The sequence below is a fragment of the Homo sapiens genome, chromosome 14 (assembly GCF_000001405.40).
Source record: "Homo sapiens chromosome 14, GRCh38.p14 Primary Assembly".
Taxonomy (NCBI): domain Eukaryota; kingdom Metazoa; phylum Chordata; class Mammalia; order Primates; family Hominidae; genus Homo; species Homo sapiens.
The window spans coordinates 85,432,702-85,721,059 of record NC_000014.9 but is presented as its reverse complement, the minus strand read 5'-3'; the positions used below and the strand labels follow the sequence as shown (position 1 = coordinate 85,721,059).

General features: G+C 38.3%; 1 protein-coding gene and 1 long non-coding RNA gene across 10 annotated transcripts, besides 2 other annotated features; one reads left to right on the top strand and one right to left on the bottom strand.

Annotated features, from left to right (window-relative positions):
• Positions 1-66,631: 66,631 nt before the first annotated feature.
• On the bottom strand, positions 66,632-190,916 carry FLRT2 (fibronectin leucine rich transmembrane protein 2). Of its 9 annotated transcripts, NR_144387.2 has the most exons (5): positions 190,526-190,916; positions 189,838-189,893; positions 168,217-168,327; positions 159,771-159,870; positions 158,008-158,417 (listed from the first exon to the last, which is right to left on the bottom strand). NR_144387.2 is itself a non-coding variant. In XM_047431176.1 (3 exons), the coding sequence occupies exon 3, from the start codon at positions 99,543-99,545 to the stop codon at positions 97,563-97,565; it is 1,983 nt and encodes a 660-aa protein (XP_047287132.1). In that variant the 5' UTR covers positions 99,546-99,921; positions 189,277-189,893; positions 190,526-190,916; the 3' UTR covers positions 66,632-97,562. The 9 variants fall into 9 exon arrangements, 6 of the variants coding, with proteins under 6 accessions (XP_047287132.1, NP_001333073.1, NP_037363.1 ...); XM_047431176.1 differs by lacking the exons at positions 158,008-158,417; positions 159,771-159,870; positions 168,217-168,327 and adding an exon at positions 66,632-99,921 and having other exon boundaries at positions 189,277-189,893; NR_144386.2 differs by lacking the exons at positions 168,217-168,327; positions 189,838-189,893.
• Positions 144,997-145,623: an enhancer, noted in NCBI's record as "OCT4-NANOG hESC enhancer chr14:86041781-86042407 (GRCh37/hg19 assembly coordinates)". NCBI's record gives its function as "activates a minimal SCP1, AML or CMV promoter by ChIP-STARR-seq in primed H9 embryonic stem cells {active_cell/tissue: H9 hESC(primed)}" and the evidence as "EXISTENCE:reporter gene assay evidence [ECO:0000049][PMID:30033119]".
• Positions 151,674-152,192: an enhancer, noted in NCBI's record as "NANOG hESC enhancer chr14:86035212-86035730 (GRCh37/hg19 assembly coordinates)". NCBI's record gives its function as "activates a minimal SCP1, AML or CMV promoter by ChIP-STARR-seq in naive H9 embryonic stem cells {active_cell/tissue: H9 hESC(naive)}" and the evidence as "EXISTENCE:reporter gene assay evidence [ECO:0000049][PMID:30033119]".
• On the top strand, positions 189,401-196,014 carry FLRT2-AS1 (FLRT2 antisense RNA 1). Its single transcript, NR_184170.1, has 2 exons — positions 189,401-192,443; positions 195,553-196,014. It is a non-coding gene; the product is annotated as an FLRT2 antisense RNA 1 (long non-coding RNA).
• The last annotated feature ends 92,344 nt before the right edge of the window (positions 196,015-288,358 follow it).

Here is a 288,358-nt window from a genome sequence, read left to right as displayed (position 1 = left end):
GTGACATAATAGGGAGTTTGGACTTTGTCTTATAAAACCTAAGAAGGTAAAGGTAAATTTTAAGTAGAAAAGTAATTTGATCAGACATGTTTCAAAATAATAGTAATATTTGGGATGAAGGAGTTCATATTTATTTTTGGGCTCTTCTCATCTCCTGGACTTCTATTACAGGGCTCAGTCCTCGTACGTCTTATCACTTCTATTTATTCTCATTCTGTAAGTAGTAACATCCAAATGTTTTGGTGTTTATGCAACTAGGAGGGATATTAACAAGGTTTAACAATTAGTATGACAGAAGAATGAGCAATGAGAATAATTACTATCGTGTTCTAACAGGGTCCTGGAAACCTCCATATTACTAAATATTACTCCTTTAGTAGCATGATCATGAAATTGAAGCAAATTTACAAGGAAATGAAGAACTCTTGGTAAAGGTGCTGGAGCAGCATAGTTGTGCAAACCCTCTCAATTACACCAGACAGGCTGTATGGATTACAATTATGAAATCTATAAAAATGTACTCAAACCAATAGCTGACAAATAAAATACCTAGGAACAAAGACTCCCAAGGGTTTTGGACAAAAACAGTCAAAGATCAAAAAGAAGTCTGCCCTTGAAAGTTCCAGCCACTCTTATGCAAATTCTATGAATTTTCTGCCTTTATAAGGGAGCATTCTACAGTCATATATACTTTGGTTAGCATAAAGCTAGAGCGTATTGGCCTGAGGTGTCAGAGAATAGAGGAGAAGGCTGATATAGCAGCTGGAAATAAGGAGCAAACCCCTAGAAGCAAGAAAATCATAGAAAAGCTGAGCTCTTTAATCTGAAAATAATCTATGCCTAAATCTTTGGCTGATGATCAAATTATGCAAACACAGAGGAGACCACTAAGGGACAGGAAAAAAAGGTTTCAACTGGAAGCCACTGGCAGCACAGAAATAGGAGCTGTTGTACACAGTGAAGAAAAACACATTTGCACTATGAATCCAGGCAGGTTAATTGCCTAGTAGAACTAAATAAACAATAATTCTCAAAGAACACAGCAGAATTCAGAACATATTACTTATGATATCTAGTTTTCAAACAAAAATTTACCAGACATTAAAAAACAAAACAGGAAAACGTAACTTTTAGGAAATAGAAAAGTTAAAATAATTTGAATTCCAGCGAGCCTAGATGTGGACTTCAGGAGATAATAATTTCAAAGTGGTTATTTAAGATATGATGAAAAAATTAAAGGAAAACATAGTGCCAACGAATTAACAAATAGGGAATCCCAACAGGCAAATGCCAAATATCAAAAATGGAAATTAGCTAGTTAAAAGTGAAATGGCTGAAATTAAAAATGTATTAGATTAGCACAAACACAGATTAGAAATGACAGAAAAAAAGACTTAGAAAATTTTAATATAAACAAAGAGAAATAACCCAATTCAAAGCATAGAAAAGTCTTTCTACTCTTTTAAAAAACTTTGTTTAAAAACGTTTTTATAAAAAGTTTAAAAAAACATTTTTAAAAAAAGATGAGAAGACTTCAAGATTCATAGGACAATATCAGGCAACCTGATCTGTGGAAAATAAATGCCCTAACAAACATGTAATTTGAGTTCCAGAAAGAGAGGAGAGAAACAGTAAGAAAAACTACTTGAAAATGTAATGATAAAAAGTTGACAAGTTGGCCAGGTGTGGTGGCTCACACCTGTAATCCCAGCACTTTGGGAGGCCGAGGTGGGCAGATCACCTGAGGCTAGGAGTTCAAGACCAGCCTGGCCAGTGTGGTGAAACCCCGTCTCTACTAAAAATACAAAAATTAGCCAGGGGTGCTGGTGCATGCCTGTAATCCCAGCTGCTTGGGAGGCTGAGGTAGAATTACTCGAAGCCAGGAAGCAGAGGTTGCAGTGAGCCAAGATTGTGCCACTGCACTTCAGCCTGGTCGACAAGAGTGAAACTCCATCTCATTAAAAAATAAATAAATAAATAAATAAATAAATAAATAAGTTGCCAAATCTTGTGGGAAACTGAGTTAAAACTTGATTCAAGAATCTCAAAAAACTCCAAGCAGCATAAACAAAAAGAAAACTACTCCTAGGCATAGGATATTAAAACAGCTGAAAGACAAAGATAAAAGGCAATCTTGAAAGTCTTGAAAGCAGCCAGATGTAAACGTCATGTCACCTACAGGGTAACAATGATTATAACAAATGCCTGATTTGTTATCTTTATCATTAGAAACCAGGAAGGCCAGAGGAAACCAGAAAAACATATTCAGGTGCTGAAAGAAAAAATAAAAATAAAAACGCATAACAAAAAAATTCTATATCCAGCAAAACTATCCATTAAAAATGAAGACAAAATAATAACATTTTACATAAACCAGGCATAACAAAGGAGGTATTAAGGCTAAAGACAAATGGCACTCAAATATAATTCAGATCTCAAGGAAAAATGAAGAAGAGCATCAAATTGGTATACAAATGACTATGTATGTATGTATTAATATATATGCATCTGAGTGCATATATATTTGCTTTCTTTTATAATAATTTAAAAAGCATGTGACCACTTAAAATAAAAATCATAACCCTTAAGTTGTTTTTTATTATATACAGATATAAACATGTAATACATTATATATGATGGATAGATAGATAGATAGATAGATAGATAGATAGATAGATAGATAGATAGATAATATTATGTATATAAAAATAGCACTAAGGAGGATGGCCGGGGAATAAATTAAAATAAACTGCTGCAATGTTTCTCTATTTTACTTGGAACTCTTGATACTCTACTATAAGCATTTGCCTGAGGCTCCATACATCTATATCTGTGGCAAATATGTGTGCATTAATGGCAAGGTGGTTTAGAAATAAGAGCAGGCCCCATGAGAATCTGAGCCACCTGCTCATGCTGTTTGTATTCCTCTTCCAGATCTCTCTAGGCTTGGTTTACTATAGCATTTCCATTTTTTTCTTGGTTTTGGTGGTTAGTGACACAACTAGGTTAGTCATGTAACCTCTAGTTATTCTACGATGAGTTGTCAATGTCTACCTGGGCCTAATAGCAAGTCAAACATTGCTTTCAAAATGGGAAGTATTTGTTGGCAATGAAGAGCATTGCCCTTCTCCATAACCATAGGCACCTACACTGTTTTTTCTCCTGTGAGTATTTGCCAGAGGCTCGATATAGCATCTCTATCTGCACAGACATTTCCTTTACCAGGGATTCTGCTGAGTTACAAGCCCCAAGTGGCAGAGAATCTTATATCAATGTCTGTATTTGTTACAGAATTATGCTTTTTGTTCTGAACTCCTTTCAAAACTGGCAGTCTTGAAGGTTAGGCAACATATGGGTCAAACCAACACACATTTGTTTCTTTCTTTGCGGTGTAAGGTGCAGATACAACACTTGTTTCTGCAAGTGAGGTAATATACTGACATGTTCTAGACTACTAGTCCTTAGAAAATGTATCAGTGAAACAACAGGCCTCTGAAATTTCTCAGTTTACTGTTTACCCTCTTGCAATCACAAAATTTAATAAGTCACCTAGAGTGCTTGCTACTTCTTGCCAACCAAGTCCAATGACCTTTGTATCATGAATATAGTGAACCACGTCTGTATGCTATGAAGATTATCAAATTTCCTCCAGATTATATAATGAGAAGTAGAACAGCTCACGTAAGACAAGAGAATGGAGGTATATTGCTGTTCTGCCAGGTGAAGACAATTTCTGGTTATCTTTAATACTAGGGATGTAGAGAAAAGCATTTTCTAGGTAAGTATTAGTAACTGTATACTTGGTGCAAAAGTCCCTATTTTTTTTCAGTAAAGATACCACATTTGAATTTTACAGCTGTGAATTAAAGCATGACCTGGTTTTGTCTAAAAGAATCTAAGTCATTTTCTGTGAACCAAGTTTTGTGCTGACTAAAATGTGTAAGTTAAATAGGAATGTAGTAATCAAGAAGACTTTTGCTTCTATCAAGACTGGTGAAAATGGTAATTTGCCATTCTTCTGGAGATACCATATATCTTTTGGTTTATGACCTTGAGGTGGGGCATTTTTAGAGGCTTCTTACCTTTAAAGGCCATAGTTTAGGTAACATTTGTGCAGGTATTTTCAATTACTTAGTATATCTATTCTTATCATATAGTAAGGACCTGGAAAACAAACAAAACAAAACAATGGATGGCTCCTCAGTCCCATGGAGACACTATGAGAAAGAACTTTGCTGAGATGGGTAGATAGATGGAACAACATATTTATATTGTAGGAATGTAACTTAATATCAGGAAAAGCATAAATTCAAAAGACAAAAAGATACAGGAGAAGGACACATAGATATTTTGGTGGTTGGATTTCCAGTAGATTGTATCTTTCTTGGTCAGCACTACTTTTAAAGAAAAGCCCAGCTTTCCTAGATGAACAATGACTTAAAAAAAAAAAAAAAAAGACTGCTTGGTACCACTGGGAACATATATGACAATATTTCGGGATCAAAGAAATTCCTATCTTTACTCTGAAACCTTTCACTCCAAATCAGTCTGTAGAAATCTGTGATTCTGTTCCTATTATGATAATATTAGGCTCAACAAACCTTTTCCATGTTAAAATAATAGGCTTCTTGGGAAGAGAATGATTACCCACTCCTTGTAGAAAAAATAATGATTATACTTTTCTTGAGAGAATATTTTTATTGAGTAGGAGAAAGAAAGCAGAAACAAAGAAGGAATATATTTCTAATATTGGGTGACCAATAAGTAAGGAAAGACTGAAGACATGATGATAAAATTTACAATCTATGACAAACTGTAACTACATTGACCAAAACTATTTTGAAACTCCACCCATCAAAACATGAAGCCCATTCAAACCCTTGGGTCTGGGCCTCGTCATTGACTTACTTTGAAATAGGAGCAAATATGTTAGAAGCAAAGGTTTGTGAATTTGAGGCTTGCTCTAGTTGCTGGGAACCTTCCTACCTCCATGAGAACGAACCTGGGCTAGACCGGTGAATTCTGAAAGATACATGGCCCTGCCTCAGAAAATACCAAGCCAACTGCTAGACAGGTGAACAAGACCTAGACCAACTACTGCCCACAACCAGACATGTTCATGAGGCAATTCTAAGTCATCCAACTTCAGGTAGTTTGGTTCAGCCCAGAAGAAACACCTAGTCAATCCAAAACCCCATGAAAAGACTGGCCTAGCCTCCCAGCCTACACATTTCTCCCTTGCTGGATGCTTCCTGCCCTTGTACACCAGACTCCAAGTTCCCCAGTTTTGGGACTCGGACTGGCTCTCCTTGCTCCTCAGCTTGCAAATGGCCTATTGTGGAGCCTTGTGATCGTGACAGTACCTAGTTTTAGTGAGAGGAGTCTCAGAGCTGTCATGAAAACATTGGGGAAAGTGACTCACAGTCATCATGGTGGACGGGATGCAGGACTACATTGTAGCTCTGACTCAGACGGACAGAGCAGTGAGCGCAGGCTCACGTCGTGAATTACTGCTCCAGAATGACTGCAGGAATAAATCAGGAAACCTGAGAGGACCCAGAGACCCCCTGAAGGAAGCAGATTGCTCCTGCAGGACCCAGGAGACACCTCAAATACTGTGCTGATATCCATGGCTGAGAGATCCACAGGTGGTTCACATCACAGGGCTCTACACAGACAATGCCCAGTACCAGCTAGGAGCCTGGAAGACTTGCTGGGTGGCCAGATCCAGAAAAGAGATAACAGCCACTACAGCTGGGCTCTCAGGAAACTACATCCAAAACCCCACGAAAAACAATGAATGTTTTAAATTTTAGGTCTTGGAGTGATTTGCTATACACCAAAAGCTAATTGATAAATGAAAGTCACATTTTTATTAGCAATTTTTAAAATGTTTCTCCTTGATAAAAAGAAGTAGTCATTTGCCATGTTTAACTATTAGGAGGGACAAAAAATTGGAGGATGAGAAGATTTACTAAAGATGCAACACCTCTGACTCCTGCCCTTATTTTACTCTGATTTGCCACCTTCTTGCCATTTCTCACTCTTCCCATGAGATTCCAATTTGGTATTAGATCTGTTGTTGGCAGAGTCCATCATACTTGTTATGAATGAAAAGTCTCCTTGCCAGAGACACATCAGGGTCATTTGTCAACTTTTACCACAGGACCTTCATTCTTGTTTAAATTTCAAATTTTTTAGGTTGAGGTCATATTTTAAACTGTTTTCTGTCACTTTTGCTTTTCATGAGAAGGAATTTCAGGTTCATTCTCAAGAAACGATTTTGATAGAGAAAACATGAGACAGAGGAATGCATGAAGGTAGGGAGTGGCAGTCATACTGATGAGAAATAAGAAATGGTGTTGGGGAAGGGAGAGAACTCTAAAATAAAATCCAAGTCTTAATTTCACTAACAGTCGACTGATCATATGTGCATGTCACAACATACTGTCAACATCTTCTATAATTGAGTCATTTATAAAACTTTTATGATATCCAATATCTATCTGTCTCTCCAGTCTAAGACAAAATAGCCTCAGAATAATTTTTCCAGGACCTGAATATAATGGTCCCAGATTTGAATTTTATGTACTAAACACTAAATGCAAAATGTTCAAGTATGCACTCAGCTGACAGAAAAAAAATGGACTTCTCGTAGCTAACTGAGGTGTGTTAAGACAGAAGCAGGCAGCCATGGCTGGGTGAGGGAGTGGTCACATACCCTGTGTTCTCATAAAGATGTTGCAAAAGTATCACAGGACCTCCCTTTGTACAATCAACCAAACCAGTTACTGTTGTCAGTGGGTGGTAAATCCCTGCCCACAATGGCCCTTTGAAAGAAACATCTGACAGAGACTTCTGGTTTTAGGCTTGGAAACCAATCAATCAGAGCTCACCTGCCCCAGCCAACAGGGCCCAGCTGCACTGATCAGAACTAAGCAAGTTTGAATCCTTCATTTGCAAAAACAGATGTGATTGGGAACCTGGGCAAAAACTTTTGCTGTAAAACCCAAACCTTCTCTTGGTTCTCTGTAATTCACCTTCATTTTACACTAGACACTGCATCTCCTCAATTTGCAAACTGTTTCACAAGAATAAAGTCTTTAATCCAAATTCCCTTTCAGAGAATTTTTATTCACAAAACAAGCATTTTATATATATATATATGTGTGTGTGTGTGTGTGTGTGTATATCTGCAAATATATATTTATAATACTTGTGTATATATTTTATATATACGTAAAATATATAACATACCTGTGTTTTATACTCCAGTGCATGCTGTGGGATTATAGCTTTCTCCCCTTTGCTCTCCTCCACACGTTTTTGGTTTTTGTTTTTTTTTTTTTTTTTTTGGAGACAGAGTTTCGCTGTTGTTGCCCAGGCTGGAGTGCAATGATATGATCTCAGCTCACTGCAACCTCTGCCTCCCGGGTTCAAGAGATCCTCCTGCCTCAGCCTCCCAAGTAGCTGGGATTACAGGTGCCTGCCACCATGCCCAGCTAATTTTTCGTATTTTTAGTAGAGACAGGGTTTTACTATGTTGGCCAGGCTGGTCTCAAACTCCTGACCTTAGGTATTCCACCCACCTCAGCCTCCCAAAGTGCTGGGATTACAGGCATGAGCCCACACTTTCATAATTATTAGAATTATACTTTCAGCAGTTAAAAAATAATAAAAATAAAAATGGGGTATTAATGTGATGCACCTTTAACTGATAACATAGGAATAAAAGACAATTATCATCTTCAAATGGTGTTATTTCATTATAGCGATGAGTTCCATATGAGAATGATAGAGCCCTTTTTAAGGTTATATGAAAGGTAGCTACCCAAACAATGCATAATTTACAAAATGCATTTGAGCTTGCCCTTTGTCTTGTCACAATTCAAGAAAATGAAGTACTTTTTGAAATTTAAAGGCAACAATACTGAAGCAGATAAAACAAGGTGATTTAGTATTTTCCAGGCACACAGCACCTTGTATCCCAAAGAGCTTTACGACATAATAATTTGCATTTCCATAGTACTTTTTTTGTGAGATATTTCAAAGCCTATTGCATTAATATGAATTCAACTATGATGCAGTCCCTTGAAGTAGGGATTTATTCTTCATATCCCTGTTTTACAGGCAAGCACCTTAGGTGCCTTGCTGAAAGGTACACTGCAACCCATAATTCAGTTAGGAAATTGATCCTAGAAATTCTAATTTTCTCTCCCTTGTTCCGGTATCTTGACAAAACTGTTTTCCAAATAGGGAAATATATTAGTCTGCAGCTAAATAGCAAAATAAAGACATGCTGTCTCATGTAATCTTATAAATATGCTTTAAAAGCCACCGGTACCCCCTGAGAGGCTTACCATCTGCTTCTCATGGTGGCAAAAAGGAAGTGAGGCTGAGTGTGGAAGAGAGGCTGAATTGCATTCAGCGGGCAGAGGTAGACTTGTGCACAGTCTACAACACCTGAAGTAGAATTTTCAGACTATCTTTGCAATGGAGAAACTAATATCACATGAATTCCAGGTGAAGAGTACCATAAATGGCAAAAAGAGAACAAAGTGTCAATATTCCTAAGCAACATATGGTCAACAGATTTAGTATCAAGTGCTTACAACCTGTAATAGTCAACATCCAAGATGGCCCCCAATAAGACTTGCTTCCTGCCATCTATGCACCTGTGGTAGCTAGTCTATTTCATATTGAATCAGGACTCAATCATAAAAGGTATAGCAGCTTCCACCTTGGTCTCTTGAATTATTCTCTGGGAAGCCGGCCAACATGCCATAGAAACACTCAAGCAGCCCTCTGGAGGGGCTGCATGAAGAGGAATTGAAACTTCCTGCTAACATCCAGCACCAACTTCCAGCTTTCTAGCAATGTGAGTGAGAATTATCTTGAAAGTGGATGCTGCAGCCTCAGCCAAGCCTTCAGATAACTGCAACCCCAGTCAACTACACCCTCACAAGAGAGGCCAAGCCAGAACTTCACAACGAAGCAGCTCCCAAAATCCTGAACCACAGAAACTGTGACAGATAAAAATTGATTATTATTGACTTAGCCACTAAGTTTTGGAGGGATTTGTTATATTGCAGTAGGAAATTAAAATATAATCAAACAATTGTTAGGTCTAAGGAAAGTACGTAAGTAGTTAAATTAGTCAGTTCAGTTCAGTTCAATTCAACAATTACTTAATTGACATCTGCTTTCCATTAGGCATCAAGGAAGAGACACTACTACTAAGTAATGACCACACCCAAGCTAGAACAACAGTAGCCTTATTGCCTTAAAAAGGAAATTAAAGCAAATACTCTTCCAACAACTATGCAGCCTTCAAATGTGAAAAGATCTACATTATGAAATTGTATAAAATCTCTTACTTAACATTTTGCAATGACATTTTACGGCATTTTTGTGTTACAACTAAGTACTGTGCCATATCTGGCCTCTAACTCAACCTTGCTTGCTACCTTTCCAAACACTCAAGCCTTCAGTCTCTTGAGCATACCAAGCTCTTGATGGCCTGGAGCTTTAGCAGGTGTTTTCCTTCAGCCTTGTCTATGTCTGCCCCGACCCCTAACGTTGATCATGTCCTCGACATGATTAACTACTCAGATGTCAGCTTAAATGACACTTTAAGAGTGTTTCTGGGCTGGGTGTGGTGGCTCATGTGTGTATTCTCAGCACTTTGGGAGGCCAAGGCAGGAGGATCACTTGAGCCCAGGAGTACAAGACCAGCCTGGGAAAGATGGCATGACCTTCTCTGTATTCTTTTTAAGTGTTTTGGGGGTACTTTTTGTAAACCTCTTCCCTCCTCGCTGCATCACTGCATACACACACATTTTTATCATCACAGGACTGTTTCCCTCTATCTGTTTCCCTCAAATCATTAATCCAGTTCGTAAGACAGGAACAGTGGCTGGTTTCATCACTCACTGATTTTATACACACGTTCGTTAACACCATGCCTTCATATATTAGGTCCTTAATAAACATTTGTTGAATGAGTACTTTAAGAATTTAAAGTGTAAATAAACAACTACAACAATGAAGGGCGTGTTATATCATTTTAGGAAAGACTTCCTAAGAAAAGTGGCATTTAAGTGAGCCTTGTTGATTAAGCATCAGAATGCTAACATTTGTGGTAGAAAATTCTTCCAAGAAAATCACCTTACATGTGAGTCAGGATAGAGAAAAGGTATGTTTTTCGGTCTGTTGTGCTTGTTTTCTGTAGCCGGTCTTCATTTTTCTCAGGACAAACGCTCGAAGGTATGTAACTATATATACCAGCATTGCCTGGTCGAACTTGTATGGATGAGAGACAACACCACCACAGCTCAGTACCAGCATTATGTGTTGAATCATTGCTATGATTAAAAATGAAATGAGGCAGTAATATTCTATTAGTGGTGATTCTGAGGTGAAGGTGTAGGGATTGTGTGGAAGGTTTAACAGCATCATCTGCAGTACTTTTGTTTGCACTCTCCCTTTCCCATTCTGATATGTTGTCAATATTTGCAACAATTATACAAAGGCTGCAAAATTGAACACTGATGAGAACCTCTGGACATAGGCTGCTCTAAGCAGAACACCCAAGATTGGGATATAAATATGAAATAATGTCCAATTAAAGAACAGCCTACAATAGAAATATATATTATAAAAAACTGAACTCTCAGCTGCTTTTGGAAGACAGATAGAGTCACAGAAACTAAGAGTTTAAATTAGGAGAGTTTTTCACATTGACTTCAATCTAAAAAAGAGTCCTTTTTTGCAAAATATCAGGGAAAGCTCTAGCAGCTCTCTGTGCATGCAAAGTGTCAAGCTTAATTAAATACACACACACACACACACACACACATACACACAATGAAACTACCAACCAAAGGGTACTAGAGAATGGCACACATAACTGGCAGCTTAAGAGGAGAATCTGATCAGTGGAGTTGTCCATATATCATGTGGCTAAACCTACCATTTGAAATAAGAAAGACAATTTGGAGTATCTTTGGCCTGGGTTAAGTAAGAAACTACAAACCAATCATTGTCCAAGTGGAACTACTACTTTCTCCACAAATTCATGCTCTGTGCTAAGCACCGAGGTTACAAAGATTAATAGAATATAGACTTTGCTTTCAAGGTTCTTCCTGGCTGGCAGATAAAACAATCTAGACTTAGCAACAACTCAGATTATTCTGGCTTTTCTTTTCTCATATGAAATGAAGAAGCATTACCAACAACGTATTTTACCTGATTTGACACATACTATGGGCTGTGCCAGTATTGGAAGAGAGTGCTGCCTTATTTTCTCATCACCTGCAAACTAGACAGATCTTTGTAACTGCCTTCGTCAAAAGACTGTGGCAAAAATCACCCTGAGGGATTTCTGAGACAAGGTCATAAGAGGCCACAGCCATACAACCTGGCTCTCTCTTTCTCAGGATATACCTATGTTTTATACTTTATTTTACTTTTTTTTAAGCAAACTTCCATGGAACTAATTTCTAATAATGTTAATATCTTCCTTTTAACTAGTCAATATCGAACTTGAGTTTTTGACGTGCCAGTATGCTACTACCATATTGTCACTAATTTTCTTAACAAATTTTAAGTGACAACTCAAAGAGGGCCAAAATCTTAATTTTCTGTTTTCTCATCCCTGGATTTTGTAAGGAAATGCAGAACATATTATATGTGTTTATGTGCTCGTGGTCTCTAGGCTATCTGGATTTTTGTTGCTGTTCTTGTTTTAATTACTCTCTGGAGGAAACTCTCCTGTCTTTTCAGTGTCCTCAGATCAGACTTGCTAAAAATGTCCTCACCTCTTAGCCTGTATTTACCCTTCCTCTAGCCTGGGAGTATCTTATCCATTTCTCAGTCTACAATCCAAACTAGAAGATCAAAGTCCTTCTCCAATCTGAAATTTCTCAGAATGTTTCATGGTGATCTCTTTTGTCTGAATTTACAGACTCTGTTCTCTCTACGATATTATAAAATAAAAATCATACAATGTCCTTTTTCAGCTCTTTTATAAACTTATATTTTTATGTAACATTTGTTAACGTTCACTGTAACTTGATGTTACTTCTCCTTACTGAGCTGCAATCTCTTAGAGTTTAGCCATCAGAAGACTCAACTTGCTTTGCACCTAATAAAAATTAATTATTATTCATATGGTAGATTGTGTTTTCCGAAGACTACAACAAGAGGATGTATCTTAGCCCACATGCACTTCTTCCAACATAATGTCCATGCTCTTCCCAGCAGAAATATTGTATATGTTTCCTCTCCTTGACCTTGGATAAATCTTTATAAATTTTTCCACCAACAGCTTGTGGTTGAAACAACACTGACTGATCCTAGACTTGGTTATAAAAGCAACAAATTTACAACTTGGTTTTCTCTCTCTTTCTCAGGCCATGTGTCTTTGAAGCAATAAGTTACAGTGAAGCCACAATGCTGAGGAACCTCAAGAATAGACCATATAGAAAACGAGAAAGATGCCCAAGGAGCTGTAGCTCTTATAGCCCCCAGTTGTTTGAGTCTTCCTGGCCTAGTTAACAGACAAGGTAGCACAGAAGTCTTAGAGGTGATTCAAAGCCCAGTCATGGTTTGACTGGGTTTGGAATCCAGTCAAAACAATGAAGAGACCCTAAGCAAGCACTGCCCAGCTGAGCCCATTCAAATCCTCAAATTGCAGAGGATAATAATGATAAGCAATTGCTATCATTTTATACTACTGTATTTGAGGTGAATTTTATATTGATAGATGACTACATTTGACAAATTTTTATTTTAATGTGTGACTATAAGGTTTCACACCAATGGAATTCACATAGCAGTTTCAACACTTTTCAAACTATATAGTTTCTTTATTTTTTTAAATTAGTCTTGTCTTAATGTTCTTTAATTTTTTTAACCTAAATTTTCTTAATGTATTCATTACTATCAAGAGTCCTCACACATTTATGTTCCCCTCCACTAGAATATAAGCTCGATAAGGACAGGATTTTGCCTGTTTTATTTATGGCTGAATTCCCAGTAGATAGAATAACATCTATAGTGCCCTTGGCTTAGAAGTCATAGGACAACAGGATATAATTCTAGTTGCTATTGGAAGTAAGCAGAAAATTTAAGCATTGTATTATGGATGACTGACACATACAAAGATTCCCCTGGCTTTTATTTGTGGTGATTGAACTGTGGAAGAATAAATGAGGATAGCTTCCTTTTGTATAAATGCCCATATTCTTAAATCCATGTAGTAGACACAATACACTAATTTATCTTTAGCTTTTCACCCTTGGGTCATATTGCAAGTTCCATTAATTTTTCTTCCCATTATAAATCTGAGGTATTATTAAGTAGTTCTGATTAACAATATACCCTTTTCATTACATGGTGGTTCTGAGTGTTACCTGTTCTCAAGCTCTGGGGGTCTCCTTTCTCTTATTTCAATCTTTTTTCACCTATTCTAGGTTTTACAGGCCTCTTAATTTTTTTTTTCCCTGATCTCACTTGGGCTTTCAAAGGCTATTGAATTAATATCATCCAAATTTAATGTGCTGTTTGCTCCTTTTTGATCATTAATGAAGAAGTAAAACAAGACCAGCTACCTAGCTTTTTGTCATCTTTCTTGATTTGCCACCCTCAGCCAGCCATCATACCATTTAATAGAGTCATTTCAAGTCCAATTTGGAAAGATGCCGTTTAAAAATAACTAATTTCTGCCTTGTTATTCCCAGTGCATGTATTCTGTGTGCACCAGTGGAAAGCCAAAAGCTCAGAATGTTTTTCTGAGAACTAAGATAGAAACTCAGAAAGATATAAAATAGAATAAAATATTGCTGCACCTGCCGCCTAATGGCATTATTTTCTACGAAATAAAAAAATTTGATCTGACTGGAGTTAGGCAATTCTCTTTTTGACATGTGGCTTCTTGAAAAAAAAAATGAAGATAAAAAATAATCTTGCTAGGCAACTTTGATATGGATAAAGTCAATTTATTGGAAAGATTGAGGTAGTATGGATTTAACTCTTTGTATCCTTGTTAGTATTCTTGGCCTCAGTTCCATAGGAAAGGTGTTGTATGCATACCCTTCACAGATGGGGATCTAGTTTATAGTTCTTTTGTTAAACTTACCCATCCAGCACAAATCAGAGCTTCCTTTTTTCATTTTGATTGAATTTCTTGCTGCAAATAATATTGCAACCCATTTAGAACATAGAGATATTTTAATGTAGTGGCTCTCACCCTCAAGACATTTTGGATTATATAAAGAACATGACCAGATTCTGAAAGCAAAATGGCATTTAACAAGGGATTAACAACATTCTCTTCATCATATAATTATACTCAAAGCTTTGCTTTGCTAGTCTTCAGTACAATCATGACTGACAACCATCTAACACCAGAGGCTCCGAATGATCCTGAAATGTCCTACAGCAATTTGTCATTAACCCAAATAGGCAGAATATGGCATGCTCACAGTCCCACACACCAAAGAGTTAACAATATTTTCCTTATTATTCATTTCATTTTAAAATTTTAAGTCTTTAAAATGTAAGAGATAAGTATACATATATCAAATTTGACTAAGATAGAACATTTTGCTAAACTAAGTAAGAACAGTGAGTTTGGGCGTCAAGTACCTCGCTGACACTTAATAAAGTATTTGACGTCTCATTTCCTCGTCCTCCCATCTCTATAATCTAGGCCAATTTCCATTCAAATGAGTCTTAAATCAATAATCAGAAACTGACCCAGGGAGAATAAATAAAGCCATTAGAGTGAGTGAGTCAATCAAAAGCCTGTCCTCTCAGCTGTCTCCAACCTCCTTTCGTCTGAGTCTAGCCCTCCCAAGGCATATCTATTGTGAGTTGTAGTTCTGTTACACCTCTCCTTGTGAACAGCACACATTCGCATTAATCCCAATGCTTGGCAAAGGGGAGATGTTATTATTTTCCCAAACTACTCACTCCCATGTGGCCCCATGCCCAGAGCCATACTGGCAAAGCAATTGTCCAGATTTTGTTGTATATGTTCCCCTGGCTAATCTGTCTCCTGGCCTCATACATCCCCCACACACAGGCATGCAGGGATCCCAGTGCCTAACGCACAGTTCTGTCCCATGTAGGCTCAATACCAGAGCCCAGACCTGATTGCCTTCCCTAAGTGAAACCTTCCACAGCCCATGCCTACCGCTTACAGCCTTATCATTTCAAAAAGAAATACCAAGATCCCCAAGATGAGATACTCACCTTACCCCTTAACCTTATTTTCAACACTTCTCACATAACACAAAACCCTCAACTACAGAGAACACCTTATACTTCTCTGCGTTTTCTACAGTCTCCTGCCTAGAATCTTTGCTCATGCCGAATCTCCTGCCTCGAGTGCCTTCTTACTCTTTTCCTGTTCCAAGTTAAATTATGCTTATATATTGATGCTCAGCAAATACATTCATTTATTGATAGATACCAATTGAACACTGTTATGGGCTGAGTTGTGTTCCTTCAAAATTTGTTTGTTGAAGTTGTAAACTCTTCATCTCAGAATTTGACTATATTTTGAGACAGTGTCTTTAAAGGGGTAAGTAAATTAAAATGAGGTATACTAGAGTATACCTTAATCTACTACGATTGGTATCATAATAAGAAGAGGGAATTGGAATATAGACATACACAGAAAAAGACCATGTGAAGACAGAGAGAAGGTGGCCTTCCACAAGTCGAAAATAGAGACCCCAGAGGAAAACAACCCTACTGACACCTCGATCTCAGACTCCTAGCCTCCAAAACAGTGAGAAAATATATGTCTGTGATTTAAGTCACTCAGTCTATGACACTTATGGCAGCCCTAGAAAGCTAAGACAAGTATGTACTATATGTGAGCCACTTTGAAAGTCACTGGGATATATTACAGAACAAAATAGATACAGTCTCTTTCTGCATAGAACTCAAGATCTCCAGGTAGAAGAAACATTTCAACATTACTGGGTATTAGGTCACCTTTGTGTACTCTGCTATAACATCATATATGTGTTTCTAAAGTATTTTACATTGTGTGGAATCATGTACCAAAAATAACAGGACTTATGGAGGAAATGGGGCTGGATGCAGACCTTTCAAAACAAGTGAGACTTTGTAATGGGAGCACTTACAAAAATAACAACTAAGTTGCACAATTAAATCTCCACTATCATTTACACCCAATATTACAGCCAGTCTCTCTTTTGCAGCCTAAAACCTTATAATCATGCTTCCTGGTTTAAGATGTAAGGCATTGAAGAGGCTTGCCTCTTATAGTGACTAGCTTGATCATATTTGAAAATCTAATCCAGGATATACATCTCTTCAAATTTTTTGTTAAGATGATGATAATCTTTCCAATTTCCTCTTCCACATTCCCAGATTAATTAACAGGTTAATAATTTCCCAGATTAATAGTATAGATAGTTCAGTGCTTCCTGAAGCCACCGTATCGGTCACTACTTATGCTAAAGATTGCCAAATTTTTGTCTTCTTTTTCCATAAGGCTTTAACAATTGCATAGACTTTCTCTTTAACCTAATCACTTTGAAACATTAATCTTCTGGAGAAAAATCCGCATAAACCAACCAGTTTTCCAATCTCCAAGTGATACTGACATCATTCTCCTATTTGCAAATTGATTATGGGCTAATTAGCATCAAGCACTCCTTGAAACAGAACACACTGTCTGCTATACACATATAAAGAAGGGGTAGAAGGTTGTATGGCCTATAACAGAGGACCCATATTTTACACTCATGGAAGGACTCAAATATAAATTTAAATATTTATAGCCACAAGAGATATATGAATGGGGCTGAGAGAATATATTTATTCAATTTAAACTTGTATCCAAATATTAATCTATAATACCTACAGTATCCCATGAATATTTTAGAAGTCCTCTTAATATTTATTTATAAGTAACAAAATCATATTTCACTGTATTTTTATGGTTAATGTAAAAACATTTAAAATAAGTCATTTCTTTTTGTAGCCCCTGATTTGGAATTTTAAACTTTGATTATACTTTCAGCCTCAGAAATTTAAAGGACTTGAACCTCTCAACCTCCAAGAAACCTGGCCTTGGAATTTCTGTCATTGCTTTCATCAGATTGTGGAGAACTACTTCATTTAAACATAAGATACCTATCAGTGGTCATTGACTTTTGGGAGGCTGGGATTATGCCTGATTCATTTTTGTATTCCCAGCAATTAGTCTTTGTAGCAATATAGAACATCAGTATAAGTTTGAAATGTAAATGGACAATTGACCTAATTGATGAATAAATACAGGAAAGAAAGGAAGGAAAAGAGAATTGCCTAAAACTTCAACTGTGAGGCAGGAGATATAAATATGACCCAGAAAGCCTCTCTGCCTCTCAATTGTAGCCAATGTACAGTTCTTTAAGGAGTACAACGCCTGCTACATATTGGCACTCCATGTTTGAATGAATGAATGATTAAATGTATGAAAATCCAGCAGGCATAATTGCAAATCCCAGCTCTCTAGTTTTTATATGCACAACAAATATCTTATAAATCACAGTTTACAGTAATAATAACAAAAATGAAGATAATGAATTTTAAGATGACATATGTATGACCAAGGGTCAAATGAAAGTATAGGTTAAAGAGTCTTTCATCTAGTTCAGAAAAACGGGTCATCTCTGAAGACTAAAGAAATTTAAGATGTTATAAGATTCTAAAGGTCTTAAAAGATTGATTAAATTTAAATATATGAAAAAGATGCTTCAGAACATTATTAATAAAAAAGTCAATATGAACAAAAGTACAAAAACAGGAGCCAAGAAATCTTCTCCAGTTTCATCATCTGGTCCACACAGGGATAATTTCTACAATCTGACTCACTGCCCCAGCTGGCCTGAAAATATATTCGCACTGTCAGCAAAACTAAAAATGGACCTAAAATGCTTTAGACATGCAATGCTGAGAAAGACTTCGGTCTTCAGATACATTTTTCACTAAAAAGAATCTGGATCCCTCAAGTTTATGAAAATGTGTAAGATTTGCACTGGTATTGTGTTGTATTCTATTGTATTAAGTAAGATCTGAATGTATTGTCTATCTATCCACTGCTACCTCAAAACTGAGTAAGAAAGAACCTCTTCAGGCCGCATACATAAACACCCAAGCAGTTGGGAAGGATGTTATTTGGGTACAATTTATTCTATGGCAGAAATTCACACATTTTTCTGAATTAATTATATCTAGGCCTAACATCTCAAGTCAAAAGCAGGTTGTGCCTTTTTTCAACTTAGCTATCAGCGTTTCCATTGGAGGAGGGGAAGGGCAGATGCAACCAACTGCCTTTAAATAATCCTTTGCTCTAATGTAAAATAGTCCAGCCAGTAAAAATCAACAATTATCAATATGCTATAGTGCATTTTATAGCAAAATCATTTTCTTCTTCAAAGAAGAGCAATTCCATTTAAGGTGTGTTGCCAACAGTCAGTAGCAAAATATAGGTAGATATTAGTGAACTAAAACAGCCCCATGATCCTCTAATTCCTGTTTGGTTCATGTTTTCAATGCTATAACTGTCTTACTCTCTCTCCCTCTCTCTTTTTTCTGTGTGCAAATCCTTGAACATTACATGCATGACTTTGAACAGAGGGACCCTCTAGTGGCTAAGTTTTCCACAAAATCTACAATTACTTTCATAAAATGAAAAGTACTATTCGCCTATGAAGTTGGATGAAGACAGGGCTGCTGTTCCATTTCCTGCCTATTAGCAGAGGAAGTTGAAGTGCATTCTTCTGTTCTCTGACCATTTCATGGTGTCCTTGCCTTATCTTTTACAATACAACATTGACATGCTCTTTAATTTGCTGTTCCTATCCTGGGCTGATGTGACCAAACGCAGCTTTGGGGAAACAGACACACACTTATCACCCAACCCCTTTCTACAAAGTATTTCCTTTCTACTCCACTCTGCCCCCGGTGAACAGCTAGTGTCTGAGTGAAAAAAATAAAGTGAGAGATTTAGTCATCAGACCTGAGAAAAACTCATGGTGTGAAGCCTTACCCTTGAGAGAATTTGCTGAGTAGCATTAGCCAAGCTATTTTCCGACAACTTGTAGCTAAAGATCAAATGATAGCAAAGTGTTTCAAAACCATCCAGACAGCTGACTCATGTGTAAGCACCTTTCTTATGTCAAATATAAGTTTCACTGTAGCTCCTGGTTCTGGTTTGAAAATCTGACTCTTCAAGTGCAGCTCAACAGGTGAGAGCTCTGAGGCATACGGAGGCGGTCTCATTACCCAAGGGTCTGTTGGGAGCTAGAAGCCTAGAGAAAACACGTTTTAGATTTTAATTACTTAGTTAATTCCATGCTTTACTCAGAGTAGCCCTTGAAAGAAAATGCTTGAAAATTATTTGAGCAGCATTATTATCAAAAATCATGGCCCCACTCCACATAAGATACATGGGAATTTGGGTTGGAGGAAGAAAGGTATGCATTAGTTAAGCCTCTTTTTTTTTGAAAAGCAGAAAAAATCTAACTGAAACTAGCTTAAGCAAAAGAAGGAACATACTGATACAATGCATTCAAAAGGGCAGAATAGCTTCAGGCATGGCTGACTTAATGTGCTCAGAAGTAGGTTTCTCTCCATCTCTTAGTTTCTCTCTCAGAACAGGAAGATGAGGACTGTAGCTGCAAATCTTGACACCTCCCAGCCTCAAATATGACAGGTTAGCGTCTCTGTCTTTCAAAGGCTTTCGGAAGTCTCATAGCGTCTCGTTGGTTCTGACAGCCTTGTCTATCCACCAGTGAAGGAGGAATGTAAGACTCTTATTGGCCAAATCTGAGTCACCTTTCACCCGTGGAATTGGTGTGGAACCGGGGGCCACTGGTGTCACATGACTGGAGAATGAGCCCAAAATATAAATTTGAACCAATATTATAAGAAGGTGAAGCAGATGCAGTGAAAGAAGATGAAGCAGAAACCAACTGTTTTGCAATAGCTCAGCCCATACTCCAGACCAATTATGCCAAAATTCTTGGGGTTGGGGTTGCATACAGCCATCAATATTTTCTTCTTTTTATTTTTATTTTTAACTTTTAGTTTACATTCAGAGATACAAGTGCAGGTTTGTTAAATTGGTAAACTTGTGTCATGGGGATTTATTGTACAGATTATTTAATCAACCAGTTATTAAGCTTGGTACCCATTCATTATTTTTCTTGACCCTCTCCCTCCTCCCATCCTCCACCCTCCAATAGTTCCCAGTGGGTGTTATTTCCCTCAATGTGTCCATGTGTTCTCATTATTTAACTCTCATGTATAAGTGAGAACATGTGGTATTTGGTTTTCTGTTCCTGCGTGAGTTTGCTAAGGATAATGGCCTCCAGCTCCACCCATGTCCCTGCAAAGGACATAATCTTGTTCTTTTTTATGGCTGCATAGTATTCCATAGTGTGTGTGTGTGTGTGTGTGTGTGTGTGTGTGTGTGTGTGTATACACACACTACATTTTCTTTATCCAGTATACCATTGATAGACATTTAGGTTGATTCCACATCTTTGCTATTGTCAATGGTGTTGCAATGAACATACACGTGTATGTGTCTTCGTAATAGAATGATCTATATCTGAAGAAATATAAAGCATCAATATTTTCTAAAGCTCCCCGGATGACTCCAGTCTGCAGCCACTATTGAGAACTATTGCTCCATAAGCATCAGGTGTCTGTTCCTTAGAAGGCCTCTATCCCCCCAGGTACCAAAATCCTTGAATTTCTTCCATCACTCACTGCCTTGGGCAGTCTTTGGAGAATAGAGCTTATTTCCCTTTGCTAAGTACTTTATGCACATTGCCTTATTTAATCCTCTCAATAACACTGAGAGGCTTCAACCTTTGTTCTTCTGCCTGTTAGTATCAGGTAACTGAGACTCAGAGCAATACATTGTTTGCATAACATCTCACAGCTATTTGGTAGTGGAGAAGGATATTGATACCAAATATCATTGACTAGGTGGCTATTTTTTTAAATATTTACTGCTATAGTTTCTGTGTATCTGAGGGCAAGACCATGGGGGCTACATCTGAAACCAAAGTGTCACTTCCAATTCTGAGTCTATTCAGTTGCCACTTCTCTTCCTGCATTCTAGCTCTTAACCTTGACCTGTGCTATTTCACCTCTGCAAACTGTACCCGAAATATAGCCCCTTTGAGCTATCTGCTTCCCTCATTGTGGACCCCTGTTAACTCCCCCTTCATCTTTCATGCTCAGTCTCCCTTCCCTTCTAAGCCTTCACTTTCAAACTCTTAAACTCATTTTTGACAAATAAATGCTTCTACATTTTTAAACTTCACTTAAATCACTTACTTAAGCATATGCTACTTTGGATGGAATTTTATCTTTGCTGGACAACTTTTGTGACATTAAGAACAATGCTTCAATTTTCTGAGACCTATTTTCATGGTTAAACATCCACAAAGTTACTTACCTTGTGATTGTGTAGACTTAGAATAATCTAAGTAAAGGGCCTGACACAGTGTCTATATACAGTATGAAGTCAAAAATGGTAGCTATGATTATTAGTCTCTACCTCCAAAACATCTTCAACTCTTATCTATATGCTTATAGAAGATTTGAACACACAAAAGTGAATCTTAAAAATACCAAGAGTAAGCAGCATATTCAATGGTAAAGTGTTGAAAACGTTCCCACTGAGATTGGGAAGCTCCATTTCCATCAAACATTTTACTGAAAGTCCCTGCTAGTAAGAGAACAGAAGGAACAAAATGTATCAGGATTGTAAAAGAAGAAATAAAATTTCTGTTATTTACTTTTACATGATTGTATAGGTAGAGAACCAGAAGCAATCAACAGAAAAAAGAAAGTTAAAATTATAATTTTTACATAAATTTTTTATTTTATTAATTTTAATAAAATTTTACATTTATAAAAAAATGAAAAGAAAGTGCAGTGAGTTTCTATATATTGCATACCCAATTTCCCCATTATTAACATCTTATATTAGTATGATATTTTTCTCACAATTCAAGAACCAAAACTGATACATAGTAATGTATAGTCCATATTTTATCCAGATTTACTGTTTTTCTCTAATATCCTTTCTCTGTTTCATGATACCACCAGGATAACAAAGTACATTGATAGTCATCTCTCCTTTGCCTTCTTTCACTTGTGACAATTTCTAATAATTTTCTTGTTTTTGATGACTTTGACAATGTTGAGTACTGGTCAAGTAATTTGTAGAATGTCCCTTCATTGGACTTTGTCTCATGATTAGACTGGAGTAATGTGATTTTGGAAGGAAGACCATCAGATAAAGTCCATTCTCATCATATCATATCAATAATATGTACTATCAATATGACATACTGTTGATATTAACTGTGATCACCTGTCTGGAGGCAATGTGCATTAGATTTCAACACTCTGAAGTTACTCTTTTCCCTCCTTCTTTTTACAGTACACTCTTTGGAAGAAAGTTACTACACACAGCCCACACTTAAGTAGTAAGGAGGTGTGTTCCACCTCCATGAGGGTAGGTTGCTTCATAAATTATTTAGGATTCTTTGCAAGGGAGGTGTTTCTATTTTCACATATTTATTTAATATTTACTTTTTCAGTATGGAGTAATGATTGTTTACTTTCTTATGTAGATTACAATTAAATAGTACTTTATTTTCTTGCTTAAATTGTTATAGATTGACCACTGGGAGCACTTTGGCTCTTAAATTAGTTTGACATATCCATTATTAAGTTTTGTTTTGTTTTATTTTGTTTCTGCTCTTTGACTTTGGTTTTGTATTGCTGCTTGTTTGTTTGTGGAGAACTTTCTTATTTTCTGGGCACTATAAGCTGCCCCATGTTTATCACGCATATTTCCGGCGCCTGTCGAGAATCTGCCATTTCTCCAAAGACCTCTCCAAAGACCTAACATTTATTAGACAATGGTGTTAGAAAACAAAGTCTGGGCCGGGCGCAGTGGCTCACACCTGTAATCCCAGCACTTTGGGAGGCTGAGGCGGGCGGATCACGAGGTCAGGAGATCGAGACCATCCTGGCTAACACGGTGAAACCTCATCTCTACTAAAAAATACAAAAAAAGTTAGCCGGGCATGGTGGCGGGCGCCTGTAGTCCCAGCTACTTGGGAGGCTGAGGCAGGAGAATGGCGTGAACCCAGGAGGCGGAGCTTGCAGTGAGCCGAGATCGCGCCACTGCACTCCAGCCTGGGCGACAGAGTGAGACTCCGTCTCAAAAAAAAAAAAAAAAAAAGAAACCAAAGTCTGAACCCTAGGTGTGCTCATTGCAATTGGAATGCCATCGCTTCTAGGCCTTAAAAAGTATAGACCTGTGTATCAATAAATATTTCTATATTTAACCATCTGCATCTATCTTATACTAAATATGTGTTAATCTGATATCTCCAACTGTAATACATTTCCATATGGATTATTTTAGTTTATTCCCCTTACCTATCTGTAAGCTCCAACTTCACAGTGAGAAACCTGGATCCCACCACTGTCATCCATTGACTTAATTGTTCAACTGCATTATTCAGGTTTAGTAATTTAAGAATTATTAATACATATCCCCATAGCAAACAACTTATAGTAGTCTTAGAGTACATTATTAATTTATAGCAGTTTATTTTGCTTTAGTTCAATACACCCTACTCATTTCCAAAGTTACTGAGGCCAGCATGTTATTCTCCTACTCTATTCAGTGAGGTTCTTACATGTATTTTTAATACATTTAGATTCTTTTGTCACACTCTACCATTGAATCCTGGGATCATCTAAATTCCTAAATGATTTTTTAAATTTACACATATTAAAAATTACTCTCTGTGCTATAAAGCTCTACAAGTTTCAATAAATGCTTATATGTTATAGTCACTATCACAGTGTCATGGGGAATAGTTTTATTATGGCAAAAATCCCTTCCGCTTCACCTCTTCAACTTCACCTATTCATCTGCGCTGTTCTAACTTTCTCCCAGTCTCTACTCTACTCCAATCCATTGGCATCCATTTATTTTTTCTACAGTTTTGTCTTTTTCAGAATGTCATATAATTTGAGTACATCAGTGTGTAGCTTTTTCAGACTGGCATTTTTCACTTAACATATACGTTTAAGACTTATCTATATCTTTCCATGGCTTGAAAACTCATTTATTGTAATCACTGAATAATAGTCCATTGTATCATTGTTTGACAGACTATTGTTTGTCCATTCACTTATTGAAGAATATCTTGTTTGCATTCAGTTTTTGTTTTTTATGAATAAATCTGCTATAGATACTTGTACGCAGATATTCATATGCATATGTGTTCAAATAAGTTAGGTAAATACTTATAACCACAACTGCTAGATTGCATGCTAATTCTCTGCTGAGTTTTCTAAGAAACTGCCAACTGTTTCCCAAAATGGCTATACCATATTGCATTCCCACTAGCAATAAATGAGTCTCTATTTCTCTGTATCCCAGCCAGGAATTATTATCGGTTTCTTTTTTTAATATTAGCTATTCTATTGGTGTGAACTAGTATCAGATTGTTGTTTTAATTTACAATTCCTTAATGACAAATGATATTGAGCATATTTTTATATGCTTATTTGCCATCTGTATATCTTGTTTAGTGAGGTGTTTGTTTAGTTATCATCCATTTATTAATTTTTTTATTTTTGAATTTTAAGAGTTCTTTGTCTATTTTAGATAAAAGTCCTTTAACAGATAACTATTTTACAAATGCTTTCTGCCAATCTGGAGCTTGATTTTTTATTCTCTTAACCATGTCCCTCCATTTCATCATATCATGGACTGTTTTCTGCATAATTATTTCTGCATTTGAATCTTCTAAATTAATTAGCAAATCAAAAAGGACAATTGTGTTTTACTAACTAAAACAATCCTCTTACGTTTTTGTCAGGTTTCCCCCTGCAGATATTATGAAATGTCTTTACCTATTCAATAATAGCTTTAATAGAACTATTGACTCTAGGTCATTAATTTTCCAGTGTCTTTGTAGTGCCCCTGGCCTCTTGTGGTGCTAGAAGTGACTTGTTCATTGGATTGAGGCAGCTGAGTTTCAAAGGATCCAGAAACTCTTTTATTTTTTTCTAGTGTAAATGCTACAGCTAAATATCACACATGATATATGATAATCATACACCCAACTGTGGAGCAAGTCATTCCTCAGGCTGACATGAAGAACAAATTGTGGAAAAGAACGCAGTTACTGAAAATACTATAAGAAGCACATCATACGAACACAAACTTTCTCACTGAATAAATTACAAGGTTTTAAGGCCTGTCATCAACAAAGATTACCTTTAAAAATTGCACCCAAGTTACATGGGATTTATTTACACCATTATTGGTTTCTAGACAATTCAATTTCCAACCAGCCATTGAATTCAGCTGCCATCAACTCTGGCAGCTGCATCATTATCATTGTCATGTTTCTATTTATTGAGTGTTTTATTAGTCATATTTAATGTTTTCCAAATAAGAGTCCTGTGAGAAGGGTAGCATTGTTCCCTTATTCCATGTGGCTGAGGGTTTAAATGACTCAGAAATGGTCATGTACTTCCAAGTAGTTGGGGCTATCATTCAAGCATTGATTTATCTGATTCTAATGCTTTTGCCGTTTTAACCTTCCTGGCCGATCCCTCCTTGTGCAGCAAGTGGTAGAGAGATGGCTGAGTGGGTATGAATCCCACTAAAAGAATAAGGTTGCCTCTTCCCTGTAGCTGTTCATATGTAGAGTCAAAGTGACAGGTAATTAGAGTATCAGCAAGAAGGGACTATGCTCAACTAAATTAGATAAAATGTGTTCATAAAAATCATTAAAAGCAAAAAATGGAAGCTAGAAGACTGAAAATAAGAAAAGAAAGAGACAAACATGAAGGCAGATCAAGAAACGTTAGAAAGGCTTTTGCTCTATTTCCTGGCTATTAGCAGTGGCTGGATTATATCAAAGACACATCAAGCAGACAAGTGTACACACTTTAGAAGCTTTGCATAAAAATCAGTACTAAAATATGTTTTATAGAGGATATGCACACTTTGGTCTACCTGAGTTTGAATTTCAGTTTTGCACTTACCGGCTGTGTATCCTTGGTAACTTACTAGACCTCCTGGTACATCAGTTAATTTATTTGTAATATAGGAATGACAATAGTCATCACCGCACAGAGTTTAATATTAAATGAGTTAATACATGTAAAGCACAGAAAAGAGTATCTGGTGCATAGTGAATAGTAAATAAATGTTAGAGTATTAGCTTTCTAGGCTTGAGGCAGCATAGCTCCAATCATTTTTTGACATTCTTCCTATGCCTGTTTGTCTGTCCCTGTGTCCAAGATTTCCCCTTTTTATAAGAACACCAGTTATACTGAAGTAAGTTCTACTCTAATGACCTCATTTTAACTTTATCATCTCTATAAAGACCCTATCTTCACATAAGGTCACATTCTAAAGTACTGGGTATTAGAACTCAAACACAATTAATCCCATGAAGGTAAATTATACATTTTTTGTGAGCATTTTAATTGCCTGTCATATTCTGTAAATGTTTTTCCTTTTGTAGAGTAAAAACTTACAAAGTTTACATTTCCTTTGCCAGTGATATGGTACACTTTATATCCTGCATTACCTTCTTACACCTTCTCATTATAAAATCTAACAATGTCAGTTATATGAAAAGCATTGCTTTGATTGCACGATAAGCTGGCCCAAAAAAAGAAATCTTCATATGCCAAAGACAATGTGAAAATAAGTACAGAAAGAGTCTCAGAGAACTGAAGAGCCCTTTATCCACAGCCGCTTACTGAACCATGATGAACATCAGCTTTGCTTCACAGATTACATATTTTTATAAAAGCAAAGAAGAGATAATCTAGTTTTGTCATCCTCTTCTTCTATACCCAGGCCCTGTCTTGAGCCTTAGTGCTAGATATAGAACATAGTGTCTTCTCTGAGGCCTGTTCTCATGTAATTTTTCAGCCTAAACTTACACAACTGGTGGAAGGAGAAGGTCCTTCTCAGGTAAAGTATTTCATTTCAAGGGTCTAACATTGACCACGCCCCACCAGAAACTGTCAGAAGCATATTCACATCCTCTCTGAAGGAACTCACCCAAATATTCCTCACAGTTAAACTTCTAAGCAATATGAGCCACAGATAAAATAAGTCACCAGCTCACAAAGGAAAAAGGTACCATGAGAAGAAGCCAGCGAAAATAACAACAGAATCAGAAGTGCAAAAATGTTAGAGACTGGGATTTATTATAAAGAAAGACACACACACACACACACACACACACAGATTCAGTAGGTTTGAAAAATGTAAGAGAAGACTGAATACATGTCAAAAAGTAAAATATGATTAATTAACAAAAGGACAGCTTTAAAAGGAAATAAATTAACATTTCCAAAATTAAAAATCTAACCATTAAAAGTAAAATTTCATGAACAAATTTAGGTCAGATTAGAATCATTGAAAAGTAATAAACTGTATGTCAGTTATAAAAAAAAATTAGAATAGAATCAAATAGTTGGAAAACCTGAAAGAAAATTACAAAGACGTACAGAACAAATTAAAGTCTAACGTGAATAACTAAGGAAGAAGGCATAATGAGGAAGTAGCAATCTTTGAAGATACAATGTCTTGGACTGTCTCAAAATTGGTGAAAAAAAGAAGATACAAATTCAAGTAGCCCAATATTTGGGGGTGGGGGTGAGAAAAGAAGAAATAAGAAATGAGAAAAAGAAAAGAAAAGGAAAGGAAAAGGAAAAGACGTATGGACTCAATTGGTGGCAAACTGACTTATTTTTGAAATAATTCTGAGATAGAGGTGAGAGATAAGATTTTTTGTAACTTAGAAAAGTTATTAAACAATGAAAAGTTTATTTTATCTTTCAGCTTGAATCACTCCTCTTGTACCACTTAACTCTTTATATACTTTTTATAAATACTGCTCCATTGGTCACTTTTTAAAGCAAATATAAATGCCTATTTTATTACTCCAAGGGAAAAATGCTATTTAGTAGTAACTCTATCTTGTCTATCTTAAAATAGACTCTTTTTGGTAAATGTTGTGCACTTAAAGTTTAGACTTCATATTAAGGCCTTTTCCACTTTTTTTTTTTTTTTTTTTTTTTTTTTTTTTGAGACGGAGTCTCGCTCTGTTGCCCAGGCTGGAGTGCAGTGGCATGATCTCGGCTCACTGCAAGCTCCGCCTCCCAGGTTCACGCCATTCTCCTGCCTCAGCCTCCCGAGCAGCTGGGACTACAGGTGCCCGCCACCACGCCAGCTAATTTTGTTTTTGTATTTTTAGTAGAGACTGCGTTTCACCGTGTTAGCCAGGATGGTCTCGATCTCCTGACCTCGTGATCCGCCCACCTCGGCCTCCCAAAGTGCTGGGATTACAAGCGTGAGCCACGGCGCCCAGCCCTTTTCCACTCTTAAAATGTGTGCCTAGCCCTTCTACACTCCCAATATATGTCTTAGTATGGGGAGCTTAGCTGTCCTTAGTGGAGACAGAGGAAGTGGTCTCCAGTTATGAAACTGCAGTATAGGCTTTGGCTGGGTGTTCTGGTCAGTTCTCCTCTGGATAGAGCCAGGAGGAGCAGCTCATAGATGTCATCCACATTAAAATACATGGTTTCCGTATAGCATAGCCTCTGGTTGGGAGGTGTGTCTACCTTTTCTTAAATCATGGCTTATTCAGGCTCACAGATTTACATGGCATTTTATCAACACACTCCCCCTCCACTCTCCCACCTACCTTAATTTCTGGACCTCCCATATGATACACTTAAGCTATAGGCAACCAGCAATGCCATCTAGAAGATCTCTCTGGACCCTCTTCTGCACGGCTGCACCACGATGGCCACTGTGCCATGCCAAATATGGGTCTTCTCTGGGAGGCTTCCAATTTCAACACATCACAAAATAGGGGAGCAGGGCACTAACCTTGAGCTTCCTGCATCTTCCAAAATCTATCTGAGTGATCCCTACATGCCCCTTTCCTCTTCTATTTCCAAGGAATTCAGCATGAAGGAGGCAGAAGGAATACTCACATCTGACCCCCTGCTATGTTCTGCCTACCCTGTGTCTGAGCTCCATCCCACCCTCCACCACTGGAAGGGCTCTCTATTTCTAATGCCAAATTCCCCTATGCTCTATCAATTTTCTTTCCATTTGCCCTCACTCCTTCCCGGAGCAATAACACAAAGTCTACAGGAAATGAAACAAGATTATCAAAAAAGCAAAAGACATGGTTGAGTGCTCAAAACAATTATTCTTATTTACATTAATTGGGCGATAATATCATTTATTCATTGTCAGTTTTTGTCAGATTCCTACTTTTCTGTATATCTTGCTCTAAGGTCACCTAATCTCATGATGGAAGGTGTTGAAGAACTTTCACAGTAGGAGATATTCAAGGAAATGTTTGAGAGCACTGCCTGAACATGGTATTCCCTAAACAATTTGTTCATTCTGTCCAACAAACACAGAAGCCATGTGGACACTCCAATAAATTCCCGTAGTACTGGTTGCCTTTATTACAGTGCTTATCACATTTTATAAAGGAATGCTTATCACATTTTATTAAAATTTTAAGTTTAAGAATCTTTCTGAGGCCTTTCAGAAATCAGAGAAGTCAGTATGTCTGAACCATAGTGTCCACTGGCAAGAGATGCAAAGTGGCTAGTTCCAAGGAACTTGTCTGTGCAACATGGTGAAAGCATCATTCTCATGGAGGCTTCCAAGACCTTACTGACCCTGAACCTCTTCTTCCATATTCCTTTGTATTCTATATCCTGACTCAATATCATATGTCCCCCAAGTTCAGATCCCGTGATCACCTTGTCTCATTTCTTGATTTTAATGCTTGGATCATCTTCTTAGTTTGAATATTTGCCTTTTGCTTGACAACAGTTTGGATTCTTCTGACTGAGCTCCTGTTTGCCTTGAGTAAACTCACTACCCAATCAGGTCAGTTCCCAGCACCTTCTCCCAGTAATCATGGTGAATGTTCCAACTGGTTCCCTCTACCTGTTAGCAGATCCCAGGTACAAAGCGCTCTACTATTTTCCTCTTTCAACTTTCCCTCTTAGTGTTCTCTTCATATTTCCCTTTCCATTTTCCCATATCACAAACCTCATAGAAAGATATAAAAATTATATGATTGTAATAATCATAAATTGTCATTTGTATTGCACTCAGCCTTCCATTCGTTCTCACTCTCTTTTAAATTTTATCCTTTACTGGGTAAGGAATTTCATATAGCTCATGATGTTTGTTTGGAAAATATGTTCAATGCAAGGATGCATTACTTTTATACTGCATTGTTGCTATTTTACCTCACACCTTCCCAATGTGAATGAAATATATAAAATAAAAAGTAATACATCGAGAGAAAAATGCTTTGAGAAAAATTATATAGCTTGAATGTTATTCTGCTTCTGTATTGAGTAAGATGCTGCTCCCATGCTCAGAAAAAGCAGTGACTCATTTCAGGGCAGGAAGATTTAACAAAAAAATAAGTAGAAACCTTGATTGCCCCAAACACTATTTTCAAGTTGGTGACATGTGAGATGGCTGGTTCAGAATTTTACCACTTCTCAACGTGCTTCTGCCTCAAAGGCCACACTTTTTCTTTCCACTATTTACCCCTTACTGTGGTATTATTCTATGGAGCAGTGGAAAGCTGTTTAGAAATACCCACCCATATATTTTCAACAGGGTCAATAAAAATTTTTGACAATCCGTTCTTTACAGAAAGTTCCTATGTTCTTAAATATGATTCATCGAAGGGTGAAAGAACTAAGAGTAGCAGCAGAATAGAGACATTCCAGAACAAAAAAATTATAAAACATAATCACTTACATATTTTAAAGTTTTCTCTGAATTAAATGAAAACAATGATTATTGAGTCTAAAAACAACATCAAATAATATCTCAAAGTAATGTTATCACCCAATATTCTTTTTTAAATTTTTTTTATTATACTTTAAGTTCCGGGGTACATGTGCTGAACATACAGGTTTGTTACATAGGTATATACATGCCATGGTGGTTTGCTGCACCCATCAACCCATCATCTACACTAGGTATTTCTCTTAATGCTACCCCTCCCCTAGCCCCCCATCCCCCAACAGGCCCCAGTATGTGATGTTCCCCTCCCTGTGTCCATGTGTTCTCTCATTGTTCAACTTCCACTTATGAGGGAGAACATGCAATATCACTCAATATTCTCTTTTTTTTTTTTTTTTTTTTTTTTTGAGACAGAGTCTCGCTCTTTCGCCCAGGCCGGAGTGCAGTGGCGCTGTCTCGGCTCACTGCAAGCTCCGCCTCCCAGGTTCACGCCATTCTCCTGCCTCAGCCTCCCTCAGCCTCCCGAGTAGCTGGGACTACAGGCGCCCGCCACAACGCCCGGCTAATTTTTTGTATTTTTAGTAGAGACGGGGTTTCACCGTGTTAGCCAGGATGGTCTCGATCTCCTGACCTCGTGATCCGCCCGCCTCGGCCTCCCAAAGTGCTGGGATTAGAGGCATGAGCCACCGCGCCCGGCCAATATCACTCAATATTTTAACACATAAATAAGACGGTGCTTTTAGAAAGGTATGGAAAATCTCTTTTCCTCCTTCAGGATGTAAAGATCTTCAGAGCTTACCATGGCTTTCTGACTTTTGACTGATGAGGTCTTTGTTGAAAAATTATTCCACAATTTGAGATCTTATAGGTGACCATAATGTATCCTTCTGTGCTTTGTTTAAATAATTCAGTTTTTTGCAGGGTTATATCCATATATTCTTTATTCTATGACTGGATTGTCACTTTTTTGTCAATTCTTCCAATTCTGTTCTATTATTAAACATAGCAAAAAGACTCATTCTGAGACATATTTTTCTGCAACTAAGAAGAATCACTGAAGTATCATCAGTAGATCTGTCTCTTCAAAATTATAAATCTGATGTCACTATCGGAGAAATGTGAAATACAGAGTGTCTTATAAATAAAGTTATTTTAAATATTTAATGCTTTTAAATGTACCGACAGTTAAAATTTTCTAAGTCTCATAATTAAAATCTCACTTTATTTGCTTTAAAAAGAAACACTTTGTATTAGTCCGTTCTCACGCTGCTATGAAGAAATACCCGAGACTGGGTAATTTATAGAAGAAAGAGTTTCAACTGACTCACAGTTCTACATTGCTCGGGAGGCATCAGGAAACTTATAATCATGGTGGAAGGCAAAGGAGAAGCAGGCACCTTCTTCACAGGGCAGCAGGGTGAAGTGAGTGCAAGCACGGGAAATGCCACATGCTTATAAAACCATCAGATCTCGTGAGAACTCACTCACCATCACGAGAACAGCGTGGAGGAAACAGCCCCCATGATCCAGACCCTATTACCTCCACCTGATCCTACTCTTGATACATGGGGATTATGGGAATTAAAATTTGAGATGAGATTTGGGTGGGGACACAGAGCCAAAACCATATCATACTTGTCGTGAAAGGCAGTAAATATAATGTTCTATGGGGGCATTCTTTAGAAGCAACTAAAACTAGACATCCATAGGATATAAAGTAATCATGAATCCTTTCTGCTATTATGTCTGCAGCAGGATTTGGACTTCAACCTCATACATCCACAGCCTCCTCTCACAAACACACTATTTATAATGTGCCTATGTGAAATTTCTTCCTGACCTCTGAAGTTATCTACTTCACTAGACTGAGATCATGTAAATACAACCATAGACTATTACTCAACTGCACAAGAATTATGCTTTTTATTGTGCAATAGCAAATATTCACTGCCCCATGGGTATGTGCAAATGTGAAAAGAAAAAAGAGAAGGCCAACACCCATACTACTCTGAATGTTCACTACGCCAAGCATAAATTTTCTTGGCTTTTCCCTTGAGTTTCAAACTAAATTCTTTTCAATAACCATTAGAAAACAAATCTACTTTTGCAACAGGAAAAGGCCCAGTATATAGAAAGAGATTTAACCGTGAAGTAGTTTAATCTTTATAATTCAAAACACTATAGGTAGATGCTCAGTAAAATGCCAAAATGCCTTGGGGAGTGTCCAAGCAGGAGTCTTGCACTGATAAGAGTGATAAATAACAAAAATTAAGAATAAAATGCTAAGATATAGTAAAAGAAATAGGTTTATGGCCTAGTTAGGTATTTCAAAGTACTTGATACTTTTCTCCTTGTATTTTTCTGAATATATTTTTCTAAATAATCTAGACAGCCAAACTTAATTGGATATTTTACTCAAGAGAGACAAGAATGCTATAAGGAAATATTAAACGTGTGGACTACTGCCATTATGAATGATGGAATTAGATAATTGAATCTGGATCTCAATATTTCCAAGAAAATATTCAGCCAATTGTAGTTATTTGTTACTTACAGCATGCTAAATGTTCCATTAATAATATGGGCTTACTTTTTGGCAGGAGAGAAATAAATATCATGGGTGCAATTTATCTGGAATCATTCTAGGCAGATGCTATGTTTTGAATATGTCCCCTGCAAAATTCAGGTGTTATCAATAAGAACTGCTCTCATTGATAGACAGCAGCTCCTTCATTAATGAGATGAAGAAACTTTTAAAAGAGGCACCACACAACATTTTTTTCTGACATGTCTATGCTGTATTTATTTATTTAGTATTTTTTTAACTTTTAAGTTCGGGGTACAAGTGCAGGTTTGTTACATAAGTAAAGTTGTGTCATGGAGCTAGCTTGCCTTTCTGCCTTCCACCATGTGAGGACAAGGTGTTCCTCTCCTCCAGAGGATGCAGACTTCATCAGACAAATGAAACTCCCAGTATCTTGATCTTGGACTTCTCAGCTTCCAACACTGTGAGAAAATAAATTTCTGTTCTTTGTAAATTACACAGTCTGTAATTTCCTGTTACAGCAGCACAAGTAAACTATTACAGCAGATGCAACTAGAAATCTTTGGTATTTCCTAACCACTAGTTTTTGCCAGCCCTAACTATGCAAATCCCCAATTCTTGTAAGAGATGAGAAACATATTATAAGGGCCAATGATTAAAAATAATTGTTGAAATTTTTGTACTTTTAGGATACAAAAATAGGCATCTAGCAGGATAACATTAACAATGTCAAGCACCTAATCAAAGCTTACAGACAAAGAAGCAAGAACAGGCTGAGTGCAGTGGCTCATGCCTGTAATCCCAGCATTTTGGGAGGCCAAGGCTGTTGGATCACCTGAGGTTAGGAGTTCGAGGCCAGCTTGGCCAACATGGCAAAACCCTGTCTCTACTAAAAATGCAAAAGTTAGCCAGGCATGGTGGAGACTGCCTGTAATCACAGCTACTAGGGGGGCTGAGGCAGGAGGATCACTTGAACCTTGGAGGTGGAGGTTGCAGTAAGCCAAGATCGTGCCACTGCACTCCAGCCTGGACAACAGAGACTCTGTCTCCAAAAAAAAAAAAAGAAGCAAGAACACATGACATATATTGAGGAGAAAGATAAATCAATGGAAACTGACCCAGAATTGAAACAGTTATTAAAAATTAGAAGACAAGAACATCACAGTTGTTATTTATAACTGTATTTCATATATTCAACAAATAGTGACTTGAGAAACATAAAAAGAAATTCTGCAGATGAAACCTTCAATAATTGAGATGAAAAATACACTAGGTGGGATTAAAAGCAGATTAGATTTTGCAGAAGGAAAGATTCATAAACTTTAAGACATAGCAATAGAAACTATGCAGAATTAAACACAAATAAACATTTAAAAAAGTAAAAGTAGCATCAGGAGGCTATAGGGCAACATCAAAAAGCCAAATAAATGTGGAATTAGAATCTTCAAATAAGAGGACAGAAAGTATTTGAAGGAATACTTGCTAAAAAGTTTCCAAATACAATGAAACTATAGGTTGATAGATTTAAGAAACTCACCAAACCCAAGAGACAAGAAACATGAAGAAATCCATACCAAGGCACATCATAATCAAATTGCTCAAAACCAGTAATAAAGAGCAAATCTTAAAAGCAACTGAATGGGGGAAAATCAAACCACACTTAGAGGAAGGAAGGAAAGCATGGCAGCATATTTCTTCTTAGAAAAAATGGAAATTAATACAATAATGGAGCACATCTTTTGAATTCAGAAAGAAAAGAAAACTGTCAATCTAGAATTTTATCTCAAGCAAAAATATCTTTTAAAAACAGGGTCAAGAGAGACTTCTCAGACATACAAAAATAGAAATAATTTACCACCATCAGATCTGTACTACAAGATAGAAGAAAAATGCCAGATGGAACTATAGATCAACATGTTAATGAAGGACACTAGCAATGGTAAACAACCGGCTAAGTACAGAAGATTTTCCCCTATTGTTTAAATTCATGTAATATACAGTCTAATGAAATATAAAATAAATAATATATTATCGTCAAGTGGGTTCTGTCCCAGGAATGTCATCACGTTAGTAAGCTAAGAAGAAAACCCTAAGATTATCTTGATAGACATAGATGATGCACTTGACGAACTACAAAGCCACTTCGGTACAATTTCAGCAAACTACAAACAGAATTGAGCTCTCTCAATCTGATAAATGACATCTATTAAGAAACCTAGAGATAACATCATACTTAATAGTAAGACCGAAAGTTTTTCCCCTAATGATTAGGAACAAGGTAAAGATGTCCTTGTTACTACTTCTATTCATCAATATACTGCAGGAGTGGGGAGTTCTCACTGATGTAATAAAGTTAGACAGAAAAATAACAGTCACTCTGATTGGAAAGGAAAATGTAAAATTGTCTTTATTCAAAGACAGGATATTTTAAGTAGAAAATGTATAGAAGTCAGAATCTACAAAAAAACTAGAATAAATCAGTTAGCAAGTTTAAACTGAGGGCCAACATACAAAAAATGAGTAACACTAACAAAGAACATAGAGAAATCAAAGTTAAAATAGTCATTTTAATAGTGAGAAAAAGTATGAAATATTTAAGGATAAACTTGACAAAAATGTATAAGACCTGTGTGCTGAAAACTATAATACTATTGTTGAGATAAATTGAAGAGGACCTAAATATATGGTGAGATATACCATGTGCATGGAATAGAAGATTTGATATAATTGAGATGCCAATTATCTCATAATTTATCTATAGATTCAACATAATCTAAACTGAAATTCAATCAGGTATTTTTTACAGAAAGAAGTAGATTCTAAAATTTATATTGAAATTATAAAAACCTCTAGAATAGCCAAAATAACTTTGAAAGCAAAGTTGAAGTGTCACATTATTTGACTTAAAGACTTATTATAAAGCTATAGAAATTAAGACAGTATGATATTCGCCTCCAAGCAGTCAAAGATCAATGGAATAGAATGAATAGCCTACATACACAGGCAACTGATTTGTAGTAAATGATCAAAGGCAATCCAGTGGAGAAATTATAACTATTATAAAAAATTATGTTGGGGCAATAGGATATGCATATTTTTTAAAAAATAACTTTGATGGATACCTCACCTTGTATAGAAAAATTAAGTCAAACTGGATCAGAGACCTAAATGTGAAACTAGAACTATAAAACTGAAAAACATAGGAGAAAAATATTTGTCACTTAGGGTAAGGGAAAGAATTCTTGGATACGACATCAAAGGCATGATCTATGAGTTACAACTATACACCTATGAGGCTGGCTAAAATTTAAGTCTGGCATTACCAAGTGTTGCTGAAGGTGCGTAGGAGCTGGAACTTAGGTATACCTCTGTTGGAAATGTCAAAGGGGACAATCACCTTGAAACAGTTGCATCAAAGCTTGCTCTTCTGTCTCAGGAAGACCCTGAGGACTTCATTACTCAGAAGTATTGTGATATGAAAAATGTCTATTTTAATTATTTCAATCGGAAGTTTATTTTCTAGAGGTAAAACAAAAACTGTCACTACGGGAATTTTTTTTTTTTTTTTTGTCACCCAGGCTGGAGTGCAGTGGTGCAATCTCCGCTCACTGCAACCTCCACCTCCCAGGTTCAAGCAATTATCCTGTCTCAGCCTCCCAAGTAGCTGAGATTACAGGCACATGTCACCATGTCTGGCTAATTTTTGCATTTTTAGTAGGGATGAGGCTTCACTATATTGGTCAGGCTGGTCTCAAACTCCTGACCTCGGGTGATCTACCCGCTTTGGCCTCCCAGAATTCTGGGATTACAAGCATGAGCCACCATGCCTAGCCTCTTCCATATTTCTAAGCCATTGCAAGCCCCAAAACATGATCTAAATGGAAATTATTCTTTTTGGGGTGCATTGTACACCTGTGTTGACCATGACGGTGCATTTTCAGATCCCTAGCTATGGGGGGATCCAGCTGCTGTACTAAAAAATTCAATACCAGGCACCAAGCCTATGATTCCTCAGGCTGCTCCTAGCCAGTGACTGAACACAGTAGAGACACCAAGATGGGGCCATTCCTACAATACACACTGGGGCCATTCCTGTGAAACACAGTATTCCTCTCAGGAGCAAGCTTGGCTTGAGACCTGCCCGACAATCTTGTTTACTTTTTCTGGGAACTGCACTTCAGACTAAGATGCTTTCATTCTATCTCCTCCTTTACTAATGGTGACACGTCCATCATGGTCTGACAGCCTTCCTTCCCTGCCCTGGCTCCCTCTTTTTATTTACTTACAGGTGATATCCTTAACAAATGTCTTGAGTGTTTATTCTAGTCTTGGCATCTATTTGTTATAAGACCTTGACTAACACATTGGCTAACATCATATACACTGTGTGGCATTCTATTTACGAAGTGTCCAATAGAAGCCTTGGGGCTATTTAAATATATTTCAGAATTATATATTCAACATATCAATCTAATCAACATCTTCAATCAGAAATTGATATCCAAGAAATAGACCGTCCTCCTCCACACTTGCACATCTTTTACCTCTGTTCTTAGGACTATAATAAAATATTGAGAGATTTGGGGGCTTTTGTTTATTTATTATTTTAGCAGAAAAGCAGAATGGAATTTTACTTTAGAGAGTTCATATTAGGAATAAAATGAAAATAGAAGAAGAGAAGACTGTGGTAATTTTCCAGCAGCAACATATAGGGGTTGTCAAGTGGATTAGAAAGTAGATATGAGAGATGCTATAAATATAAATTCAGTGGGGCTGGGCAACTGGATGGCTAAGCAGAACAAGATCTTATGTGAATCATTTCTGTGGAAGTCCTTCAAACAGGAAGTACATTTACTTGTGTTTTTTAAACTAAGTGTAAACTAAGCGTGTTGAACAAAACATACACCTTCTTTCATTGGAAGTGCAATATATTTCAATGATAATCTTAGGGATCCTGATCTTTTATAATTTTTGAGGCTTTGTATTACTTAGTAAAGACTTCTTTTTCTTACACTTATTTCAGCCACATTTTGCTGCTGCTAGATAATTAAGAACTATACATGAAATAAGAGAAAATAATTTATAATGAAGGACTAAATATAACTTCTATGAACAAATATCATGAACCTTAATAGTACATAGAATTACCAACTAATCTGTAATTTTAATGACCTTTTTTTCCCTCTTGGCCAGATTTTTCTATCTATCTATTTTAGTAAAAATAGTTTTGGATAGGGGTTCTTTCGTAAAGATGGATGGGAAAAGGTAATGTTTGGCCATTCTTCTCAATAATAAAATAATATGAATGTGACAAAGACTTATTGGCATTCAATCTCCATTCCAATTCCTTCTAAATGCAAGCTAAAAAATCGATCAATCAACCAATCTTGGATGCTGAAATTCCAATAAGTTATGCCTAGACAATTTAACAGGTTAATTTTTCCTTTTTTTCAACGTCTTCACTGATTGTAGAACTTAATTCACTTTAGACATGACTCCACTATTATGTACTAATAAAGAAAGTTAACACATTGTTAGTTCATACATACTAACACACACACACACAACCACACAGGAAAGCTCTTCATGCTGTTAAATTTGATCAAAGTGTTCAGTGAGAAGATATAAAGAGTATCTCTGACTGATACTATAGCATTTCTAACTTCAAAGAAGATAAAATAATCACTAGCCCATAAATTATAGTTGTCAATTAGTAATAAAACACTTTCTTTTCAATGGTTAGGATTTGCATAGTTAACAGAGGTGGCACATTTGATTTTTTTTTCTTTTTTTTTTTTTTAGACAGAGTCTCACTCTGTCACCCAGGCTGGAGTGCAGTGGCAAGATCTTGGTTCACTGCAACCTCCACCTCCCAGATTCAAGAAATTCTCCTACCTTAGCCTCCCAAGTAGCTGGGATTACAGGCACCCACCACTAGGCCCAGCTGATTTTTGTATTTTTAGTAGAGACAGGGTTTCACCATGTTGGCCAGGCTGGTCTTGAACTCCCGACCTCAAGTGATCTGCCCTCCTCTGCCTCCCAAAGTGCTGGGATTACAGGCTTGAGCCACTGTGCCTGGCCTGAAATTATTTTTCAGGACAGCTAATATAGATATAATAAAATCATCTTCAAAAGATAATCAGTCTTCAGCAAGGGTGTCGATTAAATTTGGAAAGAATAGTCTTTCAACAAATGGTACTGGGACAACTAGATAGCCATATACAACAGAATAAATTGGGATCCCTTCCTCATGCTATAGACAAAAATTAATTCAAAATGAATTATAGACCTAAAATCTAACAGCAAAAATGATAAAAGTCTTACAATAAAACATAGTAAATTTTCTTCACCTTGAGTCAGTAGACTTTTTAGATACGGCACCAAATGTACAAGCAACCGAAGGAAAAGCAGATAAAATGGAACTTTCTCAAAATTTAAGAACCGAATGCTTAAAAGAACCATCAAGAAGGTGAAAAGATCCTTATAATGGGAGAAAATAATTGCAAATCATATATCTCATAGAGAACTTGTATTAAGAATATATAAAGAGCTCTTGCAGCTAAATAATAAAAAGCAAATAAAAACTCCATTTAAACTAGGCAAAGAATTAAATGAACGCTTCTTCAAAGAAGATATACAAATGGCCAATACACATGAAAATGTGCTCACCATCATGAGCCATCAGGGAAACGCAAATCAAAACCACAAAGGGGAACCATTTTATACCCACTAAGGTGATTGCAATCAAAAAAGATAAATAATAAAAAATATTGGTGAGGACGGAGAGACTGAAAGTCTCATACATTGCTGGTGGCACTGCAAAACTGTGCAGCCACTTTGACAGAGTCTGGTGGTTTCTCAGAAGTTATATATAGAATTATTATATGATCTAGAAATTACACTCCTAAATATATATCCAAGAAAAATGAAAACATACATCTATACAACAATGTGTACATAAATGATCATACCAGTATTACTCAGTAAACCTATGAATGGCCCCTTTACAGAAAATTACATAAAAATGCTAATGCATTGTGTGGGTGTGGGTGTGTGTAAAACATATTTACTAGCTTTACTTAAATCTTAATTTTAATCCTAAATCAGATTTTACTTAATACATCTCCTCTTGAAGTTGATCTCCACATTGTGAGAAAAATCCAACCCATGGATTATTTTCTTGTCATCTATAAGACTCTCAATTTCTTTAAATTTAATGCTTCTTATAAAACTCAGTCAAACAGACAAAAAAAAAAGCTTTTGATCTCACACTTTTTAAGGTCTTAACTCTTTTTAGTTTTGAGGAAGAGGATATGTAATAGAACCTTTTTTTGTGCCTGTGAAGGAGATCCCACTTGTAAGAATGGTTAATCCAGAAACTCCCATAGTAAGTAATCTAACTAGGAAAAAAATATACAAGGCTGGGCACGGTGGCTCACGCCTATAATCCCAACACTTTGGGAGACCTAGGCAGGTGGATCACTTGGGGTCAGGAGTTCGAGACTAGCCTGGCCAACGTGGTGAAACTTCATCTCTACTAAAATACAAAAACTAGCCAGGTGTGGTGGTGGGCACCTATAATCCCAACTACTGGGGAGGCTGAGGCAGGAGAATGGCTTGAACCCAGGAAGTAGAGGTTGCAGTGAGCCAAGATCATGCCACTGCACTCCAGCCTGGGCAACAGAGCAAGACTGTCTCTCTCTCTATATATATATATATATAATTTTTATATATAAATAAATATATTACATTTATATATATTATATATATATATATATGGCCACAGGCCCAGTTTCTGTTCCCTAGATAACCTGGCATCAGCACTCTCAGTAGAATGTTGGAAGTCAGGAAATGCTAGTCTGGGGTGGCCTCGATGCAGCCTGAATAGGGTTCTTTACAAAGATGGAGACAATCCGTTACGAGCTATCCCAGGCACCGGCTGTGTCCTGCTCAGATTTGAGAGGCATTTATGCAATGTCAAATGGGAGCTCTGGCAGGAACTATCACAAAATCTTATTGAATCAATCACCAAAAAGCCATGTTTCTAAAAGAGCCAAGTGGGTCTCAGTGAGGAGGAAAAGAAGAGATTTTTCACTTCAGATGACCAAGTCTTTGGATAATGGCAGGTTGCTCATGGTGAATACAGAAACAAGAGTTGTCTAAAATTACCCTAAATCAGCTTTCTCTCATGTTTTTCATCCAATGTAAGTGATCCACCAAGCATGCCTCACTGTGCTTCCAGGATTTTGTTTCCATTCCTCTCCATTTGTTGAAATATTGCTAATCCTTCTACACCCAGTTATAATTGCAACATTTCTTGAAACGATATTCTCCAATTCAGCTTCTAGTGGATGTTTAACAAATGCTTAGGGCAGTACTTTAACTAGTGTTCATTTACACACACACACACACACACACACCACTTATATATATATAAGTAGTGGAAAAATATGTTACAGATAAGCAAAAATATATAGAAACGATTTTTATTTTTTAACCTGTATTTTTTGTAAATGATGAGAATATTTCCACATCAATAAAAATTTATCGATCGTATCTGTCCTGGTGAATTTATAGTATTCACAATAGTCCATTGTTAGATATGTGGATGCACCAAAATTGAATGACAATATTATTAACTACTAAAAAAGCAATACTGAAATAAAGATACTTCTACATGTGTCTGAGTGCATACATTTTTTAAAAACTGTATCCTTATATCAATTTTTAGATATAAAGTATTGGCTCAAATATCCTACAGTAATTATGTAACAAGAGCCTATAGAAAAAAAATGCAATCAATTTTCACATTCACATTTAGAGAGAAGATAATGGACAAACTATTCTTCCTAAGTTTTGATCCAAGCAAGCTCTGCTCTCTTGAAGTCGCCTATTTTTCCTGTTTCAACTACACTGTTTTTCTGATATTCCTGGCTGTTAGACTTAATTTTTAAATATAATTTCTAAGTTACCTGCTATCAAGTTTCTTTCTTTTGATCATCTTAACTCTCAACAGTTGTTCTTTATACATGAAATCTATAACTTTTTGAATGCATGCAAAACTCGTGATTTCACTCTATTTCCGTTCCATTATTTTATATGGTTTCCAAAACTCCATTCATGTTAGTAACTGTTTCCTGAGCATTCAGGTAGGTTTGTTGCAGGCCAGCTCACAGACCAATATCCAAGGTGTAATGAGAAAAAGTGGCCCTGGATCTTGTGAGTGGTGCCCAGATCATGAGTCAGTGCTCATATTGATATGATGAGAAAAGTGTGCATTTTCTACCTTTTTCTGAGGTGACACCTGTCTCACCAAAAGCTAAGTCAAAGCCGGGTCCAAGCTCAGGTAAGTTTTTGTTTGTTTGTTCGTTTTCCTAGTTCCAGTTACCTTAAAATTTCTAAAAAAGTTTTCATGGTTCTGGCATTAGTTTGTCTGTTTATCAGTTTAGTTGAATTAAGATTTTCATCTTATTTCTTGGTCCTCATAATGATAAGCTGGTAGAGGCTATGTTTTAGAATTTAGACTAGCTCCATATAAGCCTAAAGACATTTTGAATGGGAAAATACTAGGTTTTGAATTGATTTTATCTTAAATCACTTAAATACATCAGAATGATAAAAAAATTTTACAAATTCACTATCTGGGGAATCATAATGTTTAAGAGAATATTCCTCGAATTTTAAGGATTTGGATTGAATTGGAGCTCTAAGAATTAATGAATATATGACTTCAGGCAAATTAAGTTTTTTTTAAATTACTTTTTTCACCATCAGCAATGATATCACTTCAGCTATTGACAGTTTTGGGTTTTTAATTTTTGCAAGCACTGAAAAAAAATTAAAATGGAAATTTATATGAATTATTTTAGGAGGTTATTTCCTGTCATCAGAGAGATAAATTAATAATTTGATGAGGAATATGATGTCTGAGATAGGTCTTTCTGAAAGTCTTGACACTATCAATGTGTTAAGTTTACTCTAAAGAAATCAACACTTTTTAGACAAAAGTATTACATCACTATCAAATGACTATAGGGCTCCTATATTGATTTGGTTTCATTTTGCTATCCAGGACCCAGAACCTTGATGGGGAAAAGAAACAGAGATAGAGAGCTGGAAATCTATCAAGAATCCACGTTCTGAACACCAACCCTTATTGCACACACAGTGAAATACCACATCAGAACAAATTCTATAGACTCCTCTTTAAAAAACATCTTTTTGAATCCCAGTCTGGAAGATTGATCAATTTCTTTTTTTTTCCTGAAATGTGCATGAAAGGATACAAGAAGCTGCCTGAAAAATAGTCGTAGGACTGGCTAATGATATTTCTACTTTGTCTCCAGTCTTAAAATTTAAGCACCCCATACAGAAAAAAGGCTGAGAAATTTTATGTATATTCAGAAATATCAAATTCAAAGTTGAAATTTCCTTTGTAACCCACCTCCAGTCTCTTAAAGGGATACTTGAATTCTGCTCAGAGGCAAACAAGTTACTTTGCAAGTTGTTTTAATAATGGTCAATGTTATTTCTCAGTATCTTTAGATTTTTTTTTTTTTTTTTTTTTTTTTTTTTTTTGAGGCAGAGTCTCGCTGTGTCGCCCAGGCTGGAGTGCAGTGGCGGATCTTGGCTCACTGCAACCTCCGCCTCCCGGGTTCAAGCAATTCTCCTGCCTCAGCCTCCCGAGTAGCTGGGATTACAGGCACCCACCACCATGCCCGGCTAATTTTTGTATTTTTAGTAGAGGTGGGGTTTCGCCATGTTGGCCAGGCTGGTCTCGAACTTCTGACCTCAGGTGACCCACCCGCCTTGGCTTCCCAAAGTGCTGGGATTACAGGCGTGAGCCACCGTGCCCGGCCAGTATCTTTAGATTTTCATATGGACTTGATGCTGTCCATCTTCTTAAAATCTCTATAGAAGAGACAGAAATTACCAAACGAGTGCACAGATGAAGCTTGATGTATACCTTCCACTTTTTGGACACAGACCTGTCATCATATCCTTCCAAAACACATTTTCACCTGCATGCCCACACTCGCACATTCATCAGACTCATTTCTTGAAACATTCTTGATGGCATTCATTCTACTTTAAACCACCTGTCAAAACAAGCACTTAATTAGGTTAAGCTGTCTGGCTTTGTGAAAAGGTTTACTGTACTCAGTTGTCCTTGCCATAAAATTAATAGTTTGACGAACTTCTAAGGAGACGGATTTTGCACTCGTGAAAGTCAAATTAAATCCACCTTTGCCAAACAGGTGAAAAAACTGGTGTGTCTGAAACTTTGAAGGCAGCACTTCATTTATTATAATCTTTCGAGTGCCAAAGTACAAATTAGGTAGAACTGCAGCTGCAAGAAAGCCCAAGTTATAGCGCGCTGCTCTTGTGACCCTTTTAATAGGCAATGCAACTACAAGATGATGAACAGAGAGAATGACTGTACCAGAGTTAGCAGTGCCAAATTTCCGACCGAATTTGCAATAAGCAACCAATCCTTCATTAAGTTAATATTCCACAGACTCAAATATTACACACACTAGTCACTGCACATCATTTCTCAACCACAATTCTGAAAAGATTTTCCAGGAACTGGGCTCATTTTATTATTAAGACTCCGGAGAATAAAAGCTGTTTAAAAAATGCTTTAAAATTTCATTTAGGTCTTGCTAAAACTGCTTTTGAATCAACATTCTTTGAGTTGAAGTAGCAAAGGAAATAATACTCAAGGCTGCTTAATCCTAAAGACAGAGTAATTTGGAGTTTTGGTTTGGGATTTTGTTTTTTCCTCAACACATTACAAAGATGGGTCTTTTATTGACTTGGAGATAAAAATGATTCATGATTCCAATTATTGTTTAAGGTGTGTAAAGTCTTAAGGCCTCCAAGGCAGAACTCAAAATGGACTGTAGAATTAACTGAGACAAAGTGCCTTGCTACTTTTGGGATGAAAGGAATCATCAGAAAAGTTGCAAAAGCACTAAGTTTTGTCTTAGAGCTTAAGATAGTAAGAATTAATTTAACACAAAATATTATTGATTACTTTCTCTTAACTCTTCATTTTTAATTCAGTAAGTGAATATAAGATATTAAGTGACTAAACTGAATATGGTCATTGTCTTTAATCACAGTTTTATTGAGTTTACTAGAAGTCATAAAACCTGGTTTCTTGTTTCTTCTTTTAGTATTGTTAGATGGACGGTCATAAAACAGTCACTTAACCCTGAGAAGATTGGCATAATATCTCAAACTGATCCACAAGTGAAATTCTGAAAGGCTAGGCGCTCAGGAAAGAGACATCTTGATGGAGATCATCTTCTCACTAATACTTCTTAAGCTAATAAAAAACCTTTTAATAATGATATTCTAACATTTCATTTGCTATTCTGAAATAAAATTCATGTATAACACTTATACAATAACATTCTTAAAAGTCAATATAAGGCCCTGTTACATAGAATAACAATAAAACAACTTATGATGAAAAAATCCATTTCAATTTGTAACTGTGCAAGCTGACTGTACTAGGAGACATAATAAAGTCATCAGATTATTTTTACTAATTTTAAAGAGTTAAGTCAAGAATAAAAGAAGGAAGATCATCAGAAGCAATTCTGCACAAGTTTTACAGGAAAATGAAAGCAGAGATATAGGAAAATATTGGAATTAAACCCATTATGAAGATAAATAAATAACAGAACAACTTTATCTGTGAGTGATAAGAGAAAGAGGAAAATGGTATTAGTCAATATAGGTATAAAACACCACGAACCATTACAGACAGCCAAAGTAGAGAAAATGAGGAGTTGAAATACTTACATATGAGCGATACCTTATTTATAAGTATAGTTTAAAATTTTCTCTATTTTATTTGTCAAACATTTATATAGTGCTGTCTGTGTGTCTGGCACAGTTCTATGCTTTTTCAATGTTATTAATTCAGTCACTTATCTTATGAATTACCCCATGGGTCTGGAAACGTTATTTTACAGAGGAAACTGAGACAAAAAGGGGTTAAGTTACTTACCCAAAAATATACAGTTAGCAAACAGAAAAGCCAAAATTTGAACCCTGGCATTCTGATTCTAGTGTCTATAGACTTGATTTCCATTCTATAATATAATGACCTGGGGTCAGATTGCATCAAAGAATAACAAAATATATCTCCTGTTTTAAAACCTCACCATATGTTGAGGTATATAAAGTACTCCTGTTACGTAAAAAGACCTTGGAGACTATACTGATCAATACAAGACAGGAGAAATAGGACATATCAGGGAAAAAAAAAACCAGAAATAAAAGACTATTGAGAAATGGTGATTCCAATTTCTGGAACATCACGAAAACAGGTTTTAAATACAGGAAACACAAAAATAGAAATTAACCTCAATATGTTTTCTCAGCATATAGGTTTTTCATTGTGCTACAGAGAAACTCAGAAATAGAAAGTTAAGAACATGAATTATTTTTAGAGAATTCTTACTAATACAATTTAATGCGATGTCTACATTTCACATGTCTCCACTAATTCTGATAACATTTTCATCTCTGGCTGTGAAAAGGAGTATCAGATACACTGTTACAAATGTGAATGCAAAATCTACAACTTGAGAATGATCCAGACTCAAATTTTATGAAAGGTGTGGCCTCATACAATGGAAGATTCAAAGTAGTATATAATTCTTGGTAAAGTGTCAAACACAACAACCCTCTCTTGATTTATACAATATTTGCATTTTTTGCTTACTCAGTTTGCTGTAATAATATGCAAAAACCCGTTCTCTTTGAATATGCATGTAAAAATGGAGTTTTAATTTCTAAATTTAGGTATAAACAATGCATTTGGGTTGCACTAAGGGCATTTAAGAGCTCTCAGGATATAGATAATACGTTTTTGCAGAACAATCCCAATCATTGCAGGATGTCTAAACTTTGTGGCCCTACTCACAAAACTTAGTAGTGGCCACCCCCCCAATGTTGTGATAACTAAAAATAAACCCCATAAATATTCAAAATGCACACTGGAGGGTGGCATCTCCCTTGCTGATAGCCAGCAATTTAAGGCTCTGCATATAGAGGTACCTAAAGCAAATTTCACAGCTTGAATGGTATAATTATGTAAGCCAATAAATTTCTTTTTTGGTTTTTTTTTTTTGACAATATGCATTAGAGTGATGATGTATTTTTTAACAATAAAGATCATTTTTATTAAAATAAAGCAAAATAAGTTTGCATTTTTCCTTCTGTGCCATTTCCCACCATTATTATTCTAAGAAAACATACGAACAATAGCAACTATGCATGAGTAATGTGGAATATTTCTTTCAATTTCACTACAAAATGTATGGATTTTAATAAGACTGTTATATAGCATCTATCTTAGAAGCAAAATCTGAATCAACCATGTGTATCAAGCAATCTGACTATGTATTAGGCAAATACAGTCAGAAACTTGCATTCTGGTTACAAAAAAAATATGAGTCTCAACAGAAATTCTTTTTCCATGTTTCAGCAAAATATTTAAGGAGTTTTTTGTAGTATGCCAAATAGGAGTGCTGAGATAAAGTTAGGTTCGTCCTATAAAATGCTATCTCTAATTTATATGGCCTATGTAGACACAGTGTTCCTTGGCAGAAGGACATAATTTTATTCAGGAAAATATAAGGAACAACTCTGTAACAAACTATACTTTCAGCCCCAAAGAATAGGACTGATTCTGGGTTAGAGTTTTGCTTTGGAAATATTTTGTTATATGTTGGGAATTAAGGTTTATTAAGATAGAGTAGATAGATAGCTGGCTAGATAGATAAATATACATGCATACATATGTATAACTACATATGCTCACTATCTCTTTACATAAATATAACTATATATACACACACACACACACACACACAGATATGTAATAAGAGAGACAGAATGAAAACAAGTAAGTCAATTGTGGGTAACTTCAAAAGCCCAAACGGAGTTTACCAAATTCATAGCTGGCACTTACTAGGTGCCCCATGTGCTATGCACCATTCTAATTATTTACATGTATTAATTAATATAATACAATAACTTTATGAGACAGATACTATTATAACAACATTTCCATTTTACAGCTAGGGGAACTCTCGAGATGAAGACTTTAGTGGCAAGATTTTAATCTAAGCATTTTGACTCCACTATGGCTTCCTTCTAGTATTCTATCAAACATTAGTTCTACAGTAAGAGCTTGATACGGTTTGGCTGTGGCTGTGTCCCCACCCAAATATCATCTTGAATTGTAGTTCCCACAATTCCCACATGTCATGGGAGGGACCTGGTGGGAAGTAATTGGATTATGGGGGGTGGTTTCCCTTATGCTGTTCTAGTGATAATGAGTGAGTCTCACAGAATCTGATGGATTTATAAATGTCTGGCATTTCCCCTGCTTGCACTCACTCCATCCTGCCACCCTGTGAAGAAGGTGCCTGTCTCTCCTTTGCCTTCCACCATGATTGTACGTTTCCTGAGACCTCTCTAGCAATGGAGAACTGTGAGTCAATTAAACCTCTTTTCTTTATAAATTACCCAGTCTCGGGTATTTCTTCATAGCTGTACAAGAATGCACTAATCCATGAAATGTGAATTCAAATTAATGCCAAGTGAAAATGACCCTATTGCCTTGAAATGCTTATCCACGGAGTTGTCCATTTGGCTAATTCCTAAATTTTTAGGGGCAGATAATTAAGAAATGCTGACTTGAAATTCATTCAAACATGCTTATGTGATGCTCTCAGCTCAAATATTCACAAGTATAACATGGTCAGCATATGGCGTCATGATATAAGAAACTGACCCTTAAATTTTTTTTTTCCTAAAAATAACTGGTTTTGTAGGCCTTACCAGAATTCATATTATTTCCAGTTCTCTTCCCATCCAGGAACATAGTAAGGTGACCCTTTAAATTTAGGAATAGCTGTGTGACATTTTTTGCCCAATTAGATGTGAGCAGAAAAGAGTGACATATGTAACTATCAGTAGAAATTTTATAGCTGGTATGTGACTTGATGCTTTTCCATCACTTTGGGGATTATGGCAGCACATGTGGCCACAGAGGCGCTATCAGAGTCAAGCCATTTGGAATGCCACAGAAACATTCAGAAGTCAATTTAAATGAACAGTCATCTCTGAACACCTTACGTAAGTAAGAAATAAACTTTTCCTATGAGAGGTCATGGAACTGTGGGTATTGCTTGTTACTGTGGCATAGCCTAGCCTCTCCTGACTCATGCAACTTGAAAAAAAAAATTACTACAGTCACTTTAGAACTAAAAAAATTAAGTTAAGAGACAAATGAGCTATTCAAAATGCCTTGGCTAATTAATAACAGGAACATTATTAGATCCAGTTCTTCTGATTTTATTTCCCATTAAAATGTCTTATTTCTTATCATTCACCATGTTGATTCTTGCTATGTTACAGAGAAAATTATATTAAATAATAAAGACAGTCTATCATGGATAAGCCACAAGATCTGGCCAAACATCAGCATATGCAAAAATAAGCTATTCGATTCATTAGTTTCTTTGGAGATATAGGTGAGTACCTAACTAGAACCTATCTCTTTTGCCTTCTATGGAGGAAAAAAAGAAATCAAATATTTTGAACTGGGTTTTACGCTTCTCCTCCAGACTTTGAGTGTCACATAAAAACAGTTTTGAAATAGAAAAAAATGAAAATATTCTGCTGTGATAATGCTCTGCTAGCATACCTTTCCTACAGGTTTGACAAATGCAGTTTAACAGGTGGTTGAGTGTGACGTTTGGGGTTTGAGCCTGACAATCGGCAAGAAAACCAGGTGGAGCTGCTGAAAAGATTCAATGTGAAAATCGTATCATTCCCTTTAAGCTATTCTGGCAGAAAGGGAATCTGACATCAGCACTGAAAACAATGAGGTAAAAATTTCTATCACCTCTCATTTCTTGGCTCAAACCCCAGTCCAATTTTTTTTATACCTCTCTTTTATGCACAAGCATATATAAGTACTACATTAGCTCTCTCTTACCACTGTGTTATGGCCCGTTATTCTGTCATTTCTCTCTGTATAAATGGAAACTTAAATGACTAACTTATACCTTTCTTCCTAGGAATGGGTTTATTTTTTTGCTTCTTTATTCCTGAATACATGATACATTCCCCAAATTCAGTCATTTATGAATTGCCTTTACAGTTTCTGCCATATTCACTTACTACTTATTTTTTTTTTACTAAATCTATGTTTTAAATTCTCTGTTTTTTGTTTTTATTTTTCATTTAACACTGCATTAAGATTCTCTCATATTTGATATGCTGGTTACCATGTTTTCTCAATGCATAAAAAAATGCATCTATAACCATGGAAGTAAAATATGTTGGTTCAGATACCACCTGCACTTCTTTTGAATACCATAGGTGGTATCACACACTGGGAACACTGATATATAACACATAACACGGTGCCATTTACACATCAGACATTTAAAAGGCTACTCATGTGTTTTAGAGTCTATAAGCTTTCAAAATTTGCTTCTTTAAAACTTCTATCTACATTGATTTTACTTTTTTTGAGGTAAAATTATTTTACAAAGTTATAAGATTTTTTTATGCCAATGACACTTAAGATCTTTCTGAAATACAAAGTTGGATATTTACCAAGTGAAAACCTTACATTTGCAGACTTTGAACATGGGTGTTCATAGCAGAATTATTCATAATAGCCAAAAGAGGGGAAAAACCCAAATTTCCATCAATGAATGATGAATAAACAAAATATAGTGTCTACAAACAATGGAATATTATTCTGCCTTAAAAAGAAATGAAATTCTGATACATGCTACAACATGGATGAATCTTAGTGACATTACACTAAGTGAAATAAGCCACACAAAAGGACATATATTATTTGATTCAATTTATAGAGGTACCTAGAACAGTCAGATTCACAGAGACAGAAAATATAACAGGGGGGCAATGAGAAGTTATTGTTTAATAGTTACACAGTTTCAGTATGGGTTAATGAAAATGTTCATATATGGTAAATGTTGTAAAACAAAGTTAAAATATTTAATGCCACTGAACTATACATTAAAAATGGCTAAAATGGTAAATTTTATGTTGTATATACTTACTACAATAAAAAATAAAATTAAATATATATAATACATATCACTTAATAACATGCTAATGTGTTGAATGTCAATGACCTTTAACTGACAGCTAATAAATAAACAATGTGTCCATTATCTTCAACAGCAATGTATAACTGCTTTTAACCACAGCTTATGATGATAATTTGTATTCATCCCTACCTCATTGACATATCCTTTGCTAACTTTCCCTGAATACTATATTGAAATTAAATCTAGACTGGACGCAGTGGCTCATGCCCGTAATCCCAACATTTTGGGCTCTTTAAAACTTGCACATCTTTGTGGCCACCCTTGTCTTACTGAATCAGAATTTTGGGAAAATGAGGACTGGGAATAGTTGTGAGTTATCATTCAAATGTCTAATAGTCACTGATCTGGAATCTGTTTGCTGCTCTTCATTTTCTTGAACCACTAGGACCCCAAATTTTACTTCCATGCCTCATTTGAATTAATTTCATGATTCTCTTGCTTTGGTCTTTCCACCATTAAAACAATAACAAGAAATAAACTTGACTTTGGCCTTCCTAATATTAATACCTATAGTAACTGCCGTACTTTTTACATTCAATCAAAGTTCAGATCTTACTGTGGCTTGGTCTAGAAATTTTCCTCAGAAATCTTCCTTAAAGAAAAAGACATTTAACAATATTAACACTTTGTAAAAACAAAACTTTAAAGGGCCCTTTAGCAATTATTTCTAGCTGATATGGAGTCTACAATGCATCTAAAGTGGTATAGTTAGGGATTCAAAAGATTCTTTTTGCCCTAAAGCAAGTAAATCCCAATACCGTTGAAAGAATTCTAGAGTCAGAACAGAAAGAGGCAACAAGCAAATATAAGGCCAAATGGAATTCAAATTGATCATGGATTATTTTAATGGACAGAAAGAGAGAGAGAAAAAGACACATATTAGGGTTTGGGGGCTGTAGCAAGACAGTGGACACAATTAATGTAGAACCAGTTAGGCAATCTAGACAGTCTGGATTCAAACTTGCTGTGAACTATAATTCAACAGTCACATTGTTGGTGTCTAGTGGCTTTTCCCAAGTCATGTGTTGGAGCTGTAGATGTTTCCTCCTGATTGTGCCCTGGTGGTCTGCTTGTTGGAGGTCTTTTTTGTTCAATACACTTTTTGACTTGCTTTCCACTTCCCTGGCTGGTTCATTCACCTTAATTATGATTACCTGATTAAGAGTGGAGGTGACACATCCAAACCCCTAGTCAGGGCAGTCTTATTAGGCAGGAAATTCTGCCATTTGCCTAATTTAAATTAAAAGGTGTGTTTTACACAGAACAAACCAAAGCAGCCAGCCACAGAAATTCCTTTTATCCAATCTATTTACTTCTCTTTGGTATTCAATATGATCCTTTAAGCCAAAGGCAGTTATAATAGGAGTTAAATGCCCCTCTAGTTTTTCAAATGGAAGTCAGATTTAGAAGGTGTTAGGTTTTTGCAGACCTGCTAAATTCCTAGGCTTAAACATTTCAATGGTTAATCATGAAGTAGCTTTAAAATGTACGCCTTTTTGGAAGTATTAAATAACTACAGAGGATGTTTTGTTATTTAAGAACATCTTAGGAAACAAAGCTTGGAAAGCAGCTCATGAATTTAATGCTATGGCATCATTTTTAAAAAGACAGGTTAATAATTGAATGGCATTGTCCAGAAAGATGGAATCTAGAGAAGTTATGAATGTACTTTGTCAAATGAACATTCTCTGTTGATATTGAGATAAAATGCTGAGACTGGCAGATTAAAAGAGAACACTGAAAACAGCTGAGATTCATAGATAGTCCATTTTGGACTCAACTTCTCTCTTTTTGTCACCCAGATATCTGAATGTTGAGGGATCCAAGGACTTCCACTGTTCCTCCACCCTGGCCCAGACCTCGGGAATGAGTGACCAGTTCTTTTCCATATGGTGATGCTGGGATGAAAATTCTCAGCTAAATCATCTGAATCCTAGAGTAACTGAAAAAGGGGTTTCTCCCCTCTGATTTCCCAGGCAGCTCCTCCAAAATAGAGAAACTATAGATATCATACATTCATGATCCAAATACATGCTTACCACTTATCCTCAGGGGTAAATCTTGATTGAATCTGTTAACACACTGAACCACATTTTTTTAAAATACATTCTGACTTAATGATACACAGTACTTGGATTGCAGCATCACAATAGCATTCTCTACTTTTAATGACAAAAAATGGATAGAGTGGTCATTCCGTCTTACTAAAATAATCTCGTCAACTCAACTTAGGATCACCCAAGTAGAATAACAACTTGCCGGTTCCCTAGTATCATGTGATGACGGACCTGGGCAGTTTAATGTCTCCATGTGCTTCCACATCAATCTCTTTCCTAATTGCATGAAGTTGGGGCTTCCTTCTATTTCCAACTGAATTCCTGATTTTGATAGGGGTGAGTTTTGTTTCACTGATCTTCCCCACACATGGACATACGCAATTAAACATTCTTGGAAATTTTTTCTTAAACTCTTTTTGTTTTTAATCTCTCCTGCTTTCCTATTATTAAGAACTAGGCTGTTGGTCTTTCCTTTCTACATAAATCAACCTTATAATATTCCTTAACAATAATAGGAAAGCTAGAGCCAATAAGTCACTCCCTTAGAGAAAGAAAGGGATTTGTTTGGCTATTTTGCTAGGAGACTGAAAATGGGAGAACTGCAATTATACATTGAAGTTTTCTTGGGAAAATATGATCAATGCTGCTTCATTCATAGTACAGGATAGACTAGGGTAGCAGAGTCCTGTTTGCTTTTTCGGTTTTGCCCAAGGGCGGCAAGAGAGGGAAGGAAACTAAAGAGAGAGATAGAACTTGTATGTGCTGAATCCTTGAACTTATACAAAAACTTCAGACTTCTGATTTGGTTTTCATGAAATGCAAACATTAATAACAATCCTGTCTCTTTCAACAGGAATTCAAACACTGTGAGCTCAACAACAACTGTTACCCAAATTAAAATTTGAATGTGAGATTAGTACATGAACTCAGTCTAGTTGCAATAAAGCAGACTAATCTCAAGCTTGGTCTCTTGCAGCCAGACTTCAAGGTGATCAAGGTTAACAAGGCCAGTAATGAGACATAGCAACACCACGTGCTTCCAGATACGATGCATTGAGAAGGAAATAACACCTCTGTGGTCCTCTTGCCAAAAATGCAAACCTGAATTTATTTACGAGGAAGCATCAGACAAACATACAATAAGGTCATTCTACAAAGTAACTGTCTAGCCTCTTCAAAAGGATAAGGTCATGAAAGACAAAGGACCATCCCATCTTAGAGGAGACTAAGGATGATGACTAAATGCAATGGATTATGGATTGAATTCTGGACCAGAAACAAACAACATTTGTGGACAATTGGTGAAATTTTCACAGCTCTGTTGATTACTTAATAGTATTGAATCATTGTTAATTTCCCAGTTTGGATCATCATAACTGTAGTTATGTAAAGATTTCACCATTTTGGAAAGCTGTGGAGAAGGTATATGGGAATTCTTTGTACTGTTTTTGCAAACAAAAATTATTTCAAAATGGGAGTTTAAATTTGTGTTAAGTTTAATGAAGTTAATGGCCACAACTGATTATATAAAACTAGATTCCCCAGCAGAGTTGGAAAATAATTTTTGTGGTTTAATCTGGATAAACAGAAGATTACAGCACTAAATACAATTCAACAAGCATACTTGGAGAAATTACTCAACATAATGCATAAATACAGAGTCAAGTTTGAGAAGACATGGTCTTTGTCTTTTTGAAACACATAAATTCTGTCAAAACCTAGAATCTTTTTAAAGAAAAAACGATGGAAAAGTATTGGAAAATTTACAACAGTAAAGCCACAATGGCGTAATTTAAATTATTCCCTGTACATCAGAAGGCACTTCAGAATTCTATAATTTAATTTATTGACATTGTTATGAACAGATGTTTTCAGTGTATTGTAGCATGCAGAGGAGCCAATTAAAATAAATATATACATATTAGAATGTAATATGAGATATTATCATATGATATTCTAAATGAATAATCACACAATTCTCACAACAGAAAATCTGATTCTTGTGTCATTTATGCACTCAAATAAGTTTAATATGGGAATCTACTTTATATACCTTTAACTATGACAGAACATGAAAACTACCATACATGTTTTAGTGGATTCAGGATGAAATATTCTATCTATGAGAATACTCCGTGTATATGTGCCATTTGTATGATATTTCTTCTCCTAGAAAAAGCTTTCCCTGAATTATGCATATGGAAAACTCCTACTCTGTCAGGAATCAATCTCAGCAACACCTCCTCCAAGAAGCCTTCCATCACTCCCCTAGCATGCATTCTCCTATGACGCCATAGTTTCATCTGTCTTCATTTGTCAACCATAGGCATAATCACATTGTACTGTACTTTTCTATTGATTATATTTTCCCGCTAGACGTTAACTACTCTACCTCAATGCCTATTCCATTGCACCATCTTAATAAATATGTAAATAAATAATTTCTTCTGTAAATCCAGGATTAGAATGGATTATTTTCAGAAACAGTCACAAAAGATAAGTAAAACGATAAAAATTCGATTGTGACCTAAGCTGATTTCATGGGAAATTGTTTATTCCGATGCAGATGGGCTGTGAAAAGGAATTCTGGCATTGAACCCTTGGGGTATAGATTTAGTAACCGGCAGAAAAAAATAATAGGAAATACCATGCTCCCACAAGTTACTCTTATTTGTCATGATCTGAAACAGTGTTGATTTGTTTTAAAAATCAAAATCCCCAAACTCACTGATGACCCATGAACTAAGAGTATTTTCCATGGAGATTTAAGAAATGCTCACCTTTACTCACATAATGAGATCTTTGAGGCAACATCAAGCACATCAGAATCCTTTAAATACTAGTATTAGCAGAGCCATGTGGCACTCCAGTTAGGTCAGTGTGGGAATGTTTGGTCCCATAAGTCGTCCAGAGCATACCTCTTCTATTTGTGTCCCTGTTGTCTGTCTTGGAAACCAGTGCCCGAATAATGAAAGATTAATGAGATCATCTTCAGCCCTGCTTTCGGCAATCACATTTGTCCCTCATCATTCTGCTTCCCCGGCCCCGACATTTAGCCTCTCCTCACACTGCTGTCTGATATTACAAATTGTGCTGGGTAATTTACCCCAGCCAAAATAGGAGATTTAGAAGCATCGGGGAGTTCTGGAAATCTATCCTGCGCGTCACAAAATGCTTCCTGTCCTGGCATAACAGCCCGAAGGGAGAGAAGAAATGAGCCTATGTCGGGGTGGTAGGGCCTCTACAAATAATAAAATTATAAGACCCACAGAAGGAAAAAAGCTTGGTTTTCTTTGTAAGAATTACTATCTTGACACCCTATAACTAATATAAGTTGGGAAATTTTTTAAACATTGCTTTGCCTACCTACCTTAATATGACAAGATTAGTTTCAGCAGTCTGGCTTTACAGAATTATTTCCTGAAAAAAAAAAATTTTAGCTGGTAATTGATACTCTTATGCATAGTACATTCCTTATGCACAGGAACTCCCTGGATCCTGGATCCTCCTCAAATGCCAGAGAAAGTGGATTTATATGAAAGATTGGTTCTGTAGCTGTGGGAACAGCTGACTAAATCTATTTCTCTCTCTTTCTCTTTCTCTCTCTCAATGAATTGCCTAATTTTTCTGGTATCACAGAGATACTGTTTTGGTTAAACTTTGCATGGGTGTTATTTCATAAAATTTGTTATGTGTGTTTAGCAAATAAACACTGTGCTATCCACTAGGATTTGGAGCTAGAAGACATGAGATCTAACCTCTCAGTTCTAACACTTCATTCCTTTTGGAAAAGTCACTTAACCTCTTTAAAACTCAGTGTTCTTACTGGTGAAATAAGGATAATACCCACTACAGAATTTTTGGTGAGGCTCAAGTGAGATCATGTACAGGAAAGCCTTTTGGAAACGAAAATGGCATTACATCATCGTTAGCTGCTATTGTCATTGCAGTTTCACAGTATTTTCAGAGTCCCTGTCTTCAAAATTCAGAATGTTTGGATTTCAGAAAGTGATTTAGTACATATGGCAATTATTAGATTCAGTTGGGTATGGGATAGCAACTCATAATGAAACACATTAATATTTCTGGAGTAAAATAGACAAATATTTCTACTAAGTGTGATAAATAAAGACAATGTGTAGCTTCACGAACATTTAAGACAGGATTTCCTTTCAAATCAATTACAAAAGTGTTTCATTTTAATAGCTTTTCAAATGTTTCAATTGGATATGAGAAATAGTCAATCTGTATTCACAGGACTTCAATATTAAATGCCATTCCTTTTTGGGAAGTCCATGCAGACTCCATTTTTAGAGAATATTTATTAAATATCTTGGTGTCTATGGGAGACCTGCTCATCATGTTGTATAAACATTGGAAGAGCAACGACAACAACAAAAAAAAAAAAAAGAAGAAGAAGAAGGAAAGAAAAAAAAGACAGGACAGCATCAAAATTTTAAAAATATTTGTGCATCAAAGGGCATTATCAAGGGAGTGAAAAGGCAACCTGCAGAATGGGAGAAATCATAATATATCTGATAAGGGTGTAGTATCAAGAATTTATAAACAATGAGAGGTTCTATAGCCAGAGACTTCTGGAAAATATGTATCTTTCAGCTTCCAGACAAATAGTTGCCACTATGAAGTTATGGTTAAAAACAATATAAAAGAACAAGAAATGCTAAATGAGAAATGTCTTTTATAGCTCATTATTCTGAAATACCTTGTGCCCTCTCTTCAGTTTATTTTAATTCAGGAATACAGTAGTTCATTTAACAACAGGGGAAATCTCATTGGAGCTGATAGATAGGCAGCCCTGCTTGTGTTTTCATTGTTCCTCCTCTAAGCATTGTTTTCTACTCTGTTTGTTCGGGCTTTTTGCGTCTATTGTATATACAAAGCATTTCCAAATCGCCTTTGAAGGAAGCAGTTTGACATGCTAAATTAAACGAAGCTCCAGAGACATTTGTTTTAGGCAGGAAAACAAACTCAACTAGACACACACACACAAAAAATGCCGAGCCCATCAGATCTGAAACCGTATTTCTTCTTGTCTGCAAGTTAAATGGCAGTAATGTAAATGAATGTGAATCGCTTGGCGAGGTGTGAGAAAATAAGCTACAAATTACAAAGCTGGCGAGTGAATGTTGAAACTGGTGGAATGTGATAATAATGCAATGGGTGAGGATCTGAGCCTTCATTAGAGATCCTCATTTCTCACTCATTTCATTTCCAGTTATAAAGTCCAGTGAAATGGATCTTGGTAATTGCAAAGTTGATTGCTACATCGGTTTAGGGGAAATGAATACTGCAATTACTTTTTCTCTTTCTCTCTCTCTTCTCCCTCTCCCGCTCTTTTGTTACGTCCACGGGATTTTCAGAGAGCTTTTCCAAACTATCAGAAGGGTCTTACTTTTTGGTAGTTTTTACATTTCTATGGCCTATGGGCTCTGGTACAATTTTGTCTTTTAAAAATGAGACATGATACCATCACCAGATGACAAACCAGAGCTGCAGTCTTGGTATCTTGGATATATAACTCTTCACACTACCAAGAAAATAAAAAGAAAACAAAAAATCTCTAGTTGTTTAAGTAAAGGTTCTATAAGGAAATAACGGAGGAAAGCAGGTTTATTGCATATTAATTGTGACAGGATATAAGCTACAAACCCTTACATCAAGGGTGCTCATTAAATTGCATTCCAAGCTCTTTCTAAATTAAATTTATTATGATTTGGTAACCATTTAAAGTAGATTTGGTGGGACTGATCCAGTAGTCAGTTTTTCAGATTAAACAAAGAGAAACATCTCTGTTAGGTGTTGACATCTGTTCCCTGTCATGCTCAGAAAACATGCTAAGAATTGGCTGGATCACGGAAACAACAGTACTGTGTACTTCTTCATGAGAATAGTCCAGTTTCAAAATGACTGACACAGCCCTTTTAAGGTCAGTTGAAGGCACAGGTGGGGAATGACATATGGGAATCCTGGAAGAATCAGATCAACTTCCAGCCTGAAGTCGATAGGGTTTCACATCCCCCATGCCCAAGTTCTACTCTATGTCTATGAGACTTGATCCCATATCCTTATTCAAGAAAGGCAAAGCAAAATTTTAAGATGAATGTTTACTGTCATAACTCTGATGAGTTGGACAAGGGAATTTGACCTTTTTGACTGCAGTCATCAGGTTTACGACACAAGCAAAGCTCAGTAGGCTATATCTAAATTCACAGTCACAAGTGAGTCTTTCTTCCCTGTTTGGTTGGCTCTGAATTGTATAAATAGCCTCTGCCACTTTGCTCTGTCTCTCCTCGGAGAAGGTTTCTTATCGTGAAAAATAAGTCACACAGAATGCTTAATTCATGCACAGTCAGGCAAATTCTGTCTTTCTCAAATCCTGAGCAGCTACAATTTCATGGTATGATGGTTTACATGTCAACTTTACTGGGCTACCAGATGCCAGGACATTTAGCTAAATATTACTCATATTGTCTTGGATGTGTCTGTGAGGTGTTTCTGGATAAAAGAATAACATTTGAACTGGTAAACTGAGTAAAGCAAATTGCCCCCCTAATGTCAGTGGGAGTCATCCAATCAGTTGAATGCCTACATAGAACAAAAAAAGCTGAGTAAGAGAAAATTGTTCCTGCCTGACTGCTTGAGCTGAGCCATTGGTCTTTACTGACCTTCAGGGTCAAACTAAAACGTCAGTTCTTTTTGAGTCTCAAGACTGCTGGCTTTCAGATGAGGACTTACACCATCAGCTATCCTGGTTCTCAGGCATCCAGCTCAGACTAGAAGCAGACCATTGGTTCATCTGGGTCTCCAGCTTGCTGACTGAACGTCTTGGGGCATCTCAGCCTCCATAATCATATGAGCAAATCCCTTATAATAAATCTCTATAATATTATTTAGCCCATGTAATATAAATAGATATTATAAATACAAATATGTCATAATATAAATATATAATATTGAAACAAATAGTATAAAATACATATAATAATATATTATATATGAAATAATACATTATATATTGTTATACTATATAATATATAAAATAATACATTATATGTTATGTATTAGACTATATAATATATAAAATAATACATTATATGTTATGTATTTATACTATATAATATATAAGATAATACATTATATGTTATGTGTTATACTATATAATATGTAAAATAATACATTATATGTTATGTATTATACTATATAATATATAAAATAATATATTATATGTTATGTATTATACTATATAATATATAAAATAATACATTATATGTTATGTATTATACTATATAATATATATGAAAACAGAAACAGATTCTATATTAATAATATATAACAGATCCTATATTAATAATATATGATAAATAGATATCTAAATAGTATTATATAATACACATATGAAAACAGAAACAGATTCTCCACAGAAACAGCACCAATACTATACATACACATGTGATTTTTAAATAATAGTTGGAACTTAAATACTAGAGTATGTTCACTTTGGCTCTGATGGGGCCAACCATTATCTTGAGCTTCTGATGGCATTAGCAGAAGACACCTAGAAAAACTAATGAAAATGTGTTTCATTAGTTTTTCAAGTTTGAAAATGCGATGCTTATTATGAACTTACATAGTAACCTTGCATGTGTGTGCTTTGAACAAGTACTATATGACTAGCAGAGATTTTTCTAATTTGAATGTTTGGCTACATAATTATAGTAAAAATTATCATTGTGAAATACCTGCTATGTGCTAGGTATACTGAGATCTCTGCAGATTTTTTTTAACCTACCAATAAAGTTGCAAATGATGAGGAAATGGCATTCAGAGTCATTAAACAACGTGCCCGTAGTCAGTCATTCAGTGGTTAGAACAACAAACACATGGGTCTACTTGATACCGCCAACCCCTGCTATGGGTAGAAAAATAGTAACAGGAAGTATCAGGAAAAATAGTAACAGGAAGTATTTGATTCCATTGGGAAGAAATGAGCAGTAGTAAGCTTGTATTTGTCACCCAAGCTATAGTTATCACTCTGTTCATCTCCTCATCTTTCTCCTACTTACAGAGCAAGATTTCACTTAGCCCTCTGTTCTTCTATTATCCCTACAAACTTATAGAGAGAAATTCAAGCCAAAACAGGTTGCAAGACTCTCTTCTTTGGGCCATAATGGTGCTGTGCCCCAACTGAAATTTGAAGGGAATGAAAACTCTCTCTACATATTTTTTTAAAAAGAAATTTATAACATATATGGGGTTCATATGCTGTTATAATTGCCTCTACTCATGATTTTATGTTGGGAGTTGGAGGGCCAAGTGAAAAGTAGAGAGAAATCCATTAAGTAATTTCACAATATCAAAGTCAATTTTCTATTTTTGTAGATAATGTGTCTAATTTATAAAATAAGGACTTTGAATAAGATTGTCTCTAACATTCCCCAGGATTAATGTTGTTTATATAATTCTATTTTTGAATCCCACAAATATCTAAGACATTGTTTCATATTCCTCCTTCTATAATCACTTTTTAACTGACTTTTCTCAAACTTTTAGCAGTTGAAATTTATGAAATCTTTCAAATTCTCAAATTCAAAAGACTTTACTCAGGCCCATTCTTCTTGAGCCCCACGAGGTATTTGGCACTGGATGCCACCCAAGACATATATAGAGATGTGTTTTTATGCATTAGTGTAATGTTCTAAGGAAAGATCCCATAGATTTCATCAGAATCTTCATCACATTTCATGGCACAAGAAATAAATCCTTTAACTGACACAATAGCAAAAATAAATAAATAAAATAGAAAGTCATTGGAGACCATTATTAAGGTAGCTCCGTGAAGTGCTTCAGATAAAAACAATGTACTGTAAAAAGGCATTAAAAGGTAAAAGAAAACTGATGAAGTGGCAACACCAGATGTAGTCAATAATTTTCAGAGGGAGATCTCTCTTTTTGTGATCGCCTTAATCAGATATGTGGCAATAATTCGTTAGTAACATTCAGAACGCTCATCTGCCAGGATGTGTAATGATCATCAATTGATTTCCTTTATTTTCTAGAATGTCTTAATGGGTTTATCTAAGTTGACACACTGAGTTGTCGTAGATCAGCCTACAATATGGGTTTCCAGATCCTTTCACCCAAATCCTTGCCACCATTTTATATCACTTCTTAATGCTTTACGTATGCACTTAGCAAGTCAGAAGCATGATCTTATATCCTCTAACATGATGTGGCTAACAAGCATTTGGGCTTTGACTCACAGGACCTAAGTTCAACCCAGTTTCTTCCTCTGTAAAGTAGAGCTAATATCACATTCACCTCACTGTGCTTTTGATACGAGGATGCATAGAAAGCATTTTACAGTGCTTTGGAAGAGCACAGCCCACAAAAAGAGGTCCATAAATACTGGTGTAATTATGATTATGATACTTGTATTGCTTTGCACGGTACAATATAACATCATGGTAAAAAATGAAGGCTTTGAGATTGCAAAGGGCTGAGTTCAAGTCAGGCATCACTCTTTCCTAGCTGTGGAAATGCAGGCAAATTTTATTATCATTGCAGGAACAAGACCCATAGAACAGATGAGTAAATGAATTGATATTTGTGATTCACCATGCTCACTCTTAGAAAATATTCATCCATGCCTGCAATGACTGTGTCATTCTTTTTTTTTTTTTTTTTGAGACAGAATCTCACTGCATTGCCCAGGCTGGAGTGCAGTGGCACTATCTCGGCTCACTGAAACCTCCACCTCCCCGGTTCAAGCGATTCTCCCACCTCAGCCTCCCAAGTAGATGGGATTACAGGCATGCACCACCAGGACCGGCTAATTTTGTATTTTCAGTAGAGACAGGGTTTCACCATGTTGGCCAGCCTTGTCTCGAACTTCTGACCTCAGGTGATCCGCCTGCCTAGGCATCCCAAAGCGCTGGGATTACAGGCGTGAGCCAGGGTGCCTGGCCATGACTGTGTCATTCTGCATTTAAAGATTATTTTCCCTTTTATCTCAGTAGTCACAGAAGGAGTTAATATGCATGTCACACCTCCCCCTTGGCCTAAATCTCAGCAAGTTACTGTTGCTTTGGCAAAGACACAGCTTCCCAGGTGCAAGCAGTAAATTGCCCCATCCTTTGTGAATAAGCTTTTTGTAAACAAAAGTAACAAGTGTCCAATGCCTTGGAATTCAAGAAAGCCAAACTGGCCAGGCGCGGTGGCTCAAGACTTTAATCCCAACACTTTGGGAGGCCAAGGCAGATGGATCACGAGGTCAGGAGTTTGAGACCAGCCTGGCCAACATGGTGAAACCTCGTCTCTACTAAAAATACAAAAATTAGCTGGGCATGGTGGCATGTGCCTGTAATCCTAGCTACTCAGGAGGCTGAGGCAGGAGAATCACTTGAACCCGGGAGGCGGAGGTTGAGGTGAGCCGAGATTGTGCCACTGCACTCCAGCCTGGGTAACAAGAGCGAAACTCCATCAAAAAAAAAAAAAAAAAAAAAAAAAAAAAGAAAGAAAGAAAGAAAGAAAGCCAAACCAACGAAGATATAAAGAGAAATGAGGATTTGGAAGGATTCTGAGTAACACAGCCTCCTTCTCTATTAATCTCTCCTGGCCAAAATATTTTTTTTATCACCAAAATGATGCTGCAAATTCCACAGTTGTGGCTAGAAGTTCATATGACACTGCCATAAATCCACGTGATAATTTGAATTCTCACAACATACTCTGTTCATGTAGAGGAGAATTTGTCAAAGAGCCATAGAAGTACTTCATAGACCTCTAAGAAAGGAATATTTTGCAACTATATGAAGAATCAGGAGAAAAAAATCAAAGTTCCCATCATCCGAATTTTTTTTTTTTTTTTTTGAGACAGAGTTTTGCTCTTATTGCCCAGGCTGGAGTACAATGGCATGATCTCAGCTCACCGCAACCTCATGCCTCCCGAGTTCAAGCGATTCTCCCGCCTCAGCCTCCCAAGTAGCTGGGATTACAGGCATGCGCCACCCACGCCTGGCTAATTTTGTATTTTTAGTAGAGATAGGGTTTCTCCATGTTGGTCAAGCTGGTCTCTAACTCCCAACCTCAGGTGATCCGCCAGCCTTGGCCTCCCAAGGTGCTGGGATTACAGGCGTAAGCCACCACGCCCAGCCCATCATCTGATTTAACAGCAGTAAGAACTTAGACTTAAAAATGCTCTATTATACACATCTGGCTGTAACTATCTAGTTTAATCCTGATTAACAATTCTGTGAGGCAGATATTATTATTAGTCCATTTTACAGATAAGAAAATTGAGTTGAGGAGAGGTCAAGTAATTTGCTAACACCAGGAAGTGGTAGAGCTAGGCTTTGCTCTCTAATGCAAATCCTAGCCTTCTGAGTCTGGACTGTATTACCTCTTGCTATGCTCTGTGTAGCACAGTATTGTAAAATCCAGGACAGCATTGCCTTCTAAAATCCAGGAGATTGTTTGCAAAACTGGTATCTCTTCATTTGCTGACTTCTGATGGGGCTTCTTAAAAGTATGCTGAATTTCACTATCCAGGTCAAAATCCATCAGGAAATATCTATCTTGATGCTGACACCACCACTACATTAAGTTGTTGGACATTAGAAAGAGACAACTCATCTACTGGAAATGAATCCCAGATTCTCTTTTGCTTTCCTAATTCCTTAACCTTCAGAAAATATGTCCAGATTTTCCAGGCTCTCAAAATTATTCAAATAGAGCAAAAAGGATCGGAGAGCGAAATCAGGAGAAACAATGTTGTTTGGGTATTTTGACTTTAAAACTATAAAGGCTTTCAAATCACTTTCTGGACTTGTGAGCTTGAAATTCTTTCTCAATAACACTACAGGTAATAAAATAAAACCAGCATCACCTTCAGAAGAGTTTGTTATTTCTCCTTCCTTTGTGTGCTAGGAAGGAGCTTGCTTCCCCGATGCCAGCTGTTTCAGAGGCCTGGGGCCTGCTTCACCTCTGGGGACATTAGCTCTAACCTTTCCATCTACTGGATTTAATCATATAACCATGTAATTAAATTCCAATAGTCAAGTTTCAGGGGCAGGGAAGCAAGGGCTGGGCCAGTTCCATTTAGCCCAAACAGATGGCAGACACTGCTCCTAGAACAGCATGCTCAGATCGCATGTTGCTAGCATTTGTGTTGAGTCCCCATTAAACACGAGCAACAAAAGGTAGAGTCAATCTGCTTAAGGAATGAAAGCCTCTTCACCTGCTTCCGTGAGATAAGGTGCAATGTATTTTTAATGTACACTTTTATCTTTTCTTGACAGTCAAGATTATTTCCACGTGATAGCCAAACCATAAGGTAAGCAAAGCTAATGGGTTTGATTTGTAGACAGCATATGGACCCCTAGGTTCCAAAATTAATGCGTTCTTTCTTTTTCTCTTGCCTACAGCTTTTCAAATCTTGAGGAAGAGCTTTCAGGATTGAGTTTAAAGATGCTTCTTCAATTTGTTTAACGGTTGTTAATAGCCAGGTGTTATTTCAACATCTGGTTGAAGTCTGTTTAATGATTTTACCAAGAAGACATCAGCAACATCTCCTACCTTGTTAAATTAACATTGCTATGTTGAGGATACAGTAAAATTGGGGTTTCCATACACTGCAGGTAAATCTGTAAGTTAGTAGTACAAATTTCACTGAAAGAATATGACAGTGTAAAATAAAAGCTTACAAATTCCTTTGCTCAATTTTTCCACCTAATTGAAATGCACAAGCAAAGCAATGTACATATTGCCTTATATATGATACTGAAAAAAGACATCTAATACCCTTCATTGGACCCCCAATTAAATAAATGTTGTTACATTAATAAGATAAAATATTATGTTTCAAAAGCATATTTTATAAAAATAAATTGCTCAAGTAGGATGCAAATCTGCTTAAATGTATTATACCATTTTTTATTAAGAGTATGCACAGAGATATGAAAATGGTAAAATTAGTTAGATCTGGCTGATAAGAATATGGGTAACTTTTATTTTGTACTTTATGTACTTTCTTCAAGTTGTCAATAATAAGTATACACTACAATTACATAGACAAAGTTATTTACAGAATGATACCATGGCATTTTCATAACTGTCTCAAATCCATGCTGTTAGTCATAAACAAATCACAATTAAAAAAAGACAGTCTTTTCATTCCACCAGGAACTCAGCAGAGCAAGTTTGGCATAGACATAAACATCAAGGTATTATCTTTACGAATTTGTATTTTAATATGCCTTGCCTTAAGTGAAATCATTCTGATTTCATCAGACGACCTCAAAAAACAAGACCATACATGACACTAAATCCATTAATACAAAGTGACATTGACTTGAGGTGAGCAATAGCATTTAGGAATCATGTACTGTTAGTGTCAAGAAAGATAATTATAGCTACAGTTTCTTTGTACTTCAATTTAAAAAAATAGGTATAATTTTGCTATGTTTTCTTCATTCATTTCTAGAAAGTTTGTTACTCAGCTCAGTTCTTAATGTCTTTAATAGCAACACACAGAGAAGGAGTCACACACATCAACATATCCTCAAAACATCCCTGCAACACAAGCCAGGAATGGAGCTTAGAAGAGCACAGAGGTTAAGTGACACAACCAAAGTGACTCTGTGGCTGAGTGCTCTTAATAGTCTACATCTCCAGTCTCCGTGTGGGCTCTCTCCAAGGTGGCTTTGGTGAAGGAGACAGTTCGCTTGGACCAGGGTTTCTTTCATGTGCTTCTAGGAAAAGGCAGCAAGTTTCAGTAGCAATGTGGAGAATACTAATAGATCCCCTAGCAGAGGTATTTTTAGCTTTGTCAGTTTTCCTTAAATCTCCAAAGGATACAGTTAAATTGAGATGCTAGAGATCACTTGCTAGGAAGTTTATTTTAAATGACTTAATGGAGCATCCATCCATGTTCAATGACTTGACGTAGAGCCTCCGGATATTGGTCACCCAGGTGTGACTAGCCAAATTGCATCCCATTGATGGCACCAGAAGATTTCTCATCTAGAATGACAAAATTGGTACTTCTCCAAGTTACATCTGTTCCCTAGCAAAGCTATTTTGTGGGCAGGGTTACAACTTTGCTCAAAACATTTCATTTACATATGTGACTCAAAATATCTTGAGCCTATCTATGTACAAGTCCTCAAGCAGATCACAAATTGAAAATGTTTAAAAAGAAAAGGTGTTCTGACTTCAGATGCATAATTATAAATGTCTGGAACCATTTGCTGCCTTCTTTCTTTTAGGTAATGGCCATTATCCCAGCCATTGCATATCAGCTGCCTTGAGTTAAAACCTTAATATTCCCTTATTTGTTCTCATGTGGTTAAAGGCAACTTCCACTCACAGAATGAACTATGACATTCCCCAAGCCGAACAAATCGAAAAGTTCACAGTTCTATAACCTCAGAGTTCAATGAATGTAAAGTAAGGTGTTCTTACATTGATTAATGAGCAAAAAATACTTTAATCTCCTAGAGGGGAAGATTTGCCAAGCAAAAACTTTTTTAAATAATAGAAAAAGAAAACTCATTGATAATTTCTGGATTCTTATAAATCAGTGAAAATATTTCATGCTTATTAGTTCAGCTATATGTTCATTCTAAGCAACTTAATTGATATAACTTACTGTGAACAAAAGCCATGTGTGAAAATCCTATGATTGACTCACTAATAGATGAAGCTCATATTTAACTGTGGCCTAATAAGTCATAATGTCATCTTAAATTTATTTAAAGTTGTATAATATTTTATTCAAAGGCTTTTAGTCTAAAAATAAAGATGGGTTTTTTGTTTGTTTAATCAGATGAAGAACGTTATAAGAAAAAAATTCTCAAAAAAGAATTTTCCTATGGCAACAAACAAAATGGCAAATACAACTTCAAGGTGGAAAATGCAAATTACTTCTGAAAGAAAACTTGGTATCTTGGGTATTCCTCAATGAAAAGGAAGCATGTCATAAGAAATAGAAGTCTTTCCCCAAACAATTAAAAAAGTTGCTTCTCAATATAAATATTACTGCATATCAGAGCACTTAATAGTGCTATTTAGAGATTCTTCAAATAATACATAAACTCAAATCATTAAAACATCATCTGAGCTAATAAGGTCATTAAAAACAGAATTATAATTGACTTTAATATGTTTATGAAAGAATCTTCAGCAACATCAAACATACTTTTAATAATACTTTGTTTTGCCTCCTAAGGAGACTTTGTTGTTCCTTGCTCATTGCTTTTTTTAATAAACAGCTGATTTAATGAGAATTATCTGATCTACGCTATTTTCCTAGTGTTGTTTTGAGTCCCATGTTTTACACAGAAGACTTTTTAAGATGTATTTTCCATTAGCCCCAGCCCTAGTGGGAAAGCATATTTAATAGGCAGGTGATGATGACCAATAATATGTTTGAAATTCCTTTTATTGTTCAGGAAATTAAGAAAGTGTTTATTAATTTTAGAATTTAAGTCAAATATGCATGCTGAGATTTTCAGGAAACCAACAACAGAAATAAAAATAGAACATATATCTTCCAAATCCATTGAGGGAAAAAGTAAAACCTCCTTGTAAGGCACACAATTTAATCATAAAGACATAGAAAGGATAAAAATAAGAAAAAAGTAACGAAAATATCAGCCAAAATAAAAGTCTGTATGATCAGATTAAAAACAATCAAAATAGAGTTTAAAGCAATAAAACAAAATGTACTTCTGAGAAATTAAGTGGGTCACTGCTTAATTAGAAAACATACGTTAAGTATTCTAAAATCTTCCCAATTAATAATATAGAGTCATAGTATAAGATATTATTGAAATAAATGGACACAGGCACATACATTTAACCCATTATCTCAATAATTCACAGCACAAACAAACAAAAACAAAATGTGATGAGAGATAAAATGAAGCGATATTAGCTTAATGTAATGGAGTTGCATAGAATTCTGTAGATAACAATCAGGCAAAATCTCTAATTTAAAGCAACTGACCAAATTGCTAAAACATAAAAACAAATCACAACAAATACACACACACACACACACACACACACACAAACAAACGAATACTTTCCAGGCTATGTCCTTTGACTTAAATGAAAATAATTTAGAAATATGTAATTAAAGATATCTATATACCAAAAAAGTTTTGAGACATTATCCTAAACAATTGATTAATCAAAAAAGATAATTGAATTAGAAAAGTTTAAAGCTGAATATTAACTTAAAATTACATATAAAAGATTGAGGGAGGCAGCTAAATTAGTTCTTAGAGGGAAATGTATAGCCTTATATTAAGAAAAACAAAACAGGCCAGTGGCTCAGGCCTATAATCCCAGCACTTTAGGAAACCAAGGCAGGAGAGTATCTCTTGAGCCCAGGAGTTGGAGTCTACAGTAAGCTAAGATCGTGCTACTGCATCCTAGCCTGGATGACAGGGTAAGACCTTGTCTCTTAAAAAAAGAAAAGAAAAAGAAAATTTTAATAATTATTGCAAAGAATATAGCTAGCTAACACCATTCAGCATGTATAGAGAATATGAACCAGTAAGAGAAAAAATGAAGAAAATCATGAACAGATAATAAATAAATAAAAAACAAACTTAAACACAACAGGAACTGGGGAAGTACAAATTAAAATCAAAATAAGACTCCATTTTTATCACAAACATAAATACTTAAATGTTTTGCAATAGGAAATGGCAAGCATGTGAAAGTGGAAACTCACATTTTACCAGTGGTAAAGAAAATTGGCACACAGAGAACAATTTTACAGTATTTAGTAAAGTTAAAAATGAAAATTGAATGTTCAATTTTAGCAATTCAAATTCTAGATACACTGTGTGTGTTTAGGAACTCTCATACCTGACACCAGATGACATTAAAAGAGTGTTCATTGAAGGATAGTTTATGATACTAAAAAATGTAAAACAGTGGAAATGTTCAACAATATAATACAGTAAAATTAAAATACCTATATATTTTAAATATATATGTATCTATACAATAACATATTATACTGTATTGCCAATGAATGAATTAAAGGAACATGGAAATGTTTCGACAACAGGATATTGAACACAAAATAGCAAAATGTAGAATGATTCATAGAGTTTGAAATTGTTTATGTATAAATTTAAAACACGTAAAATAAGGCTATACTGTACATCAATACATATGAACGTAGTAAGTATTTGACAAAGCAAAGAGGATAGTGTGACAGGTGAGGGGTTCAAGGGCTTCAATTGTATTTGTAATTTTTAATGAATAAAAGCAATGAAGCAAATTTAGGATGATATTAATTTCAGACAAAGCTGGTTGATGTGTACATGAGTGTTCCTTGTATTACTTTCTTTACTTTCTTGTGTTATTAAAATATTTTCTAATAAAAAATAATGAAATACTATAGCAACAAACTTTATAATCACCTAGGACAGAAATGCTTCATTCTTCAGAATATGAGAAAGTATTTTATGTGTATAAGATGTACATTAAAAAATAATTTATTGCCTTTACCAAAAACACTCTCTCTCCTTTGAAACTGTTGATACAACTCAGGTAAAGAAAAAAGAAGAACTCACCATTGACACAAAAATATTAATGATATAAGGTTCATTAAATTTTATAGTGAGGAAAAGTGTGGATAGTATCACAAATTCCAGTATGAAAGAATTTATCTTAAAATCCTTTGCCTAAAACCAGTATGATCAAAACAACATTCTGGTTTTGATTCTGAGCTTTATGTTTGTTAGGATCAATCTGGCATCATCTTTGCACATCATTCAAAAACTTAATCCAATATATTGTGTGCTACTGATAACAAATGTGGTTAAGGAGTTCATCTGACAAAACACTGAACAATTTTGAATTAAGTTCTGCCTCAAGACACACATATCCATCTTGGTTCCTGATTATCTTCTTGTTTTTCAAATTATTAAAGCACATAAACCAAAAGACCAATGGATGCAAATAAGAGTTACAGCATCTGCAACATATTTTATCTGCTTCAGGCTAGTTCTTTCAATGAGCTATTAAATCATCAAAATTTGAGTCAAGTGATTTCTACTCAAGTAAAATTGTTAACCGGAATAAATACATAGGGGCTTTCTGGAGGAAACTGTAGAAAAGAAAATTAATAGTTTGTAAATTTCCAGATTCTAAAATCATTTCTAAAAGGTATATTTTTACATATATGCTTCTGCAATCAGACTGCAGAATACTGATGCTCTCCCTGTCAATCTTAAATTATATTGGGGTAATAGGCATATTGACAGGGAGAGTATCAAAATTGGAGCACTCCCTGTAGCCAAAATATTTTGCATGGGTGCTATGATGCAAAGGAATTGGTAAATTATAATAGATCAGTGAATTCTGTGACTGCTCACACATGGTTTAAAATCTATTCATTCAGAAAAATGTTATTTAATTCCTCTTATGTGCCAAGCATTGTGTTAAGTCCTTATCAAAATAAATTATTAAATTCCTGGATCTTATAACTTAATGGGAGGCAGGCATTAAAAACACAATCACAGAGGTAAATGACCACTTAGAGTTGGCATCCTTGGTGGAGTCCTATGGGCAGTTAGGGTGGCAGACAGTACATCTCATCTGTGTTTGGTAAGAGGTCCAGTTTAGGAAATAAAACCTACCTAGGTATTTAGGGAAAATGGGCAATTATACACTTAGAAAATTATAGGAAGAACTAAAAGAGGAAAGAAAAGGGACTGCCAGTGGAAGTATTAAGTACAAGAGCACATCTGAGTGATTGCTCTCTGGGAATCAGGAAAACAGCTGCACCATATAGCCACCATCTCCACCTCAACTTCCCTTGACACTCATGTCTTAGCAAACTTGCTAATCAAACCAGCAACACAAAGATGGCCTCTGCCTCATTTTTGCCTTTCCAAATGTATAAGTATATTTAATGGTGAAACCTCGTTCGCATTCAGCCCCCTAGCAACAAGGGACTCTGGGAAATGCACATGTGGGCTTACAGCTTCTTTAGTACAAGATGACTCCTAGAAGGATGTGAAAATAGATGTCAAATACTAAATCCAGTACAGTGTACACTTTGTACCTAGAACTTAGACTTGAAAAAAGTAGCAATAACAACATGCACCTGCCTAACATACAGTAACTATTCCTTATGCAATTAGAATGAGGCTTACACTGTCCCCAAATTTTGTTAGTCACTGAATCTATAGCTGGGTTTTCTTTAACCTTCAATTCCAATCATAGTTTCAAGCTGATAGTCTGTAATTTGAGGGACAAATTACAAATGTATCACCATTTTTATAAAATTGTAGGGAAAAAGAAAGAGGTAAAAAGTCAGTACATGCATAACAAGGCAAAGAAGAGAACAGGAGTAGTTATTAATTTCTTACTCTGCAACTGGCCATAAGATCACAGTTGTTTATGACACTGTTTATCCTCTTCCTATTTCATATTACTTTTGACCTCACCTAGCACTGTGACTAATTAGGGCTCTGCCAAGCAGGGTGACCCGAATCCTAATTCCTGAGGGGTTTTTACTCTTAGTGGTTCTGCCTGTATGTGGTTGCGATAGTTGTCCATTTAACTTGACAAAAAAGCATGGAAGTTCTTAGAGATGTTTCTGTAAAATTCCCTGGGTCCCATACATACATCTCTTTGTAGGAAAAACTTACTCTCCTTAATAATCAGGACCAATTGTTCCAGTTAATACACGTAACTTCTTTGCTTATAGGCATGGAAAGACCAAATTATTCAGTGGCAATCATAGAGTTCAAATGAATCATTGTTGTGTCCTCTTGGAAGAGAAACATTCTTCCATTGACTAGTAAGACTTCTAAGCCATCATATCCCAACATCATGTGGAAGGAGAGCTAAATATTGTGAGTGATGCGTAGGTGAAAAATGAGTGTTATCTCTCCCAGTTCCATCCCTTGAGTTTTAAACACATATAATTTGGTATGATTTACATATATTATATTGCTGGGCAACATTCAATTCTGCTACAGATAACAAGAAAACAAAACTCCTCTGTTAAGTAAGTTAGTAAACTATAAGGCATATTAAGCAAAGGTAAAATAAGTATGTCTTGTGCATACTAAACATAGATAGAAAGGAAAGACCAAAATATGCCTAACATTCATAACATGCTATATATACATGGGGTACCTCAGGCACCTTCATACATGACATGTACACGAAGCATATGAGATACTAAAATTGTATGAGGTTGTGGATCAGTTGCACATTAGTGACATCCATCTTGAGCAGATATGCACTTTGTCTAAGAAAAAGAAACAACATTCATAGCTGTTCATCAAGTAATTGGGAAGCTATAGCTTTGGTCAGCTGTGCATGTATGTGTCACTGTGTCTCTTGGACAGAGTATGTTGGTCCCAGGCAACTTCCATATCTTAAGCCCCTTCCTTAAACTTCAGTTCTGGTCCACATAACCATACCATCAGAGAGGAAGGATGATAAAGTCAAGAGGCAGAACCAGCCTGGCCAACATGGTGAAACCCCATCTCTACCAAAAAAAACAAAAATTAGCTGGGTGTAGTGGTGGGCACCTGCAATCTCATCTACTCGAGAGGCTAAGGCAGGAGAATTCCTTGAACCTGGGAGAAGGAGGTTGCATTGAGCCAAGATTGTGCCACTGCACTCCAGCCTGGGTGGTAGAGCAAGACTCCATCTCAAAAAATAAATAAAAGAAAAAAAAATTCGAGAAGCCCTGAAACAGAAGAGGCCAAGGAGGAAGAATATCTGATTCTGAACTCAAGATTCAAGTACTATGGTCCATTCTACCCACTTTTACCTTCTTCTAAGAGGACTGCAAACCTACTTCATCCTTTCCTCCCTTCCTTCTCATGATTTGTTTTAAATTGATTCATAAGTCATCTGACTTCAGCATCTTAATTTGGTCTGTGAGCTTCTCTGTCCAATGACATCTGAGATTACCATGAGCTTTGGTATTTCCTCACATCACATTTAACTACAGACAAAAAGGGCCAGGTATTGGCCACTAATTCAGATCATACATCTTATTCTGAATGACAGTGTCCTCAACTTCCAATTACAGCTTCATCCAAGTGACACTCTAACTGATTTTTCCACAGTCCATTATAGTATTTTAAAGGCTGGTTGCTTCAGGCAACTTGTGGTGAATGATAACAGTGACTCTTACCGGCCTGAGTTCATTTTCTTAACCTCTGTGCCATAAATAAATCCACTGTTTAAAAGTGATGTTGTATGGGTCACCATAATAATGTCCCATTAAGTAAGTAAACAGATGCAAAGGCATGGTTACAAGGCAGGCAAATCTATATACAGAGTAATTGTCTATTTCAATATGGATAGTTGTCCTTTCCATAAGAGAAGAAATCCACTGTCACCACCTGCCACTAAATAGATTGCTGAACCTCCTAGTGAATAGTGCAATATGAGAGTATCAGAATTGGGCTCTTAGGTACTCAGTATTGACTCTACCAAATGAACTATGTTGTTGAATGCATATGTTACCAACATCTTTGCTATCATAAACTTTTCATTCATGAAGTCATTGAGCAAGACGTGAGGAGGGTGGCTGGGGAAAAGGACAGCTTGACATCCATATAATAGATCACCTTATCTACTGAATCTCTGAAAGATTCCTCAACTAGGAAGATCTTCTGAAAAGAAATAACATGTGGCATGAATATTCTCATAGGTTCTGCCACTTATGAACAATCCTTAACACGTATTTCTTCCCTAAGTCTCCTTATTACCAATGATCCAAATTGTATCCATGCTTAGTGAAACCTTTGTTTCCAAGCAGAGTGAACAAATAGATGTACCATTCAAAGACCTGCTCACTTGGAAGTTTCCTCTTCTCTATAGTTTCTCTGAGAAGCAGGTATGGGTTGAAGAAAAAGTGCCAATTAAGTAGGATGAATTTATGTGGGAGGGTGAACACCTGCTCAAGCAACAAATAGAGCACTCAGCCAATCATATATATATACACGCACACATTTATATGTGTATATATACTTCTATATACATATATGTATATACATATATACACATGTATACATATATACACATGTATACATATATGTATATACATATATACACATGTGTACATATATACATATGTATACATATATATAGGTATACATATACATACACACATATGTGTGTATATATATACTTTTTACTTGATGTAGGAGTTCTGCTGCCCAAGCTCAACTTTATGGTTGGTTGATCAAAACTCATGATTACAGTTCAGTTGCATTACTACTCGGGATCCAATAGCCAACAGTTGAGCCTCTTTCGGCATCTATTTCTATTAGCAAGACAAGAACTGTCCCTCACAAGGAGATTAATAATCTAAGAAAGAAAGCATGATTTTGCTTCAGAACCACAGAGCTCTACGCTATTAATCTCCTACGAGATTGGCAAAGTTTTACAAACTGCATGACCATCTGCCTGAAACATTTTATGCACCGTTGAATTTGCTGGATCATTGTAACCAAGTAGCAAAGACAGCAGCCTGGACCACAGCCTGGAAAAGCTAGAGAGTCTACTCTTCCTCAGCAACAAACTCCAAATTCACAGCTTTAGGGATTACTAAGTATTGAATCCAAAGTATCGAAGCAGCGCATCTAAAACTAGTATATGTTGCCTTCAAACATCCAGGGAGCCCATCAAGAACAGGCCCAGTTTCTTTGGAAAGGATTTCCAGACATGCCGGACTAAACTCCCAGAAATTTGCAAAAGGTGGCATGTCCCTGAGTTTTAGTGAGAATTTTCTTCTACCTTCTTGAATGCATGTGAATTACTGAGTTTCTAGGTTATCTTTTCCTTCCAGTTCTTCCACTTCAGTCACATGATGTTATTAAGCTGTAGACCTGTGGGACATCCTCTGGTATGATAAGATAATCAAGGGCCTGAGAGTAATTCATGATATCTCCATGGGGCGTGTTAATGAAAGTGAAAGCAGACTACTTTAGTGTTCTTTGCCTATTGAGATAAAAAGAAAGAAATTTCTAAATTGACAGTTGCATTGGAGATGCCATAGCTCAGTTGAATTTGTTTAAGTAGAGACCATATCTTCCACAACCATAGCAACTGGAATTACCACCTGAGTAAACTTACATTAATTGTATATTCTCCAAAACATAGCCAACTACTTCATAGATTAAAAAAAAAAATCAAGTTAAATGAGGACGTCTTAGAAATATCCACTGCTGCACCTTGAATCTGGGAATTGTGTGAGTGTTAATGATACTACATTGTGATAATTAGTCTGGCTTCAATTTGCCAAACCTGCATCTTTCCTTCATTTGCACAATTCAGGTACAACTTAAGTTGGCTGAACATCTATATTATTCATGAAGCTATAATGAGCAATTATCCATTCTTGAAAACAGGTTAAACACAGTTTCCTACTACTATACTTTTAATGCTTATAATAAAAACCACAACCACTCTGCTGCAACTGGACTAAATGTTGTCGTTTGTTCTCTGTCACTCCAGGATTCCACCAACCCCACTTAAACAGGGAGCACATTTTGTGGGCAGCATCTACACTTTCATCTCTATCTAAAAGAGGAGAGTCCTCATCAATGCATTAATAAATGCCTTAAAGAAACACCCTCTGGCCAGGTGCAATGGCTCACGCCTGTAAACCCAGCGATTTGGGAAGCTGAGGCGGGTGGATCACCTGAGGTCAGGAGTTTGAGAGCAGCCTGGCTAATATGGTGAAACCCCGTCTCTACTAAAAACACAAAAATTAGTCAGGTGTGGTGGTGCACGCCTGTAGTCCCAGCTACTCAGGAGGCTGAGGCAGGAGAATCGCTTGAACCCAGGAGGCGGAGGTTGCAGTGAGCTGAGATCACGCCACTGCATTCCTGCCTGGGTGACAGAGAGAGAACCTGTCTCAAAACAAAAAAAAGAAAAAGGAGAAAGGAAAGAAAGGAAGGAAGGAAGGAAGGAAGAAAGAAAGAAAGAAAGAAAGAAAGAAAGAAAGAAAGAAAGAAAGAAAGAAAGAAAGAAAGAAAAAAAAGAAATACCCTCTGAACTCTCTCATGAGATGTTTTTAGACATTAAAGTGAATCATATGATGGGTTACTCCAATGTTCCTATCTCCCTGTTATGGACTGTATATTTATGTGCCCCTAAATTTCATATGTTGACATCCTAGCCCCGAGTGGAATAGTGTTTGAAGATGAGGCCTTTGGGAGGCAATTAATCCATAAGGGTGGAGCCCTCATGTTGAGAATAATGACCTAATAAAAAGAGACAGGAGAGAGCCTTCTGAGGGCAGTTGTTTACAACTCAAAAAGAGGAGCATCACCAGACACCAGATCTGCAGGCAACTTGATCTTGGGCTTCACAGCCTCAAGAATTGGAAGTAATAAATGTTTATTGTTTAAGCCACTCAGTCTATGGTATTTTTGTTACAGCAGTCCAAACTGACTAATAAATATACAACCTATATTTCAGATTCTACAATATGCCAAGGAATTTCTTCCATCTCAACTTCAATTAGTGTGACTCACCATTGAGTCCAGATTTCAGTCAACCAATCCAGAAAGCAAAACAATTATAATCACTCTGAGCTGGTTGGGTAAGCTCATTGCATGCAGGCTCTAGTATATGTACCCATATTGGCTAATATGGCCCAATCTGGTTATGATTTTTCCTACCTGGTGTACCTCCCTTTGAGTCTGTTGCCATACATAGTCCGCAGATTTCTCCTGATAAAAAATAACAAACTATTGCCGTTTTTTTGTTGTTATTTTAGCCTTTTCTTCCCAGTTTATACTTCATATTTAAGCCCTACTGAGACACTGGGAACGAGCTCTAACTCTAGACTTGGAGGCAGTGAGGTGATCAGAACAAGCTATTTTACATTAGTTACCTCAGGTAAGTTAGTTCTCCCCACAAAGGCAGAATCAACCTTATATAACAGAGATGAAGGAGTTCTACTGGCAAAGAAGGCTCATCGGACTTGGGGGTTCAGTATAGTCAGAATAATTTAAACCTACCTAACATTCCCATTATAATGCTCTGGGTTTCTGATATTTCTCACTCAATGCCCTAATTTTCACAGAGAAGACCTGATGAGGGTGTGATTCAACTGAAATTATATTTCAGCAATAAACAAGATCAGACACTGTGTGCCATTTTTTTCTTTCTTTCTTTTTTTTTTTTTTTGTCAACAGCAACCTTGAAACTGTAAGAAATAAAATAGTGTCGGAGATAATCATAGATGCTCCTTGGACCTCTGACTTGCCTTGAGCCAGTTATTTAAAACTCTGAATTTGTTGTTTTCTTTCTATACATGCTTCAGCCTACCTCACAATTATTATATTTACATTCTCATCATAAAATTCTGAAGCAATCACATTGGTCACCAAAGCCTTGGCTTTAATAGGCTCTTCATTCCAGGTGATCTCAGGTAATAATTTCAGCTGCTGATTTTTTTTTCTCATTGCAAGCCAAAAATTATCAGTGATCCATTATGCATGAATAAGATTGTCTCTACTTTCAAATTCAGACAGTTTAGGTAACCAATATCAAATTTATACCCTTAGGTAAGTAGACCCACAATCAGTTTTATTATCAAATACTTAATCCAACAAGATAAAATGCAGGAAACAGAAATTATTCCATTTATTCAAAGCAGGAGAGGTATTTAATATAAGTATTAGGTGTGCACAAAATCAGGGAATGAATTGGAAAGGGGAGGGGAATAAATCAGGAACTACCTCTTAAACTGTTGCGTCCAAGGACGTACTACTGTAGTCCTTATCCAGAAATCAGGTCTCTCCTGCTGCTATTCACATCACCTGACTCCACTGAAGATAGTGACCAGACACTAAAACACTGATTATGGGCACCGTGCCTGATGGCCTCTTGGGCCCAAGACTGACATTAGTAAGAAGAGAGTTTCCACTTCACTTCTACCTTGAAAATCCTGCACACGTGCCTGTAATTGGTAGAACCTAATTTATACATAGAATCCAAACATAATGGAGTCCAGCAAATGTGATCGATTCTATCCAGAAAGGAAGGCATATAGAAGGAATTGGGAATAATGAATACCAATAAGCCATATCCAGGGAAAAAGCTGACTGTCACAGCTTTCCACCCTGGCATTAAACACCATGCTCTCTTCTTCAGTCTTTGGAGGCTGTTAGGTTTTTAAAAGGCTTCTCTATTGTTAGTTTTCACTTTCGTGGGTTTTCGCAGAAATAAGTCATAGACTAAATACTTTGTGGAAGGGATTAGAATAATTGCCACCCACATTATGGAGAAATGCACTAGATGTAGTACATGCTTTCTATGCATTTTAACTCATACCAAATCTATGAGGAAATTATGGCTACAGTTTAAGCAACTTGCCCAAGGTCACGGGGAAGAAAGGCCAGAAGAAAGCGAGGTCAGGATTTTCACAGAGGCGATTCAGCTGTGCAGCCGAAAAGCCTAAGGTAGGATCTGTATTTTAGAAACGTTTGTGTACAATTCTCTCAAGCTATTAAGAGAGTGAATAGGAGGCAGTTTCTAATGATGTGTTTGCCACACTATGTGGCCTATGTTCTACTCAAGGGGCTCAAATCTCTTTGCAGAGATGCTCGACTCTAATAGCAAAGACTGAACCTGACCAGTGAGAACTTAGCAAATGTATGGAATATTCACAAAGCATATTTATTCAATAGTAAAAAATTTATGGCAGCAAGTAGTTCAATCATGGTACAGACCTTGATGAGAGAACTTAGTCATTATTACCATTATTATTAAATAATTCTGTGTCTCCTAATTTGCTTCTGGCTCCCAGAAGGCTCCCAGTGGCTTTCCTATGAATTAAACAATTAAAGAAAACCTCTCAAGATATTTAATACTTGCTATGTATATTGTGGTGACCAAAGTTTACTTCCCAAGGAAAGCTTGGTCACGATCTTTATTAAAAACTAATAATTGCATGATTCTAGATGTAGTCAGCAGTTTGGAAGGATCATTACTCCACTGATTGCCTTACTGTCCTGATAAAATATACAGTTTTGGAAATAAAGTATTCAGGTTGGCCATTTCCAGATTTCCTTTGCTTTATCTGCAGAAGGAACCACCACAAGCTCACAGCAGAATCTACACTAGTCAAGTAGTTAGATAACAATAACTGTTAAGAATTTCTGCTAGTGGGTGGGGGGCAGTGGCTCACGCCTGTAATCCCAGCACTTTGGGAGGCCGAGGCGGGCGGATCACGAGGTCAGGAAATCGAGACCATCCTGGCTAACACGGTGAAACCTCGTCTCTACTAAAAATACAAAATATTAGCCAGGCGTGGTGGCAGGAGCCTGTAGTCCCAGCTACTCGGGAGACTGAGGCAGGAGAATGGTGTGAACTCGGAAGGCGGAGCTTGCAGTGAGTCGAGATCACGCCGCTGCACTCTGGCCTGGGGGACAGAGCGAGACACTGTCTCAAAAAAAAAAAAAAAGGAAAAAAAAAAAAATAAAGAATTTCTGCTAGTGAAGCACCATGGTGCGGTGAGGGAAAACAGCCTGATTTGAAATCCTAAGCCCTGTGTTTTCAAAGCTCATTCCATCACTTATTGTAAGAGCTTAGCCAGTCCTTTCTGGGGGCTTCAGTGTTTCCATCTTTAAAATGGGTAATGCACATAATAATATCAATAGTCTATAAATATAAATTCTACTAACACACACTCTAATTTTAGCCAAACTCATGAGAGAAAATTCAGCAGCTATACAAGAAGATTGAGATAAATCAATCATTGCTACCATCATTTGGGCTCACTAAAAAGTAGCAGAAAATGGAAACACGTCTCAGAATGACTGGTGGGGCCCCTTCTTCTACTTGCATTGTAGAAAGTAAATGTGGTACCTTGAATGCCTAATGACCTTTAATACTCATCCTCTTTTTGCCCAACCCGGTAAACTACTTTCAAGAAAAGCTGCTTATTTTAAAACCATAAATCACTTCACAAAGAGAATTCGATTATCTTTTACTCCTGTCAAGATTTTGTCAACTTAACGAGAAGGCATGCTCATAAACAACTTGCCATCCGGTTAACTGAATTTGTCAAGGAAAAGGAAACAGGGCAACAGTGAATGAGAGTCATCACTTTCCCAGCTTCCAGCAAATCCCTGAGAAAACCTGTGGGATCCTGCAGGTATCCTTAAAATAACTGGATCATGAGAAAACCTTGTTACAGAATAGAGACTGCCTGCTCTGGAAATTCTTTTGGTTTCAGTTTAGTTTTTATCTATCTACAAGAGACGACACTTATCCTAATGCACTAATCGTTTTGATTGTCATTTTCTTGGACATTTTTATTTTCAGATAGAGTTGATAAACTTGGTTTCACTGGGCTTCGTTCAAAGAATTGATTATTAGCTAACTTTTGTTTGCTTTTTTGCACTGTATGTTTTTTAATCTTTTATTTTTAGCATATAACAAGGTTATTTGACAATCATAAGAGAAGGGGAAAAGTTCAGTACTGGTTGATCAAAATAGGTTTGCGGACATGCAGCAAAATCTAGGCCTCATATATGTTCAGGTGCGTCATTTAAATTCATGGAATTAGAACATTCAGTGGTTATAACACAAATTAATGTTACTTCGCTCTGCTCAATAAGTAAAGAAATCCCTTGGGCCCAGCCTCACACTTTCACATAATAACGGGTCTATTGTTGGAGGAATTCAAGACAGCCTTGAGAAGAAGTGTGAAGTAGGCTGTAGCAGGTTGGGTTCCCAAGGAAATGGACTCTGAGACAGAGTAGCATACAAGAGGCTTACTTGGGAGGGTTTTTGCAGCTGACACCTGTGGAAGGCTATGAAGAACCAGGACTGGTAGAGGGAGAAGTAAAGCCATGATGAAATCTCAAGGGAAGCCTAAACTGAGCCTGCAGCCCATCAGAGCTGATCTGAGCTGGAGTAAGATGTCTAAGACTTCCTACCCCAATATTGATCAGTCATCAGGAAGTGTTGCCTGGAGAAAAAGACAGAACCATGGGAAAGCACTCTGTCTTCAGCCTGGGCGAAAGGCAAGAGGCTAACAGCAAGGATCTCTGCCAATAGAACCAGAGCACTTCCAAGAATGCCAACCACACAGGTAAACCTTGCTCTCTGCGGTGGCGTCTGTCCATCGCAATGGCCCGTGCTCCAAACTCTTCCATTTCTCCTTTCTCTATCCACACTCAGTTGTCCTTTATCCCATTCTCTACCGGTAATTGTTACATTTAGAATAAGTCACCTAGTCCCAGCTTCCATCATAATGGTTACTAAACATTTCACTTCTTGAAAATCTAGGTAATGTGTATACATTTTGTAGTGATGCCTGGTATCAAAAGAATAAGGATAATGATAGGCATTTCAAGCACAGTGGAGGATGGTGGAGCAGAGTAAGGACAAGAGAGAATTTAAATTCCCTTTAAATGACACTACTATATGGGTTCATATAATTAACCCTATTATTACCACTGGTGGGTGATTACAACATGAAAAATTTGCAAGAGTGTGTGCCCTGCCAGCTTTTTCAGAGACATCCACAGAAGCGCAAAGGAAACTATTATGTTTCAAATCTTCCTTTAAGACAAGTGATAGATGAGCCTACCCAAGGAATATGGCAGGAATGGTGGGTCCACCCTCAAAGCTACATCACTCCTGATCACATGAGAAGGCACCCTTCTCTGTCTGAGATATTCATGGAAGAGCAGACTGGGGGAAATTTGCTGTCATTGCAGGAGCATGGAAAATCACTTAGTTCTACCGGGAGTGACAGACGATTGTGGAAAGAAAGAATATTGAATGGAGTTAATGTAACAAAGCAACTGTATATACTAGACACTGTGCTAGTAACTTTAAATGAGTCTTCACACCAACACTGTGGTAGGTGTTTTTGTTATACCTTTTAAAAAATATGAAACCAAACATTAAAGAGGTGAAGTTTTTTGACTGGAGAACACAGCTGGTAAGTGAATGAGTCAATATTTGAACGCCAAAGCTAATGCTTTTCCTACCATGTCTATGCCATGGTGATTCTTATATGACTTTTAATTACTGCAGTTTAACTTTCTAATACTTAGAGGGATAATATTTTCAACTACTTGTTAATGCTTTTAATAACTTCTTTGTCTAGATGAAAATTTTTTATAGTTTATAAATTACACTTGATTAGTTACATTTGTACCCATGCCAGAAAAGATTTGTATGTGTAAAATGTGTTTACATTTATCTCCACAAAACATGTTGCTAGTTTTTCCCTAAAAATGTATGTCACACCAGTATTTACTTGCCCACTTAGATTATTGTTTTGTAAAATGTGTTTTTTTGTTTTTTGTTTTTGTTTTGTCTGTTAGAATGTTAGTCTCTCTCTTTTTTTTTTTTTTTTTTTTTTTTTGGAGACGAAGTATCGCTCTGTCACCCAGGCTAGAATGCAGTGGCACTATCTCAGCTCACTGCAACCTCCGCCTCCCAGGTTCAAGCAATTCTGCTGCCTCAGCCTCCCAAGTAGCTGGGATAACAGGCGCCTGCCACCATACCCTGCTAATTTTTGTATTTTTAGTAAAGGCGGGCTTTCACCATGTTGGCCAAGCTAGTCTCAAACTCCTGACCTCAAATAAATAATTCACCCACCTCAGCCTCCAAAAGTGCTGGGATTACAGGCATGAGCCACCACACCCGGCCCAGAATGTTCGTAATTTCATATAAACATTTTATTTGCCTTTCTTTTTCTTTTCCTGAAGATGTTTTGTTGCTTACTTTTCAGTTTATACTGGCTTTTTAAAACAGATTTCCTTTAGAGTAATTACTTCCATAGTGACAGCTATATTTACTGAAATAAAATGTTTCAAACATGTCTCGAAGTTTGAATTTCTGTCACTAAAGAAAATTAGTTAAGATTAATAAGAATGTTTTTTGTTTTTTTTTTTTTTTTTTCTGCAGGTGACTTCACCTTTGATTTTCCTACATTTAGGCAATGTTAGTGATGTTCTTTAAACTGCCAGGTAGAATTTCAATGTTTGCAATACAAATACCATTAAATACTTTTATTATAGTTACTTTGATAAATTCTTTTAAAAATACTATTTTGGTCCTTTATAGAGGTAGCATAATATTTAAAACTAACTTTAAAACAAATTATTTTACTAATCTGCTTGCATTTTATTAAATTCCCTTTACAGAATTAATGAACTTTTAAAGATTTCATAACAAAGAACTAATTAATGAGAAGCATAAATAACAGCTTATGAAAGAACAGGTAATGATACCTTAATCTGAGTCCCAAGGACCACTTTCCAATTACACAATTACAAGCCATTAATTTAAAATATCAATCATTAGACTATTATCAATTATTGGAAGTGTGTATTATATAAAAATTATATAAACATCTTTAATAAAGCAATGTTGATTACATTCAGGTGTATGATGTGATGAAATAAAGCTAGTGTTCACTGGCAGATATTCTTAGGTAACCGCTTTAAAGACTAAACATTTTGAAATGAACATTTCATTGTTAGCTGCTAAGTAGTGGTTTTATAAAAGTATTGAAGGTCTGGGAAAGAAGAATTTCCTAATTATTCTAAAAAGTTTTCATCTTTCTTTTTTTTAAACCATAATTGTATGTTTGTTCAAGGTTCAGATAAAAGTGGCAGGGATCAGGGTTAAAATCTGTTCTATTCCATCAAAAATAAACCACATTTATTATTTAATATTTTCTAGCTATTCTCATAATTCTTTCTCTGTCAAATATTAGGGTTTAATAGCTGTTATATAATGGCTTGAAAACATAAAATATTTAATATTTTAATAAACAATTTTTTATACAATTTTTATTGTACGACACTCTATCTTTGATAATTTTGACTTAAATAAAGTGTTTTATTAATAGTCTACTTAGTAATATAGTTTGTATTTCCTTGTTTTGAGGGAGAAGTGGTTGAACTAATGAGTTTTGTTTTCACTTGCTTCTCTTTCTATTCATTTGTAATTTTTCAGCCATAATGGGTTTGAATATATGCCAACCACTGAAGTGAAGATGATATAAATTATCTCATCAAATCCTTAAAAGTATTAGTACCTCATTTCATATATGAGGAAACTGAGGCTTAGGGACATTAAATAATATCACACAGATACAAAGTCACAGTTCTTTGTGATTCTGTAGCTCCTGATTTTAATGGTTATGCAGGTTGCTTCCCTAACATATCAAGTTTAAGGTTATTATAACTAATGAGAAACATGTTAGTCTTTATACTTAAGTCAATGAAACTGAGTGTTTATATGTTTGCTTTATCTATCCTAGTCACATCTTCCTGAATTTTAAAAGCACACAGAACACAAATCAGTCCAATGAACCAAATCTAAACTACATAGAAAATGAACAACCATAAAACAGAATTTAAGGTCCAAAGTAACTTGGGAGATCAACTAAATTCCTGCGCTTTTGACTATAAGAAACAAGCCCGAGAGAGAAGTGGTCTTATCCAAGATACAAAGGAGATTTGAGTTATATAGCCCAACTTTTTGCACACTAATTCCATATATTTTCAGAAAGTAGCTGGCATTTATTGAGCACTTTATATGTGTCAGGCACTGTGCAGTATGGTTACTGTTGAGGTGAGTGTTGTTATTAACCCATGTACAGATGAGAAAATTGAAGCATATACATGCCCAAGGACCAAGGTTAGTATGAGCCAGGATTTAAATTTAGATGTAGACAGCATTGGACTCAGAATTTAAAAGATTCATCATGTTTTCATAATATAACTTCCCATCCAATAGGCTACAGTCTTATAGACACAGTTGCTGTTAGATATAATTGGCCTCCATTACAAAACAGCTCACTTCCTGCTTCCTCCTTACTTCAGATACACTAGTAAAGCATGCTATATTCCAACTAATGAGGGCAGTTATGTAAAATACTTAGCAATAGGATAGCTGAGGCCTACCAGTCAAAACAGACACTAGTCCAAACAGAATAGAGATTGGCAGCAGACCACAGGAATGCCAGTACCCATTGATACTACTTGCCAAATAACTGTCCTGAAACCAATTAAATCATGCAGTCAAGGACTGAAAAAGTATATTTCCCCCCTCATCAAATGTCTGAACTTCTGCATTTATTAAGCAAGGAAAGACATAAATAGAAAGGAAAATAATGCTAATACAGACCGTAGTGAGTGAATTGCTTTGAGACTATTAACTACCACAAAGTGTACAGAAAGAAAACAACGTGATCCAGCTGAAGAGGATGCATGCCTGTTAATAACAACCAGCTTCCAAACTTAATAATGATATCGATTGCAAAAAGTAACCACATGACAGGTGGTAGACTATTGCACCTGCATTGTAGAGACATTAAAATGTTCTTCCATTTGACTGCTACCATCCCCACTATCAGCAAACCCAGTGTGGATTTAAATGCCGTAATTGGTGGTGTACTAGCATCAAATAAAACTATGTCTTACTAGAAATTATAGATTTTTGAAACAATATCAGAAATTTATTACTTTTTTTTTTTTTTTGAGACAGGGTCTTGCTCAGTTGCCTAAGCTGGAGTGCAGTGGCACAATCAGAGCTCAATGTAATCTTGATCTCCTGGGCTCAAGTGACCCTCCTGCTTCAACCTCCCAAGTAGCTGGGACTATAGGCACATGCCACCACTCCTGGCTAATTTTTTTTTTTTTTTTTAGAGATAGGGTCTCACTGCATTGCCCAGGCTGGTCTGGAAATCCTGACCTCAAGCAATCCTCCCACCTTGGCCTCCCAAAGTACTGCGATTATAGGCATGAGCCACTGTGCTCAGCTTATCTTGATTTTGTTTTTAGTATTTTGATTTCCAATGCCTTCTGAATGCTCATTCCTGGGGCTCTTTTGACACCCACATATTCTGAATTAATTTTCAGCAATAACTACATCTATGTGTACTCTAGCAACCAGATAGAATATATGCTACATTATAAAGAAGTCTGTTCTCTTTCTGTTCAACCATGTTGTTCAATGATCCCACACACCATGAGAAAAAAGGCCTGCCATGGTTGTGTGTTATCCCATGGCACCTCATCTTCCCAATTTTTTTCCCCCAGAAAGAATACAGAATAATGAAAACCTTTCTGACAGACCCATCTTGATAATAGCTGTGCAAATTATTGAGTGTTTTGAGGAATTTTGAATGCTAATTACCTTTAAATAGATCATCTCTACATGTAATTCTTACCCCAATACACAAGAAATTTGATTTTCATCATAAAAAGCTGGCAATTTGTCACCATGTGCTTGTGAATTACATCTGCATGAAAAATACATGGTGCTTCATGTCATTTATTCAATGTATACTCAGTACCAGATACTCTGTCAACTACTATATATGCCTTTAATTCTGACAACCACCATATGTGTTAGACATCATTGTCCCCATTTTAGGAAAAGTACACTGATAACCCTAAAGTGCAAGTTATTGCCAAGGCAAATTGGCAGGTCAGTGGTTGAAGCAGGATTCCAAAGTAAGTCAGCTTGATTTCAAACTGATTTCTTAATAACTACCACTCTCCACTCCCTTCTTTACAAGCATATCATTTCTAGGAAAGACTATTCTCATGGCAATAACCAAGATAACACAATGTGAACCTTTAAATGATATATGCTGTATTTTTATATGGGATATGACATAGTGAATAATGACTGTCTTTTTTAATTTTGCTGATGAAGATGAAAAAAAAAAAATCTCTGCTTTTCACATGCAAAGAATTCATTTTGACTAGCCGACTGTCGAAATGTTTAACTTTGTGTCTACTTGTGCTTTGTGGACTTTTCATGATGGCGATATTTTGTTGCAAGGTGATTTTTTTTTTTTTTTTTTTGAGTCTCACTCTGTCACCAGGCTGGAGTGCAATGGCATGATCTTGGCTCACTGCAACCTCCACCTCCTAGGTTCAAGCAATTCTCCTGCCTCAGCCTCCTGAGTAGCTGGGACTACAGGCACGCACCACCAAGCCCGGCTAAATTTTTTGTATTTTTAGTAGAGACAGGGTTTCACCATGTTGGCCAGGATGGTCTTGATTTCTTGACCTCGTGATCTGCCCACCTCGGCCTCCCAAAGTGCTGGGATTAAGGTGATTTTTAAAGATACCTCTTTGTATGCTTTTCTGCAAGCTGGTTCAGTTTTGAGTTTGTCTGTAATATATAAAAAGGATGTTCTTGGCTGGGCGCAGTGGCTCACACCTGTAATCCCAGCACTTTGGGAGGCCTAGGTGGGGGGATCACCTGAGGTCAGGAGTTCGAGACTAGCCTGGCCAATGTGGCAAAACCCATCTCTACTAAAAATACAAAAAATTAGCCAGGCATGGTGGTGCACGCCTGTAGTCCCAGCTACGCAGGAGGCTGAGGCAGGAGAATTGCTTGAACCCGGGAGGCGGAGGTTGCAGTGAGCCGAGCTTGTGCCACTGCACTCCAATCTGGTGACAGAGTGAGACTCCAACTCAAAAAAAAATAAATAAATAAAATAAAAAGATGTTCTTCAGGTCTTTTTAATTGTTATCTCAGCACATCCTATGAATGTAGACATACTGATTCCATCTAAAGCTTTCAAATCAGATGCATGGCCACCAAATAATCATAAAAACAAAATTTCTTTTAAAAATGTTGATGAGTAATCAAGAGATTTTAAGGAAAATATATATGTTTGTTTGTTCTTGTAAAACGCATACTGTGGTCTTTGAGCAAGGCTAATTTTGCACAAGTCAGAACTCCACAGCTCTTTCTGGGGCTATTAAAAAAAGAGCCATCTGGCCATAAGCAACTGACAGAGTGGCTCTTCCCCTGTAGCTGGGCACCCACCAGGGCCTGGGCATGGCTCTTAACACTGGATGAGGTACAACAATTTACAGAATATGTTTTCTGTTTCCAGGGGCCCCATTGTATAGGCATGAAGCAGACTCACAAAAAATTACAATATATAGGTGCTAAAAATAAATGTATTTTAAAGTTATATTAACCGCACAAAGCGGTCAGATAATTGGCAGGTGTGATTCCAGCGGCTTTGGAAGAGAGGTCTTTGACTTGTATCTTAAAGGACAAATATGTCATCAGGCAAAGGGGAATGTCACAGGATGAAAGACCTTGAGCACATATATAGTGGTTTGAAGGAACTTGAGATCCCAGGAAGATAAACTGAAAGCATTTTGTTTGCTCATTTCATATATATATATATATAAAATCTAGATTATATATGTAATTATATATATATAATCTAGAGCATGTAATGAAGGAGGAGGCAATATTGGTAAGAAATGTCAGGGAGCAACATGTAGTAGGATACATAAGTCACACAAAGAGTTTGAATTCTATCTTGCAAGCAATAAAAACGCATGTTTTGCAAGCACTGCAGTATCGTACTCAGGCATTCCTTATAGATTATGATTACCCTTTGTCCTTCAATGTGTTGGAAAGGCTAAATTAGAAAAAGACTAAAGGAAGGGTCTTAACCAAGTCAGAGTCAGGGAACCAAGAGGAGAAAACACATTTGAGAGGCCACTCTGGTGCTGGAACTAGCAGAATCCTAGGCTGATTATTTAAATGCAGTGGTGTGGCTCATGCCTGTAATCCCAGCACTTTGGGAGGCCTAGGTGGGTGGATCACCTAAGATCAGGAGTTTGAGACCAGCCTGGCCATATTCTGCTCAAAAAAAGCAAAGAGGCAGAAAGAGCCCAGGCTGACGGTTAAAAACCAGCAGCTTCCAAGAAAGATTTTTGATGAGCAAAATTTAACTCTCCTGGAAAACATTCTTATTCTGCACCAGAACTTACCAGGCCTCGGTAAATATTTGCTGAATGAAATCAAAACTAAACCAACAAAGGCCCATCCTATCCCAACTAGGGAGTTTAGAAGACTTTTTGAGCCAGCATAGTTTTTTATATTAGGAAAAGAGTGACCCAATACTGAGGTTTATTATGTCATTGAAGTAATAAGAATTCCCCTAAGGATATATTGAGGTTTTCGTCTAGTTTAGACTTCATACCAAAAAAAAAAAAAAAAAAAAAAGACAGATATGATCACCCATTGGTATGTGTGTGCTAAAATGACATATAGTTTGGGTTATTACCATTAAAAACTTTTGTATCCTTAACTTTCAGTAGAGCCAGTGAAAATAAAGCTTATATAATATCCCCTAAAGCACACATTTTTATCTATGTTATGGGAAAAAAAAAGAGCATAAATTCAGAAGCCAGTTTACTAATGCCCTAATAGATTGTGACATACGTGCTTTTTCAGCGGAATCTACAAAATACTTAGAGCAACATCTCAAGTACGAAACAAATTCATTCCTAAAAATAACCCAACTGAAGACCTTTTAGTAGCTCTTTCAGCTCACCCTATGGGTACAGACATATCTTGATTCCATCTGAAACCTTCAAATCAGATAAATGTGCAGCCATCAAATAATCACAAAAAGAATTTTTATAAAAAATAGGAATGGATGACCAAGGGCTTTAAAAGACAAGAATTTTGAGGCTTCTAAAATGTTCCCTTTATTTGCCATAAATGATAATATATGTATCCACTGAGAAGTTATGATAGCTCCATCATGAAAAATCTGAAGGCTAGTCAGTCTCAAGGATGGTCAATTTATTAAGAGGCAGGAAAACAATTAAGAGTCCATGGAGTCATGCTCAGTGGTAATTCCTGACTCTGCCATTTACAGGATTTGTAGCTATAGACTAATCACTTAATTTCTCTTGAAGCTAAGTTTTAAAATCTAAAAATTAAAATAACGCACCTTACAGGGTTATTTTAAAGACAGAATGCAAACATACGTTATCACACAGTTTGCACAAGGTCTTATATAAACAAAGGTTGTTAGTAATTATCAGGTGCCATTATTCCTTTAGATTGAGTTCCATCGTGGTGCTTAATAAAAATTTAAATGTCTGCATGTGTAATTACGAAATACAATTTCTAAGTTTTCAAATACTTGGTGGAAACTTGAAAATTTAATTCAAATTAAGTTCTGACTTTAGCAATGTACTCTCTCATTGCTGCATCTATTAAAAACCAAGAACATCTAATTATGACAGTTGCATCAACCTTACCAACAGGTAGAAACATCTCTTTTGTCACCTTAGATGTCCTGTCAATTTAATGAAGTAGTATAAAGTGATTATGCAGGCTCTGAGACACTGGAATGCATTAGAAAAAGTGTTTATTACCTGATCTGTGAGTTTCTTAATGGCTCACAGACACTTTTCTCTGAATCCCCGGAAGACCCTAACATAGTGCTGTAGAAAGTAGATGAATAGTAAATATATCAGATGAAGAGATTTCTTCAGGGACATAGTGAGGGAGAAGATTTGCCTGATTTGGCTAAGAACGCATTTCACTATTCTGTGAGGCCTCTGAACTCAGCCTAGTGTTTGGAACAGAGTAGGAGGACATTAATGAATTATTTTGAATGAATGGTATTTTTTGACTAATGGTTTAGTCTGTATAGAATAAGGTCTGTAACTCTTGGCAAAAGTACCCAAGAATAGCATAGATGTTACTTTACATAAAATCCCCAAAAGTAATATGAATTACTTGTTAGCACTGTCTTTCATAGTCAATGTTCCAACAGAGATTCTACAAACAGGTAATACTAGTTAACTGAAATGTCATGAATTTATTTCCTGATTCAATCTCTGTCAAATACATTATTAATGAAATGGCCAAGAGGGGTTAGCAAAAGGGGTTCTGAAAAATCATATGAGACTAATCAATTGAAGTTGAGCATATGAATAGATACATTTCCTTGAGTGCCTATTGAAAGGATGGACAGATGTGCTATAAATTCTGCGGCAGAAAAGTACTATGAGAATTCTTAAAGAAATCTGACATTTAAAACCAATAGCGTGGCTGGGCATGGTGTCCTCTGCCTGTACTCCCAGCACTTTGGGTGATCGAGGTGGGATGATTGCTTGCATCTAGGAGTTTGAGACCAGCCTGGGCAACATGGTAAGACCGTGTTTAAAAAAAATTTAAAAATAAAAAATAAAGCCAATAGCATCTATTTTGAAATAGGGGAAAAGCCTATTCTGATAGGATAAATACAATGACATTATCTGTATCCTAAACAACATAGATTTCACCAGTATAAAATAAGATGCTCTGTGTATGTGTGCATACCTAAAAGGTATTCGTAGGAACACACAATTTAGTTGGGAAATTTAAAAGAACATGAGGATTTCATATAAACTCCTCACACAAAAAGGATCAAATGGCCTTTAGAAATGCAAGTCATATTCATGATAGGAGAATACGAAAGTCCTATTACCTCTTTTATTCCTGCCCTCCTGCGTCATTTCTTCTACATTAACAGCACAAGTATTGACTGTATCCCAATGAACTTACTCAGATAAACACAATGTGGTTTTCTTTTAAAATAAGACTTTACTGAATATATCAACAAGGTACTGTATAGTGTAGAGTGAAGTTTGTCATTAACAAAGTGTGCGACATGGTAGGTCTCAGAGGATGTGTGATGCAGAATCTTTCAGCCCCTTATCAGAGAGAACACACTAAACAGAAACCAGAAGCAAATCAGCATATGGTTCAAACAATAACAAATCATCAGGTTAACTTTCAGTGAATATACACTAGTCCTATGAGCGACACACACTTGGCAATGCCTTCACCTTGCCTTAAACATTATAAATCTTACATTCCAGGGACACCTTTACAAATGCCCCTGTTTGTGTGTGTGTGTGTGTGTGTGTACAAGCATGTGCATGTTTGATAATAATTTTTAAATGCCTGTTGCAATGGCCTTGCTTTGTGCTCTTCTGGTGGGTGTGCAGGTAGAAAACAAAAAACTATAGTAAAAAAATTTGTTTTGTTATAACAACGGTATCAGACATATACAAAACTCTTTCTCCACAGTGACAAGCATTCCCCATTGCTAGTAACTGTCTTTTGACCCTGCTGAAGAAATCAGAGAAGGATGTAGGTTATGCCTTCTTAGCATTCATATTTTGACTTTAGAAAGAGCATCAGGCAAGGTTTGACAAGACCAAGAACAAGACCAAGAACTGTTTTGTTCTGTGTGAGTATCTTTTTTCCATTTGGGGCACTGTTTTCTGCTTTGCTTTCCCATGCAGCTGGAATGGTAAGTCATGAGCAAAACTGCTATTCTCATGTTCTAAAGTAAAATGTAATGTCTCCTTGTTATAGGTTAGAGAAAAATGCTATAAGCAAAGACACCAATGGGAATTAACCCCTTCACTTTTCAAAAGCTGCGATGGCCTCTGCAGCCAAGGTCCGGAGATCAAGTGAAGCATCCATTCCCTGTGGACTGCAATATTGCCTCGTGTTCTGAATGGATGCTTCAATCACAGCATGAAGATGTTGTCCTCCCTGGTGGGGAAGGAAGTTCTGATTTGTGTGAAATGACTAAGACCATTATGATAGGTGCTAGTAGAAAATGAAGCTGTAATATTAGCTACTTCATTAATACTTCTTACCAGACTGGTCACGTACTTTTTGTTTTTAACCTCAGGGAGAATGTCTAATATATTTTCAACGAACATCCAGATAATTAGAAATTGCATTATTTCTCACAGGGGAGAATGTTTTCCATTTGTTACACAAGGAAAATAGGCAGGGGATACATTCCTCGTATCTGCCTGCGATTGTCCCATGCAGTGGGCTGCTAATGCATCTGACGGTGTTTGAGGGTGGCCCAGAGTCTCTCTATAATCAAACATATCTCCCCAAACAAGCAGGTATTAACAACTACCCTGGCTATAGATAACTGTCAATATATCCTTTTGATCATGACTATGCCTCTTCCTTTTCAATGTCTTCTGTACAGTGACATTTACCAAGCTCTGAATGGGATCAGATTCTATCTGAGTCACCTCATTTGGCCAGGCAGCATCAAGCTCTTTATTGGCCAGTGAGCATGGCTTTTTTTCCCATGGTCTTGGCCTGTACTCGCAACCTTGACTCTTGACTAATCATCTCAAAATACATCATAATGACAGCAAGAGAGGCCCAAACACAGAGCAGATATATCAGCAAATATACATTCCCATGACTAAAAATGCCAATCAAAGCAGAATCCCCAGGGACAGTTGTTTGGCAATTTTCATAAGACACATTAGACATCACAGATTCCATCACGTGCTTTCTATCCTGGTGCAGGTGAGGCTGTAACAAATGGGAGACGGATTTTAATCTTAGCAGTCTTTGCCATGTTGTACACAAGGTGAAAATAAAGCCTGTTACTAGGTTCAATCTCTTCAGGAACACCTCCAGCAAAAGGGACCCTGTCAGACCATCTTAAGCATTGCACATGACTGTCTCCATTGTACCATTTAAGCCCCAAATAATTCTGTGAACCCCATAAGAAATGACAGGAACCTCTTCATCCTTGTTCTTCCTGGCCCAAAGTGGTTTCAGCAGCCAGAAATCCCACTGGGGGTTAAACATACAATATACATAAATGAGAATGAGTATTTTGTGAATAACAGAAATAAAAACCCTCAAAAGTCAAAGTACCATCATTTGAATGCACAATTTTATCTACACAGCCAAGGGGAAGAGGACAGTAGAAGGGAATTATCCAGCTAAGTACACAAAGCCCCCATGTCATTGTCTTGATTTTAGATGTCTTACTGCTACACTGATCACCTTCACAGACTCTTTTCCCTTCACTGTGTGGACCTAACTTTAAAAAAAGCAACAGCCAAAACCCTCTAGCTAATAGACTAAAATGGAAACCAGAGTCACTTTAGAATTAATTTAAATTAATTCATAGCTAAGTTCAGCTCTACTGACTGCACAGTTTCAATTCTTGTGTCTACGACATACAGCTGCAGTTATATTTTCTGCTTATTCTGAGGGACAAGGGAGATTAAAACATATAAGTTGGGCTATATTATTAAAGAAAATAAAGCTCTTACTATAAAGAAAAAGTTGCATAGCATTTTATACCTAAACTTTTACAAAGAAGACACATCACAGTTTTATTTTGCTGAGAGAGAGAGAGCTAGTAAGATGATTGTGACATTTACTTCATGGGTCCCTATAATAATGGTCAATGGTAAAAGAAATATGCAGCACAGAGTGAAATGTTTAAATTTGATTTTCGAAAGATATTTTTTCCAAGGGAGTAGTTTTTGATAACGTATGTGATCTATAGCCCTTCTCTATCTAAGGATGGCAAAGATTAAATTATGTGTTTTCTGAAGGTGTTGTCTCAAAAGTATCTAGAATTAAGCACGGACATCCTCTCTTTTCTACGCCCTGCTCTGCCAGGATTAGGGGAAAAAGCCTTCACTCTCTGACTTGTTTTTCATGGGTTGTCCTGCTAACATAAGATTGATTAGCCCTCCACAATTGCCAAAGTAGAGGAACATCCACGATGGAAAAGGAACAAATAAAATTTCAAAAGTGGAACAGGATCAAAGTCAGTCCAAGGTGGAAACCAGGTATTGCTTTTTAAAAAAAATTCATTATTTTGGCCAGCTTTGATGTGTCCTTACAGAATTATTAGCAGTGAAAATTAGTACTCATTTTAAAATGTATAAGTACGTAATGGATATCTTGTGCAGCCAAGACTGGCATCCATAATTTTCCTTGAAATACTGAACAGAGGGAGAAAAACAAAGGTGTCATAAACAACTAATTATGAAAATATATGGGAGATGATTGGAAGACAAGAATTTGCAAGGGGATAAAAGATATTACTTCAAGCTATTTCAACATGATACTAACAAAGTCAGCTGACATAACAGAACCACTGATCAGTTGTTTTTGTCTAAATAGCAGGAAGGGTAATTTTTAAATAAGTCATTGTTGTATTTTCCAAACATTGATCACCTGTTGGTCTAAATATCATGTTGACATAGCCTCAGTGAATCTACCCAAATAATTCTCATTATCAAAAATAATTCCATTCAATATAATTCTTCCCTTTATTAGCCTCTTCTAAAAAAGTATTCTAGAATATATCTCTGTTGAATGTGATTCAACCTGATATATGATTTGAACAGTAACACTTTTAAAGGGAGTCTTCTTGCTACAACATCAGACTGGTCCCTGAAGATGACTGAAATCAGACTCAAGTCTCTAACTCTGTTATCACATAGGACCAGGGAAGCATGAAGAGTGATTTTTAAGTTCCCAGTCAGAAAGCCAACCCCTGCATTTTCGGGTCCTTTCAAATCTCATCTCAATTTTCTTGATTCTGTCAGGCCGGGTTAACTTATCTCACGGGAACCGGCTTCCTCCTGGTGCTTTCAGCATTTCCCACACAGGGTCAAATCAGGGTAACTACCTCCATTCTTACATTATAGAATTTTTTACCTGTCTTCCGGACCTGGAGGTATAGGAATAGTGTGAAACTATCGGGCCATTTCTTGTTTTACCCATATTATTCCTCTTACCCTGATGAGTCCATTTAATCTGCCCTTTCATCTGACCACCAGGAATTTATTCTGACAGCTTCAACAGCAAAGTGGTTGATGTGTATCCTAAGGAAAAATCACTCGTTCTTTTTGCCTTGGCATTGGGTTCTCATTGTACAACCCTGTACAGTACTTCAGCAACTTTTTTTTTTTTAAGATTTAAAAAGCAAAGAGTTACAAAACTGTTTGTAATTAACTTGAAATAGAAAAGATAGCACTTTTTTTAAATCCCATTATATAGTACACCGTATAAATTACAGAGTATTCAAATGCACAAATGCATCTGTGTAACATTTATCAAATGTAATCTGCGTGTCTTTATGTGCACACACGAGTGTGTTCTCAAGAGTCTAATTGTCCGCCTTGATAACGCTGGGCCTCTGGCTGTCACGTATGGCAGTGCTCCAGGTCTGGCACGCTGCTGTTGCAGTATCGCATGTTGTTGGGGATATGGCAGTCTGTGTAATTAATGCCCCCATTTGGGGTGTAAATGGGCTGCAGTCTGAAATCTCCTTTAAGGAGTTGATCGTTATTTAAGGAGACGATCTGAAAACTGGTTTCTGTCATCTCCAGGATGGAGTTGTCCTTCTTGGTGCCTGCCTCGCAATAATCATCTTTCCGCCGGCCCCGGTTGTATTTCCACTTCTGGGAGGTGTAGCGCCCCTTTTTGTGCATATGCCAGCAAAAGACGCTGAGCAAGACCACCAGCACAAATATCACCGCGCCCCCGATCAAGCCCGCCAGCAGAAAGGGGGAGCCCATGCTGTGGGACGTCGTCTGCTCATGGCTGGACGCTGTGTTGCTGCCGTTGTTCAGATAGGAGGCATGGGTGGTGGCCTCTGAACAAATGGTGTCTTCTACCGCGCGGTAGTTAAAAGCATCCAGTGGCACTAAACAAATCCGATAGGTGGATCGGGGCTCTAAGTTAACCAGGCTCAGGTGTTGCTTCTCACCGCTGACTATGCGCTCCTGAACGATGCCCCCTACTAAACTGTGGCCCATTTTCACCCATGTGAGTTTGTATGCCATCACGGTGAAGAGAGAGAGCCAGCTGACTTGAATGGAAGTATCATTCACAAAATGGATAGAGAGCTGGATCCGTTCAGAAATAGGTGGGGTCACTCTTTCTCTGCCATCCCAGTCAGGAATCGTGGGAAGTTTCGATGTGGTAGGAGTTGGAGGCGTGTAGCTTCTGCTAGGGTTTGGAATAGAGAGGGTGGGAGGCTGAGTGGTCGGAGAAGCTGTACTTGGGGCTGGGGTGAAGAGAGGCAGGCCGGGGGTCGTGGTGGGACAGGACAAAAGATTCATATTTAATTCCCTGACGGCCATCCCCCGGACTTGTTCAGGACCTTGGCACATGAAACCCCGCACGTTGAGAGATGAAGGGATATATTTGAGCCATTCTGTGACCCATTTAATACTGCAGTCACAAAACCAAGGGTTATTCCGAGCAGTGAGCTGCTTCAGGTTGGAGAGATTATCAAAAACCCCTTGAGTCAGCATCCGCAGTTGGTTGTTGGATATATCCAGCCGTTCCAGCTTACGCAGATTTGAGAAGGCTGTCAAAGGAATGTGGTTTATCTGGTTGTCCTGCAAATAGAGCCTGATCAGATGCGTACCTGGGAGATCGGGAGGAGGGTGGGACAGCGAATTACGTACAATTGAAAATTCCTTGAGCTTGGTGAGATGGCTGAAGGTGCCCTCGGCGATACCCTTGTTGGTCAGGAGGTTCCCGTCCACAATAAGACGCTCCAAGCTCGTGAGATTCTGGAAGGCCATGTCGGATATGACAGCAATTCGATTTTCATCCACTCTCAGCTCTTGCAAGTCCACAGGAAGCCCAACAGGCACACTGCTCAGGTGATTCTTAGACAAAAACAACAATTTGAGGCTAATAGCCTCCCGGAAGGCCCCGTCTTCCACCCCCACTGTGGATATGGAGTTGTCATCCAGGTGCAGCTCTTCAAGCTTCAAGAGCTGGGCAAGAGCAGCCCGTGAAATGGTCTGAATATTGTTTTCCTGCAAATGGAGAACTCTGACATTCTTGGGAAGGTTCATGGGGAATTCGTCCAGTTGGTTGCCATACAGGTAGACCGTGTGCACCGACTGTACATTGTGCAGTTCTGCAGGAAATCCAGCATTATTAATTTGGTTGTTGTGGAGGTAGAGTACAGTTACGCCCTCCGGGATCCCAAGAGGCACTGAGGTCAAGCTTCGCTCATTACAGTAGACAAAGTTCCTGTCGCAGCGGCACACACTAGGGCAGGCCAGGAGTTTGGACACCTGTGAGTAGAGCCCCAGGGAAATGATAAGCCAAGACTTCAGGAAAAAAGCCCCATGGCTGGGCCACTTTGTGGTCTGTAGGCCCATTTCTGAAGTACGGAAATAAAATACAATGTGGTGGGAAAAAGAAAAAGAAAAAAAAAATAAACAGCAAAATCAAAATGACTGGATGGGGTTCTGTTGAAGTCCAGAACTCCAGCTAGAGGGAACGTCCTGAGGGCGTATGGTAAAATAATCTCCCTGCTGTCTCTGGTCTTATCAGCCTGTGTTGCCCTCTTTGCTGCTGTCCTCCATGTGCAAAAAATTCAACAGGGAGAATTTTTCCACACTGGCAACAGGTGATGGCAAGTTATCAGCCGTGTCAACACAAGCCCAAGTGGGCAGGCAGAACTCTCTTCTTCTTTTGTAGGTCAAGCCAGCCTTGATTAGCCTACGAACTTCTTGGTTAAGCTCAATCTGCAATCTGTTGCAGGAAAGAAAAGAGGAAATGGTCAGTTAAAGGCAGTAATGAAAGAAGTGCCCAATATGACTCTGAGCCTTTCAAAAACAACGAGATTGGGATGAAATGTTGAGGGGCCAGGGCTGGCATTAAGTGGAATTTCAAATAACAGTAACTTACTTGAAAAGGTATTCAAGAAATAATTAATATAGTATCTTCAAAAGGACATCATGCTATTACCTGTCACTATCAACCATCATATTGTGAATTTAACATCCTAATCAGTACCTTCTCTTTTATCTATTCTTTATCTATTTGCATATCCAAACACTTAATTACAACAGGCACACTGCTGAATCCACTCAATCAGTTAATGATAATTATCTACAAATCCTACTGGTCATAGACTAGTTTCAAGGTAGAGGTGATGACTGACAGCTAGCAAAAGTGAAGGGGAAAATGTGAAGCCCTGCAGAGTTATATATTTAAAAATGCAACATGGAGACTAATAAAGTCACTTAAAAAGATGCATCCTTACAGAAAAGTTATTCCAAATGTATTATATTTCCAAATACATTTACTAGATATGAACTTTCATATACTATGTTATAAAAAAGCTGTAGCTGAATAAGTTGCCATTTCCTTTTAAAATGTATTTTAAAACTCTGATACAAAACCTTATTCATGCTTAATGGAAAATTTTAGAGAATAAAATATAAAGAACACAGTATGAAGGTGATAAAGATTATTCATTATATTATCACTCAAAGATAACTGATCGATTTGCTTACTTTCCTTTTTTCTATACATATACTTAACAAAATTGGAATCATTATTTTTCTTTTTGTTACCTAACATATGTCATGACCACATTACCACATGATTTAAAACAATCATTCAAAGAAAAAAAAGAAATTCAAAGAAAAAATTTTTCAAAGAAAAAAAAGTAGTATAAACGTAGTGAACAGAAGCATGTATGAAGGCAGAGAGACTTTTTTCTTTCCCACTTCTTGTCTCCCTTCCTCTTTATCTTCCTCCAAAATAGCTTGCACCTCAAGTCACCGAGGAGAATGACTAAGCTCCAGCCCACAAAACATTTCCACTTATCTCCTCCTTCGAGACCTCTAGGTCCAGATGAGATACACCATTGTGATCCCTTGAAGAGTTGCCAAGCTCACGACTAGGGGTAAATTATTTTTCAACAGCACCACCTTCCTTCCGTCTGTGCTTTCCTGCTTTTATAGGAGGTCTTTTAGCAAATTTCGAAATGACAGAAGACACAGTTGAGGAAGTCAAGGCAATCCACAGATAGTAATCATGCCTTCTTGCTCCAGAATGTATTCTATCTGTTTTTAGATTAGAGAGGTAAAGAAGTTAATTGAAAGGTGCCAGATTTGATTTCCCTACAAAATAAGCTAACATGACAGGACATGGCGAACTGCAAGTCTCTTAATTCTCACCAATACATGGAGATTGAAACAACTTACATCTAAAAGCATAGAGGAACTATTTGAAATTGTTCTCTTAGCTATCTTTAGAAATATAATTAAAAAAGAAAAAAAGAACACTGGAAATGTTATTTAAGTGTCAAGGATGTTGTAAATGTGTTCTATAATTTAAAAGATTGTTAAGCCATCTCAAAAAATGCCTTCGATGACCAGAAAAGGTAAAACTCATTTTTTATTGTTTCGGAAATATAAGGTGGGTGGGAGGGGATCTTTTTTCAGGTAAAATAGAGAGATACGATGCTTTATTAAAAATCAAGCATGGCCGGGCTTGATTTCATGTGGTGGCTTACACCTGTAATCTCAGCACTTTGGGAGGCTGAGGCAGGCATATAGCTTGAGCCCAGGAGTTCGAGACCAGCTTGGGCAATATAGTGAAACCCCATTTCTATTAAAAATTAGAAAAATTAGCCAGGTGCGGTGGTATGAGCCTGTAGTCTCTGCCACTCTGAAGGCTGAGGTGGGAGGATTGCCAGAGCCTGGGAGGCGGAGGTGAGCCAAGATCATGCTGTTGCAGTCCAGCCTGGGTGACAGAGCAAGAACCTGCCTCAAAAAGAAAAAAAAAAAAAAAAAGTCAAGCATTATTTAATTTTTTACAAAACCTAATATACATTTTGCTGCTGAAAAGGATGCCATTCCTTCCAAAAGAAACCTCTCTATAAACTTAAAGAATAATTTATATAACTGAGGTGGCATAGGAAAAATGAGTTTAATGCTATCAGCCTGATGGCATCCTTAGCTCAGGTTTCAAACCATCTTAATGTTCCCTAACATCTTGGTACTCAAGTGTGGTCCTTGGTCCAGCAGCATGAGCCTAACCTGGCAAGATGGTAGAAAAGCTAAACCTCAGGCCCAGAATGTTAGCGAGAGCCTGGGATGGGCGCATTCAAATTTGTGAAGCACTATGAACATCTTATTTAATCATTCATGTTTTAATTTATTAAATGTAAAATAGATGCAAGAGCATGTTACATGACTCTTTTGAGAAGAGATAAGGCATACTAATCACTTTTGTCCCCGGGAGACAGTCTCAAATAACATCTTATATGTAAATTACATCTTCTGGGTGGAGCAGTGCAATGACTATGTACGACACTTGGCCTTAACAGAAAATGTTTATCTAGATGACAAGTACTAATGCCTAGTAGGACATTAAAGAGTTACTTGTCATCACCGGAGCCCACTTTTGTAAAACATTTAAGAATAAAAAACAGTTTGGTGCTATTAATAATTACTTCCACAAGAGATAGGAAAGTGAGACTAAAGAATAAAATGTAATGTTTTTAAGTATTCTACTGGCATCTTCAAAGTGTGATAGAAGCAACCACTGAAAAGAATGTCCTAGGAGAGAAAAACAGCAGCACCAGGGTCTCTAAGTTCATATGTAAAAAGAATAGATACTTCTACATTGTCTTATAGGCCAAGTATTAGGGGCTAAGAAACAAATCAATACTTGAGGATGATGGTGTTTGCTTAGAGTTCATCAACTAACAGCCTCAAGGACATTAACACTGGGAGCAAACCAAGTACTCAGGGATGGGCCTAGAAACTATTATTATGCATCCAGATCGTAAATTTTCCATTTCCTGAACTGTGTCCTCTGCAAGGAGAGAACAGGCCCCCATCAGCCAACCCTTTGCCCCCAGGCCTTGCTCTCTTGCAGGCATATTTTACTCATGAGTGGCTCTTTTGTAATTATATAAGAAGATGATGTGGTTCTGAAGAAAGCTCCTAATAAGATTACATGGGGCAAACTGTCACTGTTCATATACCTTAATAGGAGAAAAGTCCCATCTAGACCACAATGTGTTGATCGGCTATGACAAGTTCAATTTTGAATGAAAACAAACTCTCAGGGCTTTCTTTGACCTTCTTGGGAATCCCACAAAATAACAGCATGTAGCAGATTTGTTCTGTTCCGTGTATCAACAGCAGCTTACACCTATCAGTGAATGCACTCTATTTTTGTTTCAATCAGTATACATATTGGTAAAATTACAACCACCTAAGCCATAATGATTTTCTACATTTAAATTTTTAAATTTAAATTTTCTTTGCATTTCCAGCTGTGGTTCCTACTGAATAATGAAGGCAGCGATCCTTTTAGACTTTAAGTTGGGGACCATATTTACAGAGAAAGAATGTATAATGGTCACCAAGCATAGATCCTGAGTTCTCATCCTACTTCTATCACCAAGTAGCAGCAGGATCTTGAGTACACATTTCTCTTTTCAAGTCTTAGTCTCCTTATCTGAAAAATGATAATAATAGTTCCTAACTCACAGCACAGTTGACAGGGTTAAACAAAATAATACTTGTGAAAAGCTTATGTCTGTACATGGCAAGAACATAATAATGCTGATTGTTCTCTATGTAATTGTTATTATTAATGATATCCAAAGAGCTGAATTCCACTGTGTAGAACAAAATAAAATCAGCTTTGACCTGCCAAGCTTTATGCACTTCCAACTACCCCAGTTTCTCAGCCTAAGCACTACTGACATTTTGTGCCAGATAATTCTGTGCTTTGGGGCTGTGGTGTACATCCAAAAATGTCTCCAGATGTTGCCATATATATGTCCCCTGGAGTGGGAAAATCGCCAACTGTTGAGAACCGATGATCTACACACACCTTCTTACAAGTGCTTTAGAAAGTTGGCTTTATTGCCACAATTTTCTAGAGAAAATTAAGATAAATTTCTAATAAACATAACCTAAAAATACTTCTCCCATGGACATCAAAAAGCATGAAAATGTAATATACTTTCCATTCATTTATTGAACCAATACTTATTGAGCACTAGAACGAGGATACAGCTGTATGCAGAGCTGATGTAGTTTTTGGCTCATGAGGCTTAAAAGTTAAGTGAGGGGAGAAAAATGAGTAGGCAGGGAATTAGGGTTCTATGTAAAGAGTTCTTAACCCTAGAGCATCAGGTAATCATGGTCCTGTGGAAAGAGTTCTACCCTAGCCCATGAGGTATCAGGAAAAACACTGCAGGCAAAGGATGGCTCTGTGAAAATCGGAAGGATAGAGAGGCCCAAGCCAGGGAAGAAATGTAAGTTCTGCACACAGATCCAAGCTGCTTGTAATGTGAAGCCAGAGATGAATCCCAGCTCAACTGAGAGAAGGAAAAAAATGTTAACTGCACAATACTTTCTCCCAACTCTCTGTCCGCTTCTCACTGAGGTAGTCGTGCTTCTAGAAGATATTAAACGAACTCATGTTTCAAAATCATTGGGCATGTCACCTATAAGTCTAAATGTTGGTGATAAAAATAGTTGCTTTACAAGATGAATTTCAAATATCAAAAGGAAAAGGGTTTTTTTTTTTTTTGTCTTTTAAATATTTCCCTGTTTGTGTGAATACTGTATTGAATATGTTGCTTCCTCTCCAGGAAACTAGAAATTATAAAGAATGGCTTAATGGCAGGTGCTAGGTAAAAACAGAAATTCTCATTTAAAGGAGACCATAGCTTCAAAAGCCTGAGTATAAATCAACATGCAAAAAAAATGCTCTTTGGGGGCAGCAAGAACCCGTCCTTGCCAGTCTCTTAAAGATGACAGTAAAAACCAGCAGCTATTCCAGGCTACTTTATTGTAATTTAACTCTTTTCATAGGAACTGAGACTCAAAGCACGAAAGTCATGCTATAGCTTTCTGCTCAGTGTTTCTCTCCTAGTGCTGCCTAAGAAGGTTTTTTCTTTTTCTAATTAATTCCAGGAGCCTGTATTCCAGGAGCACTTAATAAACTAAAACTATAAAAATCATAGTACAGAAAATAAGAATTGTCAATAAGCATTGCCAATCGCGTAATAGAATGACAAGGACAAACCTAATAAAATCTTAATGGTTTCAGCACTGGCTGAATTGTGACAAGGCAGCACAGTGCATGAAGTGATACAATGAGAAAGCTATACTGAAGAGGAATTCTCTACTGTTTGCACAATAATCAGGAGAGTCCTATAGTTAGCTGACCAAGGTGTGGGGATTAGCAAAGGAATTTAGGGAAACATATATCAATAGCCACCCCGTAGCCTGAAACCATTTTTCTATCTCATTCACTAAACTTCAACCAAGCCCCCGGAAGTTGATCATTAGGCAGATATTTCTCTTTACTGAGATAAAGAGAAAGAAACAAGGGAAAGGAGAAAGAAGGAGAGAGGGAGGGGAGGAGGGAAGAAAAGAAAAGAAACACTTTGTTTAAACAGTTGGCCATTTCCAGGCTCCAGTCAGTCTAAAATTGAAAACATTAAAATCAGACCAAAAAGGAAAAGCTATGCTCTTGGCAAACACAAAATATTCTAATACATTTGAAGCGTTGTTCTCACATGGTTTCCAATTGGTTGGAGTAATGGGGGTAACTTGAGAACAAATAACCAGTGTTATAAATTCAAATGGATGAAATTGAAGACACTTTCACTACTGCTACCTGCCTCTCTCAGCCCACTGGGAGGGAGATCCCACTGATCATCCCTGGCTCCCTTTAAAATCTGGAACTGCAGGACTGGGTGGCCTCTTTCCACGTCAACTACTGCCTGCACGGTGTTTGGATCTAGAAGAATAGCCAACTGTCTTGATGCTCTGAAAGCTATTCCTGATAGCAACTGGTTGGGTAGTTGGTCCCCGGTAGTAAAAGGAAGCTGGTAGAGCAGAATTTCAGGAGGCAAATAAATTGAGAGAGTACTAATAAGATATAAAAGTATATGGTCCATAACAGATGTATCTTCTACAGTGAATGTCTATGTACTTTCAATCCATTTCAAAGGAATATAATTCAGTTCATTCATAACATTCATTCATTTGCTCAAACAGATACCAACCATCTTATGTTTCAGAGAAAATAACTGATTTTTTAGACAGTAACCTTTGGGAAAAATATTTCCCCCTCATCACTTGGTACAGTGGTTCCCCAAACCTGAGGGTCATTAAAAACACTAGGGGAAAGTGATGAGAAATGAAGGTTTCTGGGCCCCACCCCTGCAGATTGTGGTTTCATAGGTCTGCAAAGGAGGTGGGTCAGGTGCAATTTGTCAACTTTCCCAAGTGGGGCTGATGATTAGTCACTAACGTTTGACCACCCAGCCGCTCCCTATCAGGAATTGCTTTCAGGGAATTGAAACAACTGGTCCTTCTCTCTTCCGGGTCTGATCTGATGTTGTGGAAATAGTTGAGGGTTTGGAGTCAGTCAGAATTTAGTTTCTTATCTCAGCACTTCCATTCCCTAACAGCATGACAAAGGGCACCTGACTTAACCTCTCTGAATTTTACCTTTTTTTTTTAATTTCAAAGGGGATAATCAGCTGTGCTTAGGAAATTGTTGGGAGGATTAGATATAAATCATATAAAGTAACTAAGAGGACCAATTAGGCACTCAATAAACTGGTTTAAGAGAGGTAGAAAAGGTGTTATGAGCAAGAGCTGGGCTCTGGAGACAGAGGACCTGAACAGCTTTTCCACTTCCCAGTTGTGTTAACTTGGGCACACTGCGTCACTTCTCTATGTCCCAGTTAATTCATATAAAATGGAGAAAATAATAGTATTAATATTTCACGGTTGTTAGAGGGCTGTAAATCACTTAGAACATTGCCTAACATGTGGAAAACACACACTCTTTATGTTGGTCATTCCTAAGATTAGCTTTAAACAACAACAAAAGCTCCTGTGCCGGGGAGCATTTGTCCCTAATTTGGTAGAGAGTTGGTTGTACTGAATCCATCAACTTTTACTTTCCTTGTTCATTCATTGATCATAGTTCTTTCCTTTGGTAATATACATATACATCTTCCTTCCATCAATCCTGAAAATAAGTGCAGACATTTATGAAGTTGATCAGTGAGTAAGTGACAGGGCTAGGACTTGAACTCAGGAATGGGCTGCAGGGCCTGCTCCTAACCTCTGTCCTGCTTCTCTGTAAGCTCTAGGCAGACAGGCTGGTCTGCTTTCGCTCACCGTTATTTCCCCAGAGCCTACAGCCATACGTGGCAGGCATTCAAGATCTGTTTGTAACACAAATGAACGAGTCAAAGAACGACCTTCAGATGATTACTTTGTTTGAAAAGGTAGTCTGCAAAAACTCTTTGACATCTTCAATCTGAGGTCCCATAAGGAATCAGTGAGATAATATTTCAGAATAGCTTTCAAGAGTTTTAAGCTACCTAAAGCTATCTGGAAAGATTGAGGGATAGATAGAGCGATGGATGAATAGTCCCTGGGCATAAAGAAACTAGATGACCTTTGTAAAAGGCATAGAACATGCAACTAGGAAATAGTTGCAATTACTACAGCACTATATTTGTTTTAACCAAATAACATCAAATTCCATGCTCTTATTGACTTATAGTACTGCAGAAATAGGGTCACTCAGAAACATAACATACTTGGTTTGTTCAGAGGCATGTATGTACCTAACAGTTCAGTTCTATGATGGCTGTGACCTGAAATCAACTAAGTATTCGTGATCTATCACAAAAAATATGAATTTTTACTTATATAATAACAATATATTTTAAATATTTATATAAATTCAATGTGACAGTTCAACCGAACTTTAATTGCATACTACTTTACCATTCCACACAGTTAGAATCAACGTAAAATAGGCCAATATCTTTGAGAGCTATAAAAAAGCTTATGAAAAAAATAAACTCAATCCAAAAATATAAACAAGGCCTACTTCCCTACCCTAATATTGCACATATGTAATATACATAACAAAACAGAAAATCTTATGTCTCCTTCACAAGAGGAATACACATTTCGGTCGAAGATATTGATTAGGCCCATGAAATGAAATTACATAGTGTGTATTTCCAGGTGAGTTATCTGGTTTTGAGTCTAAAAAATGAAAAATTCATTGCTTAAGCCTATTTTGGTATCATAGAGATGGCTCTGAATGTAAATGGTATAAAATTTCCTCACTGAATAAATAGGTTTTTACAATGTGCCTTCTCATCTTCAGAACACCTGTCATGCTGAGGTGTCAGGCTATGTTCAGGAGACTATTTCTGGATTTGAGGAACAAGAGGGGATAAGAAACAGAAGAAAATTAGTATTGCTTATTATCCTTGACCCTCTCCTTCTTTCAAGGACATTTCCCCCCAACCCACCCCAAGAACATGACTAGAAATGGGTTAAGATCAAATCGAGTCATTCTAAAGCTTTAAATAAAACCCAGATAAGCTGCCTCAATATCATATCCACTGTGGTTGCACAATACTCTTAAGGAATAATTTGAAGGAGAATATTGAAAATACACAACAGGTTTTAAAAGCTACCTTTAAAATAATCTATAGTGGTGGCCTTGATTATGTGAATGAATTCTGAGATGTGTTCTCCAAACACAGAAGAATTTAAACATACAGGCAGATCCTTTTACAGGTTTATACACAACCAGAATGCTGCTTTCATTGAAGGCCATGGCAGCTTTCAAACTCTACCCCAAAGGCAAAAAGCTCATATTTTTGTAGTGCTAATCAATTTCAACCACTTAACTGTGTTTTTTTTTTTCTTTTTTTAAAGAGTTCCCACCAATAATAATTTTAAAAACTCAGGTGCACACAATGACTTAGTCTTTTTTTTTTTTTTTTTTTTTTTGAAAAGTAAGTTACATTCTGACTCAGTCCATGTCACCCAGGCCTTGTGCATATAATGGCCACCAGAGGGAGGCAACACAGCTGAAAGGTGGTCCCAATACACACACACACACACACACACACACACACACACACACACACACACGCTTTCGCGCACGCGCGCTCTCTCTCTCTCTCCCCTCACATGAAAAGGTAGTTTTGACTTTTCATCCTTGACTCAACCATGTGATGTTTTTCCAGAAAAAAGTTCCAATCTTCAATGGTCAATAAAAATAACATTCATACATAAGGGAATAATGTAAAATCTGTGATGATAAAGAAGATTTAAAACAGTGAGAGTGATGAGAGAATCCTACGCTTGAAATGACAGTGGGTTATTCATTCCTCCCTTAGCTACACTCCCAAGCTTGACTGGACTGTAGGCCCTGGTCCTTGGGAGGATCATACTTGGTTCATCTTATAAAGTACTACATCTCCAAGACAGGTCAGCTGTCTGAGACAACACATTCTAGAAACAGGTCAAGGAAAAAGACATGTGAGTGGGCAACAACTTCACATGTTGTGCTTTCCTGATGAGCCTCCATTTCCTCAAAAATCTTTCCTTGTTGGTTCTCTGACGCTTTTTAAAATTTCATAATTATAAACCAATTCTTTTGGATTAGCCCGCAACCCTCTCTAGAAAAGCAAAGGTTTTTGGTAAACATTCCAAACCAAGTGAAGTGTATCAGACCTTTCTTTAAAACTAGTATTTCTCATGCATTTATTCATCAGGCAATTGTTGAGTGGCCACTGTGTCTGATGAAGCAGGAGGCCCGTGTGACGCACAGGTGAGCAAGACAGATAAAGTCCCTACAGTCAGGAAGGTGCTATGTTTAGAAAGCAAGAAGGCCCGTAATCCCAGCAATTTGGGAGGCCAAGGCAGGTGGATCATCTGAGGTCAGGAGTTCGAGACCAGCCTGGCCAACATGGTGAAACCCTGTCTCTACTAAAAATACAAAAACTAGCTGGGTGTGGTGCCAGGTGCCTGTAATCCCAGTTACTTTGGAAGCTGAGGCAGGAGATTCACTTGAACCCAGTAGGCAGAAGATGCAGTGAGCCGAGATTGCACCACTGCACTCCAGCCTGGGCAACAAAGTGACACTCTGTCTCAAAAAAAATTCATTAATTAAAACTACAAAACTTGAGATTAGAAAAGATAAAATTGTAAGCAACGTCATGAAGGAAATAAAGAAGTGTCATAGACGATGATAATGGTGTGTGTCAGGTAGATTTAAATATGGCAGTCACAGATGGCAACTTAGAAAATGGGATTCCTAAAGAATGAGGATTTGCTAAGGATGGGGGATTCAGGGTGCAGAATGATGGTGCTCAGGAGAAGAGAGGCCAATAAGTAAGTCCAGGTCTAGGCAAGAGCAGGCACAAGGATACAAGGAAGGGAGAGCCTTAGCTCTGGCAGGAACTGAAAGACTGGTGTGTCTCAGAAATTTTATGAGAAATGAGAAGGCAAAGTGCAGAAATAGGGCCAAGAGTTTTAATGGACTTAAACAGGCAAATCTTTATGGCTTTGGTAATCCATTTAGATTCTATTCTCACGGCAATGAAAAGCCTGCAGGGAAGGTATGGTGAGAAGGTAAAGATCAAAGACGCTACCTGGATCTAGCCAATAAAGAGCTGAAAGAAGTTCTTGAGAAGTAATGATGAAGTAGAACAGGAAATTTTATCAAGAACAAGAGCCTGGAGAAGAAAAGTATGCTCTGAACTTCTGTCAGAATTCTCTCTTCAAATGTCCCATTTCAGAGAGTCTCTTCTCGCGAACATCCCCACACTTTTTTTTTTCCACCTGTCTCAAATTCTCTTTAGAAAGAGAGGAAGTATAAATAATAAATAAATAAAAGAAATACAGCTTTGACTAAACAAGGTCTTTGATGAGAAAGTGAGGAACCCATGCTGGGTAAAGACAGCCATGTAATTAATTAGAAGGGTCTCTTGACTTCTATCATGAGCACTGAAGCCTGCCACCCTGCTTAGCATAATGTCCCTTCCACTGGGGAAGGCACAGGCCACCCACTGTTCCCTAGCAAGTAAATTGGTCCCTACCTATAAATTATTCTATGTGTGGTGAAGAAAACCATTGGCTTTTTTCCTTCTTCTGAAGTTCTGTGCACAGCCTGGCAAACAACCTCCGATAATTTGAAAAAGTGGCTTTTAGTGACCCTAGCAATAAAAAAGTTACTAGTGCAATAGAGTTTGACACGTTTCTAGAAGGCTGCCTGGGCTGTGTGACTCACGAGAGGTGACCCTGTCTCACCTGAGAATAGAGGTGCGGGGCTGCTCCCCCAGCTCATGGCTCACTGCAGAGGGCAGGCCCCATTTAAGGCGTGCAGGTGCCCACTCATGCTCTGGTTCTTCCTGAAATATGCTCATATGTTTCTAGAACCAAGTCTCCTAACGGAGTTACTTTGTCTTTTGGGGGGACTCACAGGTGCAGAAACTAGGTATTCAGGGTCAAGAGGTCAAGACTAAATGAAACAAATTCCCGGTGAAACAGCCACCTCCATTAACTACCTTTGCAGGTGGCTACGCTCTGACTCTAGTGTTTTCTCCAAATGTTCTATCTCCCCAACTCTCTTGACCATTCTGCAGGGAATTCAGAATATGGGAATAATCTCAAAACCAGTGAGAGTTCCTGAAAAAGCTGAAATTGACCACAGTACCAACCTTAGACCTACAACCAACACCCCTCCTATCAGGGTAAGGAACGCACAGGGTCAAAGGGATATGACCATCCAAAGCCTGTATTGCTCCTTCTAGGTTCCATCTTGGGTGCCCAGATTCCAGAATTTCCTGGCTCCAACTTTCTCACAGGGCCCTGGAGGACCTCTCCACTGGGTCTGTCCTCCTGAGGTTATGACACTTCTAAGCTTGTTCGGATTGGGAAGGAGGAGTGCAGAGCTGGGGTGTCTGTGTGCAAAGCCTCTTGGGTTTCAGGACGGAACCTCAGTGGGAAAGGAAGAGACTTTGGACCAGTTATCCCTGCACTGCCACTTTCTGTTCTGTATTTGGTAGAGTTTGAGAATTCTAAGGTCAAATCTGCCTGGCCTTCCAGGATATTCTGGAAGCCAGATGGGTCACAATAGGCAAAGTGCCTACACTTTTTAAACAACTTGCTAATGAGATTTGTAGCTTTTGAACAATTAGATCTAAAGCAGGCCTCTCCCCATGTTCTTGCTCAGGACGCTGGCAAATGTTTGCGTGGGCCTGTTGAGGGCAGTGGCTCTTCACATGACGAGCAGACCTGCCTCCAAGAAGAGAAGGGTCGTGCATACTTCCTGAATAAATAGAAACATTGCTGAAGAATGTCATCTGTTAAGCATATCTTCAGGGTGGAAGAAACACAAAAACTTTAAGAAACATTATGACTTAACTCACGAATATTGCTAGAGTTACTAATTCAACAGATTTACCACAATTAAATAAAAATCCATCCATCCATTCATCTGTTCATTCACTTATTCAATAATCATTTATCAGCTGGGCAAGGTGGCTCATGCCTGTAATCCTAGCACTTTGGGAAGCCGAGGCGGGTGGATCACTAGAGGTCAGGAGTTCAAGACCAGCCTGGTCAAAATGGCGAAACCCAGTCTCTACTAAAAATACAAAATTTAGCCAGGCATGGTGGCAGGCTCGCTCTTGCAATCCCAGCTGCTTGGAAGGCTGAGGCAGAAGAATTGCTTGAACCCGGGAGGTGGAGGCTGCAGTGAGCCGAGATAACACCACTGCACTCCAGCCTGGGCAACAGAGTGAGACTCTGTCTCAAAAAAGAAAAAAAAAAAAATCATTTATCAAGCAAACACATGAGAGGCAGTGGACTGTTAATGGACTAAACTGTTCCCACCCAAAACTCATATGTTGAAGTCCTAACCCCCAGTATCTCAGAATGTGACTATATTTGGAGACAGAGTCTTTAAGGGGAGCATCGAGTTAAAATAAAGTAATTAAGGTGGGGCCTAATCCAATATGACTGGTGTCTGTACAGGAAGAGGAGATTAGGAAACAGACATACACAGAGGGAAGACCATGTGAGGACCCAAGAGAAGAGAAGATGGCTATCTATTAATACAATCTGAGGAGAAAAGCCTAGGAAGAAACCAGCCCTGCCGACAGCTTGAACTCCTAGCCACCAGAATTGTGAGAAAATACATTTCTGTTGTTCAAGTCATCCAGTCTGTGCAGTCTGTGGTACTTTGTTCGGGCAGTATGAGCTGACTCATACAGAGACGCTTGATTTCTTAATACAGTAGAAAGCACATAAAATGCATAATACATAAGACAAGCATGCCACAACTAATTACAACACAAGGTGATTAAGAAACAGCTCACTTACAACCAACTCTCATAGAAGGACTGCAAAGCAAAAACTTGTTTGTAAACTGAAGGCAAGTCCTTCTTCTGGACATTCACACTGAATTCAATCTCAGCTTCCAGGCCTCCCCAAAAACATTTCTTCCTGGAGCCGAAAACTTTCTTTTCCCTGGTGCTGTGATCCCACCCCTAGCTGTTGCAAGAATCCACTGACTCCCTACTTTTCTGTTCAATGAATAATGACTTTGAATCTTCAATGACAATCCATTAACAAAAATGAAAACTGCTGCTAAGTGGTTATTAAGAAAAGTCATATCGCCTAACTCTAATTGCTTTCCCAGACTCTAAAAATCACTGATGTGCATCAATCCCTTACTGTACCCTCTGCACCATTGGCTCCCAAATCTAAGCTTCCATCTCGGCAGGAAAACTTCCAGGAGAGGAGGGAGCATGACTCTTGGGTCAAAACTTGCTCAATCCCCCATTAGAAAGTCAACCCTCTTCTAACATGGTGCTCTGATGGCTTGGGTTGAGCAAAAACGCAATCATCTATAACCCAATAGATCATGCATTCCCAATGAGCATATGGCGTCTTCTCCAGCGGGATAAAAACTGGTTCTTGTGGAAAAGAGATTTAAAAAAACCTTAGCTATTATGAGAATTTGTGTCCCTCCAGGTGGCTACAGTACATCCATAGATATACAGTAGATCTGTAGTATTAAAATGTCATGAGGGAAGGCAATCTTTAGAAAAAAAAAAATCTAGGCAATCTCCTTCGGATGGTGGCAGGGGGTGTGGGGGAAGGGGGTGTAATAATGCAAGAAGTTTGAGAGACACTATCATAGACTACCAAGCATGGAAATAAGAGTAACAGCTAACGGCCGGGTGCGGTGGCTCAAGCTGTAATCCCAGCACTTTGGGAGGCTGAGGCAAGCAGATGACGAGGTCAGGAGATGGAGACCATCCTGACCAACATGGTGAAACCCTGTCTCCACTAAAAATACAAAAATTAGCTGGGCGTGGTGGTGCGTGCCTGTAATCCAAGCTACTCGGCAGGCTGAGGCAGGAGAATCGCTTGAACTAGGGAGTCGGAGGCTGCTGTGAGCTGAGATCGCACCACCGCACTCCAGTCTGGCAACAGAGCAGCACTCCCTCTCAAAAAAAAAAAAAAAAAAAAAAGAGTAACAGCTAACATGTAACATGTAACGTGTAATGCACCAAGCCACGTGCTTGAGATTTGCTACCTAATTCTGATGGCCACACTGTGTAGTAAATATTACATTGCCATTTTAGGGATGCAGAAACTGGGACGTCAAGTGTTTAAGTAACTTTCCCAAGATTACAGGTAGGTGGGATATATGTAGCAGAAAATTTCCTACCAATATTCCATTTAATCATAGAAAACACTGTGTTCTCACACCCTCAACAAAATACACCAGCCCATGACATACTGAGTGTTAGCGGTTGCTACAATATTCTTCTAATACCTCCACACAGTACTCTTAACCATTGAGCTGTGCGCTCACCAAGAGTCCCTAAGTATGTGATGCCACTTATACCTTTTAACTGTAATTATATAATATAAAGAAATATTTGGTTGGGCAATATTAGGAGTACAAAAAGGAGTTACTCATGGTGTGAAAACTTACTTGAATGGTTCAGAAAAAATCATGAATGCTAGCTAAAGTTGCTGGTATATGCGGGGGAGGGGGAAGTAGGGAAAAGAGAATCTTACAAATCTTTCATCTCAATATAATAAAGCAAACTGGAAGTCAGGGTTGACATATTTGGGGGAGAAAATAATATGAATTCAATCGGTGCTATGGAAATATATAGATGAAAACTGAGCTGTACGTCAAAAGATTGGCCAATTAATGTCCAATTTGATGTTTCTGTGTACAAGTTATTTTATTTTATTTATTTATTTTTATTTTTGAGATGGAGTCTTGCTCTGTTGCCCAGGCTGGATGGAGTGCAGTGGTGTGATCCTGGCTCACTGCGAGCTCCAGTTCATGCCATTCTCCTGCTTCAGCCTCCCGAGTAGCTGGGACTACAGGTGCCCGCCACCACGCCCAGCTAATTTTTTGTATTTTTAGTAGAGACGGGGTTTCACCGTGTTAGCCAGGATGGTCTCGATCTCCTGACCTTGTGATCTGTCCGCCTCGGCCTCCCAAAGTGCTGGGATTACAGGCGTGAGCCACCGTGCCCAGCCACAAGTTATTATTAAATATCTTTATGATTTCTTAATTTAACTGAAGTAACTGTCCCAATTATGTCTGATATTAGGTAACATGTACACTATATAAGTTTTCAAATGTATATCATGGTTCTATCAGCCTTAAAATCTGGAAAATCTATGACTTTTTGAGGCAAAACTCAAGCAAAAGTGTTGAGCACCATTCACAGGAGAGAGCTGCCAGTACTGGCTTAATGATGTTCCCAATCTCCAATTATATTTCCAAGTTATCAAAAGCACAATGTAGCTGAGAGAAAACAAAACTCTGGGCTCCCTAAATGGTCTTTCTTGACAATAGGAAGAGGGGGTGTGGGGAAATGTAGGTTTTAATCAAATTAGCTGGAAAGGCCTGAGATGATATTAAAAGAAAAGATGAAAACGCTCAGTTAAAGTCTTCCATACCCAGGCACTTCTGACTGCCTGAATTATTTACCAGGTTCACTGCAGTTAGGCCCCAAAAGGGCTATGAATTCTTACTGGCATCTTCTCTGTGACCTGTGATGATTCTGAACTCTCTGTGTCAAAGAATCATGTCGGCACTAACAGGAGTGACAGCCAGACTAGGCTGGGAGGACCAAATGTCTTCCTATTTTCCTTCCTAACCCCCACCCACTTCACCCCTCTGCCAACACACACAGCAGGAAAGACTAATTTCTTCCCCATTTTCTAAGCACTCTTTGAAGGTATTTCTTTAGCACTGCTCTGAACTACAGCTATTTAGAGCAATTTAGTTTATCTGGATCCTTTTATTCCCTCTACCATTAGTCCAATTTCAAAAACAATAAGAACAACAACAAAAAAAAATCTTCTCAGTTTTAAAAACAGTCCTAGGCTTATTTATTTTAAATGCTTCTGATTTTTTTTTTCTTTCTTGGTGGAGTTTTCCAACTCTCTCTCAATTTCTTCACCCAGAGCAATTTATGAAAACAAATGCAGCCCACAGCAATCATTAATCCTTAAAGTGAACAATACTACTGTGAATTATGATGTTCAAAGACTTGGGCTAGATGGTGGGAGCTCAAAAGAAGTCAAAGATATGATTCGAGTGCTTAGTAAATTGGTAATCTAGTCACGTAAATAAAATGAGCACATTGGCGATTACCAGGCAATATATAAATGTTGAAAACAGAGGAAATAGGCATAAGTAAAGGAAGATCTGGATAAGACTCAGGAAGTCATGATTTTACTCCTGAATGTTCCGCTAAGGCAGACACATCACTTACCTTTCCTAGGCGTCATGCCACCCACCAGCATGAAAGGAGACAAAGCAGATTATAGTTAAGCTCCTTTTCAATCTTAAAATATGTGACAATTTCCAACCCATCCCACCCTCAAGATACTCCACAAAAATGTTTTCACTAACTAGTAAGACAGGTTGGGATAGATTTAGGTAGGATGGCTTCCTGAAGTTCTTCAGTGCATCAAAATGATATTGAAGAAAGCAACAGAAATGGGCTTCCATTTCTGTTAAAGCAGCCATGTTTTAACACAGTAAAAATGGCACTCTCAAGACACAAGGAAAAGTTACCTTATGTTATCCAGAAACATGCATACATTTAATTTCGGATCTGTTCTCCATTCTCAATCCAGGTTTCAAGATTGAGTCTCGCTCTGTCGCCCAGGCTGGAGTGCAGTGGCAAGAGACCTCGGCTCGCTGCAATCTCCACCTCCTGGGTTCAATTGATTCTTGTGCCTCAGCCTCCCAAGTAGCAGGGACTACAGGTGCATACTACTATGCCTGGCAGATTTTTGTATTTTTGGTAGAGTGGGGTTTCGCCATGTTGGCCAGACTGGTCTCAAACTCCTGACCTCAGGTGATCTGCCCGCCCAGCCTCCCAAAATGCTGGGATTACAGGGGTGAGCCACCGTGCCTGGTCTCAATCCAGGTCTTAATTACCTAACAAGATGTGACAGAAAAGAAAGAAAGGTAAGAATGAAAAGGAAATCCCATCATCTATTATCAGAAGTTATTTACCTGACCTTATCTCATCCTTATCAGAAAACCTCACTCAGCAATGAGCAGTCAGACACAGCTATTCTTTATATGCTGGTTTTGAAGCTATCAGTTATTCAGTCAATCCTATTATTCTAGAAAGCATCATGACACATCTTTTTTTTTCTCCTTCATAATCGATGCCCGGAACCTCAACTTTCCTCTTTCCCATAGACACAAAGGGGCCTCTATCTACTGTTCTCTGTAGATAGCTCTACAGGCGTTGTTCTCTGTTGCAGCTTGTACCAAGTACCTTCAGGGAATTCAGAAATAAATCAGTTAAAGTCCTTGCTTGCACATTATTTAGGAGAGAGGACGGCAAGGATGAAAGCCCAATTAATAATTTAAGGCAGATGGTCATAAATGCCAAAGAGGTATCAACAAAATTATACCCAGACACAAAAGAGAAAGATCCTATTTAAATGGAATATTTGAAAGATTTGAAGAGAACAGGGCATTTAAGATAAACTTCATTTATACTTTTCACATTCCCCATCAGATGTAAAGAAGGAAGTTATGCGCTCAAATGCCCCCATTCTCCAAAAGCAAAACAAAACAAAACAAAGCAAAAAAACCCGAAACCCTAAAACAGAGGTAATCATTATTCTGGGGTTATAGTAGATTTCTATGTAATACCTCTTCCAAATGGTTTATTTGTTCCATTTTAAACAGAAATGAAGGGTCCCCTACACAAAGAATTCACATGCATCAAAGAAGACACCATCCGTTTGTGACACTCCAGCAACTTGTTTCCTAATAAGTTGCCAGATCTATTCAGTTAACAGGGCAAAAATCACTGATGTGAAGGTGCAGTTCCTAAAGCAAAATTACGCCCACTCTTTCCATTTCACTCTTCATAATTGGAACATTTGCCAAATCATAGTTCCCTGTGCTGAGCATAGAACTCCATTCAGCTACTCTGGCTTTGAAAGCTCACACTTGGCTTTGAACAAACCCGGAGGAAGACAAAGAGAGCACATAACGTAATCAATCCTGATTTCTCCAATTTGTTCTTTGAGCTCCAGCGTGCTTTAATAAAATCGGAAGTGCCATCTCGCCTTCCAATTGAGAAGCTGGGCAGGGAGCAAAGCCAGTAGTGTACCAGGAATAATTCTGCAGTGACAACTCCAAGTCGGAGCAAAGGGACTATTCTAAGGTTGTGGTAGCAAAATGGTTACTTTGAGAAACTGAATTTGAATAGATTGCTTTGTCAGGAGACAGTAAAGAAAATCAAGTAGGTACATGTGTATTTTTGTGTAATATACATGCATATTTATGCATGCATTTACAGGGTGTACGTATGTATAAGAGTGCATATGTAAATACATATGTGCAAATGCATTTATAAGTCACTATATATCTAAGCAGACACTTTACTACCCTTCATTATAAATAAATAATAACAAATTGTATTCACAGGCTTAGATATGGTTAAAAAGCAATTCTCTATTGTGAAAATGGCTGCTCCTTCATACAGATCAATAATCATTGTTGGTGGTAGACAATGAACACTCCCACCTGACTTCCAGAAGCAACTATTTCTAGAACCTGATATTCAAAACATTCCACGGTGACCTCAAGGGAAAGTTTCCCATTTTTGAGCTGAGTATGTCAGACACAGGGAAATCCTTCTGCTAGTACTCTTTCTTAGCTATCCACATCTCTGTGACTTTACCAGTAATAATTATAATTATTTAAAATCTAATATTTGCATAGAATTTACAAAGTTTTCTCTGATGCATCTTGTTTGATCCTCACATCTCTCTAAGGCAAGTATTATCATTAGTCTCATTTTATAAGCGACCAAACTGAGGCTCAGGGAGTAGCAGGACTTTGCTCAAGCTTGTCCAGTTAGCAAGTAGCAAAGATGGGGTTCAAACCCAAGTATTCTGACTCCAGAGTTGTGCTTTTTCCTATGGGCTGGGAAGGTCTTCAGGGCTTTGCTCCCTAAGCCATTAATCCATTGCAGCTTGCCATTCACCAGCTGCTAGGACAGCCTGCTGTCTTCCATTATCCAGAGGCCTGTGGCCTCCCCAGGGAACTGGTGATGTTGGGCATAATTTTAGTCCTGGAAGTCTGGCTGTGTTCCAGAACCTCTTTATTAGGATCATGCTGTGTCATTTAAAGTTCAAAGAGGCTTGTAAGCAATGCTTAAAAAATGGCTCAACAATGGTCCACTAGTCCATGGTGAGTTCAACCCGGCCCTGATGGCTTGGACTCATAGTTTACCGCCTGCCCAGGGCAACATTATTTCACTTGGTTTCTTCCATGCTGCATCTCCCTTCTATCTCATCCTACACTACCTACAGCACTTCAGCTTCCATCCCTACATCTTCACTGCTTCCTGTACCTTAGTCCCTCCCTGGTCAGCTGAACATTCTCCTTTCTGAGGTTCAGCTTGTGCCCCTCATCCAATCTCCCTCTCACCCTCCTGTTACTGTAGGACACGACTTCCAATGGCTTATTTATTTCTATTTTTTACACAATATGAAATGAAAGTCCTATCTATCTCCTGGCTTGATAAAGACTAAACTTGTCATTCAACGAACATCTATTAAGCAGTTAGAATGGATAACACTCTGTGCAGCATAACACATAAGTCACAGACTCGACCCCCAACCAGGTCTTCTCTGATGAGAAAGAGGATCAGGTCTTCACTATTCCAAAAACTCTTTCCCAGCACTGGAAGTTCCCCAAGCTCCCACTCCACCTTTATTTTTGCTTCCATGTAAATTATATTGTCTCTATTTCTTACTCCCTGGTTCCTTATAATCCAGCTTATACTCTCCTGAAATACTTTTGAAATTGCAAAAAAAGTCCACAATATAATTTCATAATAGAAAATCTAATGGTCTCTTTCAATTTTCCTTTGCCTTGACTTCTCTGCAAGGATTAGATTCTCTTGACCACGTTTATTTTCCCCAAGCTCTAACCTCCATCAGTTTCTCTGATGTCCTGTCAGAGTCTTCCTTTTTCTGACCATGCCTGTTTTCTTCCCTGCACATAAACGTGGGCAGTCCTCATAGTTCTATTTCCAAGCACCTCTTCCTCAGTACACAGATTAAATGTACATGATTAAATGCTACCACTTTAATCTTAGAAGTCTGGATACCAAATCTTTAACCCAATTAGAACATTCTGATCAGAAATTTAGCCCTGCATTTCCAAACCCATGGATACCGACAGCCACACACGTCCATCTGGAACTTCAAACCAAATCTTTCAAGCTCTTTTTCTGACTTCTCCATTTTGACCAATGGCATCAACATCTTTTGTTACAGTAAAGAGGCCTATGCTGCCTCCTACTACTTCCTCTTATCGCCCAAATGAATCATTAGTGAGGTCAATTCTTCTTTTACAACATCGCTCACATGCCTCTCCTCCTTTATTTATAGCTACCCCCATAAATGAGCTGAACTGCACTTGCGTCACATCTCTTTGTCTCCAGTCTCTAAACACCATCAATTACTTACAGATGATATTCTGAAGGTATCATTGTGCCCATCATATACTGTCCTATTAACAACTTTTATTTCTACTGCCTGTGACAATAATATTTAACATTTCCATGGCTGTATGCAGCCTTTTTATTCGGATCTTGGATTTAAATCCCAGATCTAACACTTCCTAGCTATGTGACCTTGGGGAAGTTATTTAATCTTCCTGTGGCCTGGTTTCTTCACCTGTAAAATACACGTATAATTTGTTAATCAACTGATAAAGGGAAGAAAGAAAGAAAGAAAAGGAGGAAAGAAGGAAAGACGGGGGGAGGAAAGAAAAGAGAGAGAAGGAGAAAGAGTAATTGAACTGATTAAAGATTAATTAATGGCTAAGGTACAACTTAAGTTTGTTTAGTTGTACATGGCGCTGTCTGACTAACTTAAAACTTCTTTCTTCAATCCAATGTGGTATAGAGGAAAACACATTAGAGAAACCAGTGTTCAATGCCTGAATATTCTGAAATTACTGGAAAGTAATTTAACTTCACTAGGTCACAGTTTTCTCCTGGTACATATGAATAACAATGCCTACTTTACATGGTTGCTTTAAGAATTAGGAAGAGAAATATGTTGTATCTTTGGTAGCGCCCTACTTATAAGATTGTTCTTCACAGTGGTTTACAGAGGCAGCAGCCAAAATATGGCCATTTCTGACCTTGCAAATACTTTTAGCCTATTGAGTTAATAGTGATTCATAGGATCAAAAGCTGTTTGCAATACTTGTCACCTTGAAAAAAAAAAAAAAAAAAAAAGGCCAGGCGCAGCGGCTCACGCCTGTAATCCCAGCACTTTGGGAGGCCGAGGCGGGCAGATCACGAGGTCAGGAGATCAAGATCATCCTGGCTAACACAGTGAAAACCTGTCTCTACTAAAAATACAAAAAGAAATTAGCCGGGCATGATGACGGGAGCCTGTAGTCCCAGCTACTCGGGAGGCTGAGGCAGGACAATGGGTTGAATCCAGGAGGCGGAGCTTGCAGTGAGCCAAGACTGTGCCACTGCACTCCAGCCTGGGCGACAGAGCGAGACTCCGTCTCAAAAAAAAAAAAAAAAAAACCATCCCATTTCTCTTATTTCATCTTAATGTATAGCTATATAAAATAAGTTGCACATCATCAAACCTATCACACAACACAGCTTTTTAAAGAGAGGCTGTCTGAATAGGAGAAGGAGGTAAATTGAATTCCGAAGACCTACATCTTTGTCTTAGTTCTGTCACTAACGGGAAGTGTTGTCACTTCATTTATCTAGGATTGCATATTAAAACCGTAACAGGAAGAAGAGGAATTTTATAACATCTAAGGTTTCCTTCAGCTCGAAAATCCTATGAGGTCCAACTTAGAAGCAGCTCTGTGATCACACAAACTTCTAAAGAACTTCTCAGAGCATCAGAACATCACCATCAGAAGCCAAGCCCTACGATGAATTCAGTGGACATAAAGGGCTGATAAGGATGATAGAGAAGACTTGGTTTTCTGAATCTGCTCCCAGTATCTGGTGTCACTTGTGCACTGCACCCCAAAATCACTTGAAAATCTAAGTTTAGAATTCCCGTATAATGGCTTTATTCAGTTGTGAAATCTGTTTAATTCCAGGATGAATGAAACACAGTTCACCCAATCCCACTCCATCATTCCCTTTTCTCTGAAATGCAGTCAGACAGACTTGTATGTCCCAACACTTCCTCTGTCATTAATGAGTGCTGGACAAACATGCAGCAAATCGTGTAACAACTCCGATCCAAAATCTCCTTGCAACAAGCTTATAAAGATTAAATGAGCCTACTTATGCAAAGTTTTTACTTAGTAAATGGCCTGAATAGAGTAAGTGCTCAATAAATGGCAATGATTATTTTCATCATTAGATGTGGGATGTGTCTATATGAAGTGACTAGATTGACAGTTTTGAGTGAAACAACTGAAGGAAATAGTGACAAGTGTAGGCAAGCCATAAGAAAAAGAGTTTGAAAACTGAGATCAGCTCAGATGAGTTCCCAACTGCAGACAATTATGTTTCTGACTGTAAATAAACCACTTTGTGGGTATAAAGGCATGCCAACAGAATATATCATCTCAGCAGTCCCACTCAGCTGGAACATCTATCAGTATACAATTTGAAGCCACACGTTTCCACATAATTCACTCATGTTTTTAGATTTCCACAGAAGTAGAAGTAATTGTGTCTCTGAACAGACTGGACTCCTCACAAGTTGTTTAAACCAAATAAATGTCTTAAAGTTGGCCGCATCCTTAGCGGGGCAAGGTGGCATATGCCTGTAATCCCAGCTACTCAGGACGCTGAGGCAGGAGAATCCCTTGAACCTGGGAGGCAGACGTTGCAGTGAGTCGAGATCGTGCCATTGCACTCTGGATTGGGCAACAAGAGCAAAACTCCATCTTAAGTAAATATATATATAAAGTTGACCACATCTTGTTACTTCCAGTATCAAGCTTCTAATCAAGAAAATAGAGCAACTTAAGAAAAAAATAAGCTCACAGACTTTGCCATTTAGCTGGTAATGGCAGCCAGCAAAATCAGGTAGAACAAATAAAAAGACAAACTTACCACGTATGTTTGTAATAGGATGTATTTTCTCATAAAGAAATCAACGTTCTCTAAATCGCCCATCTCCTTTTCTCACATACCTGTCTTAGTTAATAAGAGAATATGTATGGAGTATTGTATATATAAATGTAGTTCATGCCCTAACAGCTTATATTTCTCTTCATCTTTCTCTCATGGCCTGATATATATTCTCTCATTTTCCAGCTCCTTGAGCTACATTTTTCCTTATTATATTTTAATTGACTTTTTCATATTAAATTTTGTTTGAAAGGATGATTTGAGTTCAAAAGCGCCAAAGTTGTCATACCTTTTGAGCAAAGCCTTATGTCATATTTAATTTGATCCAAACTTGGATAGCAAATGCTGGTGTTCCTCTCTATTTTTTTCATCTCAACGCAATAAAATATAATAAAGGCACAGCTAAAGATAATAAAGAATAAATCGTTTCTGTCATTCAAACACCCAGCTTTCACCTTGACTTTGACGCTCAGAAAACTCTATCATTTTTAAATGTTTGCTTGTTTTCTGAGAATCAAATCGTTAAGGCCATATGCTCTCTCCCAGCTCAGTATTCTCATTACCATTTCAAGTGTGCTTAAAATCAATTGAAAGTCAACACACCCCATAACAAGGCGCAACTAGCATGTTCTCATCTGTGCCAGATGCACAGTAACTGCTCACCTGTGAAACTCTGAATTCTCCCAGGTACCATCATGATAGGCTAAGAGAGTTTAAATAATGAAAATGTTTTTTTTAAAAAAGTCTTTAGCAAGACGATGGGTTCAATTACTTTAGAATCTCTACCTCTGAAATTATTTTATCTATTTGTACATTGGACAATTCCAGAAAATAAATTCCCACATTAAAATCCTTTTTCCACATTTAAACAACAACAACAACAACAACGACAACAAAGACTGTCTTACATTAGTGTCTAATCTCTGTTTTGGTCCATGATTGTAAAAGGCGTAACATGACAAATAGCTAACAAATGTGCTGGAGCTCCTCAGAAAGGAAAACAGAGCGACATGAAAAGTGTATGTCCAGTTGTTTCAATATTTACAGAAACGCCTGATTCTATTTAAGATTCTTGTGAAGATGAGTATTGGTGGTAATTCAATGGACCGCACCTAAATCCGCGAGGACAGTTTCTATGTCAGTCTCCAGATCTGGAAGAGAAGATAACGTGTGAAAACAAACAACGGCAAAGGTTCAGGGGCGCCTGTTTCCTGGCCCCTGGGTGAGATGCAGCCTCCTTGCCCTATGCAGGGAGTCATTGTTTGTTTTTTGGGCATCACTATTTTAAAAGGCTCTTCCTGGACGGTCAAAAAGTGAACCGTAATTTCCTGAGAGATGCAGCCACAGCCCATCTGAATCGGAATGAAAACCAGTCCAATCCCAATTGCAGAAATCTCAAAGACCTCCAAACCTGCCCCAGGGGACTTGTACAGCTCAACTCCAACCAACAGACAAAGAAACACGATCACTTCTTGCCCGCCAAGTGAACCCTTCCAAATCTTCTTCACAGAACCAAGAAAATATATATGTGAAGTCAAGAAAACATAGCAAACCAGAAATGGCCTAGTTTTCCCACTGGGTCTGTTACTTGATATTGAGAACTTATTCCCCTATAGAAATAGCTATGGGTTTTACTTCCGGGTCCTTCTGTATCAGGGCTTCAAAGAAAATTTTGAATATTAATTCTATCGATGCCCTTTGAACATGGTAGGCAGTTATACCGTGGATAAAAGCAGGACATTAATTCCTAAGCTCTTTTCATATAGACTTCAAAGGGTTCTTTCTTCCACATTTTTGAAAGGAATCCATGATTTCTCATAGCTGTGTGCATATACACATATGTAACAAACAAGCACATATATATACTTGAAATGTATGCAAATCAGTTACTGAGCACCTTCTCAATGCCAAGCACCTTGTCGGGCATTTTTTTTTTTTTTTTTCACATCTTACTGCTAATTGTCACAAAATTCTTGTAGGTCATTATTACTAGCCCATTTGTGAGATTTATCTTAAAACTAAAGTTAAGTAAATTCATTTGCTTAAATTTACACAGACTGTAAACATCAGCACTTGATCCTAGGATTATATGACTCCCAAAGCCAGGGTCTTTCTAACTTATAAAACACATCTCTTATTAATTAATGACTTTGGGCATTATGGAAGTATACTTGGCACTAGAACAACATGGGTTTGAACCATGCAGGTCCACTTATATGTGGATTTCTTTGAATAAAAGTAGCACCAAGTGTACCTGCCTCTCTTGCTTCCCCTTCACCCTTCATCTCTTCCACCTCTGCCACCCTGAGATAGCAAGACCAACCCCTCCTCTTCCTCCTCCCCCTCAGCCTATTAATGTGAAGAAGATGAGGATAAAGAACTTTATCATGATCCATTTCCACTTAATACATTTACTTAAGTAAATGTATTTTCCTTACAATTTCCTTAATAACATTTTCTTTTCTCTAGTTTATTGTAAGAATACTGTCAATAATACATATAAAATACAAAGTATGTGTTAATCGACTGTGTTATTGGTGAGGCTTCCACTCAACAATAGGCTATTAGTAGTTAAATTCTGGGGGAGTCAAAAGGTAACGGCAGATTTTTCAACTGTGCAGAGGGTCCGTGTTCCTAACTCCAGCATTTTTCAAGAGTCAACTCCATTAAGTAAACTTTAGTTTTTATGAGGATTATAGGAAAATTGAATAGGAGACGGGTTTAGATTCAAAAGTACCAAAACATGTGTTTCTCAACTGCAAATGAGTGAGATTAAAACAACTCCAAAGACCCTCATTCTTTCAGAGCTCAGGGAGAAAGTTCTCAACTGTTTATTGAGCACCTACTGGGGTAAGAGAGATTTAGAGTTTGTGGTGGAGGGCCAAGGTTTAAATAGTCACAGTCAAGCTAAGCCGCACCTAGGGTATGTGAGTTGAGACTTACAGGTATGAGGGAGCGGCACACACACATCTCTGGGAGTGGCTATTTGATGAAGTTTTACTCACTCACACAAAACCAAACTCAAAGACGTGTACACACATTCCACACACAACACAAATCCCCAGGCCTTCCCAGCCATACTGATCAAGGCCTACACAATTTTTTCCTCCTGTCCCTTAACTGAGAGTGTTTAATATTTAAGCAATAACAGTTAAATATTATATGCTTAGTGTATGTTTAACATTACTAAACAAAACTTATTTTAATGAATTTAAAAACAAATTATTAACAAATAATTGGACCTGAATATTCTAAATAAGTAGACATATGATGGGATCCACAATATATAAGATGACTAGGAATTTTAAATACATATATATATGTTTTGTTTTGTTTTGTTTTGTTTTTGAGACAGAGTCTTGCTCTGTCACCTAGACTGCAGTGCAGTGGCATGATCTCGGCTCACTGCAACCTCTGCCTCCTGGATTCAAGCAATTCTCCTGCCTCAGCCTCTGGAGTAGCTGGGATTACAGGTATGTACCACCACACCTGGCTAATTTTTATATTTTTAGTAAAGATGGGGTTTCACCATGTTGGCCAGGCTAGTCTCAACCTCCTGACCTCAAGTGATCCGCCTGCCTTGAACTCCCAGAGTTCTGGAATTACACAAAAACATAATTTTTAAATATCAGATGCTAAGTATCTTTAATGCTCAGAGCTAGTTATAAAATTGTTTCAATTAAAGGGGAAAAAAATGCCCAGGTAACTGTCACACGAACAATGCTAAATAGCCAAAAGAAACAGTAGAAGGTTGGCAATGTTGTAAAGAGTGAAGAATTTGTAAAACATTATTCATTGGCTCTGAGATAGACTTTAAATACCCAACAATACCTTGGTTCTTATCCTCAGAAAGTACATGACATTGAAAACCCTACTGGCACTCACAGATTTGGGCTCAACACATTTTCAATCAACAGAGTTTCAATCATATGTAAGGAAGAGCCCTGTGAAAGGTATGACATGCTCTAAATTAACCTTACTGGCCCTGCAGCCAGAAGGTGAGGTCTGAGAAAAAGAGTTTGAACATTATGTGCAAGAGATAGTGGTTAATTTCATGGACTTTCAAAAGTCACACAGAACTGGACACACAGACATTGTAGGAAAATCTGAAAATTTTAGGAAAAGCCTAAAATTAACCATTTGAAAGCAACCCATGCTTCAAAAAAAATTAAAAGTTAATCTAGGAAAATTATATAAACATCTAGCAAAATGTCTGTTTCCTTTTCTCTTTTGTAGTTAACCTAAATGTTCTTAAAAAACAGTATAACCTGGTGGCAATTACTTAGCCTAAGAAGAAAAGGAAATGTTACCCATATCCAAATGTGAATTGAGATTAGTGTACAGTAGATGAAGGTATCTTTTCTACATTTTCAATCCACTGATTTGAAACTATTACTTGAAAATATTGTGTTAAACATGTATGTAATTTGAAAATATTATAGAATGACTACAAAGAAAGCCCTGTGCACATGGAGCCAACAATGTAGAATGTTCTCCAGCTCCAAATATTCCATTATACTCTGCATGGTATCCTGTATGAACAGGTACAGAATTCATGCGGTTCCAGGTTTTCTTTTTTTTCTTTTTTTTTTTTTTTTTTGAGACGGAGTTTCGCTCCTGTCACCCAGGCTGGAGTGCAATGGGACGATCTCGGCTCGCTGCAACCTTCGCCTCCTGGGTTCAGGCGATTCTCCTGCCTCAGCCTCCTGAGTAGCTGGGATTACAGGTGCCCAACCTGATGCTCGACTAATTTTTGTATTTTTAGTAGAGATAGGGTTTCACCATGTTGGCCAGGGTGGTCTCAAACTCCTGACCTCAGGTGATCTGCTCACCTTGGCCTCCCAAAGTGCTGGGATTACAGCCGTTGCGCCACTGCACCCGGCTGATTCCAGATTTTCACCTGGCAAGTAATGGTGATACTTCTTTGCAAATTCCAGACCCCATTTGTTCTTAGAGTTGACGTATATTTACCACCAAACAGGATGGTCTATCAGTTCTATCTACCTGATAAAAAAAAGAAAGGTGAGTGGAGGTTCCCATTTACCACGTGTCCCACAATTTGCAGCCCAATTGCTGCCAGATAAGGAGAGGAACCAGGATGTGGTTTTCGGGATGTAACGAGCAGAAGAAAGGGGAGCTACCACCTTCTTTCTCTGGGGACACTTTCTTATTTTTCTATTTTCTTTTCTACCATCACAAGAAAACCAACTTTATCCTATCACTTAAAAAAAACTTATAAAATATTTTTTTTGTTTTCTTCCTGTCACATCTGTTTTAACGACCCACTGCAGGCAGGGTAAAATCAGCAACTATGGAAAAAAGTATTTAATGTGACACTTTTAAAGTCAATTTGTAATTTACTTTGTTAATTTCAACTTCATGGAGTTATTCATTTCTTGACTGTTTATGTGTTTAAAACAATGACATAAATGCATATTAAAATTATATAGCATTCTATATAAGCATAATGCCTCTTTATTCTCCACATCCATAAGAGTCAGGGCTTAGCTCATGAAATATTTATTAAGCAGTAAAAATGCTATGTATTCACCAGACAAAACACCACCTCACTTCACTCAATAAATCAAGAGCAGTTAAGAAGAAACATTTAGTTGCCTACCGCCCTAGATAAATGGAGATTTGTTATATTTTCAGCTGTTTCATGTACTAATTGGCAAAAGCAATTTGATGGCTATTTTGCAGGGTTGAGGTGATGGGATTCCCAGTCACCTAAGGATTCACCTGTTACATTTCAAGTGCTTAATTACAACCTGCTCTGTAACTTCCTCAAGCAAGAGGCAGGGCTGTGGTGTGTCCCCTGCCTATGCATCTTCAGAACTTCAGAGGCCAAATCTTTTTTTCCATTGCCAAATTTCTAATTGGGAAAAGGCATTCCCACAAGACAATGTACTTCAAACATATCTATACTGGAAAAGGGCAAGATGTGTCCTCAGCTTCTATGAAATGAGTGGATGATACCAACATCCAGTCACTACTGATGCGTGCTTTCATTCAGTTTTTCTACAGTGGTTTTGTATTTACCCAATCCTCAGTGACTCCAAGGCTTGAGAAAGGGCCTATCCCTGAGAAAACGGCCTGGGAAGGGGTTGTGTTACTACCTCCTGGCTTTCTTCTTACCGTATTTTAAATATTGATTGATGGCTGATAAATGAACTAATTCATCTGCAAAATTAATTCCAATGAACAATGCTTTCTTTTTCCAAAAATTATATTTGCTTTTCAATGAATTGGATGTCTTGGAATTCCTTTCAAAGAGTTTTGCAGTTACTATCATGCTACCCTCCAAAGTCAAAAGTAAAAGTATTACAGTAGAAGATGGTGTTTGCTTTCCCAAAAAAGATAAAGAAGAAATACAAATGATTTAGTGACTCACTCAAGGCCACACAGAAATTCAGAGGAAAGAGTGATTAGAAGTCTGACTCAGTGAACATGTATCCCAAGCACACAATTAGGAAAGAGAGGTGAGCAATTTAAAAAATGCTATGGCTCAAGCCTGTAATCCCAGCACTTCAGGAGGCCAAGGTAGGTGGATCACCTGAGGTCAGGAGTTTGAGGCCAGCCTGACCAATATGGTGAAACCCCATCTCTACTAAAAATACAAAAATTAGCCAGGCATGGTGGTGGGCACCTGTAGTCCCAGCTATCGGGAGGCTGAGACAGAGAATTGCTTGAACCGGGGAGGCAGAGGTTGCAGTGAGCCGAGACCGCACCACTGCACTCCAGCCTGGGCGAAAGAGCGAGACTCTGTCTCAAAAAAATGAAATAAAAATAAAAATAAAATAAAATAAATATCCTTACTCTATCCCTTCTCCATATGCATGATACTGTGCAAATACTACTGCCTTCACAATACATGGATCTCTATACAAGATTTAATTTACTATACCCACAAAGAGAAAAGGAAGTATTCATCAATGCACTTCACCTATCATTGAGATGAAAAAGCAGACATTAGTGATTTGCTTTTCAAGTTCTAAACTCTTATGCTCAGATGAAAAAACAGAAGGGACAAGAAGACAGGTATTGTACAGCACATGGGTTAAGAGGAAGGAAATTCGTCTAGGGCATTCCCAGGCTCTGTCACACGGCTAGCAAAGTCATTCTAAAGGGGGCAGTTTTGCCTCACTGCCCCCACCCCAAGGAAATTTGGCAACGTTGGAGACATTTTTGATAGTCTTGACTGGGGATGCTACTGACATTTGGTGGGGAGAGACCATGAATGCTGCAAAATCCCATATGATGCACAGCTCAGCATCCTACAACAAAGAGCTCAAAAGGTCTATAATGTTATGTTTAAAAAAAAAAAAAAATCTGAGCAAAAACAACAAAACTGGAGGAATCACATTACCCTCAAATTATACTACAGAGCTATAGTAACCAAAACAGCGTGGTACTGGCATAAAAACTGACACAGAGACCAATGGAACAGAATAGAGAATCCACTCACCTACAGCGCATCCACTTTTGACAAAAGTGCCAAGAACATATGCTGGGGAAAAGACAGTCTCTTCAATAAATGGTACCAGGAAAACTTGATATCCATAGGCAGAAGAGTGAAAATAGACCTGTATCCCTTGCCATATACAAAAATCAAATCAAAATCTATCAAAGACTTAAATCTAAGACCTCAAAGAATTAAACTACCATAAGAAAACCTAGGGGAAAATCTCCAGGACATTGGTATGGGCAAAAATTTCTTGATCAATACCCCACAAGCACAGGCAGCCAAAGCAAAAATGGACAAATGGGATCACAAGTTAAAAAGCTTCTGCACAGCAAAGGAAACAATCCACAAGGTGAAGAGACATACCCACAGAATGGGAGAAAATATTTACAAACTATCTATTTGACCAGGGCTTAATAACAAGAAGATATAAAGAGATCAAACGACTATAGGAAAAAAGCTAATAATCCAATCAAAACACGGGCAAAAGATTTGGACAGACATTTCTCAAAAGAAGAAACACAAATGGCAATCAGGCATATGAAAAGGTGCTCAACACCACTGACCAATAGAGAAATGCAAATTAAAACTACATTGAGATATCATCACACCCCAGTAAAAATACCTTATATGCAGAAGAGAGGCAATAAAAAATGCTGGCAAGTATGCAGAGAAAAGGGAACTTTTGTACCCTGCTGGTGGGAATGCAGGTTAGCATAACCACTGTGGAGAACAGTTTGGAGGCTCCTCAAAATACTAAAAATTAAGCTACCATATAATCCAGCAATTGCATTACTGGATATATACCCCAAAGAAAGAAAATGTTGGCCATCTGTATATCAAAGAGATATCTGCATCCCCATGTTTGTTGCAGCACTGTTCACAATAGCCAAGATTTGGAAAGAACCTAAGTGTCCATCAACAGATGAATGAATAAAGAAAATGGAGCACTATTCAGCCACAAAAAAGAATGAGATCCTATCACCCATCCAACATGAATGGAACTGGAGATCACTATGTTAAGTGAAATAAAGCAGGCACAGAAAGACAAACATCACATGTTCTCATTTGTTTGTGAAATCTAAAAATCAAAACAATTGAATTCATAGACATATAGAATAGAAAGATGGTTACCAGAGGCTGGAAGGGTACTGAGGGGCTGGGGTGGGGGAAAAGTAAGTATCGTTAATGGGTAGAAAAAAAATAAAAGGAACAAATAAGACCTATTTGACAGCACAACGGGGTGACTATGATGAATAATAACTTAACCGTACATTTTAAAGTAACTCAAAGAGTATAACTGGGTTGTTTGTAACACAAAAGATAAATCCTTAAGAGGATGGATACCCCATTCTCATGATGTGGTTATTTCACATTGCATGCCTGTATCAAAACATCTTATGTACCTCATAAATATATACACCTACTATGTACCCAAAAAAAGTAAAAATTAAAAAAAAAAAAAAACTGAGCTAGTGATAGGAACTGGATCAAGTCATTTAATTTCTAGAAGGCCAAGTCTTATTTGAGTAATACTATCATTAACACAGCATACCTGCCTTGAAGGGTAGATGAGGGTACCACGAGAGACAATTCAAGCAAAGACCTTCATCCAGTTACTGAAATGTTTATTGAATTGGAAGTATTTTTATTATTCTTAGTAATATTAAGGCCCGTCTGTCTTTCACTTAACAAGATGTGAGGAGAAGAAGCTATAAGAGGAGACAAAAATAGGCACTAATTTTAAGTGTATAATAGTATGAAGAAAATAAGATTCGGGACTCAAATAGTGACACTTGTTTCGTTCTGCAATATTTTTGTCTAATCCCATCATCATCATCAATAAGAAAGAAGCTGAAATATCACTCGGGAGGCTGAGGCAGGAGAATGGCATGAACCCGGGAGGCCGAGATTGCGGTGAGCTGAGATTGCGCCACTGCACTCCAGCCTGGGAGACAGAGCAAGACTCCATCTCAAAAAAAAAACAAACAAAAAAGAAGCTGAAATAAAAGCAGTCCCCCAGAACATTTCCTCATCATTCACCATGCCACAGTTCCAGACATCTTACTAACCAGGTGATTAGACAATACAGCATTGTGGGTAATATTTTAATCATGAGAAATTTATGCTAAAAGAGGATGTTAAAAAATATTCTCATATTAATATCATCTTTGAAATACGAGCTCTTCTTCCAACGATGAGTTTTTATGTAAAGTCTTCAGGGTTTTGATTTTGTTCTTTTGAGCTGTCAACGGTGACCACATCTAAAGAGGCCGCTTACATGTGTCTGCTGAACCTGCGGTAGGGTTTGAGGAATGGCAAAGTGTTCACTTAGAAAAAAAAAAAATTCATGGTCAAGTCCTTTAATTTGTTGACATAGTTGGAACTTGAAGATCAAGTTCCAGTTAAAATGACCTAGGAACTGAATATGCTTTTTCTGTTTTAGGTGGTGAGGAGGGCCAAACCACAAGATTATACATCAAATGCACAAACAAAACAAATCAGGAAAATCTCGGACAGCTGAAGTAGCTTTTGCGTAGGAATTCTTTGGCGCTATTGGCACACTGGTGTTTGCTGTCAGTGCCAATTACAATGATCAAGATGAGCTCTGCTTTCTTCTTTTTTTTTTTTTTTTTTCCATTCCTTAGCCAGCTACAAACTGGATGACAAAGCAGTTTCAAGGCTCAAACCTACTCATGCCCACTTCCTGAAATACTAAAAGAATGTAAGTGCTGGTGTGTGTATGTGTGTAGGTTTTCAAGGATCATTTTGAAAGCGAAGTACAACAAAGCTTCCTCGTTTGATGGTAAAATGGGCAATTGCAATACCTTTGTCTTAGATAGAGCCAAGGGCTAAATATCAAGTTAGATACTGGTTGTAGAAAGTAATATATAATTGTGTATAAAATAGCATGTAATTTCCCTATGGCCAAGCAGGAGAATATATACTGGTCTATAAAGGAAAACCAGCTCCACCTAAGCTCAATGAAAACCAGCTTATCTTTCCACGTCAACCTTTTGTATGTGAACTTCTTTCTTCTGACTTTGAGAAATAGCATGACCCCACTGTACAAATGACAGGATCACGACTAAACTGATTCTATATCTACCATGCCCATGAGAATTTGCCTGAATGGCGTTAAAATTTCAGTTGCTAAAACAGAAACCTAAACAAAGACCTTTTTTATTTTTTCCTTTTTACTTTGAGATATGTGTGTGTGTGTGTGTGTGTACATATATATTTACTTCATATATTTACCTATATATATCAAAATACCGTATTTTCAATTCCTAAACTGTGTAAGAATTGGCACATAAATATGAGTGAGTTTTATCACGATTATAAAGCATCAATTGTAAGTATTCTTTTTTTAAGTGTTCATTTTATTATAGTAAGAACATTTAATATGCTGTCTACCATCTTAACAAATTAAGTGTTTAATACAGTACTCTCAACTATAGGCACAATGTTGTACAGCAAATCTCTGGAACTTATTCATTTTCCATAGCTGAAACTGTATGTTATTGATTGAACATTGTTTCTTATATCAGTATTGTCAGTGCAGTAAGCAGAGTACGTAAGAAAACTCAGGCTCCAGAGTGCTCTGGGATTGAAGCCTGACTCCAGTGTTTACTGCTGTGTGACTTATGGACAAGTTACTTCACTAACCTCTCTGTGGCTTCTTTTCCTCTTCTGTAAAATGAAGATAAAATGATAAAGATAAAATCATGGAGTTGTTAGAATTAATCATATTTATATTAATATGTAATATATATACATATGTGTATTATATATATTATATAAACACTGATTATATAAAATATAATAAATATACACTGACTATATAAAAACTGTATATAGCTTATATCACTTAAGTATAATATATATTTTAATTAAATATATATTTCATTAAAATATATGCTTTTAATGAAATATATTTACATATTTAACTAAAAATATATATACTTAATTAAAAGCATGTAGAGCCAATATCAAAGAAGTAAATTATCAAAATATCTTCTATCATTATCATCTGGTGCATCATTACTCCCGCAGAACATCAAGAACAGAAAATTCAGCTGCTCATCTTTGGTTCCCCAGCTCTTCACCTAGACAGACCTCATGGCAGGTGCCGCAAGGGCCCTTGTAGCTTTATATCTCCTTTTACCAAATATCCTGTCATTTAGATTTAGTTAAATATGAGAAAAACAAGGTTCACCCATCTTCATTCTCAAAAAAAATCATTTATTTTACAGTATCAACAACCCTAAATAATAAAGAAATACAATACAAATAGAATGCCCTCTATACACACGCACATGCATATAATACACACACACACATGATTCTTTCTGTGTGCTGAGATTACAATTAGTAGTAATTTTATCCTTTAACTTTGGATTTTCCAAATTATCAACAATATACTTACCTTACATTAATGATCAGAAATAAAAAGGTTTACATTTTTTAAAATGAAGATAATTTTGGTATTATCAGTATAACTGAACACTGCTGGGCCCCATCAAATGGGGAAGGCAGCCTGAACGCAGTGACAATATAAATACTGCCCTGAAAAAGAATAGTCTGGGATGAACCAAACCTGCAAGAGATTTATGAGAGAAATAAAATATTTGAGCAAACCATCTTGACCTTTCAACCCTGAGGGCAGATCCTCACTTCCGTCAAACCTGAAGATGGATGGCCACGAAAGGAAAAGGCTTATTGAGTGTTGATGACAGATGACTGGACATGCATTAGGTCCCTTATTCCCACCTCCAACCTTGTAGGTAGTCATCAGGGCCACCATTTTACAAAGAGGGAAACTGGAGCTCAAGGTCACACAGGAGGTCAGGAGCAGCATTAGAATGCCACCCCATTTCTTGGTGCCAAGTTAAATATCCTTTCCTCATGCCACAAAAGCCCTCGACTGCATCTGGTCTCTCCTTATCCTTCTTACATCTTTATCCATCATTTCTACCTTCCCCCCGCCCTGCCACCCACCTCCCACCCCCACTCTATGCCTTTTGGATACGGCCCCATTTGCAATGAAAACTAAGCAAGAGTACAAAAGCCTCATATAGCTCCCACACAGAAGGCTTGGCTAAGGTAGGGCCAGCGTTGCCTGAACCCACCAGTATTCTCGCAGATGTGCAGCTGCACACATGCACACCGCCTCTGCAAGGCTCATAAAGCAGCTTTCAGTACCACTTAGAACCCTGTGTCAGGGTTCTGCATCTGCAGGGGCGGCCAGCAACTGCACAGGAAGCGATTCTCTGCTCAGCCCGGGCAGGACCTGCCCTGTTTGCAGAGGAGCAGGCATGGAGGCCCAGAGAAGGATGTCTGTCCTCTGTGGCTCTGGGGGGCATACTGTCATGTCCTGAAAGACACCAAGAGGAGAAAGAACTGCAGAATGTCTAAGGAAAAGCCTCAAAATCTGACTGTATTGAGCCACTCCATCTAGGCATTCAATACCTACTGCTTTACAGAAATACAGAATTAAGACACAGCATAAGAAAGGCCGTTCACAGCTTTGATTGGCCATCACATTTTTCTCTTTATACCTTTCAGCATTTTTTAATATGATTTCTTTTGCTAATTATTTAAACAAGGAAATAAGTGCAATGTCCTGAGTCAATACTATGCAGCCATATGTGCCCATCTCATTCAAAAAAGGCATTTTCTAGTCCTGTGCAAATATTAATCAACTTGTTCATTTTGCTAGGCAAGTAGCTAAGGAGCCCTAGTTCACCAGTGCTTAAACAGAGAGGTTAAAACAATAGAGCAATTTAATTGTAGAGCTTTCCTGAGCCTGCAAACTCACTGGTGAGGAAGTGAGGCAGCCCATATTCTCTGAGGGATAAATAAATAAATCCTATTGCAAGAATAAAGACGGTCTACTGCAACCACAGAGGCAGATCCAAACACTAATGCCAATCACTACCTAGTCTTTTTTTTTTTTTTTTAAAGAAACAGTGTCTTGCTACATTGCCCAGGCTGGCTTCAAACTCCTGGGCTCAAGGGATCCTCCCAGCTCAGGCCCCCAAGTAGCTGGGATTACAGGCGCACCTTTGCATTCAGCCACCACCTATTCTTAAAACATCCATATATCCACTTTCAGATTCTGATTAGTTTAAGAAGAGCCCATTTTCTCTTCCTTCTGCCTGATTTTCAGGAGGCTTCTGCCTCTGCTCTTTCTAGGGCATGGCAATCAACATGCAGCACTCCACGTTATGTAAAGTAAATTATATCTCCTTCCGTGCACAATGCCTTGAGGGAATATTCTTTAAGCGGACCAGGAGCTCTGATCCTGACTTTATCCTGTAGGAGTCCAGGGCTGTGCTAGGAGCGTCTCTCCACAGCATCTACTGCTTAATTCTGGAAGTACTTGGGGCTCAAGTAACTGTTGCCAAAATAGGAGCGTTCTGTTCCTAAAATTCATTGCTTTAATCCACATTTGAATTCTGTTCATGGGACAGAGTGCTCATCAGTTGCTCAATGGATTAACTCCTTGACAACTACAACTAGGAAAAATCTGGCCACTTCAGCACACCAGCTGCAAGGCTTCTGAATGGGTTAAGACTGTTTGTTGAATTTCTGATTTAACAAAATGAATGTACTTTACCTATTCTTTTCCATTACCTTTATTTCTCTAAGTATTACAACACAGTATACAAAATGAAGGTGGACATTATAAATAAATAAATCTCCCTTGTATTTCCTGTTAGAGGCACTGGCAGAGACAATTTAACCTTCAGAGTTGATCCCTGCCAGTAATTTTCAGCATCCTATAAAGATTATCTTTCAACGATTTTCTGCACACAGTTCCTAGAGTCCTAACCCTTCACAAGGACAATTTCATTTCTCACATGGGAATTTTCCCTAGGTTCTTTTCTTTCAGATGGCTTTCTATTTTAGATAAGGGCAGGGACAGGAGAGTGGAGAGGTAGCTTAGCTTTAACCTCCAGAGCTGTGAAATCAAACAATGAGGCAGAAAATTATAGAAATATATAGTAAAAACTATATATATATATAGTTGGATATATATGTATATATCTCCAACCTACACAGAATCTTATAAAATGAGGTCCTTTCTGCTAGCCGCTACTTAACAACACTCAAAATTAGGTGCTGTCATCCTAAATTAATAATAAAAACAGCTAGATATGTAATCCATACAAGGACTATATTAGTCCATAAGATAGACTAATTATTATTCCCATTATACATATTATAGTAATGATTATAATGGCAATAGCTATGGTTTACTGAGTGCCTAACTACGTACCAGGCACCTTATTTGAGATGTCTTCATTTAATTCACACAGTAGGATTATAAGGTCGATGCTCCAGTTACTCCCATTACACAGATGAAGAAACTGATCCCAGAGAGGATAAATAATGCACCCAAAATCTATGCTAATAAATGCTAGGATTTAAACTCTGACTGGCCTAATTCTAGACTTCTTGACCACTTTGCCACAATGCCTCAAACAAACACTAAGTACAAATCACAATCAATTAGTAGTATTGAAAAAGACCTCTAAGAGTTATTGAACAAGTAATTTCTACCTCTTCCTTAGGGTCTCCATTCAAGCTTTCCGTCACTTTCACAGAGGTTCCTAAATTGAAACAAACCACAACTACACCCTGCATGCATATACAAACACATATATCATATAATCACAAGGTTGTATTTCATATGTATCAGAATAATGCTCATATGGCTACTCAACAGAATTCTATCAACGCTCCATTTGTTTTTGCTTTACCATCAATCTACAGGATCTAAGAGCAGGATCTACATATGGATTCAACCTCCTATATCACACAGATTGTAGAGTGGTAGTTAACATTATGTAAGCACCTCCCATTGTTAGTGGTACTGTTCCATGCCCCTCACTGTATGGAAAGATAAAAGTTAATACCAAACTGCATTCATGTTTACAGACACAGCTGTCAACCAGAGTCAGGATTTCATCCTTTCAAAGGCTAAGTAAGACCCAAGTTGAAATGAAATGACATAGAATCACATGTGTCACATGTCCTAACTGTGGGTGGAAAGATCTTAAGAAATAACACTACAAAATGATTCCAAACCTTACACCAAGCTTTACTCAAATGAAACGTGGGTCAAGAACTTTGGGGCACCAATCTCATAAGCCCCATAAATAAATACACATTTTCCCTGAATAAAAATAAATAATTTCATTATATACAATCCATTTCTATAAATTTAAAATAATACTGTAAAACAAACTTTGTAAGAATGTATATAATGTTACTACTTTATAGAGATAATTTAATCTTTTATTCCAGAAGAAAATGGAAGTCTCCATTCTGGAGTCAACTTCTAACATTAATATTCTTTTACTTGTGCTATGAAGGCCCACGAAGACTCAGGCTGTGAACCTAGGGGAAGGGAACAACCGCCATATTGCTCCAAGAAGTGGAGATGTGGTAGTTTTCTAAACTGTTTGAACTAGGACTCAATGGTAGCATCCAACAATTCTTTTCCTTTCTTTGACCACTAAATATAGAGGTCAGTCTTCTCTGGGGGTAAGTGGTATCCTGTTATGAGCCACGTGAAGCCAAGGGCTTGTCATTCAGAGCACTGCTTGCTCTGTTCTAAAATCTGGAAGACTCAAGGACTGCTGCTGCCCTCGACCATCTTCAAACAAATGGGAAGCTAATTTGCATAAGCCTCATTTCCATTTTATTCATCCTCTGCCCAAATCTAGATCAGAATGTTTTAATACCATCCCACTGTGGGCGGTCGCGCAAATTTCAAGGGTATCTGTGGTCAACAATTAGAAGGCATGGGTTTCAGAGTTGAGTTTATGTTAGAAATTAAAAGCCGAAATAAGCGAATGCCTGTTGCAAGATAAAGAATAAGAAAAACAAAAAGGCCAGCTAATATATAAAACATGAAAGAAACCTGAATCATCACTATGGACTTCTCATCTAATCTCTTCGGATTAGCCAGAACGCCACTATTTTTGGAATGCCTAGGATGTACACCAGGTACTTTACTTGCATTTCCACATTTATTCTTTAAAAGCACCTAGATAAATGAGGGATTTCTTTTTTTACTCCTTGATATATAAGTAAAACCCCAGAGGAAAAAGAAAATCAAAAGGCAGGCATTTTTCTCAATCCGCTAGAAACACAGGAACGCTTGCTCTACACCCATTTCCTTTCCTCACCAGCCCACATGACCTGGCTTCTGCTGACTGTTTTCTGATGATAGCTCATCATATAGCAGGAATATGTCCTAATAAGTGTACACAAGAAACTTCAGCAATTCACTCCACTTTTGGGTGTTTTCTTCTCTTTGAACATTAAACAGACTAAGACAAACCGTTAACTTTAACGAAACTCTATTAAGGTTTATGAACCAGATTTTTAGGTATGTGTGAATACTATTTTCTAAAAATAAATTGCCTCGATGCCATCATAAAGGTATTATAATAAAGGGGCATGCATGCACTCGCACATATATGAACACAAACTTCTTTTGCAAATGTAATCCCATTAAAAAGGAAAAACAAAATTACTTCTGAAAACTTCTGAAAATCCCATTAAAAAGGAAAAACAAAATTACTTCTGAAAACTGCAAAAATCTTGCAACACCAACAGTACCTTCCCTGGCTCATTAATTCTGGCCTAAATTTGCTACTGTCAGGCAAACCAGGCACACTGTCCAGCAGACACCCACCTGCTATTAGGCTGAATGTGCCTGGCATCTTGACATTCTATTGATTCCAATCCAAAGCTTATGTAAAAAAGGCAGCTCAGAGTCCAAAAGGAATTTCAGCCACAAATACTTTGGGAGAAATCCAAGCAACTAAAAACAGAAAGAAAGACAAGATGCAAATCTGAGTGACAAAACTGAGACAACCCAAGCCAGACTGGAGAATGTTCAAGGACAAATCTCCAAATGACCCAGGCATCAACCCCTTTGGATAACCACTTATTTAAAAAAAAAAAAAAAAAAAAAAATTCTAATACCCTGTGCATGGAATGACCACCCCTGACCCAATCTAGAGTATTGGTGGATATATTCACAAAGAAGTATTCACTAGTATCCCAGTGGCATCGCTTTTAAAGACAGCCCTGTCATTTTTGCCCTGTAAGCCCTTATTACATATTCAGTAGAAACTTGCCATCTCATAAATACAGTCTTGATAATGACAAAGAATTCAAATTATTAATCAGTTAAAATGAACCAGAAACTATGTAAAGTGCTTAAGAATATCAGTGTTTGCATCTTCAAAACAACCCCATGGGCTAAGAATTTTATTTCCATTTTATAGATACGGAAAATTGGGGTTCTGAGAGGCAAATTAATTTGCTCCAAGTGGCTGGAAAACGAGATACTAGAAAAGAGAGGACAACAGGATTCATTTATAAATTTTCCGACACTTTCCAGCCCTTCCCCACCCCTCCCAAATAACCTAAGCATAAATGAAATGGGTTTATGTCCAATTTCCAAATCCTGGTACTTGTGGCTTTGGTGGCGGCTACTTGTCACAGTTAACTCTGTATGAATAAGCTGGCTCCAGAGGGTTCTTTAAAGCCAGACCAATTCCCCCGGTCTTTATTTTAGCCAAGAGAAGACACACATTTCAAAATAAAAATAAATACATAAAAAGGAAGGAGAAGGAGAAACCCATAATCCCAGTAAGCAGCATAGATTGCATCTGGGCCTGGTTCCCCCACTCCAGCCTCCCACTCTCACCAGCCCACTGCACAGCTCCCACTGACTTCAAAGGCAGCTCCCGGGGGAAGGAGAAACAAAAGTCCAACAGGGCTGGCAGAAAGGAGGACCTTATCCAGAAGGGAGGGTGGGAGAGGAACAGAGATTCACTGCAGACACCAGTCGTCTCAAAACAAGAATTCAAAGTGTTTTCCCAAAGCTGATTTCTATCAGGGGTGCTGGGGTGGATCAGAAGGTTGAGACTCCAACTGGGAGAGATGTGTTTCTGCTGCTCAAATATTTCCCAAGTTTGCAAGACATCTCCAGCCTTTGGAGTGCCTTCTGGTTTGAGGAGCAGGGATGGCCATCCAGGTCTCAATGAGACTCAGTTAACTCCTCTCATGACAAGGCAGCCATATTTCACCATCCAGTAGAGCTGCCTGTGATTTTTTTGTGTGTGCATTTATTCAATTTGAAGCAATACTCCTTTGGTGAAAGAATGCCCCCTGGGTTGAGGTACGTAAAGTAAATATGCGGAAAAAATCAGAAAGTTCCTTAAAAGAGGTTTATTATATCACTCAACCCGTATCTCCCCACGATGCTACGATGACTATTTTCTTTGCCTGTGTCAGGGTTGAAAGCTTTGTCCTGAGGTCAGGCCTGTCCTCCTTCCCTGTGCTCTGCCTCTGATTTATAAGCTGACTTCTCCGAGACAGCACTTAGCCATCCGTCCTCGGTTTATCACCCATCAGTTACCATTGTTATTGCTGCCATTAGTATTCAAAATGATTATAGACTTACAAAGTTGTTCTCTTCTGATAATAATGTTTGCAATATGCTTTTACACTGCCTAGTTAATATAGTGAGCCTGTGATTTTTTTTGGTCTGGCACAAGTCACACAAAAACTGTTGCAGGAGAATATTTAGCAAATTTCTAAATGTCTACATGGAGAACTAGGGGCTAAAACACAGGTGCCTATATATATACATAAAAAATATATAAATATATATACGTATATTTATATATAAATATATATAAATATATATAAAGATATTTTTATATATAAAGATATTTTTATATATATAAATATATATATACAGATATTTTTATATATATAAATATATATATACTTTAAACAACAAACTGGGTGTCCTTTTGTGCATAGGTGACAACAAAAAGGTGGCAGTGGATGCAACATTAGAAACATTGGGCCCTTTCCTGCTCAACTCAGTTTGACACAATCTCCAGAGACAGTGATAGCCATTTCCTGAATAAAGGCCAAAGTCTGCTCACGACCTTCTCGCGCAAGTCCTATTGACAGTGAAAAAAAATAAAAAAGTAAATCAGGCCCTAGTGTGGTAGCTCACACCTGTAATCCCAGTGCCTTGGGAGACCAAGGCCAGAGGATCGCTTGAGGACAGGAGTTTGAGGCCAGCCTGGGCAACACTGTGAGACTCCATGTCTACAAAAAACCTTAGCCAGGTGCAGTGTTGCACTCCTGTAGTCTTAGCTACTCGAGAGACTGAGGCAGGAGGACCACTTGTGCCCAGGAGTTCCAGATTACAGCAAGCTATGACGGCACCACTGTACTCTGACCTGGGCAACACGGTGAGACCCTGTCTCAAAAGAAAAAAAAAAAATAATCAGGAAAACACACATGGAAGGTAGGGCATAGTCCTCAGAGGCTAATAGCCAGACTAAAAGAGAGGAGACTGCCTAGAAAACAGAGTCTTGAAAGGGAGCATGGCTGCAGGGAATTAACAAAAATCCATGCATCTCCTTTTAGAGACAGCAGCAGTGAGCTTGTGACTAGAATTCTCCTCTTCATGCATGTGCTTAACTTGAATGTCAACAGGAATTTTGTAAGAGCACTGCAGGGGAAAATGGATTCATTTGTCATCTAAAATGAATCATTTCACTTCCTCTCCTCCATTTTTATATATATTGACAAAATATAAAAATACATTTTTGAAAAATCAATCCAGCTTTGTAGTTTTCTACTCAAATGCAAAAGTAGCCACCAGAATTATAAGATTCAAAAGCCTTTTACTACAGTATTTAAATAGGGTTCCCCCAAAATGGGATTCCATGGGCCTCAGATTTACCAACCCCAAGCGAAAACCGCAAGTGGTAATGCATTACAAATCGCTCATCGTTTATTTTGAGGTTTGAATTTCCATTTTATTTTTAACAATAGCTTCACAGTTCACTGACAAATGTCCTGAACTATATTTAGAAGAATAACAGTATTTAAGATCAGGAGCACACATGGGCAGAGCTGGCTTTCCACTTTTTCTAAATAGAAATACAAAACGTGTGCACATTTTGTGAATTTCATGTCAAAGATTTGGGGTCTGCCAGCAGAATTTCTGCTCCCCTCTGATGGCTGAATGTCAATGCTCTTTCAGGTACATTTGGAATACTTTCAAGGTGTGTCTACAATACCTTTTCTCCAATGCAATAGAATATTTCCACCACCAAACAAGCAACTAGTTTTAATATGGAGAGCTGCAAATCTGAAATGGGTTTGAAAACAAATAGGACAAACAGCTTGTTAACTTACCCCTAAAAGGTCCAACCAGTGTGTACTGCCATTGCATTTGGAATTAGATTTTCGGAAATTGAAAAACACTGTCTTTGGCTTTCCTTAAAAGAATGCTGGAGGCAAGCAATATGCTGATTATTTTTCAAAGGAGGAGAAGAAGGTGTTGAAAGCTTTTAATAACATGTAAAGCTCCCAGTTTGCAAGCACCAAACACAAAACAATGGTAATGGTTTAGCACTTCATAAATGTATGCCATTCTGTCTACTGTTTGGAGACAGCAAATACTTTTGGACAAATTACAATGTCTCTGCCTTTATGCCTAAATAAAGGAAAACAGCCAAATACTTTGAGGCATCAGAAGATAACCATGGTAATGGAAATACACAGCTCTTGCCACGAAAGAAAAACAAAAAAAAGTAAATACTTATAATTAAAACAGCACTAGAGCTGAAGGAAACCCGGATAACTGAGGTCATGAGTTTTTGAGGCGGCCACGGTCAGCCAGAATTTCAAATATAGCACACATTTTGAGTAAAGGAAGATCATTTTACCTCATGCTTGGTCGTGGTGAGCTCCAAAGTAGGTTATTAATCAGAGAAAACACAGCATATAAATAAACAAGTCCATGAACAATCTCTTAACGAGTTAGTGCAATAAGTACCCTTTCTAATTCTAGAATATACCCTCACAAATGGAGTTTTAAAGGCAAGAGGGAATTAAGGTTTTCTGAACTCCTTAAAAGCTATACCCCTCCCAGGCATTGTGCTAGGCACTTAACATATATTACTTTCTTTAATCTTCTCCATAGCCCAGCCAAGTAAGTGGCATTATCACTTCTTTACAGATGAATATTTGACACACAGACGTGAAGGCATTTAGCTGTAGACTAGGGCTTCAGGAGCTGGGTGAAGGGCAACAAAGCCAGGCTCATTCTGTCTTCCCTCCTAAACACTTTCACTCTCTGCAGCTCTTCTAGAGGTTTAAATTGCTGCCCATTGTTCTTTATTCATTAGTCCATTTGCCCTATGGAAAAAAAAGTGCAGTTGAGGGAAGGATTTCCAATGCTCCTTTTACAAAACAGTGGTTTGGGGCCTCAGGGAAGGAAACTGTTCATCTCATTTCCCCACTGACTACCCTTTGCCTGGGATCACCACTGTGTCTGACCCAACACAGACAACTGTTTTATTTCCCCAGGTCCAACCTAACATGTGCTTACCAAAAAGGTAAGTAAATTTGGGAACACTTTGTTTTTGAGCTGCAGAACTCCTTAATTCCTTCGACAACAATATTTTAAGGTGGAAAATCAGAAGTATTAGTAGATATTTTTGAGTTTGCAAAAAAAAAAATGTTGTAAGAACTAATCAAACTGTCCTCACCTGCAGACAGAGAGGAATGTGGTTCTCAGTCACAGAAGCCCTTACTCCATCCACCCACATTCCACCCCAAAGCACCCAGAAGCAGCAGATCCTTGACAATCACAACCCCCATTGCAGGCTCTGTGCTAGTATCTGCCATATTCACAAGATAAGTGTGCCTATTAGGGGCCTAGAAAATCACATTTGAAAACTTATTAAATAAAAGCCAAAGCAAAAATATTTGCTTTTCGAATGGCCACAGGCCTTTTTTGCTGAGTCAGTTTGTAATAACTGTGGGTGGTACCCAGAGATCAGTTTCAATAGAAATGAATCCCGACTTTGTTGGTGCTGACCTGGTTTGCTCTTGAACAATGGCCAATGCCTTGGTTTCCTACCTTGTTTGGTATGTCCTGGGTAAATTTTTTCCAAAGGAGCCTAAAGAAGTACAATTTAACTACAGTAAGAAATATTCTATTTGAAAGAATAACTATTTGTGAAGACAACAAATTGGCCAGTGAGGAGGTCTTAGATTTCTTACACACCTCACATCAAGATACTCTGCAGTTTAGGAGAAGGTGGCAGTATCCACATGAGAAAGATTGTAACAAATTTCTGTATGCAATGATGGCTTAATAGGAGCCATGTGGTTAAATTCCTTAACACTCTAAAAAAAAAATCTTCAATTTATTTAAGAAATAAAAGTGAATGCTGCACTGGCAAAATGCAACAGAAAGAGAAGAAAAGGAACCAAAAATTGAAAAGGCGTCTCCAAATTTCCAGTATAATGGTTCTCAAAAGGACTCAATACATTTTAATGGGCAGTACCAAAGCCTCTACAAACCCTCTGTCTCAAGGTCCTTTGTGACCTCTCTGCATTAGTTTTTGTGAAAGAATTGAGATTTTCCTGGCTCTATGGCATGAAGCATTGCCAAACAAGATAAAACAAGATTCGAATATTGCGTGGGACATATGCATGCAAGAATATGCATTATCAGAAATTCAAATATACCTATTTTTATTTATTATTTATCTTCTATTCTTATGTATTAAATATACTATTATACATATATGTTTTTTATTTATATATAAAATATTATCATTTATCCTCTATTTTTATGTATTAAAACTATCAACCCTAATAACAAAATAATGAAATAGTCATGGGGAAATTCTGAATGAACTATTTTTGAGCTGGTTAATGGTGCAGCCCAGATGCCCTTATCACTAGTATGCTTCACGGTTTCCTGGGAAGAACTCTGAAAATCTGAACTACTGGGACCTTCCCCTGTGGATCCGGCCTCTTACGGGCCAAGCACCACTATGTTTACAAGCTCCCAGGTGAGCCTTGATGCACAGCCATTTGAAAATGATCTGGCAACTCAGACTAATCAAAAGAAATGAGGAAGACACAACAAGCCAGATTTCTCTGATGGCTCAACTCACTCCACTGAGCCTTTAGATGTGGTATAAAAGTCTTAAAACTTAAAGCAGGGTTTACTTGAGAATGTCAAAAGGAGATCATGTAAACCCAAATAATGGCTGCAAAAATACTGTCCTGGACTACTTCACTACCCAGATGAGGACGCTGAGGGGAAAATCATTCTCACCCTAAATTAGCAGTCCAGAAACAAAACCAAGAATAGAACCCCTGACACCTGATGTCAGAATTTACTCCATGCTGTCACCGTTAAACAATTCCTCCTCACATCCTGTGTCTTGAACAGCTGAAAGGGTTGGCACACCCAGTAGAAGGAGCTGAGACATTTTTCCAGGCTTAGCTGAAGTGCAAACTCCTTCATTACAAAGCAACTGGCCAATCATGGTGGAGCATAAAGAAACCCACATCTGATTCAGAAATTACCTCAACAGGCGTAAACTGCTTCTTCATTTTATCAGAGAAAGCTAATATAATATTAAAAGCGAGTAAAGAAAAATCTAATTGCACTGACCTAAAAATAAAACTCAATTACTTTTTGCTCCCAAAGATGTGTGTGTATGTGAGAGAGAGAGAGAGAGATGTGTGAGTGTGATGTATGTGATATGTGTGATGTGTGAGTGTGATGTGTGGGGTAGGAGTGAAGGGGTGGGAGAGGGAGGGTCTCCCTCTCTTAGCAGGATTTTTTTCTCTGTGATATATCAGCTTTTTAAAATAACTTGCCACCCATCCCTCTATTTACATTGATAGGAACTTTCCTCTGATGGAGGATATGATAGACAAATCTGGGTTGCTGACTATGAGTTTCAACCCAGTTCTATGCCCAAAATGATGACTCACAAAGAAATGTATGCACACAAAACTGTGACTAATCAGAGATAGGAATGACTAAAAAACTGAAGTGTGGCATGTATGTAGTAAGAATTCAGTAGAGTGGAAAGTAGTGAGTGACAAAAACTCTCTCTTGAGAGAGTTACTCAGACTTGTGTTCAAATCCAGGTTCCACAGGCCATAAGATCTGGACAGGCTACTCAAACTCTCTAAGTCCCTTAGCCATCTGTAAAATATAAATAACAGCAGCTAACTCAAGGGGCTACTATGAAGAGTAAGTCAATTAACATGTTTGAACTATCTTCCACAAGCAGGGCACAAGGCACACACGAAATGTATTGAATGAGAAGCATGAATGTGTGTTTCTGTGGACCCAGTGGGTCAGCCAGTCACCATATACTTACAGGGACTAAAGCACAAAACTTACTCTGTGCCTAGCAACATGCAGGAAAAATGAGCTATAAAAGAATAGCGAGGCCTACTGTCTGCACATAACTGTCTTATAATCAGTTAGCCAACACATGCTTAATAACAACCCCTGCCATGAATACGGGACGTGAATAATTATGCAGACAGTACAAAAAATTACTGGATATACTGTCCTGCTCCCCATGTCTGGGTTGAGGAGATAACGCATACCTGCTTGAGAAGTTAATGAAAATGACAGTTAAATAACAACTACAAAAGAACATAAAAGTACACACGGCAGCTCCTGATGAATAGCCCAAAGTGGTATAACTGATAATGACTATGAGCTCCCAGAAAAAGGGAACCACCGTGAGTTAAAACAGTCTGGGAATTCTTCATGGAAGATAAGCCACTTAAGATTGGCCTTGAAAGAGGAGTAGGACTTAGATAAGCAGAGAAAAGGAAATCCTAGGTTTATGATCTAAGTAAAGACACAGAAATGAGAAAACACAGGGCTGAGTGACAACTTCAAGATATAAAGTACATGATTTGTGTTGTTTGTAGCAGTGAATGCCAGACACAACAGTGAGGCCATAGCTGTCTAGGCTGGGGGTTCTCAACATTTTATGGTTTGTCTCACCCCTATGCAGCTGTCAGATAATAATAGTGATCGTTCTCAAGGCTCTGGACCCCAAAATATTTGGGGTTGCATAGGTAAGACTGGTTGCAGATTACAGGAAATTGCTAGTAAACTGGCACTATCCCATCCTTCCAAAACACATACACACATGTTCACCTTTCTATTTCACTGAATGCAAAACAATGGTATCTCTTGACAAATGGTTTAGGTCACCGTAGTGAGAAACAAGAGCCACTGAGAGCTTTGACACACCACATCATGAGACACTTGATGAGCGAAAAAGGTCCTAACTGTGTTCTTTGGATATCAAATACACAGGAAATCAGAGAAGCTGTGCCTCCCTTTGGCTCTGTCCCCATGCTGACCCACCACAGCCCACCTAAATAAGATTCCTCCCACTCCACCATGGTAAGCACATCGAGGAAATATTCAGTACTGGACTAACAATGATTACATTTAATTCTAATTCTTGGAATCAATCTTTGGTATAGGCAGCCTTTGAGCATGTCAATCGAAGGGAACAGCAGAGATTATACAAACCATTTCTTCTTCCTTATGTCTACATCAATCACCCCATCCACTGGTTACACTCTTCATGCTGCCAATTGTCAACAGTTAAGTGAAAATGTCATATTATACATTATTTGACCACCTAATAATTCAATATTCTCCCCACCCCACAACTTTTTTTTATAGTTTGTTAAAATTTCTGAAACTATTATATAAGGTGATAATTTCTATTCTCAAAGAAATTCCAGAATATAAAAACATGATAGCAGACCCTAAGTTAACATGATGGGATTCTTAAGATGACATCGTTTTCTACAGAAACACATTCACAGATATCATCCAGGGCTGAAGTAAAGTATATCCATTGAAACCATCTCAGTCTTGAGCAAAGCAGATGAAGAAAAGCCCCGAGTCCCAAATCTTCAGAATGTTACCAGGACCCTAGATCTACTGTCACCACCTACCATCATCCAAATGCAACACTACTGAAAACCATAAACTTTAAGTAACAGAAGCTTTAAAATCTAAACTCTTGACTCAGTAAAGTGCAAAGAAAAGGCAAGTATAATGGAATACATTAAGCCACCAGAGTTGTTTTTTTAAAAAATAAGGGGAATTTGGCCGGGCGTGGTGGCTCACGCCTGTAATCCCAGCACCTTGGGAGGCCGAGGCGGGCGGATCATGAGGTCAGGAGTTCGAGAACATCCTGGCTAACAAGGTGAAACCCCGTCTCTACTAAAAAAAAATACAAAAAATTAGCCAGGCATGGTGGCGGGTGCCTGGAGTCCCAGCTACTCGGGAGGCTGAGGCAGGAGAATGGCATGAACCCAGGAGGCAGAGCTTGCAGTGAGCCAAGATCATTCCACTGCACTCCAGCCTGGGCGACAGAGTGAGATTCTGTCTCAATAAATAAATAAATAAATAAATAAATAAATAAATAAAATAAATAAAAATAAGGAGAATTTAAAGGGAAATACAAACCTAAAAAAGTCTGTAAAACTATGCACTTCACTCTTTGCTCTTTCATTAACTGTACAAACTGAAGCACACCTATGCAATGTTTTAAAAAATAATAATTGATAGCTAAATGTAAAGTCATTTGGATACTTCTAATACTGTAATCAGATTAAGGTAAGAAAGTAAGACTATGAATTCTAATTCCTAAAATGAAAAGGAAGTTGAATTGTTACATGTTCAATTTTCATATGTGTTTACTGAGTTATTTACAATATCCTCACATAGAATCTAATTTGGAGTTGGAATGTGATGCCTATAAAAACCAAGGTCTTCTATCTTTAATATTCAATGCAAACTTGACAAGGAACCAGAGAACATTTTCAAAGGAGCCCAGGGTACAATTTATGTGTCAAAATAACAGCTCTACCCTCTTGGGTGATGGCTGTTAATATCAGAAGCTGGAGAACAGAATGGTGGAGATACACAGTCTTATTTGGTGTGAAAGCTTGTCACTTTCTGTTTTTGATTTCTGTAAGGCTGAAAGACGATATGCCCATTTGGAGAAAGGCTGTTTAAAGAACACTGTGGTAGACAAAATGGCCATACCAACATCTTACAAATACCACTAAGACCCACTGTCATGTTAACGTGATCCTACAATTCAATCTGGCCAAAACTTTTAAAAGAAAGTTTGGTCATGACAACACTTGTCATCATTTTTTTGGCTAATGCAAAATCCCTCCAAAAGCACAGAAAAAGAAAATGCTTTAATAACGTGATTTCAGGGTTGGTATTCTGCTATTGTCTCATCACTGTGTAGCAAGATAAATGTATTTTTTATTAGCTCTGCTAAAACCAAAACAAACCGTGATAACCAAAGGGCTAGGGGACAAAATAAACCTCATCTGAAATTCTTACAGCGCATTCCTCACTGTGACTGTCTGCAGACTTTATGAGAACTCTAAAGTACACGTCCAGTGTCCTGGTTCCTAATGGTGCCTTTGTCTCTAACATTTATCTCTAAGGACTGAGTTGAATGCATCCAGTGTGGGTGGTGTTTGCTGCATGAGTTGGTCTTTCCTTCCTGCTGTCCTTGCCCTGTCCTGGTCCCACAGTCCCAGCACAGAGGACTCCACTAGACTCTGCCCTCCCTGCTGCTCCTGGTACGGTTTCCTGGTCAGCTGAGGCAACCAGAGGAGCACAAACTTCCCCTTCACTCCATGCCAGGCTGGCAAAAGGAAACCTGCATTGCCCACGGTGGGCTTGACAATCAGTGTTCAACTGCCAAGGGTGTCGGCGGATGGCAGAGCTGCTTCAGGCAGATTCCTCTTTTCTTTCTAGGAGAAATTAAAGAACAATGCTCAAAGGCAAAAATGGTAATCTGGAGTGGCTAAAATGTCCTCCTTTGTCCCCAAAGAGCCCTCACGAGTTTGTCACAAAGCCTAAAAATCCACCACCTGTGAAGTCTTTGTTTCAGTGAAGAGTTGCAGTCACTAGGAAACTGCTACTATGTATCATGAAAGGGTTTACTGATCCATCAGTACCACCGTTGGGATTTCTAAAATAAAAGATAGATTGGCAGGCAAATCCTTAAGAGAAGGGAGACGAGGGAAAAGAGGAGACAGACGGAATGAGTGAGAGGCAGAGAGAGGCGGCTGATATACACCAGGCACTGTGCTAGATGATTTACATACCACATATGTTAACTTCTGAAGTCCGTAATGGCATCTCCAGGTTACACGTAGTAAAACTGGGTTTCCAAAAGTTAAGTAGGTGAGAGAAGAAAGGTAAAGATCCCAGAAATAGGGAGAGAGAGCAGCCAAGGTTGGGCTCCATAGTGAAGTGGCCTCATTAATTGTGGGGCGAAGAGTGCAGGATCAGGCCATTGAGTCCCTGAAGAAGTTCATGAAAACAAAGAGAAAAAGAACAACAACAACAACAAAAAAGCAGGAACTGGATTTGAAGCCCAAACACCACCTCTTGTGCAATTTGGTCCAGAGCTGGTCCAGGCTTCTTGAATGTGAGCACATTTTTTAACTAAAATCCCCAACTGCAGGTTATACCAGAAAAAAAATTAAATTCATTCAGAAACATACCTAGCAATGACCACTGACTTGGTATTAACGCCTTACACATGGTCCTTGAGCCTGTCCAATCATTTTATGATTTCCATGTTCACTCTCCTTACAATAAGCATTTCAAGTGCAGAAGCAGGAAAGCAAAACTCAGCCCATTCAGCGAGACACTGAATGACTTACCTAGGGCAGAACTGGAGCCAAAACTATGCGCTCTGCCTCCAAGCCCCATGATCTTCCCCCAGCAATCATCCCCCCGCAGATCAGCAAGGTCCCATGAACAAAGGCAATGCCTACCCCTACTTCCCTATCTCATCTTTATTTGTCCCCTTATAAAACAGGGAAAGGGCCAAATTCTCAAGGAACCCTCCACAAGCAGAACAAAAACAGCTAATTTCCAAATAAGTAGTCAGGCCTCTTTCTTGTGGTACTCTACAGGCCTTCTGTAACTCACCTGCTGAGAGGACGGCAAGTCATGCTGTTTCTAGGGGAAGTTAACATTCCCCTGATCTCTATAGAAAAAAATAAAAATCAGGCCTTGCGCGGTGGCTCACGCTTATAATCCCGCACTTTGGGAGGCCGAGGTGGGAGGATCACAAGGTCAGGAGTTCGAGACCAGCCTGGTCAATATGGTGGAACCCCGTCTCTACTAAAAATACAAAAAGTAGCCGGCCATGGTGGCGCGCCCCTGTAATCCCAGCTACTCGGAGGGCTGAGGCGGAAGAATCACTTGAACCCAGAAGGCGGAGGTTGCAGTGAGTAGAGATCGTGCCACTGCACTCCAGCCTGGGTGACAGAGTGAGACTCCGTCTCAAAAAAAAAAAAAAAAAAAAAAATGTAAGTCACTTCCCGTGTGCTAGGCCCTCTTCTAAGCCTTTCACAATACTAACTCTTTCAATCCTCACAAACACCCTAACAGCAGGTACTCTAACTATGTGCATTGTACAGAAAGATACTGAGGCAGGGTGATGCAGAAACTTACGCTCCTGAAGAAGTGGCAGAGCTAAGATATAAGCCAATGCAGTCTGGCTCCAGAATCCATGCTCTTAACCAGCATAATGTGGCAACTGGGCACACACACACATTGCAAACACAGAGTGTATGCTTTTCTAGAAAGCCTCAAGTTGGTCTAATAAAGGAAGATGCCGAAGGAAGCTTCGAGATTCCAGGTATCTTTGGAGCTTCTATTACAAGCAGACACCCACCAGGGATGGGGAAACCACAGCGTTCAGGAAACTGTCCAGTGTCCATGGGATTCTGAGGGGGACATGTCAAATGTGGCAGCTCAAATATGATGCTTTCACCCACTTTCATGAAGCCCAAACTTTATGCACGTGTTTGCAGGTATCTTCCCCCAAACCCAGCCCCTCTGATAAAATTACCTTGAAGTGAAAGCATAAATACATTTTTCATTTAAATATGTTCTAACCGATGTGTCCTTCCCCCAACTTTCAATGACACTGTTTCAATCATGAGAAATTTTGTGTGACCCATGGAAACTATGTTGATTACTTTTTAGGCACAACAGAAATATTAATACTGCCTCAAAGTTCTGTGCTGTATTACTCTTCATCTGGCAGAAACGGAAGGCTTTTTCATCATGACTAATTCACAAATGACCAAACTGAAAAATATTTATGTTTGCTTCATTCCTGGGAAGCTAATACATAGAAGGGATATGTTCTTTTTTTTTTTTTCATGCTGAAGATTTCATAGTATCCAACACTGAGACTATTTTTCAGCCACGAGATGACACTTTCTTCCCCTGCAACCAGGCCAGGAATATAAACCTTGTATATTCCACCGTATGTATTTGGATCAACTACTGAAGAATACGAAATATTGCATTTTCCAAAGTGCTTTCACCTAAATAGCTGCAGAAATTTCTATCTTGCACACACACACACACACACACACACACAACCATGGAAGTTAAGAGGACTGAGTGTTCCTTTAGGATTCAACTTGAGAATTTACCTTTGATTATCTTACAGGCTGAGCATCAAGATAATTTTCTTGATTCCTTTATGAAGTCATTTTATTCTCAGAAAACAGTCCCTGATTTCAGTCTAAAGCAGAATAATACTTTGTTATGTTTGCTTCTTTTTTTCCTCAATAAAATCCTCTCTTGAAAGTCTCTACAATCAGACTCAACAGGCATCCGGTGAAAACCATCTTCCCTGACCCACGCATGTGTGGCTCATCAGGCCCTCAACCAAAATGAATTAGGCCAAGTATCATTGTGATAGTGGGTCTCTAACCAGGTAGAATCTGTTTTGTCTCCTGATCTCCAGTGTATGAATCATCAGATTACTTCATGGAAAAAACTACTGCTGGCATAATAGCACTTGCAAATTTCCCTAATTGTGTCATTTTCCTATACAGGTTTACTTGTTGGCATGGCTTAGATTTGGCAGAGGACAAAGACTCATGTTTCTTATTCTAATGATTGGTGGGAACATCGGGGTGGGAGGGGTGGCAGTTGACAAAAAAATCGGTGTATTTTGCTTATTCATCCTTTCATCCTCTACTGAAATCATTCCCCAAACAATGAAGTTTCTGTCTGGAGGACTAACAAAGCAATGTGTTTTCTCCATTAAGATAAGACCTCATGGTGGGTATTTTATCATAAATTCCATTTCAGGTTCCAAGGCCCCATGGATTCAATTGGTATGAAGTTATCAGTGTCACATCAAGCACATTTTCCCTCTTGACCTAAATTAGCTTTCAATCTAGGATTCTTTTAATGCTACTTCCAAGAGTCTTTCAAGCATGACAACTCGAAATGCCAACTTTTATTTTAAAAGCTAACGATGTGTATTTTAAAACCAATAACCTCACCACAAGAAGCTTATATATCTTAATACATCTCCATGCATATGGTTTCTAAAATCATTCAAAAATTTAAATAAATAAAAAAAATTTTGATCACTAACCATGCATGTAATGGAGAGGTAGTAATATCACTATTAATAATATTGGGAAACTATCGGGGTCCCAGATGCCACATAATATTCTGAATAGCAACATCAAGGTCATTATTTTTACATCCAGCCCAATAAAACAATTGTAGATTCCACCTGTCACATATCCACACTTCAACTTAAAATGAATGTGACAGATTACTTATGAGACAAATAGCAGCACACAAGTGATGTTATGACAAAAGCTATTTTGATGACTGCATACATACTCAGGTTATTAATATCACTCCTATGCAAAAACAATATATGACACTCCAGGCTGCATATGCTATTTGGGTCAGGAAGGCTTTCATTATCTTCGTTCAGAAAATAAAACAAAACAAAACTGTTTTTCAAAGTAAAGTAGTTCATTCCCTTTCCCAAGATCCCTGAAAGGAATGGAGGTGACGAAAATGGAAATCTGGTTTAAAATAACACTTTAGGATTTCTGTGGCTTTGTACCACTGACTGTTATACATACTATCTTACAAATTGCATACCAAGACTGGCAGAGTTCATAACTTTGTTGCTCTTTTCTTGCTATCATAGAAATGGTAAGGCAGAGAGCCAAGATAACTAGTGATCATAGGATGAGTCTCTTATCTCCTTCACTTGATAAAACTAGTGATCACATGATAAATCTTATCTATCTCACATCACAACCAAAAACCCCTTTGAGATCAGTGCTATTACAATTCTCATCGTCCAGATGTAGGAGCTGATTTGCAGAGGATGCGAAGCTGCACAGTTTAAGAACTATTACATTACATTACATACAGTTTGTTTCAATCATGCTAGGTATAGTAGTATTTTTCTGTAATAGAGTTACCCACGTCTTCAAAAGACACAGAAAACGGTGTGCATGACAGAATCTTACTTTCAAATACTGCCTTTTGATGTTATCTGAGAGCCTCATAACCCACCAGAAAACTAGCCCTTTTGCCAATGTCAAAATATCCTTTAATAAATCTTCCACGAATACATTTGGAACAATCTTGGTTGGTCCAGTGGAAATGTAATGACTTAGGCTTTTAATTACCTAAATATATTTTTAACCCGGGTTACTGGTGATTGTATTTACTTGTTTAATTTTTGATTGCTTTCTATTTCTCTAAGACGATTCATTTGTACTAAAATGAGGTAAACCAGTGTTTCTTTTAATACTCCCAAATTTTACTCAACATATGGGTTAAACATTGTTAAAGCTTCTAAACTGATATAGGCAATTGAAGCCAATCCAAGCAATACATATTCGAGTAATACATAGTCACTGGCCAAATCAATTCGTGGGTTATGAGAAAACAATGCCATTTGGCTGAAATATTCCCTATGTACAGGCAGAGAAGAGCAGGTAGCCAAGTGCCACTTTGGTGTTCTGCCATGTCAACATTCAAAACAGGGCCATAGAAAAGCAAAACGCTCTGTCCACCCTCTCCTTCCCTTAATAAGTTCATCTATGTAGGAAGAGGACAAGTGCCCTGACTTCTGGCTGTCCACGTAAGTGTCAAATGTAGGGGCCCTTTCACACTAGGGCTTCTACATGAGTGTCTCCCTTTAAACTCTCATGTCTTCCCTGGAATTTAGATCAATTATCATCCATTGAGTTATGTACAAATAGCAGACATACTCATGGTCTCCACCTAAGAGGAAATAGAACATTTCACTTTTCTTGAGAGAAAAGTCAACTTTATCTATTTTTTTGTTTGTCTGTTTTTCTATTTTAAGATTACATAAAGTACTAGGGTTTGGAGGTAAGAGATCTGAGCCAAGTCATGGTTTTGCTGTGTCCGCACCCAAATCTCATGTTGAATTGTAATCCCCACATTGGAGAAGGGGCCTGGAAGGAGGTGATTGAATCATGTAGGTGGACTTCCCCCTTGCTGTTCTCATGATAGTGAATGAGTTCTTGGGAGATCTGGTTTTTTAAAAGTATGTGGCACTTCCCTCTTCTCTTTCTTCCTCCTGCTCCACCATGTGAAGAAGGTGCCTGCTTCCCCTTCGCCCTTCTTCCACAACTGTAAGTTTCCTGAGGCCTCCCCAGCCATGCTTTCTGTGCAGCCTGAGGAACTGTGAGTCAATTAAACCTCTTTTATTCATAAATTACCCAGTTTCAGGTAGCTTATTACAGCAGTGTGAGAACAAACTAACACAAGGTGTGTGGGACTCAATGTATCTGGCATTTGTTAAACAACATAGACCATGGAGTCAGACACATCCAGTCTCATTCCAATCTCACCATTAGGAAGTGGTTGTAAGGCCCTGGTGACAGGGGTAACTACTGTGATATTACCTGGGAACAACTGTGATAACCCCTACTTCCCTAGGCTTCTGTAATTGCCAGGCAGCAATGCCCAGAGAACCATAATTCTCAAACTTAGTATGTGTTCCTTTTAAGGAGTGGAGGTCCAACAGATGCTTTTTGATGTCTAACTTTACATAAGTAAAAAAAAAAAAAATTAAAAATCACACTGCTTTATTATTTATTTACATATACAACACTGTGAAAAGGGCGCTAGATAAGTAGAACAAGAAGCCCAGTTTCTGGTACATCCTGCTTCTCAGTCACCTCTAGGTCTCTGGAACTTGAAAGCTATGTCTCTTCTTGCAGGGTTCTGTTACAATCCATTGATTTTCCCTCACGGTATAAAGTTCCCTTTGCTTAGTTTCACTGGACTATTTCCCCCAGGTCATTCTGACAAATGATGTTCTTTGTTGTTTATACTGTTCAATAGATTTCATTTTGAAGAACATGATGCAATCATGTGACGACATTCTTTCCCGTTATTGAACCGTGTGGCCTGAATACTGCCCTAAAGGACAGGAAAGAATTGATGTCCATGAGCATAGTCTTTAATATATCTTGAGTCTAGATTCAAAAAAAAAAAAAAGAAAGAAAGAAAGGTGGGTTAGGAGGAGATTTGGGAACCAGCTTCAAGTAACTAACATTATAGACCCACCTACTCTTTCTGATCTATTATCTCATCTGATCCTTAGAATGAGTTCATGAGTTGGTATTACAAACCTCAATTCTCAGAGGAGGAGACTGAGTTTCCCAAAAGTCAAATAACCTGCATTTGGTCTTCACAGCCAAAATGTGGCAGAGATTGCATTGAAACACGGGTCTTCTTGATGCCAAATGCCACACACCCAAGAAACACACAAAACAATGTAAAAATGTTATGTAGCATTTGAGTTACTTTGGATTTAACTGTCAGAAATGTCTATGTCTGTGTGGAAATGAAATATTCTCTTGGAAACATGAGTGAGTCCCATGGACTAAAGAAGGTGACCAGGTGTGTAAACAAGTGATGCCTTTCCTTCCACGGCATTGTTACTTACTTTCTCAGATGCCTGCATTTAGTCCAAGGTTTTACTCATAGCTTTAAAGTGTAAAAACTGTCAGAAAACTAACACTAAGCATTGGTATTAGTCATATTCCCTGTAGCGGGAAAGAGTCTTCAACTTATCTTGAGACCAGTTTCAATTGGTAAGAAAGCTTAAGGACAGAAAAGAAATGAGGGAATGTGTCCATGGAAGTGACAGAAGTGTCACATAGATGTGAGGATGAGAAGCTCTGGAATTTTAGGGGCACTAAAACCAAACAACAGCCACAACAACAACAAAATACAAAGACAATGACAGCAATAGAATTTCATAATTTTACCAAAGACCGGGGCTATCTAAAGAACTAATGATTTTCAAGGTTACTTTATGATACATTTTTAAAAAAGGGCAATTTGACATTCTAGTGGGAAAGGCTTCTGGTACGATTCTATTTTATCTCGTTCCTACTTTATCATTGTATTCTAGGCAGTCATTCTGTAACTTTATTGGCTGTCAACAGTATCATTTGCTGTAATAACGGAGGGAGAATTTCCATGATGGCAGGAGCCGTGCATCAGGATGCCTTGCCATCTACCTGCCAGGGTGCTGTGAGTGTTCTAGAACATTTCCAACATTCGTTCTGTACAATTCATAACCTAGCAGATGGCACCATTAAGCAAGGGTCCCCAGTAGTCAGTCTCTTTGAAAATGAGGGCAAAGAAATGCAGAATAAAATTAAGTTGACTGGAATAATACACATGCTTATTCCTTACAGTATGTTGACAATGGCTGACAAATGTCTAGCGGATATAATCTCAGGGAACGTGCACAATAACATTTTACAACAACATAAACTGAGATTGTAAGATACCTTGATAAATAGCTACTTTCTTACCCCCAGGCTGGTTCTCCTCTCTCCAGATACATGTACAGCTCCCATTACCATCAAACAGCCAGGAGAGAATTACACACTGCTCAGGAGATAGCTTCTGAAACTGCGAGACGTTAAAAAGCCATATTCAAATCACGGGGTTGTGCAACACAAACATGTTGTACAGAATGTATTATCATTTTCTGAGGCAAAGAAATATAGACTGTGCAATAGAAAGGTAATGGGGAAAAAATGTAGTGCTCTACATACTGACAGTGAGCCGTTAACAAGGTAAAATTATCAAATATTGGTGCAATTTGGAGCATGCGTTTTTCTGTTTGGGGAATTATGATAATGTGACAAGGTTATCGTTATAATTAGGAGAGTAATTAAAGTAACGGAGTAATTGCTTGTCTGCATTTTTTCTTAGTCAAGAAGATCTAATTGCACGAAAAGAAGAAAAGAAAATTTTTCACATTTTTTTTTTAGGTTTCCCACCAGCATCACTGAGACCCTAACGCAGGCAGGCTAGCCATACTGGCATATTGTGCCTTCTAATTTTTTTTTTTTTCTTATGAACAACTATGGTTTCTCAGCTGCTACAAATTCCTGGTCACACAGCATACATTCTGTGTGTGAAGACTGCTTTATGAGGAGCCAGCCCTTTTTTGTGATGTCATTTCTTTTTTTTCTTTATTTTTTATTTATTTCTTTTATTTATTTATTTATTTTTGAGATGGAGTCTCGCTCTGCAGCCCAGGCTGGAGTGCAGTGGTGCGATCTCGGCTCACTGCAACCTCCGCCTCCCGAGTCCCAGTTCAAGCAATTCTCCTCCTTCAGCTTCCCAAGTAGCTGAGATTACAGCCACGTGCCACCATGCCCTGATAATTTTTGTATTTTTAGTAGAGACGGGGTTTCACCATGTTGGCCAGGCTGGTCTTGAACTTGACCTCGTGATCCGCCCTCCTCAGCCTCCCAAAGTGCTGGGATTACAGTCATGAGCCACTGCGCCCGGCCTGTGATGTCATTTCTAATTCTAATACATTTCTCCTTCTGGCTTCATGATTCTAGACTTAGTTTCAATTAACTGTATGTTCACATCTTCTCACCTATAGACACAAGGAAAAACAAAACCTCACCCAGTAGGATGTAAATCCACATGGAGTTGGAGACATGTAAGAACCAAAAAATAAACAAGTAAACCTACTCAGCCCCAAAGAGTCAGAGCTGGGACAGACAAGGTATGCCTGGCAGAAACACTTTGAAGTACAGAAATGACAAAATAGCATTAACAGATTTGTTGAAATTCTTGAGGGGAGTGAGATGGAGGACCCGGCAAAGCCTCTGGGAAGTCTGCATTTTTGCTCAAAATCTATGGCTTCCTGAGAGAGATCATCCACATGAAGTGAGAGTGATCCAGGCAGGCCCAGGAAAGTCACTGACTAAACGCTGCTAATGCCATCAGGAGATCCGGATATCAGAGATCTAACTTGTAACCTGTGATCTAACCTCACGGAGGTAATGGGCAGCACAGACCTGAGTAAGAGCAGTGAGTCCCAGAACATCATTGGAGGGAAACTGGGCCATGTATCTCTGTGAGCCTCCCTTTCCTTAGCTGAAAAATAATGATCATATTAAACTGACCTGCTGAGCTGCTATGAGGTTAAAAAAAAGTGTGAAGGGGCTTTATAGACAACGTATAATCATGGGTAGATATATTATATATAGATATACATATATGACATACATACAATCTTTACTACAAGCATGTATGGTTCAGCTCACTCTCTTTCCTCTGGGCAGTAAGAACAGTGCCTTTAAAGAACATCTGAACCATTTGGAACCAAAGGAACTAATACTCATTTTGGTGTAAATTTAGTCCCAAAGTGGTTACTTACTGCATCCAGTATTCCTTCTTCTTTTCTGCTCAGCTAATCCATGTTCTTTCACCAATGACCAGCTCAAAGTTCATCCATCACCTCCTGGAGTCTTCCCAGGGGCCCGAAGGAGAAAGGGCCCCTCTTCTACTCTGTTTTCAGGCTGCAATGTACACAGCCTCCCCCATCATAGCATCTCTGCTCCCAAGTCTGTCCCCATCAGACTGTGAAGAAGTTGAGACTGGGGTCTGAGTCCTCTGTATGCTTGTACCCCTCTGCTGAGCATATTTTCAAAAAGTATGTGTTGATGGGGCTGAATAGCAAAGTATTCTGCATGAAGAGCTATGACAGTGATGTATGTGTACACATGCATGTGCACCTATCTATGTGTACACATGTGCTTCTATGTGCGTGTATTGGTCTGTGTTAATGTATTTAAATACAAGTTTATTTGATTAGAACACTAAACGTTTAGGAAGCCACTAGCCACCTGTACACATTATCCAATCCAGAGAAAACTATGCAAATAACTAGTTCCTTTATTTCAGAATACATTATTTCCCGAAGGTTATTATCTGCTCTGGCAATAGCAGTATCAGAGCAATCACTCTAAAGACAAACCATGTCAAATATGCATGATACAAAAGCATTCCAAAAACAAAATGTTGATCTAGAAAAGAATCATGTAGCAGGAACTCCCTGGTGAGTAAATACCTCAATGCTGCTGTGATGGCTGCCCTTCATCTGAGCAATTACATCTTCCCCTCTCTTTTGTGATGTCATTTTAAACTGAAAGCATTAGGTAGCAAGGAGCACTGTAATTAAAGCTTCAAACAAAAAAATGATTGAAGAAACACCGAAAGAGACTCCTCCTTTGAAACTGCATTTCAATTCTCCTCATGTCTCTGGAAGAAAAATGCTTCTGACAGTCTATATTTTACCACTGTTTCATTTAATAATGCATATCGACATTTATCCAGGAACATGCCTTTACTTCTCCTTTTAAATCACCTGAACACCTGCCCATTCCCATGACTCCAAATTCCTCCTTCTCTCCCACCTACTCGGTTTTTCTTTTATCCTTATTTACTTTTTTTAAAAAATTTATTTTTGATGCAAAGATAAATGTTGAAGGATTAAAAAAAAAATTCCTGAAAAGCCTGACTATATAATTCTACGGGCATATGAGAGCCCTTTGCCTCTTGTTCTGCTTACAAATTAAAAATAGGGCATAAACCCAAATGAAAATAAACACACAAGCACATGCACATGCACATATATTCCAAGGGCAAACAGAATACATGGAGGGCTTCAATCTCCTTATGGTCTGTTTATACAACATCATCAGTGCTTTCTACGGAAGTCTACGGATGCTTTCTGCGGAAGTCTACAGATGCTTTCTACGGAAGTCTATGGATGCTTTCCACATAAGTCTATGGATGCTTTCCACAGAAGTCTACATTACGTGTTTCATTTCCTGAAAAAGATCCCAGTTTGACCATTTCTACAGTCACCATTTTCCTTCTACCATGAACTAGCGACATAAGCAAAGTAGCTCTGAGAAGTGTCTTTTTAGTTTGCTTTTGTTAATTAATTAATTAATTAATTTATTTATTTATTGAAATGGAGTTTTACTCTTGTTGCCCAGGCAGAGTGCAGTGGTGCAATCTCGGCTCACTGCAACCTCTACCTCCTGGCTTCAAGCAATTCTCCTGTCTCAGCCTCCCAAGTAGCTGGGATTACAGGCACATGCCACCACACCCGGCTAATTTTTGTATTTTCAGTAGAGACTAAATTTTAGTTTCATCATATTGGTCAGGCTGGTCTCGAACTCCTGACCTCTGGTGATCCACCTGCCTCAGCCTCCCAAAGTGCTGGGATTACAGGCGTGAGCCACCGCGCCTTGCCGTGCTTTTGTTTTTATACTCTATCTGGGCCTAGTGGAGATGCCATCTATTCTATCTCCTTTTTGAAAATCTAGGTGCCCCATTCATAATACTTCATATTCCTAATGTAACCTGAAGAAACAAGAAATTCCAGAAGATTTATTAATTCAACACTTCAATACTCGGTTAGGTGCGGCAGAGGTATTACAAGATGAATATGATATGAACCTTGCTCTTAAGGCATTTGCAAACTAGTAAGGTAGCTGGCTAATTAAAAAAAGCTTCAGAAAAAAAAAAACACTGGAAATTAGTCATGTTTTTTAAGCTTCTACCTTAGTAAGAGGGTCTCTGTGTTTTGCAGGTTTATTCATAACATCTGATATGGTTTGACTCTGTGTCCCCACCCAAATCTCATCTTGAATCATATTCCCATAATTCCCATGTGTTGTGGGAGGGACCCAGTGGAAGATAATTTGAATCATGGGGGCAGTTTCCCCCATACTGTTCTTGTGGTAGTGAATAAGTTTCATGAGCTCTGATGGTTTTATCAGGGGTTTCTGCTTCTGGGTCTTCCTCATTTTCTCTTGCCGCTGCCATGTAAGAAGTGCCTTTTGCCTCCCGCCATGATTCTGAGGCCTCCCCAGCCATGTGGAACTGTAAGCCCAATTAAACCTCTTTTTCTTCCCAGTCTTGGGTATGTCTTTATTAGCGGCGTGAAAACAGACTAATATCACAAAAGGTACAGAAATTGTGCTAGCAAGGCATTACTGACAACTAATAGCAACAGTTAATACTTATTGTGTATATACCATGTGCCAAGCACTATTCTATGTATTAACTCATTTAATTCCTCAAGAACTTTATAAAGTTGGTCTTATCTCCAGGCTCTACATGAGAAAACTACAGTACAGAGAAATAAGTAACTTGTCTACAGTTAGCCAGTGTGTAGAAAAATGAGACTTTGAACCCAGGGAGTCTGCCTCCACAACCAGCTTAGCCATTTTCTCCAACTGCCTCTTGGCATAGGTGCGCCCTGCAGAGTAGCATATACACAACATTACAGGGTTGAATGTGGCTTCTCTCCCAGAAACATGTGTCCTCCCCAGATCAAGCCCAGGCAAGCTGAAATATTTTTAGCAACAGTATTTTATCACTAACATTTTGAAATTAACACATCACTACTTGTATGGGAAATGGAGGAAAAGAAAAGAAGGTATTTGGGATGTAGGATAGAGCCCATTAAAGGCAAGCTAAAAATCTAAAAGAAATCTCCTACCAATGAAATTACTGTGCCATGCATATACCCCTATAAGCTTATTTTTCAATGACCCAGTGGGCATTTTCTCGCAAAATCTATATAGTTGTCTCTAGGATACCAAACTTTTTAAAAAAGTTTTAAATGTCCAGACAGCACTGCTTATTATTATTGCATTGAAGATATTCCATGTAGTTTTATGCAAGCCTAAAACATCTGTATTCATGGGATAGGATTTCCCAACTTAATGGTAAATTTCTTAATTACATGCCTTCCGTCTGTACTATACTAACATCTCATTGCTAGAAATTAGAAACATGTATACGTCTTAATGCTTATTTCTTCCTCAAGTCCTTAAAAGTGTTTTCTAGTTTTTAATAGTTGGCTTTCTTCCAATTTTCTTCTTTCCTCACCAGATTCATTTTAAGATCTCAGAGAGAGGCCAGGCACAGGGCCTCACACCTGTAATCCCAACTACTTGGGAGGCTGAGGCAAGAGGATCACTTGAGGCCAGGAGTTTGAGATCAGCCTGGGCCACAGGGTGAGACCTCATCTCTAAAAAAATAAAATAAAATAAAATAAAATAAAATAAAATAAAATAAAATAGATTTCAGATAAGAGAGAAATAGTTAAACTGCTTGATACGGTTAGGCTGTGTGCCCACCCAAACCTCATCTTGAATTGTAGCTCCTATAATTACCACCGGTTATGGGAGGGACCTGGTGGGAGATAATTGAATCATGGGGTGGTTTCCCCCATACTGTTCTCATGGTAGTGAATAAGTAAGTCTCATGAGATCTGATGGTTTTATAAGGGGAAACCCCTTTTGCTTAGTTCTCATTCTCTCTTGTCTGCTGCCATGTAGGATGTGCTTTTCGCCTTCCACTATGATTGTGAGGCTTCCCCAGCCACATGGAACTGAGAGTCCATTAAGCCTCTTTTTCTTTATAAATTACCCAGTCTCAGGTAGTCTTTATCAGCAGCATGAAAACAGACTAATACACTGCTGATCTGCTGATGTGTAACATCTTCTAGGAATCTATGCATATTCTCACATACTGACTAGTTCATTTCTAAATGTACAGCAAGGTTATCAGGACTGCTAACCTTTTTGGCCTCATAAGTCAGGATCTGAATCTACTGTGATATTTAAAGTAAGAAACTAAGCTTTAGTATGCTACCACCTTAGATTTTAGCTCTTTCTTTAAAAACAGCTTTTATACACATAGTACAATCAAATTTCTAACTTGCATACCACATCTCTAAGGCCCAAAGTTATACTATCAAAGTGATGCCTATCTCCAATAGATAGGCATTATTAGATGATGTTATAGATCTTTAATCCACATCAGTGCATTCTGCGGAAGTGGCATGTGACAGATGCCACCACTGACTCTGCAGGACGGCAAACTACCACCTTCAGCCACAGGGAAAAGGGACCTTTGAGTCAACTCTTAATGGGCATCCTGTAATGATACAGACAGAATTGTTCTCCCAACCAGGCTGTTTATTGAAATTCATAGCACAACTCTCTATTTTTATAATCAGAAAGGAAAAACTAAAGAGAAGTAACCATTCCTTGGATTAGATTAAAACCTAGACTAATATTCACAACCCTAACTATTTAGATCAAAGTCAGTGAATTCAATTTTACAAATAAGGGATCAAGTAGAAACCACAACTTGAGAAGAAAATATTCTCAACCCTATCAGGTGAGCTGAATTTCTAAGCAATTTTAATTGGAATGTGAGGTTTCGATTCAGGAAAAGACTAGAGGATTCAAAATAGGTACACAAACCACACAGAAGTGATCCAAGGGGATCTGAGAGCCATCTGTAGTCCGCTGGCACTTAAAGACAATGAAAATACTGTACATCCTATACAACCTGGACAATATTTCTCAGATTTACTAATATATCAGAAAATGAAGCACATACGTCCACTCTGTTGTAAGGGCACTTGTGGTCTGTGATGACTCACTGATAAATGTTTATCTTCTACAATGTATTTTGTGACATGACTTTGTTAAATACCTTAGGAAGACCATTTAAACTAGCACTTTGAACTTTCTGGTATATGAGGCTTCAGTAAATACTTGTTGATTGCTGGCTCACTCATGAATCCTTTTTTTTAACTTAAATACGGGTAGTGTCCTGCAGAGTGTAACAAAGCCTTTGAATAAGTTATGCTCTTTAAAAAAGACTAAAATAAGATGTTCTCCCCTTTCTTCCAAATGAGAATGAAAAGAGAAGGGAGGCCTTGCTTCATATTTTTGATGAGATTTTTCTTTCCAGTGTAAACCCTCAAAACCACATTTGACAAGTATCTACCCTACCCTTTAAGTGAATGAGTATAAAACTGAATCTATTGTTTTTTAAAGTAGTTTGGACAACTGTGTCCATCTTATAGGCAGAGTTCAGTTTTAAGACACCTGAAAACTCATCTGTTAATGCTATTTCTTCAACAGCACAAAAACACTCTATCCTTACCCAAAGTGACAATGCAGAATGAAAACTAAAAACAACAACAAAATATTTATAGTCACCTATTGGAGGTAGGCTCTAATCTTTTTCCCTTTCTCTTTCTCCCTCAATTTTTCCTTTCCGTCCTCACCCTTTCCTTCCACAAATATTTGTTAACTCCTGACTTGATAACTAATCAGTGCTTGGATCTGGCGATAAAAGTGTGAATCTAATGTCCGTAGTCCCCACAGGATTCAACAAAAGAAATAACCCTTAGATCAAGCTTGTCCAACCCACAGCCCATGGGCCAACAAAATTCATAAATGTTCTTAAAACATAAGAATTTTTGTGATTTTTTTTCTAGCTCATCAGCTATCATTGTGTTTCATGTGTGGCCCCAGACAATTCTTCTTCTTCCAATATGGCCCCAGGAAGCCAAAAGATTGGACACCCTTACCTTAGATGGTCCCAGCAGCATAGCCTCACTGAGAGAGCACGTGGATTACTGGGCACAGGAATTTAAAAGTTGGCCACTACTAAACTCCCTGTCTGCATTCTAAAATTTTATCATCACAGTCTTTATCTGTGTTTTGTGGCCAATAAACCTTAATGCTGCACAACACTAAATTATTTGCTCTTTCTGAAGGCTACAAAGAAGAGCTGGGTACGCATTTCATAACAATAACTAATGCAGATATTCACAGAATCTTAACCAAATCAAAAGAAAAGGGCCAATGGGTGAAAGGGGGCTGCTCTCTTAGGTATTCCCCACCTTATTCACTGTATCTATTTTACCTGAAAGTCTTTAATTCACAAAAATCCCATAGTTAAAATTCAATGTAGGAGTTGTATGTTGAGCACCACATGAAAAAATACCATTACTCCTGCAGTGTTCTACAACTAGATCCTGGGTGTCAGGCTGGCAAATTTTTCAGAGACAACACAGTGGCAGAAGCATCAGATACATGAGCAACAAAAGTCATTACTTACAGCAGCTTAGGTGTCTCGGAAGGATTGCAGGAATACCTCCTCACATCAAAGGCGCCATAATCAGCCCTCCAAATCTTGCCATCAACCCAAAGGTCTCCGTGTCTTACCTGTCTGCACCAGAAAACCCAATGATGCGACGGAATTATCAACATTATCATCCTGAAACAATTGCTGAGCTCCCAGAGGGGCCATTTTTCTCTTTGAAGAGGCCTGTGGGACATTGTGGGATTAGTTATGATGGCTCTGCCCTTTAGAAAGCTTTAATGATTTGGGCATGATTCAGGCAGTTGGATCAGTCATATAGGAACCTGTTAATATCAACTGCTTTCTAAAAACATCAGTGATACTCACCTTAACTTTTTCTGAATAAGCCACAGTAGAAGATCTGCTAATCTATTGAGCACTTAATTGCATCAGGCACTATGCAAAATGCCTCCTGTGGATTATCTTATTTAATCCTCATGGCAACTCTTCAAGGGGTTTTATTACTGCTATCCCCACTATGCAGATGAGAAAAGTGAGGATTATATAGGTTAAGTACTTTGCCAAGGTAACAAAGCTATGAAGCAGCGAAGGTACCTACAAACCCAAGTAGACTAAACCCAGAGCCAAATTCTAACCACTAAGACAAGCTCCCTAGATTCTGAGAATCAGAGAATTACTAGAACTGCCCGGCCTTGTACAGATGAAGAAACTGTGCCTCCAAGGTTCAGTAAATTGACAGAAGTCACAGATTTTTTTAGGGGCAACATAAAACCTAGAATTTAATGCTCCTGCTCACTATCCTATTGATATTTTGAGTATCCCCCATTGCTTGACAGTCCAATTCATGGCAAGAGTTGTTGATAAGGTGTCCATCTGCTACATGGATGCACAAAACAGAAAGGGACATGACCTTTGGTAGTTCATTTTCCTCTCTGGAAATCTAGAAACAGGGATAAATACATATGCCTTACCTACCACAGGAGATATAGAAGTGAAATGATAATCAAAATGGAAACTTTAAGAAATAAAAAATATGTGAGTTACAAACATGGAAAAGATTATGGAAAATGGTTCTCACCTTCAAGTTTCTCACCACATGGCTACCTTTTCTCACTGGCAAGAAGTGAATTAAGTCATCAGTAATCTCAGTCGGGTCCATTAAAATCTAAAATACAATAAATCTTAAGGTATTTCAGGGCGAAACCCCTATATATATTCATCCTTTCCATGTGTCCATCCTTCCATGTATGCATGCATTCATCCATCCATTTAGTAAAGAATTTAGGATACAATGATAATTAGCCAAAAACATCATAGCCACAACAATAAACAGGACAAATGGAGGTAACACTGGAGCCATTTTACTTTCTTTGTGAATACTCAATACATATCCCTTGGAGAAAGGTAAGAGCTACTGTAAACAGAAAAGGAGATACTAGAAGGTAATTTCCACCAGTGGCATGCCTGTGCCTTTCTTAAATTTCTCTCCCACCCCTCCCATTTCCTAATTTTTCCAGGCAACCCCATTCCTTACATCATATCAGTTATGATCAAATGGTCCCACATACCACCTTGCACAGATACCAATCACTGCTCCTCCATCAACAAGGTGCTTTTAATTTCAAAAAGAAAAGGAAATGGGATTTGAAGTTTAAATTTCTTCATTTTCTCTTTAGGAGTTCTGGTAAACAGGTGGAATCAGAATCACTTCTAAGCTACTAGCTAAATGAAATTAAAGATTTCTCACTAGATTTCATTATTTACAAATCTCTGTCACTTAAGGATGATGAATTATGTGAATAGTAATTTTGTCAGGAACCTATTTGCTATATATTTTCATAGAAATTCCATTCATGATTTCACAAGACAGAATCATGGAGGAGGATAGGGTAATGAAAAGCCAGCTCGTGTGCATGCCTGTCATAAGACCAAATTTAAGCTAAACCAGCAGATTAATTATTCTTGTTATTTTTAAGGGTCGCTAATAAAGGAAATGCTACAATTTTCCAATGAAACCCCCTCCAGATTTTCAACGTGTGTTAGACAAGGAGATCAATCCTTCAGCACAAAGAAAAATATAATCAAATATAAGTTCTAATATCCATGTTTTAAGTTAAAAAAAATGTGTTCTATAGATCCTTCTTTATCTTTTAACATTGCATTTCTAGATTGTGGATAAGCCTTAAACTGAAATGTAGGTAAAGGCTAAAACAACCCTAACTTCTCTCCAAGAATCAGAAAGGAAGTCCACATAATTTTGCATGACTTTAGGGTTTTCATCGGAAAAAAATACCTTCTTAACTTTGGATGATGTTAATATTATGCAGAAAAAGAAACAAAACTCATTAGCTGATTGTAATTACATTAGTTATCCATGCTAAATGAAATGTGTCTCATATCACGTCACATTTTCCACAATGTGGTCTACAGTGAACTCATTTACCTGATCTGCCTTTTTTTGCTTCCCTGTTTGAAAGGGCTCTCATTTCATTGTTTACCTGATTCCTAACAGCCATTCCCTAGGGTTTTCTAAGAGTAAATGCTCATTCTTAGAATCTCGTACTTGAGAATTCCACCAGTAGAAACACTCACAGCACTGTCCCCATAGAATATATTACGAATGTGGCTATTTTCTCGTTTATAGTGACAAGCTGAAATTTAGTAGAAAAAAATCTCCTTTTTTGCCTGTTGATAAGCCAGCCTCCTCTACATGCAGTTGTTTTTAAGAGCACTTTCTCTGGGTAATTCCCTTCCAATAATCCACGATGCCTGCTGTTTTTGAGGTGAAGAGATGGCTGAAAATATTTCTTTTTTTTTTTTCCCAGAAATAAGTGGTTGTAAGAGTTCTTCAACAAGCATATCCAAATTGAGATAGAACAGTGACTACTTCTAAGGTACCTTATCTTCTTCTTGACCACAGAAATAAATATTGTTAAAAAGAAATTAGGCAAGATGTACTGTGGCCCCACAGGGAGGCCCTTTAGGAGAATGGTAACACAGCCTTACGGAATTGCCTTATCTATGCAGGCCAAAAAAAAAAAAAAAAAATAGCTATGTGTAAGCCACAGAATTCATATCATTTTACATTGGAGGGCAAAGGGATAGGGATTTTAATGCATGCTAGTACTTGAAGTGTGGCAGATAACACACAATCTATTCAACAATTCACCAGAGTGGTCCTATGAGTATTATTTTTTCTCTACTGAAAAATTGAGGAAGTAGCCACAAACACAAGCACCAAGAAACATGCTGAAGTCATCCTAGTTGCTTGAGACAGAACCAGGATTCAAATCTAGTCTGTCTGATTCCAAACTCCATGACCTTCTCTCTATGTTCACTCTATATCTTTATGAAATGGGATATTCCCCTCAGACTCTTTGCAAGACTCGTGAAGGGGTTGGCTCATTTACTCAGCCCACAGCTCTCAACCCCTCATGGGCAGGGTAGCACACAGGTGAGCAGGTGCAGAGGCCAGGACAAGAGCTTCTGGGCAACTGGGCAGAAGCAAAACTCCGTGCAGGCCCATGGCAGCATCTAGGAGTTGCCCACAAGCCCCCAGAGTCCCAGAGGCCCTGTGTTACAGTGTACTCTTTTAGTTTTGCCATCCATGGATGGCTTAAGTGTTAGACAGCTCAGTGGAGGGTCAGTGTGACAGTCTCTTGCACCCGTACCTGGGTCACTGTCTGGCATCCAGGGGGAATCAGGTCACACAAATGAATTGAAGATGGTAAACCCAGAGGATTTTATTGCTGATGGAAGTGGATCTCAGTGGAATGAAGAGCTGGAAAGGGGATGGAGTGGGAAGGTGGTCTTCCCCTGGAGTTTGGCCATCCCTGGTCAAACTCTTCTCCAAGGTCCCACTGTCAAGCTGTCCCTCTGAAGTCAAGCTGCTTTTCTCCAACGTCCAGCTACTTCTTCTCTTCTGTCTTTCTCAGCTGCTCTGCTGCTCTGCTGGTGGGGCCTGTGGTTTTTATGGGCACAGGATGGGGGACAGGGCAGGCCAGTATGGTTTTGGAAAAGGCAACATTCGGGTGGGGAAAACAGAAATGCATGTTCTCACTTTGGGCCATGGGTCCAGGCTTGAGGGTGTGGCTCTCGCCAGGGACCACACTTCTTCTACCCAGTATTTCCCTGCTTCCTGTTTGTATCATTTACACAGCTCCTTTTTAAAAAGAATACAATCATGGAGATAATAAAAAGCATGTGATTGTTGTATTTTCCAAAACATCCAGATGTCTTCGAAGATTCCAGCAAGCTAGTCTATGGTTTTGCAATATCACAAGCATCTCTTCAATATAAACTATAGCACAATTAATTTGGCTATCAAGCCTCAGCTTAATAATTCAATTCAACATAATCAAGTTCTAAGGCCTCTGATTATTTCTATTTGTTCTTGCCTAGAGGCTTGGAAAGAGTACAGGTTTTAAAAATATAAACAGAGGACTTATGATGCATTTGGAATATTCTACCTTCCTATTTTCAAAGCAAGAGGCTGCACTGCTTTGGAAAAGATTCCATGGAGAGAACAAAGGAAGCTTCTTCTATGAGATAATTTTAAAATTCATATATATCAGAGTTATTTGTGCAAACTTGGTAAATATTAATTTATCCAATATTTAAATCTAATGGGAAGTAGCATACATGAGGTAGACAGAGTGGTACTCTATGGAAGTTTCACAGAAGTAGGTTGAGGCCACACACCTGAGTTCAATTCAATGCCTCAAACATTTATTCAGCATTATCTTCACCCTTGTGAAAGGAAAATAAATCCTGGGGCCCCAAAATCACTAAGCTAAAGGGAAAAGTCCAGCTAGGAACTGCTTGGGCAAACTTGGCTCTCATTCTATTCAGTCACCACTCTGCTCACTGAGATAAATGCATATCTGATTGCTTCATTTGGAGAAGCTAATCAGAAACTCAAAAGAATGCAACTATTTTCCTCTCATCTACCTATGATCTGAAAGCCCCCTCCCTGCTTCAAGTTGTCCCACCTTTCTGGACTGAACCAATGTACATCTTACACATATTGACTGATGTCTTATGTCTCCCTAAAATGTACACAAACCAAGCTGTGCCCCTATTACCCTGGCACACGTCCTCAGGACCTCCTGAGGCTGTGTCATGGGTGCACATCCTCAACCCTGGCAAAATAAACTTTCTAAATTACTTGAGACCTGTCTCAGACTTGTGGGGTTCATACCCTAGATGAGCTTACCCTCAGAAAATAAAGACAAAGCGGCCGAGCAAGGTGGCTCAAGCCTATAATCCCAGCACTTTGGGAGGTCAAGGCGGGCGGATCACAATGTCAGGAGTTCGAGACCAGCCTGGCCAACGTGGTGAAACCCCATCTCTACTAAAAATAGAAAAGTTAGCCGGGTGTGGTGGCAGGCACCTGTAATCCCAGCTACTCGGGAAGCTGAGGCAGGGGAATCGCTTGAAACTGGAAGGCAGAGGATGTAGTAAGCCCAAGATCACGCTACTGCACTCCAGCCTGGGCGAAAGAGCGAAACTCCATCTCAAAAAAAAAAAAAAAGAAAGAAAGAAAAGAAAGACAAAGTATTTGGTAAAATTTTACATCACATTGGGGCTACTATGCAGATAAAAATGGGGACACATCCTAAATTTAGGTCAGAAGGGAAGAATAACTTTCTTTGGAAAGACTAGGGAAAGTTTGAGAAAGAGGGACCTTGAAAGTCAAACTGGGGAGTTTAGACTTGATCCTCTAAACAATGGAGAGTAATATTGTCAGCACAAGAATGAGGAAGAGTAATGTAATTGGTGTGCAGGTCAGGAAAGGAAAGATGAAAGGGAAGGAGAAATATGGGCTTAATTACAATGACCCCAGGATAATCAAAACAGAAATTTGTTTTAAGTGCCTAAGACTAGTGACAGAACACGTGACGATGAATAAAAGACAGTAATCAAAGAAGACTCAAACTACTGATTCTAGGCAGCATATTTTGTTTAATAAAGAAATGTTAATTCAGCACAAGTAGGACTTTATTGGGAATGTTTAGTTCATTCTAAAACACAGTGACACTGAAGTCCAGTGGAAAACCCAAGTGAGTTCAGCACTTGGAGGGAAGGAAGAGGGACACCATGCCATAGGCTGATTCTTGACGGATGCATGTAGTCCAGACAAACAAGGAAGCCATTTCTAGCAGCAGAGACATTGGTATGTTAAGGTTTCCTTTATAGGGCCTGATCATTTTTCAGGAGCAAATTGCAGAGGGCAAGCGTTTCGGTTCTACCCAATTCAGCTAAATTTGCACTTCCATAGACAGAAGAAACACCACAGAATTCACCAGGAAGCCAAATGCTGCTGGTGCTTTCATGTGGTAATGGAGCTGGCTGCCTGTGGAGCCATTCACCTAACTGCTACCACACCTAAGTAGTACCTACTTCCCTAAACAGCCCCACCAAGGATTCCATTAGACTGGCCCAGGGCAGAAATAATTCACAGTCCCCTCTTGACAGATAATGAGCAGATGGTGACAAAAGAACACAGAAGTGACAGAAGCCACAGTCTAGCTACTTAAAGGGAAGTGAAGGAATTAAGGAATGGATCACATAATTTCGACAGTATTAATAATATTTACAGAGAAATACCATGGACAAATAACTGAAGGGTCTTAATTACAACCCTAGAATTCAAAAAACACAACTTTCATACATGTAGAGATGAGTGCAACCACAGAAAGTGCAAAAAGCGAGGGATGGTCAAAAATCTAATTCAATAGTGTAAAGATTTGCAAGCACATACTGTGCTTATTTTCCATTCATCAATGTGGAACAAGCCTTTCCGAGCCCATCTCTCATCATTTTTTCACCCAATAAAAGCTTACCGCCTGAGCAATTACATAGATTTTGAAAACCAGTGAAGCTGACCTATTAATAACACAGTCAATTCTCCATTTTTCCCAGGCCCTCTCAGAGGCCACACACTTTATGCTATTATCTTCCCTCTGGTCATTCCGTTGTCCATTATCACCTCCACAGGGAAAAAGAGGTGAATCTCAAATCAATCCATTTAGCAGTGCTGGTAAAAGGGTAAGGGGAAAAAATGGAGAGTGTTCTCTACAATAAATATAGCCCCTAATCATTAGGCATGTATCCACAAGCTTTCCTTAGTACTGAAAATGTGCTAGAAGTTGTCATGCTTTGTTTTCAAATTAATGATTCTTCACTATTTCCATGTTACAGAAATACATTGAGAGACTCATGAATCTCTTTCACCCAAAAGTGGCAGACTAACTAATGATTTCTTAGGCAGTTGTCTACTCGAAAAGACAAATATAGAAAGTTGGACCACTGGTTAGCAGCTCATCATTTATACCTACTGGACAGTGAGTAATCACCTCTGAATTTGATTTTTAAGCCATGGACAAACAAATTTTGAGTTGATTTTGGAAATTATCCAGTGTCCATCTACCCTTTTAAGACAATTAATAATAACTCTAAAGTAAAACAAGCAATCTGAGGCAACTCTCTCTACTTCAGTTTCCCTTTGTGTAAAATGGGGCTATTCACAACTTTTATCAACAGAACCTACTGTACAAGGTTTAGATGAGATAATATACATGAACTGCATAAACAGCACTCTAAATAAACCTTACGATCAATATCATTATTAATATTGTTGTTACTGTTGTTATTACTGGACTTCTGGATAAGAAGTTGGCCCTGCCAATACTCTTTGTAATTCAAGAAACCAGGAGAGCACATTGTTTCTAAACAGTCTCATAAATTAACATGAAAAGATCTGGGGTGGTGTTATAAGCCTCCAGTATTAAGGGGTAGTGTCTGATCAAAAATCATCTCATGTGTTTTTTCACGAGTTTCCCACTGGCTTGGGAAGTATTCCCAACATGCAGACAGCCCAGATGAAACCAAAGGCTAGGAAGGGGCATATCAAACTGTGCTCTATCCTCTTCTACTCTTTTCAGCCACTGAAAAGTTTTGCTGAAAAAAGGGGAGGAAGGGATTGAAGTGTGTTTAATGTGTGTTTGCAAATACACCACTTGCATGCAAGTCAACTTTGTCCATCAAATGGCAATCTACCGCGAAACTTAACAAAGTATTGTTTGAATTTTCTTTTGGCCAACAAGAAGAACCTAAAGTCCAACTTCCTGTAACCATCAACACATTAAACCATATAAATTTAGATTTATTGTAACCTTCCCAAGCTTTGTGCTGTACTCAATGTGCAAATCATGAAGACTAAAGATGGATCCTATTTTGTGGAGCCAAATTAAGGCGTTGTGATTTCTAGCCTTCTTTTCCCTTCTCTGGAGAGCCCTGGGTCCTCAGAGGCCTCTATCAGGAAATAATGGGCCTAGGATGAAATAAACAAAATAATAACAAGCAAAAAATAAAGAAGAGAGCAAATGCACAAAATTTCACAAGACCTTTGCTTTGCTCTTGTTAATTATGCCAAGACAGATACACAAAGTTAATGCTGAGTTAAATTTCTCATTCTGTGGAAAACCACATCTGTGTGAACATCTACGTAACCGATAGTTTTACTCAGTGCCAAGAAAGGTGTATCATCAAGCGAAATTATTATTCTTTAAACAGACCTATCCAGTGTGGCATATGAATTGCCTCATGTGTGGTTTGGAAAGCTTGCTGCTGATCAAGGTTGGGTTTACCAGCCAATATTTGTCTGACAAACCTGCTCAGAGTAAGGCAGAAAGGTGGTGGTTGTACTTCCCCCTCCACTGGGTAATCAATCTATGGGAATAAAAAAATACTTCTGAGGAAGCAGTCCTTCTCACTGGATTATGAAGATCTTCTTGTGTTCCAGGTCTGGTCAGTGCTATTCCATTTACTAACTCAATTACATTTTTGCAGAATGCGGTACACTGGGCAACTCTGTTAGCACCACAGAGATGAAATGAATGGGCCAAAGTTCCTAAAGTCTAATGAGCGAGATAGACATGTAAGCAGACACATTTTATAATACAATATAAACAGAGAACCAATCAAAGTTCAAACAAAACTCTGTAGAAGCCCAGAGAAAGGAGTAACCAGGAGGGAAAGTGTCATCCACGTGCCTCTTAAAGGAAGAGTTTGCCAAATGGAGAGTATGCGATAATGTTCTAGGTAAATGGTAAACAGCATGGGAAAGGCAAAGTATCAAGAGGGCCATGCCTCACCATGTTTGGCATGAGGGTACAGGGGATGGGTGCTGAACAATGAGGTCTGAGGAGTGGTTTGAGATCTAGATTGTCACGGATCTTGCGTGGCATGATAACAAGTTTTGATGGGCTTTATCCAAAGATATAGGTTTCTAAAGGAATATGATGTGATTTCTTTATTTTTTTTTTTTAGAAAATTAATTCTGGGGACACCAAAAACAGTACAATGGTTTAGGGGACACTGATGGTGGGGAGAACAGACAGGAGACTGCCGCTACCAAGAGAGAAGCCAGCCCTGATATCTAGCCTCTCTGAAGGTACTTTTCTAGCAGATGGAGTTAAATTGAGCAATATTTTCTATGTGGCAAAATACACAGAAAAACTTTCAGAAAGTCACAAGTGACTACAAGTCAGACAACTATAAAAAGCACTGATTCTCCGGTCAGAAAAAAAATTCTAAAAACTATCTAGCTCAGTGATTTCCAATAATGGGAGCTTTCAAGAACTCACATTCCCAGGTTTCATCACAGACTTAACACATCAGAATCTCCACCAAAACAGGATCCACCTTAGTCTTCATGATTTGCACACTGAGTATAGCAAAGGGCATGAGAAGGTTACAATAAACTCTAAACTTACAGGGTTAAATGTGTTGATGGTTACAGGAAGTTGGACTTTAGGTTCTTCTTCTTGGCCCAGGAATCTGTATTTCTAACCAGCTCCTTCGGTTAATTCAGGTAGATAGGTCAAGTTTAGAAAAGAGTGACTATAGGCCAACCTATCAGATTTCTCTGTGAGCAGGGACAAAGTCTTGTCTGAAAGAGTATCCCAAGTGCCTAGCACAAAATTTAGCATGGTGCCTGGCACACAGTGAGGACTCAATCTTTGTCAAATCCTCAGTTACAAGCTCGTGACTCAAACGGATGTCTGCGTGGCATTCCTTCGGGACTCAGAGATTATTAGAATCAAGTTTTAAATTCCATTGCTGTCAGCACCACTGGACTTGTTCTTTACCTATCTGAGTACAAAACTACTTTTTAAAACCATTTCCCAAAGAATTTTAATCTCTCTTACATTTCCTAAAGTAGCAAAACAAGGTCTTTTTGTTTTATGCTGGGTTGAATGTTGGTTCAGAAGCTACTTACTAAGATGTTAACAGCTTACAAAATACACTCTAGTGCCTGCTTCTCTCAGGTCCAATTTGATTAATTATATGTATATATTACATTATATATTATGTGATCTTAACAGAAAAAGCCTATGTGTTTCCTAGCTTGGAGGTCTGGGGCATGCCTAACATCTTGTTAAATATAGCTTTCCTACATCAATAAATTTACGGATTCACAGTGTTGAAAAAAACAGGGGCAAATCTCAAATGTTGAATGGAACACAGAAATTATACTATACATACATGCAATTATAATGATAAATGAAAAATAACCCCAGTACCATGTATTTTTACCAGGACATCTGAACACTGCTATTTGTTCAGAAGTATCTGCAGTAGAAACAGTAAGAAGTTCCTTTACTTAATTGAAAATTATCTTCTGAAAGAAATAGTTCCACAATGAACTCATAGCCCAAGAGTATCATTCTGATTCCAATGTACACAGCAAGGTATAATCATTCTATAAGGATAGAATAAGCCTTAAGCAAGCATAACGATAATTTACATGCTAATCTTCTACAATAAAATATTTTCATGACTCTGCCAAGAGTCATGTATAAAGTGAATTGTGTGAGGAAAGTTGTTAAAATTCATTTTGATAAAAATCTTTGTACTTTGGCAAGGACATAACCATGGCTCACTGAGCTCAGTGTCATAGTCTAGACATGGAACTCCTTGGAAGCTGCAGGCACTGGTGTCATCGGCAGAAGGACACATGGCTGTGAGGTAGAAGGCATGGGGGTGGGTATAAACCCATTAATTGCCACAAAGGCTATGCTTTCAATGAACAAATAAAGTCCAAGTTAGGACCCAGTTCATTCCCCAAACTGAGACAAGTCAGTAGAAGGTAATGGTAAGACAATGAAATCATTATCATTTTGGAGACAGAAGGACCTACAGTCGGCATTCATTAGGCCTCTCCTATGTGCCAGAACAGGTAGACATTTTAAAGAATTATCTCAATCCTAAAATTAATAGCTCTAGGAGTAGAAAGAGCTACTCCTCCATTTTCCTCCATTTTCTACTTAAGGAGACAAAGAGTAAGACTGTCCATCTCCAAATGAAGAGCTCTTTTCACTAACACTATGAGTTTCTGGCATACTTAGTGTTGACTGCACTCCCTTCAATCTTGTATAAAACTGCAATGCAATTAGGTTTTGTGTCTACCTCTCTGCTCACTAGCCTAGCTGGCCTCAAGTGGAGGGATCATGCCTTACCTACTTTTGGCCTGTCCCATCTTACTCTATGCCCAGTTCATGGATAGTGCTAAAAATCATCTCCTGAATGAATGAGCAAGCTTTCTTCATTTGGTGAAACCTCCATAAGAATATCTCCTTCATGAAGATCAGGCCAGTCAGACTTAAATATATTTTCTGATTGCATTTTGTACTTTTCTTCATTTACAGTTTCCCTAAGACCTATTTGGAAAAAGAAAATCACCAATTAAAAACTATTTGGGTTACATCACTATTTTTATCATATTAAGGACATATGTGCTAAACTGGCACTACCTAGCTTCAGGCTATAACCATACTTCCTCCCCATAGTACATAAGACTTATATTTGTTGGTGCATTTCAGAGATATAAACACGTACTAACTCCCCACATATATACCTACAGATGATTCTCATTTTATTAGTAGACCTCTTTAAAGTAGTAGCAAATATTTTCTCTCTTCAAATATTATATCATTCAACACTGCCAGTACAAAAGGTATTCAGATTAATTTTGCCGAACTATGCAAGTAATTTTCCATGTTAAAATACAGTTCTGTGGCCACATACTTTACAATGTACTGCTAAAGTACTAATCAACTTTAAAAAAAAAACATTAAAAAAGCAAGTGTCAGAACTCCGACAATAGCAAATCATAGATTGAAAAGAATGTTGTTGGATACAGACTTCATACCTCAAATCACCGAAAGAAATACTCATTTTGGCCAAGAATCGGGATCCAACCACGTATTTTATAAATATAGATTTCACCAAGGCATTTGTTTTCTGAAGCCTTCAACTATGCAACAGAAAAACAATTAAGAATTAACCTTTACAAAGGTCTAAATGTAAACAATTTAGCAAAGAGAAATAAACATGCTCACTCTTGGAACCTTTAAAATTAAGAGTCTCAGATTTGACAATAGTAAAAACAGAACTGAACAAAACATGCAGAAATACACTGTAAAGAACTGTTCCACAGGGTTTAATGACACTAACATCAAAATAAAGCCAAGCTTTGGAATACACGTTGGCTTCATAATAAATTGTCTTTCTATTCACTGTTAATGGGTTGAGGAGGTTTGCCAAACTACAAAATGTCCCTTTTGCACTAGCCTGCCTTATTTTGCAAAACAAAATTTTAAAAAATCATTGTATTTCTATTGGTGTGTGTTTGCAAAAGGTAACCTGGATAGTTAAACTGTAAATCCAGTCAAAAAGAGAAACGACCTCATTTCAGAAAACATTGATGATTTATTTTTCCAAAAAAAATCCTCAAAATTCTCTTTCCAAAATCAAAAGAAAAGTTTGACCCTTGAACTCAACTCACCCTAATTATCATTTATCCTTAAAATGGATACTTTCATCAAAATAGCGCAAACTCAGAAAAGGAGATAATCCATTATTAACTGAATGGAAGAAATGATGCAGGGGCTAGCAGCCAGTGTATTGGTTAGATGATATCTCTTGAGGCCGTAAGAGCGAAAGCTCCTGAAAGGCAGGACTCTGTCTTGGTTACCATTTTATTTATATAAAACCTAGTCTATCATAGCACAAGACAGGCATGCAGTGATAAATGTTATCAATTTGAATAATGCCTCTTTATAGGAATATAACACTGTATTGTTATCAAGGTATTTTCACACACATTAATCTTATGTGACCTCTCAACAACTCTGTTGAACTCTGTAGAGAGGAAATTAAGTCTCCAGGAGATTAAGTAATTCATACAAGGCTGAATATAGAAAGAAGCATGCTGACATGAGAATGTAGGTTTTCTTTTCCTTCCCCCAAAGCAATCTCATTTATTTCTCACTCCCCACCACAAAGTGCCAAATACGTACATCATAGGATTATACTCATTCAGAACAGGTAAACTTGTCATCTAATCTAATGCTGAAGAGTGAAATGCTATTATTTTAAATCAAAATATTTCTAGGCTTGTGATTTTTTTTTACTGTTCCAACGAAAACAAACAACTCTCATCATTTTGGGTGGTTTCATAAAGAATGGAACTTCTCAATTCTATCTGCAGAATTCTACATCTGTATGATAAAATGTAAAATGCCCAGCCTTAGTAGCCCTTAACTTCTTTCTGGCTCCAGTTACCCAATCAGAAGTGAGGCAGGTAGGACTTTCCTGTATAAATTCAGAGGCAGTTGTGAGAAATAAATGAAATCCTGGATGTGAGAACTGGAAAATGTAAGGGCCCGGAGTGATGAGGGTGGATACGAATGTGCTCTCAAAATCAATCTTAAAAAGAGATTCCTGGAACCTCTATGGCCCCTATGCACGCAAACAAACCTCTTACCTCCACTTTGTCTATTAGATATGATGAATATTATAATTCCTTGCATTATTTCCTTTGTCTAAGTACTTGAGTCCAATTTTGGGAGCAAAGTGGGAGAGGAAATCATTACAGAGGCTGTTTAGATGCTAGATTCTGATGAACGTGACATGTAGAGGCAGCTGGGGCTAAGAGTGACACCAGCATGTGAACCTATTTCAGGACTGATATGCGTCTAATGTTTTCCATTCAGCCATATGACCTCTGTTGACTTCAATGGACAGTATATTTGTGAACCAATTTTAGGAGCCACTGTTCTTTTGCTCCCTGCTGAAGGTGGTTTCAATTGTTCTGAGGCCTAATATCATCTATAAACTTTGGGACCTGATATTTTTTCAGTGGGTTGAAATCCAAAAGCCCTCAGGTTCTTAAGGGGTTCAGATGGAAGATTCTTTTATCTGTGTCTTGAAAGCTCTAATAAAGAGAACTGAAATATAACAGTATGACATGTGAACTGAAGGGAACAGAAGACCTTTTTCCAAGTTTCTTGCACATTCCCTTAAAAGTAACCTGGGAACAAAGTGGGGGGAAAAACTGCTCAGTTCTAATGAGCATCTAATGGTTAGTAGCTCCAGAGAGTTACTTTGTGAATGCTTCAAAAATGGCTGAGGTCTTTAACCATTAAACTGCCAGAAAAAGTATGTCCTTAGTAAGTATCAGCAGAATAACTGACCAGTGTTTGAGAATCATCAACGTGTCCTTTTGACTTTCCAAATTATATAAGAATATTTTCTTTGACCTTCCCTGATTAACAGATCCGGATGTAACAATGACACTGCTTTGTTTGGGTGACTCAAGGCACATGGCACTGCACACTTTTGCAGGAACACATCCTACATTAAATTAAGTTAGAGGTGGTATTTGAAAAATAAATAAATAACGGAGTTCCAATTCACTGCAAATGGTACAGGAGGCCAGTAAGTGGGAGGCTTGCAAGAGAAGGACTTCTTTTAGAAAGATGTTTTACAGAACTTTTTCTGCATCATTAACTCTTCTGGAATCCTGAACACAACATGATGAATTTCCCTGAAAAAGTAGCTACTGTTTAATTTTGAATCACTTCAAAGAGCCACAGTAGAAGGAATCAAAGAAAACCAAAAACACCAGTAGATGTGAAATTCGCTAAGGAAGAAAAAAAAAAAACAAAACATGAAGGTTCTAACAGATTTTGACCATGTACTCAAAATACCACTGATTATTTTACTAGTACAGTGTTTTACTGTTCCATGAGAATGAAATAAGTCTCTGTATTCATCAGAACACAGGATATTTTTATTACAATATTTGTGTCATAGCCTTTAAAAAAGGAACATAGTTCAAACCTTGAAAAGAATCTCTGTCTTAAAATGGTTCTTGATGTATGTGTGTGTTGTGTGTGTGTGTGTGTGTGTTTTACTATAAACAGATACGTAATTGGAGGTCCTTTATTACTGAAAGGAGTAAAAGTATACTGATACGTCAATTCGCGACATGTAGTTTTAGAAGAAAGATATAATTGCACAAAAGCAATTTGGAGAGTAGAAAAAGTAAGAAAGTTGTCTGAAGTAAGATAATGGTTGTTTAACTTTAATAATAATAATAGCTAGTCTTAAAAAAGTCTTTTGTGTAAAAATTGCCCAAGGGAAAAGAAAGAAAACCTCCTAAAAATTCCATATCCCCAAATACCACTAGATCAAAAACCATCTGGAAAATGTCAGATAATGGTATCCACCCACCTAAGAAATTCAGTAAACTTTGTCTTCAATTAGCATTTGAAATAATCGGCTAAAATTGAAATTTCTATCTGAAAACCCTCACAAGACAAACCTGGATTAGGAATCAGATTTTTAAAGTCTCCTTAAAAGGACCATCTGTTTATAAATACTCTTCTCACACTCTTTGATCTGTACCATAAGTTCACAGTAGAAGCACAGCAGAATTTAAAGACATATACACACAGCTACCATGAAGTCTAGTTACCACATACATATTTTGAGCTCGTCTCAAGTTTCCCTTGTTATGTAAGCACTTAGGAGCAATAAAATTTCACTTACATTCAGCAGCATTGTGAGTCCCAAAACAATAGTCAGCCTGACTGTACAATCCCTTCATTGGCAGTGGATAGCTCTGGTGTTTTATTTATGTTGATCACACTGTCAATGCTATATGGAATAACCATTTAGTTGCCTCTCTATTAGTCCATAACATTTTTATTACTGTAATTAAATGTCATTATCCATATTGAACTCTGTATTAGAAAAATCAAATTAGGTAAACTGAAATATCCAGAAAGAACTACAGAACTGTTGGGATTCACCCCCAGCACCCTGACGTCATCTTCAGACTTTGATGAGAAGGAAAAAAAAAAAAAACCATGAGTATTCACTTCTCACAGATAGAGGTCACTAATGGACTGAATTTGAATCACTGTAGCAGAAATCACAAAGTTATTAAAGTAATCTAGTGAAAAAGGAACTCGAATTGAAATTAAAGATATCAAAAGATGATTATCCAGAAAAGTCTGACCTGAATACAAATATTACATCACCTTGACCTTTTTTGAATCTTCTAAACAGAGAGCAAAACCAAAAGCCGCTCGGCACCCTTGCTGTTTTTTAACTTCAGACGCTTCAGATCCCAGAAGCAGGAATTCTTCCTTGTAAAGTACAAAGCTCAAGAGTCAAACTAGATCAGATGTTCACACTGGGTCTCTACAGAATAAAGCTTCTGGACTTGTACATACTTGAGCCTTTCTTAAAACCACAGCTTCAAACTGGGAAAATATAAAGTTGTCTAAATCCTAAATCAAACTCTCCAGCAGGCCAGAATATAAATGTAACGGGCATCAGAGAAGGTTCAAATTAGATCCAGCCGGTCAAAGTCAAACTCGTATATGATCACATCATCTGAAACCTAACATACAGGAAAAGCCAGGACTGCTTTGGGGACTCCAGGGTAGCCCAGCATGGTGTCATTTGGGAATCTACTTTCTTCTGCTAAAAGCATCCCCTGGAATTTCTAAAACTGCAATGAAACTACTGAAGTGTTAAGACATGGGCTTTAAAACAACAACAACAACAACAACAACAAAAAAAAAAAAAAAAAAAAAAAAAAAAACAGCATTCCTTCCATGCTAGGTTTGTAATAGGTTCTGCTACAGTACAGCTAGCCCAATTCTTTTTACAATTTCTTGTATCTCTACTGGCAGAGACATGGAATAATGTTTGAAATTTCATCTTCCAACCTCCTCCAGTCAAAGATATTTGCAACTCAACATGACAGTATGGTGTTGCACTGTCTTCAGTGATTATTAAAAAATCCCTAAATGGTTTAACCCTATCCTGTTTCGGGCTTTCAAGGAGGGGAGGAAGAGAAGTAGTATTCTCAGACGCAATAACGCTGTGGAGAAAGAAGTAACTTTTCATGGTATGCGTATTACCTACAGATTGATTCTCTGCTAATATGGTGGCTGGTGGCTTGCCCGTCATAAGTAGCTGGCCCATGTTGTTCAGTAATGAAAACAAGTGAGAATCTAGTTCTAACACTTCAAATACGGACCTAAAATTTTACATTCACACTGAACAACCTAATATATCCCTGGACAAATGCCAATCTGCATTCTATTTACCTCAAAATGTTGTTGTTTTTTTTTTTTGGGGGGGGGCTTTTCATTGGATATTTATTAAGGTCATACCGGTTAAGTCTACAGATAATATCGGTCCGATATGGAAGCTAGCCTTCAGATTAGCTTTTGGTTGTGAGAAATTAGACATAATAAATTTAGCAATAAGTCTGTGAGCGAGTGGACATGCTCCAAAGCGCCCTGAAACCCTGTGTGATTAAAGAGCCTCCCAGCTGAGTGGGGAGCAATAGCTCCCATTTAGAAGAGGCTTTGCATAGCAAATGCAGCATGTAAAGAAATCTAATCAGCACCTTGCACTCTTGAGCGAGCGTTTACACGGATTTGTGCCTTACACTTGGTTAGCTAACTGTAAGCTTTACAAGAGATTCTCTTACTAAAATTAATCAAAAGCTCTTGAAGACTGATTCCCATTCACAGGAGAAGACAGGATGAGTTTCCAGGCGAATAAATAATGATCATAATAAAGATAGCAGCAAACGCTGAGCTGCTTTGAAACTAAAAACTCAGTTGGGGGAAAGGGGGCGTCGGGGAGTTGGGGCTGGAATCTTTTTGCTTTTGGAGTGAGCTGCAGCTATTTTCTTAGCCTAAGTAAGGCTGCCGTTCGGGAAACGTGACCGTCTTCTCTCCGCTGCCGCCGCCTCAATGCGCACACGCGGCCACTCACTACCTTAGGACCACTGCGCATCAGGCCACCGAGAAAAATTCCGCCTCTCTGCAACACCACTAACCCCCTCCCCCAAACACACGCACACACACAGACACACATACGGACAGTCGTGGCAAATTCACATCACCAATAGCTAACACGTTTCACCTCACCCCTGAAAATGTAACTTCTAAAGTTCCTATTTTATGATGCCAGAAGGTGAAGGGAGGGAAGGAGGATTCCAGGGATGTCAAAAGGGGAAAGGATATTTTTTCCTCTTTGCTTGCAATATTTCACCCCTGAAATTTGCTGTCCAGCTAAACGAAGCAGGAGAGTAGGGAGTGGGCTCAAATCATTTTTTAAAAATGCTAAACGGGTGAGAGTGTGAAGGGGGGAGCGTGCGGTAAGTGAAATCCATGAACCATTTCTCTGGACTGAAGAATACTAAAAGCCCCTGGATTCACGTTCCAAATTTCCAAAGAGCTACAAGATGAGGCACCAGCTGGGGCTGAGGGTTCTCACCCACTCCTGGGGGAATTTGCCTCTCAGCACAGCTGCCCCTCTAACGTGACTAGTGATCTGCCAGCGCTCGGTGCTCATCCCCGGGATCTTGAACTTCGCCTCCCTCTTACTTTCTGCCAGACCCGCGAGGGCCAGGAAGGGCTCTGGGAGGAAGCGGGAGCGCAGCGGCGGGGCATGGAAGAAGAGGGTTGGGGGCGCGCGTTACCTGCAAAGGTTCTCGAGGTCTCCTTCCAGCCCTGGTGGTAATCCCGCTCAGCGCCGCGCCCTCCCCCAGATCCAAACTTTTGCTGGGTCCTCCGGGTGGCGGCGGCGGCGACGGCGGCGGCTGCTGGAGCCAAGCCCTGTCGCCCGCAGCGTCGGGGCGCGGGGGTGCGGAGGCCGGAGCCTCAGAGCGGCGCGCGCCTCCCCGCAGCGGGCCGGGGCCGGGGCGCCCAGCTCGCCTCGCTTGCTCTCGCCTACGTCCCCTACGGAGCTGCGGCATCGTCTTCCCCCGTCCTCCGCCACCACCGCCTCCAGGGTTCGGGCATGCCACTTTCTCTTGGCTTCGGCCGCCGCGACCCCCGCCTTCTCTCCTCCTCCGCCTCCCCCTCTCCGCTTCGCCAAGCCAACGAACCCCAAAAGAAGTACAGCGAGCGGGGAAGGCGGCAGAAAGCTGCCCCGCGGCGCCGGAGCTCCTCGGATTTGGAGGATCCCGGGACTCGGCGGGAGAGCTAGGCGGGCTCTCCTCCGACGCGTGTGTGCGGACAGCTCGGAGCCGGGCGTGCGGCGCTGCGCGGGGGCGGGCGCAGGGCTCGCTCCAAGTGCTGCGCCCGCCCGGCGTGGGTCTGGAGGCTGCTCAGACCACACTACTGCCTCAATCCGACGCGGCCGGGCTAATGTAGGCGCCGCGGCCCCCACCCCTACCCCTCCTGACACCCCCGGATATGTTTACAGTAATGAATTCGCGGGATCGCCTCCGCAGCTCCCGCGCTCCTCCTCTCCCTCCGTCCCTCGCGCTCTGGCGCGCTCCGCTCCTGGAGCCCTCTTTCTCTCCCTCCCTCATTCCCTCCCTCTCTCCCGGAGTCCCTCCTACTTTTCTGGTTTAAAGAATGCTTGGGAGGCGCGGCTGCTACCCAGTGATTTCCAAGAGGCAAAGTCAGACTTGGCTTTTAACCCTGTCCTCTCTGAAAAGAGTTGAAGAGCGCCTGGCTAACCCGGCAGATGCCACCCTGACCTTCTCTCTATCTACCCGGCACATGCCGTTCCTACCACCAGTCCTTAGGGATAATGTCACCATCTGAACCCTGAAAGGAGAATTCCCCATACCTGCTTAATGGTGTACTGCCAAGAGGGAGGATCTATTACTTAGACACTGAGAAATGATCGAAATGTGAGATTAGAGGGTAAAATACAGCAAACCTCTCAACCAAAATGGCGTTATTTCAAATGCAGGCAACCTTGGTGATGTGCCCCCCACTCCTCACCCCATCACTAGTTCCCTCATCCTGGACCACCTTAAATGACTTTAACTGGGGGAGTAATCCAAAATTTAATAGGATTAATTTAAACACCCCCACTTTCTTCCTTCAACCTGGCTGCTTCTGGCAAGAGCGTTGTTAAATTTCCCCATAGATTGCAGCGGACAAAGAAAGATTCAGCCTAAAGATTAGGAAACAGTCTTGACAGCTAAGAAGCCTGATTTCTGTACAGGCAACGTTTCCACTTCGCAGTCTCTTTCCAAAGGTTAAAGGGTAATGTAAAAAACAAACAAACAAGTAAAAAAAGCTAGGTGCACGTCTCTATTTAGGAAGGAGGAGATGTTTTTGGTTTTCTCATCTTATTTCGTGCTGCTCTTCCTGCCTCCAGTAAGTTGCTGTCATGTTGTAACAAGTCCGGTGAGGCTGAATCTGAACAGAAGAGGGAGAACGAGCCCGCGCCAAGAGCTACGCCGAGACGCGCCGTCGGTGGGGCCACGCGAGATGCAACCGGAGAGTTTAAAACTAGCCCAGGACCAACCCCCCAGGGATCCGCTCAACTCTCCCCGCAGAAGAGTTTAAGTGGGGCAGTGGCCGCCACAGGCTGAGGATGATTTCCGGACGCGCCCCAGGCGCGACCGCACTACTCGTCCTCAGTTCAAAGCCTGAGTGACTTGGCACCACTTCCCCAATTGTTTTTTATTTCCTTCGCATCCCTGTTGTGTCTACCGCTTTCACGTATTTGAGAGCCTAAATCATGTTAAGACGACTTGGAGAAACGCCCGATTTGCCTCCCAAGCCACGCAAGGATCCACCCAGACGCACGCCCGCGCGGAGACGCACGCTGGCACACGCGCTCACACACGCGAGCACACACACGCGCACACTACCCGGTTCGTGCGCGCGGGTCGCTGTTCCTGTTGCATTATGCAAAGGTGGCTGGGAAAGCGCGTTGACTTACATTTACATAGCCCATCTTCTCCCCACAGTATGTGACTAATACGTATCCCGGGGAGGAGGGAGCGCGGCTGGGGGTGCTAATCGGAAGGGAACAGACAGTGAGTGCCATCTTGCTGGGAGGTTCCAGAAGCAAAGCGCCAACGACGACAGTAGCGGTGGCCTCAGCTCCACCAGTAACTGCCGCTGGCAGGAGCACCACACGCTCTAGGAGTTTCCCGGGTATCAAGTATGGGTCCAGCCCGTCCCAGTTATCCTCTTCCCCTATGGCTTCATTCCCGTTGTCAGTACCCCGACCTCAGCTTGCAACCTTGATCTTGGGCTTGATTATAAATGACGAAAGACCGCGGCAGCCTTCAAAGTGCGGGAGCGAGCCCCGTACTGGTCAGCGCGGCGGAGGGATCTTTCCAGGAGGCCCCAAGCCCCCAAGCCTGTGGAGAGACTTGGTAACAGCTGGCAAGGCCTGCTCCAGCCACCCTCGCTGGCTCCTTGCCCCTGCATTCAGCGCCTGAGGGCGTTATTCGCCCTCTCCCTGCGTCCCACGCAAGCGGCTCAAGGAACTCACTCGATCCGGATTCCGCCTCGTATGCTCTCCAAGCCTTCGCCACCTCCGCAGGCGCTCTAGAAAGGCGTGATGGCCCCAGCTCAGTGCCCGCCAGCCCGAAGAGGACAAGCAGGGCTGGAAGGGACTTGGTTTTGGAAAAAGCCCCACCCGCCCCCACCAACTGGAAGGAAAAGGAATTAGTATCCACCGCATCTGTTTAACTGCTAATAGATCCCAGATTACGGGCAGGTAGTAGGTTGGTGTCTTTAGATACAACAGCCTGATAATAACGCTGGTGACATTAACAACAGCTTGTGGAGGGGAGAGGGTTGTTACTGGTGAAAGTTAAGAGATTCAATCTAGGGAAGTAGGAGACTGAACTCTGACAAGGTTAGGGGCACTGAGAACCCCAATTTAGCATCGATGCATCTACCAGGCAAGAAAATTTGCGTTTTGACCCAGAACTCAGTCATGATGCTCCGTAGAGGAGGTGGATTCGACCAGCAGACAGATGTCCCCAAAGTCGAGAGAGAGCTAAGCTGCCTATTTTCTCTCCAGGTGAAAGACAAAGCCTAGAGCACCCCACTTAAGATGACCACCCCCAGCTCTTTCAAAAAAAAAAAATCCCCCGAAGAGACAGCGTGGTGCCAGCGTAGCAGCAGCTCGGCCGGTTACTGGAAACTTCACCTGGCAACGCAGCCCCTTTTACCTGACGGCTGCGTCTTCTCCTTGCAATGGGCTCATCCGAATCCGACAGGGTCAGGGAGGTGGAAAGGGAAGACGCTGGCGCGGCAGCAGCGGGGATCCCGGGGCATGGTATTGTTTTAGGGGTCGCCGCCGAGGTCCCTCCTGCCCATCGTTGAGAACTGCCACCCTGATCCCAGGGCTCGGTGGACACGGCGGCGGGAGCGGAGATGCCGCCTCGCCGCTGCTGGGCACCAGGGACGGAGGACCAGAGGCGCACCTCGGAAAGGAGTAGCTCAGCGCCTTGGCGCGGAGATTTGCGGGCACTGATGATATCTCGAGCGCTCGTTCCTCCGCGGTGACAATGGATAATGCCAAACGCGCAAGTGACGGCGACAGGTTTCGAACGTACAACTAACTACAAGGTACCCAGCCTGAGACAGTATGCTGCTTTTCCCCTCCTCCTCCTCTCCCTCCTACCAGGGAGGGAACTAACTTAACCCTGTGTGCGCCTGACACTCCCTAGAGAAGCTGGGATCGACTAGGAAACCGCAGGCAGCGGCTCCCGGGGGCGAGAGCTTTGTTCACGTGCGTTTCCAGTGGGTGTGTTGCTGTCTAGGGGCACTCGCGTGGCAAGACGCCCGTGGCTGGCTTCCAGCGCCCAAGATTCAAGGAAGGGAAGGAGCCCTAGCGTTTCATCCGGACCAGACCCAGCCCTCGGAGTCTATTTTTTGCCTCCAGTTACCGGATTTATTGAAGTTGCCAGCGAAGTTGGTTTTATTCCTTTACTTCTCTGCTCTCCGCCCCCGTCCACATCCCCCAACCCTGTATTATTTCCTGTCCTAGCTGCGCTTTAAAGATTCGGAACTTTTCACTCGTTCTAGCTACAGATTTTAACTGTGTTCCGTGTGCGAGACGAATTGTGGAGGGCACCCACCCACCCATGCCAAGTGTAAATGAAACCGCAAGAAAAGCTGCCTCCCACTCACCCATCCAGTGTCCGAGTAAGCCTAATGACACACATTCACATAACTAAGAAGACACGGGAAGATAGGGGTGCGGAGGACGGAGTTTGATGTGTGAATGGGAAATGGAGAGAGGGGACAGCGCGCGCGAGAGAAACAGCGCGAGCCTGAGCCTTAGAATGGAATAAACGGGAAACACACACAAGAATGACGATGCAAAAAATGTATCTAAGTCCCAACATTGACAGCAGAGGGTCAGCTTTAAGCGCCTACATTTTGATCCGCGAAATTTCCCAGCTTTTTTGGAGGCGGTTACATAGAGAACACAGGAGCCTCTGCCTTGGCCGCCCAGATGCTTTGCATTTTGTAAACAGCTTTGACTAAGTGCTCTGGACTTCCAAGAAGTTAACTGGAGTGGAAGGCGAGTCATATTGTGGATGCGGAATGGAAGCTTAGACAAGAAAAAACTGTCAGCAGAGCGCCTCTGCTCTCACCGTCACACCCAAATGAGCCAGGACGTCGCTCAGAGCGCAAACTGAGATCCACACAGGGACATCTTCAACCGAATCTTTCTTCTGTCTCCATTCCGGACTAAGGAAAGAAAGAAAGAAATACGGAGCCTTTATAGAGTATTCAGAGGCTACACACATGGATCTTGCTGAAACGGAGTTATTTAAAAACAGAGAAAGTGTGTTTTCCCATGAGATAGATGTTATAGTTTCTCTCTGAAACATACCCAAGTCTATGGGTGTCAATAATAGCCATTTCAAATGCCTCTCTGAGCCTTGCCAGCCCCAGAAGAGGCTGTGGGAATGCTGCTTCCAGCTTCCCCTGTGCAGAACTCCGTTGTAAATCCTTCTGAGTTTCCAAGGTGGCAGCAGAGCATAGGGATAGCTCCTCAAGCTCCAGCATCAACAAGGAAGATCACATTTTAGGACAAATACTCATCTACCTGCATTTAAACATCCATTTTCGTATGTAAGTGTACATAAGTATCCGCAGGAGGTTCTTCCTTTGAAATCTTGATCCAGGAAAGCAGCATAATTATTTCATCTTTAAGAACACATTTTAAAAAGGCAAAGCAGGATCTTTAAAGCAACAAAGGTTTTGCTTTCTGATTTATGCTGCTAGAAAATGAATGAGATTGAAAATGGGGGAGGGGGTGGTTGCAGATTTACAGAATTCATACTTTAAATTATTGGTGTTTCTAAACCATGAGCAAACCATGTTATGAGTATGTGCCACCTATTAAAAGCTATTGGTTGCATCTATTGTAATCACGACAAGGAAAATTAAGTAAGAAAAAATATCACGCCAAAGTACAAGCAGAATCGTTGTAACAAATTTCTTATGCACATGACCTATGAGTCAGCTTTAGAAATGTGTGATGATGGGGCCAGAGGAAGCAAACGAATAGGAAATGTGGCTCAGGGACTCCAAAGAGCAATAATTTTGCAGACTTAGAAAACTATAACAATTAGGTTACTTTATTTTTATTAGGAAACTCACTGATCCATAAGAGAAGTGGGTGAAAGAAAAACAAAAAGCAAATCTGCAAGCTTCAAAAAACAGAGGGTCAGCCCACTATTCTTAAGACTTCAGTCCTCAATAGTTTTCCTTTCAATTGAAATTGATTGTCATCTCAAACACTTTAATCCCCCACCCGCGTGTTTCTTACATCATTCCCCATCTATACACACATAGGTACCTTGGCCTTTCTTTTCTAATACTTTGTGAAAGTAAAAATAACACAGTATAATAAGATCATGATTTGAGCTCAGTTTTGATCTTGGGTAAATTCAACTCTGAGGTGCCTCTTCATTTTTAAAATGGACATTAAAAAAATCCCTGTTCTGCCAGCCTTATAACATTGTCCCACCATGAGTCAGCATATGTGAAAGTGCTTTAGAAATTTGACTTGTTGTTACTACTACTGATATTATCATTACATCACACCGTATCAGCCTTCAAAATATTGACAAATTATATTAGTGTAAACATTGTCAGTCTCCCCTGATGTTATCATCTTATATTACCTTAGAACATTTATCAAAACTAAGAAACCAGCTACATTGCTATTAACTAAACCTTAAACTTTACTCATATTTCATCAGTTTTTCCACTAAGTCTTTTTCCTGTTTCAGGATCTCATCTAGGATACCACAATGACTTTAAATATCCTGTCTCCTGTATTCTGTATAGTTCTTCAGTCTTTTCTTGTTTCGTATGATCCTGTAAGTTTTGAGAAGTGATAGTCAGGTATTTTGTAGACTATCTACCACTTTTGGTTCATCTGAAGTTTTCTCATGATTAGATTCTAGCTATAGTTCTTGGTAAAAAGCATCAGAGGTGGAATGCCTTACTGATCACATCATGTCAGCTGGCACATGATATCAGCATGATGCCACTGATGACATTAACATTCTCCAAGATATTTCATACCAGGGTTCTCTACTGTAAAGTTATTTGCCCTTTCAATACTCTGTTCTTTGAAAGTGAGTCACTAAATCTGGCCTACCCTTAGGAATTTAGAAATTTTAAATGAGCAAAATAAGCATTTATGACTTGTAAACATCTCAAATATCAAATTTACTCAGGAATAATCTCTCACGAAATTTTTCCTGTATGCAGTTTAGAGAAGTCCTCCTGTATTTCCTTAGAAAGTGCTGAACAGGCCGGGCGCAGTGGCTCATGCCTGTAATCCCAGCACTTTGGGAGGCCGGGGCAGGTGGATAACGAAGTCAGGAGTTCAAGACCAGCCTGGCCAAGATGGTGAAACCCTGTCTCTACTAAAGATACAAAAAATTAGCCAGGCATGATTATGCGCACCTGTAGTCCCAGCTACTCTGGAGGCTGAAGCAGGAGAATTGCTTGAACCCGGGAGGCGGAGGTTGCAGTGAGCTGAGATCGTGCCATTGCACTCCCTCCTGGGCAACAGGGTGAGACTCTGTCTCAAAAAAAAAAAAGAAAGAAAAAGAAAAGAAAGAAAAAGAAAAAGGAAAAAGGAAAGTGCTCAAAAATCTCCTCTGGCTATGTATTTTGAAGCAATTTTCAGTTAGTCTGTGTTTTACAATTCCCAAACCCTGTCATTCTCCAAATCTTGGTAAAGTTTTTTTTTTTTTTTTTTTTTTTTTTTTTTTTTTTTAATTCTCCCTTTCTTCCAGTCCCATTGCCACATTTCCGGATGGTTCAAAATTCCAACTTCTCTATGAAAAGATAATATCCATTATGTCCTACACTTCTCTCTTACATTTTTCCACCATTATGGTACTCATTTCATTCTCCCTTAAAGTAATATTAGCAATCTACATGTTTAATCTCATGTCTAGATCTTATTGACTCCAAGAGTTAAGTTGGTTTCACTTTTCTATTCTCTTAGTGTCCAGTATGGAACTTTCACCTGATTGAAGCTCAAAACATGGTTGCTGAATTCACAAATAAGCTCCCCTGTCAGGTAGAGAGCATCTTTTTCTCCAAGGTGTGGACCAGTGTAAGGAAACCCATGCCTACCACACTATGGAGAAGTGGGTTTTCTTTTCTCTCATGAATATAAAGTACTCAATCTATGACATCCTTTAGTGAGTGTGACTTGATTCATGTGAACCTGTGACATTGAAATGCATACCTTCTGATTTTGAAACACTACTCTACAGTAAATGGCTCATCCATTTATCCAACACACATCTGTAGAAAACACAAAACATGTAGCAGGCCCTTGATGAATAGATTCAGTCCCTATCTGTCAAACCTCAAAGTCTAGAGGAGACCCATAGAAAAATAATTATCCTCTCTTTAGGGAAATATAACAATTTAGATATATACAAAGTACTTTTGTGCCCTGAAACAGGTTCTCTCTAGAGAAAAGACCTCATTCAAATGATGATGAGGCTCTTTTCACAATGTACTGATTTTACCAGGGACTTCGTAGCATTATTTTATATCCAGCCTTCTGCATACAGCAGCCCCAGCTACTGGAGTCCCCAGTCTCGAGGAAAGTCCTTTGGGCCAAGAATTGGAAAATCAGCATGGAAGTAATTGCTTGAATATCCATTTCCTCAAGCCGTGGTTTCTTTGCCTTTCTGTGCAGGTTACAAGATGATTATGCGTGAACAAAAACAGAAGGTACATACTGGCAGGAAACAAAAGCACGTTAAACCATGGAGATTTCCTCTTACATAAACCTGCCATTTGTTAAGCAGTTGCTGTCTGTTCCACAGGGAAGCTGGCAAAAACTTGATACAAACATTCTCCAACTGCACTGGGAGGAATAAGTGAAGGTAACACCTTTTTAAGAAGGGCATACAAAGAGATAAAAGATCTACCTAGGGACTTACTCAAACCTAGATGCTACCATTGTACAAAATGTTACCAAGTCTACCTATATCTAACTATAGTTCTGATAAAGAGGGAAGTGATGTTTTAATTTGGGAAAACACACTTAATCAAACATGTAAATGAGATTCTGAATTAAAATTCATATGTATTTTCTCTCACTATCTATCAACGTGCTAGAAAAATAAAATTGCCTTCTTTGGAAGGACAGGGGCAATTTTCAAGAGTGCTTATTCAAAGAAAAAAATGAATATTTGCACTCAAACTTTATGCAGTTAGAAGAAGGTCTGAGCTTGGTCTTGGAAGATCTTACTTCATGTCTCCATCTTACCAGGGAAATCACGTAACTGCTCTGAGCCTCAGCATCCCTTCTATCAAATAAAAAAAGTATAATAAAGATCATCTTTCAGGGTAGGTATGAAAAGATCAAGTAAAGTGAGGTGTTTCAAAACTCAAAATAAAAATAAGCTGTCATTATTTATATAATTAATGTGTTTATATAATATATAAATATATATAATGTATATATGTATATAATTTATATAATTAAATAATATAAATTATATAAACATAATTTATATAATTAATGTGAACACAATTTAGTGTGAGATATATTTTAGTCCATCTAACCTTCAGCCACTTCATGGAGTTTTAATTGCATTGGTACTTCCTGCTTTGCTGGTACCCTTGTTCCATATAACCTCTGAGAGCTTCAAAGGTGTAGAGCTGCTTAATTCCTGCACAGTTAACTCTGCAGTGCTTTCAGGTGTCACCATTTGCTACCCTAGAAATAAACTTGACCTACCCTAGAAATAAACTTCCTCAAACCAGGGAATTCTGAGCTTGCCTTTTCACTACATGTATTATTTTAAAATTCATATAATTGCTTAGCCAATTTTCTTTCACCCTTCTTTTTCTTAGCTAAGAGAGGTAACTGTAAAGTTTTTCAAGTGAGTCTTTTATTTTGCTTTTTAATTTTGTTCTTGAATTATTTTAGTGCTTCAGTTTTCTGGATTTAGTCATCTCATTTACTTACACGGTTGGAACACTTGGATTTTATGTTTCCTTTTTCTCTACATAAAACATCTTTGAAAAATAAAATTAACACTAAAACTTGATAAGAAAGTTAAAGAAACAGTTCCTCACAAATAGTGCCTGTTTCTCTGTCCTCTGTCTTACCTTTGAAAGTTTCCCTTAGTACAATATTTTATAAATAGGCTGGGCAATCACTTACCGTGAATACAAGTGAGTTTATTAGTATTAGATTTTTGCTTTTTATTAATCATATAGGGAAAGGAGTTAAATTCTTCCTAAACACGGAAGAGCTAGTCTGGACCAACTGCCTGTTTTGTAGGTTGACAAAGGCCTAGGGGCTCTTTTCTATGATAAAGAGCTTGATTTTGAAAGTCCTTCTCATTTTCCTTGGTATTTTGAAGAGATGTCTCTGTCTAGTCAATCCCAAGCACAATATCAAACCACAGAAAGGTCAGCATTGTTCCGTTTTTGAATTATTTATTTATTTTTCCCTCTAGTGATTCTGCTGAATTTTCATGTTTATATACTGGAATTCCTTCTTCCTTTTCCTTTAATGCCTTATAAATAATACAGTGTTAGATTATTTTTAAGTTCAGCAGATAAAAGAACATGGATTGTAGATCAAGGTTGATAGAAAGTCAAGCAGTAGGCATTAAAATGCCTCTATTTGTAGAGCCTTTATCCCTTAGAGCATTCCTAAATGAATTATTTTATCTGAAGGCCTGCCACCCACACCCTCCATGACATGCTATTATGAGTTAAGTGTCAACTCCTTATCCAAGGTCACAGTGAGGTAGCTAGTAGTGAATGCTAGGTCTTGAGAAACCTGTCCAGAGTTGAGCCCAGTGACCTACTGTGCATCTTATTCTCTCATCAGCAAGAAAATTTGTTCTTGTCATTATGGATAAAACCAAAAGTACTTTCAAAACTTTTTAAATATCTCTGAACTAAAAGCCAGATCCCATAAAGTGACAATGTCTTCTTCATAGGTCTGTCTTAAGCATGAGGCTTTAAAAATTATAAAAGTAAGCCTATAATAGCTAAAGGGGCCTCAGCATCATTAAAGAAATGCAAACCAAAACCACAATGAGATACCACTCCTACCCATTAGAAAGGATATAATAAGAAAAACAATAACCAAGACTTGGCAAGAAAATAGAGAAATTGGGCCCCTCAATCGCTCCTGATGGGAATGTCAAATAGTGCAGCTATTTTGGAAAAAAGTTTGACATGATGGTTTCTTTAAAAGTTAAAACATAAATTTACCGTATAACCCAGCAATTCCACTCTTAGGTGTCTACTCAAGAGAAATGAAAATATGTTCACACAAATAGTTTCACATGAATGTTCTTAGTAGCATTATTCATAATAGTCAAAAATTGGAAACTACCTAAATGTCCTTCAACTGGTGGATAGATAAACAAAATGTGACATATCCTTTGATGGAATACTATTTGGCAAAAAAAAACAAACAAACTCTGGATACATGCTGTAACATGGAAGGACCTCAAAAACATTATGTTGGATGAAAGAAGATGTACACAAAAGACCACATACTGTATGATTTAATTTATATAAATCTACAGAAAACTCAAAGCTATGGAGACAGGAGGCAGATTATTGATTGCCTGAGGAGTGGGATTTGGGGGAGAGAAGAGAGAATAAGGATTAACAGTAAATACTCATGTGGGATCATAAGACTGTGATGAAAAGGTTCTAAAATTGATTCATGATGATGGATGCATAACGTAGTAAACTTACTAAGAAGAGGCTGGGCACGATGGCTCACTTCTGTAATCCCAGCACTTTGGGAGGCCTAGGTAGGTGGATCACCTGAGGTCAGGAGTTCGAGACCAGCCTGGCCTACATGGTGAAACCCCATCCTACTAAAAATACAAAAATTAGCCGGGCATGGTGGCACGCATCTGTAATCCCAGCTACTCGGCAGGAGAATCACTTGAACCCGCGAGGTGGAAGCTACAGTGAGCCGAGATTGTGCCACTGCACTCCAGCCTAGGTGACAGAGTGAGACTCCATCAAAAAAAAAAAAAATACTAAAAAGATGTATGGAGAGCTATACACACAAAAAGAACAAATTATATGCTATGCAAACTATATCTAAATAAAAGTGTTTTTTAAAAAGCTAGGAAGGAAGAGGTCACTACCTATATCTTGGTCAAATTCTTGTTAGATCCTCATACATCATCAATAAATAGGACTTGAATTATCTTAAGAGGATAAATAAAGAATATGAAATGTATCAGAAATAGTAAACAAATATACAAGTCTAAAGAATTTTTCCTGTAGTTCCCTAACTTTTCAAAACAGCAGGTAATTTCCAATCTAATTAAATACACTTTTTGATCTGTAACATTTAGATATAAAATAAGCAAAATACAAAGTGACATATCTCTTTCACTCTATTTTCTTTTTAAAAAAAGTTAACATTTTTTAAAAGTTTATGAATCACCAAGAGTAAACAAATTTTCTGTATTTGTATTAAGTTCTCTGCTCACTAGGCTCTTCTGCCAGAAGATTCTTCTATTTTTACAACCTGTGGTATGTTTGTTTACTATGGCCCAAGTTAACATGATTGTTTATTAATAAAAAATCTATCTTTCACAATATAGTTAAGAAGTATTTTAACATATTCAATAACAGTTTAATTCCTTCAGATATTCATCAGTCATGTGTTTTTTACTCTGTCCAGTTAGGGCAATATAAATACCATTTTGTGAGGATGTCAAATTTTTCTTTTTTCTGGCAAAACAAGAAAGCATAAGACAGATGGGTTAAGAAGAAAGTCAGACACAGTATCAGTTGCCAAAGGGGGGAAAACAAGTAAAGACAACATCTTGTCCATCAAGGAACTCAGATAAAGGCTCTTTCTTCTCTCAAATGATGACAGCTCCAGAGCTGTGAGCAACGAGAAAATAAATAAGCACAACCACCAAAAGTGTTTCTCCCTGGTTTCCACTGTAATATCTGGAATAGACAAACATGTCATTTTACTGGGAAGATTACCTGAAAAAAAGTAACCAAAATAGAAAAGGAAGAAAGAAGAAAACTGAATAGGGTCTATTACATCTGGGTAGACGGTTATCATGCTTTTCTAGATGCAGCTGATGAAAACATCCAGGAAGAATAATCCACATCCCTTTCAACAATATAAAGGGATCCAAAGCACCGATGTGTGATTCTGACACGAGAAGCTTCAGGACAACTGACATAGTTGCTCTCAGTTGAAAACGGACACTAGTTGGTACTCTGAGTTTATTTTTCTCAAATGGAAGTTTGCTCACAAGATGTGGTAAGATTGAGTTTGTATGCTCTTAAATGGCCTTTTTACAGGCAGGAAGATCTTGTTTGTCAGGCCTCAGGAAACTGTTGATAGAATGAAGGAGGTTAAAATTGTTACTGGATCTACTAAACCTGTGAGCCATCCATCACCCATTTACGACGGTATCCCGAATGGAAGAGAGATGAGGGTGAGCACATTTAATGAGGTGTGAGCTTTGAATGGACAGAAAAACACAATTCTGAAGGTTTTGAGATCAACTTCTTGAATTAACACAATGGAAGATATTTTATTGTGGCTATAAATTATCTTTTAAAAATTCTTTACATTACTTAGACTTTAGGAAAAGAATAGAAAGTAGATTCGAAAATACTAAGAAAATTTGCTAATTGCCCAGGTTCTTTTCCTAATTTTTATAGGGTGTGTTTAAGCATAATAGCATGTTGCAGTCTATTTGGAATAGAATCAGGCTGAGTTTTGGTATCAAATATGTTTCAAACTAGCTGGGTATTTAGGAAAGTCACTTAATCTTCTTATGCCCCAGATGTCTCATCTGTCACAGGTGATAATAATTTCTGGCAAACATGCTTTACATCATTTTGTAAGTATAGCATAAAATGATAAATGTAAAAACATTTAAGGGAAAAGCATTTCCCAAAGCAAAGGTGCCATTCTTATTAAAAAATGAGAACGTCTCCTCTTTAACCCCTAAGTTTACTTGAGAATAAAAGCCAAGGTAACTCCTTTAGGAAATGATTAGGTTCTGGTTTACATTTCTTATGTTATGGGGTGATAAAGGCTGATCTTTAGACATGACAAGTACAAAGTCCTATGCTTGTGCTGGAGTTTGAAGAGTCTCATTAATCATGCTCCATTGTGTTACAGGTTCTGTAAACATTGCAAAAGCATAAAGTACAGCCCTTCTCTTAGTGACATCTTTCCAGCCTAACTCCAGGAAGCCTTTGAGATTTCTTTAAATGACTGGATTTCATTTCAGTCATTAGTTAACCTTGCCTAGTGGGTGACTATGAATCCCACCAGGCAGAAGTAAGGGGATATGTATTCAAACAGTTCAAACATGGTTTGTCCCCTTCACATAACCATTAAGAACAGTAGGAGGGCTTTCCTTTCTTGGGGTAAGTCAAGTTGTTTATGTGAATCAGATAATCCACATGTATTTGCCTTTAGAAACCAATGCTATAAAGTTATAGTTAGAAAAGAATGCTGACAATTCTTTCCATGGATATTTTAAGATTAAAAGGCAAATGTTATTTCTAAGGGATTCATAAATTCTATTGGCAAAGTCTTTTATGTAGGAAGAGGCTACTTTGAGACAAGCAAGAAGCCAGACCACCTTTGGGACTATGGTCAGAGTACACTCTTTATTCACTAGGACTCATTTACATAAGGTTCCTTTTTATATTTTGGTTACACCTAGCTTTCCAAACCCTCTAAAATTCTTTCATTTGTGAAAGTTTTATTATTTATTTTCTGATATTCTATTCATATTTTCCTTCCTAGAAATGTTCTAAAGCACATCTATTAGTTGGAGTGTACTTTCATTTTGCAGTTATACAAGCAAAGATTCCAACAGGATTAATGCTAACAAGACCATTTAAATAATTGTGTGGGTGAAATTTGTACAGAACATATAAAAGTATATTTCAATATAATTAATTTTACAATATTTTTGAAGAAGACTATATTCAGTCCCAATTTCCAAGTTGTTTTGGGAGGGCCAGATACTCTAAGCTGAATTAAAACATTAATTTCCTAGCTGCTTTTCTTGCCTGTGAACCCCCCCCCATTCATTTTACTCCAGGTAAATGTAAATGGTTACAGTGGTTAGGGATTGGTCTAATGAGGCAAATGGAGTTAATGTGATAGGCAAGCTATCTTCCTTCCATTTAGGTAACATAGAAAACTTCAGGCCAGGCATGGTGGGTCATACCTGTAAACCCAGCACTTTGGGAGCCTGAGGTGGGTGGATCACCTGAGGTCAGGAGTTCGAGACCAGCCTGAACAATATGGTGAAACCCTGTCTCTACTAAAAATACAAAAATTAGTGGACGTGGTGGTGCGCACCTGTAATCCCAGCTACTCCAGAGGCTGAGGCAGGAGAATCGCTTGAACCCGGGAGGCAGAGGTTTCAGTGAGCCGAGATCGCACCACTGTACTGCAGCCTGGGCGACAGAGCGAGATGCTGTCTCAAGGAAAAAAAAAAAAGAAAGAAAACTTCATATGTCTTACAGGATGATACTCATACATATGGAAAAGGCATACAGCTGTATCTGAGACAATTCATTACCAACTACGGATAAACTAGTTAAGATATAGGATATGCTGACAACGGGTCACCATCTGTAAAACGTGTTTATGGAAAATAAAACATGTATTTCCTATGCCTATACCTGCAACCTTCTTCTGATTCAGCAGCAACCCTAATGTCTCTTCTTCTACCTTCTAGAAGTTTACCACTTTCATGCTACTACTTTTAACATATTTCAAAACAGTGAGATTCAAACTATGCAATTATAGAAGAAGAAGAATTAATCAAAATGGATATCTAAATAATTGAATGGGTAAGTTAGAATCATTAATAACAAGAAAATGTGGATGTGGAGACATCCACATGCTTATAATGATGGACAAAGCAGTGTGAAATACAGCTATGGAATTGTTTCCTCTTCCTTGTATATCATAATCTATAAATGTCTAGTTATTACATCATTATCTCTCATAGCTATAGCATCACTTTCTCAGATTTCCTTAATGTCCCAACAAAAATTCATGTTCATTCTACCACTCCTGGGCCTTGTGTACTTCTCCTTAACAGTTGTTTTCTTTGCACTTTTCCAGATTAAACTTCATCTTGATATTATAGATTTTTTCTTTTTTTTCTTTAGTATATGAATGGTATCTGCATTTTATTACTTATGTTATTAAATATTTCTGAAACCCTACTATGTGTCAGGTGCTGTATTTGATCCCGTTAAATGTGGCAGCAAGGGTGCTAGCTCTGCAGCAGATTATTGCAGAGTATTCAGACAAATAAGTCAAATTACAGTGCAATTCTAGCAAGGACTAGATTAGCGGAAACATAACGTTCTATATAAGGGCATAGAAGAGGCACCTAACATATTCTTTTGGAGCCAGGAGCTTTTTCTGGTATGGCATGGAATACTGCAGAAACTGATTTAATGTCATTCACACTTTGCATGAAATGTCCACGTGGAGAAAGGGGATAAAAGAAGAGTCAGAGGTAGAAATAGGCTCTGCAGGTTGAATTTAGAAGGGTGAGCTTTATATTGAGGGAAATAAGGAGGATTGAGGGTTTTTAAACCGGAGGGTAAATTTGTAATTTTGTTACTTAACTCTGTCATAGACAATATGTAAACAAATGAGTGTGTTCCAATAAAACTTTATTTACAAAACAAGGTGGGTGGCTGGAACTGACCCACAGGTCAGAGTTTGCAAAACCTGGAAAGCTGCTGATAAGGTAAATTGAAAGGTTTTGGTCACCTGCTAGAAGTAAGGGAGACAGAAGTGGTAAGTTTCTGGCTTAGTCAATGTGAAGCAGATAATTACCAATGAATAATTCTAAGGCATGTGTGTTAATATACCATGTAGAATGTTATAGAAAAAGTCAATGACGCAATCATAGAAGTTATTATAATTTGGAGTATATCTTGAAATGCCCCACACAAACACAAAGTTAGAGTAAGCATTGTAGTATGAGAGTGTGAGCTAGCCATTCTATCATTTAAAAAATTATGATGTAACTTTACACCTATAAAATGTATAGGCATTTTTAACACAGTAGCTAGTATTTGTTTAAACACTAAGTTCTAAAAATAAGAGGTGCTAGATACAAGCAAAGTATTACAACGCAGTAACATGTAATATTTTGAAATGCTTAACAAAGAGTCATACATAAGCTGCAGAGACAGGGGAAATATGGAAACATTTAAAGAAAGGATGTGACTCACAGGAAGAGAGCCAATCTGAAAATTCAGAGAACACAGGGAGGAGACCAAGGAGAAATCCAGAGTGAAATGAAATAACGGTTTGGGGAGCAGATGGTGCAATATCTCATTCTTAAAAGGTAAGATGAGTGAGGAATCTGCCTTTTCTCCTTTGAAAGTCACATACCTTCTAGTTTCTATTCCATTTCTTTCTTCTTCTTTTTTTTTTTTAGCACTGGTTTCATCTGTAATTTATCTTTATCCACAATTGGATTTCTTCCAGTTTCCCAGATAATATCACTGCTTTCGCCTTGATGACCTGGTGTTCTTATGCTATTTTTTCTCATTCGTTCCATCTCCATTTTTGCTTCCATCCTTCATTTTCTGCAGATGAACATGAAGTCAGTGAGGTTGTGCCATAATGTGCCAAATGTGATGTTAAAATGTTTTGGCAACTCCTAATTACTGGGTTCTGCAAGACATTTGGGAGATATTATACTCTTACAAGGAAAGGAAATTTCTTTGCTCCTCCTTTTTGGCACGCCTCTCTTGTGGGCCATCAGAGTCCATCAAATGGAGAAGATGCAGCTTTTAAATTCCTGGCAAATATAACTTGGAACTTCAAGCTTCATTGGATTCAAGCATCCAAAATCTGGAGATTCTGCCCATATCCCCACTCCCTGCCACTCTACCAGTTCCTATTCTCTGAAACTTTGGTGTCAATATCTTCAGTGTCTGCAAACTTTTGGCATGGAAACCACTACCAAACGATGCAACATTTCCTTCTCATGTAGATGGAGTCACATCCATGTGCCTTAGATCTCCAGAACCCCTCCAGGAACTGTCTAAACGCCCCTATTTTAAAGAGAGGACACTGATACAAATGTCATAACCCAATGACAGCAGGGTCATTGCCATCTTGCGTTCTTAATTTCAACATGACAAGCCCTGAGTATGTCCAGATGTGTGAGAATAAGGTTTCATTTCGTGTGCTCAGAAAATAACGTGGAGGCATACAGTTGAAGGCTATTTATTTGGAGTGTGTGTGTATGTGTGTGTGTATGTGTGTGTAGTGATGTGTGCGTGTGTGTGTGTATATATATATATATGTAGTGATTTACATTTTCAGAGGGATCCATTGTCCAGAGAGCAAAATGCATGCTTTCTCTGTGTTCCAAAAGGCAGAACCTAGGGTTCACTACTTTTTAAAAATTGTTTTATCAGCTTTAAAAGATCCTGTTAGTTATACTGTCTGTCATGTAGACACGACTACACAGGTCTAACAACATATCCTTGAGTTTTTTCTTTAATGATGGGGTTCATTTTAATGAAACACGGCATGCATACATACACACACAAAGGAAAGGAAAAGTGCCTGCTTATTACCAAGTATATTGTTAGAATAAAGCTGGGTCTATCCAGGTTCAAGTCCAAATGTCCCTGTAGATGTTTCATCTTATTCAAAGTATAAGGAATAATCCCATCTATTGCATCTGAAATATAACTGTAAAGATTATCAGATGCTTGCTTCAAAAATTATGAAGATTCACATATAACATTGTTTTATTGTCTTAAGTTATACAAATATACACCTACTTTGACTTAGTAATGAGGGTTAATATGGCTTCATTCTTATTTGATTTTCTCATAGCTAAGTGTTTGTATAGAGCAGACAAATTACCATATCTTTTTATTAGGTTCATTAAAACCACCGAAAGGTGATATTTACAATTAGTTGAAAAAACGTATTGCTTTGGCTGAAACAAATCCAGAGTAAGTGATCAAGATTGTACCTCTTCAAAATTTCATAGCCACAGTGCACAGAATACATTTTAGATAATTCGAAACACAAAATCAATGCTTCAAAAAAACCCACTTTAAAAAGTCATATCTCACCAAATAACTACCCAGTTATGTGGAAAATGTTCAGAGATTCACTGCTTAACATATGCTTATTAATCTGTATTATAATAAGATGGAATTTGTAATTTAGCAAAAATTAACCCAACTTCCTTGTTAATCACATCAATCTATGGATAGAAATGCATTGCTAGTAACTTTTCTAGCCCCATTGCTCAAAAATTGTCAGAAGGCAGAGTCTGCATGCTTTCTGGACTTTGTAACTATCTGGGCACAGATTTTATACTTTCGGACATATGTACAAGGCCTCCAAGAAGAGGGCTAGAGTTTTTCATCCCCCTTATTGTTTAAATCTCTCAGAAGTAAGGTAGCTGTTGCACATTGTCCAGATACTCAGAAAACAATAACCTTACATCAGCAAATAATACCTGAGAACCTACTACACGTGTGCTGAGCATGTATGCTAGGTGTTGGAGATGCAAAGTTGAAGAGGAAGCTGTCCTAGCTGTGAGCCTTCAGAATTTGTTTGGTTGCAACTAGTAGAAGAGAACATTAAGTTGCTTTACTTGACAAGAATGTATCAGATAAAACCTGTCAATTATTGTCCTACTCCAAATTATTGGCTTGCTTTTGTTCTAGATCTAATCTTTTTTAAAAAACCAGGTATCTGCTAGTTTCATTAGCTATTCAAAGCTTGTCAAAGTGACAAATTATTCTTGTAGTACTTCTTGGTTGATTCCAAGACAAAATATGATTTTAAAACATGTAACCCGTGCTTTGCACTTCACTGTGAGTTTACAGGACAGACGATTAAGTTAAGAAATCATTCTCTAGTAATTAAATACATCTCAAAACCTCAAAGCTTCAGCAAGGGTAACTGCCAGAGAGAGAGAGATCACTGACTCTGCTTACCACAGATAACGTCTTCCTCTTAGGGTTTTCCTACTTTCAGTGACTGCAGCCAATCTACTCCTCAACATCACCTGCGTCCCTTAGCTGTACATGCCAATCTTTTATGTTGATGTTCACATGTGAAACCCAAATCCCTCCCTTTAATTGCCTATTGGTAAAACTGAATTACTCTGGAAGTTCCCCAAATCTTTACTGAATATTAATAAAGAACAAATGGGAACTAAATGTTAGAAAAGAAAAGAAAAAAAGAAGTATTTCCCCTGATAAGGTAGAGATGTGTGTGTTCATCCTATCTAGCTTTCCTGAGCATCTGCTAACCTTATCTTTCTCAACTAGTTAATTAACTGCAGAATTATCATGAATAGTAATGTCAGTGGGAAGGAAGGTAGAAAGAAGCAATAGAGCAGGTGGAGTATCTAGGCTAGACATTACATAGACAGTTTTACTTTTATCTGTTATGTTTACCTTTCAGGTGAAGTTTCTTTTTAAGAAAGTTTTCATGAGCTAAGAATGTTTAAAACCACAACACAAACTATCTGAGCTGCGTACCTCTGGTCCATATGTGACAAACATATGACAGGAGCACTACTTGTTATTTTCCTTGCTTCCATGGAAGGTTTCTGATATGGTTTGGCTTTGTGTCTCCACCCAAATCTCATCTCGAATTGTAATCTCCAGCGTGTCGAAGGACGGACCTCTAACCCCCACAAGTGGAGAAAAGTAGGCGATTGGATCATGGGGGTGGTTTCCCCCATGCTGTTCTAGTGATTGTGAGTGAGTTCTCACGAGATCTGATGGTTTTATAAGGGGCTCTGCGTGCTTCGCTGGCACTTCTCTCTCTCCTGCTGCCTTGTGAAGAAGGCGTCTGCTTCCCCTTCTGCCATGATTGTAAGTTTCCTGAGGCTTCACTAGCCATGGGGAACTGTGAGTCAATTAAACCTCTGTCCTTTATAAATTACCCAGTCTGGGGTATTTCTTTATAGCAGTGTGAGAACAGACTAATACAGTATAACTAGATTTATGCAAGCTCACATTGATTCCTGGTGAAATCTTAGAATCCTTCTCAACCCATCATTTCAGGCAGCTATAATAATTGGTTAGTATTGGCAAATAGGTTAAGCATCATCCTTCTTCTAACACTTTGTTAGAGTTCCTTACTTCCCACTTCCAGGCCTATCTTGAGGTGACAAGAACATCTTGATCCTTAAGGATTTTCCCTGTGTATCACTGTCTGCTCATTGTCTCAGCTGAAAGTCTAAAAGCTAATTCTGTCATCCCAATAACTCTTAGATTAACCCATTGTCAAATTTTTCCCCCCGAAATCTTACCTTACATTTCTTACGAAGTGTTCTTTGGAACACATTCCTGTAGCAAAAGCCATGAACAATTTCTGTAGGCAAATATACTTGCAACATGCTCCTTGTGAAGGGTCACAATGTGCAAATAGCTAAGCAAAGATTCTGAGAAGTGGTATAGTAGAGAACTCAGTCGGATTTAGTTTAACTAAGCATTGTTCAAACTTACTTGACCACAGAAGACTTTTATCCAATGACACTTCATAACAAGTCTGAGAATTCATTTTGGGAAATACTCCAACAACTTTACTCAAGCTTCTTTTTCTTTCAGTTCATTTTATTTTCTGACACCGGGATTATCTTTCTAAAATTATATGGCTGATAATATTGTTCCTGGCTTCAAAAACCCTAAATGGCTTCACATTAACTATAGAATTAAGTCCAACCTCTTGACCACAGAGTTCAAAGTTGGAGGTTCCCTCTGCAATTCATCTTCACCAGTTGCACATATGATACGGTTTAGCTGTGTCCCTACCCATATCTCATCTTTAATTGTAGCTCCTATAATTCCCATGTGTTGTGGGAGGGACCTGGGAGGAGATAGCGGAATCATGGGGGCAGTTTCCCCCATACTGTTCTTGTAGTAGTGAATAAGTCTCACAAGATCTGATGATTTGATAAGGGGTTTCCTCTTTCTGTTGGCTCACATTCTCTCTTGTCTGCTGCCATGAAAGGACATGCCTTTTGCCTTCCACCATGATTGTGAGGCCTCCCCAGCCATGTGGAACTGTGAGTTCATTAAACATATTTTTCTTTATAAATTATTCAGTCTCAGGTATGTCTTTATCAGCAGCATGAAAACGGACTAATACAATATAGTAGACACTTTATGAATGAATATGTCACATGCTTCTCCCCAGCCTCATGTCTTCCTGATTGTTATTTAACAGACTTTGACATTCAAACTCACTTTTATGTCTCTCTGCTTTCAGTCTTTCTTCACCTCTATCAACCAGGGAGCTCAAAGATCACTTGAGATCTGAAGTATTTCTCTTGTCTACTCCACATCCCTAAATAAACTAATCACCACCTCAGATATATTCCCATTATACTCTGAATTCTTCTCTTTCTATTTTGCTCAAAGAACATAAGCTGATGGCTCCTTAAAGGTCTAGTCTGGGGTTTCTCAGCCTCTGTTCTACTGACATTTTGAGCTCGATGACTCTATTACAGGGAAACTTCCCCAAACATAATAGGATGTTTAGCACCACCCTTGTGTGCATCTATGCACAAGATACCAGTAGCACCCCCACCAGTCATGATAATCAAACATGTGTCTAGATATTGTCAAAGGTCTCCTAGGAAGCAAAATTTTCTGGAGGTCAAGAACCATTATTCTAGATCAAACCTTTGCCTTTTCCTGGCTTTGGTCCTATGACCACCAAATAGTCACTGAATTCAACATAAATATGAATTGCCCTTATTTGCCTCTTGAAGGATTGATTGTAGTTGACAAGGAGAAGGGGAAAAAAAAAGAAAAGAAAGAGGAAATAACATATTCTAAAATGCTGTCATTAGGGAAATCTTGTAAGCATCATTATTTTCCAATTTTAGGCTTATCAAATCTGAGAGAATGCAGGACAAATCCCCACCCCCCCCCCCCCCCCCCCGCATTGAAAGATTCTCCAGTCCTTTGAAGTCTATTACTCATTTCTAGGATTTTGTAATTCCAAAGTCGTCTTTTGTTTTGTGTTCTCTCAAGTTTTCAGATTTGGTGAAGTGAATACACAATTGAGCCATTAACACTTGTTAACTGCATTGATTTATCTTTTTCTTACTGTTTCTCTTTCATTAATGACACGTAGCTATTTGTCTCCGGAGACTTTTTTCATGCCTTCAGAAAAAAATCTCATATTTTATTTCTTACAAAGCATTGTCTTGTGGCATGAAGACTCATCAAAGTCACAATTACATTTCATTTGTCCACATTGAACTGTCTGTCATCTGTAAGCATTTGAGCCTGGCCTTCCTGCGCTTGTACTACCTTTTGCCTGGTTACTTACCACTTTGTGATGATTCGTTAGGGTAAGCTACTTTTGGCATTCTCTGCCTTTAATTTTTCTGGTTACATAACAGGGTTGTTTATAATATTCTAGGGGTTCCCAAGCCAAGATGATGATGCCATTTGTATTTTTAGTTATAAAAATTACTGAAAAGTACTCTTTGCCAGCAACCTTGATGTTTATCTATATAGTCCATCTCTAAAACAATCTCTAGGCTTTATCCACAAACACCCAACTCCCACGTTAGATGGAGGTGTTGAATTAAAGAGGTTCAAAAGAATCCAAACATTAGGATCTTTATCTGAACCTCGTCTAAATGATCCGGGCTTCCTGAATCTCACATCTCAAATACTGAGATTGAAATTGGAGAGCAAGCTCTCTCACTAGGCTTCATGTTTTGAAGAAAAGTAGCTAATTTAGGGGGAATTTGTGTATGCAGGGAACTTCTGCATGTGAGTCTGATATTTAATTAAAATTACAACCTACACTTTGTCACTTATCTTTGTTTAGCATGACATGCTATTTTGGACCAAAAAAGAATCCTAATTTAGGATGCATTGGAGGGCCTTCAATCTACAAAAGCAGAAACCTTGGCTGAGGCACTTTAAGTAGTTTGCAATTTTGTTTTGTTTTTTGGAGACGGAGTCTTGCTCTGTCGTCCAGGCTGGAGTGAACTGGAGTGATCTTGGCTCACTGCAACCTCGGCCTCCCATATTCAAGCAATTCTCCTGCCTCAGCCTCCTGAGTAGCTGGGATTACAGGTGTCCCCAACGATGCTCAGCTAATTTTTGTATTTTTAGTAGAGATGGGTTTTGCCATGTTGGCCAGGCTGGTCTCAAACTCCTGACTTCAGGTGATTCGCCTGCCTTGGCCTCCCAAAGTGCTGGGATTAGAGGCGTGAGTCACTGCACTTTTAAAAGAAAGATAATACTCAAGGTAAAAAAGGAAGGCTTTACAATGTTTTCTAATCCTCTAACTTGACTCTTTAAGTTCAGGCTGAGAGGTGAAGATCAGTGGTTTGCACTTTTCATTTCCTCTGATTTTGCTCCGGCCAATGTACAGGTGTTTAATTTTAATCCCAACACAAAATAATGGTGAAAGAATAGTCATAGAGTCCATCCCCTTCCTCTCATTTCTGCTTTTACCTCAATTTTTATATAGCTCATTAATCCCACATATAAAGGCAATCAAGTATATCTTCACAGGTACACTCAGTCATCTTGACTTTTATAGTCACTGGAAGAAGAAAGCATTAACCATAGTTACACCTACCTCCACACTTATTACATTTTGGGATAAATTTCACTTATTCTGTATATTTTTCCCATCTTAGAATTAAAATGCAATAATTTTCTCAGGATTTTCATTAGCTTTTTCTAGTTTAATTTCATTTCTTTCATGATTGCATATAATTTTGAAAACATCAACCCCTGTGTAGAGATCAGTGTTTCTGTGAGGGTGGTTCTGTAGACCATGTGTGCCAGAATTACCCAACATGCCTGTCAAAAGTGCAGATTCCGGAGACGGCTCATCCTGGAGGTACTGAATGAAAATCTCTGAGCACAGATACCAGCAGTCTGCGTTGTAACAGGGTCCCTCCAGGGAGTTCTGGTATAAACTAATATTTGAGGTGACTGCTTTAGAAGGTGACTTCTGGATTCCAAGTGTCACGCCTGGTGGCTTATGTGCACTTATCCAGGTATCTCTTTTTCTTTCACACTCTGCATGTAAATCTGTCAGCCTATTCAAAACAGACCCAGATTCTCACTCTCTATCTCTGCTCTACAAGTCTGGTCTGGTAAAGCCACTATCATCTCTTGATGAGATCACTGCAAATGCCTCCTAGCGTCTGCTTTTTTTTTTTTTTTTTCTTTTTTTGAGACCGGGTCTCACTTTGTCACCCAGGCTGGAGTGCAGTGGTATGATCATGGCTCAGAGCAACCCCGACTCCTGGGCTCAACCGATCCTCCTGCCTCAGCCTGCTGGGTAGCTGGGACTACAGGCATACATCATTATGTCCAGCTAATTAAAACATTGTGGTTTTTTTTTTTTTTTTTTTTTTTTTTTTTGTAGAGACAAGGTCTCACTTCGTTGCTCAGTCTGGTCTGGAACTCATGAGCTCAAGCGATCCTCCTGCCTTGGCTTCCCTAAATGCTGGGATTATAGGCGTGAGTCTCTGTGCCCAACCTAGCTTGTTTCTTTCTTCTACTTTGCTTTTCTGCAGTCTAGCTCAACACAGTCACCAGCAAGTTCACTTTTCAAGTAAGGTAAGTCCTGTGACCTCCATATTTAGATGCCTTCAAGGGCTTCCTGTCTCAGAGCAGAGGTCAAAAGTCATTACAATGGTCCACAAAACCCTTGTGATGTGGATGCTGAGCTCTTTCCCCTCACCCTTGCTGCCTTTTCCTTTGCCCCTGACCTCCACTTATACTGAGTCCTCATTCCTCTGCAACACAGCTTCTCCCTCATGGTCACCAAAATTGATTGCCCTTCTCCCTGTTATCTGCATGGCCTACTCACTAACTTTTCCAGATCTATGTTTAAACTTCTCAACAAGGTTTTTCCCAAAAATCCTATTTAAAAAAGAATGGCCCTACTTCTGGGCACTTCCCGTCCTCCTTTCTCCTTTCCTTCTTTTCTGTTTCACCTAAATTTATCACCATCTGCCATTCTGGACATTTTACTTACCTTATTTATTGTAGTCCCTCCCCACTGCCAGCTATAATCCCTAAGAGCTAGGCATTTTTTTTTTTAACTTGTTTTGCTCATGCTGTATTCTGGCCCTGAGAATAGTAGAATATGAGAGAGACAATAAATACTTGTAGAATGAAATGAATAAATTATCGCATTGTAACAATGCCACACTGTACGTGCTATTGCCTCTATTGACAGATAAAGAAACCAAGGCTTATAAAACAGGAATTAATAACTCACTCAAAGTCACATGGCCTGTCTAGAGCTGGGCAGAGCTTTACTCTGATACCAAAGCAGCCATTCTTTCAACGATTCCTCCATGTGCCTTATGGATTCTCTTAGTTCCATTTCTTTGTTCTCCAAATAAGAATGTGCTTTTAGCCAAAACCATCACATCGTCAGAGTGAAAGAGAGAAGGTGGGACTCCATATGGTTGCAATGAATAGAAGGCAAAGCTCTTCCCTGTTTCTCTCCTCAGACCTATGAGCTCTCCCAGCACCCTCCCAGGGGTTCCTCATTGCACCAGTCTAGGTGTATTTATCTGAATCTAAAGTATATTTTCTGTTTTTCCTCTTGACCTTCAGGTGCAGAGATTTGAGATAATCATACTTTTCCATTTATGTCAAATTATTATTGCAAGTTCAAGCAAAGTATCTCTCCTACTTACATACCTTTAGTTTTCTCCCTCCATGCTGAACCTCCCTTCCCATTGTTTTATCCTGTAGACATTTACTATGGTGTGTTGGGTATATGTCATTAAATATATATGTAGTTTTGCAAAATAAATTGATGTCGTGCTGTTGTTGATGTGTGTGTTATCCTTACGTGAATGGTATTGTGCTACAAATGTTATCATTATCATTTTAATGTTACCAAATCATTATGTCAAACAATGCTGAGAAAAATGTTTATATACCTGGACCTTTACCGACCCCTAGGAACAAGGTGCTTGAAAGTCATAGGGTACGTGCTGAGTTTATTTCACTAAATATTAAAAAACTGCTTTCCAGATTGAATGCTGGTTTACACAATCAGCAGGTTGTATGGCTAAGTTTATTTCTATATGATCTCAGCAAAAATTAGGTTTTACAATACTTGTGAATATAAAATAGCATCATTATAATATAAATTTATCTGATTACTAATGAGATTGGATGTCTTTTCATAAAATTTGTATTTGAACTTTCCTTTTTGTTAATTGCTTTTCAAGTATTTTTGACCATTGAAAAAATTGGGATTTCTGCCTTTCTTTAAAATTTTGAGGTTTTTTTTGTAATTAAGGAGAGTATTAGTGTGTTTATTTTGGACATTTCAAATATCTTTTTCCAGTCTCTTATCAATTAACTTTGTCTATATTACCCATTATTAGATAAAAACCCATCTTATTTCAATTTTTTTTTCTTCTTCTCTAAGTCACAAATATATTTTGGAACATTTGCTGCGATTAGTTTAATGGTATTACCTCTCAAAATTTTTAAAATAATTTTTATGGAGTATGCTTTTCATTTTGTATATAGTAGAGAACTGTTTAAATTTTTTCTGTAGAAGGATCTTGTTTTACCAACACCATATATAGAACAATCCATCCTGTCCTCTTTGCTTTGAAGTATCACTGATACATATTTCTTTGAATAACATATGTTTCTTCGTCTAAATAGAGCTATACATAACATACATAACCTATGTATTCTGTTCCACTGACATTTTTGTTCCTTCACCTATGTCATACTCTTTGTTTCATTTTAGCCTTGTAATATATCTTTTTTTGTTTGTTTGTTTGTTTGAGATGGAGTCTTGCTCTGTTGCCCAGGCTGGAGTGCAATGATACAATCTTGGCTCACTGCAACCTCCGCCTCCCAGGTTCAGGCAATTCTCCGGCCTCAGCTTCCTGAGTAGCTGGGATTACAGGTGTGTGTCACTATGCCTAGCTAATTTTTGTATTTTAGTAGAGACAGGGTTTCACCATGTTGCCCAGGCTGGCCTCAAACTCCTGACATCAAGTATCTACCCGCCTCGGCCTCCCAAAGTGTTGGGATTACAGGCATGAGCCACAGTGCCCAGCCAACCATGTAATATATCTTAATATGTAGTAAATTAATTCTGCCTAACTCAACCTTAATTCTCCTTTTTCAAAACCAATATAAATACTTGTAGACCATTATTATTTTATATTAATTTTAGATGGAGTTTTATCAATTTTCTAAAAATATCAGCTGGAATTTTTATTGTGATTGCTTTGAATTTGTAGGACAATTTGGGAAGAAAGACATAATTATCGTAATATATTGCCCTATCCATGTAATTGGTTATCTTCCATTTATTCAAAATTTATCCAATTTCTCTGTAAATATCTTCTTCTTCGTTTAGTTGGTTGCTAAAGTTTTGGTGTGATATTGAAGAGTATTTTATTTTTCTATTGGTTGTTATTAGTAATTACTTGTTCTTTTTTGTTGTTGTTAGTAATTACTAGTTCTTAAGGGGTAGGTAGGACTTTGGAAAGGTAAAGATGGGCAAAGAACATTCCAGACAGAAGAACAAACCTAAGTAAAAATCCACAGCCTGCAAAGATTAGAAGATAAATTGGCAATGGAAGAGTTTAATTTGTTTGGAACGAAAGATAGTCGAGGAAAGATGTTGAAGAATAAGGATGAAATACATGGTGGAAAGATATAAATGGAATGTTAGAGAGTTTAGCTTTCAAAGGTAACCCAGATGAAAGTGTGAATTCTGGAGTAAGGCTGTGCATATTACTCGCTCTGTGACTTATTAGCTAGGGGATTCTTCGCTCTCTGGGCTTGTTTCCTAATAGTGAATGGAGATTGTGACAGCGCCTACTGCATTAGAGAAGAGTGAAGATTAAATGAGTTAAGACATGTAGCACCTGGTGTATAATAAAGCATTCAATAAACGTTAACTTTTATTGTTATTGTTGCTATTGTTATTAGGAAATGGGAAATCATTGAAGATTTTGGTGAGACCCAAGTTCAGAACACAGCTTAGCAATATAGCAGAGAGAAAGACTTAAGACTCCTGATTCCCAGCATAGAACTCTGCTTCCAACATTTTGTGGAAACAAATAAATGGATTAAAAAATATTTTGTAGAAATGGCCACTTAGTACAGTGTTTTACAGAGCCCACTAACATCAAAGTATGAATGCTATAGTATTCTCGATAAATAAACTGGCATAATATACCCAAATGCTGTCTGCATACATTTTAGAACACAAATGATGCTTGTGTACCCAAGTGCCAAATTTACATAAAACACTATAAAAATAATTTAAAGCTGCCGCATTCTGACAAGTAAAGATGATATAGATATACTTTAAAAAAATCAATTCAAATATTTCATCATGTATTATACTGTGAAGAAAAGGAAACTCTTAATCAAATATTTACTTTAAACCATAGAAAAGATTTCATTGGCACCTTTGGTAGTGAGTGGCCTCTTGGAAACAGAGAATGGAGCAATAAAGAAGGATTCAAAGGTGGAGTTTAGTCACCCTAAGCAACATAACCAGGTCACGAAAATTAAACTAATTATTAGAGACATTTGCAGAAGGTGGCATATCAAGAAAAACTGGCTAACACTTACTATGAACACTTACTAGCTCTGAAACATAGTTTTCAAATTTAAATAATATAAGTTCTTTTAGCTTTCTCTCTCTCTCTCTTTTTTTTTTTTTTTTTTTTTTTTTTGAGGCAGAGTCTTGCTCTGTCGCTCAGGCTGGAGTGCAGTGGTGTGATCTCGGCTCACTGCAACCTCCACCTCCCAGGTTCAAGCAATTCTCCTGCTTCAGCTTCCCGAGTAGCTGGAACTACAGGCATGCGTCACCACACCAGGGTAATTTTTGTAGTTTTAGTAGGGACAGGGTTTCACCGCTGACCTCAGGTGATCCTCCCACCCCGGACACCCAAAGTACTGGGATTACAGGCGTGAGTCACGGTGCCCGGACTCCTTTAGCTTTTCTAATGAATAGCATAAACATGGACAAAATTAGTTTATCCTTTACTGTCATAATACCTCACATTCGCTTATACATGATTTATTTTAGGATTGAGGGATTGACAATAAGGGATTTTCTTTTGCTTTTTTTTTTTTTTTTTTGAGACAGAGTCGCGCTCTGTCGCCCAGGCTGGAGTGCGTTGGCGCGATCTCTGCTCACTGAAAGCTCAGCCTCCCGGGTTCACGCCATTCTCCTGCCTCAGCCTCCCAAGTAGCTGGGACTACAGGCGCCCGCTACCACGCTGAGCTAATTTTTTGTATTTTTAGTAGAGATGGGGTTTCACCGTGTTAGCCGGGATGGTCTCAATCTCCTGACCTCGTGATCCGCCCGCCTCAGTCTCCCAAAGTGCTGGGATTACAGGCGTGAGCCACCACGCCCGGCTTCTTTTGCTTTTTAAGTCAGACAATTTGTGCCATTCTATGCCTTTCCTCCCTCCAACTTTGTTATTTCTTATGTGTTAGATCTGCTTCCAACACAGACTTGTAGATTGCAGGTCTCTTTGACGGCAGGAAATATGTGTTATAAACATGGAATACCCAGAAGGCACTGTACAAGTTAGTCACATGGTAAGTAGCCAATAAAAATGTAGTGGTTGATGCCAAAAAGGGCTGAATTAATTTGCTTTCAGTGAGAAATTACTAACATTTCTGAGTAAAGAGGTTTTAGTTTCGTATAAGATCTAGAGAGCATGGGGACTTAGTTTTCTACTGGAAATCACAGAAAACGTGTGGGGTAATTATGGGGGTAGTTACTTTTAACCTGCAACTGATTGCTCACTGCGACTGATTTGCAGACCTGCCAGATAATGCTTTGCGTTGTATCACCTAGATACTACAACATCCCACTAGGTTTAACATTTCTCAACACATCACTGAATAGAAATTCCACCAATTCCTTTTCCAGTTTTGTCTTTAGACCACTCAGATACCAAGTAACCCACCCTCACACTCCCTCATGGACACACGATATTCATTCTTTTTTTGTTGCTCCCCCTAAAACATTGATGAAAATAAAGTTATTGAAAGCCTAAATGGCTTTCTTTAAACAGAATAGCACAAATTCATACACAAAAGCTGCTGCCCTTGAATTCCCCCTGAGCCTGATTCTAGGACCTCTATTCTTTGGGTAATAACTCTAATTTGGTTAATAACTAGGATAGGAATAGAAAAAAAAAAAAAGAAAAACAATTCAGATAAAGCAACCACCTCTCTAAAACCTATCTTTTAATGGATTTGAAATCTGAAGGCCAAAGACCACTATTTTTTTTCTTTCTTTTGCATATTTTACTTCCTTTGTTAACTCTCAACAGGAAATGTAAACCATGTGTACACAAAAATATGTACCAGTCTGGCCTTTACATAAAGCTTCTTTCTTCTGGTTTAATGTTTAGTGAAATTTTAACTCAAGGTAACAACAAACGTTTAGAATTTTCCAAGCAGCATATCATGCTGTTTTAAAGATATATGGAATAAATGATACTGTTCACATTTCTAAGATTTTCTACTTGTAGATTCATACTGAAGATGAGGGATTTTAGTTATCAGAGTTTTAAGAATGATTTATTTCGAAACTTAAACCAAAAAAAAATTTTTTTAAAGAAATGAATATGGTTCATTGATAAACGCTTTTTTTGCCAAGGGAGAAAATAGACCCTTTGTCTGTCTTGGCTCCACTATTTAGGAGTTGGCATCTAAGTAATTAGTTATCAGGGTTGGAATCACACAGCGAAGCAATTCCCTTTTCTCCTGATTATGGATTGCATTTTGATGGTAAAATTGTTGGTTGTGTCCCTCCTTAGTGACAGATTTTGTGTGATTAATGTCTCTGGGGTCTATTCCTCTCTGTCACCTTCACACAATAGATGCCACAAAATCAGCATCACCAAATCAAAATGTGCCTTCTATCCCCTTAGAAGTGATCACCCTCCATCTTTTCTTGTTATGGTTGATCTTTAGCTTCATATATTTGAAAATAAAGAATGAAATGAAAGACTGTACCTTTGCTACACCTACCTCTGTCAGGTGAATTTAAATTATGGCTATACAGTTCTAAGCTTCACTAGATTTTCACAGGGACAAAAATTATTTGCAAGCAGCTCATTAAATGTATTTGTTTTAACAAAATGCCATTCAGAGAGACACTGTTGTCTGCAATTGCCCTGAACATTTAGTTGTTTAACTGTGATTCTGTACATTTGTGTTTGTTGATACCCTTAGGCAAACACACCTGACTTCACAAACATTTGCTCAAATGCTTGAGTAAGATACATTTTTTATATCGTTAATATAAATATAACCTCCCAGTGCACTTAGCTGGTGAATTTGTTAGACTAGCTTGTTTGCAAGGAAAAAATAAGAATCTATTCAAGTTACCTTAAAACTGTGGTTTACAGACATATTTGTATGTTTAGGAAGCAAGTCTTCTCTTGAGACTGATTTATTATCACAGCTTTTATGCTCTTTTCTTGCTCCAGTTTTGTTCCTCTATAAACTAACTTCATCTGCATTCATTTTGTTCCCCGCTGCTCCTCCTTCTTATCTTTGCTGTCCACATGGTCCTTCATTGCCATTCCTGGATCATTCTCTGTCCTAAGCCTGTCCAGGGGCTCAATCTCTCAGCATTCCAAAACCAAATGCTGGATAGAGGACTCTTACTGTCTCACCTCGCTTCTTTGGATGAGGTTATAAAGACGATAGATTAGTTTACAGGACTGTGTATTTCAGTGTCCTTCTGTTGTGGCTCATTCCTGGTCCCGTCGGTTAGGCCCAGAACCATCATCATATGGAATAAAACATGGCTTTCTAAGCCAATTCTTTAATGTTGTGTGGCTGGAGATGCCCCTTTAGAAAGGGAGGCTTATATGGATGGTGTCTTAGGTCATTTTGTGCTGTTGTAACAGAATACCTGAAACTGAGTGACTTATAAACAACTGAAATTTATTTCCTCACAGTTCTGGAGGCTTGGAAGTCCAAGATCAAGGTGCTGGCATCCATTGAGGGCCTGCTTGCTGCATCATCCCATGGCAGAAGGGTATAACAGGGTGATAGAAGACAAGAGAGTGAACTCACAGCCTCAAGTCCTTTGGCATTAACCCATTTATGAGGGTGGAGTCCTTATGACATAAACATATCCCATTAGGCCCCACTTCCCAACACTATTGCATTGAGAATTAAGTTTCCAACATATGAACTTTAGGAGACACACTCAAACCATTGCATATGGGTAACCTAAACTGTGTGTGGCGTAATTAATGGGTTGTTTGTTCCTTCCTAACTAAATTTACCTTCATTTTTTGTAAATGAGTTCCATGATATATTTGAAGGCACAGCCAACAGATTTGCTGCTAGACAGGATCTGGATGTGAGTAAAACACAATTGTTTTGCCTGGAGCAAAATTGAGATTTTATTAACTGAGATTTAAAACCTGTAGGAGGCATAGGTGAGTTGGAGGTGATGGCAAATTTTTAGTTTACAATATGTTAATTCTGAGATATCTGATAGACATCCAAGTGACAGTGTTTTGCAGAAAGTTGGATATTTTGGTCTGGAGATCAGAAGACAGTTTCAGGTAGGAGACATAAATTTGATAGTCATCAGCATACAAGTGGTAACTAAAGCCAGGAATCAGATGAGATCACCTAGGGACAAAGCATAATTAGTAAAGAGGATGAGTTCACTGACTGAAGCCTACTAACATTTAGAAGTAGATAATTGAAAAGGAGTGGAAAAAGGAGATGAGAAAGAGTGGGTAGGAGAATAAGAGAAGAACTAATTAGTTGTGGTATCCTGAGTGAATGTTCAACTGTATCAGATACTGCTGATAGGTAAAGTAAAACTGGACGATGAAAAAACCTATCATTGAATTTGGTAATGTGGAGGTTGTATTAGTCTGCTAAGGCTGCCATAACAAAATTAAATGACTGGGTGGCTTAAACAACACAGATTTATTTTCCTACAGTTCTAGAGGCTGAAAGTTCAAGAGGCTGGCAGGGTTGGTTTCTCCTGAAGTCTCTCTCTGTGGTTTGCAGACAATGCCTTCTTACTGTGTTCTCACATGGCCCTTTCTCTGTGCAAGTGTATCCCAGCTTTTTGTCTTTCTTATAAGGACACCAGTCATATTGGATTAGAATCCAACCCTATGATCTCATTTAACCTTAATTACCTCTGAAAAGGTCCTATCTCCAAACAGTCACGTTGAGGGTTAGGGCTTCGACATGTGAATTTGAGAGGGACATAATTCTGTCCATGACAAAGGTCACTGATGAACTTGAAAACAATAATGTTCTTGTCATGGAGTTCTGCTGGAGAGAACCTGACTTTAGTGACTTCAAGCAAGAAGGGAAAGTGATATGGTTTGGCTGTGTCCTCACCTAAGTCTCACCTTGAATTGTAATAATCCCCACATGTCAAGAGTGGGGTCAGGTGGAGATAACTGAATCATGGGGCCAGTTTTCCCCATAGTGTTCTTGTGATAGCAGATAAGTCTCATGAGATGTGATGGTTTTATAAATGGGAGTTTCCCTGCACAAGCTCTCTTGCCTGTTGCCATGTAAGACGTGTCTTGCTTCCCCTTCTCTTTCCACCATGATTGTGAGGCCTCCCCATCCATGTGGAACTTTGAGTTCATTAAATCTCTTTCCTTAATAGATTACCCAGTCCCAGGCATGTCTTTATTAGCAGCCTGAGAACACACTAATACAGAAGGAGAGACATGGAGACAGTGGATGCAGGCCCTAACTAGAAGGAATTTTGCCATTAAGGGAAGGCAAGAAGTGAGGAAGTCCCTGAGCAGAGAAATAGAGAGAAGAAAAGAGTTTTGTAATATATTTTTTTTATTCGGTGAGAAAGATGCTATTAGATGTTTTGTTATTTCAAGATTCAGCTGCCTCTTGTGTTGAATAATTTTCTGCTTTTGTGTATGTTGACATTGGAGTGACCAGCAGGGCTGCAGGAGGCTACAGAGAAGTGGAAATGGAGGTTGAGAGGGAGGTGAGCAGAGGATACTTGAGGGATTTTATAATTCATTTGAGTATTTCAACTTTTAGTTATTTGTAGGATACTTTAACATGTTATTATGGTATAAAATACTGTTTATTTATTTGTACAAACATAACATATTATTTATCTATATAAACGTGTTCCTTTTTTATTATAGTCTCTGAGGGTCCTAAAGAACAAACATTTTAAAAATGTTTGGATAGTTTGTTACCTATAGTCACCTCAACTCAAATGTAAATAATTGCCATTTCTTTAGGTGCTTAAATAGCACTCATTTATGATTGGTAATGAATAAGTCAATGCTTGGTTAATTGTATATCCACTAGCAATTCTGAACTTTCATTGGTGTGTGTTTCTGTACTAGGAAGAGAAAGGAAGTGTCTCTGGCCTTGCATTGGGTACCGACTGTTCTTAAGTACTTGTCTATCCATGGGTGCTTCTCCCTAGAATTAAAGTGCGTTTACAGCATGGTATGTTAAGAAAGGGCACTGAGTGTGCAGTCAGCAATCCCAAATCTGCATTTTAATAGCCTTGTTGGCTAGCTTACTGTATCTGTAGTCCTAGGTTTTGTGTCTGTTCAGTAGAGATAATGGTACATGGTTTTATGAAATTTATTTTAAGTGACACTTAGGCTCACACTCAGACCAACTTTTATCTGAAATGAAACCAGCCTTGACATATATTGGTCTTAGTATTGCAGATCCATTTGTCAATAGTATGGTTTGGGATTTTCTGTCAACTACTGGTCATTCCGGGAATATAAACCAGCGTCCTCAAGGCAAAAATTGCCATTGAAAAGAAAAAAGAAAAGCTGAAAGCTCAATGTTTACTTTAGGAACAAGGATCTAATGGGGTCAGCGATTTTAGCTGTGGAACACCAATAAAGAAATATAGACATAGAAAAGCAAGTCCTGAAATTTATGGTATATCTATAAAGACAAAGCGAACCAGAGACTTCAGCTAATTCTACTACTACAGGCAGCAAATCTGGATGGTTTTGCCCTTGGTTTTTCTATCTTATAAAAACTACAGTAGCAGGTTTAGAAGAAATTGAATGGAATCATTTTTTTTTCTTTGCCTTTATAAACAAAAGGGTGCTTGGCAGGGGAAAAGGTAGCTGGGAAAATATTCCGTAACAGAGAGAACTCCTGTATTGTGATATATCCTTCCTTCAGTTTTTGGACATAGAAAAAGGTAACTATAGAAAAAAGGCAGAACGTAAATTAAAGTTGTTTTAGAAAATGCAAGTATTCAGGTTTTTCTATTATTCCGTCATTATTTTTGGCTAGTTGCAATATATCAAGTTTCTTAATAATTGAGGTAGCTCTAATACATACTTTATTCTCAGAGACAGAATAAATGCCTTCCTACAAATAATAGGCAAAGCTAATTAGCAACTTAGCACTCTTATTTTGGCCAGAAGCCACCTTGACTGAGTTCTATAATTTGTGAATATAACCTAGCTCTTAGAGTGTTAATTAATCTGTTCTTTCAATAGCCACATTTTCAAAAGGTAAGGTTAGGGTATTGTTAAAGCCCAAAGCTTCTTGTTCCCACTTTCTCAAAAAGGGTTAGCAATATGGCATCGAATTTCTTTATAGGGTTTTTTTTAGAGAAAAACTGTGTCCTTGAAAGCTGAAATTTTTGAATTTTTTTTTAAATTGTGGGAAATGTAGACGTTTCTGGCTCATATGTGAATGACAAGGAAGGAAAATGTCACATTTTAATGAGAGTTAGAATCTTATGATATAATTAGATCTGCAAATCATCTGAATTCAATTTATTGAACATGACTGAACACACGTTGTATCAGCCACGTGGAGATGCAGAGGTGAATATAGTTCATACTGTGACTATAGAGACAGTTAGTACAGCAACAGTTTTCACACTGGGCTACATGTACTTTGCAGATGTGTATAGACTTTCAGGGTAGTAAGAGCAGCCAAAGAATTCTACAGACTTCACTGTCTAGACAGTCGACTCCATCGTTACATGTTCCTAAAGTCAATCTATCTGAGATGGAACTTTCCTACCTCCCTTTCAGGATAGCTCTTCTTCCAGTTACAAGAAAAAATCAGGTCTCTGAGGTTCTACTTAGATGTGTAAGAACTTTTAACTAACAGAGCAATGGTGATAAGAAAACGAATCACTAAGAACTGTGTAACTAATCCCTTTGCGAATCTAAATGATTTCCAATTATTTGCTTAGAAAAAAAAGAATGGGAACCTAATCCAGTGGAAGAGTGAGGAAACATAAAAAATATTTTTAGATGTTAGATTACAAGTTAATTTCTGTGGTGAAACTCCAAGGTGGGCTATGAATTGAGTCTCCCCAAACTCTTCTATTCCAAACTATTTATTTATGATAACACATTTTCTCAGTTCTACATCTAAAAACAAAGACAATAATGAAAAATGGGGAGAAAAAACCTTGATGCTGAGTCCTGTGTTATTCTATCAGTAATTAATATTCATTCAAGTCATATGAACCTAGAAAAATAATAGATTAAAATAACCCAGTTTATCTTATTACGGATGCTTACATAATAACATTTCCCTTTTTATGTTTAATAATTGTAATCAAATCTACAAAATAATTCCATTGTCTTGTCAATTGAACTTTATTAATCATTGTAATGACAACTTATTCTATGAGAAAAATGTAATATTTAAAGATTTATAGTTATAGAAAATTTTAAAATGTCTTAATCTATCGGCATATTTTTGTTGTAGGCTATATGATTGAGCAACAATAATAATTATTGGTGCAGAGGTGGGAGGGGGAAAATGTTCCAAGCAGGTGACAGCATAAACAAAAACTCAAAGTAGAAGGACATCAGGTTTTAAGTTCTAAAAATAATGTCTAACCAGGATTGAAAATATGGGATGTAAAAGGGAAAACAGAGATGTGGGAGTAGAGACCAGAGGGGTTTTCTCGAGCAATCTTTTTATTTAATTTAATTTTTTTTTTTTTTGAGACGGAGTCTCTCTCTGTTGCCCAGGCTGGAGTGCAGTGATGCGATCTTGGCTCACTGCAACCTCCACCTCCTGAGTTCAAGTGATTCTCCTGTCTCAGCCTCCGGAGTAGCTAGGATTACAGGTGCCCGCCACCATGCTGGCTAATTTTTGTATTTTTAGTAGAGATGGGGTTTTGCCATCTTGGCCAGGTTGGCCTCGAACTCCTGACCTCAGGTGATCTGCCTGCTTCGGCCTCCCAAAGTGCTGGGGTTACAGGCATGAGCCACCACGCCCGACTCTCCACCAATCTTATCAATGAAATTTATTCATTTACCACAGGGATCTACCTTTTCAGGAGTTATGAATGATTGGCTTGAACAAGATGCTTTTTCATTTTTCTTTTAGAGCAGAGGTCAGAAAACATTTTGTGTGTGTGTGAAGGGCAAGATAGTAAGACTTTGTGGTCTCTGTTGCAAACACTGCACTCTGCTGTTGTAGCGAGAAAGCAGCCACAGGCTAAATGTCAATGAATAAATGTGGCAGTGTGTTGATAAACTTTAGTTATGGACACCAAATATTGAATTTTATATCATTTTCACATGTCATGAAATATTATATTTTGTATGTGTTTATTTTTCATTCTAACTATTGAAAAATGTAAAAACCATTCTTAGTTTACAGGTTGTTCAAAAACAGGCAGTTGGCAGAATTTGGTCCAAGGCTGCAGTTTGTCCACCCCTGACCTAGAATTTTTCAAGGACGTTGTCATCTTCTATCTCACATCCTGAGCTTAGACCCCCATGAAGCCTTATGAATCTGATTTGTTTCTTCCCTCTTAATACCTGAATTGCACGAAAACCAGGACTCCTTAACACATAGTGTGTTTTGCATTTCGGAAAAGTTGAGGCTTATTTACTTACTGATGATCTGTACGGGAAAACTTTAACAGTTCTGAAGCTGTTCTTCATTTTAGCAAAGATCTATCAAGAGGATTATTCTCCTTAACTACTTGAATTTTGAACTTAACGGCTTTTTATCTATTACCAGCATCAAAAATTTCATCTGAGAGTTTAAAAATGTGTTTTTTGTTTTGTTTTGTTTTGTTTTTTGAGACGGAGTCTCACTCTGTCGCCCAGGCTAGAGTGCAGTGGCACTGTGTCGGCTCACTGCAACCTCCATCTCCTGGGTTCAAGCAATTCTCCTGCCTCAGCCTCCCAAGTAGCTGGGATTACAGGCGCCCACCACCACATCCAGCTAATTTTTATATTTTTAGTAGAGACGGGGTTTCACCATGTTGCCCAGGCTGGTCTAGAACTCCTGACCTCAGGTGATCTGCCTGCCTAGGCCTCCCAATGTGCTGGGATTACAGGCGTGAGCCACTGCGCCCGACCCTTTTTATTTATTTATTTATTTATTTATTTATTTATTTATTTATTTATCTGAGATGGAGTCTTGATCTATCGCCCAGGCTGGAGTGCAATGGTGCAATCTCGGCTCACTGCAAACTCCACCTCCCGGGTTCAAGCAATTCTCTGCCTCAGCCTCCCTACTAGCTGGGATTACAGGCGCCCACCACCACGCCTGGCTAATTTTTTTTGTATTTTTAGTAGAGACAGGGTTTCACCATCTTGGCCAGGCCAGTCTTTAACAGAATAATATAGTGGAAAGACCATAGGTTTCATGGTCAATGACCTGAGTTTGATTCTTGTCTCTATTATCTAGTTCTTGGGCAAATTACATCACATCAGTGAACCTCAGTTTCCTTGTGTATAGCAATAGATACAGTAATAATAGGCTTTCTTCACTGTGTTATCTGGAGAGTTTAGTTAGTAGATGTGAAATATACAGCACAGGGTACATGATAAGCAGACATTATATTTCAGTTATGAATATTAACAGTATTCTTTTTTTTTTTTTGAAACAGGGTCTCCTTCTGTCATTAAGACTGGGGTGCAATGACACAATTACAGCTCGCTACAGTTTCGGCCTCCCAGACTCAAGCCATCCTTCCACCTCAGCCTCCCGAGTAGCTGGGGCCACAGGCATGTGCCATTGTGCCTGGCTAATTTTTGTATTTTTTTTGCAGAGATGGGTTTCGCCATGTTGCCCAGGCTGGATATTAACAGTATTCTCACAAATATTTTTACTTTTTGTTTTTAATCCATAGATCTGGCTAAATCGCAACAGATTTAAAAATTCTTCATGCTTTATTATTATTATTAAACTTTTATTTTAGTTTCAGTGGTACATGTGCAGTTTTGATAAATTGATAAATTGCTTCTCACAGGGTTTGCTTTATTGTTTTTGACCCATAAATTGGAAGGCCAAAAAGTCTAGCTATTTGAAACTATTGGAGATTTCCATCTTCATCACTATTATCTGAAACTGAGTTTTCCTCACAACTGATAACATCAGATAGCCAAGGAATTCCTGAACACTTTTCTTGTTGATTTCAAGTCCTGCCTGACTCTCTAGCCTCTGTAACCTCTTGTTTCTCACAACTTTGGCGTCTTCGTCCCCCTTTTATAAGCTAGTTCTTTCCCCAGTTCCAGAATCAATTTGAACCAGAAGTTGACTAAGTTTGAAGCAGTTCCCAAGCCACTTCCTGGTACATCATACCGTGGAGTCTCCCAAGAATTACTCTATGTCTATCCCCAAAGTTTTTCTCCAAAGGACTCAGTCAATTCTATCATACCTACCTCTTGGCCCTGCTCCTTATTTCTCATTCTAGTGACTTCCCCAAGCACCCTATTCCCTTCTTAGAACTGAGGTCTTGAGTTATTCTTGGAAGTTTCCTTTCCAGAGTCTTTATATCTTGTTTGTTCATGAATTGCCCTGTGTAGCTAGAACTTTGTCATTTGCTAACACAATTTAGTCTCCTCTACAAGCTATTGAACCTCCATTTCTTGGTGCTGACTTTCCAAAATTTTTTTCTGGCTGTGCTTTAATCCTGGGAACCATCAGATCATTCTAATTCCTGTTGTGGACTTGCTACTTTGCTAGGACTTAGGCTTGATGCTCTGTCATACCGATGAAATTTTCTAATCTGTAAAACAAAGTAAATAATAGTACTTACGTCCTGAGATCCACATGAGGTTGATATTAATACACATGTATACTTAGCTGAGCACTTGCACAGTCAGTGTGCTATATAGTGTGCAATAAATAATTGCAGTTGTTGCCATTGCTGTTATTAAAGCTCTTTAGAACAGTGCTCCCAAATTTGTCACTTGAGTCATGTCATTATTTTTCACCACTAGCATACTACCCCTACACTACCATTTTTTTTATTTTTTTGAGATTGAGTCTTACTCTGTTGCCCAAGTTGGAGTGCAATGGCATGATTTCAGCTCACTGCAACCTCTGCCTCCTGGGTTCAAACGATTCTCCTGCCTCAGCCTCCCAAGTAGCTGGGACTACAGGTGCCCACCACCACACCCAGCTCATTTTATTTTTGTATTTTTAGTAGAGATGGGATTTCACCATGTTGGCCAGGCTGGTCTTGAACTCCTGACTTCGTGATCAGCCCATTTGGCCTCCCAAAGTGCTGGGATTACAGGCGTGAGCCACTACGCCCAGCCTGCACTACCATTTTTAAATGCATTTTTTTCATAGACTGCTTCTTTAACTTAAATAAATGTAGCCTTCTCCTTAAGCAATCACTAGATCCAGGCTGCTTTGATGTGCTACATTATTTTATGAATCAAAAATGTCATTGATTATAAGAAACTATTATTTTTCTAATCCTAGGAAAAAAGTACTGTCAACTAAACTATGAACTTCCATTAATTTTAAGAGGCATTTTTATTTAGAGATGTTAAAATGTCATAAAAAAGCTTTGAAATCATTGAATTGTTAAATTTTTCTTAGAATCACTTCCTAGCAATGTTTTAGGGGGAGGACACTAGGCATACTCTCTCTAAGAGTTCTAAATCACTCGTGCGATTTAGTAATCACTTGCATACTGATGACTCCCAGCTCTGTATGTTTGGGCAACATCTGTCTTGAACTTCAGTTTGTCTATTGATCAAGCTGCTTGACATCTCCGTCTGGATACACCAAAGGCACACCAGAAATTTATTCCTTACCTTTCGCCTCATGTCTGCTCGTGAGTCTCTATTCCTTATCTTGATGAGTAGCAGCACTAGCCAATAAATGCCCACATCTGGAAACTGGGGCTCCTCCATGACTGCCTTCATGGCTTATCCCTCCATCTAATTAGTCCCAGGTAGTATTAGTTCTATTTCCCTGATTTGTTTTTAAATCATGCCCTCCACACACCTATGGCAGCTTCAGTCTTGCTCTGTCGCCCAGGCTGGAGTGCAGTCGCGCGATCTCGGCTCACTGCAAGCTCTGCCTGCCGGGTTCACGCCATTCTCCTGCCTCAGCCTCCCGAGCAGCTGGGACTACAGGCGCCCGCCACCACGCCCGGCTAATGTTTTTTTTTTTTTGCATTTTTAGTAGAGACAGGGTTTCACTGTGTTAGCCAGGATGGTCTTGATCTCCTGACCTCGTGATCCACCCGCCTCGGCCTCCCAAAGTGCTGGGATTACAGGCATGAGCCACCGCGCCCGGCCTCCTTTTTTTTTTTTAATATAACTTTTATTTTTGGTTTAGGGGTACATGTGCAGGTTTGTTACATAAGTAAACTTGTATCATAGAGGTTTGTTGTACAGATTATTTTGTCACCCAGGCACTAAGTTTAGTACCCATTAGATATTTTTCCTGATCCTTTCCCTCCTCCCACTCTCCACCCTCCAGCAGGCCACAGTATCTGTTGTTGTCCTCTATGTGTGTATGTGTTCTCATCATTTAACTCCCACTTATAAGTCCCTTATAAGTGAGGCATTTTATTTTCTGTTCCTGCATTGGTTTGCTAAAAATAAAGGCCTCCAGCTCCATCTATGTTCCCACAAAGAACATGATCTCATTCTTTTTTATGGCTGCATAGTATTCCATGGTGTATATGTACCACATTTTCTTCATCCAATCTACCATTGATGGACATTCATGTTGATTCCATGTCTTTGCTATTGTGAATAGTGCTGCAATGAACATATGCATGTATGTGTCTTTATGGTAGAATGGTTTATATTCCTTTGGGTATATATCCAGTAATGGGATTGCTGGGTAAAGTGGTAGTTCTGTTTTTAGGTCTTTGAGGAATTGCCACACTGTTTGAAATAGTCTACACTCCCACCAACAGTGTATAAGTGTTTCTTTGTCTCCACAACCTTGCCAGTACCTGTTACTTTTGACTTTTTAATAATAGCCATTTTGGCTGCTGTGAGATTGCGTCTCTTTGTGGTTTTGATTTACATTTCTCTAGTGATCAGCGGTATTGAGCTTTTTTTTCATTTGCTTGTGGGCCACATGCATATTTTCTTTTGAAAAGTGCCTGTTCATGTCCTTTGCCCACTTTTGAATGGGGTTGTTTGTTGGAACCACCTCCGACAGAATCTCTGGCCTTCCATGTGGCTGCCTTCTCCTATCGTCCATTGCACACTGCTGCCAAATAGACTTACCTCCCCGAGTTGCAAATATGCTCCATTAGTTCTTCCTTTCACAAAATTTTAGGAGTTCTCCATTACCTTCAACATAAAGTCTAACATTCTCAGCCAGTTACCCAACGCTGTGTAGGATCTTACTCAAGCTTACTCTAACCCAGCCTCCTTCTCACTCCACCACGCCTGCCACACTCACACCCACTATATTCCTTTCTTCAGGTAACCCACTGTACTCACCTGGTCCCAAATAAGCCATTACCTCTCAGGTACTCCCCCTTTGCAAGAACTTCTCTCCCCTTCTTTCTCTCCAATTCCCTTTCTCCATTCCCCTCCCTGGCACCTTCTCCCTCTCTCTTCCTCCCTCTCCACATCCTTCCTTTCTCTTTCGCTGTTCTCTGTCTCATCTGTTGCCACCTCTAATGAGCCTTTCCCATCCCCAAGTCTGAGGAAGTTGTTGCTTCTTTGTGCTCTTAGAATTCCTTGTTTATTTTAACTATAACTTTCTTTTTCTATACTGAATTTGGTTACCACTTTACTACCTTGCAATAGAGCTTCTTGTGGGTGGGTGTTTAGTTATATGTGGCTATATAACAAATCATCCCCAATTTAATGGCTTAAAATAACAATTATTATTGCTCTTGGTTTGGTGGGTTAACTGTGGAAAGGCTCTTTCTTGGGGTCTGTTAGAGAAAAAATGATTCAATGATATTGTTAAAGCATCATTAAGGATAGCTTATTCAGGACCCTTGCAATAGGTATAGCAATCACTGCAATGGGGTCTCACAGTGGAGGAGAGAGATTGGGCCAAACTTGACTACAACATGGGCAAATGGAAATTTATAGCGAAGAAGCAGGGTGAGGGGCAGTGGATGAAAAATTACAAAGAGGAAACATCGGGGTAAGGAAGATTCTAGCTAAATAAGAATTCTAAGTAAGAGAATTCTCACTGGAGACAGGCCATGGTGATCAAAAATCACCTGGAGGAGGTGGAGAATGAGGAATCTAACTAGATATTGTGGGTGATCAGAGATATTGAGGGCAGACGGTTCTGACTAAATCGACCTAACAGGGTTCTTTGCTAAAACTGGATTTTACAAAGAAGTGCACAGATGGACCTACAAGAAGGTTCAGGAGCCTGGCTAAAATCTGGCCAAGCAAAGAATTTTTGTCAGGTATCATTTGAATGTGGTCAGATGGCAGCTGAGACTGGAGTCATCTGAAGGCTGGACTAGGCCAGATGCACAAAATGTTCATTCTTGTATGTGCAGTTGATGCTGGCTGTTGCCTGTGGGCCGGACTGGGTCTGTCTACTGAGCACCTATGTGTGTCCTGTCCATGTGGCGGGGCCTTCTCTCAGGATGGCGGCAGGGTTCTTAGACGTAGTACCCCAACAGCGAGCAATCTAAGAAGCCCAGGAAGGAGCTTCTCGTCTTCCTTCAGATGTGAACTCAGAAGTCTCAGAATGTCTGTTGTATTCTCTTGGTCAAAGCAGTCACAGAACCCACCCAGATTTAGGGGAAAACAGTAGATTTCAAACACCCTTGGGAAGATAGGAAGACCATAATGCATCAGAGCTCGTGGGGTGAGAGATGTTCTTGTGATTGTCTTCAGAAACAGCGTCTCCCATGACAGGACACTGACAGCAAACTCTACCTTCCCAGAGTCAAGCGCTGTGCTGGCACAGAATAAATGCTAATTTATGAACACGCTGGTTAAAGGCACAACCTCTGGTGCCAGATCTGCCAAGGTTGCTATTTTGGCTGATGCATTTTCCTGGCCCTGGGATGTCGATGAGGCGTCCCTCAGTGATCACAGTGACGAAATGGAGGTAGAATCTACCTCATAGTGTGCTTGTCTATGTATATGTGCTAATCTATGTAAAGACCTTAGAGCAGTGCCTGGAACATATGCTTTGAAGTTAGCTACGATGACAAGGAAGAGGGAGGGAGAAGGGCTGGCCCTTGCAGTTGATCTCCAATCCCTAGTCCTAGTTTCAAACCTTCCAAATAAATATGTTCTCTCTTATAAACCAGCGGGCAATGCCTGGCTGAGCCCCAAGATACTGTAACAACTAAGTTCCTACATATGACACCACATTTTAGCAATCTGAAATGTACTGTATATTCCTTTAGTGACATATATAATAATGCCAAACATCTCAAGATTTGTTAGGTGCATGCTCTTCATTAGGTATGCCCTTGTTTCAAAAGTTATTCAGAATTCTCAAGCAGTTCTGAATTTCTTCAAATACAGGTAAGAGTGTGCCTTTTGCTGCCTTGCACTGACTGCCATAGAGTCTAGTACAGTGCCAGAGATACACCATGCATGAAGTAAATACTTGTAATTACTTTATCAGATTATTGACATGCTGATAATTAAAAATTAAAAAGCATCTGAAAGGACAATTCCACTTATCACAATTTAATAAGGAGACGATTCTTGGGATTTTCTTTTTTTTATTATTACACTTTAAGTTCTAGGGTACATGTGCACAATGTGCAGGTTTGTTACATATGTATACATGTGCCATGTTGGTTTGCTGCACCCATTAATTCATCATTTACATTAGGTATTTCTCCTAATGCTATCCCTCCCCCATCCCCCCAACCCACAACGGGCCCTGGGGTGTGATGTTCCCCGCCCTGTGTCCATGTGTTCTCATTGTTCAGCTCCCACCTATGAGTGAGAACATACGGTGTTTGGTTTTCTGTCCTTGCGATAGTTTGCTCAGAATGATGATTTCCAGCTTCATCCATGTCCCTACAAAGGACATGAACTCATCCTTTTTTATGGCTGCATAGTATTCCATGGTGTATATGTGCCACATTTTCGTAATCCAGTCTATCATTGATGGACATTTGGGTTGGTTCCAAGTCTTTGATATTGTGAATAGTGCCATAATAAACATACGTGTGCATGTGTCTTCATAGTAGCATGATTTATGATCCCTTGGTATACACCCAATAATGGGATTGCTGGGTCAAATGGTATTTCTAGTTCTAGATCCTTGAGGAATTGCCACACTGTCTTCCACAATGGTTGAGATTCTTGGGATTTTCCAAGAGAAAAGAGTTCATAGGACATCATTCTTAAGAAAAGACTGGAGTCATGCATTCAGCAACATTTCCATAGTTTCTAAGAAAGTAGCGTCCACCCTTGCTGGTACACTTGCTCACATCTGGACTTTACGCTGGCTCTCCTCGAGCTGAGTCACTGAGTGGAAACATGTAGCATTTGGCAAGGAAGGGTCATGGCTCTCAACCTCAGCTGGAAACCTTTTAAATAACTAGTATGTGGGCTTTTTCTTAAACTTAATTTCTCTAGGAGTCACGAACACCCTGAAACTGTATGCCAGATTTTATGTGCATGTGTAAAAGTGCATTTCTTCAGAGAAAACCAATGGTTTTCATGAGGCTCTCAGAGTAATCCCTAAGAAATGAAAGGTTAAGAACCACTGGTCATGAAAGCTTGGGCAGGCTTCCCTAATCCTTTACACATCCTAGAGGTTGTTTTCATCCGACCAAAGCCTTAACAGTGTATTTGCTTACCACTTCCCTCTCTTTTAGCATAAAACTGAAGGACAGCATTTACAAAAATCCCATTAAATCCATTTATGGTACTTCCCTATCCTAGTGGTCTGGACTGTGGGTAAACAATAATTTTTTGCAGTGTAATATCTGTCTAAAATTTGAACCATGGGAATTTATGGACAGAGTGTATGTCACTGACTTATATATTTAGCTTTAAAAAATTTTTGGTACATTTAAAATAAAGACAGATAACTCTAGGCCATATCAATTTTAAAAGTTCTGTTTTTTCTAATATATACACGTGTATACCTACTTGTGAGTCTGCATGTATATACATGTAGTCTTTTTTTCCCTAAAAAACATATAATCTTGTAAAATGCCACAAAATTGTTCATTATGTTTTTTAACTGTTCTCAATATGTGTGATTTATGGGAAGACAGATTTATTTTAAAATGATCATAGGAAGACAGATTTATTTAAAAACGATCAGAGGCTTGTATTCTGCTAACTCAGAGAAAACCCTGTAATTACAACTGAGAATCCTATCCTTATTATCTTCACAGGCAGAGTTCCTGGGGATTTTAATCCTTACTCAGGTTCCATGGCTAAAAAAACCCATATAATTGCAGTTTATTTCCTGAATTAAAAAAAAAAAAACGCCCAATGTTTATAATAATAGCGGCAATAATAGGTCCATTGAGCACCTACTATGTGCCAGATTCAATGCTAGACACTTCACATACATTTCATAGGTAATATTTAGTCCTTTATATGTACCATATCATTCTGAAATTACTTCCTCAGATAAAAAAAAGAATGACATTTCATTTCCTGCTTTTTAACAGAAGTTGGTTGCTGTTATAAAACATACACACCTCAATAGTAATGTCTCCTATGGGTGGTTGAAGCCTCCTGTAATTTTCTCTATGGTCCTTATTTTCCTAACTTTTATTGAATATACACTGTCTTCTAGATGTAGTACTGGGCTCTAAGTTAAAAGAGTGAGCAAGCTAGGCATTGTCCCTGACCTCAAGCCTTTTATGTCCTAATCAGTGTAGAACACAGATGTAACATAAGCATGAGTTTGTGGACAAATTGGGCATTTTAAACTATGTGCCTGGATTAAAGTGAAAAAAAAAAAAAAACAAGCCTATATAGGCCGGGCACGGTGGCTCATGCCTGTAATCCCAGCACTTTGGGAGGCCGAGGCGGATGGATCACCTGAGGTCGGGAGTTGTAGACCAGTCTGACCAATATGGAGAAACTCCATCTCTACTAAAAATACAAAATTAGCCAGGCGTGGTAGCGCATGCCTGTAATTCCAGCTACACAGGAGGCCGAGGTAGGAGAATCACTTGAACCTAGGAGGCGGAGGTTGCGGTGAGCCGAGATCATGCTATTGCACTCCAGCGTGGGCCACAAAAGTGAAACTACGTTTCAAAATAAATAATTAAATAAATAAATAAATAAATAAATAAATATCCACATAGTCAAAGCCATACTAAGCAAAAAGAACAAAGCTGAAGGCAATACATTACCCAACTTCAAATTTTACTACAAGTCTATAATTACCAAAACACCACGGTAATGGTTGAAAAATAGGCACATACACCAATGGAACAAGAGTAGAGAACCCAGAAACAAAGCCAAATACTTATAGCCAAATATACAACAAAATATACGAAAACATAAATTAGGGAAAGGACACCCTATTCAATAGACGGTTCTGGGAAAACCAGCAAACCACATGTAGAAGAATGAAATCGAATCCCCATCTCTCACCTTAATCAAAAATAAGCTCAAAATAGATCAAAGACTTACATCTAAGACCAGAAATCATAAAAATTCTAAAAGATAACATCAAAAATGTCTCTGGACGTTGGTTTAGGTGAACAATTCATGATTAAGACCCCCAAAACAAATGCAACAAAAACAAAAATAAATAAATGCAACCTAATTAAATGAAAAAGCTTCTGCACATCAAAAGAAATAATCAGTAAACAGACAACCCACAGAGTGGAAGAAAATATTTGCAAACTATGCATCCGCCAAAGGACTAATATCCAGAATCTACAAGAAACTCAAACAAATAAGCAAGAAAAAAGAAATAATCCCATCAAAAAGTGGGCAAAGGATATAAATAGAAAACTCTCAAAAGAAGATATACAAACAGCCAATAAACATATGAAAAAATACTCAATATCACTAATCATCAGGGAAATGCAAACTAAAACCACAATGAGATACCACCTTACTCCTGCAAGGGTGGCCATAATTAAAAAGTCAAAACACAATGGATGTTGGGATGGATGTGGTGGAAAGGAACACTTTTATACTGCTGGTGGGAATGTAAATTAGTATAACCACTGTGGAAAACTGTATGGGGATTCCTTAACGAACTAAAAGTAGAGCTACCATTCGATCCAGCAATCCCACTACTGAGTATCTACCGAAAGGAAAATAAGTCATTATGTGAAAAAAGACACAGGCACAGGCATGTTTATAGCAGCACAGTTTGTAATTGCAAAGATATGGAACCAACCTAAGTGCCCATCAACCAATGAGTGGATAAAGAAAATGCGGCATATATACTCCGTGTAATACTACTCAGCCATAAAAAGGAACAAGAGCATGTCTTTCTTGAAAACATGGATGAAGCTGGAGGCCATTTTTCTAAGTGAAGTTACTCAGAAACGGAAAACCAAATATCATATGTTCTCACTTATAAGTGGGAGCTAAGCTAAGAGGATGGCAAAGGCATAAGAATGATGTAATGGACTTTGGGGGCTCGGCGGGGTGAGGGATGCAGACTACAGAGTGAGTACAGTGTACACTGCTCGGGTGACAAGTGCACTAAAATCTCAGAAATCACCACTAAAAGAACTTATCCATGTAACCAAAAACTTATTATACCCCCAAAACTACTTAAATAAAAATAATTTAAAAAATTTATTGTGTCCTCCTCTTGAAGGGACAATAGCAAATGGAATTTTTCTTTGAACTCCACTGCTTTTGGAGAACATGTTGCTGCTATTTCTTTTATTAAGTATGTCAGAAATACATTCAAATTAGTGAATCTAATTGGCTGTCACTGCTGATTAAAAGCTTGTAAAGTAGAGAGGATTGTTATACACTGGATCCTGGGGCTCATTGTGAGTAGGTAGGAGGAAAAGGCCTGTGATTTTGTGTTACTCTTGCAGGCATGTGGCTATGGCTGTGGTGGTAGACCAGAGTCACTTTTGCTGCAATAAAATACTGTCTTGTTGATGACATGACTGTTTCCTGACTATTTCTAAACATTCTTACTCAGCACAATACAAATAAACTGGAGTTAGGACTAGGAAAATAATAATACAGTAAGTAGAAGAAGATAGCAAGAATAATTGATGGTAAGACTAGAGTTGTTTCTCAGGTTGTGGTTTTGAAACTATCTGCTTAAAATCACCTTGGGTGCTTGCTAAAAAGGCAGATTCCTATGCCCCACCTAAAATCAATTCAGTCTCAGTCCTCTATGGCTTCAGGCTCTAATTTTGATAATAGGGACAGCTTCCTGGACGAGAGAAAGTGCCAAAGGAGCTCAGAAAGATTCAGCATGATGACATAGAAACCTCATCTTACTGTCAGAAGAACTAAATTTTGGGTCCCATATCTGTTGTTAACTAACAGGACATCTTTGAGCTGAATCATTTTAATTATCTGGCTTCAATTTCTTAGTTCTCTCCCTCCTCCTCCTCCTCCTATCCCCATTAAGTTGTATCAAAACATGGCACTCTGATAAAGAAGTATGAGTAATTAGGCAGCATTATTCTCAAACATAGTGTCAGACGAGGACAAATTCTTTAGCCAACCAATTAGCATTCAGCAAACACATAATGTAGAAGATTTGCGATATTATAAGCCAAGGTCAGTGCTTTCAAGAAAGTACTAGGGCTTTTTGAAAACAAATTTTGCTTAAGCCAAGACAAATAATATAATGTGGAAATAGTTAATGCAGACAAGTACTATATGAGATCAGAGTCAGTCCTCAGCTAGAGTTCTCAGATAAGATTTCATCAAAGCAGGCTCCAAAAGACACTTACAGGGTGACTGAATTTAAATTGTTGAAAAGGACTAATTGGATAACCCATATAAAAGTTAAGGAAGCTGTGATTTGGTTCTCAAAGAGGAAAAAAAAAATGTTGTGTGGGAAGAACAGCCTTAAGTCACTAGACCACAGTGTTAAGTCAATGCTCATTACAGAAATTTTGAAAGATTATGATTCTAACTTGGCTGGTCATTATGTCTGTTAATGGTAAACCATACCTATGACATTTTAGCTGAAAGAATCTGTCCTTGGGTGCTGGCTGTGAGAGAGTCAATATTTGCTCCTAGGCAACCAGCAGTATAAGAGAATAGAAAGGTATATCTACAGACCTCAAAGGACATAGATGTCAGGGTCGGAGGTGTAGGGAGAAACATCCACTCTGGCAAGACTACGAATGCCAAAATTCATTCCAAAGTGCCCACCTGCTCAAGTGGATTATGCCATGAATTTAGACGCCAAATGCCACCACCACGGACTACCTTGAATGAGTAGCTTTGAGGCTATTATCACAGTCTGAGAAACTCACATGGGAAGTGATACTCACGCAAAGAAAGGGATAGATCACAGTATAAGCCATCCAGTGTCAGAGGACAAGAGTTTTCCAAAAAGTGGGCAACTGATTTTACAACAGAGGTTAGAAAAATCCTAGAAGAAACTGGCATTTTCATAGATCGATATGAAAGCTACAAATACCTAAGCAAAGTTAGAAATTAGAGACTTCCACCTGAGGAGGAACTGCTTAAGTCCAAAGATGCTTATCTTCTGTATTTGGGGGTTCACTTATTCCCCATTTCTCCGGTTTCTAAGGAGAAGAGCATTTTTTTCTCAACATTCCTGGCCTCCTGCCCCACCTACTCACTTACGCTTCTCCCAGAGAAGACGAGGGAGTTGTCAGAATGCTGAGTTTGGGTAAGGAACTCATAAGCACAGGGTACCCCTGCTCCCTTTCTTCCCCTTGAGAAATAGTACTCCCACAGAGAGAATGCATTCTGCCTGGTCCTCGCACTCCATGTGTGACAGGGACAACCTCAACATAGGGAAGCCTGTGGTTATTCAGTGCTGCCTGGGCTTAGGGGCATAAGGTTTTTTCTGGGGTTCACTAGTAGGAAGTCCATTGTGGTCACACACCTAAGCCACATCCTCAAATCTGATTTTTATTAATATAAGGCAGCTAGTTTGATCTCCACTTGCCTAACTTTATTGTTTAAAAATTATTCAGGAAGGATAGTATGTATTGGGACACAGATAATTTGAACTATAGGAAAAATTGTGTTTCACACAGACAGTTTCTAATTTGACATGTTTTGTCATCATTCACTGAGGTCAGATATATGCATAACAAGCCATGTCACCTGTCCACTGGCTCCTATGCAGAAAGCAGCTTCCTACCGAGAGTTAGTAGTAGCACTGGCCAAGCTGAGTGAGATAAGAGAAGCAATAATTCATAGTCAATATTTTATAAAGATTGTGAGATAACGTCCTTCTTTTACCATACATACCAGGAGAAGGGACATTCGAGGAAAAGAGAGGGTAGGAATTTGTGTTTCACTAATGTTTATACCTTTGGAGGTTTTGAATATGTTATGAGAAAAAATAAAATAAACACCTACACTGGAAGTTTATACTATCTCCAGAGTTTCTCCAGAAACTCAAGAATAAACTTAGTCCTGAGTTTTCAGGAATGGCCAACACTGCAGCGCCTTGCCATCTGCCTGCTTTGTTCCCCAGCTCCCAAGACAACTTAGAACTACCTTGCTATCATGTAAGAGGGTTTTGATGAAGATTAGATCTGAGGTAAGAACTGCAAAGGTTGAGATGGCTGGTCTACTTCTCTCCTGAGTGAGGTAGGCCACAGGCCCTCCCAGAGGTTGAAAGGAAAAAAGAGGCCTGAAGATCAAATCCTTAAGAACATTCATGAGAGAGAGTTAAGGTGGCTTCACCGAGGTAGGTTGAGTCTTGGATTTGAAGTTATTTTATGCCGAGTTAAAATCCCAACTCAGCCTTTCTGGCTAAGACGGGATCTCAAAGCCGATCCCTTAGCTTCTCTCAGCTTTGGAATTAAAAAATCTATAATATGGGGCTAATAATAACTCTTACGGGGAAATAATCCATGTGAAACTAAGTTTTATACCATAAATACCCAACGTATCTGGCTGGATGAGACATCAGAAAGGATGAAATCTCACACTTGGAAAAGCCTCTAGTGACCATCCTGCCCCTCATCTCAAAGGAGAAAGAACGGGTAATAGTGAATAGGTTTGAGGTTACATAGCGTGGCAGAGATTCAGTGCTGGAAAGTACTTGACAATATTTATGACAATGTCCTATTTTGAGAATCCATAGACATGAAGCAACTTCTAGTAGTCACACTATTCAGCAAGTCAGAATTGGGCTGATAATCTAGACTATTCCATCCTCATCGAATGGCATGGCTTTGTGCCTACACCTTTTATTTCATGGTTCAAACAACAGCAGACGCACAGACATGTGACATTCCTGATGAGTGAGGACAAGCCCCAGAATTCTGTCCCCAAATTTCACTACTGCCATAGCCAATGTCAACAGTGTGGAAGCTCTGGGTGTCAGACAGATGAGAAATTTCCCTTAGTATGCTCTTATTTTTAAGGCCAGAACCTTGAAGGAACAGCGTGAGAAAAAAGACAAACTTTTGAATTTATAGATTCATCCTTAGAATACAGATTATTTTCTTTTATAGGATCATACTAGGGAAAACTATATAACTCAAAATCACTGGCCCCTCCTTTATCATTTGGAAAATTAAAACCTAATGCATAGATATAAATCAAAGGAGATCTTGCCACTTTCCCTACTACAGGGGTTGATGTTTTCAACATAGAGTTTTAGATGTGCAGCAGAGCGACTAATATATGACTCTTGATGCAAAACTCCTACTATGCTGGCAGTTAGGCACATTTCTTATATTATCTTATATTTTCTGGGAACTGTCCATAATTGTAAGATGTATGGGAGGAGCATCCTCACTTATCTCTGGGTGCAAATGACTCAACAAAGGGTGCTCTCTATCATTGGAGATGGAAGTAATGATAAATGGGTGACAGTAGCCTAACTCCTACCAGATGCTGCAGGTTGTTAACCCAGTTGTCAGCCACTTCTCTTGTCATCTCTTGGGACTTAAAACCATCAAGTTCTAAATTCCATCTACCCAGTTTGTGCTGTCTTATCCACGAATCCGATAGAAAAGTCCAGAAGCTAGCAGGAAAGGGCAAGAAACTACACACCCAGGCTGAGTACTACAAACAGTTTTCTCATTCTCCTCTTTGGCCAGCTGCAAAGGAATATGATGCCTTTGAATCTGGCAGTTTCTATCATGCAGCCCCTTGCATTTGCTTATACACACGATAACTAGACAAATTCTCTTCCAGGCTTTGGTCATTTTCACATTATTGTGAATTGTGACTGTAACACCAGACAATCAGGTTTTAAGCCTGTCAGTCCATGACATTTTATTTCCAATCTACAACCCTTTTGCCGACTCTTCCCACACTTCTAGGTGTCAGGCTGATGATGCATCTATTGATAGCATGGGTCGCCTGGAGGCACTTTCTAGTTCCTTGTTAAAGCAGGGCTCTCATCTCTTCTGGGTTCTGGGGCCACAGTCTCTCTGTGCTAGGGGTTTTTGTTGTTTGTTTGTTTGTTTGTTTTTGGATTGTATGAATCTGGAAATAATAGTTCTTAGAGAGCCTCTTCATGACAGAGCATCTGCCAAATCATCCTTGGAGAAAAGGTGATCCAAAGAGAAAATGGCCCTTGGATTCAGTGGTTATTGGAAATATCTCAAAATTTCAAAGTTGTGGTAGGTCAGAATGTCATACAGGAATCTACGTTTGTACATATGCAGATAATGATTTCTGCCTCTCAAAACACACAATGGAGAACATATATGAGTGTACTTACTATGTTTTCATCCCAAATGTAGGCAAGATAAAGCTCATTTCCTGGTGAATGAAGCCATTCTAAATGATTATGAGCTCGATGCCTGCAGTATATACTGGAAGGTTTCTGACTTTTAAATTTTGTCAATAAGAAAAAATAGGCTTACAGATTAACATATAGTGGCTCACTTCAAATTTATTCATTAAAGACATTAGGAGTAAAAATAACATTTACCATCATCAATATTTCTTAAAGATAGGAAATACATAATGATGGTTCTTTGGATTAAATAGTTAGCTTTATTTATGAACATTATTTTAATTTTTCTCATTTGGCCATAGGTGGCTTAAAATTTAGCCATGAATCAGAACCAGGCTGTTGACCTATGCTTAAAAAATACTATTATATACTCTCTACTCTCTCCATTCACAGCATAATTAATTTCTGTCCTGTGAATTGAAACAGCAGCAAGTGTTCAGAGAATGGCCATTTTCGTCTTTCCTGATTCAAGTGAAAATATGCAAAGGCATTTGTAATTACTAATTAGCTAGTAAAAAAATTTTCTTCAAAAGGTGTCATTAAACATCCCTTTTGTAAGTCTAATTTTTTCCCAAATCTTAAATTTGCTTTCCTGATTTCCCTTTACATATATATATATATATACACATACATATATATATACACATACACATATATATACACAATACATATATATATATACACATACATATATATATACATATATATATATATATATATGATTTTTTGAAAAATGTACTTGCTTGGCTTAGAAAATAAGAGAACCACCTGGTCACTTCTTACTCTTTCCACTTAAAAGCAAATTTAGTTTCTGGGGAGCAGGAACCCTCATATTCCAAATTTGTTTTGCATTCCTCCTGGGGAATGTAAATCTGGTATCGAAACAACCAGGTCCTGCTAATGGGAAATCTTGCAGCAGAAGCTGGCTGAGTGCTTTGAAAATTTTCTCCTCCATGTTCTCCCAGTGGGTTATCATTTCCTCGGCACCAGCCAGCTTTCTTAGAGACAGAGCGCCTGACCTTTCTGGAATTATATGGCTCAAAGGACTGCAGGTAATTTCTTTTGACTAGCAGAAGTAGAAACTCTTAATAGTCTCTTGACTACAACCTGTTGGTAAATTTTTTTAATCATCTTTTACAGTGTTTCATTTGGCAGAATATAGCCATTCCAGATTTGTTACAAATTGCCCATGAAGACAAATATATTGAGGGCATTGTATTTGAAATGCTATCTTTCAAGTTGCTCAATTTGGGCCAGTGCTTGTAGGATCCAAGGTGGCTAAGAAGTAAGCTTTTGGGAAATAGGTATTGCAGGCTAAGACCATAGGAGGTTGAAACAGTTAAACACAATGTTTTTATTATTATCATGTCCAATGTGTTAAAAGACTGCCATTGGGATCTCAATATTTGTGACAGATTCTCTTAAAATTGCATTAGATAGTGTTAAATTTCAAGTTTTTCATTTGCAATAGAACAAAGCCTAAAATAAGGGTGGGGAGTTAACGTTTATTCACCATGGTTACCTTTTATATACCACATTTGCTCTTTGTTAGAAGGAAACTGTCTTGGCTGATAAAATATTTCATGGTTATCCCTGATATCTGTTTGTTCTTAGCACAATATTTTGAGCAATTTTTGAGACTCTTGAGTGATTTCAGATTTTCACCTTTCTCACAGGCGCACAAATTATCAAGGAACAGAGTCACCCACCAAAGATTCAATAGGACCTCGTGGTCTTATTACAATTTATCATTGTAATTATAACCCGGGGAGAAGGTGGGTGGAGGGATAAAATACAGAATTTCAGTCCTTAGACATCACATCCCAAATTACATAAATGTATATAAATTAATATATCTTCTTTTTATAAGTAAATGCTTCATTCCTGCTCTCCATTCACTCTGTTCATGGTGTAGAAAAAATTGAAGGTAAAATACTACAAATCGTGACATAGGCTGCCCAAGGCATCTCTGTTTTGGGGAATAAACTTCGTAAGTATTATATTGACAGCAAGCAAGTACTGAGTGCTTTTTTGGTGCCAGGCACTGGACTGAATGCTTTGTATACATTAAAGAAATTAATCTTCCCAACTCCATCGTCAATATCCCTATTTCACAGGTAAGGAAACTGAGATTCAGAGAGATTACTATCATGGGGGTAATCCCCACCTATGAGGTAGACCAGAAATAAAGTTATGTGCCATCAGTTATTTAAATATATACTCTTGACTTTTGTGCTCAAGTTGATGGCCTGGAAAGTTGCATGTATAAATGCAAATGTACCCTTGGACCACTTTTTCCCATGCATTTTCCTGAATGCTACCGGAAGCATTGGGGATGGGTGGAAAAATGTAGAGAACTAGGGTAGGAGGAGAGAGTTCTAGCCTTTGTAAACTCAGCATCCATATCCATTGACCCATCCCTGTACCTCCCATTACATCCTGCTTATTGTCCATGCTTCCATTTAGATCTGTCTCAGCCAAACATCTTTCAGGAGATCATCCTGTCTCATAAATCCAACTCTCCCTCTACTCTTTACCTTCTGTGTCTGCAACATAGCCTCAATCTGCACTGACATATGGCTTCAGAAACAGGTTCTTATTTAGTGAACACCACTTCTAGTTTCCCAATCAGAACATGTGCTGTTTATTTTTTATTTTTTATTTTTTTGAGACGGAGTCTTGCTGTCGCCCAGGCTGGAGTGCAGTGGCGCGATCTCGGCTCACTGCAGGCTCTGCTCCCTGGGGTTCACGCCATTCTCTTGCCTCAGCCTCCCGAGTAGCTGGGACTACAGGCGCCCGCCACCTCGCCCGGCTAATTTTTTGTATTTTTAGTAGAGACGGGGTTTCACCGTGTTAGCCAGAATGGTCTCGATCTCCTGATCTCGTGATCCGCCCGCCTCGGCCTCCCAAAGTGCTGGGATTACAGGCGCGAGCCACCGTGCCCGGCCCCCAACATGTGCTGTTTAAAAGCAGAGTCAAGATCTTCTGTTTCCATGGCCTTCCCCTCGACCTTGACCACTATCCTGAGTGTTTAGTCCTAGGCTTAGAGCGGTGATTGTGCAATATGTACTTTTGTACTTGTGATTATTCTAAGACTCAGCCAAAGGGAATAGCCTTGAGTTTGGCAACATGGATATAAGCTATAACTTCTCCATTAGAAGTGCAAGGAAATACAATTTCTTAGAAGAACTTTTAGAAAACGTAGACAATGTTCCAGACTTACGTGGAAAGTCTATAATACCAAAAGGCAGAATATTCCCTTCCCCAACAAAAAATGAGGAAGTACCTGTTTCTTTGAATTAAGTTTTCTGATTAAAAACATATTAGAAAACAGCTGGTACAAAGTCATTAAGTCAGTTGAAATTCAAAGTTCTGAAAACTTCCGTGCCTAGGCCTATATTTCACTTTATGAATTCAGATAATACTGCTTTTAATCTTGCTGTTTCATGTTAAAAATCCAGGCAAGTTTAACAAAGATTCTTCTCTTATCTCTCCCTTATCCAACTACTAAAAACAAAAAATAATTTTTAAAAAAGGAAAAAACAAAAACCTTTGTGATCAGTTTCTGAGACAATAGAAAAATATTCAGACAAGAAATAGCAACAACATGAAATACTGAAATACCAAAAGAGGGATTTTGCATTTTGGGATAAGCGTTAAGGCTTATGCTTTACTTTTAAATAAAGTTGAGCCAGGGCTCATGTGATTAATCTGCTGAGTTTCCTGAAGATATCCCCTAATTCCTGGGGAGAAAAAAAGTATTTCCTGTGCAAAAGCATTTTTAATAGCTCTCCCAGTGAACAAAGAATGGTCACCCTTATTTCTCTGTTCAACGTGCCAAAATTTCTGGGAAAGTTGTTTCTCATTGTTTCAGCATTAAGTCAACATTTGAAAAACGGAGGCTTTTTTTTTTTTTTTTTAATTGTAGGATTAATATCCAGGTCATGGGTAATAGAAATTTCACCAGCTTTGGTGCACTGGGCTTATGAAATTGAAAGAAGTGGCTCTATTCATTATTAATAAGAATATATGGTTGTGTTTAAACTAAATATCAAAGTCCTGGTTGAGTCTTAGGGACCAAGTGACTTCATGATATAAGGTCCCCTTGCTGCCCTTTTATGATTTTCTGCAGAGCTCTTCATACAATTTACAGCCTTGTAATCAGTGGGGTCCTATAGATCAAGGTGTAAGCAGGATAAAATATGTGTTGTTAAACAAAAATTGTGAAACACTCCATTGTGGCATATAAATTACTATTTCTTCCCTACTTTTCTGCTTTCAGATTTATAGCATTTATCTGGAACATTTTTTAATATAGAAGAAAATCCAATTACTTACATTTGTTTAAACAAGGTATGATTTAAAAATATCATTGCTAGGATGTTAAACCTTTGAGCCCAGTGCTGTAGTTGTTCTTGAGCAATACGACTATTGGTTGTTACTACATGAAAAAGTAGTTTTCTTATCATGTCTCTGTACATAATTTGGCAGGAAAATGGGAGTGTCATTTAGTTAGATGTATTACATAGCTAAATAGTTCATTTTATTGCAAATAAAACTGGATACTACATGTCACAAGTCTTTTATTTGCGAACTTATTTAAAAATACTACATCATATATATAGAAAGACAGATAGATACCTAGATAGATAGATAGATAGATAGATAGATAGATAGATAGATAGATAGATAGGTAGATACCAGGTGTAGAAAAATTCTTGGTCCACTTTTCCCCGTATTTGTCAAACTTTGTTTGCATTCATTGAAAATCTGGTAAATTATTTGCCGAATGTTCTGCACTATCAGATACAAATGTTTGGAGACATGATTAATTTTAGGCTTTGAGTATATAAATCATTTTAAAAAAGGAGAATTTTCTTGTTAGCCTAACATTCTGGAGCTCACCCTAACATGGGATGCTATATTGACATTAACTTGAATGGATGCCACTGGTTGGAGAGTTACTAGGAAATGAAGAAAGGTGAAGTTGAGAAAGATATTTCTGTCATCATGAATTAATATTTAAGAGATGATTATGGACACAGATTTAGATCCGTGGGAATGTGAGCACCCCAACACTCTTAAAGCATCGTGGCATTCTCAATAACTTCAGAATCATCTCACACCATAATTAATTAATATTAATACTACTTACACTAAAATAGCATTTATTAAATCTGTCTCCTCTGCTGCGGTAAGTACTTTACTCACCTTATCTCATTTGATCATAGGAAATAATTTTATGAAACAAGTATTATTATCCCATTTTACAAAAGAGAGAACTAAGTCTAAAGTTTCTGCTGAGTGAAGCCCAGGATCGCTCCATCTCAGAGCCCATGTTGTTAATTTCTGTCCTGTAACATCCTTATCCTCAGAGCCTTACCCCATATGATTCTGCTGTTTGGCATCCCCCCAAAAATTTTCTAATAAATGAATTTATTTCTTCTAGAAATTCACCTAAATTTCTTTCTATCTTTTAGTTGAGCCGTACCTGTTAATGTTTAACATTAGTTTTTAAAATTTTTATTTTTAGAAGATAAGCTACCTCCCAATGAATCAAGCTTTCCAAAACTTGTGTGAGTTAGTTTAAATTATTCTCAAAGTAGCTTGAAGGTAAATTGGACTAAGGTGGAATCTTTAGTCAGTTTTACAAGCAAAGGCAAGAAGGGACTTTGAATGGATCTAGCCTTTGCTTTTTAAAAATTTTAGTCACTGTGCTGGGCAGTTTACATCATTTAGACTTCAGAAGATGGTTAGAAAGGTTTCATTAACCCCATTTGAAAGAAAACTGAGATTCGGGCTTGCAGCTATGTAGATGAAGCTAAACCCAGACCATCTTCTGATGTCAAGGACTCCTTCTGTATTACATTCCCTTTAAAGTACTTCCAAAGACACAAAAACTTTGAGTATTTATCTTGTTATTGTTGCTGTTCTCAGTAATCTACAATACCTTGTCAATGCACTCAATATTTTACGATTCTGCTTCCTTAATGGACAGAGGAAAGTATCAAGAATTTATTATGAGAGAAGGATTATGATGATTGATAATAACATTAGCATTCAGGAATTGATTTCACAAAACAAGTTTTTAATATCTGAAAAACTTAAGCAGACATGAAATATTATAGGCTATAATGCTGGGGAGAATAGTCCATTCAGATATACATTGCATTTTAGTTTTTAGACCAGATTAAACAAAGTGTTAGAAAGATAGAAGCAATTTTATAATTTAGCCACAGTGTTTTGATTCTATGTTAAATGGTTTGGTGAAAACTAAAATGCAATGTATATCTGAATGGACTATTCTCCCCAGCATTATAGCCTATAATATTTCATGTCTGCTTAAGTTTTTCAGATATTAAAAAAAGAACAGACTTTCAAATATACTCCATAAAGATTACACCTTTCTGTTTCTCCATTTATTTTCTGCCTTTTCATACAGACAATGTAATTTCATTAATTAACCCAAATGGTCATAAGAACTGTTGCTTACTATTGTGCTATTACTGCTTAATGTTTCTGCAATGTGGTATAATGTAAAATTTTTGCACAGCAAAACTTACCCAGGATGATCAGAAGCTGAATTTCCATGTGTTGGCAGTATGTGTTAAAATTTGACCAGTGTTAAGTCCTGTGAATAAGACTTATGAAACATGCTATAAGAGAAAGATGAACTATCTTAGATAAAATACACTTACTTCTCACTTCTGCTGTTACTAATAGTATTTAGCCTGTCTTATAGTAATTATAAATCAGTGCCCTAAGGCACAGAATAATTAGGTATTTCCCTACATGGTAATAAATGGCCCTGGAATATTTGCCTTTTATTTATTCTGTGTCTTTTGCTATTTTATCATTTTTATTGAATAAAAAGTTACCTTAAAAAAGGATAGAATGAGATGGATTGTTTCATACGAAGCTTATAGAGGCCATTTAACACATCTCAGATTTATGAAATTACTGTTCCCAGAGTTAGCATGAATCCCATTTAACTCAAAAATCACTATCCTTTTGGCCAGGAACTCTGACAAGCTGAATAAATACATAAAGGGGAATCTTGGAAGTGGGTAGACAGACTGGTGACTCATGACGGGGTCAGAGCCTTTGCTATTTGCTTAGAAACAGATCTCTCTCTCTCTGTCTGCCATGAGGAGGAAGTGATGATGGAGAATAGTTAGTTCCAGAGCGGCATGGTCCAGGCAGCTGGAGGGTCAGGGGTTAAACATGTGCTATCTCAGCTATGCTGGGTGCAATAACAACATTAGGCATCAGGAGAAGGATCTATCAGGGCAATTAGTCAAACAGGCCTTGTGGTAGCCCAGATAGTCCCGGCTCTGTTTGCATCTGTTTATCGGTTTGAGATAAGAATCTTTGTGAACCTTTTTGTTACCTTGAGAAAGTAGACACCTGGACGGTAAACATATGACAACAATGTCTTTAAAAATTGATTTTGAAAAATGACTATGGCTCCCAGATGGGATTAAGTAATGTTTAATTCTGGTTGTTAAAAAACACAAAGAAGGGGATGGTGGGAGAGAAAGAACAGAGGGAAGAGGAGAAGTAAGAAGAACAAGACTTTGCTTTTCTCTTTTTTTCTTTTCTTTTCTTTTCTTTTTTTTTTTTTTACATGCTTCTCAGCCTATTCTCCCAAAAGCAGAAGTTACAGAATTGGACTTATTTTCATCAAATACAAAACTTGGCCCAGATGCCTTGGGAAATGGAGAAGATAATTTAGATTGTTGTGGTTTTTCTTTTTTTTCCCCCAAAGATTTTCCTGCAAATGCCACATTTTGCTGTAATGTGTAAACTGACTCAGACATTCAAAACATTTGTCTTTCTTGGTTCACATTGACATAATATTTCTTTCTTCTCTTCTGATTGTAAACTCCTAGAGGATACCATTCTTTTCTCCTGATGTTATCAAACTAAGTTACACTAAACTCAGAAACTCATGAAATGAACTTTTATAAGAACTATCTGTGAATAATTGTAACTGCAGTAAAAACTCCAAATCAGAAGCTTTCAAGATGATAGTTAAACATTTATTTATTTTTATTATATTTATATATGTTTGAGAAAGAGCGTTACTCTGTCGCCCAGGCTGGAGTGCAGTGGTGCAGTGGTACAATCTTGGCTCACTGGAAACTCTGCCTCCTGGGTTCAAGTGATTCTCCTGCCTCAGCCTCCTGAGTAGCTGGGATTACAGGCACCGCCACCACACCAAGCTAATATTTGTATTTTTAGTAGAGACAGGGTTTCGCCATGTTAGCCAGGCTGGTCTGGAACTCCTGACCTCAGGTGATCCACCCGCCTTACCCTCCGAAAGTGCTGGGATGACAGGCGTGAGCTACCGCGCCCAGCCTAAAAATTTATTTTGAACAATAATTTGCAGTGCCCTGAATACACAGGCTCATGCATCTGTACTTTGTTTAGATGTTTCTCCGTGCTTAGAATATTCTTCTGCTTCTACCCACTTTGGCATGAAATTGGATAAGCCCTAAAACTTACCCAGAAGAAGAGAGTGCTTAGGTCTTCACCAGCAGCAAGAAAACTGACGGGTGCATTCTTGTACATCTCTCCTAACCCCGTTAGAGTTTACTTCATAGTCTAATTATCTCATCTGGCATTACAATTTTTAGTTACTTTCAAAACTAGCTTCAAAGGCTGTATTTACATTTCACTTTTTTTCAGGAGAGTAAAGAGTAAAGCATATTTGGGTAGAAAGGTATTCTTTCTTACAACCTTATTTATCCACTCCAAAAAAAAAAAAAAACCAAGCAGAAGAATTAGCTACTCAGACATGTGCAAAGTCTATTTTTATCCCTCTGACAACAACTATCTGTGTGACTTCTGAGTATTTAATGAACCTCTCTGAACCTCACTGTTTTCCTATTTATAAGTTGATAATAAATGCAGGACCTATTTCCTGAGGTTCTTGTGAGGAATCAATGAAAAAGTGGGCAGGAGGTCCTCATGCAGTGTTTAGAATACAGAAAGCATTGTGGAAATGGCCCACCTATAGAATCACTTAGTACCTGCTGAGCAGATACATTGACCTTGAGGTGGATGAATTGCCTTATGTTCCTGATATTCTAAATGTAAACTTACATTATTTTTAAAATTATGGTTTCCATAACAATTAAGATTATTTCATCAGATCGCTTTTTAATTTTTTTTAAATAAACTTTATTTTTAGGGTAGTTTTAAGTTCACAATAAAATTGAGTGGAAGGTGCAGAGATTTCCCATAGAACCTCCTGTCCCCGCATATGGGTAGCCTCCTCCATTATCAAATCCCCCACCAGAGTGATACATTTATTACAATTGAGGAACGTACATTGACACATCATAATCACCCAAAACTCAAAATCTGCATTGGGGTTCACATCCTAAAATTAAAATTTTAGGATATTGAGTACACTCTCAATGGTATCTAGTCATTAATTCAACTATTAATTACTATTTTTATTTAGCAAATTTACTTTTATGAAACTGTGACATTTTCTTTGCTAATAAGATGTGATCTAGTGTTTATCATTTTTATCCAAAATCTATTCTAATTCATTTTTTAAAGGGCATATTATTCTACCACCCACGTGGAGCACACTTGTACCAGGCCCATGTCCTATAATTACATACTTTAAAAGATTAAAACATGTAGGTTTCTGTCAAAATATTAAAAAATGCATTCCTGAACCTTACGATTCATTCCTGCAGGAAGGAAGAAGAAAACTTAAATTACAACTCTGTTAATTTGCCATTGCAAAGCATTTTAAATACAACCCTTTAAAAGTTTTTCTAGACAGATGCTTGTCTTCATTTTTAAGTTATTATTAGACTCTGAGAACACATCAAAGGCCAGCTACAATGCAATCTGCTTTAGCACAGAATTTGGAATAATGAAGATCTGTTTTGGCCCTCAGATTCTCATTTAGAGTTATCTTTCCAGAACAGGCCTCATTATGAAATACTGTTCTGTCAACTCCACTGTGGGTGACATAAGGACCCTGCAGACACTAAGGAAGTGAGTCTACGCTAGGACAGGGCATCTGCATGGAGGAATGTCAGTTTTCATGTCTGAACCTGAACCAGCCAGGCCAACCTGCCAGTCACACGGGGTAAGCCTTAAACCAACAGGAGATCTGGTATCTGTCTTTTCAGAATCAGCTGCTTTTTGAGCTTTGGGATAGAAGTGAAGCAGATGGAACAGAGAATTGGGCAATACAGGTGATATGGTTTGGCTGTGTCCTCACCCAAATCTCCTCTTGAATTATAATCCCCATAATCCCCAAGTGTCATGGGAGGGACCAGGTAGAGGGAACTGAATCATGGGGGCAGATTCCCCCATGCTGTTCTCTTGATAGTGAGTGAGTCTCACGAGATCTGATGGTTGTATTAAGCATCTGGCAGTTCCTCTGCTTGCACTCACTTCTCTCTCCTGCCACCCTGTGAAGAGGTACCTTCTGCCGTGGTTGTAAGTTTCCTGCGGGCCCCCCAAGCCGTGTGTACCTGTGAGTCAATTAAACCTCTTTCCTTTATAAATTACCCAGTCTCAAGTATTTCTTCACAGCAGCATGAGCCTGGACTAATACAACAGGATCAACACATTGAGAGCACAGCCTCCCTCACCTTCTTTGCTCCAGTCACTCTGTCCTCCTCAGTGATCCTCAATGTGATACATTTCCTCCTATCCTGAGGTCTTGGACGTATCACTTTTTTTTTTTTTTTTTGTCTGAACAGCAAGTTTTCCCCTTAACTTGATTAAATAGTTCTCCTTTTCAGTTCTTATTCAAAGTCCGCTTAATTAAGGAATCCTGATCTCCAGACTACACCTGGTGTTTAAATCTAAATCTGATAAATCTAAATCTAAAGTTAAATCTGGTAGATCTAAATCTAAATCTAAAAACTAAGTCAAAATTTATAAATAAATCTAGTATTTAAACTATTATTGCATGGTTTGTCATAAAATATGAATGGGATTATTGTGGTTGTTCAATTAATTCTTGTTTTATCTGGTAAACTCTACTGAGTAGAGTATAAGTTCACGTGGCACAGGTCTTGAGTCTCCTTGGCATTGTATCACTAATACCTGACATGTAGAAGATGCTCAAGTGCTTGTTGAATGAACTAAAGAATATATGTTCTAGGAGCATTAAAGGTAAAAAGGAATTAAAAGTTATTTAATACTTAGATAGACTTTTCTCTGTATAGAAAATGTTATATTAGCCTGACGTTAGAAATTTCAAGAATTCTGATTACAGCATGAAGTAAAATGAAAATGAATAAATGTCACCATGGAAAAGTGACTTTAATTGTGATTCCAAAACTATATTTAAATTTTTGTAATTTTCATAAGGTTAAAGTCAATGTAGACAGTGTCATTTACTCTTGCTTTGTAAGAACTTAGTTATCTGGCTTTCAAGATGAATGAGGGTATCACAGCAAATTCCCCCGTTGCCCCCTACTTATCTTCTTAAAGAAGCCAAAGTGAAATACAAATAAGTGGTGGGAGTTGATGGGATTTGCAAGAATAACAAGGAAAAAGTCAGCAAATATTCAAATTCTTTAGCATTTACCTACAAACTGGGCAAAGTACAGATAATATTAATTTTTGATAATAGTTTACATTGTTACAGCTATTGAGTAAAGAATCTATATATCAAACATAGTATGCCTCTTGAAAATACTCACTGTTTCCTTGTATGACAGTGATGTGCAAAGACAAATAAAAGTTTAAAAATTCATGAGTATTTGTTACTTTAAGTTTTTTTTTTGTTCGTTTTTGGTTCAGGTTATTGAACTGGTTCATTGAAATGATATAGAAAAACTGCTGAAAATCAGATTCTAATGCTGCTTGGTAAAAAATGTGTCACTCAGAGATTTGGGATTAATCAAATTATTCTGGGTAGACAAGATAAGTTAAACAAATTCTTATCAAAAAATCCTGAGCTCTGAAATAATTTAACAGGCAGAAGAATCTAAAAATATCTTGTGCTCTTTATAACTGCTGTAGAGTATACCATAGTTTGAGATGAGTTATTAAGATTTAATATTTGCTAAGCATTGCCATGCTTTGGATGAATACTACCAGAAAGTGTTGGCTCAAAGGAGCATGAACTATTGGTATAGTAGGAGAGGAGGACAGCATCAGATGGTAGATAAAGTCTAGGGAGGTAGAGTGTAATCGAAGAAAAAACCCATGATAACATGGCGAGTCAGCTAGTAACCAGAGAGCCAGTCACAATAGGAAAAACATGGCAGATAACACGGGTCAGTCCACAGATGCCAGGAGATAATCCAGCAAGGGAACTGTCAACACTGCCACAAGCTTCCAGGACAATAGATCAAGAGGCATTGGAAAATTAGTTGCTGCCAAACTAACTCATTTCCATCTTTCTGCATCTGTGTGCCTTTTCAGAAGATTATCAACCAAAGCGAATTTAAATTTTTTTATGATTACTATATTTATATATAAATATATATTCTATATATGTTTATATATTAGGTTAAGTAACACAAGTATAGTAAAGAGCATGTTTTTCTTTTTATTTATTTTTTATTTTAAAATTATGCTTTTTAAATTGACAAACCACAATTATATTCATTTATGGGGTACAGTGTGATGCTTTGGTATATGTATACAATATACAATGATTAAATCAAGCCAATTAATATATTTTTTGTCTTGTTTACTTATCTTTTTTCTGTGATGAGACATTTGGAATTTACTCTCAGTTATTTTAAAATTTACAACACATTTTATTGACTACAGTCACCCTGCTGTAAAACAGATCTCAAAATGTATTCCTTGTGTATAAGTGAAACTTTGTATCCTTTGACCAGCAACTCCTCATTCACTCCCTCCCCCTGCCCCAGCCTCTGGTAACCATTTTTCTACTCTTTACTTGTATGAATTTAACCTTAGATGCCACATGTAAGTGATATCAAGGAGCATGTCTATTGATTTTGCTCTAATTAGCCCATGTTGTGTTGATATAAAGAAATACTTGAGACAGAGTAATTTATAAAGAAAAAAGTTTTGTCTTGCTTCTGGAGGCTATACAAGCATGGCACCAGCATCTGTTCAGCTTCTGGCTAGGCCTCAGGAAGCTTTTACTCATGGCAGAAGGCAAAGGGGGAGCAGATGTGTCACATGGTGAGAGAGGAGGCAAGACGGATGCCAGGCTGTTTTAAACAACCAGCTCTCACGTGAGCTAATAGAATTGGAACTTAAGCATTCCCATGGGGTTGGCACCAAACCCTTCATGAGAGATCTGCTCCCATGACCCAAACACCTTTCACTAGGTCCCACCTCCAACACTGGGGATCACATTTCATGACATTTGCAAAAGACAAATATTCAAAGCATATCATTCTGCCCCTAGATGCCCCCAAATTTTATCTCTTTCTTACATTGCAAAATACAATCATACCTTCCCAATAGGCCTCCAAAAGTCTCAACTCATTCTGTATCAGCTCAAATGTCTTAAGTCTCATCTGAGACTCAAGGCAATTTCCTTTGACCTATGAGCCTGTAAGATCAAAAACTAGTTATTTACTCCCAAGTTACAATGGTAGTACAGTCATTGGGTAAACATTTCCATTCTAAAGGGGAGAAATCGGTAGTCAAAAGAAAGGGGCAACAAGCCCCCGCAAGTCTGAAACCCAGCAGAGCAGATGTTAACCCTTTAATCTCCAAAACAACCCTTGACTCCATTTCTTGCATACAAAGCACACTGGTGCAAGGGGTGGATCCCCGAAGCCTTGGACAGCTCCACTCCCATGGCTTTTCTGGGTGCAGCCCATGTAGCTACTACCATCAAGGGCTAGAGTCAAATGCCTGCAACCTTTTCAAAGCTGAGGATGCTCTACCATCCTCATGTATGTAGGGCAGTGACTTGATTTCCACAGCTCCACTAGGCAGTGCCCCAACGGAGACTCTGTGTGGGGGCTTAAACCCCACATTCCCTTTTGGCGTTGGCCTAGTAGAGGCTCTATGTGGGTGCTCCAGTCCTGTGGCAGGCTTCTCCCCGGGTACCCAGACTTTCAGCATTTATCCTCTGAGATCTAGGTGGAAGCTGCCAAATCTCCTTCGCCCTTGCATTTTTATGCCTGCAGACTTAAACTAGCACATGAAAACCACCAAGTCCTAAAGCTTGCACCTTCTGGAGCAGTGGCCTGAGATGTACTTGGGCCCTTTTGATAGCTGGTCAGAGCCATAGAGGTCCGGATGTGACAAGCAGCATCTGAGGCTAAGCAGGGAAGTGGGGTCCTGGGCTAGGACTGTTTCCAAGGCCCCTGAAACTATTCCTTCCTCCTAGGCTTTAGGGCCTGTAGTGGGAGGCACTGTCTCTAAGATTTCTGAAATGCCTTTGTGACCTTCTGCTTGCAGTCTTGAGTTTCAGCACCTGGCTCTCATTCAGTCATGCTAATCTCTCTAGCAAAGTGGTTGCTCTGCAGGCCTCTTGGATTCCTCTTCTGAAAATGTTCTTTTCTTCTGTATCACATTTCCAGGCGTCAAATTTTTTTATACTCTGCTTCTGTTTTAATTACAAGTTCCAACTTTAAGTATTTCCTTTGCTCCCATATCTGATTGTAGGTTGTTAGAAGAAGCCACATCACCTCTTGAATGCTTTGCTGCTTAGAATTTTTTTTCCCAGATAACCTAGGTCATCATCCTTAAATTCAGCCTTCCACAAAGTCTTAGGGCATGGACACAATGCAGCCAAGTTCTTTGATTTGGCATAAACAGGGTAACCTTTGTTCCCTTTCCCAATAAGTTCCTCATTGCCATTTGAGATCTCATCAGCCTGGCCTTCACTGTCCATATTTCTGTCAGCATCTTGATCACAACCATTAAACCAGTCTCTAAGAAGTTCCAAACATTCCCTCATCTTCCTGTCTTTCCCTAAGCACTCCAAAGTCTTCTAACCCCTGCCCATTACCCAGTTCCAAAGCCATTTTCACATTTTCAGGTATCTTTATAGAATTTCCCGACTCCTTGATATCAATTTTCTGTATTAGTCTGTAGTGCATTGCTATAAAGGAATATCTGAGACTGCACAATTTATAAGGAAAAGAGGTTTGTTAGGCTCACAGTTCTGCAGGTGGTACTAGTAAGAGACAGCATCTACTTGGCTTTTGGTAGGCCAAGTACCAACTACAGGTTCAAATAATCCAACAAGACATTCCAGGACAGAGTACCTGGATTATTTTTATTCACAGTCCTAGTAGCAGGAGAATGCATGACAATATGTATGGGAATATCAGGAAGCTTTTACTGACGGCAAAAGGCAAAGGGATAGCAGGCGTGTCACATGGTGAAAGTGGAAGTGGGAGAGATGCCAGGCTCTTTTACACAACCAGCTCTCAACATGAACTAACAGAGCAAAACTCACTGTTACCATGGGGATGGCACCAAGCACTTCATGAGGGATCCACTCCTCTGATCGAAATACCTCCCCCTAGGCCCCACCTCCAACATGTAGGATCACATTTCAACAAGAGATTTGGATAGGGCAAATATCCAAACTGTGTCAAACGGGTTGCCTAGATCTTCTTGTAATAGATAATTTCCACTCTAATCTATTTCCATGATTTTCTTTCTAGATTTGATTGTCATTATAGCTGTAATCTTCCAACTCTCGCAATACTGTTCATGCGTTATATAACCAATATTCTGTAATGCAATTGGCCTTGATAATCCAATATTTATTATGAGGGTGAGTTCCCAAAGGAGTACTTTTAAATGACCAGTACTTTTAAGTGACTAATATAATTTTTTTTCGCATGATAATTTGGTTTCACAAGTTTCAAAGGGCACATGCTCCTTATGAAACACAGTTAGCTATACATTTGTACAAAGTATCTAGGTTAGGATAAGAGGCTTATGGTCTCAAAAAGTTTCTAGGGTTAGAAATTTACATAAGTTCATATTTAGATGATCTCATGAGTTTCAAAGAAATCTCTAAGGATTGAAACTTGAATTTCATGTACTTTTTATTCTAGGCCAGTTGAGAAATGAAAACGTTCTTAATTATTTCAAGCCTATATAGTGGTGTACAGTGTAATTAACTCTGATGTGTGTTTCACACCCAATTAGAGGATATTTTAGCACCAGGGTAATTGGACCCAGCAACACCTGGGAAGTGTAATCAAACAAGTTTAGCACCATATATTGTCCTATGATCTTCTGCACTTTTAAAAAAATGCTGTGCATAAAGAGAATGGTCAAGATATCTGATAAAATGATGCCGATTATTGAAACTTTACTAATGTCTGAATCCAGTTCAAAGTATTCCTGTTTATTTAAAAATCCCTAACTTTTTTCTACGGCTTCATAATCCTTTTGCTACTTCTACAAATGATTTCTTCTTTGCTTATTACGATGATGACACCCATCCACTTGCCTTGGTAGGCAGTGTTTTGTGATATTTTCTTAGCAAAAGGGGGTGGTAATCTGCTAATTTTTTTTTTTTAGGTTACCTGGGGATCAAGTGCAAAACTGTAGTTGAGGATGTAGTCCATGTCCTGTAATTTTCAGACACCACCAATACAGGTTCAAATAATCCAACAAGAGGTTTGTATCTAAGAGTGTGGTCTGTGGACGTGCAGACTGGGAGACTGTTAGAAATGCAGATTCTCAGACTCAGCCCAGGGCTGTTGACTCTTCACTTTAATGAGATCCCCAGATCATGCCTATAGATGTTAAAATTTGAAACACGTGGATCTAGCTAGCATAAGAAACCCTTTAGGACAGAGTACCTGGCTTATTTTTCTTCATAGTCCTAGTAGCAGCAGAATGCATGACAATATATATGGGAAGAAAGTAAGAAGGAAGAAAGAAAGGAAAGAGGGAAGCAATGAAGGAAAGAAGAAAAGAAGGAAGAGGACGAGGGAGGAAAAAAGGAAGAGAGGCAGGCAGGCAGGCAGGCAGGCAGGCGGGCGGGCGGACTATGTCCTGGTAGTCATGGGTCAGATGCGGACTATGTCCTGGTAGTCATGGGTCAGATGCTTCAAAATAGATGGAGGAGACTTCAAGTAAATCTGAAGACAATTGGTCTCAAAGTTCACCACTCTTAACCTTGATCCTTGTTCTTTCCAGTCCTGGTGTTTTCATCTTGCTGCTGACTCAATGCTGCCCAAATCCAATATTTAGATCCTTAGCTCATGCCTGAACTGTACCTTGTGAGTCCAGGCCCTCCATTATCGATATGTAGTGATATGACTTTCTGACTTCAGAAAATGTAAACAAAGACAAGGCCATAGTCATCCTTTTTCTCTATAAATATTCCAAAAAGCAGGAACAATACTCTTAGCCAAGCTTGTCAAGATGAAGACTTTTTTCTCTCCTTGGGTCTTTTTTGCTCCTGGTTTTTGTTCCATGTCATGAGAAAGTCCTGGCAACTAACACTCACCTTAAGGAAAAAATACAGCTCCCTACCCTGCCTCATGTGGAAAATCCAATTTCCTCATAGCCAATGGCTTTCATACAAGGCAAACACGCCAGATTCCTGTAATCCTGGCTTTGTTCCTGTAGGCAAGGAAGATCTATTTTTCTTCTCCAACATGTTTTTTTTTTTTGACTGTACAATCACTTATAATTACTTTAGAATATTTGCCAATAAGGTGACTTTTAATAATACATTTTGGCCCAACTTTGAAACATTCACTGAGTCAAAAAATAGTAATACCAAAATGAAAGTGGAAGTAGAAGAACCAATTACTGAGAATTTAATGCCTTGGATTGTTCATTTGTAATTTTAAGTATTTTTGTTTTATGAGAATCTAATATGTGCTAGTAATCTTTAGCACCCAATAGATTTTCCAATTCTACCATATATACATATATATATGGGAAAGAGAGAGAGGGGGTGGGGGAGAGAAGGACATTGACTTCGGGAAAATAACAATGTATTTAAGAAAAAACTGGGGACATAAATTGGACATGTAGTAAATAAGTGTCATGAGAGGCTTTTAGACATCTGAAGAAAGGACCACTGGCAGCTGGGTTGATATATGAAGGTTTCATAAAGGGAGGATAGTGGAGCCCGAAGATATTAAAGGCAAATACCAAGTAATTGCCTGGAAATTAGATAAAGGACTTGCCGTGGCCATTTTATACTGGAAAAGTGATTAAGACAGGTAAGAACAGTCACTTCTGAGTAGCTAAACCAAGCTACTGCTTTAACCATATTCCATCCCTGGGCACTTAAGATGGACTTATTTCTGGGAGATAGAAAACAAAAGAAAAGAAAAGGAAAGAAAAGAAAAGAAAAGAAAAGAAAACAAAACAAAACAAAACAAAATCTGCAATATGTTTCAACAGACTCACATAGCTTTATGGTCATGGTGACCAGAAAACAAAGCAGCAAGAAATAGATTTAAATCTATGTTTATTTCAACAAAATTTCAGAATCTACTTGGAAGAAAATAAAGTTTTGTTTCACATGACAATCAGGTGTTCTGTGTGTGCACCTGGGTACACGTTTGTATCTATATTTTATATAAAGCCCAAATATCTTTTCTAATTAAAATTTTTACTTTTCAATGGGCCCAGACTCTCATAGATGTATTTTTAATACATTTATTGTCTTTACTCTTTACTCAGTAGCTACCTGGTTAGTGTTTTGCAAATTCTCATAGGTGAGCCCAGTTGAAAGAAGGTTCATAAAGAAGTTCACCATTATTTGCCCCCCTGTTACTCACTGTACTGGAAGCCAAGATGGTGGTTTCTAAGCCCTGAAGTTTTGTTTTCAAAAGCATATTCCATTTCTCCAAAGAAGAAGAAAGAGAGGAAGAGGAAGAGGAGGAGGAAAAGAAGTAGAAGAAGAAGGAGAAGGAGGAGGAGGAGGAGGAGGAGGAGAATCAGCTGAGGTCAAGAGTTCTAGAGCAGCCTGACCAACATGGTGAAACCCTGTCTCTACTAAAAATACAAAAATTAGCTGGGCATGGTGGTGTGTGCCTGTAATCCCAGCTACTCAGGAAGCTGAGGCATGAGAATTGCTTGAACCCAGAAGGCGGAGGTTGTAGTGAGCTGAGATCATGCCACTGCACTATGGCCTGGGTGACAGAGATACCCAGGCCTCTGTCTCAGAAATAAAAAAAAAAAAATTGATCTTTAATGTAAAATGTTTAACTGTTCATCTCAGTATCCCTATTGGGAGCTTGTATTAATGCCATCCTTTGCACATCTTGGGCAGAATGATTTTATATTTAATAAGCTCTTGAATTTAGCGAAGTGTTTAAATGTTAAAAGCTTCTTGAGAATTTCCCCATTTCCACCACCACTGTGGGTGTACTTCCTCCCACAACTGTAGACTCTCACGGTTGAATTTGCAAAGCCTTTTTCCTTTGACTCTTTGCCTTCCATGTTCTAGCTCTTCATCTCTTGACTTCCCAGATTTGTGAACAGCTGGAGCAGATTTTAAAAACCCAACAGTAGTTGACTAACATAAACTAATTTTTAAGAAATATCAACACACTTGTTATGATCTACAATTTTTCCAGCTCTGACATCTCTGCTCCCCTTCTGTGAATGACTCAGGGCATAGACTTAATGCTCTGAGGCTCCCCGGATGCCATTCTTGGAAGCAGATGGGCTAATAAATGTACATGATATCTCAGAATCCAAACAGAGAAACAGGTTTACATTTAGAACCCACTCCCCATGAAAATATAAGGTTTAAAAGTATGACTCAGGGAAAGGGTTTTTAGAACTTTAGTCCTTGAAATATTTCAGTGGTTATATGTACATGAGTGTGTTGGAGGTGGCATTACCAGTAATAGAGTATTCTAGAATAAAACATTTATAGCAGGAAAAGTGCTGGGAGCTCAGGCATTTATCTGAATGATTACGGTTGTTGAACACAAATAGGGAAACATTTTAAACCACTGCAACACAGATAACTTCCTAGGGATTTTCTTTTGCTGGTGTGCAGTAGTAAGTATGAAGCGTAATGGCATTTGGGGACTTGCTCATCATAAGGCTTACAGCTAACAAGGCAAGAGACTTGGTGCTTCTATCATTTGAAATACAGCTGTTTAAATAGAGTAGGCTTAGACAAGTGACCTGAAGGAACATTTGCACTTGAGCTTGCTTCCTCAGAGGATAAAATAAAAGCTTTATTTTAACATGGTGGAAAAGGGCACCAGGAATGTTTCTTCAACAAAGGGAAATGAGGAGAAAAAATAATTATATTGAACAGATTTGAGCACAGCCTTCCAAAAGATAATGCATTTCTTCTCTGCAGTGATCCTCTAATATGCCCACCTGATTTCAGCAGGTGCTCTGCTTGCAAAGGTGGAAAACATTTTATCAAGGTACTTTGAAAATAACCTCTCCCTCTCATAGTAGCATTGATTCCCTTAGATTTTTACCTCCAAGGAAAACATTGACACTTTACTCTGGGTCCATGAAGTTAGTCTAAATCTGTGCTTTTATACAGGTATTTTGCTTTAAAGAGTTTTTGTGTCAAAATCTTTGGAACTGATGGCTCAACAAATAAAGTAAAATGCAAATGGAAGAGACAGCATTGTACTGAGGTTTCTATTTTTGTATTTTTTCATTACCTATATGTTTGACAGTGAGCAAGCCAGCTCTCTCTTCTGTGTGCCCACAGATCGTAAGATCACACATAGACCTTCAAGTTTATTCTTTTCCAGTTTTAGGGGCCCAATAAACCATAGGAACATATCTGAAGGAGGTAAATTTCTGTTGTGCTTCTGGCTATCTTGTACTTAAATCTTTAAGTAATTGCTTGTTGCTAAAGTCTTCAATTAATTCCTTCTGTGTCAGTGCTCTTTCCTCTGCCTAGAAATGTTTACAGTTCTCTATGCCACCACAAACAATGTGGCTGTCTATGTTGTATTCCCAGTGATTAGCTGTGTATTAGCTGATTTGTTAACTCCTCTATTCCAATGTACTAGGGAGCATATGAACACTGACATCGTATCCCTTCAAATGAAATATTTGTCCTCAGAAGATAGAAGCTTTAATGCCTCTAATGGTGGGATTTGGAAAATCACAGGAGGCTGGCACCTAGTGAAGGTGCTTGAAATCCCAAAGAAGGTGTTGGGGACATAGTGTGATGGGTCATCTCATGCACTGTTGGCGGGAATGTACATTGGTATGGCTATTCCTAAAAGCAAATAAAACTCAAGATCTCAAAAGGTTCACTAACTTTGGTCTAGTTATTCCACTTCCAGCAGCCCAACCTCAGGAAATGATACAAAGTTCAAAGAATTATTTATTTAATAGGGATGAAGAAGTGAAAACAAATGTGTTTAATAATATTAACCACTAATTTTATTAAGTACCTACTATAAACTGTGAAAAACACCCGGCATGCCTTGTCTCATTTAGTCTTCCCAGCAAGCCTCTGAACTAAGTTAAATAAACGCAGCTAGGGAGCGAAGAAGGTAGGTTGTCTGACTCAGGTCTGAAGCCCTTGTGCAGTGCACAAAATACAAAATTGCACATGAAAGCCCTAGTTTGACTCTAGGGGTCACACTCTTATCCTCTACCTACTTTTATCACACTGTCTTTTCCAGAATGTGCATCTCACATTTATTAAAGACCCCTCTAAATTGCCCTGGTTAGATGCTACTTTAGATCCCATAAAAATAATTGAGAGGCGGTTCTGAAAAGAACAGAGGACTGGGAAATAGAATTCCAGTGTGTTATTCTCTTGGGCACATGGTAGATTTATATTTCCTGGTCACATTGCGGTTGGTAGAGCTCCATGTCTATCTAGTCCTGCGTAATGGATTGGGAGTGGACAGGATGTATTTCTTCTCTGGGCTAGAGCATCTAATTTCCATGGGAGGTTCCTCAAAGAGCTCTTTCCTGCAACAGCACACTGCAATTTTCTAGGTTGTGGCTACTCTTTTAGTCTTGGTGCCAATGTGAAGAAGACAATGATGTTAGACAGAACCCCAGTCAATCCACATAAAGAAGAAGTAAACCTTGCTCATTCAAACCACTAGGATTTGGGATTGGTTTTTCCACAGCTTTGCCTAGTGTATTAGGCCATTCTTGCGTTGCTATAAAGAAATACTTGAGATGAGATAATTTATAAAGAGGCTTAATTGGCTCACAGTTCTGCAGGCTGTGCAAGCATGGCTCTGGCATTTTCTCAGCTTCTGGGGAAACCTCAGAGAGTTTTCCGTCATGATGGAGTGGGCGCAGGCACATCACATAGCCAGGGCAGGAGCAGGAGAGGTGGGGTTGGGGATAACTCACTCACTATTGTGAGGACAGCACCAAGCCATGAGGGACCCAACCCCTGAACCAAACACCTACCACCAGATCTGACCTCCAACTTTGGGGATTACATTTCAACATGAAATTGGGGGAACAAATATCTAAACTGTATCATCTAGCTTATTCCAATGGAAGAAACCAACATTCTATTTCACTGTCTACTACTAATATTCTGATCAAAATATTTATGAGCCTGTCATTTTTTGTCTATAAAATGAGGCCATTAATACCTTCTTATAGGATAGTTGTTGAGATCAAATGAGATGAATTGGTACACAGATAGAAAATATTACTCTATGAGATGCTTTGTAGTTTCTGGAATTGTATCCTATAGTAATAATCAAAGTTAGAGAATAACTCAGGGAAGTTTTGCAGTTATTAAGTTTAAAGCCTACATTGAACATAATTTTCTAACATTGAACACAATGGAATGCTATTTTCTTTTTATAAAATGATACTTGCTTGAGCCATGGTAAATAGAAAGGTGGGATCTAGTATCTAGATAAGAATCTCAGAAAGTGGTGAGGTACTGTAAACCATGAATGCCTTCATGAACATTTGACAAATATCTGAAATAACAGCTTAATATCAATAAAATCATAGTTAAAATTATTATACTCTGAAAATAACACATTTTAAAAAGATAAGCTTTTTTTTTTACTATTTTATTCAGAAAATTAATCAGTTATCTGAGGGTACGTTTTGCATCTTAACCCCATTGGTGGCCGCATCAAGAAGTTATCCTGTTCAGCTTTGTGTCTAAGATGATTTTTCTATTCTTTGGTACTGTGGATGATTAAGAAGTTAAAAGGTGTTTTTAAATAAAAAATTAGTTAAATTTAATTCAACAAATGTCTTTTAAATGCCTAATATAGGCCACATCCTTTGCTAGGTACCAGGGATTTTACAGTAGAAAAAATAGTCAAAATCTCTGCCTTCAGGAAGATTACCTGAAGTTTATGGATACTTATTTAAGTAGTAATTGAAACATATATAATTAGACTGTATGTTACAAAACACTCTGACATCAGAAATTGTATCTATTATAGATAATCTTGGGGTTATTCTACTTACTTAGTCTTGTAAATATCCTAATTTTACCTTGAATAAAATTAAATCAATAGAAAATCATACATAGGGACAATGTTAGTGATGCCCCTGATTCTCTTGTTTGTGCTTCAGTATAATAGCCTTGGCCATTATCAACAATTGATCCTGAGACAACCGAATGAGACTCACTTTTGTATTTCCTATAAAACTAGCGTTAGTAATAAACCTATGTTGTTAACGCTGCCTTCTGTTTATAATTCCATATAATAAAATTATTTCCAACAATTTTTTTAAATACAAGGTGTGTGTTCCAGGACATTTGTAGTCAGTAGTTGGTGGGTTATTTACATGCATATTTTGAATATACATTAATTTGTGTGTGCATTGGAATTATGTGCTTTAGGTTGAGCCCCTGTTTTAGAATATGACAGTCAAAAACATTTCTTTTAAACAAATGCTGTATTAATTTTTATTAGGTAAAAATTAGTACAATCTATTTTTTTCTCCAGCTGCCAGGAAGCTCAAATTCAAAAGTCAGGTGGTTGATAATATTACTTCCTTTATCCTCAATAGCTGAAATATTTACATTATTCTTTAATTTATGAATTTAATTTCCTGTTCTTATTCTAATGAGACTTGTCTTATTGAATAAGCCTTTTATTGCATACCATCTCTAAACTATTTTGTAGTGAGAAGAGTTATAAAGAAATAAAGATACAATGACCCAAATTTACATTATTTGGCCATTCAGTGGTTTTTATTTTGGTTGTTAACATCTGAAGGAGCTTTTGAAATATTTTAACTCACTGTGTGGTTTAACATCCCTGTACCTCAAGGCATCTTAACATCCAGTAAACTATTTAATACTCAATCATTTGTGAAATAAATAAGGGAAGTCACAGCCAATCAGCTTAGATAAAGGTAAGCCAGAAACAAAAATAATTCCTACAATACTACCTTTCTTTCAATGAGAGAAAGAAAAAGCACCACAGATTTATTAGAAATTGATTTAAAATGACCTGGGGTTGGTGCTATTGAAGAGGTATATTTCACAAGTAGAAAAGATGAAAGAAAGCCTTTCAGCTTTGGATTTATAGCTCTTCTCTTGTAACCCAAAGAAAAAGCATCACCGAGTCGCCAGCTGTTTTGTATCTCATGTGGCAATCAATAATTCAGGTAAACATTAACTTGGAGTAAATCTGGTATCTTGGTACCTTCACTTTTGCAGGTCAAAAGAGGCCAATCTTTTCCTAAGAAAGACATACCCGCTTTATTAGAGCTCTTCATAGAGCAAAACTGTTAATCTGAACAGCCTTGCACACTTCTACTGAAAGGTCACCTGTATCCCCTCCCTTCTTGAGCAGAGCCTGGATTTACTCTGCCCCCTCTCCAAGACCCACAGACAGTGCAGATCAACTTTCAACTCTTTGGAAACACAAATTACCAACCCTGGAGCATGTGAAGTAGCATATTTCTGGATTAGATGTCACTAGTAAGGCAACTTACAGGGAGTTACATAGATTGGCATTTTATTTTTTAAATAAAATAAAGCCTTAAAATGGAGAGTAAAAACATGAACGAAATCATTGGTTCATCCAAATAAATTCTAAATCTCTGTCTTTTCATATTTCCAAAACCAAAATGACATCTGCCAAGGATTTCTGTAGTTACTGCCCAAACAGAGTGAGATACACTGCTGTTATTGTCTTAATTCAACTCTCATAGTTTCTGCCAGGGCTTCCCATTCGTGTGAACAGGCAGCCACCCACCCTGCTAGCACAAGTTTCAGGGGAGAGAATTCACTGTCTTTTGAATATATCAAGAATTTGTCAAAATGCAAATAGAAATGCCAAATACAAAGGGAATTGGCTGAAATATTTCCTTGTTATTGGTGTTTGAAGTGAAGCTTTTAGCACAGTTGAAATCAGAAGCTTATTATTGCTCTGATTAGTCATTGGTTAAGTGACACAACTTATATTTCCTCCTGCTTATCTATTTCTTCCTCTTTCTTTTTCTTTCATAGTGTATAGATTATCACCATCTGGCTTAAAATAAATTCCACCATTCAAATATAAAGGTTGTGCTAAAATCAACTTTGAATGAGCCTCAAAGCAGATTACATAAGACCCCATTCTGTCTTGTCATTAGAAAGCAAGCCTTTCTAGCTCTTTTGACATACCTATAGCTTTTTCCTTGGCTCTTCTGCTCAGCTAAATGAGGGCAGGTTCCAGATTTCTCAAATCTGCTCCCAGGCACCCTCTTCATTCTTGTTGCTATCAATCCAGAAATATCCTAGTATACATGTCAGAAATACTGCCTTGTTTCTCCCCTTTCCTTCCTTCCTTCCTTCCTTCCTTCCTTCCTTCCTTCCTTCCTTCCTTCCTTCCTTCCTTCCTTCGTTACTTCCTTCCTCTCTCTCTCTCTCTCTTTCTTTCTTTCTTTCTTTCTTTCTCTTTCTTTCTTTCAGATGGAGCCTCACTCTGTCACCAGGCTGGAGTGCAGTGGTGCGATCTTGGCTCACTGCAACCTCTGCCTCCCGGGTTCAAGTGATACTCCTGCCTCAACCTCCCGAGTAGCTGGGATACAGGCATGAGCCACTGTGCCCGGCCAATACTGCCTGGTTTCTTAAGCCTTAGAGGCTTTGTAGCCAAGGAATGGTGTTATTATTTCTAAAGTAAATAATTGAGCCATCCAAAAAAAAAAGAAGGAAAGAAAAAAGAAAAAAACCCAAAACCCCAGAGAGAAATTGAACAATGTTGTACTTGCTTCCCACTCTATTTCCGTAGCGGCTGTTTATAGTTCTATGCCTCCTAAAGGATATAATAAGAACATTGTAAAACAATCATTATCTTTTTTAAAACATTTTTATTGAAGTGTAGTTTACATACCATAAAATTCACAGATTGTAAGTGCACAATTCAACAATTTTTAGTAAATTTATAGAGTGTGCAACCATTGCCACTGTCTAGCTTTAGAACATTTCCATCAACCTCCAAAATTCAATCAAGCCCATTTGTAATCAATTCCCTTGGGCGGCACAAGGCTGAGAGAAAAAGAAGTTGTTCCCGGGCAGTAGGTCAGTGCCATTTTGTGGAGTGTCTGATGAGCAGAATGGATGCTTGGACAGTTAACTTACCATAAACTTGCAGCAATTGAAGGTACTGAGGTGGAGAATTACTTCTAGTGCCCAATAAGTGACCATTCAAGGGAAGATGGGAGAGGCTGAAACTTCATGGGACACACCGATGATAGTAATGTAAGCAAATATTTACATAGTGCAAATGCTCTAACATGTCGTATTCTAAGCACTTTAATGTACGTTCACTTATTTAACATAGAAAATAACCCTGTGAGATACTACTACTGCCACCCCCATTCTGCAGATAAGGGAACTGAGGCCCAGACAGGTATAGTAAATAAGCAGAAAAGGGATGAAACATAGATTCAAACCCAGGAAATCTGACTCTAAAATCCACAGTTTCACTGACTACCCTCTGCTTCTTCCCCTCAGTGTTGCTTGGGTTAGCAAACCCCAATAAATCAATGGCTGACATTGTCTCAGTTGGAGCCAATTGACTAGCAACAGTCAGTTTGGGGACCCAGAATACACAGACCAGGGAAGAGGCATCCTTGTGCCATGGTAAGGCTATTTCAGCTTGGCTGTTACACTGTAACACAAGCAGAGGTGTTGGTATAAAGGAAAAGTTTTTTGTGAAGGCGGGAGGGAACTGGCTTAATGGGTAGCAACCAGGCTAATACACGTGCAGCAATTTTGTGTCTTGGAATGAGTCTTCTCTGGCCAAAGATCATGGTCTCCATTTTTGTGAACAAAGCAATATCCACTAATGACTTTGCATCCATGTTAGCTTGATATTTTTTCTATGCTCTCCTTTTTATGATCCACTCCATTAATATTTCCCTTTTCCTAGGCTCTCCCTCCCTACCTGCCCCTCACTAGACGCTTTTTCCAGATGTGGGTCAACCACTTCATAGTCTCTAAACACATTTTAGGCTAATTTGTTTAATGGCTATATGTTCTTTTTGCTGATACTGGAGGATTTCAAAAGTCTAAGGAGACTTCCATGGATGCTGTTCCATGGTAACTTGAGTCCCAAGTTTGTGACTATATATTTTGGCAGCATTGTGAATTCAAGTACTTCCTGGAGTTCAGGGCCAAAATGGGAAATACAGCTGGGGCAGATGTTCTGGGATTAAAGTTGCTTTCTTGGTTTTAAAAGTTGAGAAATTCAGATATCTTGAGGGGACTCAGCAAAGCTAAGCCCAGTGAAACAATGAGAGCAGCACCAATGCATACATTTCCATGTACTTACTGCCATGGACTGTTAGAATTATTTTGGCAATACTTTGTAAAGTAGCTAGCATATTTGATGCCTAATAAGTAAACGAGGAAGAGGAAATGAAGATGCAGTATTATACACAATAATAAATGGTACATAAAAGCTATCCCTCTGGAATAATAAGCAGTCTTGGAAGACCTAGTTACAGAAAATTGATTCACCTTTAAGAAATTATCTAAAAACATCATAATAATGCTGTGTTTTTAGGAACACATGGAAAATAATATCCATTCTAGTAGTGTTTCTTTTTAAATATGTAAGTTCCAAGTTCGTGTTAACTTTTATCAATCAAACCACATTATCGTAAAATGTTGTGTTTCTGAGATGACTAAATTCCTCCACAGAAAATAGACTCCTACCCATTGAACATCTATACAATTATCTATTCAGCTCAGTGCTTAATTTTTAGCTGTTATTTTCTAAGACAAAATATATCTTTTCTGAAAGACAAAGACGATAAAAACTGTTTCCTCGGTTTTTGTTCATTCATAGCTTTAAACCTTTTCCTAATTGAATGATTACAATATATCATGTAAAAAAACCCTTCATCAATCATCAGTTTAAAACTGTGGCTCTGTATAAAGTATGTTTTTTTGTTTGTTTGTTTGTTTATTTTTTTATTTTTTTTTTACTTTTTTTTTTATTATACTTTGAGTTCTGGGATACATGTGCAGAATGTGCAGGTTCGTTACCTAGGTACACACGTGCCATGGTGGTTTGCTGCACCCATCAACCTATCATCTACATCATGTATTTCTCCTAATGCTATCCCTCCCCTAGCCCTCCACCCCCCGAGAGGCCCCAGTGTGTGATGTTCCCCTCCCTGTGTCCATGTGTTCTCATTGTTCAATACCCACTTATGAGTGAGAACATGTAGGTTTGGTTTTCTGTTCCTGTGTTTGTTTGCTGAGAATGATGTTTTCCAGCTTCACCCACGTCCCTGCAAAGGACATGAACTCATCCTTTTTTATGGCTGCATAGTCTTCCATGGTGTATGTGTGCCACATTTTCTTTATCCAGTCTATCACTGATGGGCTTTTGGGTTGGTACCAAGTCTTTGCTATTGTGAATAGTGCTGCAATAAACATACGTGTGCATGTGTCTTCATAGTAGAATGATTTATAATCCTTTGAGTATATACCCAGTAATGGGATTGCTGGGTCAAATGGTATTTCTGGTTCTAGATCCTTGAGGAATCGCCATACTGTATTCCATAATGGTTGAACTAATTTACACTCCCACAAACAGTGTTAAAGCATTCCTATTTTTCCACATCCTCTCCAGCATCTGTTGTTTCCTGACTTTTTAATGATCGCCATTCTTACTGGAGTGAGACGGTATCTCATTGTGGTTTTGATTTGCATTTCTCTAATGACCAGTGATGATGAGCTTTTTTTCATGTTTGTTGGCTGCATAAATGTCTTCTTTTGAGAAGTGTCTGTTCATATCCTTTGCCCACTTTTTGATGGGGTTGTTTGTTTTTTTTTCTTGTAAATATGTTTAAGTTCCTTGTAGATTCTGGATATCAGCCCTTTGTCAGACGAATAGATTGCAAAAATTTTCTCCCATTCTATAGGTTGCCTGTTCACTCTGATGATAGTCTCTTGCTGTGCAAAACTCTTTAGTTTAACTAGATCCCATTTGTCAATTTCGACTTTTGTTGTCATAAGCATGCTTTGGCATGCACACCCAAAATAGTAAATTAAATGAATACCTATTGGGTATTTTCAGTGTGCTGAGTAGACTGTCAAGTATGAAACTCTCTAGACCAGGAGCAGTGGACCTCGTCTCTAGTCTTGAATTTCTAGCTATGTGACTGTAAGCAAGTTATGTACGTTTCAGTTCCTTGGTCGCTTCATCTGTTAAATTACTTTTCTTTTATTACGATGCTTCTAAATCAGAGTTGTATGCAACAGAAACCAACTCTGGCTAATTTAAGCAGAAAATAAATTCATTAATGGTTACTATAGGATAGTTCACAGATCCTTGGGGACAGTCAGAGACATATTCTTAGAAGTCAAGGAAGGATACATGATGTGAAAATGAAGCCGCTAGTTGGCTCCTGGAGGACAGAGTTTTCTCATCTTTGTGTATGGACTTTCCCATTTGAACCATTTAACCAATCAAGGCTTATTGCTAAAGCCACCATCATTTCTGCCTGGGGAAACTGAGTGTAGTTACTATAGTTACCACCACAAATGTATGCAAGGATATGGAGCAGCCTCTGCTTCTGTGTGTCCCTAGTTTGCCCAAAGAATGTCTGATTGGAATGGTCAATGACCTATGCCTATGCCTCAGCTGCAGAGGGGCAGCACAACACAAAGGTCTTGCATTGCTCCCTCCAAAAGGTGAGACATGCTCTAAATATAAAAAAAGAAAGTTCCTATGCGGCACAGTCCAAAATCGTGATGAAACATTTCAAATTCTGGCATCTTCTAGAATACTGAATACAATTTGGGCAATGATTTGCCTGAAAAAGTCTTGACAATTGCCTGTTGTATTTCTAAATAGCACCTCATTCCTCTCATTTACATCCTGGTTTAAAAGATAAATTATAAAGTCAACCTATTTATGATGAATGCTATCGTATCACAAACTAGGAGTATAGGTTTGCAATCCATTACCATATTTATATAGGTCTCAATATCTATATAAATATTTAAGATAAAACCTTTATCTTGAATTGTGTTTACCTGTAGCATATGTTGCTATCTTGACAATGGTTCCATGGGGTAGCCAGGGGAAGCATTATTTATCCCTTTTGTAAGTAAGAAATCTGTTACTTGACAAGGGTGTGCCAATGCTATTTTGTGAGTGGCAGAGAGGGTATTAGACCCTGTGTCTTCTGATTGCTCTAACCTTTGGATCAAGCACACCAGCTTCAGTTATTAAAGGTAATCAATCTCACCTTTAATTCATTAGATTGCCCCAGGAAGACAGTAAAGATGGCTGAACAAGTAAGAGATTTCAACTGTCATATTCTGTGCTCTAAACTAGAGCTTCTTAGCTCAGAAGGGGGACCCTGCATTCATGGGTGTGATGAATGGGTGCTCCTCCAGTTCTCCAGGCTGTCAGGGCCTGTGGCATTAGCCTCAGGTGGACAAGCTCCCTCCCCGTCCTTTTCCCTATTGTACTCTGATTTGCCCTGATTGGAAAATGCTTGGAAAGGATGGCTCTAAGCAATCTAGTACAGATGTTCCAATCCACTTGAAAGATATTTCTCATGCATTTATTCATTCAACACTGATTTACCAAAGGCTCTGATGTTCCAGATATGGTGCCAGATGTGACAAATAAAAAGGTAAAAGACTCAGCTCCTGCCTGTGTGTGGGTAGTTTGTTGTCCAGCAGGGGAGGCATCAGACACAGCGGCAGACTCAGAGCAGGTAACAAAGGTGGTCACAGGAGTAGGTACAAGGGCTATAGGAATACTTAGATGGGACTCTGAGAAAGGTTTGGTTGCAACGGAGTGCATGGGAATCTTCTCAGAGAGGATGATCTTTTACTTGAACCCTAAAGTAGTGGGAGGAATTTTCCAAGCAAAAGAATGACAAGTGAAGGGAGACTGTGTCCTATGCAGAATGAGCCACTGTACAAAGGGTGGAGACCCTAGAAATCTCCCTTTTAGGGCATGTGGACATTTTAATATAGCTGAAGAGCAGGTGCAAGGTGGGTAGGGCTCAGAGACCAGGTAAAAAAGTGCCAGTTCTTGCAGGGCCTTTTAGATCACAAAGGGTCTTCTATGCTAAAGTCACAGTCTCTAATCTTATAATAATAAAATGCAGAAAAATAAAATGTTTCTTCTCAAAGAGATAATGGCTTAAAAGTCAACTCAAATGTTTCCAACGAGGATGCCAATAATAGCTACTATCTATTAAACATTGTCTATGTGCAACCATTGTTCTAAGCACTTTCTAGCTATTCAATTATTTGATCCTTCCAACAAGCATATGAGGTAAGTAATATTATCCTAGTGTTACAAACAAGAACAATTGAGTCATAGAGATCTTGTTATAGGTAGCGTAGAACTGGGATTTGAATTCACATAGTCTATTTTCCAATTTTTTCTCTTAGATACAATAGTACACACTAGCACAAAATTCCACTTTAGATCTTTCCATCATGAGAATATGTTTGCTGTAGCAGTTCATGTGAATAATGTTATTTTGAATAATTTGAAATTACAAGCACTAGAGCAATATTACTCAGGCTTCAGAATCCTCAGACTTACTAATATTATAATAAATGCACCCAATAAGAAAGCATACTTTCTTGCCTCCCAAAAAATTGTTTCTCTTATGGCACATAAAAACTCTGAGCTTTAGTTTTTCATATGGAAAGCAAAGATGGTAAGTTGGCACAAAAGTAATTGTGGTTTTTGCCATTAAAAGTAATGATTTGAATACATTTGTATTCACTTAATGGTTTTGCCACTAAAAGTAATGGCAAACACTGTGATTACTTTTGCACCAATCTAATAATATCCTGCTATTAAATGAGATGAACAGGGGGCAAGTGACATGTACATAGCTCAAAATATAATATCTGAAACTGAATCTGATACTACTAAGCTGGACATTTGCAACAATCTCACGCTGCAAAGTGATGGGTCATCTACTGACATATGTTTGTAAAACAATGGAGGTTGTGTTACCTTCTCAACAGATGTCTCATTTAGCTTCAAATAATTTATTTATTCTTTCATTCTTTTTATTTAAAAAACTTGCTTCGAGATACTTTGTGTCTGCCTCTGTCTTGGGTGCTGGGGACATAAATAGTGAACATTAAGTGATCTCTGTCCTCAGAAGTCTCAGTCTTGTGGAAGAGTCCAACTCAGGCGTAAGCAGAAATTACAAAGCAATATGCCAAACACACTGACAGTACAATGTATAGGGTTTAATAGCAGCCCCAGTCAAGGGGACTCAACTCATCCTAGAGCTACAGGGGAAGATTTCACTGTAAAAGGGGTACCTTCAGCTTTTGCCAGAATAAGAATCAGCTTCACTGTAGTTAGAGCAAGATAGAACTGGTTACAAGAAGAGCAAGAGTCTAATCCTTCCCCTCTGCTAACACGCAGCATTCACCAGGCAAGTTGGTGAAGCCATTTCTATTTTTAATTGTTTCCCTCTCTGGCCACATTTGCCGTATTCATTTTCATACTGTCTAAAAACTGGATCAGGGCCGGGCGCGGTGGCTCAGGACGGGTGCGGTGGCTCACGCCTGTAATCCCAGAACTTTGGGAGGCCGAGGTGGGTGGATCACGAGGTCAGGAGATCAAGACCATCCTGGCTAACAAGGTGAAACCCCGTCTCTACTAAAAATACAAAAAATTAGCCTTGCGTGGTGGCGGGTGCCTGTAGTCCCAGCTACTCGGGAGGCTGAGGCAGGAGAATGGCGTGAACCCGGGAGGTGGAGCTTGCCGTAAGCCAAGATCGCGCCACTGCACTCCAGCCTGGGCAACAGAGTGAGACTCCGTCTCCAACAAACAAACAAACAAACAAACAAACACCAAAAAACAACAGCAAAAAATACTGGATCAGGTTCAGTCTGGAATTGCAAAGGTCCCTTTGTACCCTCAACAAAGCAGCCTTACCAGTGGTTTGGTCATCAATTCCAGGCATATGCCTCTTCATTTGTTCCCAGCAGCCAGTGCAAAGACATTCAGGCCCCTGAACGGGTGTGGAAAGTTTAACACAAATGCTGTGAGGGTTCCACTTTGAGACCTTTTGTTGGATACATGTTAGAATGAGATTCTTTTTTTGTTTTTTTTTAAGCTAGTGTTATCCCATCCAAATAATCCTTCAGAGGGTTTGTAGTCCAATGAGGGCTCCTAATACAGCACATATATTTGGTTTATTTTCAAAAATGGTATTTCAGAAACACATGTAAATAATTAGATAAGAGATTGTAACAATATCTTCTCATCCTGGGCTTTGGGGAGTTACTAGAATTATATAACATTTCCAATAATTTTATTATGGTTATAAAAATACACAGTTATCTGCAAGCGGCCCCTTTTGTATAGAGAAGAGATATTTCAACTAAGTTCTCATTTCCCTGTTTCCACACCATAGATCATTATTTCCTAAGTTCCAGTTACTTCCTGATGCTTCCCTTGAACTCTTAAGACAGTTTCTTCTTGATCCTCCCAAAATATCAAGTGCATTTAGTTTCTACACTTGGTTTATGTGTAGAATTTCAAATCGCTCTTCTCTAGTCCCAATTATCCCATTCTTGAAGGCCCATATCTTGTCTCAGCTCTCTTATAAAGTTGTATCTGTGCTCCACTGTGGGGTGGAGTAGACTTTGTGGTTCTCATTTCTCAGAGTAGGTGAGGCTGTGCTGTGGAAGCCAACAAGCCCCCAGTCCCAGATGCTATAAACAACAAAGGTTTTTCCAGTGTTCTAATGGTGCATCACGGCCTGGCTAGAGACTGTTCTGCTTCATTTCACTCTGGCACTCTGGCTTTCAGAGAAGCCACAAGCTGGAAACTTGCCAATTGCAGGGGCAGAAGGAAAGAGCTCTGGAGAGTCTTGCAGTAGCACTTACATGCTTTATCCAGAAAGGTGCACATGTCACTGTGCTTGGAACTGATTGGCTACTGCTAGACCCACGGTCCCTCCCAATCACAGGGGAGAGAGGAAGTGCAACCATACCATGTGCCTGGAAGCAGAGATCCATAAATATTTGGTAAACTGCACTAATGACAATTCTTGGGGATTGAATGGGGGATTTGGCACTTACTAATGACTTTGACTCTGAGCAAGTGGTGTAACCGCTGAACTGCTTTCTGCCTCAGCTTCCTCTTTTGTAAAAGAGGAGAATCCTTTATTCTTCGATGATATCTAGAAAACAATTATTGACTATATAACTCATCTGACAGATCTAATCTGCTGTAACTCTTTGTTCTTGAATAGTGTGATGAATGTGTTCGATATCCTTCATAAGAATGCAAGCTTGTTCTGTTCAATTGAGCTCCTCTAACATTTAAGGAGCATTAGATGGAAACCAATTTAGTGTACAGCACTGGGCAAATGAAATTTGACTCTATCATCTTGTTCATTAAGGAAAGAAAGAAAAATTAGAAGGGGCATGAGTTGAATCCTCAGGGTTGTTAGAAACTTATCTTTTTGTCTCAGAAAAAAATAGTCTCACAAATATCTCATAAAATGTCCCTTACAATTCAATTTTTGAAAGAGTTTTTCATTGAGTTCATTCTTCTCAATGAAGTAATTATGTGTAAGTCAATGAAAGGTGTTGGGCTCTATGGATTTGGTAATCATGTTCCAATTTCTGCTTGGTCATTTTTAATCGACACCTTTGTTGCATCTGTTGCTAAAGAACAGATTTATGCATCGTTTGTCGTCAGATCAATGAGCATTACAAGCAACCAGGCTAAAGAGTTACAAAGGCCCAAGTTATTTTTCCTTAGGCATAAAACAGTCAGCCGGCTTCAAGTCAGAGCTGAGTAAATTACTCATTTTAGTGTTGTTGATTTAGGCCCACCTGAAGAGATGGCCTTGATGACCTACAATAAAACTGGCATGATTAAATATTTCTCATCTCAAATCTTCCTGCAGTTTTTAGGCTTTTGTGTACCATGAGCTCAATAACCTGTATGCATCAAAAGAATACCCTGGGTCATAAATAGCAGTCATTAATTGCAGCTGCTTTTACACCTAGTATGCAATTTCTCATCTCCATAATTTAGAAAATATGTATGTTTAAATCAGATGTGATGTTTTATTGCAATTTATAGGACTATTTAATATTGAGCTTTAAAATTTTAAATATATTGTAATACTTTCTGGACTAACACTTGTCTTGCCATCTTTGAGCCGCATATTAACATATTTTCACCTGCAGGTAAAATTAGCCAATATTAGTGTATTTTGGATGACGTCTAATTAATCATAGCCCTTAGACCAAGATGGCTGTGACCGGGTTATTTATTGAAATGTTGACCCAATGCGGACAACTGGGCGAAAGTCTTATGGTTTTTTCTTGCCTTCAGTCGGAATTAAATCATTGATCCCAGAAGAAAGGGACCACCACAGTGCTACGGAAAACAGGAATTGTGAGAAGTTATGGGATCCATTTTAGCTTGATTTACTCACAGACTCCTTAAGCACACTTCATAAGGTAATCACAGCTATATTTTGTTTCCCAAACTCCTCAGGCTATTATGTCTTCTCTATGCTGTGTCCTCTGCTAGACATGACTGCCTCTGTTTCCTCTTCTAACTCTGAGTCATCAAAGTTGCAAAACTCAGCTCCAGCAATATGCCTTCCAAAATGTTTTCCCCAAATTTATTTCAACTTCCCAGTTCTGTGTTTCCATTAGATGGCTCAATAGTCAGCACCTATCAACCATTTATATGTCTGTTTGCTCTACTAGAATGCTAGCTTCTGGACCACAGATCTTATGAATTATTTAAATATTGGCTGGGCGTGGTAGCTCACGCCTGTAATCCCAGCATTTTGGGAGGCCTAGGTGGGCGGATCCCTTGAGACAAGGAGTTCGAGACCAGCCTGGCTAACAGGGCGAAACCCTGTCCTACTAAAAATACAAAAATTAGCCAGGTGTGGTGGCACATGCCTGTAATCCCAGCTACTTGGGAGGCTGAGGCAGGAGGATTGCTTGAACCCAGGAGGTGGAGGTTGCAGTGAGCTGAGATGGTGCCACTGCACTCCAGCTTGGGCTACAGAGAAATTCTCTGTCCCCCTCCCCCACATAAAAAAACCTAAAAACCAAAAAATAAATCTTTATGACCAGTTCCTTGGCATGGCATAAACTTAATAAATGTCTGTTGAATGAATGAATATTTGTTGAGTGAATGGGTGAATATTATAGAACCATGACTTTATTTAACTACTATATTTATTGGGAATATTAATTGCTAGCATGTATGGAACACTGTGTGCCAGGCACTGTTCTTTGCATTATATGTTGTAACTCATTGATGGTGTCTAAAAACTCCTGAGAAATACTGTTATTATCCCATTTCACAGATGAGGAAACTGAGACACTGGAAGAGGAAGTAACTTGCCCAATGTCACTCAGCCAGGAAGAGGTGGAACCCAGCATTGAAATCCAGACAGTCTAACTCCAAAACAAATAAACAATACCACCACACTTTTATCTTCTAGGCTATACATTTCTAATGGCCAATGAAGAAAACAAACTGAAAACAAAATTCCTCCTTCCTGCTCTTGCTTATTCCTAATGGCTGTTCTTTTTAGCTCATGTAGAAAATAAAGTAGTAACATGTTTCAGTACTTATTGTAGCTCTAGTAATTTCAGCTTGTAAATTTGCTTTGGAAACCTTAGTGTTTAAATATTAATCAAACAGATGCAACTTTCCAAGCAACTGTTGTCAGAGAAAGATCAACATTCGTTAGATTTTTACTTACTGACAAGTTAAAAATAAGATTATGGTAGCTTTCCTACCTCCTGAAAATCTGTTGCTCTTTAAGCCCCTCGTCAGATTCAAAAGAAATATTTTGCACTCAACTTTAAAGCAGAGATATATAAAAATCAGCAAATAAATGAAAAAGTGATTAAATTCTTTATTAAAGATTTACCAAAAAATAATCCTTTAACTATGTAATCCTACAATTGTTTTCAAATACAAATGATTTTCCCCATGTTTAGATGTATGTATTTAATGAATACAACTCAGTATAATGATCTTCCTAAAAATGCCCCTTTTGTTTCCTTTTCTGAGACTTCTAATGTATTAAAAAATATATAATGCCAAAAAGCTTTTATTAAATTGTGAAAAATTTAAAATTTCCACACTTGTTAAAGAAATACTTTTAAGCACACACATGTGCAGTGATTTGCTTGTATTTTTCCCTTGATGGTAACGGGATTTAGAAAGATGTTATTTTGTAGCTCACTTTGCTAGTTATAACACTTTGGGCATTTGGGATCAGTTACTTAAACTGTCCCTGATTCCTTTTCTTACATGTAAAATAGAGGTAATAATATGACTTACTTTAAGAAATTAAAATACCTAGAACAGTGCTCATCAAAACTTCAATAAATTGCGATTATTGTTATTATTGGCATTGAGCAATGTGGTTTCATAAAAGAACAAGCATTTAAAAAATGATAAACATTGGCCAGGCACGGTGGCTCATGCCTGTAATCCCAGCACTTTGGGAGGCCGAGGCAGACGGATCACGAGGTCAGGAGATAGAGACCATTCTGGCTAACAGGGTGAAACCCTGTCTCTACTAAAAATACAAAAAAATTAGCCAGGCGTGGTGGCCGTGGTGGAGGGTGCCTGTAGTCCCAGCTACTCGGGAGGCTGAGACAGGAGAATGGCGTGAACCTCGGAGGCGGAGCTTGCAGTGAGCCAAGATTGTGCCACTGCACTCCAGCCTGGGCAACAGAGCGAGACTCTGTCTCAAAAAAAAAAAAAAAAAAAAAGACAAACATCATTTAGTATGTCAAGTCATCTTCTGTGACCCCAGCTATGTGTTAGTGTGCTCTGGTTACCACAAGAGAATACCACAGACTGTATGGCTTAAGCAACAGAAATTTATTTTCTCACAGTTCTGGAGTCTGGAAGTCCAAGATCAAGGTGGCAGCAGCATTGGTTTCTAGTGAGGCCACTCTTCCGGGTTTGCAAATGACCACCTTCCCACTGTCTTTACACAAGCTTTCCTCTGTGTGAGTGCATTCCTAGTGTCTCCTCCTCTTCTTATGTTAATATTAACATAAGTTCTATTGGATTAAGGCCCTATCTTTATGACCTCATTTGACCTAAATTATCTTCTTTTAGACCTTATCTCCAAATATAGTCACATTGGGCCTTAGGGGTTCAACATATGAATATTGGGGGGCACCATAGAGTCCATAACAAGGTAGAACATCATTTGGGGATATCTTCATGTCTGAATTTGAAGTTCTTTGTATAAAGCCTAAGTCAAATTCCACTCCCTGCCCTCCCTCCCCATTGGAAGGTTTAAAGAGGTCATCTGATTCCCACTTTAAATGAATGACTTTGGCTCCTGTTTGGAGTTCCACTCATTAATATGCTTTCTTTCTCCAGTCCTGTATTAACAGATATTTCTGTGGAGTTTTCCATTGGTTTTATTTTATTTCTCACAGGGCTGGTGGGGAGCTTGATTACTACTTGACGCCAGGAAATAAGAGTTTCAGAAATGGAATAAATAGGGAACAGTGGAACATTTGTCTGGGCATGCCATCAGCCTCAAGCATGTCAAGAATGTTGCTGGAATGGCTTTGCCATCAGAGGAATGGTTCTAGCACCACACATCAGTCCTTCACTTGGGGAAGTGTGAAATTCCTAAGGTTTTAAAAATAACAGAACGATGTAATAGGCTCTCATTGCAACAAACTGAATCTCACCCACAATTATAATAAATAAGATTTGGATAATGATGACATTTTAAATTGACACCAAAGTGTCTCCAACCAGAAAGCAGTAATGACTAATTTCACATTGTGCAGAATAACTCACTTGTCAGGGAAAACCTAACTTGTATACTTAGATTCTCATTGTTCTTTTTATGATAACTGCCCAGCGTCTCTGTTTAGTTATGATGTCAGTTTGATATAATATGTAATATTAACAACTCATCACATAAAACAAACAGTGAGCTAATTTTCTGCAAGTGCGCAAGTAAATACTGAATTATGGTTAACCCTTAGAGCAATGCACTTGAGAAAACTTCCACTTTCCTTTTACAGTCTGCCAATCTTTAAAACAATTTCCACCATCCCACATGTTTTTTATAAAACCTCAGATGGAACTATCATTTTATTTTATTTAATATGGATAGTGATTCTATTTTTAAGTACTATTATGATCTGGATAAACTAAATAATCTACAGGCCTTAATGGTACCTTACAGCCACTAGATCTTCAGGTAGATTAGATAAAACATTAATTGTTACCTATAGGAAGTCCTTGGCCGACTATATTTTCATAAGTCCTAAAGAGGCGGATCATCCGAGGCTAGGAGTTCGAGACTAGCTTGGCTAACAGAGTGAAACCCCATCTCTACTAAAAAAAGAAAAAAAAAATACAAAAATTAGCCAGGTGTGGTGGCATGCACCTGTAATCCCAGCTACTCGGGAGGCTGAGGCAGAAGAATCGCTTGAACCTGGGAGGTGGAGGTTGCAGTGAGCTGAGATTGCGCCATTGCACTCCAGCCTGGATGACAAGAGTGAAACTCCATCACAAAAAAAAAAAAAAAAAAAAAAGGAAGAAACGCTCTATTAAAACAATACCTTTTGGCCCACATCATAAAAACAAAGTAGAGATATCCAAGATGGAGATGGTAGTAACAGATAAAGTATCCCTGCATAGAAATCTAACTCATACAAATCCGTGGCTTGACCAGTATTATTGGTTGCTGGTTTTTAACAATTCTCACAGCCCGGATCTTCAAAATATGGGTCCTCTATTTTTCTTTCTTATTCCAGATCTGACAGACCCAAGTAAGTAGCAGACAAGTAATGCTAGAAAAAAATCAGCCAGCACATTTCTAGCAGCTGGGTTTTATGGTCAGGCCCTGGGGAAAGTGAACCTACATTTGTCTCCAAGAAAAGATGAGTAGGCCATAGGGAGAGAAACTGTGTGTGAGAAAATCAGGGCAAATGCTAGTGTGATTCTGGCTATGCATGGCTTGGTCTCTCACGGTGGAGTCTGTTTTTCTCTTTGGCTCACAGTTAAATGACAACTGTTTCAGGGAAAAACTGTCTCACACTATGTTTTTCCTCTGCTCTCACACCACCAAAACAATCATCAACACAGAAGCCTTCTGTGACCAAATGTGTGGGGGTTTCTCCCCACACACCAAGCAGCGGGTCCTCCAATTCAGTTCCGATACTATCTACCCAGAGATGGTGCCAGATCCCACAGATTGAGGACTCAGTCCCACAAGACCGCCCTCCTCCTTCTTCTCAGACACCAGTCCCGGTCTCCAGAAATCCTGACCAACTGGCTTCCAGTTGGGGTTCCCACGACCCCTTCTTTGAGTTCAGTTAATTGGCTAGAGCAGCTCTCAGAATTCAGGGAAACACTTCCTTACGTTTACCCATTATTACAAAGGTTATTTTAAAGGATACAAATAAACAGCTAGATGAAGAGATACACATGGCGAGGACTGGAAGGGTCCCAAGCGCAGGAGCTTCTTTCCCCGTGGACTTGGGGCGTGCCACCCTCCGGGCACGCGGATGAGTTCTTCACCTTCCTGATGGCCGCCATGTGTTCAGCTCTCCAGAAGCTCCCCGAACCCTGTTCTTTGGGCCGGCCGCCATGTGTTCAGCTCTCCAGAAGCTCCCTGAACCCTGTTCTTTGGACCTTTTATGGAGACTTCGCTGGTTGTGTATCACTGAAGCATGAATGATCATGTGGAAATGTAACTGGACACAAAGGATAGGATCTAAATCCAGCAAGACCTGTCTGTTCAGATTCTTCTTGGCCTCTCTGTGCAGTGTTCCCTCCCCCAGAATATGCGGCAGGACCCTCTCTGGGATGAGGGTCTTATGATCCACAGTCAGATGAGAATCATGCCTTGGGCAGATGAAAGGAGGACAAGAGAACGTCAGAGAGAAACATTGTGCTTCTAAAACCTAAAGTGCCCCCAATTTTGTAACAAGACCGTAAGAATGGAAAATGATAAATGGGAGTTATGAGCTAGGAACTGTGAATAAAAACCTATATGTACATATATGATCATAATTTCACACAAGAAACCCAGCATTGACTGTAAACTTTCGTGGTTGTTGTTGAGTTTTTTGGTCTCCTGTACTTTCCATCTCCTCTATCGAATAACTGGGTCTTTGTTCCAGCCTCAACCTTAAAGTTACCTTCTCCAAGAAATCATTCACCTTCCCAGCATTTGGAATCAGTGTTTTATGACACAATACATGGAAAATAATACATATACTATATGATAATCTTTGGAAAAAAAAGAAGGCTGACCAAGCAGGGAGATTGTCTGGCTTTGGAAAGCTATCACAAGTTGGCAATTGTTAGAGAGTGACTCAGCTGTCTGGCTCTATCTACCTTTCAGACAGATTTAGGTGAGCTGGAGACAGATTCAACAGTAAGGCTTATTCACACATAGGCATGCCTGAATCAGCCAAGTCTCATCAGCATACAGGAAGGCCAAATATCCATGATTGCATTAGGCAAATCCTACCTTTTCTCTGTTGAAATGCCATCAATTTAAACTTTCTAAGCTAAGAGCTGTCTAATTATATTTAAGCGTATATTTCTACATATTTCTTCACACATTCATTATGCTTTTAGTTTATTCGTTTACTAAATGTTTGCAATGTAACGGTGTCAAATGCATTTAATGATTATTTAAGAACATTTATACTCATTTTACAGAGGAGATAGAGGCTTAGAAGGGTTAAATGACTTTCTCCAAGTCACATTGCTGATTTATGCTAGAGAAGAGACCAGACTTAATACTTGTTTGTACATTTCCCACTAAATTCTTACTTAGTTGTCTTTTTTCATTCAGATTTTATATAATTCCAAAATACTTAAGTGTATTGACTGCCTTGTGTATACTAGGTTCCATTCATACTTGTCCAGTTTCTGAGATTGAGAAGAACACACACAGAGAATAGCAAGGTAGATGAACATAAGCTGATGGGGTCTTCGATGACTTCCCTGTATCCTGAGCCCATCCTGGGGACATGTACCTCCACTTTCTTGTCATGCAAGACAGTTACATGCCCTTATTGTTTATTTAAATCAATAGTTTGTCATTCTCTTATTTGCAACAAAAAGTTTTTAACTAATAGACTAAAATAATAAAGATAGTGCAATGACAAAATAAAATAAAAGGTTTTTTTAAAGCCTTCAACTTAAACAAATTTGCAAAAACACAACCCCATTAAAAAGTGGGCAAAGGACATCAACAGACACTTCTCAAAAGAAGACATACATGTGGCCAACAAACATATGAAAAAAAGCTCAACATCACTGACCATTACAGAAATGCAAATCAAAACCACAATGAAATGCCATCTCATGCCACCCAGAATAGCTATTATTAAAAAGTTAAAAAACAACAGATACTGATGAGGTTGTGAAGAAAAAAGAAAACTTTTACATTGTTGGTAGGAGTGTAGATTAGTTCAATCATTGTAGGAGACAGTGGGTGATTTCTCAAATACCTAAAGGCAGAAATACCATTTGACCCAGCAATCCCATTACTGGATATATACCCAAAAGAATATAAATCATTCTATTATAAAGATACATGCACTTATATATTCATTGCAGCACTATTCACAAATAAGATTTGGATAATGATGACATTTTAAGTTGACACCAAAGTGTCTCCAACCAGAAAGCATTAATGACTAATTTCACATTGTGCAGAATAACTCATTTGTCAGGGAAAACCTAACTCCTATGCTTAGATTCCACCATTTTTCTGGCTAAGTCTTCGTTTCCCTACGTTCAAAACTATGAGCCTAATGCCTACCTGGTAATGTCATTGAGGAGAGTTGTATATGTTTGTAATTGTCTGTGCATTTATCAAACAAAATGCTTGGCACAGAGGTGAAACCACAAACAATAGTTATAGCTATTTTATATATATGATTATATAATAGTTATAAAAATTCAATTGTTTTCTATTATTATTACCTTGCTAACTACTAGTTTATTTTCTCATTTTGCCTTTCTAATCTCACCTGGCTGCTCTGGCTCTTAATGAGCTCTCTAGGAGTTGCATTATTTTTCTTTTCTTCATTTTCAGCTGAGACGATTTATTAACTGTATCATTATGGTTTGAATTAAAAAATATTTTAATCAAAGTGCTTCTAAAGTCAACCAATTCATATTTCTAGCATGCTCCTATTCACTCTTTAATATTACCACCTTTTCTTAAAATGTGGCTAAGAGAAAAGGCTATGATGTTCATATAAGCTGAGGCACATAGTCCCTATCAAGGAAAACCTCCTCTGACTTTTCTGCTTGTTACAGGTGATTTAGAGAACTATTAAGTAAGATAGTGTGATTTTAAAATAATGTACTTGGCCAGGCGTGGTGGCTCATGCCTGTAATCTCAACACTTTGGGAGGCCGAGTTAGGCAGATCATGAGGTCAGGAGTTCAAGACCAGCCTGACCAATATGGTGAAACCCTGTCTCTACTAAAAATACAAAAATTAGCTGGGCGTGGTGGCGCGTGCCTATAATCCCAGCTACTCAGGAGGCAGAGGCAGGAGAATCACTTGAGCCTGGGAGGCAGAGGTTGCAGCGAGCCGAGATTGCGTCACTACACTCCAGCCTGGGTGACGGAGAGAGACTCCATCTCAAAAAAAAGAAAAAAAAAAATGTTCTTGTAGACAAAGGACTAGACCAAAGAATGGCTTAGGGAAACACTTCTATCTTAAAATTCATGATTATATTCAGTTTGGATAACTCTATTCATGGTTCACGATGGCTTCCATCTCATTAAATACGTTTTGACAATTAAATAAGATAACACATATGTAACACCCAGCATATAGTAAATATGTATAGCAAAAACCTAGCATATAGTAAATGCTATTAAATGCTAGCAATTACCAGTATTGTTTACTCTATTGTGGAACTACAAGTATAGCTTTGCAAACAGTAATGGTAAGTGACAGGCAAATTAATACAGGTTGTTTTCCTTTTGCACCAGTTATTAAGCTATTGCCTTTATCAGCTTTAAACCCTCCCTACTATGTTTTGCTTTGTATTCTGGAGAAAACCACACTTCTTTGCCAGCTATCTTCTGTTAGGCTTTGACAATAGTCAGACTTAAAAGGAGATTGGAAGGCAGGAGGAGGCACGGACCTTCTTCAGGGGACTCTCAAAGCTCTTCAAGTAGAGGGCACCTTCCCCAGTAACAGAGAGTGAGTGTTTTCTGCTCTTATCTGCTGTCCTTATTGGGGTCATCCTTGAAATAGCTCTTCTCACTTATGTCAAAAGTAGATTCCAAAAGCTGCAATTGGTCCCAATTTATAGTTTATCCACATGCTACAAATAGCCTCTTAGAGCCTCCTCAACTTTATTAAAGCCAGCTAATCTACGTCCTAACTTCATGGGGGTCCCTTTTTTGAACCCAACCAGCTGGGACCCCTTCACCAGAATTCTAGGTCCAGGCTCTGCAAGACTCTTCTCTAAACTTCTAAATTTTAATACCACCCTCGTCCCATTAGTTCCTGAACCCTAAGGGAGATAGTTGCTCCCTCCAGTAATTACCTGTGTGAATCCACAGTGTCCCTCTTTTGTCTTTCACTTCTGTAATACTTGTTTATCCATGCTTTATAACAACTTTTTCCATTAAAATAACTAGTAGACTTTTTTTCCCCTGACAGGACCCAGACTAATAGGTGATCCCACTTTCTGCTCAGGGCATCATGCCCTGATAGCAAATATTGCATGCCTAGGAAAGCCTTTTTTTTTTTTTTTTTTTTTTTTTGAGAAGGAGTCTTGCTCTGTCTCCCAGGCTGGAGTGCAATGGCATGATCTCCGCTCACTGCAACCTCCACCTCCCTGGTTCAAGCAATTCTCCTGCCTTAGCCTCTCAAGTAGCTGGGATTACAGGTGTGTGCCACCACGCCTGGCTAACTTTTTGTATTTTTGGTAGAGACGGGGTTTCACCGTTTAGCCAAGATGGTTTCGATCTTGATCTCCAGACCTCGTGATTTGAAAGGCTTTTATTATGTGTAAACTAATCTCAAATGGTGGATTTAAGATTATAGCATATTAGAGTATTTAAAAGTTAGATCTATCTTTCTAATAATTGTGGTTGTGCACATTCTTTTCTTAAGATCTATATTGACGCACGTGTGTGTGTGTGTGTGTGTGTGTGTATACATATATCTTAAGATTACATATTATCTATCACTTAGAACCCTGCGATTTGAAGGAAAATTCTCTCAGGTTACAGTGCCCAAGAATATTCTTGGATCGGAGGAAGGTTTATGCTCTTTAACTTAAAATGTCAAGAAAATTAAAATGAAGGAATTTTTTTCCTACAAAATATTTGACTTAAACTTTATCATGTAACTTTAAATGAACATGTGGATTGTTAGTGACTTGGGGGCCTTCCTCTTTTTAACTTTTATTTGCACATTTTAATTATACTTTAAGTTTTAGGGCACATGTGCATAACGTGCAAGTTTGTTACATACGTATACATGTGCCACGTTGGTGTGCTGCACCCATGAACTCGTCATTTACATTAGGTATATCTCCTAATGCTTTCCCTCCTCTGTCCCCCCATTCCACAACAGGCCCCAGTGTGTGATGTTCCCCTTCCTGTGTCCATGTGTTCTCATTGTTCAGTTCCCACCTATGAGTGAGAACATGCGGTGTTTGGTTTTTTGGCCTTGCGATAGTTTGCTGAGAATGATGGTTTCCAGCTTCATCCATGTCCCTGCAAAGGACATGAACTCATCATTTTTTATGGCTGCATAGTATTCCATGGTGTATATGTATTTGCACATTTTTTTTTTTTTTTTTTTTGAGACGGAGTCCCGCTCTTTAGCCTAGGCCGGATTGCAGTGGCTCAATCTCGGCTCACTGCAAGCTCCGCCTCTCAGGTTCACGCCATTCTCCTGCCTCAGCCTCCCGAGCAGCTGGGACTACAGGCGCCCGCCACTGCGCCCGGCTAATTTTTTGTATTTTTAGTAGAGATGGGGTTTCACCGTGTTAGCCAGGATGGTCTCGATCTCCTGACCTTG

Bases quoted from the DNA above. Each gene is read 5' to 3' on its own strand.
- FLRT2 (NM_001346144.2), bottom strand. From the start codon at position 99,545: ATGGGCCTACAGACCACAAAGTGGCCCAGCCATGGGGCTTTTTTCCTG.